At 48.2% G+C, this 256,277-nt stretch overlaps 3 protein-coding genes across 5 annotated transcripts; 2 read left to right on the top strand and 1 right to left on the bottom strand.

Annotated features, from left to right (window-relative positions):
- Positions 1-11,613: 11,613 nt before the first annotated feature.
- On the bottom strand, positions 11,614-42,585 carry MON1A (MON1 homolog A, secretory trafficking associated). Its single transcript, XM_074959868.1, has 6 exons — positions 42,314-42,585; positions 24,455-24,602; positions 17,638-18,105; positions 15,971-16,736; positions 13,579-13,726; positions 11,614-11,755 (listed from the first exon to the last, which is right to left on the bottom strand). Exons 2-6 carry the CDS (start codon positions 24,579-24,581, stop codon positions 11,615-11,617), a joined length of 1,650 nt encoding a protein of 549 aa, XP_074815969.1. The 5' UTR covers positions 24,582-24,602; positions 42,314-42,585; the 3' UTR covers position 11,614.
- A 10,153-nt stretch (positions 42,586-52,738) lies between these two features.
- RBM6 (RNA binding motif protein 6) lies at positions 52,739-186,666 on the top strand. 2 transcript variants are annotated; one of them, XM_074958358.1, is made up of 22 exons: positions 52,739-52,798; positions 70,449-70,560; positions 74,838-76,158; positions 76,814-76,903; positions 78,115-78,184; positions 101,837-101,910; positions 159,407-159,481; positions 161,553-161,613; positions 163,389-163,457; positions 166,734-166,982; positions 168,064-168,224; positions 169,711-169,808; positions 170,787-170,829; positions 172,312-172,372; positions 173,359-173,450; positions 174,687-174,830; positions 177,986-178,075; positions 178,914-179,177; positions 180,145-180,243; positions 183,176-183,273; positions 184,768-184,897; positions 186,452-186,666. In XM_074958358.1, the coding sequence occupies exons 2-22, from the start codon at positions 70,517-70,519 to the stop codon at positions 186,575-186,577; spliced, it is 3,459 nt and encodes a 1,152-aa protein (XP_074814459.1). In that variant the 5' UTR covers positions 52,739-52,798; positions 70,449-70,516; the 3' UTR covers positions 186,578-186,666. The 2 variants fall into 2 exon arrangements, with proteins under 2 accessions (XP_074814459.1, XP_074814460.1); XM_074958359.1 differs by having other exon boundaries at positions 52,743-52,798; positions 180,169-180,243; positions 186,452-186,661.
- Positions 186,667-195,634: 8,968 nt separating this feature from the next.
- On the top strand, positions 195,635-218,810 carry RBM5 (RNA binding motif protein 5). 2 transcript variants are annotated; one of them, XM_074958356.1, is made up of 25 exons: positions 195,635-195,780; positions 196,044-196,107; positions 197,663-197,843; positions 198,573-198,740; positions 201,579-201,648; positions 202,127-202,200; positions 204,685-204,768; positions 206,637-206,697; positions 206,872-206,937; positions 207,391-207,551; positions 208,253-208,350; positions 210,936-211,023; positions 211,282-211,359; positions 211,461-211,533; positions 212,231-212,316; positions 212,695-212,773; positions 213,048-213,139; positions 213,700-213,861; positions 214,507-214,653; positions 214,732-214,803; positions 215,421-215,600; positions 215,825-215,899; positions 217,019-217,116; positions 217,201-217,330; positions 218,234-218,809. In XM_074958356.1, the coding sequence occupies exons 2-25, from the start codon at positions 196,091-196,093 to the stop codon at positions 218,357-218,359; spliced, it is 2,466 nt and encodes an 821-aa protein (XP_074814457.1). In that variant the 5' UTR covers positions 195,635-195,780; positions 196,044-196,090; the 3' UTR covers positions 218,360-218,809. The 2 variants fall into 2 exon arrangements, with proteins under 2 accessions (XP_074814457.1, XP_074814458.1); XM_074958357.1 differs by having other exon boundaries at positions 195,697-195,772; positions 218,234-218,810.
- Positions 218,811-256,277: the final 37,467 nt, after the last annotated feature.

Raw genomic sequence — 256,277 nt, 5'->3', positions numbered from 1 at the left:
TGTCTACTAAGACCTGGCTGAACTGGCCAAGACTGTGTTTTGTAACACTCCTGGGACCCAGGAAGCAGCTAAAAGCAATGTACTAAACCACCCAGCGCGGGTACAGGTTTGCCAGGTCTTGCAGGGGCTGCTAAGAGCATGTGCCAGGCCTGTGTCTCTCCAGCAGTGCCAGAGACAGAAGCTGCATTTTCTTTTTTCCTCTCCCCCGTTTGTGTGCATTTGGCTTGTTTTGTCTGGCAGGAAATGGGATTGGGCTCAAAACAGCTCCAGCCCATCTCAACTCACTGCTTCTCTTTCCCCCAAAAAGGACACTTACTGCAACCTATGACACCATCCAATCAACTGTCAGATGGGGAGTTTAACTGAGCCTTGGTGAGCTGTTCAGCATTGGACAGTGATGGGGTCGTGCTCTCTTGGCCTATTTATTCCATCTAATTTAGCACAACGGCCCCAGTCATGGAGCAGCAGGGCCCATTGTGCTGCACATCTGATCCTTCTTCTCCTCCAAACTCTAGGGTACAGATATGGGGACCTGCATGAAAACCCCCTAAGCTTATTTTTACCAGCTTAGGTTAAAATTTCCCCAAGGTACAAACTATTTTATCTTTTGTCCTTGGACTTTATTTTGCTGCCACCACCAAGCGTCTAACAAATATATAATCGGGAAAGAGCCCGCTTGGAAACGTCTTTCCCCCCAAAATCCTCCCCAAACCCTACACCCCCTTTCCTGGGGAAGGCTTGATAAAAATCCTCACCAATCTGCATAGGTGAATACAGACCCAAACCCTTAGATCTTAAGAACAATGAAAAAGCAATCAGGTTCTTAAAAGAAGAATTTTAATAGAAGAAAAAGTAAAAGAATCATCTCTGTAAAATCAAGATGGAAAATACTTTACAGGGTAATCAGATTCAAAACATAGAGAATCCCTCTAGGCAAAACCTTAAGTTACAAAAAGACACAAAAACAGGAATATACATTCCATTCAGCACAGCTTATTTTCTCAGCCATTTAAACAAAACAGAATCTAACGCATATCTAGCTAGATTACTTACTAAGTTTTAAGACTCCATTCCTGTTCCGTCCCCGGCAAAAGCATCACACAGACAGAGAGAGGGAGGCTTTGTTTTTCCCTCACCCTAGCTTTTGAAAGTATCTTGTCTCCTCACTGGTCATTTTGGTCAGGTGCTAGCGAGGTTATCTTAGCTTCTTAACCCTTTATAGGTGAAAGGGTTTTGCCTCTGGCCAGGAGGGATTTTAAAGGTGTTTACCCTTCCCTTTATATTTATGACATCCCTGCTTTGGTGAGGAGGGATGTAGTTAGCAAGGTTGACATGTAAAGTATCCTTGAGTTAGCACTCATTGAAATAAATGGAACTGTCCCCCCACAGCTATTGTCTCAGGCTCTCTGCAGACTCTGGCACAGCTCACTGTATCAGCTTCACTCACTCCAGGCTTTGAAAGGTGGCTTTGAAGCCATAACAGCTAGAAACGCATGGTAAAACCACCAGAGAAAACTCTGAAACCAGAGAACAATGGAGAAGTCTGTCTGTTTCCCCATTAGTCTCAGGGTGAGGCCACACTAGGATACTCAGTGCTTCCCAGCTGCCCCAACCAGCCTAGGGACTGACCCGGTTTTTCTACAGGACCCAGCACCGTGGTATATTGGCACCTTACAACATGACTACTATAGCAACATCCCCTACATCCAGTCCTGCTTGTCTGCTTCTCTCCCGTGGTCCAGAGGTGGGTAGGAGCAGTTAGAACTGATTTCCTCTTTCTTGTCCTCTGGTTCTGCTCCACCTGGCCATTCTGCAAGCAGGCAGTGCTGTGAGATTGGATTGGGGCTGCATTAGGCTCTGCCGTCAGCCTCTGAGTGTGTGACTTTGGAGCTCATAAATTTCTGATCAGCTGTTGGCAGTGGAAAGTTTTCCACTCAGGATGCCCCCAAAGGAACCCCTGTCGAGAAGCACTGCTATTATTTATATTGGGATAGCGTCCAATGGCCCCACTCAGATTTGGGGCTCCATTGTTCTAGGCAATGTACAAACATAGAGGAAGATGTGGTCTCCACTTAGGTGTTCTTAGGACAGTAAACTAATGGCTAGATCCCTAATGCTCGCAGGCACCCCCTCTGCAAACCCTGATCAGGGAGGCAGCCCCCCATGTGCAGGCAGGCGGATCACAGGAACAAGATTTAACTTTCTTGGCTAAACATTTCTGATGGTGATCAGCAGGGGGCCACATTAGCATCAACTCTGAGCCTTCGAAAAGCATGAGTCAGGCCCCCCAAAATCATGAGATTGGCTTAAAAATGGTGAGAGCTTAAAAATAATCAGAGTTGAATTCTTTACCTTCACCTTCTGGCTGAGATTCTCGTGAAATAACATAAGTCCGGGAGCTGGAGCTTTAAAAATTAAGTTAATATTGCAAGAGACATGATAAAATCTTGGGAGTTTGCAGCACTGGTTGGTTTTGTTTCTCCACAAGCCCTCTACAGATCTGTGGCAAACAGCATTCTTTATGGGGTTACTTTTCCAAAGAGATCAGCCCCACAATGTGCCGAGGTCTCTTAAAAACTTGATACTAAGTGTTGTAGCTTGAGCAATTGTGGGTATGCTGTGGGGTGGGGGATGGGGGTAGTGGGAGGCAGTAACTGGCAGCCATAACAGTGTGGTATTATACACCCTTCGCTGTTGTCTGTGAGGAATAGTTAGCAAAGCCAGTGAGTTTGCCAACACCTAGCATGCATGAGTTATACACTTTACCTGATTTAAAGGACCTTTGTCTTTGGAATTGCATTTCCATCTGAAAATGCTTGTACTAATCATTGTAACAAATCCCCCCTGGGATTGCTAGAGCTGAGAGGTAGAGAGATAGAGACTTTCCTTTGTGCATTTGAGGGTACTTTGTAAGTTACATTGTGCTGCTGATGATGACACAATCCCTGCTCCTATAGCCCAGCCAAAGTGTGTTACCAGCTAGAGCAGAACCGAAAGCAGCAGACAGAGAGCTGCACAGTGAATGGAGGGAGGGGCGCATCTGAGGAGGATGGGTGTGGTTTTGCTTCCCGAACTGGCCAAAACAGCTACAGGGAGCCCAGGGACCCACACACATGCTCTTCCAGGAGTTGTCTAGGAGACAAAATCCAGTTGGCAGCATCGCTTTAATAGCACTGCCAACCCTGAGTACTCACAAATCAGACATCCAGCCATTCCCAGCCCTGAGACTGTCTTAAAAATAATGAGATTTTATAAACCAGCAATTCACTGGGGCTCTATGTATTGCCTTCTGGGTTTTGAACCTTGGTTTACATTTTCCAGCTGTTTCTTCACACCCATAAGGGCCAGAAATTTGCTGGATAGTTTTAAAAGCAAACTGCAATTCTCCCACAATCACCTGACTCCAGCAGCTGGGGCTTTTCAAAACACCAAATATCATGAGCCTGGTGATGAAATCACAAGAGTTGGTGACACTGCTTTACATACAGAGATAAGACACGTGGGTAAAATGCAGTTATCGCTCTCTTCTAGGAGTGCTGAGGCCAGACCAGGCTTCTAGCAGGATCTGCCTGGGGACACTCCACCCAGTGGCCACACTCTTTTCTAATCATCAGAGCTCCTACCCACTTCCTCTCTGCTCATGGTGCCAGGCCAGTTCCATAACTTTGGGCTCGGTTACTTGCAAACTGGAATAAATCCAAAGAACTCCACCAGTGTGAATTCACGCTTTTCGTTATTTCAGCGCCTGTTTATGAGGGGGCTGTCCTTCAGATTAAAATGTCCTCTTTCAATATAATGGGAGCCAGTTTTTAATCAGTTTAATGTCAGTAGAAACAGAACCCTCTTAATCCCTGTGACAAAGTGGGAGGTTTTCTTGGTCTTTCCTTGTTTTTTCCAATGGTTTGTATGCAGAGGGGTGTTGGGGACACTGGGGCATGGCCACTAGGTAACTCGAGGGGATGGAAGACCACGAGTGTCGATGAAGCCCCCTCGCACTAGGTCCAGGTGTCCTTGGCCCCCCCTCCCGCCTGGAGGCACTCGCAGCAGCTCTGCGTACTAGGCCCAAGTGTCCTTGGCCCCCCCTCCCGCCTGGAGGCACACACAGCAGTTATGCTGAGAATCTGCAACAATATGCTGCAGAGTCAGACTGCCTGAAACTAAGCAAGGCCACACAGGGCAGATATGGAAGAACAATGCTGAATAAAGCAGCTTTATGTATAGTTTAACAAATGATACAGAGAACCAGGAAACTAGCTGGGAACTGGATTGGCTGGCTATATGGATACTTGGGGCAGCTTGCTATTGGATAAGTATGCTGGGAAAAAGGATGTATAAAAGCCTGTGTAACTTCCTGCTCTGGGTACAGGATTTGAGATTCAAATCTCCCTGTACCTATTTGAAGCTTCAAATAAACTTTTCTGCTTCTCCACCCCGTTGTGATTATTGGGTGTAGCACACTGGGTAACGAACCAACTCAAGCTGTTGTTCAGCCTCTCGGCACTGGGTGCCGGCAACAGGGGGAGGGACTCAGTTTCCCTAGGTGTTACTGGTTTAACGAGGGGATGGGAGAGGGAGTTTGTTATTACAGAGGACCAGCGACGAACTTGAGACCCCAGCCAATGGCCAGGAGAATGGATACCCCATTCCTGACCTGGTGACTGGGAGGCCCAGCTCAGGAGTCACAGCTGGTTCTGGCCAGTGGGAGGACAATGGGCTGTGGAGAGAGGACCCCGGTGACCTGAGCAGCTGGTTCCAGCCAGAGGGGGCCAGAGGATGGAAGAAAGGAGAGGAGGCCCAGGCGACACTGTTTACCTGTGTAGAAGACAATGGACAGAGGCAGGACTTGGGGGAGGTGATATCAAATGCCAACCTGGGAAGCAGGGGGGCTCGGGACTGGAGAGAGAGACCAGGCAGAGCCCACTTGGATGCAGGGGAGACTTGAATGTGCTGTGCTGAGGGAGGCCAGGCCTGAGGGCCCAGAGAGTTTCCTATGCTGTGTTCAGATGCTCAATAAACCCTCCTGTTTTAAACTGGATGAGAGTCACTGCGGTCTAGAGATCAGGGTTGCATTATTCTCTCTGGGAGTGGAGGCCCCAGGCGTCCAGAGCGAGTGGACTCCCTGAGGGGGCCCTCAGCAAGAAACAGACGTGCTAAGGCTCAGAGAGGTGCAGTTCCAGGAGGTGGAGGGGCTTAACTCCTGAGAGAGAGTGGACCCCTGAGAAGGGCTGTATCACTGAAGGGGGACATACAGGGCCAAGAGTGGGCACAACCTGTGAGTCTGTGACAATCCCGAATCAGAGTGCACACACACACACACACACACACACAGGCATGGAGATGAAAGCCTAAATTCAAACGGACGAAGTTGGCTGGGTTCTAGTTTTCACAGAGACACGTAGCACAAAAGCCTGGGTGTTCCAATTACGTCTCTTAACATTTTAGAAGAGTTTAAAGTTTTCCTCCATCAATTGAAATTGCTGTCTTTCACACCAATGTTGAGTTCACAGAAATATTTCAGAGCAAAGGAATTAAACAAACAAGGGAGAGGGGAAGGAAATCTCCCCAAACCTATTTTTTCCTTCCATTCCCCCACCCCCATTTCCCCCCAATCCTTGATGTATGTGACTGGTCACCAAGCCTGATCAATTCTGAAAAGAGCATGGTGAGAAGGAAGACATCCCCAGGGCTGGGGATCTGTTTGCAGACAGTTTGCCAAGAGGAAGTGAACAGCTCAAATGTATTGAATACAGACCTCACAAGGAGTACTGGTTCTCAAAGCCATCAGCTCTTTCCAGTAACGTACCAGACTCTGCCCCCTTCCAACAACACCAGGTCATTTAACCCTATGGTGCAATCGTAGCAGCCACCATGACTTCCTGTTAATTAAGAGGATCCGCTGTGTTGCACAGTGGCGGTGACCTGTAATGCTGTTACTCGGGGACAGTGTATGCAGAGCAGCAGGGAGGTCTCAGTGCATGGAGCAGATGGAGCTTCTCCCTTGCACAGGCGTTGGTAGTACAGGATGGTGCATGACTGGTGCAAGGCACTGCCCCAGCTGGAGGCAATGCTAGCGCTGCTGAAGCATGCTGTTCTCCAGCGGCTGCAGCCCACACAGGATACAGGGGGAGGTTTGCAGAGGCACAAAGTTGAGCTAGGTCCCTAAGTCCCAGAGAGAGCCAATGGGAGTTGGGCACCTACCCAGGCCTTAAGGCATGCATACTCAAAAAGGGTCCCAACCCCAGCAATACAGTGTCCACAGCTGGAGCTTCCAGGGATCCCCTCCCTCGCAGCAGGCTCATCAGTCAATAAAAGCCCAATACAGCCCCCCGTTACCAAGTGGTGACTCCCAGTGCTCTCCCTGGAGACAGGCTCCCTTCCTGCATCCAGGTTCACCTGCCTTCCCCAACCCCAGGCGTCCTGCGCATCCTCTTCAAGGCCCCCTCACTGACACTTCCTGTTTTCCTCCCTACTCTCTGACTTGTGGGCTCACACACCCCCTGTGACCTCTCCTAGGTGGTACTTAGCTAGCCACAGATGCACTGGGCCTGCTCTGCCCCCTGTGAGCAGCAGTGTCGGCAACAGCAGGAAGCCTCTCCCCACCCCAGCTCTTTTTACAGACCTTTTTTAAGCCCTGTGCCGACTGCCATCTGTGCATTTCACATTTCCCCTGAGCTCTAGTATCACTCATTCTCTTTCCACACCAGTGACCGAGGGCTGTGAAGTCCTAGGCCGTCATGTCCAGAGGCGACCACGAGCCTATCTAACCTGAGCTGCTGGATAGGGCAGGCCAGAGAATGTCCCGCAGCTACCCCTGCATTGAGCCCAGTGACTTGTGTTTGGCCCAGCTGGATCTGCAGACCCCAATGAACGGAGAATCCAGCACTGCCCAGCAGAGCTTGTGCAGCACTCATTGTCGAAAGTGTGTCCCTCCAATATTTCTAATGTGAACATGTCTGGCTGTGACTCCAGCCAGTGGTTCTGGTTCTGTCTTTCTCGGTGAGTTCAGTACCTGGGATATGTTCCCTGGGGAGATACTTACCTGCTGTGATCCAGTCGAGCTCTCAAAGTCTCTCTCAGGCACTTTCTCCAGCCTACAAGTCATTGTCATGGCTCCTTTGGGCACTGTCTGCAATTTTTCAACATCCGTTTTCAAATGAGGCCCACAGAACTGGGCCCAGTGTCCAACACCAGTCCAGCCAGGCTGGGGAAGCAGCAAGGACCGTGAGGGCTGGGTGGGCCACAAATCTGGTGGTTGGATCTGAATGTCTGTGGCTAGGGGCAGGCAGAGGTTTTTCGCCCCCTTCCGTTTGCAGAATGACTTTCAGTGGCTATGTAATGGGGTCTATAGACCACATACTGAGCTTAGGCAGGAGGGGGAGGGGAGTCTCTCCTGTCTGCGGGCAAGCAGCCCAGCCACACCCACGCACAGCTGCCTGAGCTGCAAGTCATGGAGGCGGGCACCCAGCTGCGCCCATTGAAGGAAACAAAACCTGCTACAAAGGGGAGAGTGCAGAGATGGAAGGGGAGGCAGAAGGACCAGGGACAGCGGAAGGGCAGCACCCCTGCTCCTGGCTGCTTCCCCGAGAACAACTCAGAGAGTGAGGCACACTTCTGGACTGAGGAAAGTGAAGAGTCAAAAAATTGCCCTGACCAGGGGCAAACTAAGGGGGTCCCAGCGAGGGCAGCTGTGACTTGGAGACAGTGTGGTACCAGAAGTGGGGTCTGTGTGCAGAGGCCCCTCCCTGCAGAGATGGGAAGCCAAAAACAAAACAGAACCTCCTCTCCTTTTTTCCCCCTTCTACCTACACCTGAGAACTATGGAGATGACTCAGCTCCTGCTATAGCTGACAGACTCCACAGCCCAATAGCAGCTGACTGAACAGATGGCAGCTCACCAGCAACAGCTGTTAAAACGGGTGGCTGCTAGTATCAGCTGCTACCCCCCAGCATCCTGCTTCTGTGGGAAACACATTCCCCCCAATACAGGGATCACTCCGGGCTCGAAGCTCCCCACGATGACAGCGGATGATGATCCCAGAGCATTCCTGATTACCTTTGAGAGGATAACCACGGCACCGAACTAGCCCCCAGCCCAGTGGGCAATCCGGCTCACCCCACTCCTCATGGGGGAAGCCCAGGCAGCGTATCGAGGTCAGGACGACACGGCACCCCAAGACTATGAGCAAGTGAAGGCAGCCATATTGGATCGGTTAGGCCTAGATGAAGAGGCCTACTGTCAGCATTCTCACCATCAGTGCTACCACCTCTTCCCCCCATAAGGCATGGCCCCGGGCAGTCGCCCAGAGGCGGAAGGACTCCTAATGGTGATTGTTAAAACCAGAATCTCGAACGGGGCCCCAAGTAGCCGAGCTCATAGTCCTAGAACAGTTCATACTGATTCTTCTGCTCACTGGTCGAGACTGGGTTTGCAGACACCTGCCGCTAACCCTAGCTGAGGCCTCCTCCCTCTTGGAGGGAACGATGGCTCCCAATATACCACCCCTCCTGCTGGCCTCATCCATCCCCTTCTGGCTGCTTCTGAGGAGACACCACCACTCTTGGGATGCTGAGTGCATCGACGCACTGGAGCAGTAACACTGTCGGCATTTGAGAGCTGCTACCCTTCTCTGCAAAGGGCCCAGCCCTGCAGACCCACATGCATGGGAGCAGCCCTCGCCCTATGCTCCAGTGGGACTACTCCCCGAAAGAGGGTCGCCGTGCTGGACCCAGGCCTGGTAGTGCGTCATGCACAGCGGAAGGAAGGGGAAGGTGTCAGAGGTTCAGGAAGTGGACTGTAGAGGTTGAGCATGGAGAGGAAGGCTGGCCCCGTGGCTAGGCCCTACCTTGAGAGCCAGATGACCAGGATTCAGTTCCCAGCTTTGGTTTGCTCCCTGAGTGAGCTTTGGTTGGTCGCTGTGCCTCTGTTCCCGTCTGTAGAACAATAATTATACCTCGTAGAGAGCATCAGTGGCTCTCAACACGTGGCATAATCGTTGTGCATTTCCCTTGCACCGCCATGAGGCAGGACAGGACTAGCATCCCCACTGCACAGAGGCTAAGTGACTTGCCCAGGGTCACACCAGAGGCCTGTGACAGCCCAGGAAGTTCATCACAGGCCTCCCATGGCTGAGGCTGCTACCCGAGTACAGCTCTTGTGCATGGGAGGGAGGGGCATGAGGATAAGTCTCTTCTGGATTGAGGGGCTCAGATATGCTGGTCATGGGGGCCAGGTACCCAAGATAGCAACAGAGCCTGGAAAGGCAGAAGGAAGGCTGCCCTTCTCAAACCAGGTCACTGACACCCCAGAACTCAGCCCCCTAGAGACTCACCACGCTGGTTGCAGTGAAGGGGGGCCCAGGTTTGCATGGAATGGGTGCCCTTTACTGCTGAGCTTTGTAGGCCAAGGTTCAGGGCAGATGAGGCAATGACTGGCAGGGTTGTGAAATCTGCCAGGGAGGATGTGGTTTATAGTTGCACTGTGCAGATCCTGGAGTCCAGATTTCCCCACTGGGCAGCAGGCACCGGCTGCTCCCAATGGTCTCCCCACTCCCCAGCCCTGTACGGTGCTTATGGAGAGCTCCCTGTGTTCCCAAAATGCCTTTCACACTCATGGGCCCACAGTGAGCAAGTGAAGGAAAGAGCCTCCAAGCCCCAGACAAATCCTCCTTTTCCACCCTTGGAGCTGGGGGCCTGATTTCCCCCACCCTGTGGTCTCTTGGGACAGATCAGTGATGGCCACCTGCTAGTCACACTCCTTGTTCCCCAGGGACACACCTCCTCGGAGGCCGAGAGGACAGCCAGGGCTGCTCTATCCTCTCCTCTTGGCCCAGGGTGACTGCAGTTCAGGGGGGTGAGATCTTACCACTGTAGCTACACCGAGAGGATAGGATCAAGGTGCCTCGTATCGCTATAGCTTATTCCTCTTATCTGTGCTGAGGCAGGGCCCAGGAGCCAGGTGTGGCTGTGGACAAGCACGTGGTGCTGGCTTGGCCTGGGCTCATCACTGGCACCATCCGGGTGCAATTCCAAAGTCTGCTTGGGTCAGTGGCACACTGCAGGGCTGCTGGAGGCCCCTGCCCCTGCTGGGCCATGGCACCCACTTTATTAACCCCACATGGGACATTTGTTCTGGGCTGTAGTATTGCAAATTCCTGAAAATAAGAACAACTGATAATCATTGTAAAGCACCGAAGAACAGCGGGACATCCAGCTGTGCCGAGCACATGCAGGCTACACCAGAGACAGTTTGGGTTACAATGAAGATCGTTTGGCTTTTCAGAGACAGTCAACAGGGGTCCCAATGGGGCTCACAACGGAAATTGACTTTAACCTCAGACTCTGGCCCCAGTCCTTCCCCGCTCTTATCCTCTGCTGCCACCACATGGCCATCTCCCTTCAATAAAACCACCGTTGTTTCTCTGCAGCCTTTATTCAGTGATGTTGGTTTCCTCCTCCAGCCCCATCCCAGGATCTGGTGCCACTGTGGCCATGAACACGGATCAGCTGCTGAGCCGACTCCGAAAACCCAGCCACAGGGACAGGCAAACTGCCCGCGATCTGGGCTTGGGCAAGGAATACCTGGGGGCGGGAGAGGCCGGCACTGACTAACGGAGACCTGGGGGTGAATCCTTCTGGGCTTGGAGACCCAGCCACCCTGGCCTCCCCAGGGTGACCACACCAACACAAGGCAACGTGGGGGCCTCCTCACTTTGGAGCCCAGAGGGTCTGTTCTTCCTGTCCGGGTGCTCCCTGCCCCTAGCCCCCCAACACTGCCAGACTGGTCTGGCCGGGAGACGCTGGTGTGGAGATGCAAGGAGCAGGGGAAAGCTGGAAGGCAGCAGGGAGAGGGACCACACCAAGGGGCCCTTCCTGCCCATGGCAAGTCGCCCTGTGTGCCCCGCCCACCAACGCCCCTGAGAACCTGTCCCTTGGGGAGCCTGGCAGATGGCTGGGGTGGAGTTGGAGCCAACAGGTTCTGTGGCTCCCAGGCAGTGACCCCTGGCTCAGAGACCTGGACCCCAGCGATAGGGGGGTGGGGGTGGAGCAGTGGAGATGCCACCTCAGCACTCTGGGAATAGTCTAATGATGGAGAAAAGAGGGAAGGTGCTGCAGGAAGAACCAGGGGTCCTAGGAGCCCAGTGCAGACTGAGCGCCCACCCCTCCCCTGCCCACCTAGGAGGCAGCTAGCAACGGGCAGATCCCCTCCACCCGAGACTGAGGGATATACCCCAGGAATGAAGATGAGTGTCGCAACAGGGGAGGGAAGCAGGACAGGGTGGAGAGGCTGAGAAGTGGCAGGTAAGGTAAAAGCACTGGCTGGAGGCTGTAGTGGGGAATGCGTGTCCAGGTGGGGTGGCCCCTCAGTAGCAGGGGTCTCCATTGGGTCCTGGTCACAGCACAGGGGAACTCGGGAAGCTTTAGGGTCTCTAAAATCTGCTATTTAACAACCCCATTAATGTGCTTTCCCTGCGTTTGGGGGCAGAGGGCTCTGCTTCCCAAGGGTCTCCCTTTCCCGCCATCCCCCACGCACACCAGGAGGGCGGGGCTTGCCCTGGAGGGTGTCCTGATCAGAGCTGGGAATGCTCTGGGCATGGCTGGCACGGCACAGCACCCATCAGTAGGTCTGTGGTGTCAGGATGAAGAGTCGGTCCTCTTCCCTGCGGATCCACTTCATGAGCTTGTTGACGGCGCTGACAGCGGCTGCCTTGGTCCCCAGGGGGCTGTAGCACACGTAGAGCTCGAAGGCACTGGTCACCTACAGAAGGGATGAGAGCCAATCCCAGTCAGTGCCTGGGCACAGAGCCTACCTCCAGATGCCAGGAGGGGTCCAGGAGGATGGCCCAGCGATGAGGTCACTAACTTAGGAGATGGGGGTTCAATTCCTTGCCCTGTTACAGACCTCGGCCCAGATCATGTAGTCTCTCTGGCCTATTTCCTCATCTGAGCAATGGGAAGGGCAGCACTGCTGCATGGGTGGGTAATGAAGATACGTACATTAGAGACTGCAAGTGGACAGGGCTTTCTACCTCCTAACTGGGGAGCAAAGGTTGTTGGCACGTTTCCATAATTAACATTGTCCATTCTGCTTATGAAAGTTTAAACCCTGTGAGGGCCATCCCTTCCCCCCAGGAGCTCCCTGGATTTGTACTAAAAACCGATGGATTTAACCTTTCCATCCCGGGCAGATGCTCAAGTTATGCCCACTCATGCCATAGACCAGCAGCTACTTTTCCTAGAACGCAGCAGCCCTCACCTCTAACATGGAGATGAGGCCTGTGGAAAGGCCTTGCTGCACTGCATACTGGAAACTATCTCAGCTCAGTATGGAGCATTGCATGCTGCAATGGGTACATGCTGCAATAGGTGCATCCTGGCACATCAAGGACCCCGACAAGGCTAGGGCTTTCCCACAAAAGCCAGAGCAGGGGGCAACCCCAGGCTTGCAGAACAACACTAGAAGTCTCCTGCCATGTATTCACATTGTATCACCACGGGGTCCCGCAGCATCATCGTGCTACAACCTAAAGGTCACACAGCTGTTGTGTGAGGATGCACGCTAGAGATGGCCTCTCAGAGGAGCAGCAAAAGAGTACGGCAGCAAAGAAGAACGTTGACAAATTGGAGCGAGTTCGGAGAAGAGCCAGGAGGCTGATTAAAGGATTGGAGAACCTGCCTTATAGTGAGACACACAAGGAGCTCAATCAATTTAGCTTAATAACAAGAGGGTGAAGGGGTGACTTGATCACAGTCTGTAAGTACCTAAAAGGGGGACAGATATTTAACAATGGGCTCTTCAGGCCAGCAGGTCTAACACAGCCCAATGAGTGGAACTTGAAGGTAGGCAAATCTAGACTGGAAATAAGGTGTACATTAATAGTGAGGAGAATTAACCGTGGGAACCACTTACCCAGGGTTGTGGTGGGTTCTCCATCACTGACCATTTTTAAATCCAGATGGGATGTTTTTCTATAATATTTGCCCTAGTTCAAACAGGGATAATTGGGGGGGCAGTCTCTACAGAGGGGGGCAGACTAGATGGAATCATCTATGAAACCCCTGGTTACCTGGTACATCATGGTTGTCACTGTGTTGCAAAACCATGGCCATTTGGAACTCTGTGGTGGGGCAGGGCTGGAACTCAGATCGGCCTGCCTATGCCAAAAGCCCAGGACTCTGCCACTTGAACTAAAGGAGATTCCCCTGAGCAGCAAACAGTATAGGGCTTATGACACACCTGAGCAGTTCTTATTTTCTCTCTCTCCCCAGGTATTTCCCAGGCACTTATCCTAACAGTGTGTTGGTATCCAGGTTCCATGCAGAGGAAATTCCATGCAGAGGACAGTTGAACATACACGCTAACCAGACCACTTCAGTGTACTCTAGCTCTCCTATCTCAGCTTGTTACCCCCATTATGGCATATTGGTCTTTGCCCCCTCTAGTGGCTGGTCCTAATAAGAGGAGAAAAGTCTACTACTGCTGACAGCACTAGTCCTTTAGCTCAAATGACAGAGGCTTGGCTGGTCCATTACAACCTCTCTAGATGTGGGGCAGCTGATGGAAGGATGAGTGGTTCTTACCCAAGCCAGGAGATTTTCGCTGGGTCCTGTGAAGTAGATGTTTTTCAGGGGGCGGGAGGAGTTGTGGGCACGGCTGTGCAGGTACTGGTATAGCTCCAGCAGCCTCTGCTTCTCCTCCTCGCTGACATAGGGAGCCTCAATCTCAGGGCTGGAAAAACAAATTGCCCTTTGATTAACCCCCCAGAACGTTAACCTGACCAGGGTAAGCTCCACACAACAGAGCAATGGAACTTCTTGTCCTCTGGGCACCCCCTTGGGTCACAGAAAACTACTGAGCCCAGTGGGCAGCATGTGCAGCCGACCCGCACACCTTGCACGGTGATGGAGATCACCGGTGGCCAGCATAAGAACGGTCATAGTAGGTCAGACCAAAGGTCCATCAAGCCCAGTATCCTGTCCTCTGACAGTGGCCAATGGCACGTGCCCCAAAGGGAATGAACAGACAGGTTATCATCAAGTGATCCAGGCCCTGCCACCCAATCCCAGCTTCTGACAAACAGAGGCTAGGGACACCATTCCTGCCCATCCTGGCTAATAGCCATTGATGGACCTATCTTCTATGAATCTATCCAGCTCCCTTTTGAACCCCGTTATAGTACTGGCCTTCACAACACCCCCTGGCAAGGAGTTCCAGAGGTTGACAGTGCGTTGCATGAAAAAATACTTTCTTGTGTTTGTTTTAAACCTGCAACCTATTAATTTCATTTGGTGGCCCCTTGTTCTTGTATTATAAGAAGGAGTAAATAACACTTCCTTATTTACTTTCTCCACACCAGTCATGATTTTATAGACTTCTATCATATCCCGCCTTAGTTGCCTCTTTTCCAAGCTGAAAAGTCCCAGTCTTATTAATCTCTCCTCATATAGAAGCCATTCCATACCCCTAATCATTTTTGTTGCCCTTTTCTGAACCTTTTCCAACTCCAATATATCTTTTTTGAGATGGGGCGACCACATCTGCATGCAGTATTCAAGGTGTGGGCGTACCATGGATTTATACAGAGGCGATATGATATTTTCTCTCTTATTATCTATCCCTTTCTTGATGATTCCCAACATTCTGTTCACTTTTTTGACTGCCACTGCACATTGAGTGGATGATTTCAGAGAACTATCCACAATGACTCCAAGATCTCAGCACCCACCCGTGTCTGCCAGCTCCTTGCAGGTGACTCTGATGGAAATTGCACACTAGCTGGCACCTGCCTGTCACTGCCAGCTCCTCTCAAAGAAACGCTTGGACCCAATGAAGGACCCAGCATGGGGAGCTATGAAGAGCAGCTAACCTGCAAAGTGAGGAGGAGCATGTCCTTCACCACTCCCTGTCTCTGGTGCAAAGAGGTCTGGGTAATGTAATATGCAAATGAACACACAGGCCTTCCTAGATCACTGCAGTGGAGCTCTTCCCGGTGTTTGCTTTTTGCCAGGATTTGCCATGGAGGTCTCTCTATGCCCCCCCAGCCCACACCAGTCTTCAAGCCACGCATAAGGGGACCTTCCAAATGGCACTGCCCTGGAAGCCTGGCAGCTGTTCCTAGACCAGAAACAAAGGTCCCTGCAAATCAGTGCCACTCCTAGTGAGGGACAGTCCAGGCTGCTATCCAAGGAGCACTCTGGGCCCAGCACGGGTCTGGGGGATGGGTGTAAGTGAGCCCTCCAGAGCAATCCATTAGGAAGGCGGCTGCAGTTGGAGTCATACACTGCAGCCTGGCTGGATGTTCCCCCTCCCATCATGCCACCAGTGACGCAGCTCCCCGAGCTGGAGCAGTGCTGGGAGCACTAGTGCAGACAGGGTCTAGACCCACTGGCACCAGCTGCCTGGAGCCTGGCCTCCCTTGGCCGGCAGCAGGAAGCTGCACTGGTGGGAGCAGCAGTGGGAACATGAGGCATCTAGGCTGGTGCGGTGGGTGTCTTCTCCCGAGCACCAATCACTGTCAGGGTGGGGAAGCTACTTCATGAGCTCCCTGACTCTGGCTGCTGGGCACCCCCTTGGAGCTGCCACCCTGGAGCCCTGTGCCAGGCCTGCAGGGATCCCCTCTGCACTGAATGCCCCCCACAGCCCACTACTCAGGGCACACCTGGGAGAGATCCACCCTACCCCACAATGACACACCCCAGGGCTTCATGTGTCCCTGACTTGCCCTTTGGTGCACGAGGTGCCGCGTGTGGCTCTAATATAAGGGCAGCTGTAAGCACAAGTGGTGGCTCTGGGGCACCCCAGGATCTGGCAGGCAGGGAAACACCCCTGGCTGGCACTGATTGGCATGGCCACAGCTGGGAGCTACCCATGTGCTCTGATGGCACAGAGCAGCCCCAGGGACTCATCCCAGCTGTGCGCGCTCCCCTTGGCTCCGTGTCTGGCGATGGAGACTATGCCCGCCTCGACTCTCACCTGGTGAAGAGCCCTGAGCTCTTGGATTTGTAGATGAAGTGTCGTAGGTCTGGGATCCCCACCTGGGAGACGCTGTAGAAGGGGGTGCGCAGTGCCTCCAGCAAGGCATGGGAGACACCACGCTTCCGCAGGCGCTCCTGGAAGCGGCGCTTGCAGTCGGAAATGGTGAAGAAGTCCTCACGGTCGGTGGAGACCAGGAGCAGGCACAGGTCCGTATCCTGCTCCAAGTATGAGATGTGGGCATGGAAGAAGCCACTGGAGTTGAACTTGGGTAGGCAGATGGGAGTCCAGGCCTCACCCTCACGGAAGGAGGAGGAGGAGCTTATGAGGTTGAAGAGTAAATGCAGGTCAATGGGGTGCAGGAACTGGTCCTTTCTCCTCACCAGAGACACCAGCTGGTTCCTGGACAGCAGGATGGAGAACACCAGGCTTTTGGCCTTGGCCTGCTGGAGGCAGGTGCTCACGGTGTCTCTGAGCCCTGCTGCCATCGGCAGGCTGCGCGCGGCACCCATCAGGAAGCTGGGGTCCCGAGCCATCAGGTCCAGCAAGTTGTCGGTGATGCGCTCAGAGCCCGCCAGCAGCCTGCGCAGGTCATAGTTCTGCTTCTGCTGGAAGATGTGGTTGAGCTGGGTCCAGGTGACCAGGCTGAGGATCTGGTAGTAGATGTAGAGGAGCTCATGGGCGATCTCCTGCTCCGACTGCCGCGTCCGGGCCATGGCCACCAGCACCAGGGGGCTCCGGCGCACAAAGACCACCTTGTAGCCATCTGCCCGGCACAGGAGGAAGAGAGAGGGACACATCAGCCCAGGGCAGCACACCCCTGGAAAATACCAGGGAGCTCTCGTGGCTCCGGAGGGTCAGCGAATGAGGCCATGTCTGTGCTACAGGCACTACAGTGTCAGAGCTACGTTGTCATAGCTATGCCGGCACAACCCCGTACAGACACAGCCTACACCAGTTGATGGGTGTAGGAACACCACCTCCCTGAGTGATGGTGGGTAGGTCTTCTGTTGGCCTAGCTACATCTACACCAGGGGTTAGGTTGTCGTAACTATGGGAAGCACCATAGCTATGACGACCTAACCCCTGGTGTAGACGCATCTAGGCCAATGGAAGACTTAGCTACCATCTCTTTGCAGCTAATCAACCTACATTTTCAGTGTCAGTCAGGCCTGAGAAGCAAGGATGGCTGCCTTGCAGTGAGGTGGACACTGAGGGTAAGCTCCTCCAGCAACCCAGTGCTCCTGGACCTAGCTAGGGAAGGGAAACCCAGCACTTCCCCTGCACTGTGTCAGAGCCACGGGCTTTCGTATGCCCTTTCCAGGGAGACACCAACACACAGGCCCCTGGTCTCCTCATCTGCCTCCCTCTGTAACCATCTCACAATGCCCCCAGTTTGCACGCACATTCAAAGCACTCACCAACAGCAGATGACTGGATTCACACATGCAGCTGTGGTAACTGCACTTGCAAATCAGGCAGCTGTGTGTGCAGCTGGAGGCCGGGCCCAGCGCCTGCCCTGCTCCCAGGACAGCAGTGAGCTCCTGTCCAAGCTGGTACTCCGGCCGCTCTGTGCAGCGGTCGTCAGCGGAGCATCACATCTAAGATCCAGCTAATACCCCCCGAGGCAGCATGTGCCCTCAAGTGGCCTCTGCCTGCGATGGTACCTGCATGGATAGACCTGATGGCATTCTTCTCTGCCTCCAGGAAGGACACCAGGGCCATCATTACTCCCATGGTGCTGGACAGCGCCTCCTCTGAGCCGTAGCGGGAATACACCGGCTTGCCTGCCTCGCTCAGCACGAACACATGCTTCTGATGCATGCGCCAGGCCTCCATGGTCACGTCCTCATCCTCCTTCTCTGACCGTGCTGAGTCCCTCCGGGCTGTCTGTGGCGAAAGATCCATCTCGTTCTCCTGGCTCAGCCTCATCTCCTCCTCCAGGTCTAATGCCATGCCCGTCAGCTGTGTGCTGAGCTCACTGAAGTCCTTGCTGATCTGTTCCATGCTGGTCTGGTCTGCCTGGTCCCCTCGCCCTTCCTCAGGGCTCCTGGACGCAAAGTCTCCATCCTCGGGGCTTGTCAGGTCCTCATAGGACCGGGTGTGAACAAACATCGCCCCCTCCTGGCCTGCCCCTAGAAACCAAGACACCGGAGACCTTTAGCCTCTCCTCTCCAGTGCCAAGATGGCTGCTCCAAGACAAGCTAGGACAGCCAGCTGGATGGTGGGGAGAAATAAGCCAGACCCTGGGAGACACCACCACAAATGGAGGGGAACCCCACTCGAGCCCTGCAGGACCAATAACAAAGTCAGGCTCGTGTGTCCCCATCCCTCAGCTAGAGAGAGGCCCCAAGTCTCCGAACCCCACCCTGTGCCAGAGCCCCATCTCTGTAGCAGAGCAGGCCAACTCCTAAAGCAGAGCCAGCACCTCTAATGCCTGCACCCAGGGCCCGGCTGGCTCAGCCATCGGGCTGTCCAGGCACCTGCAAAGAGAAACCAACATGGCTGACCGAAGAGCCTAGCAGTCCTCTGAGTGCTGCCACAGAATGGTGCTGCCGAACCTATCTGTGTCCTACTGGGGCTGCGCACACAAAATCCCTGCACCCCTGGTGATGCTGGCAGGCCAGATACTAGCTTTTTCCCGGGCTGCAGGCTTTAGCTAAGAACTGACGAACTCATAGCTGAAGACCAGACCACTTCACCTGTATGGTAGTTTTGCTCAAAAGAGGTATTACATTCTTATAAGACATCGGGTGTTTTGACTCTGTGAAATGCTTGTAAGTTGCTGCCTGCATTAATCTCGCTTGCAATTTCTGTATCCCAGGCTATAAGAAGAGAGGTAAGTTTTATTTTATAACTTTGAAAATGTTTGCTCTGAACTTGTGAACCCAGGCACAGGAATTGTCCCCCCCACCCTTCCAGAAGGATTATCAAAATCAGGTGGGCCATCAAGAAACATCGCAAGCCAAAGGATTAATTAATGGTCCTATCCGCACCTTGGAGATGCTACCTGCAAGGAAGCTTGTTCTGTGGACTTGGAAGCTGAATGAAGAAAATAAAACCAAGTCACAGGAAAGTTTTCCATCTTTTTGGCTGTTTGAAATCTGAAGGGACAGAGACGCTAAGGCCATGTCTACGTGATCACTTTTGTCAGTATAACTTGTGTCGCTCAGGGATGTGAACAAAACACACCCTGAACGACATGTTACACCGACAGAAGCGCCATTGTGGACAGCGCCGTGCTAGTGGGAGAGCTTCTCCTGCTGACACAGCTATCACTGCTTGTGGAGGTGGTTTTATTCTGTCAACAGGAGAGCTCTCTCCCACCGGCATAGAGCGGCTAAAGAAGCACTCTTACAGTGGCACAGTTCCATTGGGACAGCTGTGCCTCTGTAAGCTCGCTAGTGTAGACATGGCCTAACCTGAAGCCAGAGATCCCCAGGGGCTGCCTCTTGAGTCCGCCCTGAAAGAGATTTTGAATTGACAGATCACTGCAACTCAGTCGCTCTTAGGATTAGATGGTAACTCATTGGTGTGGATATATTCCCTTGCTTTAACCTGTAAATAACTCCCTTATACCTTTTTCCTAGTTAATAACCCTTTAGCTTGCTAATTACAGGACTGACCAGAGGCGTTGTCTTTGGAGTAAGTTCTAGGGGACCAACTGATCTGGGGTAAGTGACTGGTCTCTTGGGACTGGGAGCAACCCAAATGTGTGGTGTGATTTTTGATGTAAGTGACCATTTATCACTAAGTCCAGTTTGTCTGAGTGGCAGGACTCTGTGACTCCATGGTGAGACTGTGACAGTGATCCAGGAGTTCACATTTTTTACTGGCTTGGTGAAATCTGATTATAGACCAGACCACCAGCTTGGGGTGTCTGCCCTGTTTGTGACTGTCTGTCCTGAGGTCGGCACTCACAGTCCGGAGCCTCTCCAGACAGTGTGACCACCACCTCCTCCCCCTCCCATCCCAGCACGAGCCTGGGGCAGGCGCCTTGTTTTATGGCCTCTCTTATCTCTGCTCCGGAGCTGTGGGGAGACTTTAGTCTGGGCTGGGGAGGCAGGCACCCTGCCAAGGCCATGCAGAGCTGTGGTTTAGAGATGCTGCCCAAGGCATAACACAGGGGACTGGGCACAGGGCAAGGGAACCCCCAGCCCCTGTAGCCTTTGCCCGCTGAGCCAGCCCCAGCACTGGGGGTTGGTGGAGGGAGCCTTGTCCAGCCCCTGCAGGGAGCGTGGGGCAGGGGGTGACTGAGCAGAGTAAACCAGCCGCCAAGGGCCCAGATGGCATGCTCCTAGTGGGGTCCCCTCCCAGTGGGCACGACCTTGATGCGGGGACCGCATGACAGCCCTTGTGTTGCTGTGACTCGCACATTTAAAGGGCCAGTGCTGCACCAGGGCAGTAACTTGGTTTTTCCCATAGATCACGCCCAGACTCCATGGCACCATCCCTCACCAGGGAGTGCCCCCTGCAAACCCTGCTATCTAAATCCCCCGGTGGGCTGGGGGCGGGCACAGATTGTTCCTCACCCCTCACTTGACAGCCAGTCCAGCAAACTCCCTGCAGCCCAAGCCTGCATTACCCTTTGCCTGAGGCCCCTCTGTCGGGAGGTTTCCTGGAGCGGCAGTGGGGTGGGTGCGTTAAAAGGGCTGGCAATTCGTCACCACTGGAGCTGCACTGCCAAGGTCCCAGAGGAAGGGTCGGGCGTCCCCAGCCGGAATGGAGCTCCTTGCTGCTAGGCCTCCCCCACAGGGGCCTGCTCCCCTCAGTGGAACCTCAGGAACAGTCAACATGGATTCACCAAGGGCAAGTCATGCCTGACCAACCTGATTGCCTTCTATGATGGGATAATTGGCTCTGTGCATATGGGGAAAGCTTGACTTTAGCAAAGCTTTCGATATGGTCTCCCACCGTATTCTTGCCAGCAAGTTAAAGAAGTATGGATTGGATGAATGGACTATAAGGTGGACAAAAAGTTGGCTAGATCATCGGGCTCAACGGGTAGTGATCAATGGCTCGATGTCTAGTTGGCAGCCGGTATCAAGTGGAGTGCCCCAGGGGTCGGTCCTGGGGCCAGTTTTGTTCGACATCTTCATTAATGATCTGGATGATGGGATGAATTGCACCCTCAGCAAGTTCCCAGATGACACTAAACTGGGGGGAGAGGTAGATATGCTGGAGGGTAGGGATAGGGTCCAGAGTGACCTAGACAAATTGGAGGATTGGGCCAAAAGAAATCTGACGAGGTTCAACAAGGACAAATGCAGAGTCCTGCACTTAGGAAGGAAGAATCCCATGCACCGCTACAGGCTGGGGACCAACTGGCTGAGCGGCAGTTCTGCAGAAAAGGACCTAAGGGTTACAGTGGATGAGAAGCTGGATATGAGTCAACAGTGTGCCCTTGTTGCCAAGAAGGCTAACGGCATATTGGGCTGTATTGGTAGAAGCATTGCCAGCAGATCAAAGGAAGTGATTATTCCCCTCTCTTCAGCACTGGTGAGGCCACATCTGGAGTACTGCATCCAGTTTTGGGCCCCCCACTACAGAAAGGATGTGGACAAATTGGAGAGAGTCCAGTGTGGGGCAATGAAAATGATCAGGGAGCTGGGGCACATGACTTATGAGGAGAGGCTGAGGGAATTGGACTTGTTTAGTCTGCAGAAGAGAAGAGTGAGGGGGGATTTGATAGCGGCCTTCAACTACCTGAAGCGGGGTTACAAAGAGGATGCAGCTCGGCTGTTCTTAATGCTGGCAGATGACAGAACAAGGCATAATGGTCTCAAGTTGCAGTGGGGGAGGTCTAGGTTGGATATTAGGAAACACTATTTCACTAGGAGGTTGGTGAAGCACTGGAATGGGTTACTTAGGGAGGTGTTGGAATCTCCATCCTTAGAGGTTTTTAAGGCCCGGCTTGACAAAGCCCTGGCTGGGATGATTTAGTTGGGGTTGGTCCTGCTTTGAGCAGGGGGCTGGACTAGATGACCTCCTTAGGTCTCTTCCAACCCTGATATTCTATGATTGTCTCAGCCCCACCCCCTCCGGCAGGTCACTCCATGGGGAAAGTTGACCTCTCTAGCTCCATTCCACTGTGCCCATGGTGGTGAGACACCAACCCAGAATCCCGGCCACTGGGGTCACTGCAGGTCCCCTGCCCATCACAGGCCTGTTAGTGCCATGGTTCTGGACACGTTTCCAACACCCTATGCTCACTGTCCTCTTCCGCAATTCCCTGCTTGCTGATTGGCTGGGGCATCTGATCTGCATAACAACTGCACAGTTATTTCTCATTAACTGTAGAGGGCTTGTGGGATGCTGTCTCGCCTATAAATCCCTGGGCTGAATGGCTACCCCACCAACCATCCCACAGCAAACATGGCAGCCTTGACTTCTGACATGTATCCCCGTTCCATCACAGAGCTGTAACGTTATTGACATAAACTGTATGATCATTGTTGCAATCACTGTTATATATTTGCAGCAAATATTGTACAAAGGTTGTCAAGTGAGATGTCTATGGAAAGGTTGTAGTTTGCTGGTTATGATTATCTGTCTGTATGTGTGTATCATTTTTGTATTTGAAGTTATGAATATTGGCTATGTACTTGTATCTCAATGTGTTTTGATTCTAAGTAGCCTCAGTGAAGCAATTGGTCAGCTTCTTGAGAAAGGACTATTCTCAGTAAGCACCCAATCAAGAAACACTTAAATGACCATGGACTTTGGGAGACGCCAATCCACAGCTGAGCTTTCCTGGGAACATTCAAACTAACACATAAACAATGGCGTCGGCCTGCAAAAAGCTGAATCATTCATGGACATGTGACGTGCCCAGGTGGCTACAAACTCCATCTTGTTACTGTGATTTTGCACAGGAGAACAAAGGGTTTCTGCCCACAAGAGAAAGAATATAAAAGGCCCTGGAAACCCCTCCATTTTGTCTTCAATCCTGCTTCTTACCTCTGGAGGAACTTTGCTAAAAACTGAAGCTCTGAACAAAGGACTGAATGACCCATCCAAGCTGTGGATGTACTCCAGAGACTTGATTTGAACCTGCAGTTTACTCCATCACTGTTACAATCCTGAACCAAGAACTTTGCCATTACTGTATGTAATTGATTCCATTTAACCAATTTTAGCTCTCATCTATATTTCTTTCTTTTTATGAATAAACCTTTAGATTCTAAAGGATTGGCAAAGCGTGATTTGTGGGTAAGACCTGATTTGTATATTGACCTGGGTCTGGGGCTTGGTCCTTTGGGATCGGGAGAACCTTTTTTCTTGTACTGGGGTATTGGTTTTCATTACCATTCGTCCCCATAACAAGTGGCACTGGTGGTGATACTAGGAAACTGGAGTATCTAAGGGAATTGCTTGTGTGACTTATGGTTAGCCTGTGGGGTGAGACCCAAGTCCTCTCTGTTTGGCTGGTTTGGTGTGCCTTAATGGCAAAGAAAACCCAGCCTTGGCCTGCAACTGCCCTACTCTAAGCAATTTGTCCTGAATTGATACTCTCAAAGTAATGTCCCATCAAAGGCTGCATCATTACACCAGCCAACCCCCATTATTCCACCCAGGATATCTCACGAAGGAATTCACTATGTGGGATCAGGAGAGCACAGGGTAGAAGGTCAGGCGGCCATTTTTGTTGTGGGCATGACTTGGGGTGCCAGTCAGAGTGAGAGATCTTCCTGGCTGTGGAGTCGGGCCCCTTCTCCTGATCTGTTCCCAGGTGGAGAAAGTGGCTCAGTTATGATGTCTGTTCTAATCCCATAGCAGCTTCAGAGCAAGGATGGCGACTCTTCCCCATGCTGGCTCCAGGGTCACTCCCAATGCTAGCTCTGCCACCATGGGACCAGTGGCACTGGACACTTTTAATAGTGGAGGTGCTGAAAGCCTGACCCCTGTCTGTTTCCCCCTCTCCCCCCACATCTGGGGCTGGGAGCCGGGGGCCGTGTCTCCGGGAGCAGGGGGCCATATCTCCCGGAAAGGGGAAAGTGGTCAAGGCTGGTGCGACAGCTGGACGCAGGGGCGGGGCTGGCAGTGGAGCCCTGGGTGCAGGGCTGGGAGCCTGCGTGCGGGGCCAGGGGGAGCAGAGCCCCAGAGCAGGGCTGGCAACTGGGAGCCCACATGCAGGGCTGGCAGCTGGGACCCTGGGCGCAGGGTGGCAGGCACCCCCCGCAGCCCTAGTTCCCACGCCTATGCATGGGACAGCTTAATCCATGGGGATAATGTGACGTGATCAGCCCGGAGACGGGCCCTCACTCACATCATTCCTGCTGGTTGGCCTGTGCGCCTGTCCATCGTCCCAGTCATGGTACCTCAGCTAGGGTGGCCTGCTCCTCCCAGTCTCCTTCCCAAGCTAACCCAGGAAGTGGAAGAGGAAGTTGTTTTCTGCCTCTTCCCCCCCAAGCCCAGCAGAGCAATCACACAGCTGGAGTGAGCATGGCCCCTATGAATCATGCAATAATCCCCTGCCCCTACCTGGTTCCGTGCCCTGAACCAGCCCTGGGGTGGGGCTCTCCGACCTCTCCATGGGTTGCCCATCTGTTGGCACCAAGGACCCGTTGGGGACTTCCCAGCCTTTCTTCTTGTGAACATCAGCAGCCATTCTTCAGAGGCTGGCAGGGACCTGCACAAAAAGAAGACTGTCAGCCCTCCATGTCCCGCTGCTCTCTCGCCTGGTCTTGCTGCTCCCCAGCATGGGCAGACGGAAGCACCACGTCATAGTGAGCATCACATCAGAGTGGTGGTGAGGGGGGAAACCTAACCAGGAATGTCTGGGTGGGATGACAGGAGCAATGGGGAATGGGCCAGAGGGTAAGTAGCTCAGTTCTCTTTGATTATGGTCTGGAGCTCATTAGGGGGAGGTAACAGCTGGGCATGTCTCTGATAGCACATGGAGCAGGAGTGTAAAAGCCATCTCTGCACCACCTATCCATCGCAGGTGGGACACATCTACAGGAGGTACCTCTTCTATGCCCAGGCTGAGATTACATCTGCGTTACTCAGCCATGGGAAGGGCCTGGAGTTCTCTCTTCCGTTGTGGGAGCCACAAAAGGGACAGTGGTAGATGGGGGCGGGTCCTGGGGAGGGTGACAAGGGAAAGGGCACGTCCTCTGAGAAGCCCTGACAAGCTTTCAATGGGGGCATGTGGAGCAGAAGCCTTGGGACGATCCTTGGAGAGCTACTGGCTGCTTTGGGCCAGAAGGGCCAGTTGGAGGAGCCGAGTGGGGAAGAGTGGTCAGAGGGAACAAGACCCATCCCTCATTAATGGGGCCGGTCGGTCTGAATGAGGGGAAGTGCTGGCTCTAGAGATCCTCAGAGCAGTAACATAATGAAAGCGGGTGGGAGCTGGGTTGGAAGGGTAAGAAGCTGGCATAGGGAGTTAGTCAAGCATGGCTCATTCAGTCACTTCCCCATGGCTGGCCCCAATCCCGACCAGACTCCTGAACCAGCTGGATGCCAGCATCTCACCGGTCCAGTGGGAGAATGTGGGCAGGAGGAATCGGAGTGGAGCCTGGAGCCATTCTGGTGTGAGAATTCTCCCCCCCCCGCCACCCCCCTCCCCCGCTTCCTCACTCACGCTCCCAAGGGCTTGGCTCTCATGAGGAAGAGCTCCCCACACTGCTAGCTTAAGCAGAATCCATCCCAGCCACTCACTCGCTGGGGAGTGATGGGGGAGCACAGAGGAGGCCAAAGAGATGGGTGTCCTGTCCATGCCCACCCCTGCCCCCCTTGTTCTTAGGCCTGTCACTAGCACCATCCCACCACTGCTACTGATTGTTTTCTTGGTGTCAAGCAAAGATGTACTGAAATGGCTAGAGACAAGGCTCAAACTCTGCCAGGAGCAGTGAATTGAGCGCTGTAGGGGGGCTCAGAAGAGGCAGGCTCTTGTTCCTGGTTCTGCTGTTGGGTGACAGCCCTTGTGCCTCAGTTTCCCCATCTGTAAAATGGGGATGATGCTGACCTTCTTTGTAACACACTTTGAGAGCTAAAGATAAAAGAGCTCAGCCTCCTTGCCTAGACCTTGAGCAGAGCTGAGATTTTGGTCACATTAGCATTCACCGCCTAATTCTCCTGACTCAGTTGGGGTGAACAAAGCTCCTGGAAAGGCGTCACAAAAGCTGCTCTAATCCTGGCAGGGTTTCTTCTCTTCCACAGTCCCATTTAATTGATCCCATTGGTTTTCTCTTTCTAGGGCCTGAGGCCAACTCACTGGTCCCCTTGTTACTTGTCCTGGGTTTGGGTTGAATTCACCTCTGTGCCATGTGAGTGCCTACCCACCACTCAAACCACACTGGAGTCCTGTGACACCAGCCCATGCCCTGGCTTCTCTGCCCAGAGAGGGATGGCAGTCTTTCCTTTGCACTGGCACTGCTTCACCACTCCCTGCATTCGGTGTGTGTATTTGAAATGGATAAAGCACAGAAAAGAGAAGGAGTGGCTTAGCCAACCGAACAATAACGATACTTCGCTTTTACCTAGTGCTTTTCATCGATAGATCTCAAAGTGCTTTAAGAAGGAGGTCAGTACCATTATCCCCATTTTACTAATGGGGAAACTGAGGCACGGGGAGGGACTGACTGGCCCAAGATCAACCAGCAAAGCAGTGGCAGAGCCAAATATTAGTCCCAGGCCTCCGGGGTCCCAGTCCACTGAATCACCCTGCAGTAGCCTGTAAAGTTGCTAGCAGTGATAGTCTATCTCATTGGATAGCGGGGGTTTCCCCCCAGAAAACCTGACAAGCCATTTTCACATAAAAAGTTGAATAACACACCAAGTGCAGCCTACAAAAGCAATGCCATGTGTGACCCTCAACTTTGTTTTCCCTCATGGTGCAATAAGTTGTTTTTTAGATTAAATATGCTCATGTTTGGCCACCATTTTTCATAACTGATGGTTCATCTGTCAGCAGAACCTGGCCCATGAAATCTTCAGAGAAACCCATGGAGAATTGGCCACTCTCTCCTAGGGCTTCAAAGAGGACTGAGGCCACAGGGTTCCCTCAGCTTAGCTGCCTTTATTCAAAACGGCCACCATCGCCTATTCCTCTTACCATAAGGGAAACCAAGCTGCCTTCAGGGGAAAGGTGGACCTCCCATGCTGAGGAAGAGAAAAGTACTGTGAGGAACAGGTGAATGGAGACATGGGCAGCCTGTGGCCCTCGGAGAACAGTGGGAGATCACAGCTGTTTTGAAAGCGGGCAGATTTTTGTGGAATTCTCTGAATATTATTATTCATCCAGCCTCCTTATCCAGTATGGCCAACCTCAGGAGAGCCAAACTCATGAGTGGACCCCCACATACCATGCGGTTGGCCCCCCAAATCATGGGACTTCAAAAACATCCTCAGACCATGGTTCCCGGCCTGTCTTTTGCCTTTCTGACTCCCCTCCATTCCTGTGGCGCTGCATGTGTGATCCTTTCAGGTTGACAAGGCAACCTCCAGCACACACTGAAATACACGCCTCCCCTGGCTGCTCAGAGGCAGCCCCCACTTACCCTCTCCGCACCCCTCAGATGGGGAGCTGCCATCCCGTGCCTATTACTGGCTTGACTCCCCGTCCCGGGCTTTGCTGCCCCCCAGGGCTTTTCTCCTACCTGGATCCCAAGGCAAGGAGAAGTGCTGAGGCAGCGGGAGGCATTGCTGGTGGGTCCAGGGCCTTGGACCCAGCAGCAGCTCTTCCCTGATTACCCCCTCCATTGCCTCTCGCTGCCCTGGACCCCCTGTAGGTGTCAAACCCTGTGACTCCCAAACAGTTCATGAGTGTTGGCTTGGCAACACTGATATTGCCTTCCCTTGGCTGCCGGGAGGGGACCCCCCTCACCCACCTGGTTGGGGGACCTGCCAGGCTGTCCCCTCCATCTGCCCCCCATCACTGTCCTCTGCACCCCCCAGCCTGCCTCCTGTCCCCACATCCCACTAAACCTGCCTCCTGCCCCGACCCCCCGTGCCTGCTCCCCATCATGCTCCCCATCCCCCTTTCACAGGGTCTCTGCTGCTCCTCACAGTCTCTTTGGCCCATCCACCCCCCTGAGCCATAAACTGGCAGCCATGGGCCTGTGGGCATAGCGTCAATCTAACTGAAAACAGTGGGAGGGAGCAGCCAGCTTTATTCAGGGCAGCTTTCCACTCTCGTGCAGATAGCCTGTAGGGAAATGGAGGCCCCACTGCCAGGAATGGGAAAAGGTGGCCATTTTGAATGAGAGAAAATTCATGAGTTGGTGGCACGCCTTTCATCATATTTCCATAAGACACATGTGACAGGTTGAATCACAGAAACCCCCTGGGAGCTGCCACCTGATGTGCCCAGACTACTTCTGCTCCTGCTTTTTTCCTGCCCTGGCAGCTTAGGACTTCAGTGCCCTGCCTGGTTTGAGCTAGACCTGCTAGCCTGGTGCAAACCCAGACCCAGGTCTGAACCACGTCCCCTAACAGCTGCAGGCTTAACTGAAAGCAGCTTACAGAAGTGTTCCTGTCTTTGACACTCAGATGCCCAACTCCCAGTGGGGTCCAAACCCTAAATAGATCAGTTTTACTCTGTATAAAGCTTATACAGGGTAAACTCATAAATTGTTCACCCTCTATAACACTGATAGAGAGATATGCACAGCTGTTTGCCCCCTCTCCCCCCAGGTATTAATACATACTCTGGGTTAATTAATAAGTAAAAAGTGATTTTATTAAAAACAGAAAGTAGGATTTAAGTGTTTCCAAGCAGTAACAGACAGAACAAAGTGAATTACCAAGCAAAGCAAAATAAAATAAAACCCACAAGTCTATGTCTAATAAGACTGAATACAGACAAAACCTCACCATAGAATCATAGAATATCAGGGTTGGAAGGGACTTCAGGAAGTCATCTAGTCCAACCCCCGGCTCAAAGCAGGACCAATCCCCAACTAAATCATCCCAGCCAGAGCTTTGTGAAGCCTGACCTTAAAAACCTCAAAGGAAGGAGATTCCACCATCTCCCTAGGTAACGCATTCCAGCACTTCACCACCCTCCGAGTGAAAAAGTTTTTCCTAATTCCAACCTAAACCTCCCCCACCGCAATTACTCCTTGTTCTGTCATCTGCTACCACTGAGAACAGTCTAGATCAGTGGTCCCCAACCTTTCTTGTGGGAATAGCATATTGCTATTCCCAGAAGACTGTGGCGGGCGCCAGACACCCCGCCGAAGAAATGCCGCTGCCGAGAAGCAGCAGTGGCAATAAACGCCGCCACCGAAATGCCGCCGAGAAATGACAATGCTTCTCAGCAGCATTTCAGCGGCGGGGTGTCCTGTGGGCGCACAAAAATGCCCCGGCGGGCGCCATGGCACCCACGGGCACCGCGTTGGGGACCCCGGTCTAGATCCATCCTCTTTGGAACCCCCTTTCAGGTAGTTGAAATCAAATCCCCCCCCCATCAAATCCCCCCTCATTCTTCTCTTCCGCAGACTAAACAATCCCAGTTCCCTCAGCCTCTCCTCATAAGTCATGTGTTCCAGTCCCCTAATCATTTTTGTTGCCCTCCGCTGGACGCTTTCCAGTTTTCCCACATCCTCCTTGTAGTGTGGGGCCCAAAACTGGACACAGTACTCCAGAGGAGGCCTCAAGTCCCTGGATCTGCTGGCAGTGCCCCTACTTATACAGCCCAAAATGCCGTTAGCCTTTTTGGCAACAAGGGCACACTGTTGACTCATATCCAGCTTCTGGGGATTACAGTGAACGAGAAGCTGGATATGAGTGTGTGCCCTTGTTGCCAAGAAGGCCAATGGCATTTTGGGATGTATAAATAGGGGCATTGCCAGCAGATCAAGGGACGTGATCGTTCCCCTCTGTTCGACTTTGGTGAAGCCTCATCTGGAGTACTGTGTCCAGTTTTGGGCCCCACACTACAAGAAGGATGTGGAAAAATTGGAAAATGTCCAGCGGAGGGCAGCAAAAATGTTTAGGGGACTGGAACACATGACTTATGAGGAGAGGCTAAGGGAACTGGGACTGTTTAGTCTGCGGAAGAGAAGAATATGGGGGGATTTGATAGCTGCTTTCAACTACCTGAAAGGGGGTTCCAAAGACTATGGATCTAGACTGTTCTCAGTGGTAGCAGATGACAGAACGAGGAGTAATGGTCTCAAGTTGCAGTGGGGGAGGTTTAGGTTGCATATTAGGAAAAACTTTTTCACTAGGAGGGTGGTGAAACACTGGAATGCGTTACCTAGGGAAGTGGTGGAATCTCCTTCCTTAGAAGTTTTTAAGGTCAGGCTTGACAAAGCCCTGGCTGGGATGATTTAGTTGGGGATAGGTCCTACTTTGAGCAAGGGTTGGACTAGATGACCTCTTGAGGTCCCTGCCAACCGTGATATTCTATGATTCTATGATTCTATGAACTGCCGCTTAGCCAGTCAGTCCCCAGCCTGTAACCGTGCATGGGATTCTTCCGTCCTAAGTGCAGGACTCTACACTTATCCTTGTTGAACCTCATCAGATTTCTTTTGGCCCAATCCTCTAATTCATCTAGGTCCCTCTGTATCCTATCCCTACCCTCCAGAGTTTCTATCACTCCTCCCAGTTTCGTCATCTGCAAACTTGCTGAGGGTGCAGTTCACGCCATCCTGAAGATCATAATGAAGATATTGAAAAAAACCGGCCCCAGGACCGACCCTTGGGGTACTCTGCTTGATACTGGCTGCCAACTAGACATGGAGCCATTGATCACTACCCATTGAGCCCGATGATCTAGCCAGCTTTCTATCCACCTTATAGTCCATTCATCCAGCCCATACTTCTTTAACTTGCTGGCAAGAATACTGTGGGAGCCTATATCAAAAGCTTTGCTAAAGTCAAGGAATAACACGTCCACCGCTTTCCCCCATCCACAGAGCCAGTTATCTCGTCACAGAAGGCAATTAGATTAGTCAGGCATGACCTGCCCTTGGTGAATCCATGCTGATGGTTCCTGATCACTTTCCTCTCCTCTAAGTGCTTCAGAATCGATTCCTTGAGGATCTGCTCCATGATTTTTCCGGGGACTGAGGTGAGGCTGACTGGCCTGCAGTTCCCAGGATCCTCCTTCTTCCTTTTTTTAAAGATGGGCACTACATTAGCCTTTTTCCAGTCATCCAGGTTCTCCCCCAATCGGCATGAGTTTTCAAAAGATCATGGCCAATGGCTCTACAATCACATCCGCCAACTCCTTTAGCACCCTTGGATGCAGTGCATCCAGCCCCATGGACTTGTGCCTGTCCAGCTTTTCTAAATAGTCCCGAACCAATTCTTTCTCCACAGAGGGCTGGTCACCTCCTCCCCATGCTGTGCTGCCCAGTGCAGTAGTCTGGGAGCTGACCTTGTTCATGAAGACAGAGGCAAAAAAGGCATTGAGTACATTAGCTTTTTCCACATCCTCTGTCACTAGGTTGCCTCCCTCATTCAGTAAGGGGCCCACACTTTCCTTGACTTTCTTCTTGTTGCTAAACATACCTGAAGAAACCCTTCTTGTTACTCTTAACATCTCTTGCTAGCTGCAAATCCAAGTGTGATTTGGCCTTCCTGATTTCACTCCTGCATGCCTGAGCAATATTTTTATACTCCTCCCTGGTCATTTGTCCAATCTTCCACTTCTTGTAAGCTTCTTTTTTGTGTTTAAGATCAGCAAGGATTTCACTGTTAAGCCAAGCTGGTCGCCTGCCATATTTACTATGCTTTCTATACATCAGGATGGTTTGTTCCTGTAACCTCAATAAGGATTCTTTAAAATACAGCCAGCTCTCCTGGACTCCTTTCCCCCTCATGTTATTCTCCCAGGGGATCCTGCCCATCAGTTCCCTGAGGGAGTCAAAGTCTGCTTTTCTGAAGTCCAGGGTCTGTATTCAGCTGCTCTCCTTTCTTCCTTGTGTCAGGATCCTGAACTCGACCATCTCATGGTCACTGCCTCCCAGGTTCCCATCCACTTTTGCTTTCTCAGTTCCAGTAAGTTTCCTTTTACAGACTAATCTCCTTCTAGTCCGGGTCCTGCAATCACTCACGCCCTCTGTAGTTACTGTCTTTTGTTCCAGTTTCTTTCAGATATCCTTGGGGGTGGAGAGGCTCTCTCTTTAGCCAGCTGAAGACAAAATGGAGGGGTCTCTCACGGGCTTAAACAGACTTTCTCTTGTGGGTGGAGATCCCCTCCTCTCGCCTATGCAAAGTCCAGCTCCAAGATGGAGTTCTGGAGTCACCTGGGCAAGTCACATGTCCATGTATGTCTCACAGTTTTTACAGGCAGAAGCCATTGCCCACATGGCAACTCGAATGTCTCCAGGAAGACTTCTTATGTGGATTGGAAGCTTCCAACATCCATTGTTCCTTAAGTGCTTCTTAATTGGGCACTTAACTTTGCGAATTCCTTTCTCCAGGAACTGACCAAATGCTCTACTAAGGTTATTTAGAAATCAAGCCAGTACACGGCCAATATTCATAACTTCGAAAACAAAAATGATTCATGCATACAAATAGGATTAATAGATTCAGTAGATCATAACCTTTACATCGATATGTTACACAGCATATGTAGCATGGAACATATTCCAGTTATGTCATATATATTCATGAGCATATTTCCATAAAGTCGTCACAACACGTACAAAACCCCACCCCAAACCACTAGACTCATGAGCTAGCAATAACGTCAGTCCCATCGAACAAACAGCTCTTCAGAGTAAAAAAACAGCCCATGATCCTGGGACGAAACTCTTCCAATGTAGGCTTTGCAGAATTCAGTGTTAACGTCTTTCATGACGCAAAACAAAGGTCACTCACAGGGCTCTACATTTTTTAGAGGACCCAATTAAAAATTCCCAGAATGGCTTTCTCATCAGAAAACTCCAGCTCTGTGGTAGCCTGTCAGGTTCCTGACTCCTGGGAAAGATCGGTAGCCAGTTCTGGCTGGCTTCCTGCAATGGTGGGCAGCCGGCGCACTCAGCTCCCCAGGCTATAGGCTGAAAGATCTGGAACAAACTCCTTTTGGAAATTCCACATGAGACAGACATTCTGGTTCTCTCACAGCTCCAGTTTGGCACTTTGGGTCATAGACCAAAGCCCACTGCTGCTTCACAGGTGTTGCAATTGCACCATTTGTGCAAGTCTCCTTTATACAGCCAATGAAATTGTTACATGCAAATTAGCTCTAGAGTAACAGTTGGTGATTGGTTGAGTTACCTCTGATGGGTCTAAATTAGCTGTTACCACTCAAGAAAGAGATCTTGGAGTCATTGTGGATAGTTCTCTGAAAACATCCACTCAATGTGCAGCAGCAGTCAAAAAAGCAAACAGAATGCTGGCAATAATTAAGAAAGGGATAGATAATAGGACAGAAAATATCATGTTGCCTCTATATAAATCCATGGTACGCCCACATCTTGAATACTGTGTGCAGATGTGATCGCCCCATCTCAAAAAAGATATATTGGAGTTGGAAAAGGTTCAGAAAAGGGCAACAAAAATGGTTAGGGGTATGGAATGGCTTCTATATGAGGAGAGATTAATAAGACTGGGACTTTTCAGCTTGGAAAAGAGACTAAGGGGAGATATTATTACTATAAAATCATGACTGGTGTAGAGAAAGTAGATAAGGAAGTGTTGTTTAATACTTCTCATAACACAAGAACTAGGGGTCACCAAATGAAATTAATAGGCAGCAGGTTTAAAACAAATAAAAGGAAGTATTTCTTCACACAACACACAGTCAACCTGTGGAACTCCTTGCCAGAGGATGTTATGAAGGCCAAGACCATAACAGGGTTCAAAAAAGAACTAGATAAATTCATGGAAGATAGGTCCAACAATGGGTATTAGCCAGGATGGGCAGAAATAGTGTCCCTAGCCTCTGTTTGCCAGAAGCTGGGAATGAGCGACAGGGGATGGATCACTTGATGATTACCTGTTCTGTTCATTCCCTCTGGGGCACCAGGCATTGGCCACTGTCGGAAGACAGGATACTGGGCTAGATGGACATTTGGTCTGACCCAGTAGGGCCGTTCTTATGTTCTTATGATACCACAACAGCCTGGGACTCTTGGCATGGCAATTTGTAAAACCATAATGTCTGAAAATGTAATAATTTAGACAGTAACAGACCACGCAGCCCAATGATGACTGAACCTGGGGATATTCTAACAAAATGCTCTGAGCCATGCTTGTAGCTCTTTCATCGCTTCAACGTGATTCAACAGACATTCTAGGCTTTACAGGGAAAATCCTGCAGCCTTATTCTGTACATTCAGATGGAGTCAAGTTTCAGAGTACGTAACAGTAACTTAAGAGGAGTAAAAGCCATTACAGGGCTACTCTAATTATTGGCGAGGTTGGGAGCTCCACTGATTAAACTAGCAGAGCAAAGCAAAGCCCTACACTAAACTCACAGCACTGCTCTGTTTGTAAAGCAGTAACTCTCAGATAATGCGTTTGATCAATTCCAGAATTTCAGGAAATGTTCAGGCAAGAACCCTGCTGACTTGGGAGAAAACCAGACCTCCGGAACAGACTCATTGCCACTCAGATCACCTTGGGTCATACAGGGACTGAGGCAATGACCTCAGGGTAGGGGTAGTGGGCTGCCTCACCCCACTCTGGCCAGCTCCCGGACTCCTGTATCCCGAGTGACCAAATGGGGGTGAGTGCTCTGGCTGGGTGGCCAGCTTGGCCTATATAAGCCAAGAAGTGTGGGGGTGACCCTTGAGGTAAGGTTTCCTGACGCTTCCCATTATACAGTCCTGTTTTCAGTTGCTCATAACTCAGCCAAACTTTCACCATTCAGCCTGAAATTCTCCGTGCTGGGCATCTGCCTCTGGCTGAACTGAGCTGTAACATTTCAACTAGAACAGTCCAGCAGTTTCTGAGAACAAGGCTAGGTGAAACAGGTTATTGTGCCCGGCTGGGTGGACAGCTCATGGCCTACATACGCTACAAAGTGTCCAATCTCCAGGAAGCCTCCCAGCACCATGATTACATCTTCTAATCCAAGAGACCCAACGGCAGGACCCAGTCTGACCTCTCCACTGTGAAGGTGCTGCTGTAAGAGACAACAGTTCCCAGCATGCCCTGCTCCCACACGAGCTGAGCATGAAGCGTTGGATGCTGGGACTTCTAGTCTTCAGGTGCTACAGTTCATAATAAAGATGCATTGGAGTCACCGGCCCCTGCTCTGGGTTGGGTACGCTCTCTTCTTCTGCTGAAGGGAGGCTGTCCCTGCAGGGCTGCTTTCGCTGCACCCCAGATAGAGCACCCCCCTTATCATCATTACTATGGTGAGCGTTGCAGGGACCTGAGTTTCCTGCCTTACTTGGGGTCCCCCCTTGGGGTCCAATTGGATTCCCCCCTCCAAAGCAGGATTCTGTCCCACAATGAAGTTGCACGTAAGCAAGGTCACTAGCATGTGACAACCCCAGGGGGTCACATCCACAGCTTACACCTGCTAACTCAGCATGTAGTGATGCTTTGCACAGAAGACCCTCCCCCAGCCTTGCTGGAGGGTGGTGACCCATCAGGAATTACCATGCTGCAAGACAGCCTGATTTGTGTTGGGCCACAGCCAGCATGATGTTGGGACATGACTTGGGCAGCCCAGGCCTGTCACATAGCTCTGAAACGTTTCTGCTTAGGCTGGCAAGATGTCGTTGGGCAGCCAGATTTCAGCTGCAAGTGAGGTGAACAGGGCCAATGGTCAGATGCAAATATTTAAGTGAGGCTGACGCCAGGTGAGCCCATGGATCCCACACGTGGCTGCAGAGATCAAGTAAGAGCATGGGCCGCTGAGCGCAGTGGCATGGTTTATGTTTTCACATGCAGGAGTCACAGCATAGCAGTGGCACATGAACACATGGGGCGGGGGGGGGTCTGAGCTCACTGAAGTCATGGGGGCAGGCTCAAGACCTGTGGGGAGAATTGAGCTGCCACCTTTAACACTTTAAATGATTGGGGCCTGCCTTATAGTGCCCCCGTCTGGCTGGACCTAGGCGTGCAATTGCTGGGCCAGTGCCCTCCCTGGGGGAATTCTGCCTTAAAGCTTCTCACTGAGCCCAGGGAAGGTGGTTTCTATTTGTTTTATTGCAAGTCTTCTCAACAAACAAGATCAACCTTCCCCACCTCTGTCCCTCACATCTGTAAGTTCATCACCCCAAAAGCTCCTGGCTCTTACCTCAGAGCCTTGTGGTAACAGGACTTCCCACAGTCTGGCGCTGTCCATTTGTCTCTTAGAGCAGTTCCACCCAACAGTTGCCGCAGCCTCTTGCAGGTATTGCAGCCCCCGCTCCACTTCCTGCTCCTCCTTCTATGAGAATCAGCCAGTTAAGGTGCAGGTCTCTTCCCACGTGCAGCAGCAGGGCTAATCAGCCAACCAGCTGCTGGCCTCTGATCTCAGTGGGGTGGTAGGTAACCCCTTATAATTTTACAGGGCCCAAATGTTCTGAATGGCAGAATGTAAAGCCCTGGAGGCTGGGTATCAGACTCGTTCATTTTCTGCTCGTGGGCAGAGCAGAGGCTGAAACAGAATCTGGATCAATGAACATCTATCACAGCGGTGCACAAAGTGGCAGGCCTGCTTTGGCTGGAATTACACTAAGGACAGACATAAGTAGTTAACACATATTGCAAGGGACCATTAGCTACTTGTGCTCAACAACCTTCTCCACTTCATATTTCGCTGTGACACTGAGTACCTGTTCCAGACTTGCAGAGGAACTCTGTGTAGCTAGAAAGTTTGTCTCTCTCCCCAACAGAAGTTGGTCCAATACAAGATATGACCTCACCCACCTTGGCTCTCTAATATCCTGGGACCGACACGGCTACAACAACACTGCATACTCAGGCAGACAAACAGACTCTTCTCTTCGCTCCGTTTCGGGAACTAGCAAAGGGAACTGAAAGCAAAAGCGGGACCTGAAGGCAGTGCATGAACCTGATCTGGGACTAGCTCTGGTACTTTAGCTTTACTGTCTTTATTTGGGGCATGTGTGTGAGGCCAGTTGCCACAGTGCAGACTCTGAGCTCTGTAGTTTGTCTCAACAGTTTGCATCATCTCCTGTCCTTAAACACAGTCTGAAAAGACCAGAGTTCAGGGCTCTGTGCTGCTTCTCCAACAGTGGCTTGCACAATGCTTAGCACAACTCAAGGAACTACATGTGTCCTGCTGCGTTAAGGGTGACAGGGCATCAGCTATTACAGGGGAAGCTCTGACCTCAGATCCTAGCTGGGGCCCCAAAGGATTAACTGATTTTCCACAATTCTGAAATGCAGCCATTTGTACAGGACACATCTCCATGTATAGTCCCCCTTTCAGATCACGTTCCCTTTGATTATTTGAAGGCATCTTATAGCTGTCATTCTGTTTAATGAGTTACAGCTCTAATGAGGGTGGCATTGGCTCTGGGGTAATAAACAGCTAAACAAACAAACTTTTGTCCTCCTCAATTCCTGTGCTGAAATACTCCCTCCCTCCTTCACTCACAGTTCTCTGCAGCAAAACCAAATGCAAGAAGTGAAAGGCAGCACTTGCTGGACAAGTGTGTATCTGTTACTACCAGTATCAGATGCACCCTATCAATCGACTCCCATTTGGAAGGGCTTTCAATTCTGAGATGCCAAGGCCAGAGGGACCCTTGTGATCATAGAATCATTGAATATCAGGGTTAGAAGGGACCTCAGGAGGTCATCTAGTCCAACCCCCTGCTCAAAGCAGGACCAACACCAACTAAATCATCCCAGCCAGGGCTTGAACCTCATCAGATTTCCTTTGGTCCAATCCTCCAATTTGTCTAGGTCACTCTGGACCCTATCCCTACCCTCCAGCATATCTACCTCTCCCCCCCAGCTTAGTGTCATCTGGGAACTTGCTGAGGGTGCAATTCAGCCCATCATCCAGCTCATTAATAAAGATGTTGAACAAAACTGGCCCCAGGACCGACCCTTGGGGCACTCCACTTGATACTGGCTGCCAGCTAGACATTGAGCCGTTGATCACTACCTGTTGAGCTCAATGATCTGACCAGCTTTCTATCCACCTTATAGTCCATTCATCCAATCCATACTTCTTTAACTTGCTGGCAAGAATACTGCGGGAGACCATATCAAAGGCAGGGCCGTCCCTATCCATACACAAAGTATGCAGCTGCGTAGAGCACCAGGAAATTTGGGGCACCACATTTCCTGGTGCCCTGCACATCTGCGTGCTGCTCCAGCCCCTGCTCCGCCTCTTCCCCTTGGCCCCTGCCCCTGCTCCGCCCCAGCCCCGCCTACACTCCACCCCTACCCCAAATCCCCCACCCTGCTCCACCCCTGCCCTGCCCCTTCCCACACCAGCCTCACCCCCACTCCACTGAGGACTGCAGCAGGGGTTGGAAGTGGAGGGAAGTGCAGCAACCTGGCCCCAGCTGTGCCACCAGTGAGTGCTCAGGGGCGGTTCCCCCCTGCCCTCCAAGCCTGCTCCTGCCCCCCCACAGAGGCCTGGGGCTAGCCCCCTCTCCCCCACATGAGGGGGGCTGCATAGGGCCCCAGAATGGCTAGGGACAGCCCTGATCAAAAGCTTTGTTAAAGTCAAGCTATATCACATCCACCGCTTTCCCCATATCCACAGAGCCAGTTATTTCATCATAGAAGGCAATCAGGTTCGTCAGGCATGACTTGCCCTTGGTGAATCCATGCTGACTGTTCCTGATCACCTTCCTCTCCTCCAAGTGCTTCAAAATGGATTCCTTGAGGACCTGCTCCATGATTTTGCTGGGGACTGAAGTGAGGCTGTAGTTCCCCGGGTTCTGTTTCTTCCCTTTTTAAAATGTGGGCACTATATTTGCCTTTTTTCAATCGTCCGGGACCTTCCCCGATCACCACAAATTTTCAGAGATAATGGCCAATGGCTCTGCAATCACATCAGCCAACTCCCTCAGCACCCTCAGATGCATTAGATCAGGACCCATGGACTTGTGCATATCCAGCTTTTCTAAATAGTCCTTAACCTGTTCTTTCATCACTGAGGGCTGCTCACCTCCTCCCCATACTGGGTTGCCCAGTGCAGCAGTCTGAGAGCTGCCCTTGTCTGTGAAGACCAAGAGTTCCCACACAGGACATGCCCCATGATAATTCCTAGAGCAGATCTTTTAGAAAAGTATCCAATCTTGATTTAAAAATTGTCGGTGATGGAGAATCCACCTCGACCCAGGGTAAATGGTTCCAATGGTTAATTGCACTCCCTGTTAAAAATGTACACCTTATTACCAGTCTGAATTTGTCAAGCTGTATAGTGCAGTCTGCTAGATTGAAGAGCCCATTATTAAATATTTGTTCTCCATGTACTTATAGACAGTGATCACCTTAAACCTTCTCTTTGTTAAGCTAAATGGACAGAGTCTATCACTATAAGGCATAGTTTTTACTCCTTTAATCATTCTCATGGCTCTTCTCCGAAACCTCTCCAGTTTATCAACATCCTGCTTGAGTTGTGGGCACCAGAACTGGACACAGGATTCCAGCAGTGGTCGTAACAATGCCAAGTACAGAGATAAAATAACCTTGACGCCTACTCAAGATTCCTCTGTTTATGCATTACAGACTCACATTCGCTTGTTACACTGGGAGCTCATGTTCAGCTGATTATCCACCTCACTCCCCACATCTTTTTCAGAGTCACTGCTTCCCGTGATAGAGTCCCCCATTCTGTAAGTATGGCCTGCATTCTTTGTTCCTAGATGTGTACCATTACATTTAGCTGTATTAAAACACATATTGTTTGCTTGCAGCCAGTTTACCAAGTAAGCTAAATTACACTGTATCAGTGACCTGTCCTCTTCATTATTTACCACTCCTGCAATTTTTGGGTCATCTGCAAACTTTATCCCTGATTTTGTTTTCTTCCAGGTCATTGATAAAAATGTTAAATAGCATAGGGCCAAGAACTGATCCCCAATGGAAACACACCCGCTCGATGACGATTCCCAGTTTACAGTTACACTGCGACCTGTCAGTTAGCCAGGTTTTAATCCATTTAATGTGGGTCATGTACATTTTATATTATTCTATTTTTTTTAAATCATAGATTCATAGAAGATTAAGGGTGGAAGAGACCTCAGGAAGTCATCTAGTCCAACCCCCTGCTCAAAACAGGACCAACCCCAACTAAATCATCTCAGCCAGGACTTTGTCAAGCTAGGCTTTAAAAACCTCGAAGGATGGAGATTCCACCACCTCCCTAGGTAACCAAAATGTCACGTGGTGCAGGTCAAACACCTTAGAAAAGTCTAACTATATTCCATCAACCTTTATTAACCAAACTTGAAAAGATATCAAGGTAGTTTGATGGGACCTATTTTCCATAAACCCATTGATTTGCATTAATTATCCTCCTTTAATTCCTTATTAACCGAGTCCCATATCATTCTCTTGCTCTATTCTCTTGCCCAGGATCCATGTCAGGCTGACCAGCCTATAATTATCCAGGTCACTTTCAAAAATTGGCACAACATTAGTGGTCTTCCACTCCTCTGGAATTTCCCTAGTGCTCCAAGTTTTATTTAAAAAAATCAATATTAATAGTCCAGCATGCTCCTCAGCCAGCCTTTCGGAAACTCTTGGATGCAAGTTCGACCTGCTGATTTTAAAATGTCTAACATTAGTAGCTGCTGTTCAACATCCACCGGAGATATTAGTGAAATGGAAAGAGTGTAATTACTATGTGATGAGACTATATCATCTGATCCCCCTCCAATACGGAACAGCAATATTTATTGAGCACTTCTGCCATTATTACGGATGATTCCACCGTGTCCATCTAGTAATGGACCAAGACCATTACCAGGACATTTTTTATGCCCAATATATTTTAAAAACTCATTGTCCTTAACTCTGCTGGTCATAGATTTCTCATGTCTCTTGGCGTCCCTATCAGTTTTGTACAATTCTTAACTTCTGATTTATATTCATTACTATCAACTTCCCTTTTCCTCCATTTGTTGTATTTTTTTTATAGCTGTCCTCACTTCCCCTCTAAACCACGTCAGCTTTTTTAACCAGTACAGCCTTCCCTCCTTGATTGTGGCTTTTCAGGCATCTGCTAACAAATGTTCTGAAATGATTCCCTGTTATCATTCCCATTTTTCTGATTAAATTCATCCTCCCGGCTGATTTGGCTCATAATTATTTTCAGCTTTGTGAATACAGCACTATTAAAGCACCAAGGGTACATATCATTGATCTGATCATTACTCTGCATGCACGTTATAAATGCAATCAAGTCATGGTCATGTGTACCTAAGTTACAGTGAATTTTTAGTTCTCTTTAAAAAGTGCAGCGTGCTGGAAGCTTCTCACACAGCCCTGCTCTAGCACACCAGGTACTGTCCGGCACAGCTGCCATTTCCAGCCATGGCAGATCTAACCCTAAGCCCTGTTGCTTCCCCTTCCAATCGCTCCAAACCTCTATCAAGTAGCCACTTATGGCTTCTCTGGGCGCTGGCAGCAGGGGTTCCCCAGTGCGGAGTTGGCGGGCAGAGGCATCACTTGGCACCACAAGGGCCAGGGGCTGCAGTGGTTTCTCTGACTGGCCCAGCTGGAAAGTAGCTGAAGAGGTCTCTGCTGCACTCAGCTTGAGGGGTCTCATTGGTCACTTCCCAGCAGTGGGATTTCACCAGTGACAGACACAGGGAATGGGATGTGGAGCCTTTGGGCTGCTGGTTTGACTTTGGCCCAAGATGGTTGTGATTGCGGTTCCCAACTGAGGATAGTTAGGTGGGCTGTGGGAAATAGGCTTCGTGGGCAGGTGCTGACATCAAGACCACGGTCACTGGAAACCCACCACTGTCACTGGCATGGCCCAGCACCTGGGCTTGAGGGCCCTTGGGTGGCAGGGGAGGAGCATGCCCTGGTGCCCCTGGAGGCTGTTATTGTTCTTTAGGCTTCAGGGCTCCCAGCCTGGCAGCTTCCACCAGCATCGATCTGGGCTTGTGTTGTCTGCCCTCATCATCCCCACCCGCTCCCAAATTGAGATGGGGTAAGACCAGACGGCAGCACAGCCAGGGGTGCAGGGATGCTCCTGTCTTCCCTTCACTGTCCTTGCCCCCACTCTGATCCTGCCTTCAAACTCCCAACGCAGGAGGAGCCCCTCCCCACACAGGAATGCTGGCAGCTCGCTGCCAGAGGGAGATCAGGCACATCTCTCACTTGGGCATCCTTCCTTGAAGACCCCACTCGCTATGCCTAGAAGATGTCTTGGAGGTGGCGGCATCTCGGTGCCCAAGCGCCATGGCCAGAGGGGGCAGGTTCCCCGGGGCAGCTGGACCTTGAAGAGCAGTGCTGGGGACACGCAAGGACAGAGAGAGACTCAAAGGGACCAACCTGTGCGGTTCTCCCAGCTGCGCTCAGGAGGCCCTGCTTCGCAGCTCTGGCAGGAACCCAGCGTCAGTGGCTGCTTCTGCAAAGCCTAGACAAAGTGGGACGGAGGGATGCCCGGGGGGGCCCTCGGGCTGCCTGCTGCTGCCTCCTCTGGACACACTGTCATTGTAATCGCAGACACACTGCCCAGGGCGGCCCGCTGAGCTTGCTCCTGCTTCTGCAGAGTCCAGCCAGGAAAGTACTGCACAGCTGCTTCTCTCTAGCTCCGTTTCCAGTGTCACATACCCCAGTGCAGCTTGGGGATTGTAGTCCACAAGGACTCGGTGCAGTCTGCTGGGCACCTATCATAGAATCATAGAATATCAGGGTTGGAAGGGACCTCAGAAGGTCATCTAGTCCAACCCCCTGCTCAAAGCAGGACCAATCCCCAATTTTTGCCCCAGATCCCAAATGGCCCCCTCAAGGATTGAACTGACAACCCTCGGTTTAGCAGGGCAATGCTCAAACCACTGAGCTATCTCTCCCCTCCACTGAGCTATCCCTCCCCTATGACACTTGCCAGATGAAAAAGGCCTCACGGGTCACCTGGGCCGTCCATTCTCCCCCACGCTGGTGACTAGTGCAGCATTGGTCCCCGCAGCGGGCACCAGTGCTTTGTCCAGCACAGTTTGATGCAAGCTGCTGCTGTGAAACCCTTAGCACAGAGCAGCCTGCATGAATGTTCTCCTCTATTTCCATTGCACTGTGCTCAGCTGGGGTCCTGGCTGCAACCAGACCCAGAGGCTGACCGAAACCCAGGGGCTATGCCTGTCTAATAACATACCTCTGCTTCCAGGGTAGGGTGACCAGATAGCAAGTGTGGAAAATTCAGTATGCTATTTTTCCAGGGGGGAGGGGTATAGTTGCATATATAAGCCCCTAATATCGGGACGGTCCCACTTGCACTGGGAATCTGGTCACCCTGTTTCAGGGAGAGGAACAAGTTCAGTACAAGGAGGCTTTCTGATGCGAGAGTGAAGCAGAGCAGCAGCCTGAACTCTGATGAGAGCAGAGAGAAGCCTGCGCCAGTGACTCACAGCCAATTCGCTGCACCAGGGTCTGTACTCCTGAGCTCTGGCATCACTGAGGTGTTTTACCAATGTTTGTTTTCTGTAATTCTTATGGCTCTATAGAGATGATTGGAGAGGCGGGTGAGCAGTAAGGTAGCAAAGTTTGCTGAGGACACAAAGCTATTTAGGTTAGGACCAGAGGGAACTGCGCAGAACTTCAGGGAAACCTAACCAAGCTAAGGGAATAGATAATATGACAGCAAATGCAATTCACTGTTGGCAAATGTTAAGCTACCTGATGTCTTTCAGGGGTCCAATTTAACTGCATCAACACAAGAAAGGGATCTAGGTGTCACTGTACGACAGCTCAGTGGACACTGCTGCTCCATGGGCAGGTGCAGTCAAACAAGCTAATGAGATGTTCAGGTTAGCGCTGTGGAAATAACTGATTCTTCAGTTCATTGGCTGAAATGAAAAAGAAGAAATTTGTCTCAGGTAGAATTAAATGTTTTGTTCTACCTGGAACTAAAATAGTTTCTGTTTCAATTTGCCCCCGCTTTAAAATAAAACAAATAAAATTCTAAACAAAAAGTCATTTTGAATAAAAAATCAAAACATTGTTTTGAAAATGTCCAAATTAAACTTTTTTTTTTTACAAATTTTGTCCCCCACCTGCCGCCAAAACAATTCAGTAGCTTTGACATGCATTTGAAAAATGTTTCAGCTGACCCAAACCTGCATTTTTAGGTGGAAAAAAGTTTCCTGCTGAAAAATTTCACCCAGCTGTAATTTGGCTGCATAGGAAATGGGATGGAGAAGAATATGGAGAATACTCTACTACTTTTATATAAAGCAGTAGTGTGGCCCCATCTATGTGTGGTACTAGACACCCCATCTCACATAGGATATTGCAGAACTGCTGTTCAGAGAATGACAACAGTAATGATCCAAGGTCTGGAGAAACTCCCAGGAAGAGAGATTGGAAAGACTGGGACTGTCACCTTAGAAAGGAGATGAATAAGGGGGGAGATGATAAACACATATAAAATAATGACTGATCTATTCTAGAGAATTGTAGGCAGTGTAGCTGTAGCCAGGTCGGTCCCAGGATATGAGAGAGGCAAGGTGGGTGAGGTAATAGCTTTTATTGGACCAGCTTCTGTTGATGAGAGAGACAAGCTTTCAAGCTACACAGAGCTTTCTCAGGTTACTCAAAAGCTTGTCTCTCTCACCAACAGAAGTTGGTCCAATAAAAGTTATTCCGTCACCCACCTGGTCTCGAGAAGGCAGATAAGGAGCAGGTGTTCTCCCTGTCTCATAATACAAGGACAAGGGACACAAAGTTAAAAGGTAGGAAATCCAAAACTGTTAAAAGGAATTTCCCCCTCACAGTCTGTAATTAGACTGCAGAAGTCACTGCCACAGGATGTCACTGAGGCAAAGAATTAAGATTTAAAAATGGATTGGTTATTCATATGATGTCAAGACTATCCATAGCTGACATAATTAGTGACAACACAAATTTTGGAAGGGGTAATTAAACCTCATGCTTCAGGACTTAACCCTGTCTCTATTAGAGGCCAGGAGGAGACCTAATGAGGGGGGCAGGTTATCCCACAACTGCTACTGCACAGGATTCTTATTTTCCTCTGCAGCATCTGGTGGCAGCCCCAGGATACCAGACATGGTGGACCTTGGCTCGGAGACAGCCTAGGAATTCTTATGTTTGCAGACTTTTAGCTATTCCATTATTTTGCCAGACAGTAATTGCCAAGATCACTCTCCTGTCCTTTTTTGGAGCTCAGAATTGCATTCATGTTTCTCTTCCCATCCCGGGGCTTTCCTAGATTTCTCAAAAACATCTTCCTCTGTTTCTTCATGCTCTAGAGGCCAAGCTCATGCCCAGGGTAACTTCACCAAAGTCAGGGGTGTTACAGTAGGGATGAGTTTGGCACCAGGCATCGTGAAGGGGTTCCACTCACTGCACGTGCACTTCTTTGGGCTAGGTCTGGGAATTAGCTTTTGCTCCCATCTGGCACCCTCTTCCATCAGTTACTCATGCTGTGGCCCCTCTCTCTCGCTTCCCAGGACTCAAGGTGCTCCCTCTTTGTGATTCAGCCCCCTGGCCAGGTCACCATGTAATCTCCCCACCTTCAAGGGTAACCGAGTCCACCTGGACACTGTCCAAAAGCCACCTCAGGTAGTCTTCTGTCCCAACTCTGGGTCCTATGGCAGCAGCTAGTAGAGAAACCCAGGCCCACCAGGTTCCAGCCCAGGTGGCCTAGGACTAGCAACATAGGTCTGCTCAGTCTCAGGCCATATTGTTGTTTCCCTGGGTTCCTCTCCACTTCCCCTCTATCTCCTGGTTTACCACTACAGCTTCCTCCTCTTCCCATAGCTACTTCATCCCTCTGGGCCTCTTGTACAACTCCTAGTCCCGGCAGGACTCCAGGGCCTATTCTCCCTCTACAGCACAGCACCTCCTTGTCCCAAGCCAACTCCCCTTCCCTCTAGGTGTAACCCACACACCTTCTGGGTGTGATATTCTGTCCCATCCAGTGGCACCAAGACCACTGACAGATTAATGAGTCTGCTCTACAGCCTTAACTAAGAGCCATATGGCTTTTAGCTCATACAGTAGAGGTTCAGGTACTAAGCTCCAGAAGTCCCAGGTTCAAGGTCACCTGCCAGAATAACATAAGGAACAACTGCAAACCTCATCCCTGTGCTCCCTTCCTGGTTTTAAAATCCTATCCCAGCTCCTTCCCAGCTCGGCTTCATCTGCCATTAGGTGCTATCAATCCCTGGTTCTGCTCCCAGTGCAGTGTCTAAGGTAAATTGGCTCCATGTACAGGTGCCATGTACTCCATACCTTTCTATTTTCTGACTGTTCCTCCTTCTCCATTTCTAGGCTATTGATAACTGTGTTTACAAAGTCTTCCTTACTTTCTGCTAGAGAGTGGTGCACTTCATTGCTCATCATGTAGGTCGAGCTCCCTGTGTTATCCCACTTTTTAAGTGCAAATGGAGGTCTGGTTGGAAGGGCTGGCCAGAGTGGGGGGGGTGTGTGAAGGAGCTGTGGGTGTCTGGCTAGAGTACGGGTGGCAAGGGGCCTGGCTCTGGAGGACTAGCCAGAGTGGCAGGAGGTGAGCGGCCTGAGTGTGGGGATCTAGCTGGAGTGTGTGGGGCTGGCCTGAGTGGGGGGAAGGGGGCGGTTACCACCTTTGAAATACAAAAAACCCGGCACCCTTCCCACAAGGCAGGCCTGGCACAACCCCAACCACAAAGCAACTCCACAATCCTTGCCCCCTCCAACAGCCACTTATAGTATCTAGAGAGTTCACACATAGAGATAAGATTTTATCTGCCTGTATTTTAAAGAATCTTTATTGAGGTTACAGGGACAAACCATCCTGATGTGTAGAAAGAATAGTAAATATGGCAGGCGACCAGCTTGGCTTAACAGAGAAATCCTTGCTGATCTTGAACACAAAAAAGAAGCTTACAAGAAGTGGAAGATTGGACAAATGACCAGGGAAGAGTATAAAAATATTGCTCAGACATGCAGGAGTAAAATCAGGAAGGCCAAATCACACTTGGAGTTGCAGCTAGCAAGAGATGTTAAGAGTAACAAGAAGGGTTTCTTCAGGTATGTTAGCAACAAGAAGAAAGTCAAGGGAAGTGTGGGCCTCTTACTGAATGAGGGAGGCAACCTAGTGACAGAGGATGTGGAAAAAGCTAATGTACTCAATGCTTTTTTTGCCTCTGTCTTCACGAACAAGGTCAGCTCCCAGACTACTGCACTGGGCAGCACAGCATGGGGAGGAGGTGACCAGCCCTCTGTGGAGAAAGAAGTGGTTCGGGACTATTTAGAAAAGCTGGACGAGCACAAGTCCATGGGGCCGGATGCGCTACATCCGAGAGTGCTAAAGGAGTTGGCAGATGTGATTGCAGAACCATTGGCCATTATGTTTGAAAACTCATTGCGATCGGAGGAAGTCCCGGACGACTGGAAAAAGGCTAATGTAGTGCCCATCTTTAAAAAAGGGAAGAAGGAGGATCCTACAGGCCAGTCAGCCTCACCTCAGTCCCTGGTAAAATCATGGAGCAGGTCCTCAAGGAATCAATTCTGAAGCACTTAGAGGAGAGGAAAGTGATCAGGAACAGTCAGCATGGATTCACCAAGAGCAAGTCATGCCTGACTAATCTAATTGCCTTCTATGACGAGATAACTGGCTGTGAGGATGAGGGGAAAGCGGTGGACGTGTTGTTCCTTGACTTTAGCAAAGTTTTTGACACGGTCTCCCACAGTATTCTTGCCAGCAAGTTAAAGAAGTATGGGCTGGATGAATGGACTATAAGGTGGATAGAAAGTTGGCTAGATTGTCGGGCTCAACGGGTAGTGATCAATGGCTCATGTCTAGTTGGTAGCCGGTATCAAGTGGAGTGCCCCAAGGTTCGGCCCTCGGGCCGCTTTTGTTCAATATCTTCATAAATGATCTGGAAGATGGTGTGGATTGCACCCTCAGCAAGTTTGCAGATGACACTAAACTGGGAGGAGAGGTAGATACGCTGGAGGGTAGGGATAGGATATAGAGGGCCCTAGACAAATTAGAGGGTTGGGCCAAAGAAATCTGATGAGGTTCAACAAGGACAAGTGGAGAGTCCTGCACTTAGGACGGAAGAATCCCATGCACCGCTACAGACTAGGGACCGAATGGCTCGGCAGCAGTTCTGCGGAAAAGGACCTCGGCGTTACAGTGGACGAGAAGCTGGATATGAGTCAACAGTGTGCCCTTGTTGCCAAGAAGGCCAATGGCATTTTGGGATGTATAAGTAGGGGCATTGCCAGCAGATCAAGGGACGTGATCGTTCCCCTCTATTTGACACTGGTGAGGCCTCATCTAGAGTACTGTGTCCAGTTTTGGGCCCCACACTACAAGAAGGATGTGGAAAAATTGGAAAACGTCCAGCGGAGGGCAACAAAAATGATTAGGGGACTGGAACACATGACTTATGAGGAGAGGCTGAGGGAACTGGGATTGTTTAGTCTGCGGAAGAGAAGAATGAGGGGGGATTTGATAGCTGCTTTCAACTACCTGAAAGGAGGTTCCAAAGACTATGGATCTAGACTGTTCTCAGTGGTAGCTGATGACAGAACAAGGAGTAATGGTCTCAAGTTGCAGTGGGGGAGGTTTAGGTTGGATATTAGGAAAAACTTTTTCACGAGGAGGATGGTGAAACTCTGGAATGCGTTACCTAGGGAGGTGGTGGAATCTCCTTCCTTAGATATTTTTAAGGTCAGGCTTGACAAAGCCCTGGCGGGGATGATTTAGTTGGGGATTGGTCCTGCTTTGAGCAGGGGGTTGGACTAGATGACCTCCTGAGGTCCCTTCCAACCCTGATAGTCTATGATTCTATGATAACATTGATAATGTCTCACATATGTGACTCAAACCCTCTCTCACACCCGCGAGGTGTGCTTGCGTGTTGGTGGGCAGGCAGCTGCTATATTTTCAAGAGTTTTGATCTGGTATTGCTTAAATCGAGGAAGTGGGAAAACTGCAGCATTTTTAGCGGGACACAGAACCTTTTAACATTAGCTATCCCAGTGTATTGTGATAATAATGCAAACATTTAGACCCGTGTGAAAAACCGCAGCAGATTAAATTGTTTTTCTGGCAACTGGCAAATCCATAAAAAAACAGGCCAGGCCAGTCAAATACCAGCCAAGTGGTAACTCTAGTGACGGGTCTTGCTTGACTTGGTCAATTATCCCAGCCTTTCTTTGTTTTCTTGTTAGGATTACAACCATTTTTGAACACTCATTAATTTCACACACCCTCATTTATTAAATAGATCAACTTTCTGATTAACATAAGAACAGGCATGTGACGGTGCCCCCCCATAAGGCTTTATGGAAATATGCTTATGAATGTATATATGAGATAACTAGAATATGTTTTATGCTACACATGACATGTAACATATCTCTGTAAAGATTATGATCTACTGAATCTGTCCCTCCTATTTGTATGCATGTATCATTTTTGTATTCAAAGTTATGAATATTGGCTGTATACTTGTCTGATTTTAAATAACCTTAGTAAGGCATTTGGTCAGCTTCTTTAGAAAGGAATTTGCAAAGTTAAGTGCACAATCAAGAAGCCTTTAATGAACAATGGATGTTGGAAGGCTCTAGTCCACATAAGAAGTCTTCCTGGGGACATTCAAGATACTATGTGGGTAATGGCTGCTGCCTGTAAAAAACTGAGTCATGCATGGACATGTGACTTGCCCAGGTGACTCCAAAACTCCATCTTGGAGCTGGACTTTGCATAGGAGAGAGGAGGGGTCTGCACACAAGAGAAAGTCTATTTAAGCCTGTGGGAGACCCCTCCATTTTGTCTTCAGCTGGCTAAAGAGAGAGCCTCTCTACCCCCAAGGATACGTGAAAGAAACTGGAACAAAGGACAGTAACTACAGGGGGTGTGAGTGATTGCTGGATCCAGACTAGAAGGAGACTAGTCTGTAAAAGGAAGCTTACTGGGTGAGAATTTTATCTGTATTCAGTTTTATTACTGTACTAGACTTAGACTTGCATGTTTTATTTTATTTTACTTGGTAATTCACTTTGTTCTGTCTGTTACTACTTGGAACCACTTAAGTCCTACTTTCTGTAATTAATAAAATCACTTTTTACTTATTAATTAACCCAGAGTATGTATTAGTACCTGGGGGGAGCAAACAGCTGTGCATATGTCTCTGTCAGTGATATAGAGGGTGAACAATTTATGAGTTTACCCTGTATAAGCTTTATACAGGGTAACATGGCTTTATTTAAGGTTTGGAGCCCATTGGGAGTTGGACATCTGAGTGTTAAAGGCTGGAACACTTCTTAAATATCTTTCAGTTAAGTCTGCAGCTTTGAGGCGCATGGTTTGGAGCCTGGATTTGTGTTGGAGCACACTGGTGTGTCTGGCTCAGCAACACAGGGTGCTGGAGTCCTAAGCTGACAGGGCAGGAAAGCAGGAGCAGAAGTAGTCTTGGCACATCAGTTGACAGCCCCAAGGGGGTTTCTGTGATCCAACCCGTCACAGGGCATACTGTATCAGACCAAAGGTCCATCTAGCCCAGTATCCTGTCTTCCGACAGTGGCCAATGCCTGGTGCCCCAGAGGGAATGAACAGAACAGGTAATCATCAAGTGATCCATCCCCTATCTCCCATTCCTAGCTTCTGATGAACAGGGGCTAGGGACACCATCCCTGCCCATCCTGGCTAATAGTCATTGATGGACCTATCATCCATGAATTTATCTATCCTCCATGAACTTATCTTAATATTAATTAATATTTCTTTCCCCTGCTAATACACTTGACAAAACTTTTCTTATTTCCCTTATTTTCTTTGACAACATTAACTGAAGGGCAGAAGAAAATATTGTGCTGTGTGCTAGACCTCAGTAGAATGCTCTGCAATACACTGCATATGCAATAACTGAGGCAGGATCCCTGATCTGTCCACACATGCCTTTCCATATCATATGGCCGTTCTTTTGTAACAAGAATTTCAATTTCTTTTTAATAAGACTAGGAAGTTCCATACAGAAAATGAGATTAAAATAACATTAAGGCTGAACAGTGAAGCACTCAAAAGCCAGGAAATTATTAAATTAATGTGCTTTGCAGAATCTTAACTCTGCCTCCTTGTGCATCTGCATAACTGCATGATCACAGTGTTTAAATGCATTGTCACAAGCTATTTTTTCCACTGGATATTTGCCTCATTCAATTCGCAGTATGGACAATGCTCAGCGAAGGAAGCAACAGTTCAATATTTATTGTTATCCTAATCTTTATATGTGGCCCTGTGCTTCATTCACTGCACATCATCCAAACCCAGTGCTGAACAAAGAAAGTATTTGAGGGACACCTGCCAATATACTTTCCAACTTCTATAGTGGCAGCAGGGAGGCAATGTGACCTAATCAATAAATCCCTGGATGGGACCTCAGGAGACCAGACCTGCTTGTGACTGTGGGGAAGTCATTTTGCTTCTCTGTGACTCAGCTTCCCCTTCTGTAAAATGGGGATAATACCTCGTTTTTAAAGCATTTTGAGATCTACTAATGAAAAGCAATACGTAAGAGCTAGATATTATTATTACAATAACTGAGGCATGGGTGCTCCTCATTGCACCCCCATTTACTATACAAAGGGGTCTCATTCACCAGCCAAGCATTGGGCTGTTCTTAAGATTAGCAAATCCCGAAGCAAGAGCTGGGATGAGATGAAATGGGCAAGGCCACTAGCTGGAACCTTTTATGTCCTCCAGAGGGTCAAAACATATAGGTGATGTTAGTGGAAGGTAATGACAGCATCATGTCTGTGGAACCATTGCGTATCAGTAGAGAGCAGAGGCCTTTGCTTGCTGTAATCAGAATCACTCTGTCTCGATGCCCGAGACAGATCATTCTTCTGGCTGAGTTACCAGTGATTTAATAACTGCCAGGTTTAGACGGTGACTTACTCAGTGGATGTATAATGCAAGTGCTTACTCGCTGCAAACGAGTCGAGGGCAGCACCCAGACATTGCTTTAGCTCCATCAAAGCCCGAATCTGCAGCTCCACTGAGATCAGGGCCTATGGTTCTCAGCTCTGCCAGTTATCTTCTCTGTTATGCTTCTCCTTGTCAATCACGCATTTCTGTAGCCATGCTGACGATGTTATTAGGGGAGTAACTTACATTCTCGCCATCCCTTTCCCCCTCTCTAGGCATGTGTCTCATTGGCAATTGCCTTCACATTGATTTGTGGCTGTGTTTCACAATTATGTCTCTTGCGGTATTTGCCAACCTTGAACTTTAAAAAATCGCGAGGTAGGCCCCCAAAATATTGAGATTGACTTGAAATCATAATTTTTGTTTCTTTATTTGCCTCATTGCAACCATCAGGGCTAGAATCTCCCTGTCTTTTAATGCTGGCAGGGAGTCGCGTGGAATCATGCCTCTAGGAGCTGGGGCTTTAGTGCTAGTGCCACCAGAGCGGGTGGCCTGCCTGCGTGCTGCCTCGGGGGGCGCTGCATAGGCCTGCGTGAATGCTGTGCGTGCTGCGGGCTAATCTGAACTGCCTGGCTGCAAAGGGAAGCGCTACCCAGCTCGGTGCCTGCCCCGCCTGGCCCCATGCCTCTACGCTAAGTTGCAGGGTGACTCCCCAAACCGTGCGTGAACTGCAAGGCACCCTGGGAACTGTAGTCCGCCACCCGCCTCTCGCATAGCGGCCGCGGTGGGCGGCTGTGCAGTGCATGCTGGGAGTGGTAGTGCGGCGGCGCGCCCGGACTCTGTGTCCCATGGTGCAGCCAGGGGGCGCCGCCCCGGAAGTTCCGGTTTCCTCTCGGCGCTGCAGCGGGCCCGGGGCGGCGGTTCCGTTGGTGTCTGAGGTGAGGGGGCGCCCGGTTTGCTGGGGTGTTGGCGACAGCGGGAGCCGCGAGAGCCTCCAACTACCCCGCCCCCGGGCAGGCGGCGGCGAACGGCGCCATTCCGCTCCGGCTTCCCGCGCAGGCCAGGCCGCGCTCGCCTGGCGGCGGGGCACGCGGAGCGCGGGCGGGGCGCTGTGGGGGCTCCCGGGGGCGGGCTGCGTTCACGGCGGATGGGCGCTGGGGCGGTCGGGGCATGTGGGCTCCCGGCGCTGGGGTGGGTCGAACATGCGCGGGGGGGGCGCTGGAGCTGTGTGTGTGTGTGTGGGGGTCGGACATGCGGGGGGGGGCGCTGGAGCTGTGCGTGTGTGTGTAAGGGGGGTCGGACATGCGGGGGGGCGCTGGAGCTGTGCGTGTGTGTGTAAGGGGGGTCGGACATGCGGGGGGGGACGCTGGAGCTGTGCGTGTGTGTGTAAGGGGGGTCGGACATGCGGGGGGGGCGCTGGAGCTGTGCGTGTGTGTGTAAGGGGGGTCGGACATGCGGGGGGGGGCGCTGGAGCTGTGCGTGTGTGTGTAGGGGGGTCGGACATGCGGGGGGGGCGCTGGAGCTGTGCGTGTGTGTGTAGGGGGGGTCGGACATGCGGGGGGGGCGCTGGAGCTGTGTGTGTGTGTGGGGGGGTCGGACATGCGGGGGGGTGGACATGCGGGGGGGCGCTGGAGCTGTGCGTGTGTGTGTAGGGGGGGTCGGACATGCGGGGGGGGCCGCTGGAGCTATGCGTGTGTGTGTGGGGGGGGGCGCTGGAGCTGTGCGTGTGTGTGTAGGGGGGTTGGACATGCGGGGGGCCGCTGGAGGTGTGCATGTGTGTGTGGGGGGGTCGGACATGCGGGGGACTGTGTATTTAGGGGGGTTCGGACATGCGGGGGGGGCCGCGGGAGGGGTGGGTGTGTGTGGAGTCGGATGTCCAGTGGGTACTGGAAATGTGTGTGGGGGGGGTGTGCGCTGGAGTTGTGGGGGGTAGAACATGTGGGCTCCCGGGTGGGAGCTCTGTGGGGGGTATGCGGGCTCCAGCTGGGTGGCAGGCATATGGGCTTTCTGGGGGCTAGGGGCTTTAACAGTGGGAGTGCTCCTGGCAGGGGCGGGAGAGGGCACCTGGAGGCGTCGCTTATGTGGGTTCTCAGTTGGGGATATGTGTGGTTGTTTATGCAAGTTCTCAGTGCGGGGGGTCACTATGTGTGTGGTGGGGTTGCCCCTCAGGTCTCATTGGAGGAGGGGGTCGTAGTGGGAGGTTAATCATCATGAGCCTTGGGGAGGGCTCGTGGGGGGTGGGGGCTTTGCTGGGGATTTGCCATGGAGAGGCAGGTGCTCTTGTTTGAGGTGTGGTTGTGGTGTGTGAGGAAGTATGGCTGGGGGTGGGTCAGTTTGCTAATAGGAGTTTCCTGCCTGTGACATTTTGCTGGGGAGACTGCAGTCTTTGGGTTGGGGTGGAGGGATTCAGGTCATGGGGGCAGCCTGCAGGATCCTTGTTTGCAGAACAGGGTGGGAATTGAGGGGTCTGCCAAGGGGTTCCCAGCTTCAGGGAGTTTGGTAGTGCAGGGTCCTGGCTAGGAAGGTGCCATTTTTGGGTAGGCAGCTGGCCATGGGGGATTTCAGCGGCTTTTGGTTGAGGTGGGCTGATTACAGGGTTTGCAGTGGGCTAAAAGGGGTTCCCACTGTGTGGGGTTCCTAGCCAGGGTGCTATGTGGTAAATTGCTGTGGAGCTGGGATGTTTCAGTTCCGGGGGTTCATAGCCCTGGAGGTGTTGGACCTGGGACAGCACAGATAATTTTTAAGGTTCCTTATGTGACTGTCAGGGTTGAGTGAAGAAAACATTAGGGTGTATTAGTGGGGATGAGGGCTTGCAGTAAGGTTGAATTGTGGCCCTGCTGGCTCACAGTGTCTGTTGCCAGGCCAATTGGAATGTGCATGGATAAGATTTAATGCCTATTGTATGATACTATATAATATGGGTGTTTCTGCAGTCTAACATGTATATTTATAATAATTGCTAATACAGGTGTAAAGCTTGTATTTTTAGGTTATATGAAAACTTGTGTATTGTTTTTGGAATGGCACGCAATCATAGTCCTGGGGTACCAGACTTTCAATCTGCTTGATCAGCTTCTGTAATAGGTTAACACTGCAGAAACTAAGTTTCATTCTGGTTTTTATGGGTATGAAAATAGATTTTTGAATGTAACCTAAGTTTCAGATTAACACAGCATTACAATGGCCTGTAGATGCACTGTACCCATGAATTCACTGTCTACTGTCAGTACCCATGAGTTCACATGATTTAGATTTGCAATTGCTTTAATAACTTGTGTACACAATTGCACTGTGTCCATCAGGTAACTGCACTTTCAGATGCCCAAATGATGGGCGGAAAGGACTGGGACTGAAAGAGTCCGGTATTTTCTCTCCTGAACAATCCTGGATACAGCAGTAATTTTATAAATAGTTTAATGCATACTTCGACACTGGATCTTTGTACAAACTTATTGTCAATAGTGACATATCCTCTATGAATATGGGGAAGAATGTGAGTCTAACTTTGTAGCCCCAGCCCCTAGGAATGAACTTAACACATGATGCATATGCACTGGGGGGAGAGTTAAACTTGTGTTCACCAAAAAATTCTACATTTTTTGGCTCTTGAGTAACTAACTGCAACTGTTACTTTCTTTTAATGTAGTTTTTTTTGCATATAATATGTATTTAGAACCTTATTGGAATGTGGTAGTATAACAGACATTTGAAAGTGAGGAAACTAGGTTATAGTATGAAAAATCTCTAAGGAAGGAGATTCTACCACCAAACCAATCTTTATACTGCCTCCCTTACTATTGGGAGGACATTGCTAATTGTTTCATGAAACAAACAAACTTTTATTCTGTCAACAGTACAAGGGGATCTCTGTCTGGTCTTGTGAGTTTGTATTGGGATCTGTGGCCTGTATAGTCAAGTCAGACTATTACTCTTTTTGGTGGAGCAGAAATGTCTGTAGTTAAGGTTTTTATAATTTGTTATGGTAGTACCCCAAGGCCCTGATCAAGATCAGGGCTTCGTTTTGCCAGGTACTGTACAGACATGTATGAAGAGACAGTCTCTACCTTAGAGAGCTTGCTGTCTTTAAAAGAAAAATTGGATGAAGGGTCAGTGTGGACATAATCTGGGCTGTGGAAAAAGATGATCTGGTCTCTTATCAGGAGAGCATCATCTCTGGGCACTATTGGGACAGTGAATGGGATAGAGTGGGGTATTCAGCCCAAAATAATTTTCAAAATTGGGGACCATAAATGGAGGGTCATATGTGGATGGTATGGTTTCTGCCCCATACTGGAGGATGGTGAAGGCTGGTTTCTAGCTTTTCATTAGTGGATCATGTCAACAATGTTGGGAGCCCTAGCTTAGATGACTCTCCTTTTGTCCTTCCAGAGCAGAGGTTACAATACTGATAGCATGGCAATGGGAGAGCTCTAAAAATTCCCCAATTGTAGCCATGGGCATAAAGTTTATCACGAGATCTGAAAAGCAAGCAGGAAATCGTTGGTTCACTGTCAGACTGGGAGGATGTATCTAGTGGGTCCTGCAGGGGTCTGTCCTGGGTTCGATACTGTTCAATATTTTCATGAATTATTCAGATAATGGAGTGGAGAGTATGCTTATAAAATTTGCAGATGACACCAAGGTGGTATGGGTTGCAAGTATTTTACCCTGACAAATTGGAGAATTAGTCTAAAATCAACAAGATAAAATGCAGTACATAAAAGTACAAAGTAGTACACTTGGGTTATGTCTACATTACAGACCTTACAGCGGCACAGCTGCACCACTGTGTAGCTGCTCAGTGCCAGCAGGAGAGAGCTCTCCCGCTGGTATAATTACACCACCCCTAACAAGTGGCGGTAACTATGTCGGCGGAAGAGTGTCTCTTGCTGACATAGCATTGTCCACACTGACGCTTCTGTCAGTGAAACTTTTATGTCAGTCGGGTGTAAAACCCTTGACTGACAAAAGTTTTGCCGACAGAAGTGCTAGTGTAGACAAAGCATTAGGAAGAAAATATCAAACGCACAGCTACAAAATGGGTAATAATTGTGGAGACAGTACTACTGCAGAAAAGGATCAAGGGGTTATAGTGAATCACAAAGTGAACATGTGCCAACAAAGTGATGTAATTACAAAAAAGGCTAATGTCATTCTGGGGACTTGTGACCCTTCCCGGGAGTACCCACAGTTGTGAGGCACCTCGCTACCACCTACACTTAGTGTTAGGAAGCCTTGTCTTAGCCTGCCGGGGATCATCTCCCCAACTCCACCAGCAAGGGGTGCATCTCCCTGGAGTGTCTAACCCCTGGTCCGCTGGACACTTGCAGTATTTACTGATTCACTACTTCCAAAGAAGCAGTACTTCCCAGTTTACCAGTTTTATCTTAGATTACTGCTCCACTTAACTCACAGCACTTAGATCTGTTTATAGCAGGGTGGATAAAAATCAATGTCAAGATACATTATATCTTAAAGATATCTCATCATGGACTAGGGATTATAAATTCTGATTCTATAGTATGAGACAATATATTCATGTAATGTTTAAGAAAAGTTTTGTAAATGAGTTCCAATAGTTCATCGATTAGGGACCTAATCTTATGGGGTTCCAGGGGCTTCTTTATAGATTATTTAGGTTAATCTTTTTATCTACCCAATGGGACTCAATGCTCAGTTTAGAAGATACCATCAGAGATGCTTAGTTTTGCAGTTCTCAAACTGTGGATTTGTCTCTCCAGAGATAATATGCTTGTTAACAGCAAAAATATTTTAAAATAAATAATATATAGAGTTGAGAAATAACAGACCTCAACCCTATTGTCATTCTGCAAATTTGTGTACACAGAGTCAGTCCCTTACCTCTCTCTAAAGGTGCAAAATTTCAAAAAGTTCAGTGAATAGAAGATTGTTGGGGATGGAGTAGATCTGGACAAGGAGAAGAAGTCTGGAGATAAATGTGAGAAGGGAGGGACAAGCAGTAGAAACAAAAGTGAAACTGTTTGTGCAGCATATTCCAGAAGCCTTGAGGTCTTTCTGAGTGTAGCCTTGATTGATTTGAGATCTACCATACCATTCTCTCACTAGAAGGGGAAACCTATAATGGCAGCAGGTCGTAAAAGAGACCCAGTTTGGGAATAAGAACCATTCAAGAAATATGTTTGCTTATGTTTTAAAGAAAGTCACACTATCGAACTGGTGGAAGGCACTTAAGCACTTGGATTCAGAGACTGTTGAAGTGATAATCTCACTTTTAACAGCAGTAGCTTCTTCTGTCAGTGTAGAAAGAATATTTTCTTCCTTTGGACTAATTCATTCCAAATTGAGAAATCGTTTGGGACCTGAAAAAGCAGGAAAGCTTGTTTTTCTTTTCCAGATTATGAACAAACAGGAAAATGAAGATGAAGACAATTGAGTTAGCTGCAGAAGCCAATCTTTTAAGTTTCTCATGATGACCTGGCTGACAGTCAATATAATTTTTTTTTAAATTCATTTAACTATTTTAGTTAAAAAGAATTTTAACAAAAACAAACCTGATTTAAAAAAACTTCAATGTTTAACTAAATTCAAAAATTCATATGCTTGTTTTGTTAAAATATCATATGTTTTCTGTTGAAGAAAAAAATCCAGAATACCTAAGGTTGTTGTTTTAGTTAAATAAAACAGTTTAAATGTCTGTCTGGTGATGTTCTCCTCCTAATACATCATGGCAAGAAAATTCTCCAAATATTAATGATTAACCTGTTGAATTGGAGATAGTTCACCTCCCAATGACTTCATAAATATCTGCTTCAGTTATCTTTGGTTAATGAAATAACCAAACAATCATTCATTTTCTGATATTAGCTGTAAAACTAATCTGAAAAGTTTTCAAAATCACTTTAAAAATGTATAGTGTGTACCTTCTAAAACTGAAACTTACATCTATTTCTGAGTTGTGAAGAATATGTATTAAGGTTATAACAGCCAACAAGAATGCACTTTTATGTAGAAATCCATGATTAAATTGAGTCTTCCTCACTAGTGAATTAAATCAAATCCACCCTGGTTTATAATGAAATCAAGGGTATGTTTATTTAACAAAGCATAGAGATTCAAGTAATAGTGAATAGAAATATTCAAAAGGTTATGTGTAAAATAGGGCTGTCAAGCGATTAGAAGGTTTAACTGCAATTAACTGTGCAAATAAACAATAATAAAATGCTATTATATAAATATTTTTGGATGTTTTCCACATTTTCAAATATATTGATTTCAGTTACAACACTGAATACAAAGTGTACAGTGCTCACTTTATATTTATTATAAATATTTGCATTGTAAAAAAAAGAGAATTTTTCAATTCACTTAATACAAGTACTGTAGTGCAGTCTCTTTATCATGAAAGTTGAACGTAAAAATGTAGAATTATGTACAAAAAATAACTGCATTCAAAAATAAAACCATGCAAAATTTTGGAGCCTACAGGTCCATTCAGTCCTACTTCTTGTTCAGCCAATCAAGTTTGTTTACATTTGCAGGAGATAATGCTGCCTGCTTCTTGCTTACAATGTCACCTGAAAGTGAGAACAGGCGTTCACATAGCACTCTGGTAGCCGACTTTGCAAGATATTTATGTGCCAGATGCACTAAAGATTCATATGTCCCTTCATGCTTCAACCACCATTCCAGAGGACGTGTCCATGCTGATGACAGGTTCTGCTCGATAACGATTCAAAGCAGTGCAGACCAGCGCATGTTCATTTTCATCATCTGAGTCAGATGCCACGAGCAGAAGGTTGATTTTCTTTTTTGGTGGTTTAGGTTCTGTAGTTTCTGCGTTGGAGTGTTGCTCTTTTAAGACTTCTGAAAGCATGTTCCACACCCCGTTCCAATCAGATTTTGGAAGGCACTTCAGATTCTTAAATCTTGGGTCGAGTGCTGTAGCTATCTTTAGAAATCTTACATTGGTATCTTCTTTGCATTTTGTCAAATCTGCAGTGAAAGTATTCTTAAAACAAACAACATGCTGGATCATAATCCGAGACTGATATTATCATACATGGCAGAATGCGGGTGTAAAACAGAGCAGGAGACATACAGTTCTCCCACAAGGAGTTCAGTCACAAATTTAATTAATGCATTTTTTTTTAATGAGCGTTATCAGCATGGAAGCATGTCCTCTGGAATGGTGGCCAAAAACATATGAATGTTTAGCATATCTGGCACGTAAATACTTTGCAGTGCCGGCTGCAGAAGTGCCATGCAAATGCCTGTTCTCAGTTTCTGGTGACACTGTAAAAAAGAAGTTGACAGCATTATCTCCTGTAAATGTAAACAAACTTGTTTCTCAGTGATTGGCAGAACAAGAAGTAGGACTGAGTGGACTTGTAGGCTCTAAAGTTTTACATTGTTTTGTGTTTGAGTGCAGTTATGTAACAAAAAATGTCTACCTTTCTAAATTGCACTTTCACGATAAAGAGATTGCACTATGGTACTTGTATGTGGTGAATTGAAAAAGTTTCTTTTGTTTATCATTTTTACAGTGAAAATATTTTTAATAAAATAATATAAAGTGAGTACTGTACACATTGTATTCTGTATTGTAATTTAAATCAATATATTTGAAAACGTAGAAAAACATCCAAAATATTGAATAAATTTAAATTGGTGCCCTGTTTAACAGAGTGATTAAAACTGCGATTAATTTTTAAAATTGTGATCAGTGTTCCCTCTAATTTTTTATGTGCATGTGGGGAATGAATTTTGTAATGTGCACCAATATGGAGGTGATGTGTGGCGGGTGTGGAGCCGAGGGATTTGGAATGTGGGAGGGGGCTCAGGACTGGGGCAGAGGGTTGGGGTGCAGGGGGTGTGGGCTCTGGATGGGGATGCGGGCTCTGGGGTGGGGCCAGGATGAGCGGTTCGGGGTGCGGGAGGGGACTCAAGGCTGGGACAGAGCTTCTCTCGCCACAGCAGCTTGGGGCCGGGCCAGGGGAGAGGTGCTTCTCAATGGCCGCGGCAGCTCTGGCTCGGCCGGTGGAGGAGCTTCTCTCCCAAGTTGTGGCAGCTCCAGCAGAGTTGGTCTGGGCTGGGGGAGAGGGAGGGGAAGGGGCGCCCCGGCCACGGCAGCTCCAGCGGGGTTGGGGGAGAGGTGCCTCTTTCTGGCTGTCTCTCCCTGGCTGCGGCAGCTCTGGCTCGGCCGGGCCAGGTGAAGGGTGCCTCTCCAAAGCTGTGGCAGCTCCGGTGGAGCTGGGCTGGGGGAGGGCGTCTCCAGTGGGGCCGGGGGAGAGGTGCCTCTTCCTGGCTGTTATCCTGGCTGCAGTAGCTCTGGTGGGGCAGAGTGGGGCTGGGGGAGGGGCACCTCTCCCTGCCTGTGTGGTCCTTGATAGCCTGCTGCGCAGCTTACAGGAAACTTAGATCTCGGTTAATTTTTTTGAGTTAATTGTGTGAGTTTACTGCAATTAATCGACAGCCCTAGTGTAAAATAAAATCATAACATGCTTTATAGAGCGTAGATTTCATTAATAAAATAACCTCGTATCTACCTCACCCAATATCCTAGCAGCGCTTTACAGCCAGTCTGTAAGTCTGAGTGAGACATGTATGCTGTCAGTTTGCCTCATAGACTTTAAGGTCAGAAGAGACCAACATGATCATCTAGTCCAGGGGTTCTCAAACTGGGGGTCTGGACCCCTCAGGGGGGCCGTGAGCTGTCAGTCTCCACCACGGCCAATGGGAGCTTTGGGGGAGGTACTTGCAGGTGAGGGCAGTGTGCGGAGCCCTCTGCCCCCCACCCTCCCCCAGGGGCCGCAGGGGTGTGGTGCCAGCCGCTTCCGAGAGCGGCATGGGGCCAGGACAGGTAAGGAGCCTGCCCTGGCCCCGCTGTGCACCACTGCCACCCCAGAGCTGCTCCAGGTAAGTGGTGCCAGGCTGGACCCCACACCGCGACCCCACACCGCAACCCCCTGCCCTGAGCCCCCTGCCGCACCCCTCCTGAACCTCAACTCCCTGCCCTGAGCCCCCTCCCACACTCTGTCCCCTTCTCTGCACCCCTGCCCTAAGCTTCCTCCCACACTTCTCCGCCCCAACCCCTTGCCCTGAGCCCCTTCCTGCACACCGCACTCCCTCCTGCTCCCCAACCCCCTGCCCCAGCCCTACATTCATGGCCTTACATGCAGTTTCCTAACCCAGATGTGTCATTGTAGAATGACAGCCGGGACTGTGATTGCTAAAGGGCAGGGCTGGTTGCCATGGCGGCTGGAGTTGGGGAGCTGACCCAAACCTTCCTCACACCAAGAGTTGTGAGGTACCTCACTACCACCTACCCTGGGTACCCCCAAGAAGCATCACAACACCTCAGAATGTTCACTTTTTTTGTAATTGCATCACATGGTTCATGTTCACATGAGGAAATTCTTACAGTAATGGCAAAGGAGGGAGAGTGAGCATGAGGAGCAGTGCCTTGGACAGGTTGCTATCAGTCCTGCCCTTCCCCTCCCCCCCCCCCCCCCCCGCCATCCACTGGGAGAGTCAAGGGCCATTGGTCCATTCACTGACTCCCTCTTTCCACTGGCCCATTTGTCATTCTCTCCTGGGGCCTCAAAAGGGTCATCTATCCTCCCCTCCTTCCCTTGAGAGATCCCTTTTCTGTCTCTCCACTAGGAAGTTTGGGGGGCACTTTGTAGGTGGGGGAGGGAAGAGAATAAAGGTAACGTAGTGTTTATAATTTTTATATTTGAGTCCCATATTGTTGTGTTCAGATGGAACCTCCTGAATGTTCATTGTAGTTGGAGTGATAGCTGCTCTTTTTAAAGGAGTTATAAATCAGGACTCTCTGGAATAATTGGACTAAATTTTTAGGCACAACCCTAAATTCCTTAACATTAATATTTTTTATTACTGTGTAATATCCTGCATCCCTATCCCCTTCACATGCACTGCTATGGCTCACAGTTGACAATACTATTTGGTGTAAAGTTCATTGATGTTTTTAAGGATAGGATTTTTTGTTGTGCTCTCCAGGTGGCCTGGCTCCACTCCACAAGCCTTGGCTCCTACGATTTCCTGCAGTCTGCCTGGTTCAGAAGCACCTCTCCCCTCTGTCCCTGTGTATGCCGAGGGTGGAGGGGCCTGGCTTCAGAAGCTTATCTTTCCAGGCAGCCCAGCTTCTGGTTGTCCCATTGGACTTCAGCTCTGGCTCTCCAAATTCTTGCTGCCTGTAGCCATGGATGCCATGGATGCCATCCTCACTATAATCCACTTAACTTCCCCTGTGGGGAACACTAGAGACCCAAAGGCCACTGCAGTCAGGGAGACAGAAAATACATTGATGAGCACCTGGCTACAGCAGAATGGGAAATTGTGAACCAAAAATGCAGAATTTTGTGGCATCTCAAAAGACAAACAAATAAATATATGCCATGGCCAAGGAATCAGAGTCTACATGGCTCTGATTGAGATGAATGGGAATGTTCTCATCTCTTAAAGCTGTTGTTTGATGCTCTGTACGTTCTCAAGAGGGTATCAGTACTTTGGTTGGCCAAGCAAAGTGAGGTCTGACAGTCAAGTTGATGGCATTTTTCAGTCTGATAAATTTTGGAGGCCATTACCAGTTCAATTCCAAAGTTTCAGGGACTGTTTATGGTTTATTACAACAACGTGTAACCCACTAACCACCCTTTTTGCCCTATCACTATATGGGTGTTAACAGGCCTCTTTGCCTTGAAAGGAATCTTAGAATATGTGCCAACTACTTATGCTAAGCTATCTGTTCTACCTTGTGTTTAGCTGTGACACTCAGAGTACATTTCCCAGACCTGAAGAAGTTCTCTTGTGTAGCTCGAAAGTTTGTCTCTCTCCCCAACAGAAGTTGGTCCAATACAAGATATTACCTTACCCACTTTGTCTTTCTAACATCCTGGGACCAACATGGCTACAACACCACTGCATAGGGACTGTTCTAAGCATCAGTAGAAACTCTGATTTTGGTAAAAACTTTGAAAGCGGAAAATGTGGGACACATGAAGCCTCTGGCTTCTGGTTAGCAGACCCAGCTGCTTCAATCACTTCTGTAATTGTCTGTAGAACTAGTTGCTGGCTGTCATCAAAACATTCCAACATAATATACTCACCCATCTCAGCTGTGCTGATTCTCCCAATACAGTTTCTAAAAATGTGGACATCCTTAAAGACTTCCCTCAGAAACAGAAACCAAAGAAATGAAAAAGGTGGTAGAGAGGAGGGAATGGGGGCACACCCAGTGCTCATGGCATGAAGAGAAGGGGGAAATGGGGACCTTGGCATGGGGAGAATGTGGGGGGTGGGTTAGAACACACTGAACCTCTGGCTTGGAGGAAGAAGGGGAAGATGGTATAGTGTGAGGGTGACATGAAGGACACGTGCCTGGTATGTGGCAAGGGGAAAATGCGGGAGGCATATGAAACCCTTGCCATGGTGGAGGAGGAGGAATGAGGGGTACACAACACCTGGGGAGGGATGGCACTAGGGAAACCTGGTATGTGCAATGGGCTCAGTCTACAGAAGCAACAAAGTGTATAATCCTCTAGTTACCCTTGAGTCATATTTTCAAATTATCTTCGCAACGGTAAGGACTAGAAATGCTTTTTTAAAATGAAAGCTGAGATTCTGGTGCTTAGTTCCGTGGCAGCAGGTGAATTCAGTTCTTGTGGAATTGTGGAATACATGGGATTCTGTTTATAAAGGGTCTCAAAAAGAATGGATTGGTGGTGCTTGGTTCTACCTCTCATATTTTAGTGAAGCTTGTATAACTGGAAACTTGAGTACAAGTGCCTGTTCATCAGTTTCATGTCAGCCGGACTCTACCAAAGCTGACAGAGCTGTGCAACATCCACTGCTATGTGCAGAGCAGTTTAATAATCAAGTATAGGGCTTTTGAGGGGGCGGGGGAGGTGTGAGTATTGGGAAGTAATTTCACCATCTCCTGCTGCGTCCAGAGTGGCGCTATCAAATAGCGTTTGCAAACCAGAAACTGGATTTTGATTTAACATGTTCACACCACTCTTCTTGTGAACGTAAGATAGTTATCAGTGAAAGTAGGGTAGCCACCGTTATAGAATTCCATTTGGAGATTGTGGAGGAGAGTGAAGACTGAGTTGTAGAAGGGGGGGGGGGGGAAGAGAACAAACGGAAGATTCATATGACATCAGGAGTTATAGGAGGGGATAGAAAGGTGTAGGGCAAGAATACCTGTGAGCCCTTAGTGTAAACTCACTTCTTTAAAGTTACTGGTAATGAGACATTTGGTATCAGCACCCTTTTAATGTGAGGAAGTTGAGCCCAGGCACTCGGGAGAATGATAGGTTTCAGAGTAGCAGCCGTGTTAGTCTGTATTTGCAAAAAGAAAAGGAGTACTTGTGGCACCTTAGAGACTAACAAATTTATTTGAGCATAAGCTTTCGTGAGCTATGCATCCGATGAAGTGAGCTGTAGCTCACGAAAGCTTATGCTCAGATAAATTTGTTAGTCTCTAAGGTGCCACAAGTACTCCTTTTCTTTTTGGGAGAATGATGGTTCTCTTCAGCATTGTATATAATGCAGGGCAAGAAGGAGAGCAGCCAGCAGGGCTGTAATTTCAAGATCCCTTTAATACTGGCAGGGACCAGCTGCTGTCCACAGTAAATAGACCCTTAGGGCTGCTCTCTGCTCACAGTCCTGCTCTGGAAGATGTACCCCTTTGCAGAGTGTGTGCAAAAAATAAAGATTAATCTTTCCATTTGTAATCCAGAGCAACCAAAATTACAAATGCAAGAACAAAAGCAATTACTCAACAATATCCTGTGTCACTTCAGAGAAGAATCAACTTTTGCTCTCCTTGGCTGTAAGTCCAGCTCCACTCTTGCTGTCCTTTTCTTCTTTTTGGCTTGGAGTGCTCCTTAGATTGTGTTCCTGTGATTGTACCTCTTTGCACCATGTTTATTCACAAGTTGGGTTTCTTCACCTAGTGTGCCCTTACTTGTCCATTAGGCACCTTTGGACTGTGTTCCTTCATTAGATGTTCAAACAGTTATTCTCTCTGTTCATGTGCTTTAGGTCCTATGTGGGTGACATTCCCGTTTTAATGTTTTCAGGATCTGTTTTCATCTCTCACAACTTCTTGATCAATTCCCATTTTCACCATTTACATTTTTTCATTTTTCTCCCTTGATGCTCTCTCTCCTGTGCATCGGTAGATTTTATTTCCCTCTACTTCCCTTCTTTAAAAGTTTCTGCTTCCATGCCCAGGTCTGTTTTTTTCTTCTTCTCCTGACCTGAAAACTTTTCTATTTTCCTTCTTTCCTCCTTCTCACTCCCTACTTTTATTCTCTGCTAGCTCAGCATGTAGATTCTTCTCCTTCCTCTGTTTTATCTCTCAGCCGCCCTTCAGGTTAATTCTGAGCCCCTTCCCCAGCTGAGCTGCTCTCTCATTGGCTCTCTCTCCCCCCAGGACAGTATTCTATGCTGCTGTATCACGGTTTTAGCAGGGTCAGGATTACTACACCAACGGCCACTCCCTCAAGCATTGAGGGTAATATCATAATGTTTTCCCCAGGAATTGAAATTAGTGGGGATGCTCGAATTTACAGGAGTTGGAAAATGACTAAATTGGCAACACTGCACTAGTTGATGACTGAGGGGATGTAGGGAATGCTTGTGCTATCTAGCATCTCCCATCCGTTTAACTGGTTGGTAATGGTCCCCAGGTAGAAAGTGTGCTTTCTTCATAAGGCAGTTGGCAGGTTTTAGTTTCTTGCATGGGGCATGCTGGGGAGAACATATTACTATTCACCCTGTGTTATCCTTGTCTAAGGCTATTTTTCCCAGCTGCTACTAGTAGTTATGCGGTCAGTCTTTTGATAATTAGACAGAAACAGGGATTTAATAATTTTGTTGAAATCCTCAACATAGCCTTTGTAGAGGGAGGTGTAATGGCCAGTGTCCATAGCTCCTGCTGTATCCAAAAGCTATTTGGAGTAATCACTGGAATGGGTTCAGCCTAGGCAATGGGACAGCTACATGGAAGAGTTCCTGCCCTGCATCTCTCTTGAGCTGCTAATATAATAAGGGGTCTGTGTTAGCAGCCACTACAACTGTATCCTGTAGCCATCTGCTGTTTGTGAAGTGGTGGCTTCATTTGAATCTTGCAGGGGAAATGTTAATGAACTCAGAATCCTTCAGGCTGCTCCACAGTGCCTGGTCTTCCCATCTGAGCAGCTGCTACTGCCCTTTTGTCTGAGTGGGATGCTGCTGCAAGAGTTTAGGAATGGGTCCCCTTGAATGTACTTGGTCCATGTTTTAATTTTTGCTTTTGGTAGGGTGTCTGCCTCAACAGGAGGAAGGTAACCAGGGTATTTTTAAATCTGCAGTTCACATATGTCACTATGTGCTCTTGTTCCTGAGGTGGTAGTTACCTCTGAGTTTGGGCAATGTGTTTTTGGCCTGTGCTGCAGTTATGTTGTCATTTTACTGGCTGTATAACTTGACCTCAGAACTTTTCGTTAGTAGGCATATCAGCCCAATGACCCAGCTAATGCTAGTTAAGCCTTGGTCTCTAGATGCCACATAGTCCTTTCAAGAGGCCAATCTGACCAAATGAAATACAGGTTACTGTCTTTCTGGGTCTGTAAGCTGTGCAACACAATGCATTGTATAGCTCAGAGGGCAGCACAGTGCTTATTGAGCTGATGCAACATATGGAGCATGCAATTTGGTTGTGTCACCATCTCCTGCTTCTGATGGCAAGAGAGTCAGCGTCATCTGAATCTCTTGGAGAACATTACATGCAGTGGAAGACCAGCTGAAGTGTGTGCAGGCAAAAAGGAGGAGGAGAAAGGAGGTGGCTGTGTGGTTAGGGTACTAGACTGGGCCTTAAGAGATCAGGGTTCAGTTCCTGGCTCAGTGAGATTTCATGTGTGATCTTGGCACAGTCACATAGTCTCTCTACACTTCAGTTTTCTGTATGTAAATTACAGGGGTATTAGGATAAATTCATTAATGTTGATTGTTCATTCGTTAATCATTGATGATCTCAAATAGTATTGTGATGGAGGCCATATAATTACCAGGTCAGCATTTGTTCACTTCCCTCAGAGAAGCTCCGGTGCTGCTTGGTTGAGGGAGTGTGAAGCAGGATATGAATGCGAAACAGCTGACATGGGCTGCTGCTTCATGCTTTGTCCTCTGTCAGAGGCCATGAAAGCTGTGGGAGAGCAGCCACGGTTGTATGACACTATGCATTTCCTCCAATACATTGCTGACAGCATGCTGCTTCTCAAAACAACACATGCAGTGTATCTCATGCTGGCAAATCAGTTTGCTGAGGCTGACCTGCTGTGCATTAGTGGGCCTGTAATCTGATGCACCCCTCCCCCCCGCCCCTTGGAGCTGTCTGTTGCCAGCTGTGTTGCATCCTTTGCTGCTCAATAAAGTTCTACCATAGCCTTTTTTCGTTTGGGAGGGGAAACTGCTTGGACCTGGATGTTCTGGATTTGACAGTAGCCAGCAACTTCTGGACATCCTCATCTTCCACATGGGCGAAGCATCTTTTCGGAGGCAGAAGTCAGTAAGGGTCTCTTCAGATGTATTTTTGACCTTTCTCAAACTTCTGTGTCTGCTGTTCCATTCTAGGTGGCTGTGGGAGTGATTGTTGTCTGCGTCCGTTGCCCTGAATGTGCTTGCCTTGACAACGTTGAGCAGTGCTGATGAGCAATTCTCCAGCTAACTCAGGCTGCTGTATCTATATCACTCCCACCTCATGTATATCTTTGAAATGTTTTTTCATACGTGTGATACCCAGCTGTTTAAGGTCAAAGCCATAGCTAGCCATCTGCTGATATATTGGACAAATTACCCATGTGTTTCAGGGTTGAAATAATCTTATATTCAGTATCACCTTTGTCCTTCACCAGGTGCTGTGCTCTGTTCTGCTAGTTGTCTATATAGTGCTGGAACACTAAAGACAGCCCTATGGGAATTTTAAGCAGTACCACTACTGCTCTTTGGAACCTCTCCGGTTCCACTTCTGTAGTTCCCTCTTCTGTCTGCCCCTACTTGTTATGCAATACTGCAAGTATGTCAGCTGTGAGAGACAACCTACTCTCTGCCCGCTAGTACCAACTTTTGTGATAACTCCACAGACAGACCATTGGACTTTTCTATTTTTTCAGAAGTGATTATCATATGCACTCTCAATTTCCTTTAACTCTTCCCCTTCCTGATCTTTCCCACTTTGAAAACTGTCATGATGAGCCATCCAAAGTGGAACACTCTTCACTTACACTGGAGGGTTCTGTGTTTTCCTGGGGTTGATCAGGAGCCTGCAATACATCCTCTGTAGTCATGTTCCCCTTTTTCCAGGCCATGGCTTCCTGCTTTTAGCAACCCATTTGTCCAGAAAAGACTGCTGTGCATTTATAGACTAGTCTTGTTGTCAAGGGTGAGGAAGATGCTATCTATGCTGGTGGTGCTAAAGTCAGGGCCTCTTCTGGTCTTCTCCACAAGTCCTACAAGTGTTTTTGGCAGACACTTTTCTTCTAACACAATGAATGTATCCGATGGTTATGCTGATAATCAGACCACAAGAAGAACCTTAAAGTGGGAATGAAACATAGTAGGGAGCTAGACTTGCTGTGGATGTTCTCGTAGCCTCTGGAAAGAGATCCAAATGAGACTACCCTGTGTTCTGATATATCCATCCCGATTAGAACTGTGCACTTTTGTGGTGCCTATATAACCAATTGTGAGCAAGATGTTTGTTTCTAATCCAAGTGCCTCTAGGTAGCACAATAAACATGATAGACCAGTGGTTCCCAAACTAGGGGCGCCACTTATTCAGGGAAAGCCCCTGGCGGGCTGGGCCGTGATTTGTTTACCTGCCGCGTCCACAGGTTCGGCCGATCGCGGCTCCCACTGGCCGCGGTTCGCCGTTCTCGGCCAATGGGGGCTGCGGGAAGTGGCGCGGGCCAAGGGATGTGCTGGCCACCCTTCCCGCAGCCCCTGTTGGCCTGGCGTGGCAAACCGCAGCCAATGGGAGCTATGATCGGCCGAACCTGTGGACGTGGCAGGTAAACAAACCGGTTCGGCCCCCCAGGGGCTTTCCCTGAACAAGTGGCGCCCCTAGTTTGGGAACCACCGTGATAGACCATTTGAATGGAAATGTTTCCATACTTAGCCAGCCAAGAGCTTCTGTCAGAAATTGTGCCTGGCTTAAAAATTAATGTTGTATGTTGATTTTTTTTTTAAATTACAGCTCTATTGATTTGTAGATCTTGAGTGTTTTCTCCTTTCTAATTGGAATGTGAATAGTAAATTAGAATACACAGTAGGTGGGAAGTGTGGTATTAATGACAAATAAATCTTAAATTACTATCCCCTGCCATTCTGACAATCTGATTTAAAAAAAAAGTTGAATAGTTTGGGACATATAAACTTAGTAAAAGAAGGAGTTTAATTGTTGCATTTCTGTGTTCTTGCACTGCAGCATGTTGCTTATATTTCTGAATCTCAGATATACAAAACTTTGTTTAAACTGGTCAGGTGATATTTTTCATAGATGTCTACAGGCTTATTGTCATGCTATTTCCACCACAGATTCTGCTGTCTGTCATTGTTTGTGGAAGGAATTTATCCATCTTTGGAAGTCCACCAGACAGGGAAAGATGTGGGGAGACCCTCGGCCGGCCAACAGAATGGGCCCTTTCCGGTAAGCATTTGGATTTGGAGTTTATATTTCAAGGCTCTTCTTACGTGAAATGTTGAAAGTAACAGGGGGTATGGAGCTCTTTTCTCTGTTTACTGTTTGTCATTACTCACTGCACATCTTGCTATTGTGAAACTGTTTTTGGGTGAGCTATATGACCACTGTGGAGCTACTCTGAGTGGCTCAAATTGCCTGTTTTCTACCACACAAAATGTTCCAGCTTCCTGTAAATTCCTGCTAGTTATTTCTTCTGCAAAGATAGCTGCTTCTAGCATTTCTGCTTCTCCTCCTTGCACCTTTGCTGAACATACACTTAAATTTAATGTAGCCATTGTTAGCTAAGGTGTTAATACACACCTAACTTTGACTCTAGAAGCTGTTAAGGCATTTTTAAAGATTATCATGTGGATCCTGTTGGATCTTGGTTTCAACATTTCTTGGTTTCAAACATATCTGCAACTTCACGGCCTTTAAGGTCACTTGTTTGTAGTGAATGGTTAGGGTACTTCCACGCTATTGAGAGAGAAATCTAAGGGAGTACAGCTCAGAATGTGGAATGTACAATAGTGAGACACTTGTGAATGTCATTGTAACAGTCCTTACACTCAAACAAGAAGTACCAACACAATGGAATGTTTCCCTTGCTTGCATTCCTCTGGCTGTCATTTAGACCCTATGTTGACAGGAAATTGGGGTTAGAAAAAGAGAGGTATCAGGAGCTAGGCTATTTCACTGTTTAGTCACTAGTACTTAGTTCTTTCATTATCCTTGTTAACTCACTTATTTGTCCAGCCTGAATGAATCTGCTGAGTGTACTTCCTCACAACAGAAATTTACCCCACAGGGTTCTGAGGTAATGAGAATACTTCTGCTGTTTGAGTCAGTAACAAGTAGAGATTGCCAAGAAGTCATTTCCCTACTTGTATGCTTTATATATGAGTAGCTGTATGTGATTTTATTTTACCCTTGAACTAATACTGTTCTGGCTGGTTCTAGATGATGATGCTTTCCTGGTGGTTTTTTTCCTGTTGAAAATGAACTAGCATAATTCTTTCAAGTGTTGGAGAATTATTTATTTCCCCTTGATCCAAGTTATAATAATTGTTTTGCATTACTGCTTTCAATATATCCATAGATAATTTGAATAAATTCAAATATGTCATCTCACATGTCCATGGGTGAATGCTTCTATCTTTGTGAACTTTAAGGTGAACTTGATTTGCTAAGATTGCCAAAGAGGAGGTGTCTACTGATTTATCAGGATTTGGGATTGTTCTTTAAAGATTCTTGCTCTATTTCTGTTTACCTTTTAAGTTTTTTAAAAATACGTGGGAGTCAGACTTGGCTAAAATGAGACAGATTGCTTCATCCCCATAAAACCTATTGGTAATTTAGATGTAGCTTCAGGAAAGAGATCTTGGAGTCATCGTGGATAGTTCTCTGAAGACGTCCATGCAGTGTGCAGCGTCAGTCAAAAAAGCAAACAGGATATTAGGAATCATTAAAAAAGGAATAGAGAATAAGACAGAGAATATCTTATTGCCCTTATATAAATCCATGGTATGCCCACATCTTGAATACTGCATACAGATATGGCCTCCTCATCTCAAAAAAGATACACTGGCATTAGAAAAGGTTCAGAGAAGGGCAACTAAAATGATTAGGGGTTTGGAATGGGTTCCATATGAGGAGAGATTAAAGAGGCTAGGACTTTTCAGCTTGGAAAAGAGGAGACTAAGGGGGATATGATAGAGCTAAATAAAATCATGAGTGGTGTGGAGAAAGTGAATAAGGAAATGTTATTTACTTGTTCCCATAATATAAGAACTAGGGGCCACGAAATGAAATTAATGGGCATCAGGTTTAAAACAAATAAAAGGAAGTTCTTTACACAGCACACAGTTAACCTGTGGAGCTCCTTGCCTGAGGAGGTTGTGAAGGCTAGGACTGTAACAGGGTTTAAAAGAGAACTAGATAAATTCATGGAGGTTAAGTCCATAAATGGCTATTAGCCAGGATGGGTAAGTAATGGTGTCTCTAGCCTCTGTCAGAGGGTGGAGATGGATGGCAGGAGAGAGATCACTTGGTCCATTACCTGTTAGGTACGCTCCCTCTGGGGCACCTGGCATTGGCCATTGTCGGCAGACTGGATACTGGGCTGGATGGACCTTTGGTCTGACCAAGTATGGCCATTCTTATGTTATGAAATTACCTCTTGAGAAAAAATGAGGAGTCCTTGTTGCACCTTAGAGGCTAACAAATTTATTTGGGCATAAACTTTCGTGGCTAAAACCCACTTCATCAGATGCATGGAGTGAAAAATACAGTAAGCAATATAAATATTACAGCACATGAAAAGATGGGAGTTGCCTTATCAAGTGGGGGGTCAGTGCTAACGAGGCCAATTCAATTAAGGTGGAAGTGGCCTATTCTCAATAGTTGACAAGAAAGGGTGAATATCAAGAGAGGGAAAATTACTTTTGTAGTGCTAACGAGGCCAATGCAATCAAGGTAGATGTTACCCATTTCCAACAGTTGTCAAGAAGGCGTGAGTATCAGTAGAGGGAAAAAGAAAAGGAGGACTTGTGGCACCTTAGAGACTAACAAATTTATTTGAGCATAAGCTTTCGTGAGCTACAGCTCACTTCATTGGATGCATTGCTCAAATAAATTTGTTAGTCTCTAACGTGCTACAAGTCCTCCTTTTCTTTTTGCGGATACAGACTAACACGGCTGCTACTCTGAAACCTGTCATTAGCAGAGGGAAAATTACTTTTTGTAGTGAGCCATCCACTCCCAGTAGGAGAGCACCAGTAGAAGAGCACTTCAATCTCCTGGACACTCAGTAACAGACTTAAAAGTGGCAATTCTTCAACAAAAAAACTTCAGAAACAGACTTCAATGAGAAAGTGGGATGTATAAGTAGGGGCATTGCCAGCAGATGGAGGGACGTGATCGTTCCCCTCTATTCAACGTTGGTGAGGCCTCATCTGGAGTACTGTGTCCAGTTTTGGGCCCCACACTACAAGAAGGATGTGGAAAAACTGGAAAGCGTCCAGCGGAGGGCAACAAAAATGATTAGGGGACTGGAACCCATGACTTGTGAGGAGAGGCTGAGGGAACTGGGATTGTTTAGTCTGCGGAAGAGAAAAATGAGGGGGGATTTGATAGCTGCTTTCAACTACCTGAAAGGGGGTTCCAAAGAGGATGGATCTAGACTGTTCTCAGTGGTAGCAGATGACAGAACAAGGAGTAATGGTCTCAAGTTGCAGTGGGGGAGGTTTAGGTTGCATATTAGGAAAAACTTTTTCGCTAGGAGGGTGGTGAAGCACTGGAATGCGTTACCTAGGGAGGTGGTGGAATCTCCTTCCTTAGAAGTTTTTAAGGTCAGGCTTGACAAAGCCCTGGCGGGGATGATTTTGTTGGGGATTGAGCAGGGGGTTGGACTAGATGACCTCCTGAGGTCCCTTCCAACCCTGATATTCTTTGATTTATGAAGTGGGTTTTAGCCCACAAAAGCTTATGCCCGAATAAATTTGTTAGTCTCTAAGGTGCCACAAGGACTCCTTGTTGTTTTTCTGATAACAGAGACGAACACGACTACCACTCTGAAACCTACCTCCTTGAGAAAAAACCTCTTTCTGAGTCTCACTGTGCATAGAGAATTAGAGCCCATGGCTTTAGCAACATAAATTAGGTGCCGTTGCTGGGGAACTAGTATGACACAAGCAAGCTACACAGTTTTGAACACTTGACCTTTTCCTAGTTAAGTTCTAGGAACCTCTGAGCACTCAAACTCTTACTGAAGTCAGTGTGAATTGAGAGTGCTCAGCATCTTGCAATATCAGGCCCTAGCAAAGAGGACAAACTATTGTATAGCATGCTAATGGAGATGACTAGGTAATCTCCACCTCATGACCATTTAATAAGTTAACCATTTGTATCCGTGCTAAGAGAACCAAAGCAAAATGATGCTCAAGCAAATAGACCACTTCAGGGAACCTCACCTGGCTCCCTAGCTGCATATAGTGCAGGGTTATGTGGATTGCTATCATCATTAACCCATTAATATTGCAGGTTTTCCCTGTTGAGTGCTTCTAGAAATTGTGGTGAAATGGAAGCATGCAAGTTTACTATTTCACATCTGTCGTATGCTGCCTCATCTTAAACTGCCAAACGTCAATGCCTTCTGTGGCTCTTAGAGCTTAGAGAAGAATGTTCTTCTGTGCAGAGTTCAGACTCTGAGCACGTTATGAATAATACTGTCTTTATTTCTACAGTGGGAGCCAAGAAGAAAGGTTTGCTCCCGGGTGGAACAGGGAATACCCTTCTTCCCTTGATAGTCTTGCTCAAGAAAGACACTCTGGCAACTTCTCTGGCAGAGAATCACTTCCTTTTGATATCCAGGCACTCTCAGGCCTTCTCAATCCTCAGTTTGCCAACAGAGAGGAAGCTTCTTTCACCTATGGAGCTAGAGATGGACCTCGGAGTGATTTCAGAGGTGGGGAGGGTCATCATGATTTCAGGAGCAGAGACTTCCCACCTTCTGACTTTCAGAACAGAGACGACTCACAGTTGGACTTCAGGAGCCGGGAACCACCCTCTTCTGAGTTTAGGGGCAGGGAGATGTACTCTGGAGATTTCCAAGATAGGGAGGGGCCATCTATGGACTTCAGGGGTGGGGATGTTTCTTCTATGGATTATAGAAATAGGGAGGCAAGCCGTATGAGCTATAGGGACAGGGAAGCTCATACCATGGACTATAGAGACAGAGAGGACCTCCCATCAGACTTCAGGAGCAGGGGTTCATTTGATCTGGACTTCAGAGGTAGAGATGGAGCCCATTCAGACTTTAGGTCAAGGGACATGCCTGAGTTACACTATCGGGGCAGAGAGCATTCCTATTCAGATTTTAGAAACAGGGATGTACCTGACGTAGACTTCAGGGGCATGAGTACCTCTGATCTGGACTTCAGGGACAGGGAGACACCGCCTTCAGATTTCAGAAATAGGCACAAGTCTCGATCTGATCAGGATTTTAGGGGTAGAGACATTGCTCCTACTATGGACTTTACAGACAGGGAGATTCCCCCTGTGGATCAGAATCTTATAGATTTTAGGCGCAGTCAGTCTACTGTACCTTTAACAGACAGAGAGCGATCTGCCTTAAGCACAAACAAGAGAGAAGAGTCCACGCGTGATCTTATTCTAGACAGATCTCCCTTTGGCATCCAGAAAGGAGAGTTTCAACATTCAGAGCTGAGAACGAGAGGAGAAGAGTCCCTTGGAGTGGGTCTTGAAATTGAGTCTTCACTAGATTTCCAGAATAGCCGTGGGCCTCTTCAAGACCGAGATGAGCCACCGCAGACCTTTGCAAATGAGCAGCAGCTTTCTGGTACTGAACATCAAAGATCAGATTCGAGTCTTGTGCTAAAGGGCGAAGGTGGTCTGGATTTTCTCGGAAGACAAGATACTGATTACAGAAACATTGAGTACAGAGATGTAGATCACCGGCTGCCAGGGAGTCAGCTGTTTGATTATGAGCACGGCAAGTCCTTTACAGAAGGAAAACCCAGCAAAGATTCTAGGCAGGATCTTCAGGTATGTGGTTTTGTAAAAACTCTGAATGAGCCAAAACAGATCCTTTTTTATTTAAAGTATGAGAAAAAAGGAGGGAGGGGCAGTGAAGGAGATTTCCATCCATATCTTAGGGGTAGCAGTCTTATCCCTGTATAGGTCCTTCCCTGAATGCCTCCTCATCCTCTAATTTTCTACCCCCACTCATTCCCTCTACACCACACATTTAATTTAGTCCAAAGTAATATCAAAATAAATAATTCAAGCTATTTTTTAAAATTTCCAAATATCTCCTGCTTTTAGGAGCACAACGAAACTGTATGTTGGCTTGTCTCACTTTTCTTTAAAATCTTTTAGAGCCCATGATTTTTCCAGGAGTTTGGCCACTTCTTAGCAGTGACCGAGGGTTACTCTGAATGATATCGCATGTATGTAGACAAGTATTTACTGGGACTAAACTGAAATTTCTTTACGGAATCTAAATGCATTTGAAATAGCTCCAAGTTTGAAAGGCCACAACCAGCCAACATGGCTGCCCATCCCTAAAACATACTGTTGTTGTAAAGGGCTGTTGGAGCCATTCTGCTTATGAATTGTACCCTGCTTTATTTTGTTACTGTTTTATGTCTTACGGACAACTGTGTCTCAATTGTAAAACTATCTTGATTCTGAACTCAAGGACCAAGATTACAGGACCTGCCCCAAAGATGTGAAACCAAGCAAGCTCATTCGGCTAGGAGGAGTGCCTGAAACTGCCACAAAGGATGATGTAAGTGGGTTTTTTTAAATTCCTCCAAAGTTTATCAAAATCTGTAGCAAAAATATGTAATATCCCAAATGTTGTAAGCAGTTCCCAGCATGGTCTGAAGAACGGAAGAGATTTTTAATTAGAGAAGAGCAACTTTTGTTTCTTTTAAACAAAAAATATAAGCAATTGCCAATCTAAAATGTATTTTCAGGCCTTTTGTGTCCAAGAGGTGGGCAGAGTGCGATTTACACCAGCTCATGATTTTTTCCACATGGAAATCCCAGGTTTTAGGGGTGACCACAGTGCTACTTTTTTCTTGTTGTTGAGACTTTGACTGCGAGTAATGTAGAGGTGACACTCTTGAGTGCTCATAGGTGGGGAAATGTAGTTCACTTTAGCTTGATTGCTTAAGCCTGTCTGGTGGGCCTAAGGCTTTTCACTTCCCTTTCTTTCAGGCTGCCTTATATTCCTGTATTACCTCATCTTTATTCACCTTGTAGCCAGAAAGGGAGTTAGTATGCAAGTGAGCTGCAGGCCGCTCCATGGGCAATAGCTGGGAGGTGCTAAAATAATATCCTGGAGAGATAGAAAAAGCATCTCGTACTACACTTGAGCTTAGTCAAAAAGCCAACACTGGTTGCTAGCCTTCCTCTGTGAGGTGGTAGAAAAAGTTACTTCCACAGAGCCCCAGTAGTCAGCCCCAGGGTGTATCTCATGGCAGTTCCAGACTGTGAGCCTCTTGCAATGTAGTGCTCTTTAGTTTGGTTATGATTATCAGACTTCTTGAGAATTGTGCCTGAGAACTCAGGTGAGGAACTTACTGTGTCCTGAGATAGTGGGATGTTAGAGGAAATAAAGGCCCAAACAATCTCAAAGGTAACTATCAATCAGTGATTTTAATCGTAATAAATGGCCAGAGAAGTGATTGCAACACATTAAGAAGAAAACACTCTGAATGGAGAGGTCATTAAAACCTAAATAACTGAGCTCCATGCACCTGAATTCTGTAACGACAGTGTTTCTCTTTAAAAGGCAGTTCTCAGATGATAAGGAGACTCTGTGGGAAAATATGTCACTTTGTAATGGAGTTGGGAATCCAAAACCGACAGAAGTCTTATGAGAGTGTTAGAGAGAGGAAGTAGAGTACAGTAAAAGCTATCTTGCCTTGCTAAAGTAGCCTTGGTTTGGTGTGTGCTGTGGAACTGATGTGGACTCTTGGTTTGTCTCTCTAGATTCTCAACGCTTTCCGAGCGCCTGATGGGACACCTGTGAAAGACTTGCGCCTAAAAGATTATAGTTCAGGTGAGAGAGTTTTTTCAGTGCTTCTGGTCTTAGGGAGCTGGGGTGGGGTTATCAAAAGGCCTTTATCAGACTGGTGCTCACTTATTCTTTTTATTTAAATTGTTTGATGCCATAATCATAGGTAGTATGGCCTGAAAATACCTATTGAGTCATCTAAATACTAGTCTGTATTCTTGCCGCCTTCAAGATTGATGGCATCAGTCATAGATTTGGTACTTCAGAGGTTAAGCACATGTACTACCTGTGCTCTAGCCATGTGTGAGTGACAGAAAGCACCTAAACTGTCTGATGAACTCCTTCAGGAGCAAAACCTGTATGCACAGTGGGCAATGTTTGTTCCCTGTAGAGGTTACCTGTTAAATCTTTTTATTGGGCAGTCAGTCTTAACCATGAGGTGATTGCACTCTGGAAAAAATTCTATACAAATAGACTTCTCATGAGACCTTGCATCACTGACAAATGTTATTTTTGTAATCCCAAGCTATTGTAGTACATCATAGCTATGAAACACAGGTCAAAATGTAACTTTATATATAATGTGTGTGTGTGTGGTCTATTTATATATATCTATATATATCTATAGACACACACACCGGACCCTCGCTAGAGCGTACGTCTATATAGCGCGAATTCGCATGTAATGCGGTCACGGCCATGGATCCCAAATTTAATTACTTTAATTGCAATTCATTTTAACGCGGTAACGCATATGGATCCCAAATCCCGCGTTGTAACGAGGGTCCGGTGTATATGTATGTATACACAAGTACCAGATTCTGGATTAGGATGGCTTTCCTCATATCAAAGGATGACTTTTTTTTTCATCTTCCTGGTTCACTTTTTTGTGCTTCTGACATGTATTCACAAGACTTGCAGGGTTCCTTTCTAGGTGGAAAAAAAGTTGTCGAAACAAGGAAGTGCAATGGTAGGGAATGAGGGATGATTCCTGGGGATGTTGTTAGAATTACAATAGAAAGAAAATTCTGGATACAATGGGAAACCATCTGAAAGCATCTCTCCCTGCTCTGATGATACTGAACAGCTTCTGCTCCAAAGTGAATTTTTCATTTTACAAACCCTTAAAAGAAGGAGACTCTTGTGTTTTTATTTAAAAACAAACAAACAAACAAACACAAAAAAAGCTAAAGTTTCTATGCTGGCCATTGCATTGTACCATTGCTGGTCTGGGTTACTTGCTGGATAGTTGTAATGCCTGGGGTCAGTGCATTACTTATTTACAATTAAACCTGGAACAAAAGAGTATTTCACAAAGTGAAAGCTTTAATTACATTTTTGGTTCTGAGCAGCTGTCAAAGGAGTGCTCTCCATCTTTCCTTGGTCCCCTGAACGAACGAATGTCCCATAGTGATGTCACCTGCTTTTGCCTAACAAGCAGGATTCACTGAGGATATGGGTAGTGCCTCTCTGCTCCCTTCCATCCTCCTTGAGTGTAACACAGCGTGGCTAACATCAAGCTTATGAAATTTAATACAGTGCAACACCACAATTATCAAGCATTATATTTGTACACAGAGACAAGCTGGGTGGGGTAATATGTTTTTTTTTTTTTTTTAACCTCACCCACCTTTACTCTCTAATGTCTTGGACCAACACAGCTACAACACTGCATGTTTGTACATATACAGACATGGTTCTGTCTAATACTCTTTCTCAGGAGTATGATGTTCCTTCTCAGTAAAAAATGAATTCCAGCCTGGGCTTCTCTTCACAAGTCTTGCACCTCCAATCAATTTGGATGTATAGTTAGGCTTTTGGTAGAGAGCTATTGCCCCACAGTTTCCAAAGGTGTCCAGATGTGGGCGGTAATGTCTGAAGCTGCATGCTGAGGCCTTAATGCCCACTGATGGTTATTCTTTAACCCAAGAGGTGCAAATTTCCCTTATACACTGTAAATGAAATGTTCTGTTTCAGTTCTCATGTCATCATCTTAGCAAGAAATGTATTTCTGTTAATTTAAAATAGTAGTAAATACTTTTTTGGGGAGGGAAAGGGTTGACATTTTAAAAAGTAGCTTATGTTCTGTGGGCTATTTAAAACTGTTGCTTGACTCTTTGTCAGCTAATTTGATTGGTCAGTAGCCCTGCTTCCTATTGACTTGTCTGCAGTAGTGCAGAATTATTCATGGTCCACTTAACCATGCTTTAGCCAGATGCATTGTTTTGACAATCCAAAGATTTGAGATTCGATGCAAAACAAAATATGTTGTTGTAACATGCCTGAGAATTTAAATACCAGTCAGGAATCTCAGAAGTTATGTAACTTATCACATCAGTAACTTTCCTTTGTGTATGTGTGTGACAACAAAGTAACTTTCTAAAAATGTGGAAAACATCTTTTCCTGATCAGTTAACTAAAAAGGTGAAAGCTTACTTAAACCTAACTTAAAAAAATTGAGCTGAGAAACAGAAAAACTGAGCTCAAAGTTTAGTTTTTCTGAAAAGTTAAGTGTGTTTGGAAGTAGGAGCCCTGTTTGAAGATTGGGACTCTACTACTGCAGTAATGCTGTGTGTGCTTAAATATGCATACAATCAAAGGCAACATCATGCTGCAAATTTCATTATGGAAGGTGCTAGGTAATACACCTATGCACACCAGCTATATTGATTATTTTGGTGAAAAAAATGACAGCATAGTTCAAAAGAGCTAGTGCTAAGTCCATCTATGCGTGGGTAAGAGTGCAACGTCTGTGTCAACACAGCAAGAACTATATATTATTTTAATGTTATTAATGAGTCTAATTGTGCACTTCATGTTGGCAATGTGTCTTGGAGAGAAGGAGGACTGCAGATATTGGGGAAAGGAAGTGGCCAATAACTAACTAATACTCAGTGTGGAATAAATGTCCCATAATTAGTGTTCAGAACACTTTAATGACTGTTAAGCTCTTTTTATCATATGTAGGGCCCTACCAAATTCACTGTTCATTTTGGTCAATTTCACAGACATAGGATTTCAAAAATCATAAATTTCCATGACTTCAGCTATTTAAATCTGAAATTTTATGGTGTTGTAATTGTAGGGGTCCTGACTCGAAAAGGAGTTTTGTGTGTGTATGGAGGGGATTTGTGATGATGTTGTTGTGGGGGTTGTGGTACTGCTACCTTTACTTCTGGGCTGCTGCCTGCAGAGTTGGGCCCTCAGTCAGCAGCTGCCACTCTTCGGCCGCCCAGCTCTGAAGGCAGCAGCACAGAAGTAAGGTTGTGATGGTATGGTATTGCCACCCTTATTTCTGCACTGCTGCTGGCGGGGCGCTGTCTTCAGAGCTGGGTGCCTGGCCAACAGCCGCTGCTCTCCGGCTGCCCAGTTCTGAAGGCAGCACAGAAGTCAGGGTGGCAATACTGTGACCCCCCTGCAACTCCCTTTTGGGTCAAGACCCCCAGTTTAAGAAACACTGCTCTCCCCCGTGAAATCTGTATAGTATAGGGTAAAAGCAAACAAGACCAGATTTCACAGGGGGAGACCAGATTTCATGGTCCGGGACGCGTTTTTCATGGCCGTGAATTTGTTAGGGCCCTAGTCTTATTTTATTACGCTGAGCCTTGCTGTGTGACTTTTTTCAAGACTAATTTGACAAAATGTGTTTTACAGTAGTTAGTCTTTCTCTGAGATTAGTAGCTTGATTAATTTATATAAGCCTATAAAGATGCATTTTTAACGATGATGCATGTGCATTAAGGGAAAAACATTTTGATCTCTGCACTTGCTGAGCTTTCAGTACTGTTTCTGACACAATGGTGTGTGATTTTGATGTGCATATGGGCTATCTACCCTTTAGACAGTTTGGCCTAAGAGGCATACAAACAGTAAAACAATTATCTGGATTTAAAAAAAAGTAGAGAAACTAATCAAGAGAACTGGCTTAACTACTGTATTATGAGTTCACCTGGCTTTAACCCAAACACCCAGGACGTTCACAGATTTGTGTTAGACGTCTAATATTCAGACCAAATATGTTCTACCTTATGAGCTTCCATATGTTTACGTGGTTTAAGTTGGACCTCTAACTTTTGGGCTAATGCGTGTACCTACATGTTAGAGGTACCAAGAAAATTTGTTCGGACAGGTTTGTTTTTGTGTTTTTTTGTATCCCCCCCACCATAATCATGTGTGATAGTGTTATCAAAAATAAGTACATTAATAGTTTAGATTGTTGTCTCTTCCTCTGGCTGTACCTTTTTGGAGGGTATCAGTTGCCAGCTCAATTAATGTCTTGAGAATGGTGTCTATAGTGTTTTCTCAAGAGTTAGAAGCCATTTTGCTCTGTAACCCCTTCTTCTTGTTCTGATACGTATGCATTCCCAGTCAGAGTGAAAGATGAGCTACCTTTTTGGTAGATATTAGTGATTTGCTTATGAATAGCCTTGTGAGAAGTGGTTATGTAATTGACTAATAGCTCCCTTTTCTCCATTCAGAATAACTTGATCTCCAGTGGCCCAGCAGGGGTCAAGGTTTTCAAGGACACTTAACTTTGTGTGTTGTATGTGGTGGAGCTTTTAATCATGTGTGAAATGCCACTGGACCAGTTTTGTCATGTGCTTCGCTTCTTCCCATGTTACTTCCTGTAAATTTGACATGATGCTGCCACTGCCAGAAAAGTTTGAAGCTCTTCAAGGGATCTCACATGAACACAACTCTTCACTTTATAAACTTGCTTGTACTTTAAAACCCAGACATAGCTCCTCCAAACTTTTTTCTTCAATCTTTATTTCTATTTTTCTAGGTAGGGTTTAAACATAAAACAAAGAGACTGAGAAATGATCTTGTGTGTCCAGTGTGCACAGAACATTCAGGATCACTGTATGTATGCCCTGCCCACCAGAGGGTGAGGAGCTGTCTTTATTTTGGAGGGCCTTTGGCTGCCTATTATGAGTCATGTTACTTTAAGAAACACTGCACCAGTATTTGCCAAATACAAAGACAAACCAAAGTTATGAATGAGAGCATGAGGTGGGCTATACTCCACCATCCTCAGCCTTCTGTTCAAGTGAATTGTTCCTCTGGAAACTCTCTGAGGTGGAAAGAGCTTGGAAGGGTCTGTTTTTCAACTGAGATTCGTGCTAGGGTTGGTACCGACGGTTGGGGAAGCTGTTTAGGGGAAATGAGCTTCAAGGAGAGGTTGCTGGTAGACCTGTGAGGATGTGCCAGCTTACTCTACGAGCGCATCTGGGGAGCCAAGAGGAGTTCCTCCCGGGCTGGGAGACCCTTGCGGAGGATGGACACATTGGCCGAGGTGGAGAACGGAGCGCCCAGAGAGGAGTCCCATGAAGCGGAGCTGGAGGGATCAGGTGAGCCAGGGTGGAGGTAGTATTGGTAGAGGGAGAAGTGAGGTCTACAGCAGTCTATTTAAGTACATTTTAAATGATTTCTGCGTAGAAATGTTGGGAAGCAGGGAGACTTGGGGTTTGAATGAATTCCACCCTTTTTTTTTTATCAAGGAGATCCTATAAATGTTTCCTTTGAGAGCTTGTGGAAAGATGAAGTGAAGGGAAGTTCCTGAGGGCACTGTATAGTGAGAGCTGGGAATACCTTTTTAATTGGGTAGTAATACAGGGCTGACTTGGGTGCAGGGAGCGGGGCTGACTAGATTTGTATTAGAGGTAGGGAGCATCCCAGAAATGTATCTGAGGACAGGCACTGCTGTGGCAGACCTATGATCCTAAGGGCCCCTGTGTATTTGTGATGCAAGAACTGGACAAGGGTGTCATGGAAGGACTGAGCACCAGAGCTGGGGGGGATGGAGGGGACACTTGTGCCATACCAGAGGCATGATCTTAGTCTTCAGAGCAGGGGGGAGACTAGAGAGATGTCATCCCTGCCAGTAGGAGGAGGAAGAGGGACCAGTTGAGTGCAAGTGTCCAATTGTGGAGGATAGGAAATTTGTATTGGCCAATAACAATAGTGCTGTGTAGGGAATTAATGGTATTACCTTACAATGTGCATGACCTCTTTTAGAAGCTGCTTGTTAATAGCAGCTGTTCTATTTTATTTTAATATTTTTGGAATAATTTTTGGTTTTGATGAGTGCCATCAGCACCAAAGACCATTTCCCATTACCTTTTTTCATAGGCGCTGAATCCTTTCCCTCTTTAACCCTTTTGTCTCATTTTTAGTGACTTTTGCAGCTCTTTCCCTTGTTTGTGTCCCTTGAGTACTGCTCTGTAGTCCAGTCAGCAAGGGAGTGATATTAACGTAGCCGCTTTCCTTCCCTGGAATCAAGCACGCCAATTTGTGTTTGATCTCCATAGCCCTGCAGAAATGGCCTGGCAGGTGGACAGTACAGTGCACTGCCGCCGTGTCCTTGGCTCCATTCCACACCAGTTGTTTAACGCAGTTCTTCCTGGTACTTGACCCAGGAATTTAACTTCACACTCATTCTGGCTAAGCTTTGCCACATTGGCATCCCATTTACATTTCAATTTGTAGGCTCCACAGGCAAACTAAAAAGGGGATTCTTCCTGGTGCAGTCTATCCCGTATATCAGAGCAGTGGATGGTTAGCGTCAGAAATATTTCAGTAGATGTCTGTCAAAATTTAAAATTGTGTTCTGTATGTAAGGCTTATTCACTTGGTAAGAGCTCATGGTAGGTCTAGTAGTTAACACCTTGTCAGTGGGGATTTTATATATTTCTCTCTTGGACTGAGCATCCCCACGTTGGGTCATAAGCTCTCCATTTTCCTCATCCAGGGAGCATGCTAAGGGAGAGTGGTCTCTCTCTACATTAAAGTAGAGCTCTTGCTTGTTATGTCCTGAGGGCTTTGTTGTCCCTTCACTTTGGCGTACTCTTTTCCAATATAACCTAATCCCAGATCCCTCATAGCAACCATGATTGTAGCTGGAGGGACTTGGCAGCTTCCTTAGACTGCTGCCTTCCATCATCACAGCCTGCCGGTGCTGGTGAAATTGCGCAAGGCATTGCTGCACTTTCCTGTCCCACCACCTCTCAAAGGCTCTGCTAGCCCCACAATACCCATATTTGCAAGCTCACATACCCTACATAGCATCGCAAGGCAAGATGATGGTCTGGGTAGTGGGGATTGTTTGGGAGGAGGTGGGGGGCAGGATCATACTAAACTGAAGCCTTTTGTTGTTTCCTTTCAGGAGTGACTCGACCCCCTCAGGCTAATCCTCTGGAAGTGTGGATTTGTGGCCACACAGTGGTGACCTCACTGTGGAAGAGGGGTTGGTGCCATCCATATGGAGCACGATTAGGGATAGACCCCATCAGGGCTCATGTATCGTGGTTGGGTACGAAGGACATGCTATGGGATGAGTTGTTGTCTCTAATACAGTCTGTTGTGCAGAGGGGTGTTTTGCCTGATGTGATAATTATACACTTAGGGGAAAATGACTTGGCTCACCAATCAAGGCTGGGCTTAATCAAGAGCATGAAAAATGACCTTACAACGTTGTGTTCAATGTTTCCCAAGACAAAGATTGTGTGGTCCACTCTACTGCCTAGGACATGGCCAGTGTTAGACAAACCCCCAGGAGTTGTAGAGAAGTCCAGGAAGATGATTATTAAGGAACTCTCCAAATTTTGCAGCATGTTTGGGATCTCAGTTTTAAGGCATGACCAGATTATGTATTCTTCCCCGGAGCTGTTCAGCCCAGATGGTGTTCACCTGTCAGAGATCGGGGAAGGTATTTTCAATGCCAGCCTACGAGAAGCAATTGAATCTTGTTTGTAGCCAGCTAGAGTGGCCAGGACCAAAGCATTGGTCCTTGCTGAACGGTGACACTGGCTCTTGTTGGTCCTTCCAGCTGGATGGACAATTGGCTTTTGACAAGTCTGCTGTAGTAGTCCACCTCTTTCCAGTAGAAGGCATTCCCTGGCACTTTATCCTCACCCAGGGAGGTGTCTGGGAGGTAGGCAATGGATTGTTGATAGACTCTGTGCAGAGGTACTTGACTAACTGATTAGCCCTGCTACAGAGAACGATTTATACAACAACCCTGAAATGCAGCAGCAGACAAGGCTGTCCATAAAACACTGTCACAGCTTTTTGGGACACGTTTTTGGAATACAGCTGTGCTCAACCTTTTCACCTCCCCAGCACAAAATCTGAAACTTCGTATTCCCTTCATGAGTCAGCAGTCTGCCTGCGTTAACATTTCTTATTGAATTAGTTTCTTTCCTACATGAGTTAGTAAAAATCCCCATCACAGATCGTTTGATAAGTATGAGATGATAAAGTGTTTAGTAGCATTTTAATTCAGGGCTCCTGTTCTGCCCCCACTTTGCCTCATAAGCAGCTTCCAACCCTCTTATGGAATTTTTTATTCATGGTCCCTGCTCTTTATTAGAATCTGGGATATTCTGTGTATATACTGTTGTAATATTTTGTCCTTAATAAAGCTGAAACGTACAACCTTTCAATATTGTGGCTTTTTTCCCCTCCCACGGGATCAAGTCTTTAGGCTGTGACCCTTCACAGCAAGGAGAAGTGTTGTCCCTTTCAGGGTACTTAGCAGCTTTGACTGTTTTAGTCCCTCTAGGCTGAAGGGGTTGGGGCTTCTCCAGTGAAGGGGCGAGAGGGGTCAACCCCTCTTGCCTCTTTGGACTGGGTCATTTCTGCATGCCCTCTCTCAGAGGATGCGCTGGCTGTAGTTTAAGGATAAAATTGTTTTAATCTGTATGATATGTTATGTTTGCCTTCATATTTCTAAAAGTTTTTGGTATCTCTTTTGGCATCAGTGCCTTTCTGTTGGTGCAGCATTGTTGTTTGTTGTATTTTGAGTGTGTGTGGTGCTACCCTTTCAGTACAGAGGGGGCAGTAAGTTATTTATCATTAATAAAGTGGTAGATTTTTACCTTGCCAAGAGTTTGTGGTTTTGTATTCTCAGTCTACAGTGGTTGGGGAATAGGACCTGGTTTATTTACTTTTTTATATTTTATTGATTTTCCTTTCCTCCAAAATAAGGGGAGAACAGAAAAGAAGGCAAAGGAATAGAAAGAGAAAGGATTGGGAGAGGAGCAAAGGGGGTGTATGGAGGGAACTAGGGAGCAACATCTCAGTTTTTAGGTTTTGGACAAGGTTTATGTTATAACCTATCATCCAATACCAGGAAACAATCTTTTCTGCCCCTGCCCTTCCATCCAACTCTTCATGGCTTTAAAGAAGTCTATCTTATTTACATATGACTTATATAGCACACAGGTTTAGCAGAGAAATTCATATAAACCCAGAATTACATCAAATGCTAAGAACTTTTTTCCTGTATATTCTGAATTCCAGTCCCACCAAGAATCATCAGCTGCTGACATTTCAGCATGTACTATACTAGTGATTCCCTGTTAGAATTGGTGTGGTTTGGGTAAAAGATGGTTTGATATGTTTCACAATATTTAATGGTTTTATGTTTTTTTTAACCAGTTTATTTTACTATTTAAAAATAAAATGTATGAGCGTTGCAATATTGTGTTTATAATTGGGCGTCCCATGTACTGCATAAATAAGTTCATCTGGGATGAGTTGGTATGGGGTTGCCCCATGATAAATGTGAGATCATTGTGCATTAGTGTTAGGAGCTGATTATCTGCCGTGGGATTGGACTTCAGGACCTGCAAAGGCCAGGGGCCAGGTAGGTCTTAAATTCAGAACTTTATCCTGGTGGTTAGGATTATGTGCCAAATGTTTGTTTTTTTGTTTTAGCTTATCAAATCCCCTTTAATGTATCATCACGTCACCTGAACCCTCTGCGGGAAGAAAACTTTAACGTGGAGGATGGGAAAAAAATTAATTTGTGTAGACATTATTTACACAGAGTGTATTATATCTTAGCAAAGATTAGGAGCACAGAATTTATTTCCTCAGTTATATAGTAAGTGAACTTAGTGGGTCAGGCAATGCTGCCATTTACATAGTCTTAAGTGCATACTCTTGTGCATCTCTTCCAGTAACAATAGTGTTTTGAACTCCTGCATATTTATGCAGAACTCATCACAGCAGGAGTTGATCCTGTCTGAATTTATGTTCATGAAGTCTAATGCAATACTTCTAAAAGTTGTTTTTTGGAGGGAGGGAGAGAAAAAAGTTAACAAAATAAAATAGCTTGTTATGGTGGTCCATTGGTCTGGGAGGTTTCTCTGCATCAGTACAAATATCTGCCTGAAGTGTTGCTATATCAAAGGTAATATAAAATTAGGATTTATTGAAGACTTCTTCTAAAAACTCAGTTTTTTCTTCAGGTACCTTCAGTATTTTTTGTCCTGATCTTCTCTCTACCATACCAGCCTCTTCACTCCCAGGCACACGCTATGTTAGTATTGTTGGTTTAAGTTCGTCCATTCCCAAATGCCTCAAACCACTGACTGTTTGCACTGGTAATGCTAATATGATCCTGTGACAGATCTGTGTTTTCAGAAAAATCTGCTCACTGTGTAAAATACTGGTGTAGAATTGTTGAAATTATAACCTGCTGTAACTGTTCTCGTACTGGTATCTAGATGACAGCAGAATAAGAGGAAGTTTTTAATTAGCACTTTTATTTTTTAGTTCAGTGTATTGGCCAGAAATTTTTTTTTAACTGAAAAGTTATATTAGGATACAGTTGAAGTTAAATGTGTCTAACTTGCCTCCAAATCCACATTTTAAGATCCCTAACTGTTAGCAGAATATATAACTTACAAATATGCTTTGAAACCAAAGAGTTAAATGTTAGAATTCCTATTTTACTACGTGGTAAAGAGCAAGTTCAGGGTTCTCTGTTTCCCCAGCAAGAGTTGACCTTGCTACAGAAGTTTAAACTCAGGGTTTGCCTACATACAGGTTGCACTGGTTTAAATTAAATGTGTTTAAAATAAAGTTAAGCTGGTGCAAACCCTTGTATGGACACCTATAGCAGTTGAACCCTCACTTCTATTGGTTTAGCTAGCATCTGCAAATTACAGGTACTGTGAGTCGCCATACACACACTTCCACCAGTTTAATTAAATTGGCTTGAAACCTGTAGTTAAACTGATGCAACTTTGTGTGTAGACAAAGTTGTAGATTTGGAATTTACAAAGCCTTGTGGCTCAAATAATGAAAATTAAAATGTCTTTGCTTGTCTATGTACATGTTCCGCTGCTGCTGTTACTCTGTCTTACCATTTGTTAAAAGCATTTCAGTCCAGTTTATGGCTGGATATTTTCAAAAATACCAAATGGTGCCTAAATTCCTTAGACTCCCTTGAAAAGCTTAACCATACAGCTGTAATAGATTATGATTATTTTTGGACTATAAGCATATGACTGTGAAGAGCTGCATTAACCTCCGGGGTCTAATGTGTAAATTTAAAATAAATTTAGAATGAGGGGTGCTACTTCGTTCTCAGTTCCCCCTTTTGTAATTAGTATTGCTGAGGTCTGAGTGAGACTGAAGTGTGATGCAGAGCCTAGGCACTTGGAGGACATTAAGGTGACAGGTATATTTGTCGTAATTTGTTTAGCTTTAACCGTTTGATAGACCTAAGCACTTATATGTTCTTGGTAGATTACAGATAACATGAACAACCAGTTTGCTGATGTGGTTATTGAATTCTGCTTATCCAGCTCATTAAATACAGTTGCATGTGGTGAGGAGTAAAATGAGCTGGAAGCAATGTTGAGTGCTCTTGTCCTCTTTAATCTAGTGAGAGAGTTGGCTCTAAAATGTGGTGATCTGTTTGTTTGTTGTGGATTCGTTTTGCTAAATCAGTGTGGTGGCCTTTCCCCCCTGCCCGTTTGTCCCCCACAGCTGGGATTGACCAGTTCATGGGCCTTGCAGAGGTGCCATTAGCTGCCATTTCATTTGGTGCCTTGCTGAAGATACCCAAGAGGGGGAAGAATGCAGTATAGAGTGGGAGTGTGGCTGGGCCTGTCGCTCTGGTGAAGAAGGTGCCGCTTGACTTTCTGGACATCCTCTGACTCAGATCTCTGGTTCTGAGATGCCTTAGTGAGGCCTTCCTTGTGGATTGTGGCCTTGACGTCTGGAATAACAGCAGGGAAGTTTCGTCACCCTTTTCCCCTCTGATCTAGGGGACAAAAGCAACAGGTGGTCTCCAATCCTATTCAGGATGAGTGTGACTGGGGAATTTCATCTTCATCTGCATGGACTTGGTGACGACATGCCTCAGGCAACTGAGACCGGGTCCAGGTATCACAGTCCTTGAGTAAGCTGCTCTTGGATTGGTAGAAAAATCTATAGCTCCAAAGGTATTTGGGACGTACAAAGTGGATTTAACAAAGTTTGAATTTTAGGAGTTGCCGGGTTCTGTGTTTGAGTGTTACCCATACTGGAGCTTCAGCAAGTACAGATCACAAAGCTGTTGGTCCATTGTAGGCTTTCCTCTTCCACAGATTGGAGGAGAGGGAGCTTGGCTCTTAGGATGCAAACTACCATCCTCCTGACCCTCCAGTGATGTCCCAGCTGGTGGGGAGATGGCAGTCGGGCTGAGCTGGAGCAGCACTGTCATGGTTGCCCAGGGCAGCAGCTGCTCTGCCACCCCAGCAGTGTGCAAGGATACAGTGAAAGGATCAGATACCTCCACTTCCCTGCCTGGCTATTGTGGAAGGGGCAGCTGGGCTGGTCCAGTCACCTTAGTGTGGCAGCTCCTGGTAATATTCACGATGTCCTTAAAGGGGCAGACATTCCACTTCCCCTGTCTGACTGATGGGAAAATCAGGCAGGAGCTGCCCCTAAAATTAGGTGACTGCCTACGGAATCTGTTCCTAACATCCCCCTTGCTCTTGCACAGTCTCATCACAATGGGTGATCTCGTGGTGCTTGCAGGATTCCTTGATTATTGCCTGGGGATTTGTGTTTCAGAGGCATCTTAAAGGTTGGTTGCGATTGAAGATTTCAGGTGTCACATGATTCAGATTCTTTTGACCTGGTTCAGGCCTTCCCAAGCGCATGTGCTAGTCGTTGCAAAGCTGTTTTCTTCAACGTGTCATTCGTGGCTGCCTTTTTTGGGTGCCTTTGGGCAAGTGAGATCCTAACAGTGCCTGCTAATGATAGTTCAGTTATGTGTCTGGTCTGGAATGACCTCCATTGGGGCCTGGAATCTGTGGTGCTGACTCCAAATTGATGGGGCTGGCAGAGGATCCCAGACTTTAAGGGAATGTGATGACGAAAGGATTTGCTTTCCTTGTGTGTATTCCAGGCTTTCCAGCTATCCTGTGGGAGCCATTAGTTTATTCATGGAGACGTGAAGTACTTGACCAGATTCCATTTCCCTCTGGTGCTAAAATGGGGATTATATTTCTGGGCTGAAAACTAGGTGTCTGTGATTCCCTCTCTTTTGGAAGAGGGGCAGCTGCTTCTGAGGCCGCGTTAGGTTGCAATGCATCTGCAATTCAGTCTATAGGCCATTGGCAGTCAGACTGCAACCACCGCCCTCAGGCTGGGGGATGCTGCCTTCAGGAAGGGAAGGATAGAACTGTTGTCCCGTTAAATATGGTGGTATTTTTGTTATCCTTGCAGGGAATGATGGAGCATCTCGGCCTGACGTTTGGATAATCAGCCGCAGTGTTATTCATTGGGCCCACAAGCGGGCCACCAGCAGTCGAAATGGTTCCCAGTTGGGCTTCGGACGTGAAGCCATTCATGTGTTCTGGCATGGCAGGGAAGGCATACTGTGGGACCAGCTAATGCCACTCTTGCGTTCTTTAGCAGCTCACTCTTGCCCACTGCAGGTTCTTATTGTGCATCTTGGTGAAAATGGCCTAGTGACAGCCACTGTTGTTAGCTTAGTACTCAAGATAAAAAGGGACATGCTTCTCATTGTTGAGGTAGGTTAAGCTGGTGTGGTCCGAGATGCTGCAGAAGCAGATTTGGCCAGGAGCCACCAAAATCACTGGGATTGAGTGGGCCAGGAAGAGTGTGAATAGGGAGGTAGCAAAGTTCCTTCAGGAAATGGGGGGCTTGATCACCCATCGGGAGATTTGCTATGTGGGCCCTAACATATACAGGAAAGATGGTGTGGAGCTGTCTGCCGAGAGCTTAGACATATTTTTGGCAAACCTAAAAGGGTGGATTGGGCATTTTCTTTCCACTCTGTGGGCAGGGGGGAAAGTGAGGAAAATCCATGCTTATTGCTGACGTGCCCTGCAGCAGGCAGCTGATAACAGGGGCCGGTTTCCAGATGCCAAACCTGGGTACAGGGATGGGAGCTGTTGTGGAAAGCAATAATTGGGAGCTGCGCTGGACTATTAGTGCTGGACATTTGGTAAGGGGTGGTGTTTCTTAACCCCTCTGACGCTGATGTTTAATAATAAAGTTGCGGCGTGTGCTTTAACCATACATTTGTGTGCTATGTCGTCTTTACTACAGCCAAATCCAAGCTCAGACATCTGGACTGAGGAATGCAGCCCATCTCTACAGAACAGGGACTGTAGCCTGGAAAGCAGGGACTCTGGAAAGGGTTTAGGGGTCATAGCAGACATGTAACTGAACATCAGCTCCCAGTGCGATGCTCTGGCAGAAAGGGCTGATGTGATCCGGGGATGTATAAGTGTAGGGTGACCAGATGTCCCGTTTTTAAAGGGACAGTCCCATTTTTTGGGACTTTTTCTTATATAGAAAGAACAGGAGTACTTGTGGCACCTTAGAGACTAACAAATTTATTAGAGCATAAGCTTTCGTGGGCTACAGCCCACTTCATTGGATGCATAGAATGGAACATATAGTAAGAAGATATATACATACATACAGAGAAGGTGGAAGTTGCCATACAAACTGTAAGCGGCTAATTAATTAAGCAAAAAGAAAAGGAGTACTAGTGGCACCTTAAAGAGACTAACCAATTTATTTGAGCATAAGCTTTCGTGAGCTACAGCTCACTTCATCGGATGCTGTAGCTCACGAAAGCTGATGCTCAAATAAATTGGTTAGTCTCTAAGGTGCCACTAGTACTCCTTTTCTTTTTGCGAATACAGACTAACACGGCTGCTACTCTGAAACCTGTAATTAAGATGAGCTGCTATCAGCAGGAGAGAGAAAAACTTTTGTAGTGATAATCAAGATGGCCCATTCAGACAGTTGACAACAAGAAGGTGTGAGGATACTTAACATGGGGAAATAGATTCAGTATGTGTAAGGACCCAGCCACTCCCAAACTAGATACTGGACTGAATCCTTCGCCTCCCCTTGAGTGTATGGGATGCCTGGATGATCAGCGTTTGAGAGCCAGGCTGGACCATTAGCTACTGGCTGGTTTGGGCTGGGAGCACTGTTTCTTACATCTTCTATGTTGCTGTTTCTTAGCTAATAAAGTTGCGACCTAAACTTTAACCATCTTGTTGCGTGCTGCGTCTTATATACTGGCAATGTCTGAGGCAAGGAGAGTCTTTAGAAGGTGCATCCAAAACTAACAGACTGGCTGAGAATCTGAGTTTCTGTGTTGCGTGACTTATGCTGACAGTGTGTGTCCTATGTTAGAAATCCAGATTTCTGGAGTGGTTTTTAAGTTTGTTTTTGTCATTTCCAAAGCATTGTTTTAGAGGATGTTTAGATTATTACAAAAAAGTCTGTGTTTTAAGTTGTGACTGGTAGAAATTTGTAAAAGCAGCTAGGCTCCAAGGTATCAAAGTCAGTTTTGAAAAGAAAACTTAAGTCCCATTGACAGTCAATGGGGCGTTGGCTTGTAAGTGCCTAAGTTAGTGCTGAAAGTGACCTCATTGCAGATTAAGCAGTGAGGGCTGTTGGTTGGCTTCTTGGAAAAGATGTGTGCCCCTCTAAGGGCTAGAGTGACTTTCTGCTGCAGGCCAGGTCAGCATGAAGAGAGCGGGGGACTGTATTAGGTCCATGCTGGTGCAGGAAAAGCCCTCTTTTACCTGGACATGTGGGGTTGAGGCTCCTAGCACATGATTTTAGTTCTCGCTCATTCAGGATCGGGGCAGCAGCGGCAGTGGCCCAGCTGGGTCTGGGGATAGGGCAATTCAGGCAATTGGGCATTTTCATTCTGAAGTGTACAGAATGTACATGAGACCCCATGTGGGAATCAGTGTTAATTTTCCATTGTGTTCTCATTCCAGATGCTGGTGGACGGGCCAGGCAGACGGTGGTCTGGATCTGCGGGCACAGTATTGTTGATTGGGCGCATAGGCGGACTTCCAGTTTGGCTGGAGGTCCGCAGCTGGGCCTCAGTGGTGAAGCAGTCCTGAGCTGGCATGGGAGGAGGGGCATGTTATGGGACCAGCTGATGCCCCTTCTGCACACTTTGGGGGCCCATGGGCAGGCTCCAGATATAATTGTGGTTCACCTTGGGGAAAATGATTTGGGAATGTGTAAAGGGGTAGACCTAATGATCAGAGCTAAGAGGGACTTGGGGCAGATCCTTGAACTTTTCCCAGGAGTAAAAATGGTGTGGTCGGACATGCTGCAACGCAGGGTGTGGGATGGAGCTTTGAAGCCCCCCCGGGTCGACAAGGCTAGGAGGTATGTGAATAGGGAGGTGGCCAAATTCATGGCTGGCATAGGGGGGTTGGTAATTTCGCACCCAGCCATAGCATACAGGGCACCAGAATTATTCAGGGAGGATGGGGTCCACCTGTCAGATTTGGGAGCTGACATATTTTTGGCTGATATTAAAGAGGGCATTAGGAGATGTCTGGGAACCCAGCTAGGTGTTCAGGGGAGGCAGTCAAGCTAATTGCTGGTGTCTCCTTGTGGCAGATGTCCAGTGCAGGTACTCTGTAGGAAAGGGATACAGTGATCAGATAAAATGGATTGGTAAAGGATTTAAAGGAGGTATTCTTTAAAGGAGCAGAAATGGGAGTGTGGGGCTCCTATGACTGGTACGGCAGGGAGCGAACCCCCTTCCTGTGTAGCCCCCCTACCCTTCATTCGAGGGGAGGGGGATGGTGAAGTCCCAGCAGCGGGTTGGCTGGGGACGAGGGTGGATAAGGAGGAGGGCTGACGGAAGCCCCTTAAGTATATATTGAAATGATTATGGAATTATCTGCACTGTACACTTTTTTCTACCAGCTACTCCCAGATGTTTATGAATAAAATTGAGGTCTAATTAAACCACATCCAGTGTCTCCTGTCCTCCTTCTGGCATAGTTGGACAATAACCTTACCACACACTAAGTGGTGATGGCCTTGGTCTGGCTTACTGGAAAATATGTGTTCCCTTCACGGGCTAGAGAGCCAGGATGTGACTTTCTGCTGCAGAGCAGGTTAGTGTGGGGACTCAGACCTATCCCCCTCATCCACCAGGGACCAGCAGAAGGGAGATTGTATAGGTGCATGCCAGTGCTGGAAAAGTCCTCTTTTACCTGGACTAAGCGAAGGAGCTACTACGCTAGTGGCGAGATACTGGGTATTGTCAGCATCTGCTGTGGGCATTGCCTTAGTTGCTTCTTCCTCGGGGGGGCTGGGAAGGAATTTTTCCCTCAACTCCAGATTGGCCGAGGTGAAGTGGAGGGTTTTTTGCCTTCCTGACAGCAGGTTCGCGGGGGCTTTGTTGGGGCAAACATGAAAAGGAAATAGGCTATGAAGTTGCAACCTGTAATTTAAACGTGGCGGATGTCCAGTGCAGGTACTCTCTAGGGATACAGTGACCAGATACATGGATTGGTAAAACATTTAAAGGAGATATTCTTTAAAGGAGCAGAAACGGGAGTTCAGGGCTCCTATGACTGGTACGGCAGGGAACCAACTCTCCCCCCCATAGTCCCCCTTAACCCACATTCGATGGGGGGGATGGTGAGGTCCCAGGATGGGTAAGGTGGGGGGCCAACGGAAGCCCCCAGGGTATATATTGAAAGGATTATGGGATTACCTGCACTGTACACTTTTATCTGCCAGCTACTCCCAGACATTTAAGAATAAAGTTAAACCACATCCAGTGTCTTCCTTCTGGCATAAATGGACAATGGGATTTAGATGCTTTTGAAAAATTTACATGATGTTAAATACAACTTAGTGCCTAGAGTTGATAACGTTGTGGTCAGTGTTAACTCTTTTAAAACCACTACTTTTCCAGTCTACACTAGGTGTAAAATGGGGTTTAATTTGCTAGTTAAAATGCATCTGCTGTGGGCTAACACATTAAAACCTGGCCATTTCTTCTAGTCTGGACATGCCCTGAGGCTATTGGCAGTCTCGCTTTGGAAGGTCTCTAGTTCAACTTTGGAAATAAGGCTGCTGAGGGAGGAGGCAGTGTCACATTTTGGTAGCTCGTCATACTTGACTAAAATGAAGCAGGTTTTAGTAAAATTGATCCAAAATTTGAGGCCATCAAAAATGCCTCTTGTTACTTCTCTAGTTACTACTTCACAACTAACTTACACTGTTTTTAAGTATTTGTGCCAATGTTAATCAAGGCAGTTTTCTAATCATTGGGACAAACAGGGGGTTTATTCTAAAAAAATCTCTTTTCACTCCTATCTTTCTACGATGCTCTTTATAGTGGATTTAAAGTTCGAAATAGCATGATTTTTTCTTTGCAAATGTCATCTATATCATGTAAGGAATAATCTGAGATGGTTAAAGGGGAGACTCAATTTAAGATGTACTTGAGATAAATTTCCTTACCTACATTACAGATAACATCTTGGGTTATTAAAGCCTAAAACATTTTAAAATTCCAATTTACTCTTCACTACATACCCTGGCTTACTTTGTCTATTTTAGTTGACACTGAGAATCAGCGAATTCAGTTTCACTCTCATCATAGTCCATTTCACTTTCAAATTCTCCAAATATTTGAGTTTTGAAACAGTTTGGTTGAAATTAAAAAAAATGATTAATCTTAAATTTCATAAAGATCATAAATCTAAATTTTGACCAAATTAGAGGATTGTGTCTTTAACACTATAGTTAGTGATATGCCAAATAGACACTGGAAGTTTTCATGTGTCACTCTTAAACAGATATGACTTCAAGAAATTTGTTTAATAAGCTTTACTGAATTCTGTGGACCCAAAGATATAAAAATGAGAATTCAAAGAAAGGTACTAAAATATCGCTAAACCCAGAACTCATCCATAATATCCAATAAACCAATGGAAGATTAAAGGATTAGAGCTCAATCTTGTGCACTGTATTAGATATTTATTTCTAGCATTGCAGATGTTGAGGAATGGTTTCATCTTATGTTTGAGAGCCAAACATCTCCTGTCTGTAAGTCTAGAAGGTGGAATGGATTCAGTGGTCTGTATGAAGGTTAAGTAGTACTTTTACAATGTTAATGAGTTATTTCAATGGCTAAAGTTAATAGTACTTTCTGGTATATATCTGCATACTTAGTAAAATTTGCTGATTTAAAAAATTAAATGGCATGCTTTAATGCCTGTGCAAGCAGTTTTCTTGCCAAATGACTATTACAAATTCAGAAGAAGCTTTTGTCACTTGGAAATTTAGTGTCAAACTTTTGCCTAACCTTTTATCCTCACTTTAGTGGACAAGTTTTTCTGAAGTGTATTTAAAAGTTTGAATTAAGATTTCTAGGCGATTGGGGTTTCCTTTGGTATTGGAGGAGACTATTCCTTAGTCATGACTCCCTGATCCCAAACTCCTGCTGCATGGATTCCTTCACTGGCTTGCTCCCACCGCCACTCCCATTGGGGCTTTTTCATTCCATAGGGTTCTAGATTGGTGGCAAGCGTGAGCGCCTGTCCTTCCTAGTAAGAGATCACGCCTGCCTGGGCCCTAATTCTCCCATGAGAGAATGGTGCTGGGGAAATTGAGCTAAATCCCTTGCCTCCAGAGGCACCAACTTCGAGAGTTCCCGGGTGGGGGTGGGGGTGGGGGTGCTCAACTCCTGCCCCAGGCCCCTGTGCTGGGAAGAATTCTTCAGTAGAGAGAAAAGCCAGGCATTCCAAAAAACTTGCTTCATATTTAAATGAACCATTAGCGGCTACTGTGATAGCAGCCTAGAACTACCCTCTTCCCTTCTGACTAGACCTAAGATGGTCTTTACAATGCTTCATCCTCCCCCTCGTTCTAATCTGTGGGTGAAAGATCAAGTCAAGACAACTTTGGATTTTATCATGTGATCTTAACACAAACTATTGGATGTGAACATAATTTTTTCACGTTCAAACAGGCCATGGCATGGGTCTGCTGTGACTGTGCTGCTGCTCTACTTTTATTGGCCATCTTTGATTTTAGCACTTCAAAAAATGTCTCCACTCCCTGAATCTTGGGTTTTCATTTTGAGTTTGGTGCTCTGGGTACAACAGTTAATGTATAGAGTCAGACAATTACCAGATCTAATTGATTGGTGCCTTTCTAGGGGACGTGGAAGGAATCCCATAGCTTTGTTGCATCCCTGTCAGCCTGTGTTTCTAGCTTATAGCTATTTATGCAAATTGACTGGAACACACTGCACCCTTTCTTCTGGCTTTGTCAGAAAGGATGCTCCTGCATTTGATTTTATTGTGCTTTTGGCCAGGGGCAGTCTCCTTAGTCAGATGCTAATGCTGTTCGGCATAGTTCATAACACTAAGCATGCCTATCATATTGGGGGCAGGGCAGAGACAGAAAACTCAGCCCTTTCCCTTGCTGATCTTTGTTAGCAGTCTGAAACGTCGCACTCCTGACTTTACTTGCTCTGTTCTTTTTTGTGACTAATTTAGTACCTTCTGCACATGGGTGACTTGTAGAGGATCACCCCAAATGCTTCTGACATGATTTCAGTTCTCATGGCCTTTCGCAAACTGAACATCTGGTCTGGAGCTTTCTCTGGGCACAGCTTGGACATCCTAGGGCTGCACCACGCTGTTTTCAGTTCCCCATTGTTTTTTTTTTCTTACCGCAAGGATGCAAGAGGGAGGGAGAGCTAACAGCAGGTGAATCAAAATTCTGCCAGAGTTGCCGAGTTTTCCCTCCCCTGTGTCCCGCTTTACTGGACACTTGTATGTTTTCCACTTTCCTTCTCTCGAGATCACAATCTACCTCTTTAAGTTTCTCCATTTAGTGTGTTTGAAATGGCTCTTATCTCTGCAGCATACATTCTTCCAAATGTTGGGAGTTCTTTACATTGTTATCACTGGCATGGACTTCTGTTTGTGACATCCTTCCCCTAGTCTCAGTCAGATCTGTTGTGTGGGGCCAAAGCCAGAGAGGTGCTGAGCACCTGCAGCGCCCGTTAGCTTTACAGGAATTTGAATCAGGATTGGGCCAATAGGGAGGCAAAAACATGAGGTAAACGTAGTGCAATCTTGCTTCCTGTCAGTAGACACAGTCTACTTTATATACATATACAGATTAGACATCCGGCATCCTGGTCTTGGCTCTCTGATTACAGCAACTCTCTGAAATACTTTCCAACAGGCTGAATCAGGACTTGGTTAAGTGCTTGCAAATGCCATTCTTGCAGCCCTTTTTGAAAGAGGTGTGTGTGTGTGATTGTGGGGTTCTGGATTTGAACACGATAAAAAATGTGTCACGTAAGCCATAACGCTATGCAGGGAACAATTAAACCAGAGTCTGCTCTGAATGCAAAGTAGTTTCCCAGTGAGGGGCAGCAATGCTTCTTCTTAGTGACTCTCCTTTTCAGAGCCCTGCCTCTTCTTAGGAGCAAAGAACTTGCTTTTTCCCCTGCAAGGTGCCCTGATGCGACTGAGGCATTGCAGAACAGAATTGATGCCCCAGGAACATCTGGCTTAATTTGTTTTCTGTTCCTCCTCTCACCTTGGGTGTCTCTTCTAGTGCCTGATCTTATGTCTGCAATTCCAGGTGCGTGCTATATATTGCGTACGACACTGGTTCCATTCTGCTTTCGTGCTGTGCCAGCCTAGATTTCATTCACCGAGTTAAATCCCAAACTGCAATTTTTATCTGAATTGCATTTGCACAGTATGATGGATGATGGTAATCTCTAGTAAATATTAATTACTGACAGAATAGAACTGAGATTTGGAAGAGAATTATATGACTATACACAAGGCCCTATTCTTTGAAGCTCACATGCAAGGCAGAAAGGGAGCTGGATTCAGGTTGATACTTGGGACAATAAACATGCAAACCCGGCGTTGCTGGGCTAGAACAAGGTGCAGAGTGTGTGAGTGTGAAATTTGGGTAGTAAGATGTGAAGTTGAGTCAGGAGACAACTGTACTGTGTGGCTTCGACTTCAAAAGAACTTTTGATGTTGCAAATATGATACAAGAAATACAGGAACCAAAAATGTCCAGTGCAGCAAATATAAGTCTGAATGGATTTGGCTAATGCACTCTGGACATTTCCTAAGAGACTGGCATCTCCCAGGAAAAAGGACACGGACATAAATACCTTTGCAGGGAATGTACTGTATCCAAGTCATCTGAAAGGTATAACTGAGGGAGCCCAGGGTGACAAAGGGAGAGGATGACCTGAGACCCTCCATGCCAGATACTGGGTTTCTGGCACACTGCCCTACCACAGGCCAGGAAAGGACTGGGAAAGCCGAGGAGTGGGTAAGCATTTGAGATGTGAGGGTAAGGAATACCATGCCTGTACTGAAATGAACGGTGCGGAAGTGCATTGGCTTTTGCAGAATTTCAGACTATATGCGTCATGCAGTTCATTTTCTTTGTTTTAGTTCAGCATGTTCTCCTCTTAATCACTCATGGTTTTAATGAGACCTTTTGAATAGTAGCTGGTTTGGAGATAAAGTCACTGCAGGATGCTCTTGGGAGGGTGGGAACTGGAGCACTCAACCAAGACAGTGCCTAAAGACGGGCTTTCTCCACAAACCTACTGATCAGTCAGCCACAAAGTATGGGAGGAAGAGGGGATCAAAGCACTTCTTCCAGGTCAAGGGTATCCATCAGAAAGAACTGTTTGGGGAGAGGGATGGGTGAAATGTTATAGAAATTGCCTTAATTCTGTACCAAGTAACATTAACCCTACCCTTTTTATGAAACATCTGCATTGCTGCACAGACAGTTGGACTACAAAATAAAATCCCTCACGCCTGACCAAGGGCTTTTTCAGAAAAGAGAAAAGGAGTAATGGCATTTTATATTTCTTGTGCTATGAAGATGTGTTTTTACTTTGAATCACCCCCACCTCCCTTTGTGAAATGTACAAAACATGCCTAGGAAATGCACTGGCTTCGCTTAAAAGCCACAGTGAGAGAAGGTTGGAATTTTCAGCCCTGCTTCTGTGCCTTTGCTCAAAGTGCAAAGGACTTTGAGACTCAAAAAGCAGTTGTTAAAGAGCAAAAGTTAATGTAGGCCAAGGATGCACTTTAGCTCTTTCCTGGAGGCATCCTGAGGATTACAATACTAGTCACTCAGAAAAACAGAGTACATGCTGGCCAGGTTTGCACTAAAGTTATTGTTGTGGATTAATCAATGTTTGTTTCAGAGCAGCCTGCGCCTCCTAGTTATTATAAACCTGACTCAGTATCTTGTCTGTCTTTCTTTAAAAATGCGCATTGCTCACACTATTACCTGTTTTAAGGAGGGGGTCTCACACTTGTCTTGTTTCAGAAGGGGAAATGGGAGTTTCTTAGAGCATCTTTGTGTCTAACCAAAACTTGAGCTCAACTCCACGGACCTAAACAGCACCCGAGTGTCAGCCACTGATTTGCTGTGTTTTATTTTGCAGAGAGGTTGGGGTGGTGGTAGGAGGGTTTGTGATTGAGGGAAGGGGAAATTGGGTGTTTAAATGTGGCTCTTCTGTATTACAAGACACTAACACGACTCCCGTCTGTATTTAAATGCTGTCCCCAGGTTACGACTATGGCTATGTCTGCGTGGAGTTTTCACTCTTGGAAGAGGCCATCGGATGCATGGAAGCCAATCAGGTTGCTTTACACTTCGGTCGAATGCTGCTAGAAGAATATTGTTTTGCTGGGGGCGGGTGGAGAGTCAGTGATTTTTGAAATGGTTCAAAAGAAGATCGGCTCTTATTTTTACACGACACTGCCGCTCAAATGTTAGTGTTCCCAGAAACTTACAAAAGGCTTTGCAATGCCTCTGTGAAAGAGCCAAGAGGCTCTGAATGTTCTGCCGTTTCAACTTGAGCACACCTGCAGATTGGCTAGATTTAAAGGCTTGGAGATGAAAAAGATTCCCAGTACAGGTTGTTGCCTTTGTGGGTTTATACTCACAGTTGGAAAGAGCTCTGCTAGTGTGAAACTCCTCACTGCCCTGTCTGTGCACAGTAATTGTATCTGTCCCTTGTACACAGGGTTTGAGTTAGACACAAACACGCGTCGCTATGGGCAAGGCCTCGGGTATGCAGTGCTGATGAGTTCAAATGCTACTTGCCTGCTACTTTTCCATGTGGCTCATCTGCGTGGGGGGGATTCCTCATATATGTGTCTCTCTTTGTATTCATGTTGTCCTTTGGCAAGTTGGAGTTGCATTTGCAAGGGTGGCCTATGCACAGTTGCACCTGGTAAATCTGAACGTTTCTAGGGTAACCAGATAGTAAGTGTGAAAAATCAGGACATTTTTCAGAGATCAGAGGGGTGGGGTATAGTTGCCCATATAAGACACAGCCCATAATATTGGGGTGGTCCTGATTATATCAGGACGTCTAGTCACCCTAGATGTTTCTGAACTCTAAATATAAAAAAATTCTTAGCCTTTCTCTCACGGAATAAGCTCCCAACTGTAGCAGTAATTCAGATCTGATTGATTGAGTCTGTTGCTGTTGGGCACCATGCAAGTATCTGACCCTCAAAAGCTGTAAATCACAGAAGACAAGAAGAACTGAAATCTACCATTATCACCCATTCCCTGGAAATTTAAGGGAACTGACTGATCACCTGGGAGACAACTACCTGATCGCAGTTCAGTGCTGCCCTCTACTAGATCCCTCTCACTTAGCCCCTGGTCGGGGGAGAATGGCTTCCCACCTCCTTTTCAGTTTTGCATGTGAGCAAAAATTGCTGTAGTGATCTAACACATTCATACTTTGGAATACCATTGGCTTCCTTGCCTAAAGACTGGCTTCCCCTGCCAGAGGAGAACCATACAACTTAAAAACTGAGTCACAATTTTAGAATTGTATGAATGTGCATACAGCCCACCTGTTAGATGTGGCACGTGTGTGTGTATATCTACAGTTACAATAGCAGTGCAAGGTCTGAGCATGTTCCTGTTCTAAAAACTTGGTGCTAAATGTTGTAGAAATGCTCCTATAGCTTCTGATTTTTAACGCCAATGGGAATGTGCACAGGCTGATGTGATGCCAGTATTGCTGGTGTCCCCGATGAGGTCACCTGGCAAAAAAGATGCCTCCAGGGGAGCTCTGGAATTTGTATGATTTTAATGGAATCTCTCACAGTGGGTGAGGCTAAAATCTGACTTCCCTTCCGTGTTGCCACCCATGCTTTGACTGCCACCATGATGGTTTCCATGTAAAACGCACTATCATGGGAAAACCTGTACATAACTTGGTGTGAACAGCACAGTAACTAACCACCACTGTATGCACCCAGCTCTCCTCTTCTCAGCTCGTCTTACCTGCAGTGGCCAGGGTCCACTGATGGGACAGCCCTGGGCACCTGGGAAGCTCCTCTCCATCTGGGTAGAATCATAGAATATCAGGGTTGGAAGGGACCTCAGGAGGTCATCTAGTCCAACCCCCTGCTCAAAGCAGGACCAATCCCCAACTAAATCATCCCAGCCAGGGCTTTGTCAAGCTTGACCACTTTCCTGTTGGAACATCCACAGACGCTGGAGCAGGTGTCTGTTTTTGTTCAAATAGGAGAGGTAAGGCCAGGTAAGGTTCCCATCCCTCACTTTGCGATGGGGCACCTGTAGGCACTAGGGAGTGTTCCTGCCCCGCATAGGTTTCATGTAGGAATCCGGGGAAGTTACCCTACGCACACCTGAGAGGGTCCAATTGGGGAAATGCGCAGGCTGCCCCTTGGCATGGCATATCTATTCTTCCCTTCCCCCCTCCAATACTTGCTTGCACTCTGCAGTGCTGGCAGCACAGAGGGAAAGTTTCAAGGCCCCAGACACACGTCTCATCCCCGCTATGACAGGGCGCCAGCAGTCACCTGGGTAGTCTATCCATCCCGCCACGTGCATCCTGGTGGAGGCACCTCCTAGGCCCCTTGTGTAATGATGTCTTCTGACCATCCTGCTGGCAGCGTGTGTGGAGAATGTCTAGAAGATGACCATCTCGATGGGAACGTTGCAAGGTCTGTTCTTAGGCCAGTTCTGTCAGAACCTCCCAGTCGTGACAGCGTCTTGTTCATTGCAACAGTCGTTAGTGGTTAATTTGTGGCAAGTTGTGTTCCTCAGCATGAGCCTGATCGAAACCCAACTGAAATCAGTGGAAAGGCTCCCACTGACTTTGAGACTTGGATCAGCTAGGGCTCCCCCATCCCACCCTCCTGGGTGACCAGTATGTGGTGCTTGACAGAATTAGGGAAAATGGCCTCTAATTTAGGACAAAATCCTAAACTTTTTTGTAATCAGTGATACCTGCTGTGAGGCTGGTAACTGTCCTTTCAGCTCTGAGTCCAAATTGAGCTCATTTGTATGATGGATGGACGGGGGAATGTCATCTCTCCGTCCCCACAAGACGGAGCTTGCACCATTTTAATCTCTTCCTGGGTGGGGCCCAGGACTGAGTTGTTAGGGAGAAAATGTCATGTCACCAGGTTGAGAATGTATCTGATTTTGTACAAACTCTAATAAGAGTACTTATGCAGTGGCTTGGATGCCCTGGATAATCTTTTAACAATATACTAATAACTAAACCTGTTAGTTACCCCAGTCAAATCAAATAATATAGCTAGACCAAGAACTAATAACTTCCCCAAGCTTCCCGGAGTGCCATAGCCCCACTACCCAACAGCCATCTCCCGTGCTAGGAGTGAGGTCTTTCATAGAGGCAGGAAACTTACGCTGACACTGACGGGATAAAATTTGGCAACTCTTTTCCTTGTTCCCTTCACTTAATACAAACTAGCATTTGGTTTATTGTTGTATTTCCAGATTCCAAATCACAGATTTACCAGGTCCAGCTATTTGTCCAGTAAATGTAGTATGGGTGTGTGTACTGGGTTTCCAAGGAGGCTTTCTACTGAATGCATTGAGGTGAAGAAACTTCCCTCTTCTCCTGTGCTGTCCTGATTCTGTGATGGAAGGATGCCTTTCATACCACTGCTCACCCCACAGTTTTCACAGCTGTAGCTAAATGGATTAAAACATCCCAATTTCTAATTAGCATGGCGACTATTTCAGGGGTTAATGGCACAAAGAGGTCACTTTAATCCAGGGGCAGCCAAACTCAGCTCAGTTCATGGCTGCATTGGCAACTTGCTAGTAGCTCAAAGGTCACCTCCAATATGTATGAAATGGGAAATATTGCAATCGCCCTCCTCCTGCCTGCTTGCTCAGGTCAGGATGGAGAATTGCTGAATGCAAACTGGAACTCCAGGGGTCTGCACCTCTGTGTTAGAGAAGGTTGGCTGCAAGCTGCTTTGCAGAACTCCCTGGGTTGCGTTTGGCCGCCTCTGTTTTAATGTTGTTGGTAGCTGTTGCTCTTGTTGGTTTCATTGTCAGTTGTCTGCGTCATTGCGTTTTGAGGGTGGAGACTTCTTCCCTGTTCACATGGCAATCTTGGCTTTCTTTGGTGAGATGCAGGATATATTCAGAGGACTTATCTATGTTGGTCTTTAATGCTGCTGATTTATGTGGCTTCTTCCAAAAAAACTTTTCCATCCTTTAAAACCTGAGGGAAGGTGAATTGTCCCTTGTGTATATAAGGTCGATCTTCTTTCATCTTCTTCATGTACATACTCAATGCTGCCTGCCAGGCACAATGGTGTGTTCCTCCCTGTGGGATTAGTGCTCTGGCTTCTTCAGGAGCAGCCTCATGAAAGAAGTAATTACTAGGACACTGCTTCTTGGTATTAAGTTGGATCTGTCTGAGGGGCTGCAGTCCGTTGTAGGAAATGTGACTCCATGGCAGGGCTCTCTCATCTTCAGGATAAATGCTGGCTTCATTTAAAACCCCCTGGACTTGTTCTTGGGCACCAAATGATCAGCTTTTTCTGGGAGGAAATGAAGCAGGGATCTGAGCTACAGTGGAGCTACTGTGTTCAGTGAATAGTGAAATCAAGCCTTCCAGTGCATGTTAGGAGGGCAGAGTGTTTTTCTCCTTGCACTCCCTTCCGTCATTATAGTGGATAGAAGGGGAGAAGCAAAAAGATGCATCTATCGCTACGTGGATGTTTTCTTCGCTCTGTGAGATAGGGCTGATGGTGATGTGTGTGGGACAAGGTGTGTGACTTGTCAAACTTGTGGACAGGAGAACCAATGGAAAATTGGGGCAAATGACTGATTTTGACAGTACTCATCATGCCTGCCACACTAAACTTCTCCCAGGCTCCTTGCCCCAAGAAATGTTGGCAGCATGGTTATTTTGTGTGCCCTCCTGCCAGTGGCTGACCCTTGCCTGCTGTTTGCTCCTGCTCCCTTACAGGGGTCTGGAAGTTGTGGAGGGGAGGTTAGTGTTAATTTCCTGGACAGACTTACTATAATGCTGGAGTTCTGTGGGCACATGCTAGATTGGTTGTTCCATGATTTGCTCTCACTTTGCACAGAGATCCATGTGTCCGTGTAGGTGACACATACCAAAGAGCTGCCAGTTTCTACTGCAGTGACACCTGTTCCCATTTCTTCTTCTTAATGCACTCATGCCTCCCTCCCCTCTTGCCATGCACCAGAGGGGAGCAGCAGGCCCTTAGCTTTACCTAAGCAGACCCCCCCATTGGTGAGATCAGAATGATGAATCAACGTCTAGAGTTTTTCTGCTCTTGTGTGTCCCTCTTCCTTTATCCTTTCATTAAACTAATATATCTGCGGTGTAGAGCCTAGTAATGATCAGCAGTTACTTCACCGCAGCTGTTTGTTAAAATCCATGTGGCTGTTGGAAGAGCAATGGATTGCTATTTTGCTTTCTGCCATTTACCTCCTTTGAGGCAGAGGGGTTAGGATTTACAGGCCTTGAAGGCATTTTGCAATAACAACTTATGATGCTCAGCCCAAAGCACGTTGAGTGTGGAAGACTTTTATAATTATCCCCAATGCATTTGCTGCTTAATTTCAGCCTGAAAATATCTGTAAGCACTTGTGGGGTGGTCTTGGGGGGCACGTGTGCATGACAAGAAGCACATTGTAATCCATGTAGGGGACTGTTATCCAGCATAGAAGTGAATGCTGGAAATGAATTTTGTCTAGCATTGGCAGGAGGTATTAATTGTGGGGGCCTCTGATTGGTCTAGAAACCTGAAGAAATGTTCTCTATGTAATTGGAGAACAGACTTCTCTATATACCTTTTCTAGGATTAATATTTCTCCTGGGTGCAAGGCATTCTGCCCTTCACTTGCTCAGCAAATGAAACACTTCCCAGATTACTGTGACTCCTGCAGTTGTGTGTAGTGGTGGTAATGTTTGTAAGCGTGCCCAGGTTACAGATCCTCAGCATGCTGTGTAAACTCCAATGTCCCACACGCACGCAAGGAGAGCAGGAGAAGGCCCCATTCAGGTCACACACTCCTCTTGGCACCTGCGTCCTGGGATAAAAAATGAAGCGTGTTCTTTTCTGGTTTGCGTTAAACATACCCTGTTTTTCTTGTTAATTGTATTAAGCACAGGGGGTGTTTTGCAGCTTTGCATGTTGCAAGGGAGAGTGTCTCTCTGTTGTGTTCTGTATTCAAAATGTCCTGGTTTAAACCATAAGGATTTCTGGCAGTGTCCTTTGGAGTCTCCTGTACTGCTTGTTCTCATTTGTAGAGTGGGAGGAAGGTGTCTTATCCCTGTGATGTGATTCCTCCCATAAACTTTCCTACCAAGTTGAGGAGCAGGCAGAATGGTGAACTAATATGTTTTGTAGCCCAGTGGGCTGTTAAAAGGTACCGTTAGTGGGCTGTATGTTGTTCGGATGAGAGGATGTTCAGATAAAACAGCAACGTCGTTGATTTCTTTTGTTGTATTTGATTCAAAGTTGCTTACATGCATTTGTCATGAGCTGACTCACAGCCTCTTTTCAGTGGGTCTTGAGCTGCTGGGTCACCCGATTGTTCACCCCTGCTTGTTTCGCCATGGTAACTGCCACCTTAGATCACTGTGTCACTTGAGTTTTATTGCCTGAGAAAGGGAAGTGATTAGTTCAGCAGTGTTACAGATCTGTCATTAGCTCGAGTCTTGTTTGCTGGCTAGTTGAGTTGTACTTCCTGGTATCCTATAGATGCCTACGTATATATTCGTACTCGCATTCTGACATGGCTGCAGTGTGTGCTTATCTATGCATAGGGGGACGATTTAATGTTTGTGCGCCAGAGTGATCTTCCTTATGCTAAGGGGAATTCATCACATTGTACGGCTTTTGACTAACTGAGAAACTGATTCATTCTTCTAGTATTTAACATTTCTCTGGGTCTTTTCCTTCTCTCATCTCCCGCAATCTCAGCCTTTCTGTCTCTCTTCCCCTGAATCTTCATTTGAGGTCTTCCCTTATTGCATGGGAGGTCTTCTGGGATCTCCCTCCTCCAAAGGCTGTACAGTTCATTGACCCTTCCCCAGCTAAGGACAAGAGCCCGTCAATGTTGCTGCTCCACCAGCCTGCCAGGTGAGGGGTGCCTCCTCCTGCTGAGGAGCTGTGTTCTGCCCTGCTCGCTCACAGAGCAAAGGAGCCAAATTAGCCAACTTGGTTCCAAACTAACCTGCTGCGACCAGATGGGCTGTGCAGCTACCTGCTCTGCTCAGTCTCCTCCCTCACTTTTTTTGAGGAGCATTTGTCTTTCTCCTGGCAAACATCATGGAATATTATGTTTGCCTGAAGCTCAGTTACATAACGTAAGCCTTTACTGAGTGCCAGGTGGAGCGGATAAGAGCTCTCTTTTTTAGAGTGCATCTGTAGCGCCTGCCTGTGGAAGTGAGGTTGCACACTAGTGCTTGCAACGTTCCAGTTCATCCCCATTGAATAACAGCACTCCACTCTCCCCATGTGCTGTGCAATATTCATTGACTGGGTTGTTGAAAAGTGAAGCAATGTGAAATCCTTTGCCAGTGAATATTACATGCAGTGCAAACCACAGGTAACTCTCCTCCATGCATCTCTTATGGGTCTGTAAGCATCTGTAGGATGTGATTTACTGCAGAGGCTAAGTTAAAATAAGAAAAACCCTGTTTCAGCCATTGCCATAATACAAGGCCCCTTCCTAAGTGATGCGGCCTTTGGCATCTTGTTCCTTCAGGCCACTTAGTAGCTAAGATTTTTGTCTTGCGTTAAGACTGTGAAGGATGCGCCTTATGTGTACCTTTGGAGATATAAACACTACCCAGTCTATGTAGCCATCAGGTCCCTTGCTCCTACAGGGTGTAAGCAGGACCTTTGTGTGAAGGAATAGCATCGTGTCAGGGCAGAGATCCGTCTTAAGGCAAGTTCAAAGGCACTTCTACTAAGTTGATAGACTCAGTGTGAGGAACCATAAATGTAGATATTATTTATTTTGTCTTAAGTATATCTAAGGTGCTTATCACCTTGGCACCAAAGTGCTGCAGAGGGGGGATAGCATCAATGTTCCCTCTAATTTTTTCCATCCATATGCGGAATAAATTTTATGTGCACTGAGGTATTTGCAGATGTGTGCCACCAGTAGAAACAAAAAACCTAGATATAATATATATTTTTAAAAAGTTACCATAGGGATAATAATTCCAGCCAAGACAGGTTAGGCATTTTATAATTCACTACTCAAAGAATTAAATTTAAGTGTAAAAGAGAAATAAAAATTATGAAATGCATAGACCAGTCAAAACACTAAAATAACAGCGCTTTGAAAGAATAAAATTACAGAGAATATATGTGCATTGCAGGAATTACCAAGGAGTAACAACAACAATAATACAAATGTGTATTGGGAGGTGAGTGTGAAAGACTCTGTGAGAGACTGTGTGTGTGAGACTCTTTGTGCTGGCTGCTGGGGAAGTCTCTGAGAGCCCGTGCACTCTCTCTTTAAAGGAAAAAGAAAAGGAGTACTTGTGGCACCTTAGAGACTAACCAGTTTATTTGAGCATGAGCTTTCGTGAGCTACAGCTCACTTCATCGGATGCATAGCATATCGTGGAAACTGCAGAAGACATTATATACACACAGAGACCATGAAACAAAACTTCCTCCCACCCCACTCTCCTGCTGGTAACAGCTTATCTAAAGTGACCATCAAGTAGGGCCATTTCCAGCACAAATCCAGGTTTTCTCACCCTTCCCCCCCCCCCCCCCCCACACATACAAACTCACTCTCCTGCTGGTAATAGCCCATCCCTCTTTGAAACCTCTCTTTATAATGCGCATGATAATCAAGTTGGGTCATTTCCAGCACTAATCCAGGTTTTCTCACCCCCCCACACACCCCCCTCCAAAAACCACACACACAAACTCACTCTCCTGCTGGCAATAGCTCATCTTACAATGTGCACAGCAATAATCCAAGTTTAACCAGAACGTCTTGGGGGGGGGTTTGTAGGAAAAAAACAAGGGGAGATAAGCTACCTTGCATAATGACTTAGCCACTCCCAGTCTCTATTCAAGCCCAAATTAATAGTATCCAATTTGCAAATGAATTCCAATTCAGCAGTTTCTCGCTGGAGTCTGGATTTGAAGTTTTTTTGCTTTAAGATAGCGACCCTCATGTCTGTGATTGCGTGACCAGAGAGATTGAAGTGTTCTCCGACTGGTTTATGAATGTTATAATTCTTAACATCTGATTTGTGTCCATTTATTCTTTTACGTAGAGACTGTCCAGTTTGACCAATGTACATGGCAGAGGGGCATTGCTGGCACATGATGGCATATATCACATTGGTGGATGTGCAGGTGAACGAGCCTCTGATAGTGTGGCTGATGTTGTTAGGCCCTGTGATGGTGTCCCCTGAATAGATATGTGGGCACAGTTGGCAACGGGCTTTGTTGCAAGGATAGGTTCCTGGGTTAGTGGTTCTGTTGTGTGGTATGTGGTTGTTGGTGAGTATTCGCTTCAGGTTGGGGGGCTGTCTGTAGGCAAGGACTGGCCTTTCTCCCAAGATTTGTGAGATTGCTATGCATCCGATGAAGTGAGCTGTAGCTCACGAAAGCTCATGCTCAAATAAACTGGTTAGTCTCTAAGGTGCCACAAGTACTCCTTTTCTTTTTTCTTTTTACGAATACAGACTAACACGGCTGTTACTCTGAAACCTCTCTCTTTAAGGCACTCACTCTTGGCTCTGAAGACTCATTCAGACCTCAGAAGCTTTCCTGCTCCTGAGCCCATGCTCTGTGGAGATGGGGTACAGGGGTGGGGGAAGGGACATCAGCATCCCCCTCTCCCCGCACTCTGCACAGCCAGCAGGAGGGTCCCGGGAGCAGCTGGCCAGGGACTCCAAGGCAGAGGGCAGGAGCAACGTGGCCACAAAGCAGCGGGGGGAGAGGGACCTGAACACATGCTGCTGGATGTGCGTGGCTCTGCTAATCAAGTGCGTGGCACTTGAATAACTCCTGGGTGGCCGCCTGACCACACAGCTTAGAGGGAACACAAGATAGCATGTAGGGTATTAATGTTTGGAGTAGACTAGTCAATTTCCTTTGTGTATGTGTAGAGTACTTAATAGGGGAGATTTTTGAAAGAAGCTCCTAAATCCTTTGGGCAAAGTCCCACTGAAAGACAATGGAACTCATGCTCCTAACTGCCTTAGGTGCTTTTAAAGTCCTCCCCAAAGCAGCAAGAGATCCCCATGAGCCATGACAAATAGTGAGACAATAATGTTACTGAGATTTCTTGAAGGATGCAGGGTGAGGCACTATAAGGGGAACTTCAGAACCCTGGCTCAAATTCCCTACAGATGTCTGAAGATGGAACCCGTTCCTCCTGGTATGATGGCTTGATGTCTGGAGGTGATAGATACACCTTCCCAACCAAGAGTCCATCTTCCATCAACAGTTCTCAGTGGTGTGCACATTGTGAGAAAGGTGGTATTCGTCATCCTCCCCAGCCCACCATTGGGCACAATACCAAGTGCATTGTAGTGTCTTTCCAACCAGTTTTAGAGCGATATGACCTTACCAGATCCTTCTGGATTATCTCTCTTCAAGGATCTACCTGTATACCAGACCTCACTATGTTGAGGGCAAGGCTCAGAAGAATGTTCAGCTTTGGGTAGCATTTTAACATAGGTTTGTTTATTTTTTGTTTTTATGCTTCCTTGGTGCTAATATTTTCCCTCCTCTAATGCCTGAGCTATTGGCACTTGGATTGTGTGGAACAGTAAGATAAGGCTGGTGAGTCTAATGACTGAAGAAACTTCAACCTGTACACAGTAGTTGGGATGGAGGAAGGCAGGATCATTTTCTCTGCTCTCTCTTTGCAGCTCTCATGTGTCATCTTATGTAAGCTATGGCTGGACTTAGCTCCTTTTCCAAAGAGTCATAGGGACATTAAAATGGATGTGTGAATTTGGGTTCACTTCTTGATATACTGGTTCCTGTCCGTTTTGTTCTCGAGACATCAGTCAAGTTTGGGTTCACTTTGTTCACTTCCACCTACAGAAGGTGGAAAGAAAGTACTATGAACTTGATTGGGATCACTGAATTGTGCAAACTTTTATCCCTATAATTGTACAATTTTCTCATGGTTTCTGGTTCAGATCTCACCCGGCTTGGTAATGCTTTAGACCAAAGATGAGGCCCAATTACAATGAAATAACAGACAAAATGTAGCATGTTGGTTTGAGTGCTTCAGTGTGACACCTCATAGGTGTCAATGCTGAATGTTTGCATTCACAGCGACCAGATTCCATGGCCAAGTCTCTCTTATTGGTAATTGAATTAGATGAGTGCATTCAGTGCCTTCTAGAAGACGAGCAGGCCACTTCCAGAAGCAGATTCTCAAAGGTACGCAGACGTCAAGCGTGGCATCGAATGAATTTTACTCTAAATAAAGGGCAGGGCTCTAGACACATGACTCAAGGAATCTGATCTCTGGAAAGGGTGTTGTCTTCAGGATGTTCTTTGTATGCAAAAGGAGAGATTTCTTTTTTTTATCTTCAGAGAAACTGGGGGAGACCCTCTCTTCTGTGAAGAAACGCATGGCATCTTGGAGTCTGGGGAAGGGGAGGGTCATTCTGATGGCCTTCAACTGCCTGGCCTGAGAGAAGGAGATGGTAAAAATCTGTAGCACATAGTGTTTTTCACCCAGTGCTCTCAAAGCACTTTACAAAGGATAAGCACCTTTAGAATTAGACATAATGCAGAGTGGAGTGTTTTTGAGAGGCCAAAATGTTCTGGATTGGGTGCCAGCCTTCATGCTTCAGCTCCATTTCTCCACACGTTGGACACCAGATTAGGACCATGACACTGTAACCATGCACTATATGCGGTCATTAGTAAGGCAATTTAGTATTTGTAGTTCCAGGTTAAACTCATTGTTACAGATTTATGGGGTCTTCCTCCCCATCTCCTCTCCCCCACCAATGGTGTCACTGCAGGACAGAGTAAAAGTAGTTTGCGTGCCCTACCTGCATTCTTCCATGATTTCCCACATGGATTCCATTTTGATTTCTCTCTTGGTACACGTGTCCCAGGCACATGAAATCAGATTATTTTGGCCGGCAGTGTCCATGGGTGGTGGTTGTGCATCCCCCACACTCAAAGGCATAAAGAGTGGAGTTGACCCAGCTATCCCTCATGTTCTTCTTACTACCCATGGCAGCGAGGCAGTGTCTGGCTGCTTCTCCCCCCACTGTGCTTGTTTAGTGTTGGTGCTTTGGTAGGCTTGTTGCGTGTTGGAGATACACACGCTATTCTTTTCAGTCAGGTTCTGATTTTTAGGCTAGAAACCCCCTTGTACAGGGGCTCTAGCAAAATGGCAGAAATGAAATCCCTGGTGTTTAAAACCTGTCCTTCCTCTGAAGGTTCAATGATCTACAATCCAGGTGTCTGCTCTGTTTAGGAGAGGGACAATGTAACATATGTGTCTCCTCCGATAAGCATACTCGGAAAGCTAGAGAAGCCCATCTAATATTGTTCTCACTGGAGCACTCTATGCAAGCCTCCTCGGAGATAGTTAAACCTCAGTTCTCCAGTCATTTCCCCTGTCCACAAGTGCTCCAGTGGGCAAGGATTCCACCCTGAGCTACGGCAGCCAAGAAATTTCAGTCATCTGCCACCATTCCAGCCTCTGACAATTTAAATTCAGAGGTGAGCCAAGGGTTAGCTCACCCTCTCTAGTGCCTACTGAATCAAGGCCCAAGGCTCGGTCTGATACATGGTGGGGTGGCTGCTTTGAATTCCTCTGGTGCACTGGTACTGAGTGTTGGGAGAGTGCCAGCAGTGCCCACTAAACCGGTGGACTGTCTGTCCTGGAACTGATTCCTCACCACTCGGCAATCCCATAACTGTGTTCTCAGTGCCCAGTGCGTCAGTACCTACTGTACCAGTACTAAGGGCATATACATATAGGGTGATTTATCTTTGGGCTTGGTACTGGAGTCTCCTCTTCTTGAGGGGTTGAGGGTGCTGTAACCTGCTGGCTACTGAGATGTCGATACAGTAGGCAAAGGAAATATCTCTGGTATTGCCTACACCTCCTGCCCAGCTAGGGAGAGCACAACAGAGCCAGGGCACTCCTGACAGGATGGCCCCTGGCTTGGAACAGGTGTACTCCTTTTGTCATCCCCCTTAAAGCACAATAGGGACTCCGCTCCTACACGCTTTGCTTCCTGACTCCCACTGTGCTACCCAAGGGGGGAAGAGACTCTGAGGAGGACTCAATAAGGGATAGCAGAGAATGACCTAAGGCTCATAGGGAACATTCCTCTGGTACCTCCTATGAGAGTCCCACTCCAATGCCTATGCCCATATCAGCCTAGGCCCTATTGGATGCCCCAGGGGGTTAGTGCTGTTCACGCAAGTCTGCCTCTTTGGTCACCACTAGGGTCTACTCCCTTCCCCAAAGAGGCAATATAAGTTATTACAGCCAGATCAACTAGTGCAGGCTCAAATCTTGGAGAGGCAAGTGACTAAGAACAGCATCTACAAGGAGAAGAACAACTTGTTCCCTGCTGCAATCTCATCTTTCCCGACAAGGCAGTTAGTCCCTCAACGCCTCCTTCAGTTGATGACTTCAAGGCATTCCAAGAGCTCATCAGGTACACAGTAGACACTCTGGAAGTGGCTCAAGAGAAACCTCTCAGACTCCTGGACATTGTGCACCCTACGATACCTATAAACAAAAGGGACTGTTGGAACCTGCAAAAGTCCCGTGGCACATGTTAGCATCCATTCTGACCACATCCAAGCAATCTGACAGGAGGTACAACGTTCCTTCCAAGGGATCTGAATAGTTTATTCCCACCTAGTACTAGGGTCACTTGTAGGTACAGTCCAAGAGAGGTTGAAGCAGGAGGGGCCTCCCAAGTCCACAACGAGGGAGAAAGACCCAAAGAGACTGGACTTTTCAGACTCAGCCTCCAGTTGTATGTGGGGCTAATCACTAATTATTTTAATTGGGACAAATTATCTCCTTTTGTGGACAGGCTACCTCATGAACACCAAGAGGAGCTAAAGACCATCGTGTCTGAGGACAGCTGATAGCCTGCACATCCTAACAGGCTGTACTGGATGCATGCAACACAGTGACACATACTGTGTCTACACCAGCGGCCATGAGACGTTCTACCTGGTTCCAGTGTTCAGGGATTTACAGGGAGGTCCAAACGTTACCTGTGAGGGCAATGAACGTCTTAATCAAAGGCAGATGAAGCCCTCTATTTCTTAAAGGATTGTTGGGCAACTCTTTGTTCTCTGAGCTGTTAAAGCCCCAAGAAGGAAGCAAGCGAGACCACAGACTTCCTTCAGGCAGCGTCCCTCTGCCCAGTACTATTACAAGTCTCCAAGGACCCTGGAGCCACCAAGAAAGAAGCAGAGATTTCAGTGATAGCGACCCTCTTCCTCTACTGCTGCACAGTCTGTCTCTTCTATCAGGCAACAGGTTTGACACCAATCTTGAGATCCTGACAGAACCTTCAAAGGATCTCTTCCTTTCCAGCCACCTCCCTTGAGCTCCCTGATTTTGGCAACCACCACTTTATTTTCGGAAAACCTGGACTTGGACAACCTCAGACCAATGAGTCTCTTGTAAATTGTAAACGAGGGGTATTCTATCCAATTTCAATCTCTTCCTTAGCTCTGTTCAGGGACCCTTCCCATGAGCTAAAACAAGAAGTGGACTTGCTTCTACAGCTTGGAGCACTGGAGAAAGCATCCTCAGGGGCAGGGGTTTTGTTGGCATTATTTTCTCATCCCAGTTAGCATTCCCATTCTGTACCTTCAACATCTCAACAAATTTCATGTAATTTCAAATTCAGGAGGGGTGACTCTGACCTCTATAATCCCTTCAGTGAATCCTCAAGACTGGTTCGTGGCACTCAGTCTGCTTTCACGTAGCCATTCATCCAGCCCACAGGAAATACCTCTGATCTCTAGTAGGAACATCTCATTACAGGGTCCTGCCATTTGGCCTTTCCACAGCCCCAAAGGTGTTGCTTTGCAGTTGTAGCAGCCCACTTAAGGAGACATGGAATCCAGGTTTACTCATATCTCGACAACTGGCTGATCTGAGGAAGATCATCACAACAGGTAAGCAATTCAATTCAGTAATTCTAAAGCACCACACTGGGCCTTAAAGCCAACGGAAAAATCTACTCTTGAACTCAAAGCATAGAGTTTGTAGGAGCAGCATTAGATTCCAGGTCGGTGAGCGCTTACCTTCCACAGCAAAGATGCCAAATGACAGAGACCCTAATCAACCAACTTTAAGCTCACCCAAAGACATCAGTAAGTGCATGCCTCGGGCTTCTGAGACACATGGCCTCATGCGTCTGTGTGATGCAGTGCGCCAGACTTTGCCTAGGCTTCACACAAATCAGTGTATCTGCCCAGCAGGCACCACATGTGTCTGATGGTCACAGCCTCACAAGAAGTCCTCTCATAGAAAGGCCTTCTTCAGGTGCACAAGGAAGTATCTTTTCTACACCTCTAGTACCAAGATTCTGGTGACAAACGCTTCTCCTCAGAGATAAGAGACCTCATCTAGATGGCTTTCAAATTCAGAACTTAGTCTCCTCAGGAAGGTGGTCGCCGCATAAACATCCTAGAACTCAGTCATCTGCTTGGAATACAAGGCATTCCTAGTGCTACTCAGATCTACAACCCAAGATCTGACAGACACCACCACCACTCTTCATTTTATCAACAGACAAAGGGGATTGAGATTGTCACCACTCTCTCAGGGGGCCAATCAGCTCTGGAGTTGGTGCATTCCAAATGAACCTCCAAACAACGCTACACCTTTTCAGCTTTCAGAACACCTTAGCAGGTCCACTCGGCAGGCAGTTGTCAGACAGCCATGAGAAATCTGTCGAAGACTCAGTCCTGCAGACATCTTTTGCAGGTGGAGACTTCTAGAAATAGACCTGTTAGCCTCAGATCAGAACATGTCAGATAGGAAGGGGACAGACAGATGCTTTTCTCATCACATGATCACTGGGATTAATGCATGCATTTCCACTGATACCCGTAGGTGCTAGAACTAAAGGTGTGGGAGGTGCTGCAGCACCCCCTGGCTTGAAGTGGTTTTCATTATATACAGGGTTTACAGTTTGATTCAATGGCTCTCAGTACTCCCTTTATAAACATTGTTCCACCGCCACTGCTGATACCCATTATATCAAGGGTTCTGAGGAAACCAAGGCAAGATGCAGGACTAATGATGCCAGCCCCGGGACTGATGATGATATGGGCTAGGGGTTCTGGGATTTGGATCCATGCATGTCTTAACACAGCTTCCATCACCTTACCTGCCCTATCCGAAACAGTCTGACAGAACAACCAGATTCTACACCTGGACTGACCTTCATTACATCTGAGAGCCTGCATGCTGGCTGGCTGAAGACCTGAAAAAAAAACTTAGCTAAAATTGAAAATATTCTACTCCAGTGCAGGAAATCCTCAACCAGACTGACTTATGAAGCTAAGTGAAAGAGTATGAGGGGGTAGCAGTCTGTATCCACAAAAACAACAAGGAGCCTGGTGGCACCTTAAAGAATAACAGATTTATTTGCACATAAGCTTTTGTGGGTAAAAAACCCACTTCTTCAGATGCATGAAGTGAAAATTACAGATGCAGGCATTATTATATTGACACATGAAGAGAAGGGAGTTACCTCACAAGTGGAGAACCCCAGTATTAACAGGGCCAATTCAATCAGGGTGGATGTAGTCCTTTCCCAATAATTGATGAGGAGGTGTCAATGAGGAGGGAAAGTTCTTCGAGTGTTTACTCGTGTATTTCACAGTAGGTGTGCGTGCTTGCCGTGTGCACTGGTGCTGGAAGTTTTTCCCTTAGCAGTACCCGTAGGGGGAGCGCTGCTGCGACCCCTGGAGTGGCGCCTCTATAGTGCGCTATAAGGGGAGCCACGCTCTCCCCCCACCCTCAGTTCCTTCTTGCCACCAATGAGGGTGTGTCGGAACTACTTGCTCCAGCTGTGCTTCGCTGCAGCTCGTCCCAGAACTCATCATTTGTTGTTAGTGGTACCCGTGTTAGTTAGTTCAACAAGGTTCAGTTCAGTTAGTTAGCGTCTGGGGCATGCCCCGTGCCCCAGGGTTTAAATCGTGCGACTCTTGCAGGCGTTCGATGCCCAGAAATGACCTGCATGCCAACTGTCTCCACTGCTTGAGTCAATCCCACATTACTGACCGCTGTAAGATCTGCAGGTCCTTCAAACCTAGAACCAAAAAGAGACATTAGACTTTGGGCCCTTCTCGTGGAGTCGGCACTGGCCCCAACCCCAGTGCGCCGAGCGGATTCAGCACCGGGCACCTCGTCTTCCTTCCACACACCGCTCCCCGTCTAAGAAACAGAGAAAGGCCTCGTCTTCTCAGCGGCTTCGAGAGAAAGCAAGGGGAGAGGCTAGACCTACGTCGGGCAGCCCCAGTTCCCCCCCGGGCTTCAGAGCTCCAACTCATGTCGAGCGGAGCGGCCCAGTTGCATCAACTTAAGCCTCTCCGGATGTCCGCCCTGCAGGCAGGTCCCCGGGGCACCACTGGCACCCACGCCCTGCTCTAGAGGCAAGCCGCTGCTGGGCTCTAGGCAGCTGATCCCGACGCGACACAGATCCCGGTCAGGGGACCGCTTTCGGGCACGCTCGCTGCTCAGTGTCCTGTCAGGGCACAGTCTCCGGCCTCCGCTTTCGTCACCCACTAGGTTGTCTGGTTGGGTGCTGTCGGATTGGAGTTCCAGGCACCTCTTCACGCTGAGCAGAGAGTATTGACGGGACAGGCACAGGCACTGTAGGCGCTTCCCTTCTTGTCGGAGCTACTGTAGCTGCTCCTGACGTGGGCGCTGTCGCCGTTGGTGCTCCAGCTCTCTCTCCTTGAGGCACCGTGCCCACGACTTCCGTCAGGGATCGCCAGCTCCGCGTCATCGCGGATCTAGGCATCGCAGAGTCTCGAGAAGTAGTAGCTCGAAGTGGCACCATTCCTCGATGTCGGAGTCCCGGTCCCGTGGCAGACGTCGTTCTCGGCACCATCGATCATACCGCTCCGATGGTACAAATAAGTCATTGGTAACCCCGACCTCGACCCACACGCAGCCCTCTACATCCTAGCCCAGCACGGTCACTGGCAAGGGCCCCCATGGCGGTGCCAGTGGACCCCCTGGCTCCCGTGCATACCCAGCCAGGGGCTCGTTCGGTAGCAGGGGCATCGGAGGCTCCTTCCACCTCACTATCCAGGCCTCCAAGGGATAGATCGGCGGGTCATGGAACCTCAGCACCGCATGCGGAGTCCGACCAAGGGGTGGATCCTGTGGCGCCGGCCGACGTGCAGAGCTCCGTACTGGCCTCCTCCCCCGCGCCGGATGACAAGGTTGCAGCCCCACCCCCTTCCGCACCTCAGGAGGACTTCAGGGCTCACCAGGAGCTACTGAAGCGAGTAGCGCTGAGCCTCCAGCTCCAAGCTGAGGAGATGGTGGGACACTCAGACTCGCTCTTCAATGTCCTCTCCTATTCGGTACTGGGCAGAGTGGCCCTACTGCTGCACGAAGGGGTGGCTAACATTTCCAATGCCATCTGGCAAATGCCGTCCTCCCTTGCGCCAATATCAAAGACGGCAGAGCGCAAATATTTTGTGCCCACGAAAGGGCACGAGTATCTCTATACCCACCTGACCACCAACTCCTTAATGATGGAGTCTGTAAATCATAGGGAGAGACAGGGTCAACCAGGATCCACACCCAAGAATAAGGACTCTAGAAGGCTGGATTCATTTGGTAGGAAGCTTTATTCGTAGTCCAGTTTCCAGCTCTGGGTGGCCAACCACCAAGCCCTCCTTAGCCAGTATGAGTTTAACTTGTGGGGATCACTGCCCAAATTCGAACCCTCCCTTCTGGAGCGTGAAAGGAAGGGATTTAAGGCGCTTGTGGAGGAGCGTGCCACTGCCACAAAGGCTGCTCTGCAGGCAGCATCGGATGCAGCTGACACGGCTGCTCTGTCCATGGCCTCGGCAGAGTCCATGCTCAGGGCGTCGTGGCTACTGCTGTCCGGGCTCTCCATGGAGGCGCAGTCTGTGATGCAGGATCTTCCCTTCTATGGCAAGGACCTGTTCGCGGAACAAACAGATGTGAAACTTCATGGCATGAAGGACTCACGTACTACCCTCCAAACCCTTGGGCTTTATGTCCCGCCTGCCAAGGACAAGCCTAAGCCGCAGGCTCCCTCCCCGGCTCCCCGGCCAAGATATGAGCCCGCCTATAAGAGGTCCAAGACCCAAAAGAGGCAACCTCAGAGGCAGTCTCGCCCTGCTGCTTGCCCCTCAAGGGCCTAGGCTGCGGGGCAGAGCAAGAGGCGTTTTTGACTGGTTGCAGGAGGGTACCCGGGTGCCTCCCGAGAGGACCCTCCTACCAATAACGTTTGCCTTCAGCAACCGCTTGTGCACGTTCCTTGCGGAATGGTCCCGAATAACACTGGACCGTTGGGTCCTCAACACCATTTCCCAGGGCTACACGCTACAGTTTCTCTCACGCCCACCCTCCCACCCGCATCCCTGGGTTGGCAGGGGGACCCATCACATGTACCCCTGCTAGAGCAGGAAGTGGGTTGGCTCCTCAGCTTGGGAGCTGTGGAGAAAGTTCCAAGGGAGTTCCAGGGAAAAGGGTTTTACTCCTGTTACTTCCTTATCCCGAAGGCGAAAGGGGGGCTCAGGCCTATCCTGGATTTGCGAGACCTCAATCGGTTTATGGCCAAATGCCGGTTCCGCATGGTCTCTGGCATGTATCATACCCTCTCTGGACCCCGGTGATTGGTATGCGGCCCTGGACCTTCAGGGCCCATACTTCCGTATTCATATATTGGAGGGGCACAGAGGCTTCCTTTGTTTCTTGGTGGGACAGGACCAGTACCAGTTTACAGTCTTCCTATTTGGCCTGTCCACCACGCCCCGGGTATTCACAAAGTGTAGGGCGATCATGGCGGCCTACCTCAGATGCCGAGGGGTCCTGATATTTCCCTACCTCGACAACTGGCTGCTCAAGGGCAGCTCGCGGTCTCAGGTACAGGACCATGTGGAGCTGCTCTTGGCTGTGTGTGCCAACCTAGGCCTCCTAGTAAAAGAGGCCAAATCGACATTGGTTCTGGTGCAGTGCATAGAATTCATAGACACTCTCCTGGATGCCTCCAAGGCCCCAGTTTTCCTTCCCCTGGGCAGGTTCCAGACCCTGAAGGGGCTCATAGCCTCGGTCATGGAGTTCCCCGTGACCACGGCCAGGGCATGTCTGCAGCTCCTGGGCCACATGGCAGCATGCACGTATGTCGTCTGCCACGCCAGTTTTCCCAGACCTGGGACAGGCTGGACAAAGTCCTCATGGTACCGGCGCCGGTGATCGCCTCGCTACAATGGTGGTCCTGCCCGATCAATATGCTCCAGGGGATTCCCTTCCGGGACTCGACCCTGTCGCTAGACCTAATGTCCGATGCGTCGGACTTGGGCTGGGGGGCCCACACAGGGAACTCCGAGGCCGACCACATCCCTTGGGTCTGGGAGTAGTCCCTTCACATAAATGTCAGGGAGCTCAGGGCAATACGCTTAGCCTGTGTGGCATTCAGCTCACAACTGTGCGGCAAGGTGGTCAGAGTACGCACGGACAACACCGCCGCGATATTTTACATCAACAGGCAAGGCGGGGCGAGGTCCTCGGCCCTCTGCCAGGAAGCTTTCAGGCTCTGGGAGTTTTGTATAGCCCACGACATCTCCCTGAAGGCTTTCCACCTGCCAGGTGTCAACACACAGGCCGATCGCTTGAGCAGGGTTTTCTCCTACCAACACAAGTGGTTGCTCCACTCAGAGGTCACTCACCAGCTCTTCTGAGCATGGGACACTCCAAGTAGACCTGTTTGCGATCCGACAGAACTGGCGTTGCCATCGGTTTTGTTCCAGAGGGGGGGTGGGGAGGAAAGCGATCTCAGACGCCTTCCTCCTGTCATGGTTGGGTCAACTCCTCTACGCCTTTCCCCCGTTCCCCCTCAGCGGCAAAGTCCTGGAGAAAGTGAAAATGGACAAGGCACGTGTCCTCCTGATCACCCCAGGTTGGTCCCGGCAGCATTGGTACAGGACCCTCCTGGGCTTGCTGGTGGCCCCGCCGTGGCCGTTGCTGCTCCACCCGGACCTACTCTCCTCCACCTCAACCTGGCCACCCTCCATTTGACAGCGTGGCTGCTCAATGGCTAGGTGCGGAGGAGAGAATGTGTTCGGAAGGGGTCAGGCGTGTCCTCCTAGAAAGTAGGAAGCCATCCACGCGCCGAGCCTACCTGGCAAAGTGGTCCAGGTTCTCCAGGTGGGCGGGCGAGCAGGGTACTTCCCCAGGGTCTGCTCCGCTCCAACTTATCCTTGAGTACCTCCTTCACCTTAGAACTCAGGGTCTGGCACCTTCCTCCGTCAGGGTGCACCTGGCGGCTATATCAGCATTGCATCCGCCGGTCCAGGGCTGCTCGGTTTTCTCCCATGCCATGACTGGGCATTTCCTCAAGGGGCTAGACCTGTCCTTTCGGTATGCTAGAACCCCCGTTCCTCAGTGGGATCTAAACTTGGTGTTATCCCGCCTCACGGGGGCCCTGTTTGAGCCCCTGGCCACATGCTCCTGGTCTCACCTTTCATGGAAGGTAGCCTTCCTCGTGGCTATCACGTCAGCTTGACGGGTTTCGGAGCTCAGGACCCTGACCTGCGACTCCCCCTACACGGTCTTTCACAAGGACAAGGTTCAGCTCCGCCCACACCCTGCGTTCCTCCCTAAGGTGGTCTCCGCTTTCCACGTGAGCCAGGACATCTTCCTGCCTGTCCTCTGCCCCAAACCTCATGCCTCTTACGGGGAACGCCACCTCCATTCGCTCGATGTGCGCAGGGCACTGGCTTTTTATCTGGATCGGACTAAGCCGTTCTGCAGGTCTTCGCAACTATTTGTTGCTTCAGCCAAGCGCATGAAGGGTCAACCGATCTCCACCCAGAGGCTTTCCCGGTGGATTACATCGTGCATCCACACATGCTATGTCCTAGCAGGGGTTCCCTCACCACCTATCGTGAGGGTGCACTCAACAAGGGCTCAGGCCTCATCGGCTGCCTCTGTGGCCCATGTCCCTATCCAGGACATCTGTAGAGCCATTACCGAGTCCTCAGTTCACACATTCATCTCGCACTACGCGATTGTCTCCCACGCCAGGGATGACGCTGGTTTCAGTAGAGCTGTGCTTCAGCCAGGGAATCTGTGAACTCCTACCCACCTCCATCAGACATAGCTTGCAATCACCTACTGTGGAATACACATGAGCAAGCACTCGAAGAAGAAAGGACATTTACCTGTTCCGTAACTGGTGTTCTTCGAGATGTGTTGCTCATGTCTATTCCACATCCCGCCCTCCTTCCCCTCTGTCGGAGTTGGTCCGGCAAGAAGGAACCGAGGGTGGGGGGAGCGTGCGGCTTCCCTTATAGCGCGCTATAGAGGCGCCACTCCAGGGGTCACAGCAGCGCTCCCCCTACGGATACTGCTAATGGAAAAACTTCCAGCACCGGTGCACGTGGCGAGCACGCACACCTACTGTGGAATAGACATGAGCGACACATCTCGAAGAATGCCAGTTACGGAACAGGTAACTGTCCTTTGCTTTTGTAGTGATCCAGTCCCTATTCAAGCCCAAATTAATGGTGTTAAATTTGCAAATTAATTTTATTTCTGCAGTTTTCCTTTGAAGTCTGTTTCTGAAGTTTTTTTGTTCAAGCATGGCTACTTTTAAATGTTATAGAATGTCCAAGAAGATTGAAGTGTTCTCCTACTGGCTTTTGTATGTTACCATTCCTGATGTCCAGTTTGTGTCCATTTATTCTTTTACATAGAGACTGTCCAGTTTGGCCAGTGTACAATGTACTGTGCCCAATTCTGGTACCTACAAGTGAAGAAGGATGTTGCTGAATTGGAGAGGGTTCAGAAGAAGAGCTACGAGAATGATTAAAGAATTAGAAAACCTATCTCATAGTCATAGAGTTTAAGGCCAGAAGGGACCACCAGATCTAGTCTGACCTCCTGTCTATCACAGACCACTGTCACTACCCAGCACCTGCACACTAAATCCAACAACCAAAATTACAGCCCACAGGGGCTTGATATGGGCCACAGGAAGAAAATACAAGGCACTGAGATCGCTAATGCCTGAGGCCCCCACAATAGCAGGGAAATCATTAAGTGATATTGTTGCAGAATCACAGGGTTTGGTCTATGCCCCCAGCCTATAACCAGTCTGCTGGGAGTGAAGCCTTCAGTGTGCCAGGACCCAAGGACCCACACGGTTCCACAGGGGCAGGCCCATGGTCTCCATGATTCTGAGACTGGGTCTTTGACACCAGCAATTCCTGTTTCGCTCCCTGCAATGAATCTTGCCATTCCAGTCTCCTGTGGGAGGCTTGTATCGTGTCCATTCAGGATGCAATGCTCCCAGGGAGAATTTACAGGGACATGGGCAGCCTTTTCAAGAGAAGGTAAACATTTATTAGTCACCTGGCACACGCAATCTTATAGTTTTAAATTAGCAGAGAGACAGAAGTTAACCCATAATCCACTCTGGCCAAACCGGTGCTGTGATGAGCCAGCCAGGCTGTGATGGACTCCATCTCTGGCACCCTTTCTTGTCTTCTCCCGTCTGGGCTCCTGAATCCCTCCAAAAAGGCCCCTTTTTCCAGTCACCTGACATCTTGGGAACTTAGTTCCCAAGTCCCTCCTGCTGGGGTTTCCTGCTGTCAGGTGTTGATTGTTCAGACCTTGGGGCACCTCTGTGTCTTGCTGGCTCCTCTGTTGACTTGAGTCAGTTTGAGCCAGCTCTTTAATGAGCGTATTCATTCCCCCTACTGTTAACCCTTTTGCACTCACTCAGTATCAGTGCAGTGTATGGATAGAAACTGAGGCATGCCTCACAGCCCTCCTCTTCTCTGTCCAATCTACAGCCATAGCCATCCCTGATGCTTCAGAAGAAGGAGATAAACACCAGAATAAATTTGGGGGCGGGGAGGGGAATCCCTTCCTGGCCCCTGCCGATGGCGAGCTGAAACCCGGAAGCATGGGCGCTTAGAAACATAAGACATAGGGATAAAGTCAGTTCTGGAAATTGAAGTTAGACAAATTCAGACTGGAAATAAGGTGTAAATATTTCACGGTGAGAGTAATTAACCATTGGAACAATTTACTGAGGGTTGTGGTGGCTTCTCCATCACTGGCCGTTTTAAAATCACAATTGGGTGATTTTCTAAAAGGTCTGCTCTAGAAATTATTTTGGGGACGTTCTCTGGCCTTACCAGCTGTTACCAGCAGGAGAGTGGGGTGGGAGGAAGTTTTGTTTCATGGTCTCTGTGTGTATATAATGTCTTCTGCAGTTTCCACAATATGCTATGCATCCGATGAAGTGAGCTGTAGCTCACGAAAGCTCATGCTCAAATAAACTGGTTAGTCTCTAAGGTGCCACAAGTACTCCTTTTCTTTTTTCTCTGGCCTTTGCTATGCAGGAGGGCAGACTAGATGATCACAGTGGTCCCTTTTGGTCTTGGAATCTAGGAATCAGCTCCACAAAGAGGCCATCTAGCAGCAGCATCTGCATATCACCCTCCTATCCAGGTCCATGCTGTATGTTCCCACCCTGCAGTGATAAGGTTCCTTATTCATATCCCACTCCTCCCCTCAGTTCAGGAGACCTCTCCTTCTTGGGGCCACAGCGTAGTATTAGCAAAGTCGATGGGGCCCACTCTTTGAGCCCTTAGCAACCTGTTCCCTTTACCGCCTATCGATGAAGACCATCTCTTTAGTGATTATTACATAAGCAGCTCAAAGGGTAGAGGAGATTCAGGCCCTTATGGTGGGTGGTCCCCGCATTAGTCATAAGGACAGGGTCACTCTTTGGCCTCATCCCAAGTTTCTGCTCACAGTTGTTTCAGAATTCCATGTGAACCAGTTTATTCATCTCCCAGATTTCTCCAAACTCCCTCATTCCTTGAAGAAGGTTTACATGGAGCTTAATCCACCTTTACAAGATTCATACTCTTTGGTAGAGGCTTCCAGGTTCGATACCCACTTTGGTAGGCATGTCCTAAGTAGGACTCCTACTGCCCACTTCCAAGTTGGTCAGTGCTTGTTAGTCACCAAGAGTGGAATCTGTGTGGACAGTCTCTGAGAGAATGGTTTCTTATCCTACAGTTACTCTGGAACTTTTGGATGTGTTGTCTCCATGGATTCCACAACCCGTCCTCCTTCCCCACTACTACCGAGTCCTACTCCTTTGGGGTTCTGTATTGGCAGAACTGGGGGACGGTTGGGCCCATTCTGCTCTTAATCCCCCTCAGGTGAGAGGGTGCAAGCATATCTAGGGCACAGGCATAGCTCCAACAGAGTTGCTGGCCAAAAGAATCTGATCTTGCCTGCATGGGGTGCATGTGCACTAAAAATGGAATCATAAGTGGAATCCATGTGGACAACACCTCTGGAAGAATCATTAACGTACTTACTGCAAGATAGGTAACCATTCTGTTCCATACCTTAACATGTTTGGTATAAAACAACTTCTTTTAAATGTAACTTTAGCTCTCGGTTTTCTGATTTTACCACTTTTGGTTTTGGGATAATTACAACATCCCTGTCATGTATCTTGCACTAAATTGCTGATATGTTCTCTCCAACTTCATCTTACTGTTGTTTTTCTCTGGGTGTTTTCTCCTTGGACTTTTTAAATTAAAGTTCATACATGAACAATAAACATATTCAGAAAATGTCGTTACCATGTGATATTTCTAAGAGATATATAGTATCAACCTTAAATCATGCATCTGTCAGCAGAAGATAGAACCTGAAACCTTCTTCAAAGGTTTCAGAGTAACAGCCGTGTTAGTCTGTATTCGCAAAAAGAAAAGGAGTACTTGTGGCACCTTAGAGACTAACCAATTTATTTGAGCATAAGCTTTCGTGAGCTACAGCTCACTTCATCGGATGCATACTGTGGAAAGTTTAGGAGATCTTATTATATACACACAAAGCATGAAAAAATACCTCCTCCCACCCCACTCTCCTGCTGGTAATAGCTTATCTAAAGTGATCACTCTCCTTACAATGTGTATGATAATCAAGTTGGGCCATTTCCAGCACAAATCCAGGGTTTAACAAGAACGTCTGAAGGGGGAGGGGGGTAGGAAAAAACAAGGGGAAATAGGCTACCTTGCATAATGACTAAGCCACTCCCAGTCTCTATTCAAGCCTAAGTTAATTGTATCCAATTTGCAAATGAATTCCAATTCAGCAGTTTGTCGCTGGAGTCTGGATTTGAAGTTTTTTTTGTTGTAGAAGAGCGACTTTCATGTCTGTAATCGCGTGACCAGAGAGATTGAAGTGTTCTCTGACTGGTTTATGAATGTTATAATTCTTGACATCTGATTTGTGTCCATTTATTCTTTTACGTAGAGACTGTCCAGTTTGACCAATGTACATGGCAGAGGGGCATTGCTGGCACATGATGGCATATATCACATTGGAGGATGTGCAGGTGAACGAGCCTCTGATAGTGTGGGTGATGTTATTAGGCCCTGTGATGGTGTCCCCTGAATAGATATGTGGGCACAGTTGGCAACAGGCTTTGTTGCAAGGATAGGTTCCTGGGTTAGTGGTTCTGTTGTGTGGTATGTGGTTGCTGGTGAGTATTTGCTTCAGGTTGGGGGGCTGTCTGTAGGCAAGGACTGGCCTGTCTCCCAAGATTTGTGAGAGTGTTGGGTCATTCTTCAGGATAGGTTGTAGATCCTTAATAATGCGTTGGAGGGGTTTTAGTTGGGGGCTGAAGGTGACGGCTAGTGGCGTTCTGTTATTTTCTTTGTTAGGCCTGTCCTGTAGTAGGTGACTTCTGGGAACTCTTCTGGCTCTATCAATCTGTTTCTTCACTTCCGCAGGTGGGTATTGTAGTTGTAAGAATGCTTGATAGAGATCTTGCAGGTGTCTGTCTCTGTCTGAGGGGTTGGAGCAAATGCGGTTGTATCGCAGAGCTTGGCTGTAGACGATGGATCGTGTGGTGTGGTGAGGGTGAAAGCTGGAGGCATGTAGGTAGGAATAGCGGTCAGTAGGTTTCCGGTATAGGGTGGTGTTTATGTGACCATCGTTTATTAGCACTGTAGTGTCCAGGAAGTGGATCTCTTGTGTGGACTGGACCAGGCTGAGGTTGATGGTGGGATGGAAATTGTTGAAATCATGGTGGAATTCCTCAAGGGCTTCTTTTCCATGGGTCCAGATGATGATGATGTCATCAATATAGCGCAAGTAGAGTAGGGGCGTTAGGGGACGAGAGCTGAGGAAGCGTTGTTCTAAGTCAGCCATAAAAATGTTGGCATACTGTGGGGCCATGCGGGTACCCATAGCAGTGCTGCTGATCTGAAGGTATACATTGTCCCCAAATGTAAAATAGTTATGGGTAAGGACAAAGTCACAAAGTTCAGCCACCAGGTTAGCTGTGACATTATCGGGGATAGTGTTCTTGATGGCTTGTAGTCCATCTTTGTGTGGAATGTTGGTGTAGAGGGCTTCTACATCCATAGTGGCCAGGATGGTGTTATCAGGAAGATCACCGATGGATTGTAGTTTCCTCAGGAAGTCAGTGGTGTCTCGAAGGTAGCTGGGAGTGCTGGTAGCATAGGGCCTGAGGAGGGAGTCTACATAGCCAGACAATCCTGCTGTCAGGGTGCCAATGCCTGAGATGATGGGGTGCCCAGGATTTCCAGGTTTATGGATCTTGGGTAGTAGATAGAATATCCCAGGTCGGGGTTCCAGGGCTGTGTCTGTGCGGATTTGATCTTGTGCTTTTTCAGGGAGTTTCTTGAGCAAATGCTGTAGTTGCTTTTGGTAACTCTCAGTGGGATCAGAGGATAATGGCTTGTAGAAAGTGGTGTTGGAGAGCTGCCGAGCAGCCTCTTGTTCATACTCCGACCTATTCATGATGACAACAGCACCTCCTTTGTCAGCCTTTGTGATTATGATGTCAGAGTTGTTTCTGAGGCTGTGGATGGCATTGTGTTCCGCACGGCTGAGGTTATGGGGCAAGTGATGCTGCTTTTCCACAATTTCAGCCCGTTCACGTCGGCGGAAGCGCTCTATGTAGAAGTCCAGTCTGCTGTTTCGACCTTCAGGAGGAGTCCACCTAGAATCCTTCTTTTTGTAGTGTTGGTAGGGAGGTCTCTGTGGATTAGTATGTTGTTCAGAGGTATGCTGGAAATATTCCTTGAGTCGGAGACGTCGAAAATAGGTTTCCAGGTCACCACAGAGCTGTATCATGTTCGTGGGGGTGGAGGGGCAGAAGGAGAGGCCCCGAGATAGGACAGCTGCTTCTGCTGGGCTGAGAGTATAGTTGGATAGGTTAACAATATTGCTGGGTGGGTTGAGGGAACCATTGCTGTAGCCCCTTGTGGCATGTAGTAGTTTAGAAAGTTTAGTTTCCTTTTTCTTTTGTAGAGAAGCAAAGTGTGTGTTGTAAATGGCATGTCTAGTTTTAGTAAAGTCCAGCCACGAGGAAGTTTGTGTGGAAGGTTGGTTTTTTATGAAAGTATCCATTTTTGAGAGCTCATTCTTAATCTTTCCCTGTTTGCTATAGAGGATGTTGATCAGGTGATTCCGCAGTTTCTTTGAGAGCGTGTGGCACAAGCTGTCAGCATAGTCTGTGTGGTATGTAGATTGTAATGGATTTTTTTACCTTCAGTCCTTTTGATACGATGTCCATGTGTTTGCATTTGGAAAGGAAGATGATGTCTGTCTGTATCTGTACAAGTTTTTTCATGCAGTTGATAGATTTCCACTCCATACGGCTAAATGCAGTGCCTTGCATAATGACAGGTTTCAGAGTAACAGCCGTGTTAGTCTGTATTCCTTCTTCAAAGGAACTCTGCTTTCAAAATGGCCATTAATTCACTCCCAGTGGCAGTGAAGCCAAGCTGCCTTCCAGGAAGATGGCAGCCCTCTGTGCAGTTATCTTTGCTAAGTCTATCCTGTGGCCTCAGTCTCATTTGAGATCAGTAAGAGATGATGGAAGCTATTTTGAAAGAGGGCAATTTTACATGAACTTCTCTGAACTACAGCACTATTCTTCGGTCCCTGCTGGAGGAGAAATTTTCACTTATGAAGAATAATGGCAAAAAATGGCCATTAAACCTAAAAAAGTCTTCACATGTGGTCTCTGCACAAGATTTCAGTGCATTTTAACTATATGGAAGTTTGACAAGTCTGTGATATTCTGTCGATCATTTGGGAGGGGAAAAAACTCTGATGCAGTGCTCTATTTCTTAAAGGACCCATTTTTAAATTTAACTGCTAAATCAATTAACCAATTCACATGTAAATTATAAAATCCATTCTGTTCTCAGAGTGAATTCTGTAATTTTGGGGAAGATATGCTGTATTCTTCATGCATAACAGGTTGAATCTCTGATTTAAGTGCAAATCTTAACCAAACTTTTAACTACAGACCTGGAACTGGTACCTCAATGACCCATAAGAGTGTTACTTTACAATTGAAACTGGGCTTGTCTTCGCTACTGTGCTAAATTGGCGCTGCTGCCATTGATGCAGCGGTGTCGATGTAGAGGGTCTGGTGAAGACGCGCTAAGTAGATGGGAGAGCACTTTCCTGTCGACATAGCACGGTGTAGACACCGCTTTAAGTCGATGTAAAGTACGTTGACTTAACTTATGTAACTTAACTGGTGTAACTTAGATAGACTTACAGCGTTAGTGTAGACAAGGAGTTGCAGAAGTGGCATTTTACAGTAGCTGTGGTCGAGGAAGCAGTTTCTTGGTTCAAATATAACTCTAGATGTTAGTGATCAAAAGCTGTTGTCATCTGATGGCTGTTTAGCTTGAGTGAAATTGGTTGGTCACAGTTGTCAATGAATATTTGTCCAGGTGCCAGTAGCTGGCAATCTCACAGGAGAGACCAAGAAATAAAAGTCCATGAAGGCTGAACTTCCTTCTCACCCCGTAGAGTTGCTCCCTCCAGGTCAGGGTTTTAGTTACGTTGGTAGTGGTGCTGCAGGAAGGATGTTGTGAGAGAAGGTTGCTCTGCCTCTGAACACACAGAAAACTTCAGTCTCAGAGCTATCAGACTGGCACTCAATTATACAAAAACATATTAACCAAAAAAAAAAAAAAAATTATTTCATTCCTATAGTCAGTTGCTTTCTACTTTCCAGAACAATCACCGTTGGGGCATTCATTTTAAATCCAAAGATTTTTTTTTAAGTTTAATTCATTTTGACATTTAAAAAAAATTAGCGTCAAATAAAATACTTTTTGTTTAAGAAACCGTTCAGGGTTTTTCTGGCCCTGAATAACTTAAAAGTGGCTTTATTTGAAAAATGCCAACTGGCCATGTCCCTCATCCATATGCTGCACTTCCTCTGATAAAACTGGGTTGAGAAAAAAATAAATTCCGAATGTCTGAAAACAGCTGATTGTGAATGCCTAGTGGAATATTTTCCTTACTGATGTGCGGACAAAGACTCATCCTTGGAACTTCCTGCTCATGTTGGCCAGCAGCCCCTTCCTTTCATTCTCCATAATACCCTCCTCCCAGTTTGTTTTTGAAGGTGCTAATGTTCTATTTCCTGTGTGGAGAACTCCTGGTGCTGCACTGTGCTCACAGCATTTAACCTTTAAAATACTGCCAGATGGCTGGCTACTCAGGAGGGGGTGCAAGATGTGTGTGTTGCTGGGCCTTTTCCAGTATTGCCTGAAGGTGTGCAGCGGTGGTTGTGGTGAAGAGTGATTCTTTAACTACCCTGACCTTTAGCTGGCATTTGGAAGTAACCCAGCAGGTCTAGCCATCTCATTTTATGCTGTGGTGGCATTTAGAAGCCAGCTATGTTGGGACCCCATTGTGCTAGGTCAGGGGTGGGCAAACTTTTTGGCCCGAGGGCCACATCTGGAAAAGAAATTGTATGGCGGGCCATGAATGCTCACAAAATTGGAGGTGGGAGGGCTCCGGGGTGGGGCCAGAAATGAGGAGTTCAGGGTGTGGGAGGGAGCTCCGGGCTGGGGTGGGGAGCAGGGTGGGTGGGTGAGGGCTCTGGTGTAGGGCTGGGGATGAAGGGTTTGGGGTGCAGGAGGGTGCTTCAGGCTGGGATCGAGGGGTTTGGAGGGTGGGAGGGGGATCAGGGCTGTGGCAGGGGGTTGGGGCATGGGGAGAGGCTCAGGGGTGCAGGTTCCAGGCAGTGCTTACCTCAAGTGGCTCCCGGAAGCAGAAGCATGTCCCTTTTCCAGCTCCTACACGGAGGCGCGGCCAGGCAGCTCTCCACACTGCCCCGTCCGCAGGCACTGCCCCTGCAGCTCCCATTGGAGCGCTGGAGGGGGCCATTGGAGCACATAGGGGGACATGCCGTTGCTTCCGGGAGCCGCGTGGAGCAGCCCCCGACCCTGCTCCCCAGCTGGAGTGCTGGAGGGGGGCAAACCCCAGCCCCCACTCCCCAGCGGGAGCTCGAGGGCTGGCCTAAAATGGCTGGCGGGCTGGATCCGGCCCAGGGGCCATACTTTGCCCACCCCTGTGCTAGGTACTGTACATGGATGACAATCCAAAGCGCCCACCCTCTATAATAGGTGGATGAGATGAGCACATGGGGTGCAGTAGTGGGTAGAGGAGGGTTACAAAAATTAAAGGATGGGCACAATTCTTAGCCAATCAGGAGCAGTGATCTCAACTCACCACCTGCCTCATCCTCATCAGACTGCTGTTTTTTATGAAGTTTTCTCTGCCTTAAGTGAGAGGTGAGTTTTGAGGAGTGACTTGGAGGAGGAGACTTTCAACTGCACTCCTCCCCTGACTGCCCCTGTCACTGACCAGCTGGCATCTGTTCTGTGGAATATACTGCACTAAATTCAAGGCAGACTGAATGGAATGAATGTGCAATCTAAGGGCCACATGCTCCAATAAACGCAAATCCATGTATGCTTGGTCTTTAGATTGGATGTTCACAGTAACAAGCCGAGTTGTCTGAGAAGCTCATGGGAAGAGAGGAGCTCTCTCACCTGACTTTCATCCGTCTCAAAACGTTGCAGCCTGACTTTTTTTCCCGACTTGGTATTTCTTTATTTATTGTCACGTGGGTATTTAGTGCCCAAGGTATTCATGATGCTTTACATAACGAGTAGAGAGACGACCCCTGCCCCAGAGAGCTCGCGATCCACACTGATTGCAAGCAACCACAACACTAGAGAAAGTAACAGGTAAGGCAAAGGGAGAAATACACAGAATGAGGCATTGTTCTACACAGTAAGGGTGGTTTAAGGGGATACAGTCACTTGGTGTTAGTCATTATTTCTGTATTATTCTGACATGTAATTACATTTTAGTTATTGTTTGAAGGGATTAATTAGGATGATTGAGGGGTTATAGGAGAAGAGCTTTTCTGAGGGATTTGGAGGAGAAGGAGGATATGTCTGCACTGAAATTAAACAGACACGGCTGTCCCATGTCAGGGCTTGGGCTACAGGGCTGTAAAACTGGTGTAGATGTTCAGGCTTGGTCTTGGTCTTGGTCTTTGTCTGAGCCCAGGCTTTGGGACCCTCCCCTGTCGCAGGGGAGCCTGAGTCAGCTGACACGGACCAGCTGCGGGCATTGAATTGCAGTATAGACACACCCAGAGTTTGTATAATGTGTAGGATTGGGGAGGGTGTTCCAGGCATAGGGGTAGCATTGAAAAAGGAGTGGAAATCTTTGTGTGAGAAGGGAGCATGGAGCTGGCGGAGTACAAGGTCCAGATAGGAGAGTAACATACAATGGTGAGATGTAGGCAGGGGCAGAACTATGGAGAGACCCTCCCGTGCCTCCTTCCTGCAAATAATAAATATACCCAACTCTTTTCTCATTTGAAGAGAGCCTTAGAACATCAGCCTTAACATGTGTCTGAGTCATGTCCTTTCCTGGGTGTGCGCATTCACACACTCACACAATGACAGGTAAACACCCTCCCAACTCTGTCCTGTAACAAGCGCCCAGCTATCTTCTTGGCTGCAGAATACAGAAAGATTTATAAATGACAACCACCTTACATCTTGAATCACACCAGAGCAGAGCCCCAAGCGTTGCACTCATGTACCTGCCAGGACCCACATTCTGTATCAATTAAAGGTCCAGAGTTGTCTTCAAGGGTAGCCTTAAGTAGTCTAGCAGTGACAGATACGGGTTAATATGGTAAAGTTCACATTGAAGAAAGTTTGCAAACTCTGGGCCAACAAAAGAGATATTTCAAACTATCCCTGCCACCTGAGAGGCATAAGTCATGATGGTCCAAGGCTCAAAGGCACCACTGCCACTCACAACTCGGGCACCGGGGGAATGAGCAGCAGAACCATTGTCAGCATAAGAATGGCCATACTGGGTCAAACGAAAGGTCCATCTAGCCCAGTATCCTGTCTACCGACAGTGGCCAGTGCCAGGTGCTCCAGAGGGAGTGAACCTAACAGGTAAAGATCTAGTGATCTCTCTCTTTCTCCTGCCATCCATCTCCACCCTCTGACAAACAGAGGCTAGGGACACCATTTCTTTCCCATCCTGGCTAATAACCATTAATGGACTTAACCTCCATGAATTTATCCAGTTCTCTTTTAAACCCTGTTATAGTCCTAGCCTTCAAAACCTCCTCAGGCAAGGAGTTCCACAGGTTGACTATGCACTGTGTGAAGAACTTTCTTTTATTTGTTTTAACACCTGCTGCCCATTAATTTCATTTGGTGGCCCCTAGTTCTTACATTATGGGAACAAGTAAATAATTTGTCCTTACTCACTTTCTCCACACCACTCATGATTTTATATACCTCTATCATATCCCCTCTTAGTCTCCTCTTTTCCAAGCTGAAAAGTCCTAGCCTCTTTATTCTCTCCTCATATGGGACCTGTTCCAAACCCCTAATAATTTTAGTTTCCCTTTTCTGAACCTTTTCTAATGCCAGTATATCTTTTTTGAGATGAGGGGACCACATCTGTACGCAGTATTCAAGATGTGGATGTACCATGGATTTATATAAGGGCAATAAGATATTCTCCGTCTTATTCTCTATCCCTTTTCTAATGATTCCTAACATCCTGTTTGCTTTTTTGACTGCTGCTGCACGCTGCATGGACGTCTTCAGAGAACTATCCACCGAAGGACCTTTTAGTACCAACAACAATCCCAGCATCTACAAAACCCATACCCATGGGCACCCTCTATGGAGAAGATATACCTGTCATCAGTGAGGCATACCTCCTTGCTGGTGTCGATCTGTCTGTCATATGGTCCCTATGTGGCACCACTGGAAGACCAGAGGGCTTCTTTGGAACTCAGCCACCACAGGACTGGCAGTGGCCCAACCTGCAGTCTGTCAGCCACCAGTACCCGTACAGGATGCCACCTCACCCTTCTGAGGCACACCTTCCCAAGCCTCAAAGAGCCGCTTGACTCCCCTTTGAGAAAGAGAAGATGTCCTTCTCCTACAGCCTCATTGGCAAGACCACAGACACTAGAATACTGGGAGGCACAAACCCATCAGCCCTAGAGTCACCCCCTAAAGAGCTCCCCTCATCACCTGACGAGGCAGTCACCACAGCATAGATGCCAATGCTTGATAACTTCAGGGCATTTCAAGAGCTCTAATTATGAATCAATGGCAATTGAGATTTCAATGGTATTTGAGAATTCTCACAAACAATTTGATACTCTATTGGCCGCAGCCACACCCAAATTACCACCTCTATAAATGAGGGATTGCTAGGCCCAGCCAGATGTGTATGGCAAATGCCAGCCACAGTATCATCAACAGTGAAACATTTTTAAAAAGGTAGCTGGTGCCACAGTCCAGGTTCGAATACTTTTACTCACACCCCAGCCCTGAATCTCTTGCAGTCTCCACCATCCAAGAGAGATCATACTCTGCAAAGAACATACCCAAAGGTAAAAATCTCAAGTGATTGGACCTGTTTGGGAGAATGTCCTACTCTTCAGCATTGGTCCAGCTACAAATGGCCAATAGCCAAGCCCCCCAAGCCAAATATGACCTTCCAATGTGGGGCAGAGTGAGGCAGTATGATGTTCCAACATGGGGCAGTTCATCAGCAAGTTTCCCCACAAGGCTAGAGAGGAGCTTAAGGATGTTGTAAAAGAGGGACAACTAGTCACAGGCATCCCTACAAGCTGCAATGGATGCAGCTGACACTCTGGCTAGGTCTGTGGCCACCGTGGTGACCATGAGGAGGGCATCCTGGTTCTGGGCTTTGGGCATTCCCCACAAAGTGTAAACCATAATTGAGGATTTGCCATTTGAAGGGTCAGAGTTTTTTAGTGAGAAAATGAAAAGTGCATGACATTTAATAAAAGATTCCAAGGCAGCCCTATGGGAAACGTAAATGTATACATGTAGGAACATACTTACACAGTGGGGGACTCTATCCTGGGAAGCGGTGACTCTGAAAAAGATGTGGGGACAATTAGCTGAATGTGAGCTCCCACTGCGACGTGTGGCCAAAATGGTTAATATGATCTTGGGATACATAGACAGGGGAATCTCGAGTAGAACCAGAGAGATGATCTTACCTCTGTATTTGGCACTGGTGTGGCTGCTGCTGAAATATTGTGTCCAGAATTCAAGAAGGATGTTGACAAATTGGAGAGGGTTCAGAGAAGAGCCAGGAGAATTATTAAAGGATTAGAAAACCTGACTTATAGTGATAGAATCAAGAAACTCAGTCTATTTAGCTTAACAAAGAGAAGGTTTATGGGTGACTTGATCACGGTCTGTAAGCACCTGCATGGGGAACAGATATTTGATAATTAGCTCTTCAATTTATCAGAAAAAGGTCTAACATGATCTAATGGCTGGAAGTTGAAGCTAGACCAATTCAAACGGGAAATAAGGTGCAAATTTTTAACAGGGTAATTAACCGTATGGTGGATTCTCCTTCACTGGCCATTTTAAAATTGAGATTGGCTGTTTTTCTAAAAGATCTGCTCTAGGAATTATTTTGGGAAAGTTCTCTGGCCTGTTGTATAGAGGTCAGACAATTACCCGTTTTGGTCTCGGAATCTCTGAGCCCCTGGGAATCTACTCACCTCTGGCATACTGCAAGAGCAGCAGAGCCAAAAGATGCCTTCATACCACAGGCAGGTGACTATCAGTGGAAGAAGTGGCTGACGTCAATCCTTGTCGCCCACAGGTACGCACAGTGCTCTGTCCACATGGCAGTAAATTTTGACAGCTCTAAGATGATTCAAGTGAGTACTTGTGGAAGCTGCTGTGCCTCATTCCACCCGTCATGGTCAGATATCACCATCAACAAATGGGTGCTGAGGTCATCGCCTGCAGCCATTCCATCCAGTTGCCATCCCTAACCACCCATCTTCCCCATTCCTCCTGAGGGGCCCATCTCATGAGAGCCTTTTACAAACAGAAGTGGGCTCATTGCTCCAACTAGGAGCCCTGGAGGGGGCTCTTCAGGAAAACAGAGGAAGGAGCTTCTTCTGATATTTCCTCATTCTGAAGAAGAAATGGGGAGGGGTCTTTAACCTATTCTAGACCAGAAGAGACTCAACAAATGCATTCACTGCTTCATATTCAGGATGGTAATATTTGCCTCCATAATCCCATCTCTGCAGGCCCAAGATTGGTTCATGGCTCTCAACTTGCTGGACATGTACTTCTATGTTGCTATCCCCCCAGCTCACAGGAAATACCTACAAGTCACGGTGGGGAAGAATCATTACCGATACAAGGTTATGCCCTTCAGACTCTGCATGGGACTGAGAGTGTTCCCCAAAGTCAAAGAATCATAGAAAATCAGGGTTGGAAGGGACCTCAGGAGGTCATCTAGTCCAACCCCCTGGTCAAAGCCGGACCAATCCCCAACTAAATCATCCCCGCCAGGGCTTTGTCAAGCCTGACCTTAAGAACCTCTAAGGAAGGAGAATCCACCACCTCCCTTGGTAATGCATTCCAGTGTTTCGCCACCCTCCTAGTGAACAAGTTTTTCCTAATATCCAACCTAAACCTCCCCAACTGCAACTTGAGACCATTACTTCTTGTTCTGTCATCTGCTACCGCTGAGAACAGTCTAGATCCATCCTCTTTGGAACCTCCTTTCAGGTAGTTGAAAGCAGCTATCAGATCCCCCCTCATTCTTCTCTTCTGCAGACTAAATAATCCCAGTTCCCTCAGTCTCTCCTCATAAGTCATGTGCTCCAGCCCCCTAATCATTTTTGTTGCCGTCCACTGGACTCTTTCCAGTTTTTCCACATCCTTCTTGTAGTGTGGGGCCCAAAACTGGACACAGTACTCCAGATGAGGCCTCACCAATGCCAAATAGAGGGGAATGATCACGTCCCTCGATCTGCTGGCAATGCTCCTACTTATACAGCCCAAAATGCCATTAGCCTTCTTGGCAACAAGGGCACACTGTTGACTCATATCCAGCTTCTCATCCACTGTAACCCCTAGGACCTTTACTGCAGAACGGCTGCCTAGCTGCTCAGTCCCTGGTCTGTAGCAGTGCAGTCCTAAGTGCAGGACTGTGCACTTGTCCTTGTTGAACCTCATCAGATTTCTTTTGGCCCAGTCCTCTAATTTGTCTAGGTCCCTCTGTAGCCTATCCCTACCCTCCAGCGTATCTACCACTCCTCCCAGTTTAGTGTCATTTGCAAACTTGCTGAGGGTGCAATCCACGCTATCCTCCAGATCATTCATGAAGATATTGAACAAAACCAGCCCCAGGACCGATCTTTTGGGCGCTCCGCTTGATACCAGCTGCCAACTAGACACGGAGCCATTGATCACTACCCATTGAGCCCGATGATCTAGACAGCTTTCTATCCACCTTATAGTCCATTCATCCAGCCCATACTACTTTAACTTGCTGGCAAGAATACTGTGGGAGACTGTATCAAAAGCTTTGCTAAAGTCAAGGAATAACAAATCCACTGCTTTCCCTTCATCCACAGAACCAGTTATCTCATCATAGAAGGCAGTTAGGTTAATCAGGAATGACTTGCCCTTGGTGAATCCATGCTGACTGTTCCTGATCACTTTCCTCTCCTCTAAGTGCTTCAGAATTGATTCCTTGAGGACCTGCTCCATGATTTTTCCAGGGACTGAGGTGACTCTGACTGGCCTTTAGTTCCCTGGATCCTCCTTACCGGATCTTTTTTAAAGATGGGCACTGCATTAGCCTTTTTCCAGTCATCTGGGATATCCCTCGATCGCCATGAGTTTTGAAAGATAATGGCCAATGGGTCTGCAATCACATCCGCCAACTCCTTTAGCACCATTGGATGCAGTGCATCCGGCCCCATGGACTTGTGCTCGTCCAGCTTTTCTAAATAGTCCTGAACAACTTCTTTGTCCACCGAGAGCTGGTCACCTCCTTCCCATGCTGTGCTGCCCAGTGCAGTAGTCTGGGAGCTGACCTTGTTCATGAAGACAGAGGCAAAAAAAGCAATGAGTACATTAGCTTTTCCCACATCCTCTGTCACTAGGTTGCCTCCCCCATTCAGTAAGGGGCCCACACTTCCCCTGACCACCTTCTTGTTGCTAATATACCTGTAGAAATCCTTTTTGTTACTCTTAACATTCCTTGCTAATTGCAACTCCAAGTGTGATTTGGCCTTCCTGATTTCACTCCTGCATGCCTGAGCAATATCTTTATACTCTTCCCTGGTCATTTGTCCCAATCTTCCACTTCTTGTAAGCTTCTTTTTTGTGTTTAAGATCAGCAAGGATTTCACTGTTAAGCCAAGCTGGTCGCCTGCCATATTTACTATTCTTTCTACACATCGGGATGATTTGTTCCTGTAACCTCAATAAGGATTCTTTAAAATACAGCCAGCTCTCCTGGACTCCTTTCCCTCTCATGTTATTCTCTCAGGGGATCCTGCCCATCAGTTCCCTGAGGGAGTCAAAGTCTGCTTTTCTGAAGTCCAGAGTCCGTATTCTGCTGCTCTCCTTCCTTCCTTCCTTCCTTTTGTCAGGATCCTGAACTCGACCATCTCATGGTCACTGCCGCCCAAGTTCCCATCCACTTTTGCTCCCCCTACTAATTCTTCCCATTTTGTGAGCAGCAGATCAAGAAGAGCTCTGCCCCTAGTTGGTTCCTCCAGCACTTGCACCAAGAAATTGTCCCCTATGCTTTCCAAAAACCTCCTGGATTGTCTGTGCACCACTGTATTGCTCTCCCAGCAGATATCAGGGTGATTGAAGTCCCCCATGAGAACCAGGGCCTCTGATCTAGTAACTTCTGTTAGTTGCCTGAAGAAAGCCACTTCCACCTCATCCCCCTGGTCTGGTGGTCTATAGCAACTCCCATCACCCTTGTTGCTCACACTTCTAAACTTAATCCAGAGACTCTCAGGTTTTTCTGCAGTTTCATACTGGAGCTCTGAGCAGTCATACTGCTCTCTTACATACAATGCAACTCCCCCCGCCGTTTTCTGCCCTGCCTGTCCTTCCTGAACAGTTTATATCCATCCATCCATGACAGTACTCCAGTCATGTGAGTTATCTCACCACGTCTCTGTTATTCCAATCACATCATAATTCCTTGACTGTGCCAGAAAGTGCCTGGCAGTGGTAGCAGAACATCTAAGGAAATGGATGGTTCATGTCTTCTCGAACCTGGAGGACTGGTTGATCAGGTGCAAGTCCAGAATGAGACCAAGGCAGCCCTAGAATGAGTGCTCTCCCTGTTCTCCTAGTGAAGTATGAGAAATTGTGTCTCACACTTTCAGTTCATAGGAACTCGACTTGATTCTTGGTCAATGTGAGTTCATCTGCAGGGGGACAGTTAGGTCCCTTCAAGCTTTTACACGACACCGGTGTGAGACTGCCCATAAAGGTTTGCATGTGCCTACCACTCCAAGGACACGTGTCACCATGTACTTACATGCTGCTGCTTACCAGACTTCGCCTGTGGGCATTGCGACAGGCTATGTCTCACAGCTACTGGGAGTGTGCTTCCCAGTACAGGTAGACAGGCATGCGTTAGCTTGAGCAGAGCTAGTGCGCTAAACATAGTGCTTTGGTGGCACTGGCGGTGGCTCACACTTGCTGCCTGAATACAAACCTGCCCAATCCCCTGGGTACATATTCGTATACAGCTGCTGTGTAGATGTACCCTAAATGCAAGGCGTGTGTGGTCCCCAGGCAAGCTGAAATTGCATATAAACCTCCTAGAGCTGAGGGCCATGAAGGTGGCCTGTAAAGCATTCTTGCCTGTTCTATAAAACTCTGTAGTGCAGATCATGATGGACAATATGTTGATGATGCACTATATCAACAAACAAGGAGGCGCGTGTTTGTGCCCACTTTGCCTGGAAGCAATTGATTTCTGGGAATGGTGTCACCAACACACTAACCCTATTGGCCCTGCATCTTCAAGGGGTCAACAATGACCTTGCAGACTCTTGAGCAGGAACATGGTAACCAACCTTGAATGGCCACTGCAGAAATTCATCCTGGATCTGATATTCTAGAAGTGAGGGGACCTAACCATAGACCTGTACACTGCAGCGGAAAATGCCAGATGCGAAGCCTTTTGCTCCAGAGGTATCATGAGCATAAGATCTCTGCCAGAGACGTTTTTTCCCTTCAGTATTCTCAAGGTCTCCTCTGTCTTCCCACAGATTCCCCCTGATGCTAGCGTGGCCACTGATACATCCCCAGAATACAGGACATCCCCCTCCCGGGCCCCACCACCATGACCACAAATGCAGAAATGTTAGCTAATAAAACCAGATGGGTTTTCTAGGAGGTAGCTCGGATACTTTGCTGTGAAGGCTGCCTTGAGAGAAGTCATATCTGCTGTGCAGATACTTCTTTGCTCTTTCATAAAAGATCATAGAGTCCTTTTTACACCTTCCAATGATATCTTGAGTAAGTTCCTTGAGCTTAGCATTCATTGTGTATACAAAGAACTTGTCCCTAATCCTTTTCTCTAATGTCACATTTACTCTGTTAATGAACTCATGCACTGAAAGAACACTAAAATATTTGGCTTCCAAGGCCTCAGTACAGTCTACAAATAGCTTCAGAGCCTGGCCCAGAAAGAGAGAATATTGCCATCATGTTGGCGTGGAGAGTCAGCGAGATGCAGACCCTTATGGACCTGGATTGCCATACCTCTCCTTTCACATGGACAAGGCGGTGATGAGATCACACCCCAAGAAACCTCACTCTTCAGTAGAAAAGAAAGTTCATGCACTGGATGGTTCCAGAGCTCTGCTCTACTACCTAGAGAGGAGGAAGCCCTTCTGGCTCTCCCCCATCTTTATGGCTACATTGGATGTATTGAAAGGCCAGGCAATCTCTTCTAAGAGACTCTCCAAGTGGATCACATTGTGCATTTCCACCTGTTACCAGCTGGCTGGTGAGTCTCTCCCACTGCATGTCAAGCTGCACTCCACCAGAGCATAGGCAACCTCATCAGCCTGCTTAAGAAATTATCTGTTTTCAGAGATTTGCAAGGCAGCTGCATGGAGCAACCTGCTGCCTTTCATTAAACATCATACACGACATGGCCGTGAGCTCAGGTGCCAAGCTCAGAAGAGCAGAACTTCAATCGTTAGTTAATTAACATGAGTGATACTCCTCCCTCTCACTGTCTAGAAGAGGCTGGTTGCCATTCGCCTACAGTTGGATCTACACTGACACATACTTGAAGAAAATAGGATTACTTAGCGTATGGTAACTGCTGTTCTTGGAGCTGGAGATACTAGAAGCTCTTCAAAGAAATTATTGGGAAAAATATTGGCACTGGCAAAAAGGTTTTTCCCCGAACAAAAAGATACAGCATGAGGCGCATGACAAGCACGTACAATTTCAGCCTATGAAGTTTAAAGTGTGGCAGTGGTAAGCAACTGAGAATAATGGCTTATAAAAGAAAGCGAGAGGCAACTTTAAGCATAGGTGTGGTTTGTTCCTCTACTAGAGACATTTTGTAATATGCACTGGCTCTACTAGTCATTTGTATGGATTGGCAAGGTTCCTTTCTAGGGGTGGGGACAATCTCTTTAGCTGCTGCAGGAATATTACAGTAAATACACTAAGATAGGAATTGATATAATAACCATAATGGTGACCAAAGTTTTTGTATCTCTTGTTGCTTCCTCACCAGCAAAGATTTTTCTCTGTGATCTGTGACCATACCTGTATGGTGACTGAGGTCTGATCCATTGGATCCGTGTTCTGGCATGCTACAACTGTTTCTCTGTTGGGGTCCTTGCAGTTGTGGGTGGGCTGTACATATGCTGACACTATTCTCTTATTGTTGTTATGATTTAGGGTAACCTTACTATGCTGATAACATTGCTGTTTACTTCAGAGTTCTGTCAGTCTGCTGAACATCCCATTGTCATCATGACTTGCTTTAGTGGCAAAGAGCTTGCAAATTAAACTCCAATAAAACTGAATTTTCTGGCGCCTGATCCTCGACAGAGCTTTCTCTGATGAAGTGCTCTGAGGATAACATTTCACCATGTCTGACCATCAAGACCCTGGGAGTTGCATTGCTTTTGTCTTCTCTCTTGAGAAGTATTTTGTTTCTATCACTAAGGCTGGTGCTTAGTCTTTTGATGTCTTATTTACTATTACCTCTGCTTGACAAGGCTATTGAAACATTGATATTTTTAGCTTCCCAAGGATAGATTATTGTAACTGGTGTTTTTGGAACTTCTAGCCAATGCAGCCGATGTGTAACTGCTTCTGGAATCCTTACTGCTTCTAGATAAATTTATATTTCTCCAGTTTGAATTATTTTCCTTGGCTACCAGTGAATTTTTTTCTTTGTTGTATTATGTCACCATAAAATATAGTCAAGACCTTTCATTTTTGGATGTTTTGTTTAAAATTTCCCAGGAATTTATCTGTTTGTTAGAAAAAATTTAAAAGGGTAAAAATGGGTGAAAAAATTAACTTAATAGTTTTCTGGGTAAATTTTGGGATTCATATTAGGGGACGCTAGAACAAAAGTAAAGCAGCAAATAGAGGAAAGTATGAGTATTGAAAGTAAAACCAGTGTAAATCCTGTGGTTTATGTAATGAACCGTACATTAACACAATGTACTGTTAATTTTCCACCACATTGCCTTACTTTAATAGGCAGCTTTTCATTTACATTTAGACTAATTTGTTATTCACACATATACATCCATCTAATGTGATATGTAAATTAATAAACCCCCCAAACCAGCTTTTGAAAAACCTGCGAATTTTTGGTAAAAATCAGTAAAAACTGAATGGGGTATTAAATATACTATATAGAGCTTGTATTTTCCCATAAGTTTGAATGCTGTTTCTGTTAGCATATACTAAATGGAACAAAGATTTTATTGGAGTGAGCTTGGGATTGGCTTATTACTCACAAAAGGTGAACTTGCAATCAAGTTCTGTAGCTCATTGCAGATGGGTGCTAGTAATAACTTTTTACCCCACCATACCATCAGCTATCCTTTATGCTATCTGTGTTATATCCTATCAAGTACAAGACCAGGCTCCTACTACCATGAATCCAACTGTACAGACCTCTGAGGGAGAAGATACATGCAACTATGTTTAAAACACCTAAAAATAACCTTGTTATCCCTAGCCTGATTCTTGCTTGCATATTTATACCTGCCTCTGGAAATTTCCACTACATGCATCTGATGAAGTGGGTATTAACCCACGAAAGCTTATGCTCCAATACGTCTATTAGTCTATAAGGTGCCACAGGACTCTTTGCCGCTTTTAAAAATAACCTTAAAATAGTTTCCCCATATATACTAACATTGTGATATTCAGTTCCCATATCTCTGGACTCCCCAGAACCAGAAGCACATGCTGTGTCTTCCATTGGAATGTTAGGCTTTTCCCTTTGCCATTGGTATAATGCTCCCATGTCTAGCTTTGCAGAGTCATATTGGACCCTAAAATATTCATTGGCCTAGGACTGTATATTGACTGTCCTGGGTCTTTAGGCCACTGCATTTTGAGGAGGAAATTCCTCACTGGGAAGTTTGGGGATGAACAAGGAAACCTTTCTCTTGATTTTAAAAAAGAAAAGGCAAAGCTTCTCGGCAGTTTGGAATGTTAAGGTACAGTGGAGAAAGCTTAATGGCCAGAGAAGAGTGCAGGCTTGTTGTTCATCGGTAAGGATATGGTTTTGTCACGGAGGTCACACATTCTGTGACTTTAACAGACCTCCATGACTTCTTCGGCTTCAGCTCTCACTGCAGGAGCAGTGGTATTTTTAGTAAAAGTCAGGGAGGGACAAGTCGTGGGCTTCCATGAATTTTTGTTTGTTGCCTGTGATCTGTCCCTGACTTTTATTAAAAATACCCATGACAAAATCTTAACCTTAGTCATAGGTCCATGACACATTGTTGAGCTGTGGTAGATTCCATTAATCATATGAATATCATTATCATGTGGTTTTGTTTATTTTGTGTCGCATCACCTGTGAAATTTCATACAGATTTTAATGTACTGGTGATCACAAGCTACTTTTAATTCAGCATGGTAAGGAACAGTTTCACAGAATGCACTTCAAGAATCCAATATTTTTTTTGAGGATTAAACATAATATAGCCAGAGTATGACAGGAACAGAGATGAGATGTTTCCAGTACTACTGTTAAATCCACACATGGCAGAAGACTGAAGAGTCCCAAAAAGAACCCATAGGTTTGGATGAGTGGTGGCTGAAGTTGAAATCTATAGTGGATTTAGGTCGTCTGTCCAGAGGATAAAAATATTATCCATATCTCTCAGAGACGACATTGTGTTTGTGGTGCACTTTTCAAGAAATTCTTCCTGAAGGTGGCCCATGGAGAGATTGACATACTGGGGAGCCATCCCAGTATACATGGTTTTGACAAAGTGTTTGTTGGTAAATGTGAAGTTGTTGTTGGTAGGGATTAAATGGATGAGTTTGGCAATGTGTTTAGGGTGATTTCAGAATATTGTTTGTTGTAGATATCTGAGGCAGGCGGTAATGCTGTCATGGGGACAGATGTTGGTGTATAAAGCAGTCACATCCATGGTGGCAAGGATGGCATTTTGGGGGAAGTTGTAAATGCTGCAGATTTTCTGGAGGAAGGAAGATGGCTTTGGAGGAATTTGGCCATTTTTCTGGTGCATGATTTGAGGTTGGTTTCTGAGTCTTGCTATTCCTTCAGTAAGAGTGCCATCGCCAGATACGATGGGTCGGCCTGGGTTCCCGTGTTTGTGTATCTTGGGAAGCATGTTTCTGGGATGGGTTCATTGGACACATTGCTACTGGAATACTGTGTCCAATTCTGGTGCCCACTATTCAAGAAGGATGTTGATAAATTGGAGAGGGCTCAGAAAAGAACCACAAGAATCATTAAAATATTGGGAGACCTTCTTTATAGCGATAGACTTCAAAGGCTCAGTCTGTTCAGCTTAACAAAGAGGTGGTTAAGGGGGCGACTTGATCAGTCTATAATACATTTGATAATAGAGGGATCTTCAGTCTAGCAGAGGAAGGTCTAACATGCTCCAGTGACTGGAAGCCCCTGCACCTCCCACGGGACTGAAGCCAGGAGCTGCAGGGTTGAAGCCCTGATCCCTGGCGCCCCCCACAGGGTTGCAGGGCTGAATTCCAGAGCTCCGAGCCCTGGTGCTCCCCTCGGGGCAAAAGCCCTGAGCTCATAAGCAGAGTTGGGGGTACACGGGGGTGTTACAACTTCCTCCCCCCCGCCCCCCCCCCAAAAAAAAAACTACAGTGCAAGAGTAGGGCAGTCCCAGGGCAGCTCCACACAGGCCCCCACGCCCAGCCAGGTCAGAGGCGGAAAGCCAGAGCTGGGCAGTGTGGGACAGCTGCTGCTCTGGCTAGTGCTATGGAGCAGGCAGCTGCAGCATTCCCTCGTCTCCTGCTGCTGCAGGGGATTGAAGCTCCTCCTCAGCTCCCAGCCCGCTTTGCTCACGCAGCCGGTAAGAGCTGATTGGGTGGGGGGCCCTGGCTCCGTGACTGGCAGAGCCCTCGGGAAACAGGGGCCACAGGGGAGCCCTCCCAGCACACAGCCCTTAGCTACCCCTCACTGCTCTGAGCTGTTTTCATAGAATCATAGAATATCAGGGTTGGAAGGGACCTCAGGAAGTCATCTAGTCCAACCCCCTGCTCAAGCAGGACCAATCCCCAACAAAATCATCCCAGCCAGAGCTTTGTCAAGCCTGACTTTAAAAACATCTAAGGAAGGAGATGCATTACTTAGGGAGGTGGTGGAATCTCCTTCCTTTATAAGTTTTTAAGGTCAGGCTTGACAAAGCCCTGGCTGGGATGATTTAGTTGGGGATTCGTCCTGCTTTGAGCAGGGGGTTGGACTAGATGACCTCCTGAGGTCCCTTCCAACCCTGATATTCTATGATTCTGTGATTCTAAGGAGAATCCACCACCTCCCTAGGTAACCCATTCCAGTACTTCACCACCCTCCTAGTGAAAATTTTTTTCCTAATATCCAACCCAAACCTCCCCCATTGCAACATGAGACCATTATTTCTTGTTCTGTCATCTGCTACCACTGAGAACAATCTAGATCCATCCTCTTTGGAACCTCCTTTCAGTAGTTGAAAGCAGCTATCAAATCCCCCCTCATTCTTTTCTTCTGCAGACTAAATAATCCCAGTTCCTTCAGCCTCTCATAAGTTATGTGCTCCAGCCCCCTAATCATTTTTGTTGCCCTCCACTGGACTCTTTTGAGTTTTTCCACATCCTTCTTGTAGTGTGGGGCCCAAAACTGGACACAGTACTCCAGATGAGGCCTCACCAGTGCCAAATAGAGGGGAATGATCACGTCCTCGATGCGCTGGCAGTGCTTCTAGTTATACATCCCAAAATGCCATTAGCCTTCTTGGCAACAAGGGCACACTGTTGACTCATATCCAGCTTCTCGTCCACTGTAACCCCTAGGTCCATTTCCGCAGAACGGCTGCCTAGCCACTCGGTCCCTAGTCTGTAGCACTGCATGGGATTCTTCCGTCCTAAGTGCAGGACTGTGCACTTGTCCTTGTTGAACCTCATCAGATTTCTTTTGGCCCAATCCTCTAATTTGTCTAAGTCCCTCTGTAGCCTATCCCTACCCTCCAGCGTATCTACCACTCCTCCCAGTTTAGTGTCATCTGCAAATTTGCTGAGGGTGCAATCCATGCCATCCTCCACATCATTGATGAAGACATTGAACAAAACTGACCCTTGGGGCACTCTGCTTGATACCGGCTGCCAACTAGACATGGAGCCATTGATCACTACCCGTTGAGTCCGATGATCTAGCCAGCTTTCTATCCACCTTACAGTCCATTCATCCAGCCCATACTACTTTAACTTCCTGGCAAGAATACTGTGGGAGACTGTATCAAAAACTTTGCTAAAGTCAAGGAATAACACATCCACTGCCTTCCCCTCATCCACAGAGCCCAGACAGGCTCGGTGTCCTGCTGAGGTGAGTCAGGGGTTGGAGGTGGCACTCCCTCCCCAAACCCTGCCGTGCAGAGCTGCCTCGACCCCCGCTGGCCCCTGCCCACCCAAAATAGAAGTTAAATTACACCTATGCCTGAGCCCCTCCTCCGCCCGTCCCAGAGCCCCGAGTCCTCTCACTGCGCCATTGGGCCCTGGAGTTTTTATAGCACCTTGTTGGGGGCCTCAGAAAGAAAAAGGTTGAGAACCCTGATCTAGATGATGTCAGTGATCTCTTCTGGCCTTATATAATATGACTGTAATTCCCATGAAAACCTTTGTGGCCTCACAAAGGCCTGCTCAAAGATCAAGAAGCAAAAAGCCCGGTCTTAGAACTGGGAAACAGAGGGGTAACCAGACAAATCTACAGAGGAAAGACTTTCAGGGAATGGGTAAAAGCAACAACAACAAAGTAAATATTTAACAAGGGATTAAAGGAAATTTGGGTTTTTAAAATATCTGGGAAAAGGTATGAGAGAGAGAGAAGGCCCGTTAGGAAACAAGGGAGATAAGGACTTCAGAATCACTGAGATGCTGAACTCAGTTAATGAAGAAGGGTCCTGAAGGAGAGAGAAGTAGGCCTGTTTTGGCCTGTTAAGTAATAATGTTAACCTTGTGAAAATAGCTAATAACTTCAAGAACTGCGGGGATGGCGGCGGTGAAGTGATTGGATAAAGAAGCACTTGAAAAAAGTAAGCATGTAATCAGCAGGTCTGGCTGATACAGGGTATTAAGGAAATTAGCAACTCAGGTAATTGAACTATGGACAATTAAGTCTCTTGAGAGCTGGGATCATTGCAGAAGTCTGGTACCACTGTCACTTTTCTCCAGTCTTATGGTAAGTTTAGCCTAAATCTCTTGTAAAATAAAGAAGCCAGTATTAGAAAAAACAATCTGTTAATGCTGTTGCAGTGATTCCTGACCTTCTCCTACCCTGACACCCCCCATTGTATTGGGTGGGGGAACCTTAAGCAATAATCAGCATGGGTTTATGATGAACCAGGCACACCAGACAGACTTCTATAAAGGTTTTTATATCACACTCATCCTTGTAATATCTGACTGCCTTCCAGTAGCATGTTAAGCAACATGACTGTACATTTGTCACACATTGTTTGTTCTTTCATCCTCTCCCCAGAGCGAGAAGTGTGTGCAGTGGAGTGTCTTGTTTTTATAGGGTTTGTTTTATTTATTAATAGATACACCTATGGCTGTATGTTTTATATAAGAAAAGGCAAGATCAAAGAAATATGTCCTGCACTTGGAGCGCGGAGCAGCGAAGTTTGTGCTGGTCCTTTGTTTCTGGGGGAGTTTAGTCCACAGCCTTGGGCCACCCCCCAGGGAAGGTTCTGTTTACTGCACCAACAAGTGTTACCCTTTGTTGAGAGTTCCGTTGTGCCAGAGGAGCAAAGCTGTCAACCACAGTCTTCATCCCGCAGCTTTAAATGGTCTTTTAGGTGCCCTGCGTCAGGCCATGGAGTTCTTTGAAGATAAGGATGAAGACCATGGACTTGACTATGTCTATGTAGAATGGCATAATCAGTGAATGGAAATAGTTGCTGTGATAAATCCTGGTTTTAGGAAAGCATCTGGTACAAAGCCTCGTGGGTTTTTATTCAAGTTGCAGTTGATAAGAACGCTCACGTGGGTTTGAAATTGGCTGAAGGGCCACAGGCAGAGGGAAGTGATGGTAAGCAGCAATGTGCCAAGTCACAGGGGAGATGTTTCGTGTGGTGTGCACAGCCACAAGGAGCACTGCTTGGTTTAGCCTTACTAAAAATCTTCAGTAATGATTGGGGAGGGAGTAAAAAGCAATGGGATGAAATCAGTGGAGGATACTAAATTGGGAGCAGCTGCAAACACCACTGAAGACCAAGAAATACTCCAAAGGTGGTACTCAGGGAGGCTAGAAGTATGAATAGGAAATAAAAAAGATACTAACTTGGAAAAATGGAAGTGGTGTTGAGGCAGTGGCCTAGAGCCCTGCAGCCTGTCTCCAGAGGCAATCCTGACAATTATAGGCTAGTAAGCATAACTTCAGTACCAGGCAAATTGGTTGAAACTACAGTGAAGAATAGAATGATCAGATGCATAGATGAACATGGTTTGTTGGGGAAGAGTCAACACAGCTTTTGTAAAGGGAAATCATGCCTCACCAATCAATTAGAATTCTTTGAGGGGATTAAAAAACATGTGGACAAGGGTGATCCAATGGATATAGTGTACTTGGACTTTCAGTAAGCCTTTGACAAAGTCCCACACCAAAGGCTCTTAAGTAAAATAGGCAGTTATGGGATAAGAGGGAAGGTCCTCTCATGGATCAGTAACTGGTTAAAAGATAAAAAACAAAAGGAGGAAATGGTCAGTTTTTGGAATGGAGAGAAGTAAATAGTGGTGTCCCCCAAGGATCTGTACTGGGACCAGTGCTATTCAACATATTCATCAATGATCTGGAAAAAGGGGAAAACAGTGAGAGGGCAAAGTTTGTAGATGGTACAGAACTACTCAAGATAGTTAAATCCAAAGCAGACCGTGAAGAGCTACAAAGGGATGTTACAAAACTGCGTGACAGGGAAACAAAATGGTAGATGAAATTCAATGTTGATAAATACAAAGCAATGCACATTGGAAAACATAATCCCAACTGTGCATACAAAATGATGGGATCTAAATTAGCTGTTACCATTCAAGAAAGAGATCTTGGAGTCACTGTGGATAGTTCTCTGAAAACAGCTGCTCAGTTTTCAACGACAGTCAAAAAAACTAACTATGTTAGGAACCATTAGGAAAAGGATAAGACAGAAAATAGCATAATGCCACTATATAAATCCATGGTACACCCACACCTTGAATACGGCACACTGTTGTGGTTGCCCCATCTCAAAAAAGATATATTAGAATTGGCAAAAGCACAGAAAAGGGCAACAAAAATGATTGAGTATGGAACAGCTTCCATGTGAGGAGAGATTAAAAAGATGGATTGTTCAGTTTAGAACAGAGATGATGGGGTGGAGGGTGGAGATATGATAGAAATCTATAAAATCATGACTGGTGTGGAGAAAGTGAATAAGGAAGTGTTATTTACTCCTTGAAATAACGCAAGAACCAGTGGTCACTCAATTAAATGAATAGGCAGGATTTTTAAAACAAACATAAGGAAGTACTTCACACAACACACAATCAACCTGTGGAACTTGTTGCCAGGGGATGTTGTGAAGACCAAAAGTATAACTGGGTTCAAAAAAGAATTAGATAAGTTCATGGAGGACAGGTCCATCAATGGCTCTTAGCCAAGATGATCAGGGATGGAACCCCATGCTCTGGCAGAAGCTGGGACTAGACATGGGATGGATCACTTGATAAATTGCCCTGTTCATTCCCTCTGAAGCGCCACTGTAGGAAGACGGGACACTGGATTAGATGAACCATTGGCCTGGTCCAGTGTGGCTGCTCTTATGTTCTTATGACTCCAACCTGATGAGACCCGACTACAAGTGTCAGGTGTGGGTTGGGTAGAAAAACAACTGGGCCTTCTCGGGTCAGACCAGCTGTCAAGGCTGAATCCCCACTCTGTCACTCCAAGTGCAGAAGGTGAGGGCCCAAGGATTCTAAAAATTAATACTTGCCACTCCAGGCTTGTATTAAACTCCCAAGGTTACAGCTTTTCTCTGACCTTGACTTGGTAAACGCTGCCACCACACAAATGCAAAAAAAAAAAAAACAACCCTTGGACCCAGGAAGGAGCACTTGGGAATTCCTCCCTGTGGGGTACCCTCAAGCCCTTTCACGCCCCTCCCTCTCCCCCCCCCCCCCCCCCAGGAAGAGCTGAGAAAGAAAACAAAGGAAATTAGCTGTTGCCACCAGCTAATCAAACAACATATGCACAAACTTCTTAGGACACCAAAAATCCAATCCTGTTCTTAAAAAAGGTAAATTTTATTAAAAACAAAAAGGAAGAAAATACATCTGGAATTTGGGCTTTTGCTAGATTTTAAAAGAGCAATTCCAAAAATTAAGCACCCAAAATAGCTTTCTTGGAGGTTAGCTTAAAGGTTACAAGCAAACAATAGCATCTGGGGTTAGCACAGAGGAGTCCACAAGCCTTAAAAAATAAACAGAAATAAACCTAATCGCATCTTCTTGAACATTCCTAATTTACTTACATATTTGGGTTGTTAAAAGTAGTTCTAGATATGATCTGATGGTTTTCATATCTGGTTCAGACTTTACACAGCATTCCTGCTTATAGCATTGAGAACAACAGAAAAAGGGAAAGTTTCTTTCCCAATTTTTAAAAGTTCTACCTTCCCATTGGCTCTCATTGACACTTCATTTAACACACCAGCTCCCCTCCTCCTGCCTGTGGGGTTGGTGCAGCAACAGCAACTGTGCACCCTGTTCCTGCTGGCCGCTGCCACCTCGTTGCGCTATCTGCACTGCGGAGTAAGTGTGCTGAGCAGTCTCAGCTCCTCTGGCTGCATGGCAGAGGACAGTGGACGGCAGGGACACGGTATGGAGCCGCTGCTATGCCAATCCCACGGGCAGGACCGAGCAGACCTCTACAGTGGCCATTACAACCTGTGCGTGTTTCCCAGGCGAGGAGCTTGTGGGGGACAGAGGCCATGGCTTCTCACATGCCTGTTGTCACCAGGGGCTCTCCCTTGCAAGAGGGACCCTCAATGGACGATTCCAGACACCTGCAAGGAGGACTAGGATTGGTCCATGTCGGCTCTAAAGTTTTTCCACAGGAGTGGGGAAGGAGTCGGATGGCTGGACCTGTGGCCCATGCCTTTGGAGCAGTTCATAGGAAATCATGCTGACTCCATTGTGGCTTCCCACCTCTCTCCCCTGCATGCCATGTGGGGTCCAACGTGCTGGTTTTCCGGATCCCTGTAGGGATGTTGCTATGCTATAGGGTGGAGGGTTTAGCCGGATTCCCCAGGGTCCTTAGAGGGATGGGTGCCACCCAGTCACTCTCCCCCCGCTTCGGATGTTTATGGGACCTTTGTGCCAGGTTCCTAGCTCTGCCAGAGCCCTGTGCCTTTTCTGGTGTGCTCTGAGTAGGTGAATTGGCTCCGGGGGCCTCATCCTGGTACCTTTCTTAGTGATGTTTTGTACATGACAGTCCAAGGATTCAGCAACATCCTCTGTCCATAGGGATTATGGGTTGCAGCAAAGTATATTGGGCGCACAAGAGGGCAGCACCTTCTCTGCTTGGCTTGCAGTAGATTGAGTTGGTTGAGCGTGAGTTCATTGCTTTGGCCAGCGTGGGACCAGTTGATGCCATGGTTCTATGATCGGCAACATCAAAATCTTCTCCCTCCTCCCCCTGACATCCTTACGATTCACCTGGGCACGGTGAAGGGCATAGAGCTCAGTCAAGAGGGACTGGGTGATGCTAGGACATCTCTTCCCTTCTACTTTCATTGTGTGGTCTGTGCTGCTGCCATGCAAAGGGCCCAGAATCATCAGTTTGGTGACAAAGCTCAGAGGGATCTCGGCTGAATGACGCAGTCCATGACTTACACAGCAGGAGGTGAGGTGTTGAGTCATGGTGGCATGGCTTATGGTGATCCTGTTGCCGTCTGACCGTATGGCTCTCAAACGTGGGATCTGGTATGATAACTGCAGATGCTGCTGTATAGATTGGTAAACAGCTGCCTGGTGTGCGGGTGGAGTGTGCCAGCTAAGGGCAAAGGTAGTGGTGGCTGGTGGAAGGTCTTAGGAGCTGGCATATCGACTTCCCCTCTTTTAATGGTGACTAATAGTGGATGGAGTATGGAGTGAAGGGTTTGAGGGTAACACCCAAGCCCTCTCCCCGCAAAGCAGGCTTCAGTGTCTGATCAACAGGTGGTGTGGGTGGGGGTGCTGCTTTGTAGGGATTTCTGAGCACTGTTACATGGCGTGGCCAAACTCCACAGGTATACAACCCTATTGATTGCCACCCCGTCCTTTGCAATATCTTAGATGCCATTAACCTGGGTGTTGAGGAATCTGTCAGGCTGCTGCTCTAGAGATCTGCCTTGATGTTCACTGATGGGGCCACTGCTTCCTTTAGGAGGTTGTGCAGCCCACCTCCTTGCTCTGCCTATTGCTACACCCACTCTGTCCTCAGGCACAGGACATTTTCCAGGAGGTGCCTGTCTCTGACTGTGTGTTACAGGTCCCAGAGAGAGTGTTCTCCCTCCTCTAAGGACTGTCAGGCCTGAAGGAGGCATCCGTGTTCCTATAAGCTTTGCCTTCTGTACCCCTCTTCTTCCCATATTTACTCTTACCTCTGCCTTAAAGCCTTAGGTACATGCTTCCTCTTGTGATTGTGTTCAGTGCCACACGTGACCCCTGAAGAGGTTCTTTGGCTTGTGGGTCTCAGCGCTATGCTCTGGGTGCACAAGGAAGGTGTCAGCAAGAGCTACAGATGTCAGCTTGGCCAAGCTCATCTAGTCTGTATGGTGGCGGTGGGGCTGTTGAAGCACCTCCAGCAGGCAGCCAGGGATGGGCCCAGTGGGAGGAGGAGAGCAGTTGGCTCACAGGGGGCAGGCTGCAGGGAAAGTGAGAGGGGGCTGGCTGCCTAACCCCCAAAGTGATGCCTGATGGGCAGGTCCATTTCTGTTTTATCCAGCTCTCCTCAGTGCATCTCTTCCAGTGGCTGTAGGAGGATCAGCTGTCCCATAAACCCCTTTCCCTATGGCTGCCCCATTCTCTGGGGCAACCAATGCGTACGAGGTTTGAGCATTAACATTGCAAAATAACCTCAGGAATGTGCTTTGCTGTGTTTATGTGCTAGGGAATCCCTCTGAACACTAATTAGCCGCCTGGGTCAGGTGGCCTGGAGAGGCTGCTGGTTCACTCGGGGTTCCACAATGAACGGCTGTTCCCAGCTCCCACTGCGCTGCCTGCACCCACTGAGGGGTGACCGAATGGTTAGGATGCTAGTGTGGAATGTGGGAGACTTGGGTTCAATTCCTGCTCTGCCTCACTCCCTGTGTGACCATGGCCAAATCACTTAGTCTACATCTACCCTAGGACTTTTGTTGGCAAAATTTTTGTGGGTCGGGGTGTGAAAATAACACTTCTCTGATTGACATAAGTTTCACCGACAAAAGTGCCAATGTGGACAGTGCTGTGTGGGCGGGAGAGTGTCTCCTGCCAGCATAGAGTGGTGGCACGAGACGTTACAGCAGCACAGTAGTGTAATGGCCTCAGTCTCTGGGTCTCAGCTCCTGTCTGTGCAGTGGAGATAGTAGGACTGCCCTGCCTCTCTGGAAGGTGGAGTGCTCAGATATGATGGTAATGGGAGCCATGTTAGTACATTAGGTACAGTAGAACCTCAGAGTTGCAAACACCTCGGGAATGGAGGCTGTTCGTAACTCTGAACAAAACGCTAGGGATGTTCTTTCAAAAGTTTACAACTGAACATTGTCTTAATACAGCTTTGAAACTTTATAATAATGAAGAAAAATGCTGCTTTTAACCATCTTAATTTAAATGAAACAAGCACAGAAACAGTTTCCTTACCATGTCAAATCTTTTTTTAAATTTTCCCTTTATTTTTTTAGTAGTTTACATTTAACACAGTATTGTACTGTATTTGCTTCTTTTTTTTTTCTTCCCCCTCTTGTCTGCTGCTGCTTGATTGCATACTTCCAATTCCAAATGAGGTGTGTTGTTGACTGGTCAGTTTGTAGCTCTGGTATTTGTAACTTTGAGGTGCTGCTATAGACAGACTATCTCTATTATTATTATTATTATTTTATTATTACCTATTTGCATTACTGTTGTGCATAGGAGCTCGAGTTACAGCTCAGAACCCCATTGTCCATATTGGGATCCAGGAAGTGGGCGGGCTTTGCCCGCCCACTGCTAAAGGATCCCCCCCAGCCTAAGGGGGGGTCCACAGGACCTGGAAAACCAAATAATTACGGGGGACAACTAATGAACAACAGGGACAGGAGTGTGGTCAAAGGGTCAAATGAAGGGAACCGGACCTCAGAACCCCATTGTGCTAGGCAGAACAAAAATCCAGTCCGGAGTCTAAACATCTTAAGGAACTGGACTCCAGCAGCTGACGCTAGTAATTAATGACCCTGAGCAAGAGCCATCTTTAGATTAGCTGGTTGCACTGGTGGACTCCACCACACTGCAAATACATTCTGAATTTGTGTCTGCTGGGATTGAAGCAAACGCCCCACAGACTCGTTAGAAACCAAAGTGAGCCTGGAGTTGAGGGGAGATGATGCGTCATCCTGCAGTAGCCGGGTACTGCCAGAAGACAGTTTGGTTTGGTGAGGCGCAGGGTGCCTTCCAATGATTGTCTTGAATGAGGAAATGAAAAAGAAAAGCAAGCTGGGTTAATTTAATTCTGTAGCATGAGTGACAAATCCTGAGGTGCTTATTGTGTTTGGAGACCAGCACTGTGTGTTGGAGGCCGAAGGTTACTCTCTTTATTACTGTACCTGTGCTCTGTTTCTCTTATGCTACAATGTGTCTTCCAGATGTGAGTGCAGACCAGAGCAGCAGGTGTGAGATCCAGAGAGCAGGAGCTTGAGTGCAGGTGTCAGAAATTGATAGCTAGTGGGTGGAGGTCTGGAGTTGAGCACTTGATTTTGCAAACTAAATTGGTTTCTGTTGTATGTTCATTCTGGAGTAATGATTTGAGCTACAAGTGCTTTTGTCTTTCTCCAGCATGCTGGTGGGATCCGTTAGTTTCATTTGGTGTTTGCTGTTCTTGTGGTGCTCTTCGTACTGTAATGGGTTCTGATATCACAGGTGAAGCAGTTTTGAAGATAGGAGCAGTTAAAAGCCAAAAAAAAATTGAAGCAGTGCAGTTGTTTTGCACTAGTGGTGGTTGTGTGTAGTTGGAGAAAAGGGGCTTTAACTGAGTGTGGGTGTGTGCCGAGAGCATGGTTTGTTTTTCAGCTGAAAACTGGAGAGAGGAAGTAGAAGTATTGTTGTCGCCAGGATTCTCTAGAGCTAGCTGATAGTCTGCATCTGAAAAAAAACCTTGAGTGTTCCTCATCAAAAACCAGAGCATGAAATGAAGAGAAAGCACGAGATTTTCTCCATGTGCCAGTGTGCGTTGGGTGCAGGTTGTCCATTCTCCACCTGGGGTGATACAGACAGCCTGGCCCAATCAGCATCAAAGGAGAAGGGGACTTATTCCCAGCTATTCTAGAGCCAAACTCTTTGTCAGGTGCCAAATCGAATCTCTGGATTTCTTGTGAGCGCTGACGCCCTGGGTATATAAGCCTGGGCTCTGCGTGACTGTGATGAATGCCACTGGGAGTCCTCACTGCTTAGTGGTTTCAGAGGCGGGTCCAAGTGGATATCTAGGACTTTCACCTTCCCCTTAGTTTTACCCTTTTAAATCCATATACCTAGCTGTATTGCAGTGGAGCTTGTTGTCCCTAAGGGCTCCAAGTGTCTGCCAAGACTGCTGTCTTCTCCCAAGGGGAAGCTCTAAATGAATGTGCTAGAGTTGGATCAGGCACATGATAGTCCCCATGTATTGTCCTGTCTGCTCCTCTATCCCTCCCTCCCCCCCCCCGCCGTGCTCTCAGCTCTTGTCTGGCCACTGCCTGAGCGCTCAAAGTCAGCCCCAAACCTGCCTTCTCCACATGGTGGCATGCTGTGCCTTCTCCCAAGCCAACAGCCTCCCCCATGGGGTGGGACGTTTCCTTGGAGAAAAGCCAGGTTCTGAGGAAGGACGGAGAGGCCAACACAGGTACCAAATTCCTCTTGCCTTTGGTTGTGGTGTTTTCCCTTTTGTTCCTTCTCGAGTGTCTATGCCAGCAAGGTGTCCTCTCCTGAGGCCCATCCAGCAGACAAGGATGTGGCTGGGTTGGAGCAGTTTGGACAGCTGCCCCTTTCCCAACCCGTTGACTTTGCAGCGAGTTGAAGCAATTCCCATGTATGTTTATCTTGGGATCATTGTATTCTGTCTGTTGCACTTTGAGGAGCTGCCAAAGCTTTTCTGGGCCAGCTGCTCTGGCACTAACCATGTCAGCAGTCCAGTGCAACTGCCATGGCAGGGGCAAAGGCTGGTTCCCTGCTTTCATTTCCTTGGCAAACCTCCAGCTCTGTAATTGAGCTGGTGATTTTGGCTTTTTTTGCTGTCCTACTTTGCTTACAAAACCCATTGGGTTGGAATCCTGGGGCTTTCTTAGCCTCTTTCCCACCGTTGAATTTCCTATTGTGTTTGGCATGTTAGTCACTGACTCCCTTGTCTCAACAGGGAACCCTTGTGATTGGTGGTAAAGAAGTGACCCTTGAGTACACGCCGTGCCCAGAATTTTGGCGCTGCAAACGTGTAAGTACATGGCAATGGAGGATTTATTTCACTTATTTTTCCCTTGCCCCCTTTCTTTCTGAAGGTAGTGAGGTGGAGTTAGATGCATGCTCAGTTGTGGAAGATCCCCTTGTGCGGTTCCAGCACTGAAGTTCCTGCCTTTCCTATGTTTTCTCCCTGTGTATTTTAGGTAGTGCAGGAAAATTCTGATTCTCCAACATGCGCTTAAGTTACTATGCACTTACTAGAAATATAAAAGGAGTACTAGACCTTAGGGACTAACCAATTTATTTGAGCATAAGCTTTCGTGAGCTACAGCGAGCTACACTAGTACTCCTTTTCTTTTTGTGAATACAGACTAACACGGCTGCTACTCTGAAACCTGTCACTATAAATAGTAAGTTGCTGCCCAGGCATCACCTCCTACTTCTGCTCATTATCAGCTCTCATTGTCATGCCTAGAGCGAGTTCCTCCCCAAAATATGGCTCTGCTCTTGAGAAGTGCCACGGGAAAAACGGCACCTTCTCACTCCAGGGATCTGCTTATCTCCATGGCCAAAAGAAGTTATTGCTTCTCTTAGCAGAGCAGTCAACACAGCTCCAGCTGAATGAGCTGGATTCTGCTCCGGTTCATGCATCGCCAATCAGATTGCTAACTAAGTTCCATTGTTAAAGATAAATTTGACCTACATCGACATTTGTGATGCACCACTTAGTACATGGGGTGGCACAGATGTCAGAAGGTGATTTGATGATAGTGGAATTATCCAGTTGTCCCCAGAAGTGGAATCTTTGTTCCTGGTGTCCCCACACCAGCCTGAAAGAGCCCAGGGTGACTCTCCAAGCAGTTTGCAGGGCTATGAGAAAGGGAGGGAAAATCAAACTGGAATTTATGAATCCATAACTATGAAAACTCACAATGCCATGTTTAGAGAGATTTTTAGTGGGGAGGGTCTCCACCTGTTCCATTACAGGACCCTGCTTTCCCTGTCGTTGTCTCTCCCCACCCCCGGATTATCCTCCAATCCAGTTGGGACCCCCTCCCATTGAACAACCTGGGAAGGGCAAGGGGGTCAAAACCTGCTGACCCCTGTTTATGCCCCACCCCAAAATTGAGAGGCTTGGTCTACGCTTAAAAGTTAGGTTGGCATAGCCATGGCTGTCAATGGTGGACCGACAGAGCTGTGTCACAGTAGACAGCTGTATGGATGGAAGAGGGCTTCTGTTGACATAGTTAATGTCATCCAGGAGGGGGTGTTCCTGCACTGCCAGGAACAGTCTTTCTGTTGGCGTTGGCTCAATGCTGTAGATATACCTTCACAGTAAAACTGCACTTTACGTTGGGGGAGTTTTCACTTCCCTGCCTCAGGAATCAGTTGAGAAACGGAAAACTAACTGCACCTCTGCATTCTTTCAAAGTACAGGGTGGCTGGCAATCAAGGAGAGGTCTGGTCTGCGGAGTCTTTCTCGTGTGCTGAGCGACTTGGTCCTTGCTTCACTGGGTTTTGTTTTTTAGGAGGAGTGTCCAGTCTTAGAAAAGTTGCCCAGGAGCCAGGCATGCAGCTCTAGCAACCAGTGGTGCAAATTAATAAAGATGGGACTGGTGCTCCTCAGTCACTTGAAAATCCTGCTTGCTGTTCTCAGGGTGCCTCACCAGCTTCCACCCTTCGTGCCAGCTCTCTGCAAGCTAACGTCACTCATCCTGTCTCCTTCAGGCTCTTAGGGCTTTTTTAGAAATGCAGCACTGCAGCTGCACCGTGTTTGTTGAAGACGCTGTATGCCGATGGGGAGAGCTTTCCCATCGGCATAATAAAACCACCTCCAGGAGAGGCAGTAGCTATGTCAGCGGGAGAAGCTCTCCAGCTGCCATAGCAGTGTCTACACCAGGTCAGTGTAACTTACCTCGCTTAGGGCTGTGGATTATACCAAAGTAATTTGTAGTGTAGACATAGTCTTTGCGTTACTCGCTCATGTAACTAACCTGGCTACGTTCTCAAAGTGAAGCAGTGACTGTGACTTTTGGAACATGCTGACAGCTGTTACAATAGCCTTTTAAATGTCTCTCCCTCATGCTGCCTGTCTTTCACTGCAGTGTAAAGTGTGTACTGTGGGGTACAGATCTTCCTGCTCCTATTGCAAGCTCCCGAGAGATGGTGAGTATATTTTGTCACTATGCCAAACTGGGTTTTATACGTGTAGATTAAAAGCCTTTGTTTGCCCTAGGGAGTGAATGTCTCTGTTGGCTGGTTTCTTTGTGCCATGCAGTGGGATGTCTTGGTACCATATAAGAGAATTAGTAGCAGTACTGGAAGTAGATATGCTGCCAGGCTGTTTGCTCTGCATGCGAGGCAAGGCACAGGGCCACACTGATCTGTAGTGGGAGGGAGTTCCACAGGACAGTGCCCTTCATCCAGAACATCCTGCTGCCAGTACCTGATAGTACTATCCTCTGTTCCTTCAGTGTCATTGTTCTCCTTCATTCCTAACATTATGGGATGGATGCTGAGTGAGAGCTGGTCCAGGCTACGCAGCCTAGACTGCCACAGGCATTGAAGATGAGGGCTAGGACCTTGAAGCAGACACAGAATTAGATGGTGCCCCAGTGTAGGGTATAGACTGTGGATGTGATGTGTTCCCATCTAGCGGCCTTGCTTAGGAGACGGGCTGCTGCATACTGCAGCAACGGGAGCTTTTGTCTGGCCTTCTCACTGCAATAGCCCAGCCCAGGAAGGGGCTGTCAAAGGTCTGGCTGGCTGCTATTGCTGGAGAGTCTGGGAATACCACAGAGTCCAATCAGCTCTGAGACTCTGCGCAATTGAAGAGACAGGAGAGCAGGCACCCCCAATAGTTTGTGGTCATGGATTCTGCCAGTTCCCCCCCGTGTCACCTCTGTCTTACCAGGTTCTCCACCCAAGAACCTACTTCTGTCGGACAGCCAGGCATTCACAGTGCAAGGTTTTGCGCTGCTGCTTTTCTGCTAGCAGATTTAGAATGTCCTGTGCCTCCTACAGAGCAAGCCTACGTACCTTGGGCAAACAGTGTGTGTTACAAGCTCTGTTGATCCAGAGAACAAACTGCCAATACCTATTAGCCCCCATGCTCTGCGCTCTGTTCAGAGCTCTTTATTCACTGCAGCCCCACCCTTAGAGAGATCCTGACTCCCTCTCACTGTTACTGTAACATGAGCAACCCACCATCAGTGTTATGGAAGCAGAGCTCAAACTGCTGGCCTTTTCAGCTCTGCCTTCTTGGCTAACTTAACCAAATGGTGACACAAACAGCTGTATAGCGAGTTAAATGTTCAGGCCCCTCCAGATGCTGTGAACGTTATACGGCGCTGTGCCTCATTTTACTAGTCTGGTTAGCTGATGGCCGTGGGAATGCATGTGTTTTAAGGGTTAACCCTGTGTGACTGGTCTTTAAACGATGGAGTGGATCACAAAAAGGACACACAGTCTTAAGGGGTAGGGTTCTCCCCTTCTCCAGTGGTTCTCAACCAGGAGTCCGGGGCGAGCAAGTTGCAGGGCATCCTCCAAGCAGCCCCAGTGTTAGACTTGCTGGGGCCCAGGGCAGAAAGCTGAAGTCTCACCGTATGGGTTTGAAGCCTGGGGCCCTGAGCCCTTCCACTTGGGAGTGAAGCCAAAGCCTGAACAACTTAGCTTCCTGGGGGCCCTTGTGGTATGGGTCCCCAGACAATTGCGCTGCTTGCTACCCCCTAATGCTGGTCCTGGCTTTTATATGCAGAAAACTAGTTTTGTGGCATAGGTGGGCCATGGAATGTTTATAGCATTGGGGGGGTGGGGGCGGGGAGCTCAGAAAGAAAAATGTTGAGAACGCCTTCCCTTCTCTAAGCAGCTGTTGGGTGAATTCCTGCATGTTTTGTGGCTGATGGCCTTGAAATAGTTCCTGTTATGCCTTTTTCTTGTAGGGAGCAGACCAGGGACAGAGCCCAAAAGTGGTTTGGAGGGAGAGGATGTGCACGCCGAGCAGGACTTCAGTAAGAGAATCACCATCACACAGTCTGGGGTTGTGGATATGCTCTTTCAGAGAGGGAAAGGTGTCTGTGGGCTCCATCTGTAGAAATGCATGGGAAAATGCTCGTGCATAATTTACACATGCAGTTACTGCAGTTGGACATGTAATCTCTGTAATTTCTTGTGCAAATCATGCACAAAACTTTGGTATGTAGCCAGCATTCTGAACCCAGCTACATGCTGCAGTGTTGATATGAATGAATAAATGTTCTCTCACCTGTACCGTATACGTTTGTATCATAAGGAGTTGTGTTAACTTAAAATAAGCCTGTGTGTAACTGTATCCGTATTTGTGCTGCATATGTGGTTATAGCCATCTGACAGATCAGTGTCCCCGGTGAGTTAGCATCAGGGTAGCCTCCCTCTTTGGATGTTCCCTAGATGCTGCACAGCTTTGGGAGTGTTCTGGACTGCGGTGCCCATTGGGGTCACACAAGGACCCTCTCTTGGCACTGAATCTGTGGAGCAGCCACCTCTGTTTCTACCTTTCCATGGCCTACCGCAAGTGCAGGGACCTTCCCTCTGCTCCCCATGCTGGCTGTCCTCTGCATGGCCTGGGGTGGGAGCCCGAGTGCTTCAACATCCGAGGGCTCTCCTTCCCCCTCATTTAGGTAAAAGTCCTCAGCTCATCTTCCTGGGATATGTATTCCTCACTAGACTCCCACCAGTGGGCATATGCAGAGGCTGCCTTGGAATAGAAAGAGGTTATTTATCATGAAAAATGGGGTTCTCTGCTCATTCTCACCTCCCTCCCCACCCCACCCCCTGCCTCCTCCGAGTTCCCCTCTAAGAGAAGTCTGGGGTTTAGTAGAAGGACTGAGGTGCTTGGATTTGCATAGCACACTTGTAACAATGTTTGGTGCAGTCTGGAGGGCTCTCAGAGCTTAGCAGCCCCAGGGCATGCATCCAGCAAGTCTAATATGCGGCGGTAATGCTATTGAATGGGCTCTAAAGTTAAACCTAGGGAATGCCAACTCTAGCGCCTCTGCCAACCTCAGCTGAGGCAGTGAGGCATAAATAAAGAGGTGATCTCTCAAGTGTTGGGATCCCAAACCATGTAGGAATTTATAGCTCAAAACACCCTAAACGCCACTCAGAAGTCAGTAGCCAGCCAGTGCAAACCACGGAGCACTAGTGTCATGAGAGATTCCTCTTACAAAGCAAGCTGCCACTTTCTGCATTAGTTTGAATTTCCAGGTTAAGGTTCAGCTCCATTAAGAGCGTATTACAGTAGTTTGATATTGAGATGACGAAAGCATTGATTATGAGAGCAAGAGCCACATCTGAAAAAAACCTTTGCAGCTTCTTGGTTAGACACGGCTTGATAAAAACCTTCCTTGTCACTGATGCTAAATGATATAGCAGCAGCTGGGGGTCCACCCGTAGCGCTGATTTTAACCTCAAGCAACAGTCACAGAGGATCCATCTTCAGTAAGGAGGCAGGTGTTTCCATCACATGGGATGGTTGCTTTCCCCATCCTGTCAGCCTCACTTCAGGTTTGTCTGGACTGAGCTTCAGCCAGCTAGCCCACATCCGCTGTCTTCAGTTCTGTTGATTTGTGAGGAGTTGATCCTCCGTGTTTGTTGCTTGGCCTTGCTAAGAGCCCCTTGTACACCCTGAACGAGACAGAGCTCTGTGGAACCGTGCACAGCAGAAACCAGAGAGGGTCTCCAAGAGAGAGGGACAAAACCCCTGACTGGCAACCCCCTTGCTTCCTGCCAGGGTTTGCTGGCAAGTCAGCCACTCCTCACAATCCCTAGTGTTGAAGACAGTGGACAGATCTGTCTGTACAGCAGTTGGTGTTGCACGCAGGACTGGCCCCAGACTGACATAAGTCAGAGATGTGAGGTGACCGTGCACTCTGAGAGTTGTCTTCCACAGCCTTCCCATTAATGTTCGCCAGGAGCAGGAGATTTGGTAGTTGGCTGGGTTGTTACCACCAAGTGTCTCTTTTGTGGGATGGCTGGTGGCACAAGATCTTCCTTTATTGAAGCTAAGATCCTAGCCTTCCAAAGGAGGAGATGTAAGCAATCTCCATCAACCCTTCTCTGGCCTGGAAGGACATGGATCCAAAGTACAGTTATGTACTCAGTATCTCCAATCCCTCCAATACCTCAGGGAGTGACACTGGCCTAAATCCAGGTACTGAAGATCATACTCTCCAGACACTACTCTGTAACCAGGGAACCAGACAGTTCATCCCTGTCCACTGTGGACTTGATTCTGCAACTTGTAACATGATCAGCCCAAATTCAGGAGATAGAGAATTCCACAGGCCTCGCACCACCCTGATATGGTTTACACGGCATTCAGACTGGCTGACTGGCTAGTCTGGGTAATCTTGACATTCCTGGCTCATTTAATGTATATCTTGGGTGTATTTGTCCCTGTGACACATGTGAACGAAATACATTGTGAGAGGGGAGGAAGGTGTGAGACCATGATCTTATCAAGTAAGCAGTACAGGTGTTAGCAGTGAATATGGCCAGGGCCTGACGTGTCTCCTTTGCTCCTGTCTAGGCAGCATGAGTAGCTGCTAGGATGGAGGTGAGGGTGGCAGCAAGAGGGGACATGATCCAGCCTATAGGGGAGGGGAGGCAAGTCTGAAATATTAATTAGTACAAGAAATGTTAAAAGTCAAATCAAAAGAAGGGTTTTTGGAAGAAGGGGGTTATTCCTCACCTGGGATGGATAGGCAACTTATCAAATTCATAATTAATTTCGTTACATTGCCCGTCAGTGCTGTAGTTACACAAGTCCATTAACGTGCAGCTGTTCTAGAACACTGAGGTCGGAGAATCAGTGGCCAATCACTCACACTTCCTGGCTACAGGTGTTCAAGAATAGTCTCGGGTGATAAAAGTGTAGATAAAAGTCTCGGGTGATTAGTGTAAGGGGTGGGCTTGATCCTGTGCCGGATCCGGGAGGTAGCCTCCAAACCCATCTGGGATTCCATTGTTCAGATAACAGCTGAACCTGAAAGTAGGCCTAGGCAAAAGGGAGGCCAAATTATGAGCTCCTTCCTGGAGCAGGGATGTGATGATGTGAGCTTTAATGTCTTGTCTGTTGAAGTCTAGGAAGCTTTCGTGTTCCTGCTAAATGTTCAGAAACGTGGCTAATCAAAGGACAGCAGAGTCAGTTTGCCAGCCCACTGCCGGCGGTTGGGAGAAAATACAAGGTTTGTAGTGTGTGCCGGGGGGGACACTGAAAATGGGTTCATTCCATTTCTTTTCTCCAGTAACGGAAACCAAGCTTGAAAAACCCGAGCAAGAGCTATCAGGACACCCGAAGCCTCAGAAACAGCCTCCCCACCATGCGGCTCCTCCGCAACAGAGCCAGCCCCAGGAACCCGAGCCTCGGAAGAGAGACGAAGGCAGAGAGCGATGGCCTTCGCAGGAGAAAAGGTACCCTCCCTGGAAGGAGAGCCAGGAGCCTGGTGCCAGGAGGGAAGCTGAGCAGACCGCACCTCAGGAGGGCGAGAGTAAAAGTAAGTTGAGTCTCAGGTTTTCAGACAAACGGTCAAAGTGCAGAGCACCCGGGTTTGGCGGGGGGTTGGGCCATCACTGACAGAGTGCAATGGCTTTTCCCTATGCCACCTGTCTGAGGGATGCTTCCTCAGTGTGAATTCGATAAGCTTCATGATCTGTTGCAGGGTGGGGTAGTTGATGGGGAGTGGGGTGTCTCTGTCTGGCTTGCTCAGGTACTGGTGGATTTGGGGAGGGAGGCCCTGCTTGGGTTTCTCAGAGAGGATTTGGGGAAAGAGAGTGGTCCCTGGCCAAACTGCCCTCGATGAAATTAATTCAGGGCAAGCTGCCCCTACCCCCATACCATTAATTTCATGGTCTCAGCCCCGCCTCTGTGCTGTGCTCCAGACCTGCTGCCCCAAGGAGGTCTGTGCTGCTGGAGTGGCTCTGGGGCCCTGTTCCTCTCTCCCCCTCTGCTCTGAGGAGCACGGAGAGCGAGTCCAATTGCCCTGGAAGCCCGGTTTGCTCAGGGAGGAGGTGGGAGATTGGAGGCAGCCAGCTGGGATGGTTCATTGCTCACAGGGCCTGTGAAAAGCCTAGCAGGTCAGGGCCTGCCTTGCTTTCTGCTCTCCCCCTTCTGCACCCACCCTCCTTTCCCTCCCAGGGACCCATCTGTGTCCTCAAATAGGGAGGCTTCCTGCTAATCATAGCCTGGCTCAGGTCTCCTCTAGGGGGTCCATGACCAGCTCAGACCTCAACTCCTTCTGCCCTGGCTGCTTCTTGTCTGTCTTTGCCAGGAGTTCACTGGCATGAATTCAGCAGTGATTGCATTTGTGCGTGATTCCAAAATCAGGAGGGGCAGACCCAGATTTCTACAGGGCCCGGAGATAGCAGGGGCACAGACAATGGGAGGAGATTGGGTCTTCGTCCATGTAAAGCTATACCTGGGGGAGGAAGTGAGCAGCCTGTCTGTGTAAGCAGCTGTATCAGAGTCATTCAGACAAGTTTATTTTCATTTTGCCGTCACTGTGGTGGTAAGAAGCTGGCTTCATGCAATGTTCTTTGTCTTCTCTTCTCTCCCTCCCCCTGTCTGGGCTGCTGCAGCAATTATGCTGAAGCGTATTCCTCGCTTCACCCCTCCGGAAGTGATCGTGGGGCTGCTGGCACCATTTGTTCGTCTCTCCACCTCCAGCGTGAGCATCATTAAGAAAAGGGCTAGCCAGAGGAGTGACAACTATGGCTTTGTGGAACTGGACTCACATGCTGTAAGTGGCCCTGACCCTTCCCCAGGGTCTGTGCAGAGAAAGAGCAAGAGACATACATAGTCCTATCATAGACATCCAGGTTCACGCTACAGTTACCTTGGAAAGGCTTGTCTTGCTAGCAGAAGCAACAGTCTCAGGCCAGTCTCAGCCTTCCCTAGTTCCGCTTTGGTCTGTCTAGCTGAGTCCCTAGTCCTAGGTGTGGGGAATGGCTGACGGCTCTTCATCTCTCCTTTTGCTCTCCAGTACAAACCGTCTGAGCTTTAGTCCATCGTAGATACCGTTAAGTTGCGTGAATTTCTTGCATCAGTAGCTCTAGGACAGGGGTGGGCAAACTTTTTGGCCTGAGGGTCACATCGGGGTTCTGAGACTGTATGGAGGGAAGGCTGTGCCTCCCCAAACAGTCTGGCCCCCTCCCACTTCCCGCCCCCTGAATTCCCCCCTCAGAACTCCTGACCCATCCAACCCCCCTTGCACCTTGTCCCCTGACTGCCCCCTCCAGGGACCCCAACCCCATCCACACCCCTGCCCCCTGACAGGCCCTCCGGGACTCCCACGCTTATCCAACCACCCCCTGCTCCCTGTCCCCTGACTGCCCCTGGGACCGCCTACCCCTCATCCAACCCCCCGCCCCCTTACCATGCTGCTCAGAGCACCAGGACTGGCAGCCACGCTGCCCGGCTGGAGCCAGCCACGCCACCATGCTGCCCAGCAGAAGCTCACAGCTGCGCCACCCAGAGCGCTGGCTGCATGGCAAGCTGAGGCTGCGGGGGAGGGGCTGGGAGCTAGCCTCCCCAGCTGGGAGCTCAAGGGCAGGATGCTCCCGTGGGCCGTAGTTTTCCCACCTCTGCTCTAGGAGATGCAAACTTTCACATACCAACCAGCTGCAGGGATCTGCCTTTGTATCAGGCTGAACCATTTCAATACTCCCTCCTTATTGGCCTTGCCTTGCACAGAGGCTAGTGGCAACAGCAGCCCTCAGGGAAAGCAAGATCCAGGCAAGGTCACTCCCTGGCTGGTGAAGGGGCAGGAGGATGGGCAGGGAGCCCAAATATGCGCTTCCCCCTTTCTCACATCCGAAGAGTCTTTGAAACATGTTTAAAAGAGACGGGGCTCTTGTAATGTTTATTGTCCCAGGGCGGTACTCCAACCTGCTGCTACCTGCACAGCTCAAACCATCCTTCAGAGGGCTCCCTCCCTGGTGGGTCTGGGTCGAGTCCTCCAGCCCAGCAAAACTCTCCCTAGCAGCTCAGAGACCCTAGTGGATATGGATTTACTGAATTCAGTAATCAAACTATAAGACCTGGTTCATATCCAGTCACCTCTGGAACCTGTTACACTGTGTGGTGGGTGACTTGTATTCTCACCAGGGTTCAGCCTCAAACATCTCACCCCGAACAACCTCAGAGTTCATTCCGTTGTGGCTGGATTTTGGAAGTGGGCTTCTGTTTCCTTCTGAAGAATGCAAGCTTGTCTCTTCTTTCCCCAGGAAGCGGTGCAGTTGGTGAAGGTTCTGCAAAACCTGGATCCCCCAATCTGCATTGATGGGCACACCGTAATTGTGAACCTAGCCACAGGAAAAAGAAGGTGAGAGAAGATGAGAGGCAATGCTATCCAGTGTACGACGGGCTGTGGTGCCTTAGTCTTTCCAGTTGGGGCCACATTATCATACTTGGATGCCTAAAGCTTAAGCACCCAAATAGCTCACAGGTGCCTGGATAGGTAATTAGGTACCTTCCCAGAAGTTTAAGAGGGTAACTTTAGTCATCCAAGTTTGACAAGGTGACTTGGGTGTCTGAAAAACAAATGGCAAGAGTCCTAGTCCAGTGGTTCTCAGCCTTTCCAGACTACTGTTCCCCTTTCAGGAGGCTGGATTGTCTTTCATACCCCAAGTTTCACCTCACTTAAAAATACTTGCTTACAAAATCAGGCATGAAAACGTGTCACAGCACGCTATTACTGAAAAATTGCTTGCTTTCTCATTTTTATCATATACAAATAAAATTAATCAATTGGAGTATAAATATTGTATTTACACTTCAGTGTATAGTATATAGAGCAGCATAAATAAGTCATTTGTATGAAATTTTAGTTTGTACTTTGCTAGTGCTTTTTCTGTAGCCTGTTGAAAACTGGGCGAATATCTAGATGAGTCGATGTAACCCCTGGAAGATCTATGTGAAGGCATACCCCTGGTTGAGAACCACTGTCCTAGTCAAGTGGCCTTTAAAGTTGGTGTCCACTGACCAGTTCCCATTTCCTGGGGGTTAGGAGATGGGGCTTTGGCATTTCCGAGGGTACTGGGGGCAAGGTTATCCAGTTCAATACATTGCTTGTACCCAGAGACTTTGCTGAGTCAACAACTTTCCTGGAGTTGGAATGACCCCCCACATCTGACAGAGGAGCAGCCCCGCAGACCCATGGTGGCTATAATATGACCTCTGGCATGTGGGTTGAGAGGACTTTCCTCTTCTCTTTGTGGCCCTGCTGGTCTTCTCGAAGATGCTGAGGTTAAAATGAAGCTAACCTAGTTTTAATTAGAAAATTCTGTTTCTCTCTCACTAGAAATGACTACGGGGAGCAGGCCAACAAACTCTACTACAACCCGGTAGGTCTGCACCAGTGCTGCATCTTGGAGTGACTTACCTGTAGCTAGCAAAAGGGGCTAGTTGTGATTGTCGTCATCTGTGCCGTTGGCTATGATTGCACTCACGCTGAAGGGGAAATTGGGCTGCTGGTGCCCAGCAGGGGGACTGGGCTTTCCTTTGCCAGACCGCTTCCTTTGAATGGCCAAAAACTCCCCGAGTTGAAGGCAGAACACTAAGCCAAGGGCGAAACTTACATTTTGCTCTGCTCTGCTCCAAACTCCTAGGCATTGCAACATGCACCGTTCAGTCTATAACACTGTGGTCAGACCTTCAGTACCTAGGGCAGAGGGGTTCAGGGAAGACACTTGAAGGGATCGAATAGTCTGGCTTGTATTGGCCAGTTCACACTTATTGAGCATAGGGCATACCATATTATATTATGGCTTTCCCACAATTCTGTCCACTTGGCTCACTCTTGTCAAGATATATATATATATCCTACAATACTCCGCAAAGCTAAACGTAGCTTTTGACATTAGCAAAGAAAAAGCCTGTCAAAGACAAAATACATTCATTCTACGTTGGAGGACAAGTACCTTCACAGGCAACTGGTTTCAAATGTAGTGTCCAGAAGAGACATAAGGACAGGTACAGAACAGTAAGCTAATGGATTGGTGCAAACAGGTGTGTTGGATCATCAGAGATGTATAAAGTGATTTGTAAGCTGTAAGCAAACGTGCTATAAATGTAAGTGGTTTGGGGGTTTATTTCAAAGCACCTCCTGTGTAAGGTGAACTGAGCATACTGCGAGAAACCACCTCCCAGAAGAATTGTAATCATGTTAACTCTTTCCTTGTAGAGTCCATGGCTGGAAGGAACCATTGTGATCATCTAGTCTGACTAATGCAACTATCTTCTTTACTAGTCTACAGTTCACACAACAGAAATTCAGTAGCTTTTGTATTGTTCTGCTTAGCCAATTTCCTGTCCAAGGACAAAGTTTGCTGAACTTGTTGTTGCCTGTACTCTGAAATGCCTTCACAGAGTTAATCAGTCTCTCTTGGCTTATGTCTATTAATCAATACTTGTCTCATTATCTGCCATAACTTCAGAAAAGTACTTACCCGTAAGAGCCTTTTAAAAAAACAGCTACAGACAATCCAAGGTGGGGGCAGGATCTCTTCTGTATGGCATGGGGAAGATGGGATGTGGAATGTTCTCTGTGTACAGCACAGGTTGGAGATCACTGTGTATGTTGAACTGGGGCCCTTTTCAAAGCCTACCGAAGTAAATGGGTCTTTCTCTTGACTTCAGTGGGCTTTGGATCAGGCCTTGGGAGAGTACATCTGTCCCCTTATTAGAGGAAAAGCGATGCCGGCTCTTCCTCCATTTGAAGTGGCTGAAGGCATGTCACCCTGCATTCTTGGAGCCCATGTGAGAGAGGAGTGCTTGCCAGATAGTCTCCTTTTGTGACCTGTGTCTAAACAGCTCTCTTGTTCCAGGGCAAAAGGGGCATGAGGGACAGGAGAGGTGCCGAATCGCAGAGACACAGCCGAGCGCAGTGTAAGGCTAAGCTCTACCTTTTACAGTGGATTCTCTTCTTCTTTATAGGTGCTTAAAGGAGCACTGTCAACTTGAAATCAATCAACTTTTTAAGAGCTGAAAGTAGGCTCTGGTCCTACTCTCGCCTCTCAGTTCCCCTACCAGTTTTGTTGGGTTTACAATCACATTGTCCTGTTTTATTATGGTTTTTCTCTCCCCCTTGCTGTGTGTAAAAGACCCACACGGACAGGGGAAACCAACTGATTGTACAAGGAAAGTAGCAAAACTGACTGTACACAGTCAATCATCCAGTGTAAAAAATAGAGAAATATTTCCCCCTGATCTCTTTTAGTTACAGGAATTGTATGGGAGGGTTGTACAAATAGCATGTAAAAAATTGTACTTCTGTGTGGCATTGACTGTCCTTACTTGTGACATCTCAGATCACTGTTACTGATGGTGATTAGAGAGAAAAAAAATTCTTCATATTCCTTGATGTGCCTGCCTGAGACCTTTGATAGCACTTTGTGTGCAGCCCGTTTCATGGGCGCCCCGTAGGATCAGTGTTTCCCCTCCTGTTTCTGAGCGGCTTTCATTGTAGAGGCACACCTTGTCAAGTAGGGGCAAGGACAGGTTCTCAAACCACTTTTAAGTCATTCTTTTGAAACTGACCAGATTTCAGCTTGTCTGTGTCCCTTTAAATGAAATCAGCTGGTGGTCTCAGTCCAGGTGCCAGTGGGCAGATGCCTGCATTGCATTAACTGGCACCACCAGAGTCGGAGCTGGATGGGTCATGAAAACGAATTCATCTTCTCGGCCTTAGAGGAGTGAAAGATATTGGCAGAGCAGTGTGGGGAAGCTTGCACTGTATGTGCTCTGTGGAGAGAGGGCTTCCATCTCCGGGGCTGGTCGTCCTTCCACCAGCTCAATATTTGCGCACACCTGTATTTTTGTAAAAGTTTCTCCTAGGGCGAATCTGATGTTGGCTCTTCTCTCTTCCCATTTAGCTCCGTCAGATGTGTCCACTTTCATCTATGATCCTGACACTGGGAACTACTATGACCCTATAGCTGGGTTATACTACGACCCCAAGACACAGGTGAGTGGGTAGGCAGGGGAGTATACACCTAGCTGGTTTTATAGCAGGTTGTGTGAACTCTCCTCTAAGAAGCACATTTCACAGTGTTGGTGCCGCTTTCCCCTGTGGAGTCAGATGGTGCAGTTGAAGGAGGTCTGGGATATGGGAATACAGATTGGGCTTTATTTCCACGTCCTGTCCCCTGCTTAGTGCCCCTGAAAGTTCAAGAAGCTCTGCCTTCCCAGGAGAGTCCACAGCACTGACTTGGTGGGAGGAGAGATTTGGAACTGATTGGATTCACGTTGGTTCAGTTAACTCACTAAAGCAGCGATACTCAGACCTCAGGGGTTCAGGAGCCGAATTAGTGATCGACATTACCCAAAAGAGCCACAGTCGTGTGAATTCATTGTTTCATTTACTATAGTATTATATAGTCATACTTAAACAGTATGACGGGGAAAATATTTAGTTTTTAATCCAATCTTTCTAATCTGTCTAATTCTTGCAGCAAAATGACTGACCAAGTATTATTTTATTAACTACAATTGATTAATAACATAGTAAAAGCATCCTGATTGGTTAATAACTTAGACTGGTTAATAATGAAATCACACAGTGTTTCAATATCACGTGCTGCAAAGAATCGCAGGAGACATGTTAAAGAGCCACTTGCGACTCCTGAGCCTCAGTCGGAGTATCACTGCTCTAAAGGGTGCTTCGCTCCAGCCTATGCTCTTCCCTGTCCCCTAGAGTCCCACCTCAGAGGTCTGTGTCCCTGCTTTGTTCATCAGACATGCCATAGGCAGAGTGCCCTTGCTGGACCTCACCGGAGACTGAAAGCACATGACTGCCACCATTATGTGATGGACAGTGAAAACCAAGCTTTATCTTTGGTCTTCTCGCTCGCTCCGTCTTCTGGCTGTACGGCTGAGCCATTGTTGTGTCCATAGAGCCTAGAGTGCTAGCTACAGTCCTGCTGGGAAAGCGCTATCCAGAGCAGGTCTTCCCAACCCCATGGAGGGCTGTTTACCCACGGACAGTAGCCATCAGCGTCCTGTGGCTGTGGCCAGGGTTACTGTGCCATAGACTCCCCGCCCCCGTTCCAGCCAAGTCCACAGTACCACTCCCACTGTCTCATTTTCCTTCGGTCCCTTTGCCCTTGCAATCTCTTTCCTTTGCTGTCTCCATCTCATCAGTCTAATGCTGGGATCCAGGCGTTTGCTTTTCACTAACTTTCTTGCACACACTCCATTTCAGAAACAAGTCACAGTGGGCCAAGAAGCAGAGTCATCCCCTACGAACGGCCGGGGAAGGAGGCATGGGAGCCATGAAAGGACAAGCGAAAGGAAGGAGACATCTAGCAGGGACAGAAAGGAGAGAGGCAGAAGTACTTCAGTGAAGGTAAATCGTCTCTGTGATCAGAATGGTCCAGTGTCTAAGGCCCGGCAGCTGAGCTGTGAAGAAGGAGCTAAGAGGGGCTCTCCTGAAGGTCTAGGAGGGAGAACAGGGGCAGTGAAAGAGCAGAAGAGTCACTGCAGAGTGTGGGTTCTCCACCTGAGAGTCACGACCACCCTCCCGTTCTTTATGGCGAGATCGCAGCCTTAGGGTGGGAAGTTGAAGCTAGACAAATTCAGACTGGAAATAAGGCGTACGTGTTTTAACGGGGAGAGTCATTTGCCATTGGGACAGTTTGCCCAGGGCCTTGGTGGATTCTCCATCCCTGACCATTTTTAACTCAAGACTGGCTGTTTCTCTAAAAGCTCTGTTCCAAGAACGACTGTGGGGCGTTCTCTGGCCTGTGTTCTCCAGGAGGTCAGACTAGATGAGCACAATGGTCCCTGCAGGCCCTGGAGTCTAGGAATCTTTTGTAACCCATAGGCCCCTAATGCCAAAGGCATCTGGGCATCATAACAGAACTTCCACCAAAATCCCCATGGTACATAAAGACAACATGCCAGCAAATGTATCTCTGCGTCCCGCCCAATTGCATGCCCTGAGCAACCAGCCCATATCCCCAAACCACACATGGACAGGAGAGCCCGGCAGCAGTCCTGGGCTGGAGGGAGGAGGGGACAAACTCTTCAGCCGGTTCAGGCAGAGCTTAGATCGTAAGCTGTTTGGGGCTGTCAAGGTTCCTTCCCCACTCTGAACTCTAGGGTACAGATGTGGGGACCTGCATGAAAACCTCCTAAGCTTACTTTTAGCAGCTTAGGTTAAAACTTCCCCAAGGTACAAACTATTTTATCTTTTGCCCTTGAACTTTCGCTGCCATCACCAAACATCTAACTGGTTTTATTTTATTAGGAAAGAGCCCATTTGGAAACGTCTTTCCCCACAAAATCCTCACCAAAACCTTGCACCCCCCTTCCTGGGGAAGGTTTGGTAAAAATCCTCACCAATTTGCATAGGTGACCACAGACCCAAACCCTTGGATCTTAAGAACAATGAAAAAGCATTCAGTTTCTTAAAAGAAGAATTTTAATAGAAGAAAAAGTAAAAAGAATCACCTCTGTAAAATCAGGATGGTAAATACCTTACAGGGTAATTAGATTCAAAACATAGAGACTCCCTCTAGGCAAAACCTTAAGTTACAAAAAGACACAAAGGCAGGAATATCCATTCCATTCAGCACAGCTTATTTTCTCAGCCATTTAAACAAACAGAATCTAACGCATATCTAGCTAGATTACTTACTAAGTTCTAAGACTCCATTCCTGTTCTGTCTGAGTTCTGCCTGTCTTTCATGTTACTTTTGTTTTTCCTCAGCCTCAAATCTGGCTAATTCCAGCTTTTGTTGAACTGTGGAGTCTGTCATCCTAACCTCTCTGTTTTTAACTAACTTTATACCCGAGAATTAGAAAGAAAACAAAAAAAACCTTGGCTTGTAAAATTTTGCTGTGCTGTAATATGATACCTATATTCTCTGATAGTGATTGTCAGCCTACAGAAAAATCCTAAAAAAACCAAACCAACAGCAACAACCAAAAAAAACAAACAAAATAAACCCTAACACCTTTGTCTCCAGGCAAATAGGCAGAAAACCCCTCTGGTTGCTTTTAGGTAAAAAAAAAAAAAATCATCTTTGTGTCTGTGAAGACTGGTGAATTTCCCTGCAGGAGGTTAACTACCCTGCCTTTAGGTAGAGAAAACTCCAGCTCACAAAAGACAATTCCCTTTTCTCTCTGGTCTGGCCCCAAAGCAGAGAAAAAAACTCTGCTTTCAGTTGGAAACCTGCTTTCCAGCAGCCCAAAGGAAAAAAAAATTCTCTTTTAAAATCTGTGCTTCTGGTTCAGAAAATCTCAAATTGATCTCAAAATGATTTCAAGTTAATCCCACCGCTGTGCCACCATGTCAAGGTTCCTTCCCCACTCTGAACTTTAGGGTACAGATGTGGGGACCTGCATGAAAACCTCCTAAGCTTACTTTTACCAGCTTAGGTTAAAACTTCCCCAGAAAAAAGGGGGTAAGATTTGGGAGGATTTTGGGGGGAAAGACGTTTCCAAACGAACTCGTTCCTAATAATAATAATACCGGTGTTAGACGTTTGGTGGTGGCAGTGAAAGTCCAAGGGCAAAGGGTAAAAGAGTTTGTACCTTGGGGAAGTTTTAACCTAAGCTGGTAAAAGTAAGCTTAGGAGGTTTTCATGCAGGTCCCCAAATCTGTACCCTAAAGTTCAGAGTGGGGAAGGAACTTTGACAGGGGCAGGCATCCTTTTTTACTGTTCTGTACAGCACCTAGAACAGTGGGGCCCCGAATCTGGACTGTGGCCCCCAAGTGCTATTGCAGTACGAACAGTTGTTAACCTCTGTGCCCAGAGGGGAGCTGCAATATGGAACCAGCTGGCAGCCGTGATCAGAGAAACATACGTAGGCAGGCTGTGTTTGGCACAGCACTGAGCACACGGGGTTTGATCCTGACTGTGGTCTCTGGGAGCTACTGTAACAAAATGCCAGCAAGAAGGGGAAAGATGGGCATGGGGGTTTTGACATGAGTGCAGCCAGAAACCGCTCTCCTCCTCTCCTGTCCTTACCGTGCTGTAGTGCACCTGTGGGAGAGAGCTGCTCCCTGAACAGGGAACACTCTGAAGGCAGATTACGCAGCTCTGTTGCTGACGAGCACAGTGGGCGCTCAGCATCTTCCCTCACTTTGAGTTCAGTACAGCAGGTTGCATAGTCCTCTGGGACTGAAGGTGTCTGAATGGGTAATCCTACTCTTGTCATGCTCCCAGACCCCAGCCTGCCTGTAGCAGGGACACGCAGCTGCTGTCACTATTGCAATGGACTGATCCAGCAGAAAGTGCTCAACAAACTGGTGGGGAGGGAGGGGTTTCATGGAGAACTGCTGCTGCTGTGTCAGACTCCAAGGACATTACCTCTGGGGGGGACACAGCCTCTGCTGAGCCCAGAGAAGGTGTGTCTGCAACATTAAACCCTTCCGTCCTTCCACTGACTGACTGTCAGGGATGCTCGCTAAGTGAGTTCCCAGCCGCTCTTTGGAGACTCTCACTTTGCTCTCCGGGGCACTGTTGGTTTAACTGCCGATCTTGGATGTTTCAGAATGAATTTGTAGAGGAGAAGCCCCCTGTGGAAGACATCTTTAAAAAACCATTGCCTCCCATAGCGAAGAAGGAAGAGAGCTCAGCCCCGGTAAGACGCTCCGTAGCGTGTGTTGCTGTTTGGCTTGTTAGTGGTGAAAAATTAAACTAGATAGAATCTTGACCTGATCCTCTATTGAGCTTTCCTGGCACAAACCCCATTGCTTCAGGGTATGGAGTGCAGAGGAATGCAGCCGGGGGTCCCTCCATTTGCACAAAGACCCCAAAGCCTTGGCCCCCTCCTTCTCCTCCTCTCCCCACCCCCCCATGCTGTGTGCTTAGCTTTATGCAGACTTCTGATGGAGTGGGGTTGGAGGCTGCTGTCTCTGCACCTGGCATCTCTTTAGCTCCCCCTTGATTTACACCCTGGCTTTAGGATGACTCCTGCTTCTGGTGCTCATCAGCCAGAGAAAGGAACGTTCAGAGAACTGCAGAGGTTTTTTTTGGTTTTGTTTAACTCAGAACTTGTTTTGCTCAAGATTCGTGGACCAGAGAGGTCTGTAGCCAACACTCAGGAATCTCACCCACCCTTCCCTCTTTTTAAGGTCTTGGGAAATCCAGGGAGAGTGACACTGCAACTGGCATACAGGAAAGAGCCATCCTGCTGCACACCCCATCCCTAGTCCCTCCTGACTTGGAGAGGCAATCCCCTGTGCTTAAATATATGGCTGGGTGGCTAATGGCCAGGCACCCCATCTTGGGAATACAGGGGACATTTGACTACTTAGCTGCTAGCTTCCTTCCATGTGGTGCCCATGCTGCTGAAATGCCACCCCCTTCTCCTCAGGCAGAGACTGAGGTGGGAATATCACATGAGGCAGCAGGGCCTGGCAGGGCGGAACAGACTTGGGGTTGCAAAGTGGCATTATCCTCTGCTGCTCTGTCTGCAGCCCAAGGTAGTGAACCCTCTGATAGGGCTCCTGGGCGAGTATGGAGGAGACAGCGACAACGAGGAGGAGGAGGAAGAGGAGGTGCAATCGCAGCCGCCACAGCCGCCCCATCTGCCGAGGCAGCGGGAGGAGCAGCCCAGGAAGCCTGACTTTGACGAGGACAAGCTGACCGACTGGAATAAGCTGGCCTGTTTACTGTGCAGGAGGCAGTTCCCCAATAAGGAAGTGCTGATCAAGCATCAGCAACTCTCCAACTTGCACAAGGTACTGGAGGGCCTATGGGGGCCCCAGCTAGTCCCACTCTTCGGGGCTGCAATTGACTTAGCCTGTGATTTGTGAGGGAAGGGGAAGGAGTTGGGTGCGTGGAATTGATCGGATGCTGTCTCAGTAGCCCGCAGTGCCTCTCTGTTCAGAGCCTTTGTGTGTGGACAACATGTATGGATGCTCTGTAACTAGCTGAAGTGAGGTATTATGGGCTGCAGAACCCAGCAGGCTAACAGGAGCATTCTCTCCCATGGATTCCTGAGGAGAGTTGTGTGCCTTTACACCTGGGACATAGTGTGAAGATGAGGTATGGAAAGTCATCAGTGCTGTAGGGTGGTTATTGGCTAACCTGCCTCAGCAAGATGGGGCGCTAAAGGGATAAGGCTGAGCATACCTGTCCTGTGATGTGCTACCAGCTAGTTCTCTGATGGGGTGGATGAAGGGAGCCTGCTGTTGGGTGATATGGATTCCTGGCTGGGTACTTCTGAGAGTGTTCCATACAAACTAGCACTCACTACCTGAATCTTTAGACACTATTTTCTACACACAGCGACACAGTTCAGGGTGTGGGGTGGGCCACAGAGGGGGATGCAGGCAGAGTTGCAGAGACAGAAGCGAGGACAGTACCTGCCTGCGTTCTGCACAGCTTCAGCCAGCTCACTTCAGTAAGTACAAATTCACATGCTCTCTGAACACAAAAGGCTATCAAGCAGTGACAGTGATTCTATGCTCTACAGCTTTGCTGGGAAGAGAAAGGAAAGACATCTGACTGTCCAAGGGCAGGAACCAGTGCATGGATATTAAATGAGTTGTGAAAGCAGCAATGCTGAGCAGCGTGGGAGGTTATGGCCTAATGTATGCAGTTCAGGCAGGAGGTCACAGGTTAAGTTTGTTTGGGCACAAAATCAAAGATCAAATCATCTAGATTCAATCCATGATTCCAGCTGTTTGCTTTCTCCACTGACAGAGACTTCTGCTTTCCTCCCTCCAGCAAAACCTGGAGATTCACAGGAAGATCAAACGATCCGAGCAAGAGCTGGCATATCTGGAGAGGAGAGAGCGAGAGGTGTGTGCGTGTGGGGGTGGGGAGGCTTTAGCTCAGCACGCTACCTCTGTCACCCTGCCGAAGCAGGATCCTGCGCTAGCCCACAGCCAACCCCCAGTGTTCACTCGCCCCCACCATGCACATGTTGTAAGCATCCAGAGTTCAGCCTGCAAACCATGTGCAGTCTGGGGAGTCTTATGCTGTGGCCCTTGGTACAAAGGTATGACCTTAGAGATGAGTATGTCGGCCAGACGACAGCCTGAGTCTGCTGTTCCTCTCAAATGGCTCTGGGCATGGCCTTGGTGTGGTGCTGTCCTTGCAAAAAGAGGAGGTTCCAACGGGAGCTGGTGGGATGTTCAGGGTACCCTAACTTGTATGGAAAATTAGTGCAGCTGTCGAGTGGCTTAAATAAAGGCATGTAAATATTGGGTATCTTCCTGGTTAGCGAGAAGTAGCACCACATTTAGTGAAAAAGCTGTTTACCTGCAAATCAACATGTTTTAGTGGTTTCCGACCAATGAGAATCAGCCTCTCTTTAGGGCAATAACTGAAGTACGGATGCAAAACATGATTAAAATCGACGGGTTACATCAAGGCTTGAAATCACTGATTTCAATTGCTTTGATTTCCATCAGCCCACCTGGATGTAAAGTGGTTCTTGTTTCACCAGCACTCTGTGCCTTACAGGGCTCCCTGCAGGCTGCCCCTGTGCTCATGTGAGCTGGAGCATTCCAGTCTGTGAAGCAGGGGCCAGCACACACCCTACGGAGCGTGGGGAGCAGCAGGAGTTTGGTGTCTGCAATGCTGGAGGGGTGGCTGATGTCCATATTCCTCCCTCCCCATCCAGTGTCATCCACAGCTTAAGCTCCGGTCTGATCCCAAGTGGGCTGGATGCTGGACTTGCTGGGAGCAATGTTGTGACATGGTGAGGGAGGCCCCGTGGAATGGTGCCAGACACAGGGCTATAAAAGCCTTCTATTTATCCAGCAGTCAGTCAGTAGGCCAAGAAAGCAGCTCTTCAGCTGCTGGCTTAGAGTATCAGACAGTAAGTGGCTGTGTCTGCTAGCTTGGCTCTCTGCCCTGCTCAGGAAAGGGAAGGGGCTGGATCCAATGTATCTCTTCTATCTCAGGGATCTCTTATGTTGATCTCAATCATTAGAATGGGGTTACTCCCAGGATAGACTGGAGTGAGAAATGCCTGCCCCTGGAGTCAGGAGATGAGATCAAGGTGGTGGGCAACTCCAGCCTCTTCTGTTCTACCCCAGCTGGTCAGTTACTCCGTTCAAAGCATGTGACAATTTTCAGAGCCCCCATCAGCCTTGGGACATGGATTTGCAGGGCTGCAGCTCCACCTTTGCACTGTTAGGACAGGAGCCCTAGACGTGCCTCTAAAATAGTTTAATTGTGATGTCAGAGGTTGCTTAGGCCCTGCTGGAGTCCAGCTGCAAACCCTGCCAGAGAGCTCTAGCCCACCCCGGCTCCCCTGCCCCACACTCCAGACTGCCCACAGATGTGATTTGGATGCAAACCAGGCTGGTAGAGCCCAGCTGTACACAGGGTATCAGTGCAGGTGACTGACAATGGGCCAAGCTTGCAGGCCTGTTTAATCCCAGGGGGCTTGGACTCAATTCCTTGGTTGCATTGCCCAGCTGATGATATATCAGTGCTTCCAGCCAAGCTACATGTGCGTAAGGATGCCAGTCTGAGAGGCTCTCCACCAACCCAGCCACATGGCTAGAACATGTCATGGTTAGCCTGGTCTGATGGTGGGGCGGCTGAGAGGACAAATATTCCAGGCCATAGGACCGGCTGTGATCTGTACCCACAAGCAGCAGCTGTTGATTCTCTCGCAGGACAGTTGGGCTGTACAGAGGCTATTCGTGCAGGCTGAGAGAGAGCGAGAAGAGCTGGCCACAGTAAGGTGGCAGCCAGGGAGGTGCAGCAAGGCAGGCCAGAAGATTTAACCATGGCAGAGCTCTGTCACCCAGCAGCCTGGATTGGGAGGAGCATGCAGAGCTCTGCCAGTGCAGCTCAGTCCTGACCTGCAGCCCCCTGTTATTCCAGTCCTGGGCCCCCTTCTCAGCATTATTGATCGATACAGCCCATCGCCCATACTGTTCTGGTCTTAGACTTGCACCCTGCCCCATAGTATCTCTGCCCATACATCTCTGCAGCTGAGTGAGGGGGCCCTTCTGAGCAGGCCCCCTGCTCTGTAATTGTGCCCAGATTGCCAAGTGGTTTAGCGCAGGAGGCCCAAGTCCCCAAGCACCGGACTGGAGGTTGAACTGAGGGAAGGGCTAGCGAAGGAGCTGCCAGGAGCATTCTGGCCCCAGGTGCCGCATGTTGATAGTTCTCTGTGCACTGAGCAGCAGTTCCAGCTGATCCCTGGGAATCCCAGAAGGACAGTCCCATCTATTAGCTTTGTTGGGCCACATGCAGTATGCTACTTTAACCCACTGGTGAGTGTGTACCAGGTCCCCCTTTGTGCCTGCTCCCCAGAATCCAGCTCTCTTGTCTAATAAACAAAATCTTCCCTGGGGTTGGTCCCAGCTACCTGAGAGCCTTTTTCCCTCCCCGACAGAGGGATGTTTGTGAGTGTGGGAAACTGAATTTCCACAGGACCAGACCCAGACTGTGGAACTCATGCCACAAAAGCGGCGCTGGGGCCTGGCTGCCCTCAGAACGAAGGGCAATGACTTATTGAGGAAAAGCTGTATTCTGCAAACATATCGCCCTGCTCACTAACCAGGCGTCTCCCCGCAGGCTGGAAGGGAAGGAGGGCAGAGAAGATGACTCTTTTGTGGCTTTACAAATACTTGGAGGCAATTGGGTCTTACGGTGATGGGGAGCACGTCAATTACCTAGACTGCTGCTCCCCGTGGAGCTGCAGGCAGGGCAGTGACTCAGTCATAGCTTCTCTACTAATGCTAACTCTCTTCTGCTCACTCTAAAGGGGAAGATTAAAGACAAGGGAAATGACCGGAGAGAGAGATTCCAGCGCCTGGACTCACCAGAGAGAAAACGACTGAAGGAGGCCTGGGACTCTGAGAGGTACCAGCTGCTCTTCCACCTCCTTCAGGGCATCCGGGACTCCTCAGAGCTGCTGGTGCTGTCAGCAGCTGGGTGCGCCAGACTGTCACGTTGTGTGTAGTTGGAGGAGATGAGGCCAGCAGGGCAGCCGGAGAAGGGGGGGAAGGGTTGGACAGCTGGCTGCATTCTCTGTGTAAAGCAACGTGGAGTTTTAGCCTTTCATGAATTTTCTGACCTTTCAGTGGCCTCGATGCCAATTGTACAGTGGGGCCCTTTAAAATGAGCAACATGTGCTGGCAGGGGAGGGGGGATTTAAAGCTGGGACCAGATCCTTGCTGGTGAAGAGAGGAGCCTGGCTACCCTGTTCCTAGGAAGTTGGGAGCCAGGTATCTGGGGCAGGTGAGTGTCCCTTCCCAGGCTCCTCGGGGGATGTTGTTCCAACTGGTTCTCTCCTTGTCCTCCTGTCTGTAGTTTGGAATGGCAGAGAGAGAGAAGGGAGCAGAACAGGCTGTAGGAGGAGGAGGAGCAGGGCCATGTTTTCATCTGCTCCAGCTGAGACAGACACACTTCGCATTTTTCCTTCTCAGTCAGAGTGGCTGAACAAAGAGAGCACTGCCTGTGCTTGGGGCACAGCGCCATGGTGTGTCTGCAGGTGCCAAGGCATCCTAGGCAGAATAAAGCCCTTGGGTTTGCTAGGCTGGCTTAAAAGTGACCTTCAAAGAGGAGAAATGGGTTTGTGCTCCATGTTTCTTTTTGATATGTGAAGGTTTGGAAGGAGGCTTTTCCCTGTGTGTTTTGTGGATCAGAAAGTCAGGTCTTTGTCTTCTCCGTTCTTCCTGGAAGAGATTAGATGACTGGAGAATTTACTGTGTGTGTGAAAGCATAGATACCTAAAAAGTGGAACCTGACTGAAAGGAGAAGTGATTGTTGTTCAGACTGTTGAAAGCTGTTTGTTCTTGCTAATGACCAGTGAGAACAGTTGAAAGAAAAGCTCTCCTTGTTAAAAATTGGACACCTTTACCCCTTCAGCTCAAATCTGAGAGTGTGATCCCAATTCCTCCCGGCTCAGTGTTCAGAAGAAAAGCTCCAGCAAGAAAGGAGGGGCCAGACTTCCCATTCCTGATATTTCCAAAGTTTATATATAAAAACCAAACCCTGTATGTATACGCGTGTGTACGTAAAACTTTTCAGGCCTTCTTTGGGTATCTTAAAGAATATATTGTTAAGGATACGCACCCATTTCCCCTCCCACTCCCCTGCAGATCACCTTGAAGCTGGACTTCAGGAGCTACATTTTCCAAAATGTGCCTGAATTATGCATGCATAATGCACCATAGTGAACCCAAAATAAGCCTCAAACAGCATGTTTCATGCACGCAATATGGGAGCATCTTTGCAAAAAGCCTTGATGTTATCCAAGGTGCAATCAATTCTGTGTTGAAAATCCATGGTACCATGTTGGAAAATAGAATAAAGCGATGTGTATGGATACTTATAGTTGTTTTCTTTTTGTAGTGACTATAACCCTGTGAGTAAAGCAAGAATCGATAGTAATAACAAAGGAAGCCGCATGTTGCAGGCTATGGGCTGGAAGGAAGGCTCAGGACTGGGACGCCAGCAGCAGGGCATGACATCGCCAGTAGAGGTGAAACACCTTCCTTTCCTTTTAAAATCAGATAGTACAATCCTGAATTTGGTAGCATTTCCCATGCCCATCTGAAAGAAATGTGGGGGTAGGGGATCCGCCTGGTGAGATCAGAATCGTGCACAGCTTCTGAAAGAGGGAAATAGCCCCTATTCATAGATTTGTACCATTCAAAGCCAGATGAGACCATTACATCCTTTGGTCTGACCCCCTGTATAGCACAGGCCCTGAAATTTCACTCTCGTTCACTTGCATTGAGCCCAATCGCATGTGCCCGTGGTGCTTGACAAGTACAGTGGAGGGAGTCATTGCATTTTACCCCTTGCAGTTCAAGCAGTCTCAAATGGCATTTGTTTGAAATAATGTGGGGATTTCTTTGAAATGTTTTGCCTTATGAGACTAGCACGTGAGTAGCTGGCTGCTATATGTGAAATATGTGTGGTATTGTTTACATATGTCACATGGTATTTTTTCTGTCCCCTGAATGGAGGATGTATTTAACTCCCCAACATAGCATGCATTGTGAATTTTGCATGTTCCGATCCAGTGTGTAATTCAAAGCAGATCATCTGAGGCTTGGAATGTAACGCATGTGCTTGAACGCTCATTGTCCCAGGCAGCAAACACACCATTCCCTCTCCAATTCAAACATGGTCAGAAAATGTCCCCAGGTGCTCACTCTGCCCTGGCTGGGAGACCGCTGCCCCCTGCCACTGTAGAAAAGCCAGCTCAGATGAGCCCTGGGAGGCTGACCTGCAAACAAGATTCCTCAGCTCATGACAATCCTGTCAAGCTCTCAAGGAGAAGCTACAAAGGTGGAAGGTCCTCTCCTCCCATTTCATGTTAATACAGGGCCTTGTGCTTCATTCAGCCTCTGGAGACTTGGATCCCTTGGTTGAATTGATCAGACTCTCGGCATCCAAATAACTAGCATTGAAAAGTAAACACAACTCCCACGCTGTGGGAAATATTTAGTTGGGTCGCTCTAGGCAGGCAGTATTGCATAATACAATCACTGGCTCTACGATACTGATCGTTCACAAGGTCAGAATTCAGAGCAAGCTAGGAGAGCCTGTGGGAATCCCATATGATGGGAGAGCAACTGAGAGTTGTGATGTTCAGACAGGTTAATGAGAAAGATTGTGAGATCTGAGATTCAGCCTCTTTTCCTTTGCTCAGTGTCCTCCTCAAATCAAATTGGTTCTGATTGCCTCCATTACTGGCTGTATTACATGCTGCCACTGCCTCTTGTCCGCTCCCACCCATCCTGGTGCTCTGAGCATCGCTGCTTCCTGGATTGTTCCCTCCCCACTGACTGCCCATGCTTTGGAGTCTGTCTTCCTAGATTGTTTGCTGTCTGGCTTTCTTTGTCCACTGCAGCATCAGCAACTCCTCTCAATTCTGTATCCTCTGGGCATGTTAGTGTACCATGTAACCCCTTTTCCAGGTCATTAGTACAGCTGTCAAATAAAGCCAACGCAATCTCCCTGGCAGCCTGTGCTGATGAGGAGAACACAAAGAATTGTGAAAACAAGCTGTCTGTGTTGTTTTCAGGCAGAAGGGCAGAAGAAGGGAGCTGGCTTAGGAACCCAAGGGAAGCCCAGCAAAAGGCAGTCCAATGAAACATACCGGGATGCTGTCAGGAGAGTCATGTTTGCCCGCTACAAGGAACTTGAGTGAATGAAGTGGAATCCCACAAAACCCAACCCTCTCTCTCTTTCTGTGTCATGGTCTCTCTTTGTTTTCAAATTGTTACTGGTTTTGCTGCTAGAATTTTTTTTTAAATAAAATGGAAAATTTGTCAGTGCTGTTTCCTTATCTCCTTCCCCAAAGTCTCTGCTTTAAAAACAAACCTCACTTTGGAACCTTCCCAAGACTTCTCCAGCTGATGACTCCTCATCTCTCCTGGGGCTCGTGCTGCCCTTTGGGTGACTGGCGCAGGACTAGAGTGGCAGAGATGGGCCTAAGTCTCAGTGATACTTCCAGAATGTTGCACACGTGATTTTTTCGCCAGCTCTGCAGACGCAGAGTCACTGTCCTGCAGCAAGAGGAAGTCTATTTAAGCCCCTGGAAACTCCTCCATTTTGTGTTGAGCTGGCTTAAAAGATAGCGTCTCTACCCCCAAAGGATATCTGAAAAACTGGAACAAAGAACAGTAACCATGGGGGTGTGAGTGATTGCTGGACCCAGACTAGAAGGAGACTAGTCTGAAAAAGAAGCTTACTAGAACATCTCCGAGGGTGAGATTTCATCTGTAATCACTTTCTTACTGAATTAGGCATAGACTTCAATGTTTTATTTTATTTTGTTTGGTAATTTACTTTGTTCTGTCTGTTATTACTTGGAACCATTTAAATCCTACTTTTTATAGTTAATAAAATCACTTTTTACTTATTAATTAACCCAGAGTATGTATTAATGGCGGGGGGGACAGCTGTGCATATCTCTCCATCAGTGTTATAGAAGGCAAACAATTTGAGTTTACCCTGTATACGCTTTATACAGGGTAAAACAGATTTATTTGGGGTTTGGACCCCATTGGGAGCTGGGCATCTGAGTGTTAGAGACAGGAACACTTCTTAAGCTGTTTTCAGTTAAGCCTGCAGCTGTTGGGGGATGTGGTTCAGACCTGGGTCTGGGTTTGTAATAGGCTAGAGTGTTTGGCTCAAACAAGACAAGGTTCTGGAGTCCCAACCTGGCAGGGAAAATGGCTTAGAGGTAGTCCCAGCACATCAGTTGACAGTTCCCAAGGGGTTTTCTGTGATCCAACCCATCACAGGCCTTTCTTCCTTCCTCCCTGCATGGGCGTCTACAATATTGGACCGATGGGTCCTCAATATGGTGGCACAGGGTTACACCTTTCAGTTACTTTCTACCCCCCCTTCACGCACACCCTCCCCGTCCCTCTTCAGGGACCCCTTGTAACGAGTTGGATCACAGAAACCGCCTTGGGGCTGCCAACTGATGTGCCAAGACTGCCCCTGCCTTCCCTGCCAGCTTGGGACCCCAGAACCCTGCCTGGTTGTGCCAGACATGCTTGCCGGCTACAAACACAGACCCAGGTCTGAACCACATCCCACAAGCTGCAGGCTTAACTGAAAGCAGCGTAAGAAGTGTTCCTGTCTCTAACACTCAGATGCCCAACTCCTAATGGGGTCCAAACCACAAATAAATCTGTTTTACCCTGTATAAAGTGTATACAGGGTAAACTCATAAATTGTTTGCCTTCTATAACGCTGACAGAGAGATATGCACAGCTGTTTTCCCGCCCCTGGTATTAATACATACTCTGGGTTAATAAGTAAAAAGTGATTTTATTAAATACAAAAAGTAGGATTTAAGTGGTTCCAAGTGATAACATACAGAACAAAGTGAATTACCAAGAAAAATAAAATAAAACATGCAAGCCTATGCCTAATACAGTAAGAAGCTGAATACAGATAAAATCTCACCCTCAGAGAAGTTCCAATAAGCCTCCTTTACAGACTAGCCTCCTTCTAGTCTGGGTCCCGTAATCACTCACACCCCCTGCAGTTACTGTCCTTTGTCCCAGTTTCTTCTTGGAGTCATATGGGCAAGTCACATGTCCATGCATGACTGAGTTCCTTACCAGCCAAGCCACATGCCTGGGAAAGCTCAGATGTGGATTGGTGTCTCCAAGTTCATTGTTGGCTTAAGTGTTTCTTGATTGGGCACTTACTGAGAATAGTCTTTTCTCAGGAAGCTGACCAACTGCTTCACTGAGGCTATTTAAAATTAAACAAGTACATAGCCAAAATATTAATAACTTTGAATACAAAAAGATACATGCATACAAATAGGAGGAATGTATTCAGTAGATCATAACCTTTGCAGAGATATGTTACATGGCATATGTAGCATAAAACATATTCCAGTCATGACGTATTTACATTCGTAAGCATATTTCCATAAAGCATTATGGGGTGCAATGTCACACCCCTCTCATGAGAATCTTCTCGTACAGGAGGTGGAGGGTCTACTACAGCTGGGTGTGGTGGAAGTAGTTCCTGTGGAGTCCAGGAACAAGGGGTTCTATTCCTGATACTTTTTAATCACCAAAGATAAGGGCGGTCTGCAGCCCATAGTAGACCTGCGGGGCTTGAACTGCTACTTAGGGCATGGCTACACTTGTGAGTTAGAGCGCATTAAAGCAGCCCAGTGCGCTCTAACTCACGATGCATCCACACTGGCAAGGCACGTAAAGCGCTCTGACTCTGTGGCTAGAGCACTCCTGGTACTCCACCTCGGCGAGTGGAATAACGTTTGATGCGCCCCCGCTGGAGCGCCACAGCGCCTGTGTGGACACCCTGGTCTGTTAATGCGCTCTGATCGGCCTCCAGAAGTGTCCCACAATGCCTATTCTAGCCACTCTGGTCATCACTTTGAACTCTACTGCCCTGCCCTCAAGTGACCAACCGTCAGACCCGCCCCTTAAATTCTCTGGGAATTTTGAAAATCCCCTTCCTGTTTGCTCAGCCAGGCATGGAGTGCTCTCAGCAAATCTTTCCAGGTGACCATGCCTCTACGCTCCAGGCGATCCCCAGTATGGAGCAATGGCGAGGTGCTGGACCTCATCAGTGTTTGGTGGGAGGAAGCTGTCCAGTCCCAGCTGCGCTCCAGCCCTAGGAATTACGATACCTTTGGGCAGATATCGAGGGATATGATGGAAAGGGGCCATGACGGGGATGCTCTGCAGTGCAGGATTAAAGTGAAGGAGCTGCGGATTGCCTACCACAAAGCCCGCGAGGCAAACAGCCACTCCGGTGCTGCCCCCGCAACCTGCCATTTTTACAAAGAGCTAGATGCAGCCCCACCTCCACTCTGAGTACCACTATGGACACTTTAGAGCACCGTTCTACAAGGCAGGAGGAGGAGCAGCAAAGTGGGAGTGAGAGTGCTGACGAGGAGGAAGACATCCCAGCATCACTAGATGGATGCAGCCCGGAGCTGTTCTCAAGCCAGGAGGAAGGTAGCCAGTCGCGGCGGCCGGTGCTTGGGGAAGGACAAACACCAGAGGAGGATCCCTGTAAGCGGCTTTTATTTTGGGAAGGAAGTTATTTGGTGTGGGCTCTTGGGGCGAGGAGGGTTAGGGCTGCATGCATGCCTAGATGCAGAATAGGGCGTTGATGTGCTCTCACATCGCGGTAATCGGCCTCAGTGATCTCTTCAAAGGTCTCATCCAGAACTTGAGCAATGTGCTTGCGCAAGTTTCGTGGGAGAGCCACCGTGGTCCTTGTCCGAGTCAGGCTAACATGTCTGCGCCACTGTGCTGTGAGGGGTGGGGAGACCATTGCTGCACACAGGCAAGCTGCATATGGGCCAGGGCGGAAGCCGCATTTTAGTAGAACACCCTCCCTTGCTTCCCAGGTCACCCTCAGCAGCGAGATATCTTCCAGGACGAACTCCTGTGGAAAATGTGGGGGACAGTGTTTAGTATAGGGGCCCCCTGCAGCTGTTGGCTCTCCACAAGGCACAGAAACCCAGAGGACGGTACAGCCATGAAAGAATCAGTCCCCCTTGATGCTGTGCTTACTCACCATTTTGGGGCTCCCGTGGGTTATGTGCACTTGCTTTGGGACAGGCAAATTATGCTATTGTGTAGACTGTGCTTGCCCTTAAATACGGGGGAATCATTGCTCTGTCTGGTGTGAACAATGCTGCCTCTGTTAAGTGTTGCATTTTGCCTTTACAGATGCAACCTTAAGATCTCAGCTGTCCATGTTATCACCGGCCGAGAGGCTGCAAAGAATCAGGAAGAGGCCACGTAGAAGCAAAGAGGACATGCTCTGTGAAGTCATGCAGCACTCCCTTAATGAAAATCAAAAAGTGCAGGAGTGGCAGGAGAGTGAAAGGAGGGTCCGCCAGCAGAATGCGGATCACTGGCAGCAAAACCCAGAGAGGCTGATAAGCATCATGGAGCGCCAAGCGGACTCGATCCAGACGCTCGTAGCCATGCAGGTGGAGCACTACCTCGTGCGCCCGCCCCCCCACCCCCCTGCAGCCCTTGTCCCAAAACTCTTTCCCTTGTGCCTCCATGTCACCTCCAACCCACTTTCCCCAATCTCCGGGTTCTTATCAGCATCAGCTGCCTCCAACACCTGAAGCTTCACCACCCAGCCCTGAAAACTACAACCCTTACCCACTGCAGTCAACCCCCATCACCATGCAGTATAGCCATCCTAAAATGCAGCACTCATTGCACAGCACTCCAAACAGGAAGGCTGAGTATGATAACAGGACACTTGCAAACCTGTGATTGTACCATTCCCCACCCCAACCCCTTGCCCTTTGTGTTTCCCAAGCAGTTGTGTTTCTTTTCAATAAAGGCATTTTCTTTTCATTAAATGGATTTTTTTGCTTTGAAAACATTCTTTATTATTGCCTAACATAAAAGCTACCTTAGCCCAGGAAAGCAACAGGCACTGCAAGTCAGTGTATCATACATAGCAAACACAGATTCCTACGAACATTGGAACCACTGCAATTCACTCCAGTGCAGGGCACCAGACATTACTGGTGGCTTTCAGCCTCAAATTGCTCCCTCAAGGCATCCCTAGTCCTTGCTAGCCCCCCCCGGGCCCCTCTAATAGCCCTGCTCTCTGGCTGTTCAAATTCAGCCTCCAGGTGTTGAACCTCCGAGTTCCATGCCTGAGTGAATCTTTCACCCTTCCCTTCACAAATGTAATGGAGGGTACAGCACGCGGATATAACCACGGGGATGCTGTTATCGGCCAGGTCCAGCTTCCCATACAGAGAGCGCCAGGGGCCCTTTAAATGGCCAAAAGCACACTCCACAGTCATTCTATAGGGGCTCAGCCTGTTGTTGAACTGTTCCTTGCTGCTGTCAATGCTCCCTGTGTAGGGTTTCATGAGCCACAGCATTAAAGAGTAAGCGGGGTCTCCAAGGATCACAATGGGCATTTCGACTTCCCCGACAGTGATCTTCTGGTCTGGGAAAAAAGTCCCGGCTTGCAGCTTCCTGAACAGGCCAGTGTTCCGAAAGATGCGTGCGTCATGCACTTTTCCAGGCCAGCCTGCGTTAATGTCAACGAAACACCCACAGTGATCCACAAATGCCTGGAGAACCATAGAGAAATATCCCTTCCAATTTATGTACTCGGAGACTAGGTGGGCTGGTGCCAGAATTGGAATATGCATCCCATCTATCGCCCCTCCTCATTTAGGGAAGCCCATTTGTGCAAAGCCAGCCAAAATGTCATGCACGTTATCCGGAGTCACGGTTCTGAGCAGGATGCGATTAATGGCCCTGCAAACTTGCATCAACACAATTCCAACGGTCGACTTCCCCACTCCAAACTGGTTAGTGACTAATCGGTAGCTGTCTGGAGTTGCCAGCTTCCAGATTGCAATAGCCACCCGCTTCTTCACCGTCAGGGCAGCTCTCAATCTTGTGTCCTTGCGCCTCAGGATGGGGGCGAGCTCCTCACACAGTCCCATGAAAGCGGCTTTTCTCATCCGAAAGTTCTGCAGCCACTGCTCGTCATCCCAGACCTGCATGACAATGTGATTCCACCACTCAGTGCTTGTTTCCCGAGCCCAAAAGCGCCGTTCCATGGTGGTGAGCATGTCCGTGAATGCCACAAGCAATCTCATGTCATGCGTTACTCGCATCAATATCATCAGAGTCCTCACTGTCACTTTGGATCTTAAGGAGTAACTCGACTGCCAAACGTGCTGGTGAGACTTGTCAGCATATTCCTCAGCAGTTTGGGCTCCATTCCCGCAGACCAAAAGGGAAGACAGAGCGCGCAGTACAAAACCATTGAAAGATGGCGCCAATAGTGGACAGAAGCAGAGGGATTGCTGGGATGCGAACCGATGCATCACGGGGCTTTGGGACAGGACCCAGAATGCCCCGCCCCCTTCCCACAAGCCACAGAATGGGAAGAGGTGCTCTGTGGGACAGCTGTCCACAATGCACCACTCCCAATGCTGCTGCAAGTGCCGCAAATGTGGACACGCCAGTGCGCTTGTGGCTGTCAGTGTGGACAAACTGCAGCGCTTTCCCTACTGCGCTCTATGAAGGCTGGTTTAACTCAAAGTGCTCTACATTTGCAAGTGTAGCCCTGCCCTTAGCGAAACTGAAGTTCTGCGTGGTCTCCCTGGCTTCCATCATCCCCTGCCTGGATCCGGGAGACTGGTACGCCACAAGGCTGTTGGCAGACAGAGGGGAGGAACGATATCTCTGCAAAGGTTATGATCTACTGAATATATTCATCCTATTTGTATGTATGTGTCATTTTGTATTCGAAGTTATGAATAGTGGCTGTGTACTTTGATTTTAAATAGCTTTAGTAAGGCATTTGGTCAGCTTCTTTAGAAAGGAATTTGCAAGTTAAGTGCCCAATCAAGTGCACCTGACCAGCAAATAAAACAGCCCAAACATTTACTTTGGCTTAAAAATCTCTCTTTTTTTTTTTTTTCCTTTTAATCTCATGAGTTTGGAACATTTAAACTTGGCCATACTATGTAGTCACTTGTCTATAAATGGAAGGGAATGGCCATAGCTGGATTTAATGCCATTATACTGCTGTTGCTACACAGCCCAGGAGCTTGGTAAGATGTGACTTTAACCTGTGCTGTTTCATGGAGGTGGTGAAAGAGCTTTTGAGAGGGGAGTGGTGGTGATACATTAAGATACACATGACGCAGAAATGTCAAGGATTGTGGTATTGTCCCCGCAATGTTTCTGAAGCCTGGTCACTCAGGCCATGTCTGGCTGCTTTTTCATATCCACATCCCCTTCCTAGTATAGAGGTAGGAAGGATGGGCTAGTAGGTGGGGCAGTGGCCCTAGAACTTGAGACCTGGGTTCAGTTCCTGGCCAATCCACTGAGTCCCTGCCTGGCTGTGGACGAGTTCCTTAACCTAAGTTGGGCCTCAGTTTCCCCTTGTAAAATGGGGACAATACTTCTTTAGCTCCCATAGGCATTTTGAGGCTAAAATTCACTATTGAGTGAGGGTCTCAGACACCAGAGTGAGGAGGGCTGTAACATCATCATTTCTCCTGGTGAGTTTGCTGGAGACTGGGGCCTCCTCAAAATGAACATAGCTCTTGCTTTGCAAACCCGCCACTAGAATGACAGCAAGATGACTCGCACAACCAGGGGCTGACAAGCTACTACATTGTCTCTTCTGGTACAGTATTTATTGTTCTCCCTACAGCTTCCTAGGTTTTTTGGGGGAGGGGAATAGCCAAAGAGGATTTGCTGTGTATGAAATCTATAGGCTCTGCAGGTTTTATTATCTAGCTCCCATACAGCTGAATCTAAGCAGCCTACAGCGATTTCTCCCTGGGGGAGACAGGAAGCCAGAAGGCTTATTTCCAGTGTTTTTTCCTAACTCCATCCCCCAATCCATGGTTACCAATGACACTGCACACGTCCCTCCACCCCCACTGCTGCTCTGCACAGCACTGACTGTTCTCGTGGTGCCCAGGAACTCGGGGTGCAGCTAGCTGAGTATTTTCCTTTATGGGGTGTGCCAGCCTGCTGGAAGGACCATAGGCTGCTGCAGTGGTTTCTCTGCTCCATGTACGTGCACAGAAAGGGAGGGGCTGCTGTATGTTCTCGCCCTCCAGGGGAAGGCACTGCCCCACTCTGCAGGTACTGACTGGTGTGGGCACAGCACTGGGGAAGGAGGGGGCACACAGCCCCCCGCCCGCACCTGAGGGCCGATGCATTTCTCCCCCTCCCCCCAACACTTCCCTTCTGTGGCTCTGGTGGCACGTTTCCTGCCCCCTGCAGTGCAGTACTGGCGCGGACCGGCACGCGGACACCAGAAGGTTCCCGGCATGCAATGCTCCGCCTCGCCGCACTGCAGGCTGGGACCTGTAGTCTCGCCTCTGCTTTCGTGGCACAGGGGCGGCTGCCAGCTCCCTTGTGCGCAGCTCGGGCAATAGGCGCGGCCGATGGCAGGCGGCTCCCAGGGTGAAGAGCCCCATGCCTTGGCCTCAGACCCCACTATAGCTCGCCACCACCTTGGGGCCGGGCCCTGGCGCAAGGAGGAGCAAAGGGCCACATTGTTGGGCCCTTGCCACCGGGCAGCGAGCTCTGGGTAGGGCTAAGCACGCCAGGGTAGCCGAGAGCAGGGGCGAGTTGCTAACACAGCTGCGGTCTTGTCCACTTTGCTGCTCCGCGAACCGTGCCTGGCCCCGGCGGGTTACTGACAGACCGCCCCAGGATCGAGCTCACACCAGGCTGCAGCTTCCTGGCGTCTCCCCTCACCGACTGCTGCTCTCGCAGTGCCCCGACCCAGTGTCGCGGGTGGCCCTCACCCCGCGAGCTCCGGCCTTGCCCAGGCTTCGTGTGTAATGGAAGAGGGGCTGGGCTAAAGCAATATATTTAAATCCATAACTGATGCGCCAAGCCAGAAGTGCCCGGCTGTGATCGGCCAAGCCCGGGGCTCGGCCCCGGCACAAATCAAGCACTGGGTGGGCTGACCCCTCTAGCCTCCCCAGCCTTCCGGGGCGCCTCGTGCCTGTTGGTGGCCATCCGGTGGCCAGCCTCGTGGGGGCTGGTGGTATGGGGCAGGAGGGGACCCAGGGAGCTCGATAGGGGGGAGCGAGATCCCGGGGGACAGGCTAGGGGCCGCCGCCTCTTTGGGCTCGGTTGCGAACGGGTCTCCCCAAGGAGCCTCCAGCAGCAACTCTGGGATGGGGCCAGGCTTCCAGCCGCCAGCACTACAGTTCCCAGCATGCCGTGCGACTGAGGGGGCCTGCGCCCGCGTAGCTGCTGGAAGCTTCCAGGCGGCCGGCGCGGTGCATTGTGGGCAGGAGACGGTGAGCTTCCTGGGAGCCATTTTACGGAGCGGCAGAGAAGGGTCGGCAGAGCTTGTGAGTCGGTAAGTGCGGGTAGCCCGGCCTTGAGAGCCCCCCATCACCTCACTGCCTGGCAGCGGCTCCGCCCTCCCCGGCCAGTGCTGGCCCTGACCCGCGCGTTTGCGGAGCCCCTCCGCCCCCAGTCCCGCGCGCTAGTCCGTAGCACCTCCCCCGGCCCTCGTCCCGCGCGCTCCCGGGCTCCGTAGGTCTCGCGCGCCGCTCCTGAGCGCTGTCCATGCGCGCTCCCGTGCGCGCGGTCTGACGCTAGTTCTTCTTTGTCCCCTAGGCTGATCGTCCGTGTGCCGGGCTGGGAGGCTAGCTGGCCGTGGGACCATGGGCTCCGATAAACGGTAGGTAGCGCCCCCCTCGCGTGAGAGCGATCGGTGGTGCCCGATGAGCTCCCCCTCTCCGCCCTGAACGTGGGGACGCGGAGGGCAGGCCCTGGGAGTCCGCCGCAGAGCAGCCGCCCAAGCCGCTGGCAGCTCCCCGAGACGGGCCCATCCCCGCGAGCACACCGGTGGCTGAATGAGATCTAAATCCGCTAGTTTATGGGGCAGCCTGTGGCCACTCTTCTGCTCTCTTTAGGGCTTAAGCAGGACTTATTCTCACGCCAATATGTAGGGAAATGCACTTGTTATAGGGCAGTGTTCCTCAGCGCCCCGGGATTCACGAGAGGGGCAGGTCACAAGCCAGTGAGAATTTTATTACAATCTAAAGCAAAGAAAATTGCTCCCTCAAAAGGAGAGAAGCCTGTTAACAGAATTAAGTGTTAAATTGGTACTCGTTTGGCATTGGGTTCTTCTATATGGGCTATTAGGAGGGAAGTCTCTAGCGGTGTTTAAAAAAAAGCTAGCTACTGGTGCTGGAGAGCGTGTGACTGTAGTAATCTTTATTTATATGCGGTGGGGTTCTAGAGAAGCACATAATGGGGCGGGGTTAGTGGTGAATACAGCTCAATAACTGGATCTAGTAGTCTTAAGGAACCATTAGGGTGTCTTAAGTTTTCAAATCAGTAAGACCTTTTGAGAATACTCTTAGTAGCAGCTTTGATTAATTAGGAATTGGAAAAAGAAAACACCTTCCACTTAGTGTAATAGTTTAGCCACTACTGCTTAAAATGTCAGATGATGTGGACCCTCTACATACCCTGTACATGTGGGTTGGAGGAAAACAGCTCTGGAGAAGCAGTCATTGCCACCAAAATAATTGAAATCACTCACTGGCAGCGCACTTGCTCTTCTCTCTGACGGAAGTAATAAAAATAGTATCAACTCTTGTATTTGAAAAGTAGTCCCCAGTTGATGTGACTGGTTTATATCCAGTTATCGCATTTTAACCTGATAAATATTTTTCTACTAAAAACCTTAACTTGAATGTATTTTTGGATTTCGGATCTCTCATCTGAGCGATGTTTTGTACCTGTTTTATTGAGGCTTGGTGACCTATACAAAATTGTTTATCTAAAAGAGTTTATTAGAAAAATAGCAAAACAGAGGTTATCGGAGTTGTTTGGAAGAGACCTGTTAGGTTGCCTAATAACCTATCTCTGTCAATGCATTTCTCATCTGTATATTTTGTTATACACATTCTTCAATTTACACATTACTGCACTTCCACATAATGTGTACACTAGTGTACTCTGCATATTTACAAGAGCGTCTCATCCAAATTTGACCATTGTGTTATTGAATAACCTGATGCTATGAAATGGAGGAGTGGGTGGTAGTTGATTCATTTTTGGCAGTGTTGTATCTTATTTGGTTAATTTTGAACTGATAACGCTAGAATTTCCTGAGCTGACACAGATGATATGGTATTGAAAGTAAACTGAACCATGGCATTTCCCTGAATTGCTGCTTTTCCCTGAGAGAGAATTCTCAAACTGAACAAACCTCCCTTTTGCAGTGTGAGTAGGACTGAACGGAGTGGAAGGTACGGCTCTATCATAGATAGAGAGGATCGGGATGATCGGGACTCTAGAAGCAGGCGAAGGGATTCTGATTACAAGAGATCCAGTGAGGAGCGCAGGAGCGAGAGATATGACGACAGCCGGGACTATGACAGCCGGGACTATGACAGCCCTGAGGTAAGTGAAAACATTTGCATTCATTCAGACTGTGAGTGAATTTTGTAATAGTGTTCTGATAACACAGTAATAAGCATAGTATAGATCTTGCCACTTGTCTATAGTAATCAATGAAATGTCTTGCCATTGCAAGTACTAATCAGATATACAATTAACTTGATTAAGTGTCTTAGTTGGATATTTTCTGTTTGGCTAAGAGTCCAAGGTAGCCGACAATAGAAAATACAACACAATTCTACCTTCCTGTAAACAGGCAAAAATTGAGGATCATAAGTAACATATCTAGCAAACTGTTAGTGATGAAATGTACTGGCCTGAAAAGTTATTGTTGAGCATCCAATTTCTTCAAAACTTGTAACCCTAAATATAGTAACACGTTCTTATTCTTGATTTCCTGGCAGAACTGATAGGTTCACTTTTATGGAGAAGGCATTATGAGATGATAGAAACCAAATCTGGTTTTAAACAACCACTTCAGAGCATCCCTAAGGTTTCCAGTACAGTTTTTATTAGTCGTGTAAGACCCACTCTCCTCAGGAATGGAATTTCACTGGTTACTTAAGATACATCTCTTACTATTTCTTTGGAATTACCGTCTGATTGCAAATTAAAGCTCCAGATCTGCTGGAGCTTGTTCCAGTTTTGTTAGGATTTCTTTTTCTGTATTGGGTGATAAGCTTTCTCCATTAGCAGAGTGCATGTTTGCTAATCTGGATATTCACTCACCAGAGGGACAGGGAGAGGGAGCGTGAGAGACGGAATAGTGATAAATCAGAAGATGGGTACCATTCTGATGGTGACTATGGAGAGCACGACTACAGGAATGACATTAATGATGAGAAAGAAAGCAAGACCATCATGTTGCGTGGCCTTCCTATCACTGTTACAGAAAACGATGTAAGTATCCAAAGAAAATGGCTTTGCTTACCTAGGCTACCAAGAGATCCAAATCGGTTTAGTTTACTTATGTCTAAGGCTAAGATTTTTGTCATGATAATTTTAATAAAAGTCATGGGCAATAAACAAAAATTCACATAAGCTGTGATCTGTCTGTGGCTCTTGCTGCTGTGGCTCCACTGTTTCTCCTGCCGCCTTGGTGGCTGGGAGCTGTGGGGTTCTCCCTCTACCCACAGCAGCTGGGAGCTGCAGGGTAACCCTATTTCCCAAGGAGAAAACGGGACACCCCCAGCAGCTCGCCTGAGGGGCCCCCCTTTCCCCCTGCGCAAGGCTGTCACCCTTTGCTGGAGCCCTGAGGAGGGCCCCCTCAGGAGTGTGTTACCTGTCGCTGGAATCTTGCAGGGGGCCCCTGCTGGCTGCCAGCTCCAGAGTCCAGCAGCCCCTGGGGATGAAGCAGAGAATGTCAAGGAGGTCAGGTGACATCTGTGACACAAACTTAGCCTTACTTATGCCATATTAAAGGTACAATTTATCACTGCCTCTTTCCTGAAGGTTGCAAAGATAACAATCCTATCTTGAAGGGCTGGTTAATATTTCCGTTATTAACCTTGGATTTTGAAGGGGTTTAAACTGTAGCTGTTGTATATTAAATAAGTGGAAGGGTCAGCTAAGGCTGTGTGTGCCTCTTTAAAATAGAACTATCTAAAAATAAGCTTTTTGCATGTGGTTATTAGCCATCCCTGGCTAAGGCATGGAAAAGATGCTATTAAGTAACTACTTACAGGGCTAATTCTGCTTATTTTTCTTTATTTACTTTTCCATAAATGTAGGGAAGAGGCAGCTGACGTAGATTTTTTTTTTTCCCAGGGACAAAATATGGATTTATTTTCCTGTTTTGATGGAGGCCAAAGATAATGTGTTGGCTGTTTTACACCAATTTACTTATCTTCTCAGCCTGTTAAGATATCTCTGCACCAGCATAATCTGTCAGAACAGCTGTTGGAGTGGTAAAATGGCTGCCATAATGCTGATGGGAGTACAAGTGGGCTTGGTAGCTAGATTTTTTTTTTTTTTTTTTGGATAACTCTCGAGCGTTTACAGTGTTCATGCAAATTCCAATAGTCTTTGGAGGTGATTAGTTATCAGTGTTCTTTTATCTCTTCTGTTTCTGCCAGGTTGGCCAGGTAACCAAAATAATCTAATCCTAATACCTGTTAAAGTAATACCAAACCCACAAAAGCAGAACTGTTCATATTTGATTTTTAACCAGACTACATCTGTAATTCTGAAGTGTCTGTTCTAGTATGTCTCCCTGGATTATTAAAACCAAGATTTTTGTGTGTGTGCCATTTTTACAATTTAAATTTTTGCATTTCACTTAGCTAGGAAAGTAGTGACTAGCCAGCCCAGTTTATTTTCTGATTTTCATGCACTAGTCTGATGCTACAGTGGTTAGTTTCGATGTGAGTATATGTATGCTTTGTATGAAACGCACAATTCATTTTATAAAATTTCAGTAAATGCTTTTACTTAAGTTTGATGTTTATTTTATTGGAATCCTGAGTATCGGGCATAAATGGTGTGTAAAATTGCTGCTTGTTCTGAGGCATTTAAATGGATTTAGCTGAGCTGTATTGAACAGTTTTTAAATATTGATTTGTATGCCTGCTAACAGCTAAAATGACTGTAGTGTAGTTTCTTTGAATAATGTTGAGTCATTTAGGATCAGAATTTAATTTGAACAAATCTTTAATGTGTAAGTAGGGCTTTTAATTTATGTACCGGTTAGTCATATTTTGTTTTGAGTTTGCACTTTCCAAAATGCAACAACTACTGCTATACAAATTTGCAGCCCTTCCCTTGTGGTTAGGGAAGACAGTTGCAATGGCTATCTTTATTTGTTTAATTTTTCTTTGGCATGTTGATGTATGTAAAAGTCAGCTCCAAAGGACACCACTGTCAACAATAGTCAACCATGGGTCAGTTTGACTTGCAAAGCTACAGGATGGCCATGTACTGTCTTTGTGTGTTGTTGCTCAAATCTGCCTTTGGGTTTCCCTGTACTGTAAGGGCTGTTCTTGAACTGTTGCATATCTTCCTTTTGAGCCACGTTGGGATTTCTTTCATCTGCTTTTAATACGTTTTCTAATGTTTCTGCCAATAGTGACCTTTTTCTTCACGCTTGTGGGGAACTTCTTACTAATATGATGGTTTTTTCATCTTTCTCGTTGGGCATCTCTGGAGCTTTAAGCAGGTTCAGTACAGTTGAGGAAGTGGTGCCTTATTAATCTGTTAGCCTTGTTCTTTGATGTTAGTATTCTGCACAAATCCCTTTCTTCTCCTTGAGAGAATGTGAAGAGAGTAGGTCAAAAAAAGCAGGTGGCTGCAAGCCAAGATCAGTATTTATATAAATACCCTTCAGTCTTCTGGGTTTGAGAGGAAGGGAGACAGGTCTAGCGATTTTGCATACAAGAGTTTTGTAGATTATATCTTGGATTGCAGATTCCTGGGGGCAGAGACAGTCGTCTTGTTCATACAGCATCTGGCACCATGGAGTCCTGGTCCATGACTGGATCTCCTAGACACTACTTAAATACAAATAAGGGGAGAATTGGTTGGGTGTAGTAAGTATTACTTTTCTTAAATTAGTTCCTACACAGAGGTGGTACTTTTCTCTCAGTTCAGTCTAAAGTAAAATCACAAGTGTGATTTTGCACAATGATTCTCATTCAGAGTAAATATTTGGGGTGGAAGGCTGCAAATCAGTTCACAGTGAGAAAAAGGATATTTGTCAAGATTTGAAACTTTAACTGTCTGTGATGACTAAACTCCATACAGATTCGAGAGCTTATTGAGTCCTTCGAAGGCCCTCAGCCTGCAGACGTGAGGCTGATGAAGAGAAAGACAGGTGAGTGCTCTAATCTGACTGTTGGTGCCATTTTCCTCTCCCCTCACCCCCAGACACACAAGAACATCCAGAATTACCCCAAATCTGCAAGCACACAAAACCAAAATAAAAGGTTTGCCATGGCTAAGGAATGTGGCCTTTTGATAGGTTTTAGATAGCTGAAGAACACTGTAAAAGACCTCTGTCTTCAGGGATTTTTGTTAAAAGGTATCGGTAAGTAACACTAGTATAAACCCATTTGACAGTTATGTAGTCTGTTGCATGGTTACCTTTAAACATGGATTCAAATCAAGCAAAATGTAGCCAGTTAAGGCAGCTTGGTTCCTTGCCATGGCAAAATAAGCAGATCCCAGCAGTTGACGTCGCATTTGTAAAGCTGCTTTATCATGACGTAATGAAGCAGTTGGAGAGAGATTCACCTGTTTTAAAGGAACTGACTAACACAAGTATCCCGTCTATATCTGAATGCTGTCTCTAGGTGTAAGCCGTGGTTTCGCCTTCGTGGAGTTTTATCACTTTCAAGATGCTACCAGCTGGATGGAAGCCAATCAGGTTGCTTCACTCACCAAGTCTAGATATTCCTGAAAATGGAACAAGTCTGTACAGTTTAAAAAAAAAAAGAAAAGGAATAAACAAAAGGTGGAAGGAGTGGTTTGTTCCAAAACAGTGACTTAAAAGAATAAAGGCTTTGTATATATTAAAATTAGTAACAGTGGGACAAGGATAGTATGAGGAGAAAAATAATTGGCTATGCTGAACCACCCCTTGTTAAACAAATAGGCATAAACCACTGCTTTAATTGTGTGCTGGTGTTTTAATTATATAGTACAGTTCTAATTGGCTCTTAAAACTCTTACCTAGACCAGTCTTCTGAAACATCCTTCTTTATTCCCACCTGACATTTCCCATATCACTGTTGCCATACAAAGTACCAGACCTTTTAAAAGGAGTGCAGTAGTAACGTTGAATATCTGCATCACTGGTACTAGCCCTGAAGGCACTGACATTTGATTGTAAACTGACAGACCCTAGCTCCCTCTCTAGTGGGGGAACTCTTTATTGGAGTCCATTCAAATCAAATCATGGGACCTGCTAAAGGCCTCTAGAAGCTCAGTTCTCTCAAAGTGATATTGTGTATTTCTGACCTCTTTTCTGAGACTAATAGGAGCTGAAAACCAGAATAGATAGTCTGTTAAAAGTTCATTCCATTTTACAATTAAGTTTTCCTATTACACTGCACATGAATGGGAATGTTTAGCTCTGCTGCATTTTGATATTGGTTATCAGTCCTTGCAGCAAAATTCATCAAATTGCTCTCCTCACATTGAGTCAAAATATGAGAGCTCTGTTTGTGTGGTTAGAAAACCATTAAAGTTAAAAGGGAGGCACACGTAATGTTATACTCCTTTAATTTTAACACTTAAATTAAATTCATGTTGGATTTTGAGACTTCTTGTGTCAGTAATCGGAAGTCACAACATGCAGCCTCCTAGAGTAGAGTGTCATGCATTTCATATCATAGCCCCACAGCAACAAAATGTTCAAGTAATATTTTCCTGACATAATGTCTATTGCTTGCAGCATATGCACCAGAACTACTGGTGGCAAGAAATTAACTTTAGCAAAAAAAAAATTTTTAAATCACCCCAGTTTTAATGTATACAAAGCTGTGTTAATGTATTATTTATTGAGATGGATACAATCCAAATTCACTCCGAAAGAACCAGAGCCACCCTAGCAGTAGGGAAAAAAGTAGTTGAGACTCCCCAGTGACCCTGCTGCTGACTGTTAGACGAAAAGATGATGTATTGTAAAAATGCGAGCATCTTTGTTTCATATGTGTGCATATCCAGCGAGTACTGGGCCCTCCAATCCTCCCTTCCGCCCACAGGACAAGATTAGCTTTCTCCTGTCTAGCAGTACAGAACTTGAGAGCCCTGTTCATGTGCTACACCCTAGATCTGTCAGATCCTGTTATCAAAAGGACTGGTCCTGATGTTTCTTTAGTGCCTGTATAATAAAGCTTAACCCTCATTTGGGGGGAGGGGGGAAGTTTCAGTTGAATAAAATGTCTGGGGTTTGGCCCATGCTACCTCAACACATGTCCCCGGGGCCACACTTAAAGAGGCAGCTGAATTAACTGTTAAGTTGTAAGCCTGTAAATGGCCATACTTTGAAAGGGCACTCTATACCTAGGGTTCAGAAATGATTGAAGCTCAGAACCTTGGCTGCTGAAATAGATTAAAACTCCCAGCCCCTTTGTAATGTCACACTCTTGACTGAGAGGACACTGATGAAAGCAGTATGATCTCTTCTTACTCCTTGGAGAACTTTACTCGCAGTCTAGTTACTCATTTTGAAGAGAGTTCCTGGCTGTCTGAATGAAGAACACAAACCTCTTACACAGGCTTTCACATGAACTGGTGCATTAGTCAAAGGCATCCATTTTGAGCTATTTTTCAGTTGATGGCATTTATAATCCAACTTCTAAGAAGTCTTAGCAGGGTCTCTTTGGGAAAATTACTATATTTCCAAGGGACACATCCTGAAGAAAGCACTTGAGGGGGAAAAAAAGATTCAAAATGCTATCATTTAAAGCTGTAGGTGTTTGGAGTAGGGTAAGAAGTGAAGCAGTAAGGACACGGTTAAAAAGCTGCTCAGTGGTATACCAGAAGTAGAAATACTTGGGTGCAAGAAACTCCTAAAATCTGGCGATACTGAATGCAGCAGGTTTAGGACTCTGTCTCCTTCGAGACACTTCCTTGTTCCATGTCAGCGTTTAGTATTTGACAGCTTGGTCAACACTCCCTGATTCCGTTTACCTTTATTCCACATCCCATTCTCTTACTGCCCACGTCCTCCTCTCTGCAGGATTGGATGGGCAGAGCGTAGGTGGCGGTGGTTGGTCCTCCACATCCTCCCCATATGTTGTCCATTTAATTCAGGAGCACTGATTCCTCCGAAGTGTGCTCTGCCATGGGAAAATGGACACGTGTGCCTCGATACAGGGATAACTTAAACCTGCTTTTCTTGCAGAAAAAACTGGTGATTCAAGGGAAGCAGATTGCAATGCACTACAGCAACCCGAGGCCTAAATTTGAAGACTGGCTTTGTAACAAGGTAAGATGTATGGTTTCTGCAAAGAGTTCTAATCAACATTGGGGTTCTGTTCTGTTTACCACTGTTAATGATATGGGAAAAGAGGTATGTTAACCTTGCAGATGTTGCTAATTCACGTGAGATCAGATGATACTAAGGAACAAAATAAGATTAAAATGTGTCATCTCTGGGGCCAAATAAAACGAAACATATTTCAAATGAAAGGGAGGTGCTCAGTCAAGAGAGACCTGGAGTGACGTGGACAGCAATTCAAAGATTATGGCCAGAAGGGACTACTATAAAGTGACCTTCATACACAGGCCATGGAATTTCACCCAGCAGTTCTAGCATTGAGTCTAGTAACCTGTGGCTGAACTGGAGTGTATCTTTCAGAAAGGCATCTAATCTTGATCTAGGATTTTCGGTTGAGTATCTTGGCATAGGATTGAGATGAGCTAATGGGACTCTCATCTGACATCAGATTTAAGAATTCGTCAGCTGAATTCTATACTTCCTCTACTATAGTAGAGGTTGAGTGCTAATGTAGGATATGAGCGCCCTAACCCAGTACTGAATTACTATTCAGTAGTAAATATTCTCATGTTCTTTGCTGAGCCCAAAGTGGAAATGACCCAGCAAGAACAAAAAGCGGATTGCTCTGTCCATATTGCTTCCCAGCCTTGTACCCCCATTTTAATAAAACACTATCTAAAGGGGGTCTGAGCATGACTAGATCTCTGGCCCGCAGGCAGGATGTTGTAACTGAGCAGCCTCCAGGGTCACACGTTTGGCAGCATGACATTTCATGGCACTAAAGAAAGCTTCCATTCATATTTATCTTTTGTTCCAAGTTGCACGGCAAATAGCATACAGTTTAAATGATGTATTTAAGACATAGGTCACTAAACTAAATTTGATGTGTTGGTGGTGATAGCCGATCTGTCTAAGCAGCAGTTACAATAAATCTGTTTCCAGTCTCTCTTAATGCTGATGTAACTTTCTGTGACGCTTGTGTAAATAACAAGTCTTAAAATGGTAATCTGCAGGCCAGATTTCATTGACCCCACCCATATGGGAGCTACTCTGATGCTGCTTTGCAGCAAGATGCCTGCCTTGAGCAGGCTAGGCTAGGCTCAAATGCCAGCTTTTAATGGAGAAACTAAACTTTCAGATCTTTCTGTTGCAAGATGTTTGTGCCCCCAAAGAACCATTCCGATCACTCTGTGGAGCTCAGTGGACCAATCTTTGAAACTCAAAATGGGCTGCTTTGTCTTTTGTCTACCCGCAGCAGTGTTGAGATGGGCTGATTCCACACAAGCTTTACATCACTGTAGCTTGTTTCTTGCCTCTTACAGAAAAGTTGTTCTCAGCTCTCTCTGGCAGTTATACAAGTTAACCATATGGAGACCTGGGTTGTACCAGCCAGTACTTGCTGCCTCTCATTTACCTGTGCATGCTGTAATCTGCAGCGGAGACTGGGCTGCCCAAGACCAAGCTGCCAAAACTCCATGGCAAATCAAACCATGTCTAGTTAATCGGGAAGTAAGCAATAGTAGCACATTGTGGCCTACCAGAGAGGGATGGCTTAGCATGACAGTCATGAGCCTGTAATAGTAGTACATGGATATTTTACATGTCTGGGATCATAGACTGGAGGCTATCAAATACCTGAGTAATTTAATTTAAGGTAGAATCACCTGTTAACAACTGCTGTTCTAATACTTTGTGGCGTAGCAGCTGTGATGCATCTTAAATCTAATCTGGCATGTTCAGTCTCTTTGACTATAGCATCATAATGAAGATATACAGTACATCATTTGGACATTTCATAGCATGCCAGATAGGGTATGAACTCTGTAAAATCTCAGTACAATTGTTTTGTCCCCTAGTGCTGCCTTTACAACTTCAGGAGACGGTTAAAATGCTTCCGCTGTGGAGCAGATAAATTTGGTAAGTCACTTTCAGCTTTTTGAGCACGTTTTGTTACGTGGAATATTTCCTGTCACAGTTGGAAACTAAATGGAATCACAGGTCCTAGGCTGGCTCATTAAGAGTCTGTTTTAACTTTGAGTGAGAGGTCCATGCTGTATGACTAACAGCAATTTATTCCTCTTTCCCGTGAAGATTCAGAACAGGAGGTACCACCTGGATCAGCAGAGGCTGTTCAGTCTGTGGATTACTACTGCGATAGTAAGTTAGTGTCTGTGCTTTTTCTTTGACTTCATGTGTTAGACAGTATGATCTAGCAGGAGATACAGCAGTGCTAAAAATCCTCTCTAGTGTCTGTGTTGTACTATGTATTTGGGACCCACTTCCTGTTCCCTTTTCAATGCAGGTTGTTCAGCGTAGTGTGCTCCATGACGCATGTTCATTAGGTATGACTTATAGGAGAAATTCAATAATGTGTGTAGGCAGGTTTTATCTGCATGTAGCATAAAACTTTGGAAAAAAGTTACCCCCCTTCTCTTCCTAGATAAGAGAGATTTCTCATAAATTTTCTTTAAAAATAGTCATTTCTTTTTGCTATTTAAGGTCTAATGCTGAGGTACCTTCCAACAGCTGTTGGTTTCATAATAACTAAAAGTATTGTGAGGAGTATTTATGACTATAACTGTTGTAACTCTTTGTCTCTTTCTTCCTCAGCCATCATTTTACGAAACATAGCTCCCCACACAGTGGTGGATTCCATCATGACTGCACTGACTCCATATGCTTCGCTGGCAGTCAATAACATTCGCCTTATCAAAGACAAGCAGACCCAGCAGAATAGGGGTTTTGCATTTGTGCAGCTGTCTTCTGCAATGGTGAGATTTTAATAATGCACTTTGATTTAAAAATATGAAGGAAGCCTTGTGAGAGGTGCATTGCCAACATGGGCTAGTGACTGAAGTGAGGAATTAGGACCTTGGCTGCTATTTCCTGGTCTGCCCGGTTCACTGTAACAGTGAGTGTATCACTTAACCATTTGCCTATTTCTTCATTATCCTCATGGTGGTGAAAAAGCACCTAGAGATCCTTAAATGAAACATGTACATACAGGGGAAAAGAAAGCTTTTTGGTATTAGAGGGTAGGATCTGTGCTCTGGTTTCTGTAGACTAGGTTTGAATCCTGATCATGTCTACTGAAAACAGTAGTTTAGTCTCAGATAAGTTCCCTGTGGACCTCATTTCACAGACCATTTTGACCAATTGAGAATTGAAGAGCCAGGGGTTTTGCAGATCAGGAGGAAGGTACGTTGACAAAGCTGCATCTGGAAGTCTTTCAGTGCTGTCATCTTTCAAGAGCACTAAATCTACCCTTATGTAGTATGAAGGGAGTGGGGAAATGTTTGTATTCTTAGCTACTTGCAAATAGTATGTGCAATTGCATGTAATTTATCCATCTTTTCCTTAGAGGTTGGCACTTTTGATACTTAATTGGGATGAACACTACTGAAGATTCAGTAATACCTTGCTTTTTCAGTTGGTAGCTTGTACTGTGCTGACAGGTATTTTCTCTTTTTAGGATGCATCTCAGTTGTTGCAGATTTTACAAAGTCTTCAGCCACCATTGAAAATTGATGGCAAAACAATTGGTGTTGATTTTGCAAAGAGTGCCAGAAAGTGAGTTATAAGCACTTAACTTTTCCTAACTCTGTTACGGCCTTGTCTACACTACAAAGTTTTGTCAGCAAAAGTTATGCCGCTTTAATTAAAGCTTGTTAATTAAAAACGCTGTTGCATGTCCACACTAGCTCCTTGTGTCAGCAAAGTGCATCCACACTAACAGCTCTTGCATCGACACAGAGAGCAGGGTGCTTTGGGAAGGGGTTGCAGTGCCTCATGGTGCAGGTACAGCATTACATGATACAGGTTTCTTAATTCCATTGTTCCAGGGGCATACTAGTATATTGTCTGCCACTTTTTCAACGGAAGGGTTGAGGAGGGGAAGGGGAAGGGAGAGACAGCAGGCTGACCGACTTCTCACAACCCCCAGCGCCCCCCATGTCAGCCCCTGGCTCTGCTCGGCAGGCACACCTATCTCTCCCGAAGCAGCTGTCTTTGTCTGCCTATCATAGAATATTAGGGTTGGAAGGGACCTCAGGAGGTCATCTAGTCCAACCCCCTGCTCAAAGCAGCACCAATCCCCAACTAAATCATCCCAGCCAGAGCTTTGTCAAGCCGGGCCTTAAAAACGTCAAAGGAAGGAGATTCCACCATCTGCCTAGGTAAAGCATTCCAGTGCTTCGCCACCCTCCTAGTGAAAAAGTTTTTCCTAATAACCAACCTAAATCTCTCCCGCTGCAACTTGAGACCTTTACTCCTTGTTCTGTCATCTGCTACCACTGAGAACAGTCTTTGGAACCCCCTTTCAGGTAGCTGAAAGCAGCGATCAAATCCCCCCTCATTCTTCTCTTCCACAAACTAAACAATCCCAGTTCCCTCAGCCTCTCCTCATAAGTCATGTGTTCCAATCCTCTAATCATTTTTGTTGCCCTCCGCTGGATGCTTTCTAATTCTTTTACATCCTTTAGTAGTGTGGGGCCCAAAACTGGACACAGTACTCCAGATGAGGCCTCACCAGTGTCGAATAGAGGGGAACAATCTCGTCCCTCGATCTGCTGGCAGTGCTCCTAGTTATACATCCCAAAATGCCATTGGCCTTCTTGGCAACAAGGGCACACTGTTGACTCATATCCAGGTTGTCAGCCACTGTAACCCTTAGGTCCTTTTCTGCAGAACTGCTGCCTAGCCAGTCGGTCCCTAGTCTGTAGCGGTGCATGGGATTCTTCCATCCTAAGTGCAGGACTCTGCACTTGTCCTTGTTGAACCTCATCAGATTTCTTTTGGCCCAATCCTCTAATTTGTCTAGGTCCCTCTGTATCCTATCCCTACCCTCCAGTGTATCTATCTCTCCTCTCAGTTTAGTGTCTTCTGCAAACTTGGCGAGGGTGCAATCCATGCCATCCTCCAGATCGTTAATGAAGCTATTGAACAAAACCGGCCCCAGGACCGACCCTTGGGGCACTCTGCTTGATACCGGCTGCCAACTAGACATGGAGCCATTGATCACTACCCGTTGAGCCCGACAATCTAGCCAACTTTCTACCCACCTTATAGTGCATTCATCCAGCCCATACTTCTTTAACTTGCTAGCAAAAATACTGTGGGAGACCGTGTCAAAAGCTTTGCTAAAGTCAAGGAATACCACATCCACTGCTTTCCCCTCATCCACAGAGCCAGTTATCTCATCATGGTTTTGTAGTTTCCTCCAAATTCTCCCACAGCCTCCTCAGCTGCAGGGAGCGGCATCCTGAGCAGCTCTGTGAGCTCTCCCTGCTGAGGAATGTCACAGCAGTTCTTCCCCCTCCACTTTCTAATGCAGGACAGAACAGGAGCATTCCAGGTTAATGGTTAGTTTCCAGAGCAGCATGCTCAGCTGTCAGATACTTCTGGAGCTTTGAAAGTGGAGGGGTGCATGCCTGCAGGGCAGCAGAGATCAAAACAGTGAGCAGAGCAGTCACGGCAGGCATTGTGGGATACTGATGGAAGCCAGTTATGTCAGCAAACAAACAGCAGTCTCTACACTGATGCTTTGTCGCTTTTACTTTGCCGCAAAGAACTTTATGCCTCTCGTTGAGGTGGTTCTATTTTGTCGGTAAAACAGCAGACTTTTGCTGCCAAAAGTAGCTTTGTAGCGTGTACACCTCCCCTGTTTTGTAGACCAGGCCTAAGACTTGCAGGTGTCATCATGGCCTTTGCTGTTATTAAAACATTCTGTTTGGGGAAATGGCTCTGCTCACTCAACCAGTGTCTGTTGTTGCTTGTCCATCATATCACATGAAGCGAAAATACGATCATCAACTCCGGCTGCTTATTCCTCTGCATTTCAAGCCCGTCATTGCCACTGCTACTGATTTTTTTAAGAGATGCAGAATTATTTCCCCAAAATAATTTCTGTTCAGTATTTCTGGATTGCACAGTTGTGAGCCTCAAAGTAACTCCCCTGTTCCCCCAAACTTGCCAGGCTGCACTTTAGCTGGCTGGGACATCTGAGAGGGTGTTTGTAGGTATCTTTAGAGATCCACATGTATTGTGGTCAGTGAATCCCCTTGGAACAATAGAATACAGGGAGATTTCCTGTGCGGAGGCTGACTGAGAGAAAGCATCACTTGCTCATTCATGTGACTTGATCTTCCTGGTTTCAGAGATTTGCTTCTCCCAGATGGTAACCGGGTCAGTGCCTTCTCTGTGGCAAGCACAGCCATCGCTGCAGCTCAGTGGTCATCTACCCAGGTAGGATTTGGTGGGGAGGCTTCCATACACTAGCACGTTACTTTTGCTAAAATGAAACTAGAGAATTCTTAGTCCCGCTAATGACAGTTTAACATTCCTGACTTGGCTAAATGGAGATACAGAGCAGAGTACTAAGGAAGGAAATGGTCACTACAGTTAGCGAGCTTGTTGGCTTGGATACAGTATTAGCACATTTTAGAAACAGTGAAATAAAGGAACTGACTTGTCTCTGATAAAACTCTCTGCCGGAATTTGCAGCCTCAGAGTGGAGAAGGAGGCACCATTGACTACAGCTATCTCCAGCCAGGGCAAGATGGTTATACCCAGTATGCGCAGGTGGGTAATGTTGGTTAATGTTGTTAACAGTGTTTACTCGTTGTCTGAGGCAAAAGTCTGTTCAACTGGATTCTTTCTTTGTCGTTTGCTTCCCTTCACAGTACTCGCAGGACTACCAGCAGTACTACCAGAGTCAGGCTGGAGCGTTGGACACAGAAGCAGCTATTATATCAGGTAATATCTTCTTTACGTTTCCGAGTAGCTCTTTTTTGGGTTATGTGAGTTGTGTAGCAGTATTAATCTCTGCAGAATCAAGTGAATCCCATTTAGCTTCAGCAGTTCTAGCTGATTCTGCCATTTGGAATAAAGGAGTCTGTGATCTCCAGTAAACCAGGGTGGCCAAGGTCTGCTCAAGATGGAGCATGTAGGGACCTCTAGTCTCTTCTGGTTGCAACTCATTTAAAATGGAGGGCAGCTATGGACTCCCCTATAGAACTCAGATCTGCATTTGTCTCAAAGCCACACCTGAGCTGCTCCAGCCTAATCTTTGATGCTAGCAGCTGTTGTTTACCAGGAATTACTGTTGCATGTAGGCAAGGTGGCTGCCTTCTGGCATAGTAAATGCTTAACATTCATGCTAAGAAAGATCCTGCATGTATTGACCGTGCTGTATTAACTGTTCCATTCCCAGAGAGTCTATTTATATCTCCTTCTGTAAAGAAAGTATTTCCCCATCTGTGTAGATTGAATTATATGCCCATTATCTGTGACAATTCTCTGAATGCTCTTGCCCAAGAGGACTATTGGAGGTGATAATGGGAGCTGATACACACTTCAGTAAGTGGAATTACTCTAGCTCTGGCATGAGGTGCTGTCCCAAGAGTTCCAGGAAATAAGTTCACTGACCAACTGACAAACTATACATTGGCAGGTGCTCCAGTTACCACCACTACAGCAGCTGTTGTATCCCAGAGTCCTCAGCTATATAATCAACAGCCCAACTCTCCTGATTCTCCGGTAAATATAGAACTTTGTAGAGCTCTTGCAACTGACTTTCTGTGCAGGCAGGGTTGGAACTGATCATGGGGCATTCCTGTGTTGCTTTGCAACTGAGCATGTAGCAAAACTGGGGAATCATTTCTTCCTAAACTTTAATCTCTCTGTAAACTCAAATTAGTCTATCGGGAACTTTTAGTTACAAAAGAGCAGCTATCTGCCATTCTTTCTACACTGGCTTTGATTCCTCTCTTTGAGAGAGAGAGAGAGAATATATAGAGCACATGGGTCAAGAACAGCTGGTGTGCATACTAATATGTTGCTAGTGGCTGGGTTTGCTGGTCTTGATTTCCATGGACCCTGCAAGGACATCCTGAATGAGGTTTCAATTCTTTCCAGACTGAAACAGCACAGCCAAGCACCAGCACCCAGGCACAGTCAGCTTCTCCAACTGGTGTGGTCCCTGGCACCAAATGTGGTAAGCAAAGCTGAGTCATTCTTGTTGGCAGAAGCACATCTGTGATTGTGTGGCAGTAGATAAATATATTCCCTTGATTTAGTGTTTCCTTCCCATGTTGTTGGCAGTGAAACCATCCCTGGGGGTAGTGCAATGTGTGTTTGATGAGATGGCAGTGCTTTATAGCCTTTTCTATCCTCGTAGTTGCTATAATCACAGTTGTCTTAACTGAAACGAAAAGGTACCTGTTTCAATTCAACTGGAACGATCATGTCCCACATCTTGATTTTTACAGCTGTCCCTGACACCTCTACCTACCAGTACGATGAGTCTTCAGGATATTATTATGATCCCATAACAGGGCTCTATTATGATCCTAACTCCCAGGTAAACGCAAGTTCTTCCCATCCATCATAATTTTTGAGGTCTGTTAGTTTCATGCCTCATCAACTGTGAGTGAAACTGACATTCCTGGGAGGGGGGTAAAATAGTGAATGCTGCGCACTCCCTCAGCAGTGATTCAGGGCTGCTGTGTGTTCCCGACAGTGTAGCAGTTTTTCACATTGCTTTTTTTTCCCCTGAACAACCCATATGAGTATAGGCCTCTAACTATAGATCCTATTGGTGTGACTTGTAGCTCTGCAGAATCTAGTTAAACTTGTCTAGCTCTGGGCTTTAGTGGGGTGTCCCAAAAGAAATTGTGAAGTAGAGGAGAAGGTTCTTCCTGTAATGCTACCTGGTTAGAATGCATGTGGTTGCAAGCAGGGGATTTAACAGGCTGATACCTGGTTGACCACTTTGTGGAGATTTGGGATACTGTGAAAAGCTCTGACTCAAATCTAACAATTTTAATCTAACATTCCTCTTGGTTGGGGAGTAGCAGTTGTCCCTTGTACACTTAGCTCATCTCAGATGGATAACTGTCTGATTTTTCACTTCTCTCTCAGTATTACTACAATGCCCTAACCCAGCAGTACCTTTACTGGGATGGCGAGAAAGAGACCTACATGCCTGCTGCAGAGGGTATAACATACCAGCAAACTAGTGCACCTTCCAGCAAAGAAGGGAAGGAGAAGAAAGAGAAACCCAAGAGTAAAACCGCTCAGCAGGTGAGGAGATAAAATCAGATCACAGCTGGGATGGGAAATCTGTGAGCTTTTCTGGAACTGAATGGTCACATGTAACCTCTTAAACTCTGGGTTCTTTTTGAAGCAGGGGACATCTGGGTTGAGCCATTTGGATGGGTAGCTGCACCTCAGAGTAGGCATAGTAGAGAACTGGGGAGGAGTTGAAAAGTTTTGTGAAAACCAAGGGGTTCTAGCATAACAGGAGCACCCCACAGTCTTTGACTAGCAGCCTACAGGGGCTGGTGTCTGGGCTAAGGAGGTAATTGTAAGCTGTTGCTTTCATTGTAGCTTGAGTCAAAGCTGGTTACTAGATTTTGCTTTCACTGTAGCTTGAGTCAAAGCTGGTTACTAGATTCCTCGAAGGCTTTCAAGTGGCAATGGGTAAATTTCAATTCTGGCATACTGTGGACAGTGAAAATTCCTTTTCAAAGGAAAGCACTGTAAAAGTGGGATGATGATATGATCCCATAACAGGGCTTTATTAAGATCCTAAAAGATCATAGGGTCAAAGTGTGTGTGTGTCACCTCCTACAGGGAGTAGAGATGTTGGAATGACTAGATCCAAAATCCCAGGAGGCATCGTGCAAAGTGAGTTGTCTGACTCAGTCCCTGTTGTCTGTGTTTCAGATTGCTAAAGACATGGAGCGCTGGGCAAAGAGCTTAAACAAACAGAAAGAGAATTTTAAGAATAGCTTCCAGCCACTCTGCTCCAGGGAGGAAGAAAGGAGGGAATCGGCAGCAGCAGATGCTGGCTTTGCTCTTTTCGAGAAAAAGGTAGTCATGTGGAGGAGCGTGGTTACAGAGCAGGGCAAGCTGTGCAGAGCCCAGAGCTCATGTCTTTCTCTTTCCTAGGGCACATTGTCTGAGAGACAGCAGGTCATGCCAGAGGTGGTAAAGAACGGAGAGGAGGAGAATCCACTCAAAGTAAGTGTACACACATTCAGCTCATTCCCATACTGCTGCAGCTTTGGATAATGCTGCTGGGAACATGGCAGCCAGCTTTTATCTGAGTGTCAGCTGATACTGTTCTGCTTTGGAGTCCTGGGGTTCTTTGTGCAAAGGGATAGGCTCAGGTAAGGGTCCTGGCCCTGCAGACAGTTTTTAGTTAGTGTTGTAGCAGACCAGCTGGAAGGAATAATTAGTTCTTTCGGGGCTGCTGCATTCCCACTTCTAGGATATGGTTAGAGCCCTGTGGGGATATAAAATTTGTATCCGCATCCGGTCCACAAACATGGTCCGCAGATTCCACATCTGCGGATATAAAATGGATGTCCGTGGATTTGCAGGGCTCTAGATGTGGTGTCCCTGATGTTAAGCTGTGGAACTACCTTGAAGAGTTGTGCCCATTGGGGAGGGCATGAGATCTTGCATGATGTTGTTGCCCTACTCTGTCAGGAAGTTTGCGGCTGAGGAGATGCACTTCCTTCAGTTGTGCCCATTTCTGTGATACCCACTCTTTAAACTGAGGATCTTGCCACCTGCTGCAGTTGCCTTCCTGTACAATGTTCCCTTTGCTAATGGTGGCCCTGCCTGCCTTCCAGCGTGGCCTGGTGGCTGCCTACAGTGGAGATAGCGATAATGAGGAGGACCTGCTGGAAAGAATCGAGAATGAGGAAGAGAAGCTGACTGACTGGAAGAAGCTGGCCTGTCTGCTGTGTAGGAGGCAGTTTCCAAACAAAGATGCCTTGGTCCGACACCAGCAGCTCTCTGACCTGCACAAGGTAACTGTTTGTGGGAGCAGCTCCCATCTCTGAGGTGGGCTTGGTTGCAGTGTTTTACAATGGAGTTAAAGTACTGTGGCACTGCTTGTACTAGAAAGCTTTGCTTTCCAGAAACCACCAACATCTGTTCGTCAGGTATACCACCAAGGTGTTACTGTTCTAAAACAGCAGCCATGTGGCCTCCTTGAGCATCCTCCTAATGTGATGTGCTTCCTTTGACACAGCAAAACATGGATATCTACAGGCGATCTAGGCTGTCGGAGCAGGAACTTGAAGCACTGGAGCTGCGTGAGAGAGAGGTCAGTGGCCATGTGGCAAGACAGGATCCAGAGATGAACATGCATTTGTGATGGATGGGATGTTTCTTTCCAGTTCCATGTCACCAGCTGGGGATAACTAGGAGCTAGATTATCCTAAACATCTGCCTTGTGACAAGCTTGGGGGCTTTCCCAGTGAATAAGACCTGAATATTCAGGTGCTCATAAGTTCTGTTTATCGGGGAAGGGAGAGTGGCTTTTTTCACTCTTTGCTATACAGCAGTATTTTTATGTATGGGCTCCCACGCTGGAGGTAGTGACCCTAAGGTGGGCTGGGAAGTGGGGGATCTTAGCAACTGCTGAGCTCTGTTTATTTTGCCAGGACTCAGGAGGGGAGTAGCTGTGTCCTCATTGTCCTGCTAGTCGCACCCCAGTGTAATTACTCCCTGTGCCCCATCATGTTATGCTCCAGGGATGCACAGCTCAGACATCTTGAGGAGCCAGTTTCCTTGATCCTGCTTGTCCTGCTCCTCACCATGATTAAGTGTCAAGTCCAGGGCATAGTGCAAGCACTAGGGAGGGGAGAAAAGGAAGCCCTTCAACCAAACCAACCCTCAGTTTTAGTGGAGTGACTATAAACTGCATTTTGGTCATGATGCAAAATTTGAGCTGGTTTGGGTGTCACAGGTGGAGTATGTGAGAGAACCTCTGTGCTAATGCAAAGTCATCAAACACACGGCTCCTATCCTCTATTTACTGCTAAAAGCTTTTCAGAATGATAGATTCCTATTTGTGGCTTTCTGTGAATCTTCCCAACTATCTTCCGTTCAGTTGGCAAAACTGCCCAGTTGAATAGACTGGGTATTTATGTGCAGAGAAAAAGTGTTTCCTGTTAATGTTCAGCCTGCTCCAAAAGCAGCATCTCTAATGCTTGTACTTGGTATTATAGACTGTGAAAGATGAGGGTGGCTTAAACAATTAACCCAGAACTTGGTGCACCTGCAGCTGTGCAAACCAACAGTAACTTGTAGTATTCTGAGCACCTAGCTCTTGCTGTCTCAAAGTGCCAAGAGGGAATTCTTTGACTTTGGGTGTCTGGTGGAGTTGGCATCCCACTTACAGCCATTTGCACTCAGACCTACAGAATATATCTCATTGCAGATGAAATACAGAGACAGAGCTGCTGAACGGCGAGAGAAATACGGTATCCCGGAACCCCCTGAGCCGAAGCGCAAGAAGGTGTTTGATGCTGGCACAGTGTATGTATTTTGCCAGGCACTGTAGTGCCTTTCTAGAGTACATAACAAGCTTTCCTTAATCTAATGGTTTATTCTCTTGTGTAGGAATTATGAGCAACCCACTAAAGATGGCATTGACCATAGTAATATTGGCAACAAAATGCTTCAGGCCATGGGCTGGAGGGAAGGTTCGGGACTTGGAAGGAAATGCCAGGGTATCACAGCTCCCATTGAGGTAAGCATGGTGTAGGAGGAGAGAAGGTACTGGCTGTATGATCTGTTGGCTTTGCTAATTACAGTGGAGGCTGTCCCCAGCAATTAGATGCCCTGAAGAAGTACTTTCCTGACAGTTGGAGCAGAATATGCTGCAACTAAGGTCTGAACTGGCATGAACCCCCAGCTGTGACACCCCTCCCCAGTCACCAAGGATCTGCACCATTGTGGGATTAGGGCTCCTGAAACTGTCCCGCAGCTGTGTGCACAGGGTGGCATACATGTAGGTTTGAAAAGCTGTTTTAACAGGAAGGTAAACTTGTGCATGTATGTAGTGCAGCAGTCAGTGTTGGGGTCATGGGTTAACTTAAGGGCTAGAACAGTTTGCACTTCAGCAAATTTACTGTAATTCAGAATCTAGTTTTCTCTGACTTTAAGATGACATGGAAGTGGGCAAGGCTAGAGATGCTTATCCCATTGTACTGCTCCAAGGTGGGTCACTTCTATGCACATGGTTCTAACATCTATTCTGATTCTATTAGCGGGGCTGGGTCTGCCATGTTTTCTGTTTTGAATAGCAGCTTGGCTAATGTGTCAGGCACATTCCCTCATCCTGTTACAGTGTGTTTCCTGGCAGCAGGTCAGCTATGTACAGGTGAAAGCTAAGCATGTAGCTCTTGCTGTATCTGTGGACGTGGGGGGCCTCTCCCAGAGACAGGCCTCCTAGTAATAAATCTACTAGAGGGACTTAAATAGCTGTTAAAAGAATGCAACAAATCTCTCATCTCCGCTCTCTCATAACCTGATAAGAATTGTACTTACCACTGTAGTAGATTCCCTTAGGTAGCCAGCATAGGGATTTCTGTAGTGGGTGTGGTGTGCAGGATACTGCGCGCCCAATCCTAAAGTGCCTGTTTCCTTCCAGGCTCAAGTGCGCATGCGAGGAGCTGGCTTGGGAGCCAAGGGGAGTTCTTATGGAGTCTCCACAGCCGACTCGTACAAGGATGCAGTGCGGAAAGCCATGTTTGCTCGCTTCACTGAGATGGAATGATGAGTTCTACACCCTCGAGGCTTACGAGCTACCAAAGCACTTGACTTGTCTGTTACCTGGAACTGACTGTTAAACCTTGGGACCTTGGTGGCAGTGCTGTGTTCTGAGTATGGGTTAGAATTAACCATTTCATTCCCTTGGACTGTCTTCCCTTCCACCATGTAGCTTCCATGAGGGACTGTCTGAATTGCTATACCTTCATGCTGGGGAGCTCATGGCCAGGCCAAAGGGGATGCTGCATCTTTATACATTCTTGTACATAGTGTAATATAATGTATTTTGAGTTCAGAGTGCATAGTGTCAATGTCACTCCAGGTCTCTGGAGCAGGTGAGGGATGTGTTAGCTGTGGTTTGACACTGTCTGTGCTCTCCTTTGTTGTATTGTCTTGTGGTTTTTTTGGCACAACTTTCCTGTATATTTTGTATGATATACCTTTGTATAGACTTTTTGAAGATTTTGATTCTAGTTGCCAGTTTGGCTTCTTTCCACAAGAAAAACACTCAAAACTGACCCTGTCATTGGTTCTCAGTGGGCTGGGTGAAGAATATCCACATCCTCCCAGGGTCCCAGCAACTTCCCATGAGTCAGTCTTTTGTGGTGATGAGTGTTGTCACCTGAGACCTCGTCTTACTCTTTGGCTTCTGTCCTCTTTCCTGATTCTCAAGCATTTTACACCACAGCTAATGGTCTGAATTTCCTTTGTGATCAGTTATATTGGCTCCACTCTGAAGAGCGGCACTGTAAACCACCATGTTCTTCAATTGTTAATAACAAATGTATGCATTCTGCTTTTCAACCAACAACACTGATGCTACAGGAGAGAAATCAACCATAAGCATCAGTGTGGCTGCAACTAAACTCAGTCTGAAGAACTTGCCAGTGCAGGCTGAGGTTAGGGGATCTCTACACTGAAGCAAGTAAAAGCAGAATCTGAGCAGGAGGGAGCTCCAGTTCACCCTCATGGGCTCAAGTCATCCTTTGTAGCCTGTGCTGGATTCTCACCATCCAGCTGTAGAGCTTGATACAGCTACTACTTATGAAGCTGCAGAGGGTGGGTGCAGGTTTCTGGGCCTCTAGCATGCTGCAGTCTGGAATGGGTGGCTCCTGACATAGGAAGGATGAATTAGCCACACCCCACTTGGGGCAGGCCCCTTCCATGCCTTCAGGCTGCTTGGGATGGGCTTTGCATTTAAGGAGCCCCTGGGTTTCCAGAAGTTCTAGTGGCTTCTGAAGAGATGCTCTCCAGCCCAGTGTGGACACCAAGTGGCTTTCCCTGCTCTTTGTCGAGCCCCATTATACCACACCTGCTGTTACTGCTCCAGCTTATCTTCCATAAGCCAATGGACAAAGGTTCCAGCCCCCCTGCCAGTGAATCCAGTCTTTGAAAAGGGCTACAGCCGTGACTTTGCCTCTCCTCTTCCCAGATCTGTCAGAGCCCCAGGGCTCTGTTTGGGGGGTGACTGGCAGAGTTGGCAACTTATGCTCTGGAATTAAGTCTGGTTGTGAAGGAAAAACTACTAATGCAGCACCATGTATGTACCTGGGTCCGCAGATTGCCTGGAATGATAGCTCTGAAAGCTTGACCTTCCCCTGCTTGTCTCTACTTTGTACTGACTCTGAAACCTAATGTTGGCTGTCAGTGTCATTAACTATTTCAGTGCTGGCAACAAAGGAGGGGGTGGGTGTATTCTGAAGGCACACAATGTGCTGTAAGTGGAATCTCCTACTGATCTGGGTGGGTGGAGCTTGTCTTGTGGGCAGAGCTTGAGGCTTGCCCCATTTCACTACCTGTGGTTGAAGATGACACATGTATATGTCTATTGTTTCTCGTACTGCCATCTTTGCAGCTTCTACTGCTCCTCTGCCCTGCTTTCAGAACTGTAGCAAACTTTTTCTCAAATGTTTGTAATAAATTGGGGGGCTCTCAAGGGGGGGGAGAGGACAGGAGTAGGGATTCCATAACCATTAGAGTATTATGAGGATGTGTTTTTTTGGTCCTAAAGAAGTGGCTGCATCTTTGTGTTGGATCCTTTCCATGTCCCCCACCTGCCTGGGAAATGACACCCCTCCTCCCCTTTGACCTTTCCTAGCACCAATTGCTGGAAAGAATTTTCACGCAGCTTTCAAGTCAGCCAGTGGAGCCAACAGGGAAATCTGTCCAGCGCTGCGGGTGTGTGCGCGTGCGCGTGCGCCTACCTGTGCGTTTGTGTCTTTGCAGAATTGTTAACAGAGTTTGAAAAGAGCCCAGAGTACCCCTTGCATTGCATCTCTGCTCCTTCCCTACAGGCCCCCTCCTGTGGGCTGGGTTCTGTTGAACAGTCACAACGCATGTTCTCCAGATGCTCCAGGGCCATGTTCTCCCTGTTCCTCTCCTGAGGCTTGGTCTCCATGATAGGAGTGTTATTCACACACACACCCCCCACCCCACCCCCATGTAGTTAAAGCAACCCAAGCCCTAGTATGGATGCAACCATGCTAGGCAAAAGGAGCTTTATTCCTTTGTAGTTTATTCCCATATGGACTCACGTGCAGCCCAGTAAAGATGGCATCGACCATAGCAATATTGGCAACAAAATGCTCCAGGCTGTGGGCTGGAAGGGTCAGGATGGGAAGGAAATGCCAGGGTCTCCCTGCTTCCACGGAGGTGAGTCGCCCATCCAGGATTAATCTGTACAGGCCTCAGCCTCTTACACCAGTGTAACTGCATCCAGTCACTGATACAGAATGATCTGCATTGCTCGATAAACGGCATTTTAATAGGGCTAAATGTAAATGCATGCCATCTAGAACCAAAGAATGCAGGCCCTCCTTACAACATGGGAGACTCAATCCTGGGCAGCAGAGACTGAGCAAGATTTGGTGGGTGTGGTGGATAATCAGCTGAATGTGAGCTCCCGGTGTGACGCTGTGGTAAAAAGGGCTAATGTGACCCTGGGATTCGTATGGGAGTCTCCAGTAGGAGCAGAGAGGTTATTTTAACTTCTGTATTTGACACTGCTGCTGGAATCCTGGGTCCAGTTCTGGTGTTTACAATTCAAAAAGGTTGTTGTTAAATTAGAGAAGGCCCATGAGAAAGATTAAAGGATTCGAAAGCCTGCCTTACAGTGATTGATCTCCTTGGGTATTTAGCTTAGCAAAGAAAAGGTGAAGGGCTTACTTGATCAGTCTATAAAAGTACCTTCACAGGGAACAAATACTTCACAATGGGCTGTTCAGTCTAGCAGAGAAAAGTCTAACACGGCCCAATGGCTGGAAGTTGATGCTAGGCACATTCAGACTGAAAAGAAGGGGTACATTTTTAATCCTGAGCGTAATGAACCATGGAAACCATTTACCAGGGGCTGTGGTGGGTTCACCACAGGCAATCTTTAAATCACAATTGGCTATTTTTCTTAGAGCTCAGCTGTAGGGATTATTGTGGGCCTGGGTTATTCAGGGGGTCAGACCATGATCACCATGGTCCCTTCTGGCCTTGGAATCATGAATCTGCCCTGGGGATTGTGCTGCTTCCATTAACCAGGCCAGTTAATGCGCTGCAGCCTTTGCATGTAGACACAGCCCCCGTGAGAAGTTGCAGAGCTCTGCTGCACCTTGATTACAAGGCTGTCCCTTTGCATTTCCCCGGCATTCAGAATGCAGGGAGAAAAGGAGCCAGGAACAGGGATGAGGCCCCTCCCAGACAACCTTGCATGCAAGGAAAATCTCTTGATCCTGCAATGGCAGAATACAGGAAATGGAGGCGAGGGGAACCTCCACTGTCCCACAGCTGGTCTGCAGCTGTAAACCTCTAACTCACAGCTGCAGCTTTGCAGGGTTTGTGTGTGAAGGGGTGATGCACGACGGCCACAAGATGGCAGCCGTTCCCTAGCAATGCCCTCCCTTGCCTTCCCCAGGGCTCAGCAGGTGGTGCCTGAGTTGGGTCCTGAGCCTGAGCGTGGAGGGTTTTGTCGCACCCGTGCTCCTCCTGTCTGCTCAGTGCCAGCCAGAGCGGGATTGAAACCAGCACCATCACAGGCAGCAGCTCCAGAGCTGAAGCCCCTGCCTGGCTCCCATGGCCTACCCTGGAGCAGGCAGCCGAGCAGGCCACCCCCTGGAGCTGCCACCTTATGCCAGAGATGATCAGTGCGATGCATTGTGGGGGTGGGGGACGTAGGTGCTGTGTTGGCACAAAGACGAGGCCTCAGCCCTGTACTGCCATGCCAATTCATTGCCCCACCTCAGGCCAGCATCAGCACCCAGCCATGAGAGGTTTTGCCTGCTCTCAGCCAGGTCCCCCCAGACCACCCTTTTCCTTTCTGGAAGCAGGGGGAGCAGGGAGGCTCAAGGTCTGACTCATCCCCTTTGCCATCAGGCTATTTCTGAGCGAAATCGATAGATTCCAAAGGCAGAGAGACAAGGAAATGCATTTTATCGACCAGCTGAATCGCCGTGATGGGAAACCCTGGCCTGAAAATTGTTTCCCCTCCAATTAGAAACCATCACCCAGAGGATCAAAGCACTTTGCTGCACTGCTGGCCCTTTGCCAGCCGGGCCTTGCACAGCTGAGGGCGGGGAGGGGGTGTGTGCTAACCAGGAGGTTCCCTGCAGGGGGCACCATCAGGTCAGAAGCTGTGGCAGAATTCTCGTCTGTTCCAGCCCCGGGTAGCACAAGGTCCTGTGACATTGGGGCAGTGACACTAGCCCAGTTTACAGATGGAGAAACTGAGGCACTGAATGACAAAGCTCGACCCATGGCACACAGCCTCCCAGTATCAGAGCTGGGGATAGAACCCAGGAGTCCTGCCTCCCAGGCCCCTGCTCTAGCTACTAGACCATGCTCCCCTAATTCAGCCTCTGTGCTGGGCCTGATATTATTCAGCCATGCCCCTCAGTGACCCCTTTTAGAGTCTTGGCCCTGTGCATCCCCAGCCCCCAATGACACTGCAGAGCTGGGTTTCTGTACAGCAGCAAGGTGGGGAAGCCAGAGGGTATGGGGGAGGGGCAGAGGCAACACGCCCAGTGCCATGTCCCCCCCGGGACTGGGATCAGCTTTGGGGATCAGAGCACGGATGCCTCAGTGCAGCCTCTGTGCCCTGAAGCTCCAGCTACTGGCAGGAGTGACCCCTCTGGCCACAAGCAACTACGTCCTGAGGTCTGCAAACCCAGGCCCTGGCATTTGTTTGGAAGGTGACTGGCTCCCTCCTAGCTCCGGCTCCAGCACTTCAGGGAGACCCTGAGTGAAGGATAGTTCTGACTCCCAGGAGACCCCCTGCCCTCCACTGTAAGCACTAGATCCCTGCCAGAGCTGGGGATAGAATCCAGGAGTCCTGGCTCCCAGCCTTCAGCCCCTGTAATTATTAGACCCCACTCCCCTCCCAGAGCTGGGAAGAAAACCCAGGAGTCCAAGCTCCCAGTCCCACCAGATCTAACCACTAGATCCCACTTCCCCTGTTACTATACCTTTTGCCTCACAGTTAAATGTGCCCCTTATTCCCAAGGTGGCTACTGTGCTCCTTAGCTAGCAAGCGAGTCCCACACACCCCACGGAGAAGCTGGGGCGTACCTTAGGTATGAGAGGATGACGCAAAAGCTGCAGAGACCTGGTCAAAGACTTTCAAACCCCCGCGCTTCCTTCAGCCTTTGCTATTCAGGAGCCAGAGGACAGTCAGACGCCTCACGGGCCTCAGTCTCCAGGTGGGGAACGTGGAATATTTCTGAGGGCTACAACGTTTAGGAGGCAGCCTCTTCTCCTGCCCAGTCCTTCAGGGCCCCGGCACTACATGGGCAGAGAGGCACTTGGCTCCGTGCGAAGAACTATCGAGAGCAGCCACATTGACAAGCCAAAGAGAATTACAAAGTCCCGCTCACCGCCTCCATAGCACCTCTGAAGCCATGGGAACACTGAGCTCTGGCTCACAGCAGTCCTGGCTGGGGAGCAAGTGCCCGCAGTCAGAAAGGTGTGTGGGGCTGGCTCAGCGGCAAGGCCTGCACTAGAGGAGCAGGCAACTCTTCCCCTTGTGCCACGTTGGGTTTGAGACTCACCTGTGGGTATTACTGGGGGAGCTGAGGTAGAGGCCTAGGCCCCCAGCTTTTGTTTGGGGCACCCCTGTGATCCCAGCCCTGGTGGGGGACGAGGGAGAGAGCCCTGAGACTCCCACGGTTTCTGGCAGGGTTTGGGGCAGTGGCTGGCTGGCTCTGGCCACATCAGCTGGCTGGGTATCATGTACAGGGTCTGCAAACAGAGCTCTGGGGCATGAGCCAGGTCCCCTAGCTCCCTGCCAGGCTTTGCGCTTTGCTTCTGGTGCCCGGCCCTTGGGGGGCTGCTCAGCTGGCTCTGTGACAGAGAGACCCTGGGCGCTGAGGGGGCACTGTGCTGAGAGGGGTAAAGGTCCCGCTGGGGCCTCAAACCACTCTGAGCACAGGGCGGGCACGCTGTGGCGCTGACGCTTGGGGGCCACAGCCAGGAGTGGAGATGAGGCCTGTCCCTCCCAGCATGGAGGGTGTTCCAATCTGAATGCCCACAGCTTCCACTAATCCCAGTGGGCGCTGGCAGTGCCCAGCACCAATCTGAGCCAGCCCCCTGGCCCTCTCTCTAGTCACCCCTAGCCAGGCGAGCCACTAGTCACCCCTAGCCAGGCGAGGGGAGTTGTTACATGAGAGCCCATTTGTCTATGGTATGTACCTGGCTCCCACCTCCAGAGTCTCTGGGGGCTCCTTAGGTGTCCAGTACTCACCCTCACCCACTTGCAGGGGCAGGGCAGGGCTGCCAACCCCAGGACCGAGGGAGAACCGAGGCCCCAAGCCACACAGGGAGTTTGTGACAGAGCCAGGGACTGACTGAACCTAGGGCTCATGCTAATGCCCAGCCCGCTGGGCCAGCCGGCCTGTCAGCCCCACGGCTCAGGTGGAGACAGTGCTGCACATGGACTAGAGCACTTAGGGGGTGCCCAGGGAATGGAGGGGCCCAGGGAACCCCCTGCTCCTGGGATCCAAGTCACGTGTAAGGGTTGGGGATGGATGGATGGTCTCCTGGGTGCCAAGGGAGGTTCCTGGATTCACAGTCGGCCTCTCCCTGGCCTCCTGGCAGCCTGGCATGAGCCTGCGCCTGCTCAGTGGAGCATGGGACCATAGAAATGTGGAGCTGGAAGGGCCTTGAGAGGCCAGCCCTGATGTGGCTACATCAGTAACCCTAGTCCAGCCCTGATGGGTTTGTACAGCCTGTTCTTAAGCCCCCAGTGATGGGGCTTCCACAACCTCCTTTGGAGGCCTGTTCCGGAACTGAACGGCCCTAAGAGTTAGAAAGTATTTGCTAATATCTAACCTCTCTCTCCCTTGCTGCAGAATGAGCCCATTGCTCCTTGTCCTCTCTCCAGTGAGCATGGAGAACAGCTGATCCCCATCCTCTTTATAGGAGTCCATAACTTATTTGTAGACTGTTATCAGGTCCCCCATAGTCATCTGTCCTCAAGACTGACTGGGCTCAGTTTTTTAACCTTTCCCCACAGGTTTCTAAACCTTTGATTATTTTTGTTGCTGTCCTCTGGACTCTTTCCAATTTGTCCACATCTTCCCTGACGTGTAGCACCCAGAACAGGACACAGTACTCCAGCTGAGGTCATGTGGTTGCATCCCTGACCAGCTTGGCTCATAGCCACTGATGGACCTGTCCTCCATGAACTTACCTACTTCTTTTTTGAACCCAGTTATAGTTTTGGCCTTCACAGCATCCCTTGGCAATGAGTTCCACAGGTGACTTCATTGTGTGAAGAAATACTTCCTTTTGTTTGTTTTAAACCTGATGCCTGTTAATTTTATCACTAGTGCAGCGCAGAGTGGGACAATTACCTCCCATGTCTTACATACAACACTCTTATTAATACACCCTGTCATAAATATAAAGGGAAGGGTAAACCCCTTTAAAATCCCTCCTGGCCAGAGGAAAAATCCTCTTACCTGTAAAGGGTTAAGAAGCTAAAGGTAACCTCACTGGCACCTGACCAAAATGACCAATGAGGAGACAAGATACTTTCAAAAGTTGGGAGGAGGGAGAAAAACAAAGGGTCTGTGTCTGTCTGTATGCTGCTTTTGCTGGGGGCAGAACAGGAATGGAGTCATAGAACTTTTAGTAAGTAATCTAGCTAGGTATGTGTTAGATTATGATTTCTTTAAATGGCTGAGAAAAGAGCTGTGCTGAATAGAATGACTATTCCTGTCTGTGTGTCTTTTTTGTAACTTAAGGTTTTGCCTAGAGGGATTCTCTATGTTTTGAATCTAATTACCCCGTAAGGTATCTACCATCCCGATTTTACAGAGGTGATTCCTTTACTTCTATTAAAAGTCTTCTTGTAAGAAAACGGAATGCTTTTTCATTGTTTTAAGATCCAAGGGTTTGGGTCTGTGGTCACCTATGCAAATTGGTGAGGATTTTTACTAAACCTTCCCCAGGAAGTGGGGTGCAAGGGTTGGGAGGATTTTGGGGGGAAAGACGTGTCCAAACTACGTTTTCCCAGTAAACCCAGATAAAGTTTGGTGGTGGCAGTGGAAATCCAAGAGTAAAATAATTTTGTACCTTGGGGAAGTTTTAACCTAAGCTGGTAAAAGTAAGCTTAGGAGGTTTTCATGCAGGTCCCCACATCTGTACCCTAGAGTTCAGAGTGGGGAAGGAACCTTGACACACCCCAGAATGATATTAGCCTTTTTCACAGCAGCACCGTACTGGTGACTCATTTTCAATTTGTGATCCACTATCACACCCAGATCCTTTTCAGCAGTGCTACTGCCTAGCCAGTTGTTCCCCCTTTGTAGCTGTGCCTTTGATTTTGCCTTCCTAAGTTAAGTACTTTGCACATATCTTTATTGAATTTCATCTTGTTGGTTTCCGACCAATTATCCAGTTTGGCAAGGTCATTTTGAATTCTAATCCTGCCCTCCAAAATGTCTGCAAACCCACCCAGTTTGGTGTCATCCACAGATTTTATAAGCATAATCTGCACTCCATTATCGAAGTCATAAATATTGACTAGCACGGGTCACAGGACTGACTCCTGCAGGACTCCACTAGATACGTCCTCCCAGTTTGACAGCGAACTATTGCTAAAATACTTTTTGAGTTTGATCTTTCAACCACCACATTGAAGGCCACAGAACCTCCCCCACCGGCTCCTGTACCAGATCCCTGACCTCTGGCTGAATTACTGACATCCTCACATCGTGGTTTAAAGACTTCAAGTTACAGAGAATCCACCATTTACACTAGTTTAAACCTGCAAGTGACCTGTGCCCCATGCTGCAGATGGAGGTGAAAAGCCCCTAGGGTCTCTGCCAATCTGACCCAGGGGAAAATTCCTTCCTGACCCTGAGAGTGAGACCCACCAGCCAGACACCTGGGGAAGAATTCGCTGTAGTAACTCAGAGCCCTCCCCATTTGGTGTCCCATCTCCAGCCATTGGAGGTATTGGCTAGTAGTGGTCATGGATTGGCTACATGCCATTGTAGTCCATCTCATCATCCCCTCCACTCCACGAATTTACCAAGCTCAGTCTTGAAGCCAGTTAGGGTTTTTTGTCCCTACTGGGCAGCTGTTCCAGAACATCCCTCCTCTGGTAAATCCCAGTGTAGCTACTCCTGAGTCATAGAATCATAGAATATCAGGGTTGGAAGGGACCCCAGAAGGTCATCTAGTCCAACCCCCTGCTCGAAGCAGGACCAATTCCCAGTTAAATCATCCCAGCCAGGGCTTTGTCAAGCCTGACCTTAAAAACCTCTAAGGAAGGAGATTCTACCACCTCCCTAGGTAACGCATTCCAGTGTTTCACCACCCTCTTAGTGAAAAAGTTTTTCCTAAGTCACCTTGGGGGCCTTCAGAGGGTGCCTGAAACACAAGCCTGGTGACCAGCGAGAGACCTGGCCCTAGAGCAGGGGGCACTGGAAAATCAGCACCCCAGGGCCCAGGCTGTAGCACCACCACCAGCAGGAGGCTGGGCTGAGCCTACACTCCTGGCACTTGGCTGGGCAGAGAGGGGCTTTGTCAGCCTGACGGTTTCAGAGGAGGTTTCTGTCAGGCCCCCTGGGCCTAGAACCCAGGCCTATAGTACTGCCAGGCAGCTGGCATCCCCATGCTGCCACCCTGCTTGCCCTCCACTGCCCACTATGGACACAGACCCAGGAAGTCCCTCCTCATGGGATCTGAGAGACAGCAACCTCCTGGCTCCTGATTGGCTCCCTGCCCTATATAAACCCAAGGGGTGTTCCAGGAAGTATCCAGATCTCCTGTAATTGCTGTGATCATCCCCATGCCTGAGCTTAGCCCTTCTTTGATTTGGACTTTGCCTCCTAACCTGCAACCTGACTTGGACTCTGATCCTTGGGACCAGCCCATCTCTACAAGTTACTGCACTAGTCCCAGCCTCAGGCTGGACGCCTGGCTGCCCTGACAGTGTTGTGAGTCGATGGGGTAACAACCGCATGCCACGGGGGGGAATCAGCAGTTGGGAGGGAGGGGATGAGTGCCAGGCATAGCCCCCGACCCCGTCCTCCCGGCCCTTAGTGGCGCATCTATCTCCTGTCCTGGTCAGTTGTGCCCATTGCACTGGGATCTCACAGCCGCCCCAGGACGTGTGGCTGGGGGGTCCCTGTGGGGTGACTCTGGTCTGTTTCCCAAATCAGAATGAAATCCTGCTCCTCTCCTCTGTGGTGGCTTCAGTACCAGGCGGTGAGCCCGAGTCCATGCCAGCCATGGGATGCAGGGCTCTCCTGCGCAGCTGGGTGTCAGCAACAGGCCAGGCTGTGCCCTGTTGTATGACTGTTTATTAGGTGGATTACGGTAGGTGTAGGAGCCACTGTGCTGAGCACTTCACAAACACAGAATGTGGCTGACAGTCCTGGCAGGCTCCGAGGCCATGTCAGGAGAGGGGATGGCAGGTGAATACACAACAGGGGCCGGGAGAGACAAGCCAGCGCTCTCCCACTGGGCATATCCAACACTGTCTCCCCACCCCCCGGGATCCGGGGCCAACGGTAAACTCTTGCCCCCGGGACTGAACTGCAGCTTGGGTCCCACCCTGGCTCAGCCGGAGCATTGATTGTGGGACTGATTGGGAACATGCCTCACAGAGCATCTCGGGCGTCCCTAATGATGGGTCTTGGGGCAGGTGGCCCCAAAGGTGCTTCTCTGCCCAGTGCCCCTGGTGCCTGGGAGTGTGCAGTTGGCTCTGCACGTGGATGGCAGGGGCCGGCTCCCCTCTCCCTTTGGGGCCTGGCTCAGTGGGGTGATGCTTCATAGGGTTGCTTGTTTCAGGGTGTGGCTGACGTGGGGCCTAGCGCTCAGAATGTCCTCGGGGAGAATGGCCCACGGAGCGGCGCTGACAGTACGGGCAATCCTCCCTGTTTCTTGGTTCCAGCCTTCTTCCACCTACCTTCTCCTCCCCAGCCCCGCCTGGCTGCCCCACTCCAGCTAGTGAGGGACAGCGAAGCAGGGCTCAGCGATTTTCCTATCCTCCATTCCCCTTACGCAGCTCCCTTCTCCGCTCTCTGGCCCTGCCACGTGTCCCAGGCTCTGCTGGGAGCTCCCCCCACAGCCAGCACTCCTGCCCCCTCCCCACAGTGCCCCCTGCTGGGAGAGGCTGTGGCTGGTGTAGCTGGGTGCTCCCCCCACAGCCAGTGCTCTGGCCCCCTCCTCACAGCGCCCCCTGCTGGGAGAGGCTGGGACTGGAGTAGCTGGGAGCTCCCCTACAATGCCCCTGCCCCTGGCTCAGAAAAATGAGAGCAACTTTGCACAGAGTTTAGATTCTGCTCTAAGTAACAAAACTGGGATCAAAACTTCCTGTCCGCACAATCCATGCCCCAGAGAGGCTGGAGTCTGACGCCTTCATTAATCCTGAGTTCTGGAGCGAAATTTCGTGGGGAGACAGGCACGGGGCTCTGCTTTGTTTGGCCAGATACAAGTGCAGGGTGTTTCAGAGATACCCGGGGGGGGAGGATGTGGGTGAGAGATCTGCTCTGCACGCTGCATTTCCAATGCTACGCCTTGCCCTCCCCTACAAACGGGACAGGCCTGCCTTTGCTCCTCACTCATGGGGAGCGTGCCATGCCACAGCGAACCAACAGAGCTGTTTGCAGCCGGCTTTGGGAAATGCGATTCCTTTGCAGGGCAGAAAGAAACTGGAGTCCTTTGCTCAAATGCACTTTCCCCTTCCCCTGCTCCAGCCAGGAACCCACACCGACGCCTGATGTCACCGGGGTAAAGCCCCAACTGCGCAGCATTACCATGGCCACCGAAATCGTTCCAAAAATATTATTTTTGAGAGCTTTATTTTGCCAGTGACCTCAGAGAGTTTTTATCTCAGCAGATGGAGCGGGCCAGTAACTGCCCATGCCATTTAATTCTGGTCAGCCAAGCTCCCCTCCCACCTGCAAATCCTGTCCTACCCTCTGCAAATGACTACTCAGCCCTGTTCTGTTTAGAGCTTTTGCTGGGTTTTGAGGATTTAATAATACCCAGCTGCTGAATAAGAGGGAGGGGAAAGGAGCCAGGTGCTGCTGGGACTTTCTTGCTGGTGTGCGTCAGGATGTTGCTGCCTTCTTCAGGATGGACTCAGAACTGCTCAGCTGGGTGTCATAAGCCCTATACTGCTGAGAGCAAACAGTGATTCTCCTGTAGTGCACAGGGTGAGGGTCTGTGCTGGTGGAACAGGAGGATGCGTCTTTAAACACCAGAGGAAGGCTGATCTTGAGGTTCAGATCTTAACCTAGCGCATTCACAAGAGTGGTGTTCCAATCCCATCTTGACCCAGTCCTGAATTTTTATGTGCCTCAGTTTCCCATCTGAAAAATGGGGCAATAATTAGAGGCCTGTGTTGTTGGTTTTTTTTCTCAAAAATATGGGGAAAAAACCCTATAGAATGAAAAACCTCTCCCTGCAGCAGCAGCTCCTGTCGTGCGGGCTGGGCATGGCTCCCTGCACTGGGCAATGTGACCTAGCACACAGGAAGAAAAGGAGGACTTGTGGCACCTTAGAGACTAACCAATTTATTTGAGCATAAGCTTTCGTGAGCTACAGCTCACTTCATCGGCTGCATCACGAAATGCAGCATCGGATGCTGTAGCTCACGAAAGCTTATGCTCAAATAAATTGGTTAGTCTCTAAGGTGCCACAAGTACTCCTTTTCTTTTTGCGAATCCAGACTAACACGGCTGTTACTCTGAAACCTAGCACACAGCATTACAGTGCCATTCAGATTTGGCCAGGCCGCCCCACAGGGCTCTGCAACCTCCAACCCCCAGGGCAGGACAGAACCCTCCAGCTAAGTCAGGCAAGAATTTACAAATCTTCAAATGCCCGTACCTTGAATACTGCACGCAGTTCTGGTTGCCCCATCTCCAAAAAGATGTATTAGAATTGGAAAAGATACAGAGAAAGACAAGAAAAATGATTAGGGGTATGGAACAGCTTCTGTATCAGGAGAGATTAAAAAGTCTGGGACTATTCTTCTTAGAAAAGAGACGACTAAGTAGGGATATGATAGAGGTCTATAAAATTGAGAATAGTGTGGAGAAAATAAATAAGGAAGTGTTATTTACCCCTTCACCTAACACACAAAGAGGAGTCACCCAATGAAATTAATAAGCAGCAGGTTTAAAACAAACAAAAGGAAGTATTTCTTCACACAACGCACAGTCAGTCTGTGGAACTCGTTGCCAGGGGATGTTGTGAAGGCCAAAGCTATAATGGGGTTCAAAAAAGAACTAGATAAGTTCACTGAAGTTAGGCCCATCAGTGGCTGTTAGCCAAGTTGAGCAGGGACATAACCCCATGCTCTGGCTGTTCCTAGCCTCTGACTGCCAGGAGCCGGGGCTGGACGACAGGGGATGGATCACTGGACGATTGCTCTGTTCTGTTCACTCCCTCTGAAGCACCTGGCATTAGCCACTGATAGAGACAGGACACTGGGCTAGATGGACTGTTCTTATCCTTCAGTAGCCTGGCACAGGGTCCCCTTGCCATGGGCCTTATGAGCAGCCTGGTAGCAGACGTGGCACAGGTCTCCTGGTGAGGTGTAAGTGAAGGCAATGCCTCAGAAGGAGGCCACAGGGGAAGGGGGATAAACACAAGAGTTAGAGACAGCCCAAGGGACTCAGCGGCTGATCTACGCAGGATCCAGAGATGTCCCTGGTGGGTCCCACTGTGGATACAGGGATGGCTCCTCCAGCGTTACCTATGTGAGAAGGTTTGATCCGTCTTGGGGTGTTTTCTGGGGCTAGCAGGAGACCTGGGGTAACATTTATGACCCCTAGAGGCTATAGACCTGTGGCATTTACATTTAGCTACTAGCTACCTGCTCCAGATTGGGAATCTGTTTCGCGAAGGAGAGCAAATGAGGCAAGGGAAGGTTTGTAAATTCTTGCCTGACTTAGCTGGGTTTATGGGGAAAAGAGAGGGCCCTGGACAGGAAGGGATTTTGATGTGTGTGCTGAAGTATACAAAATGTGATGTTGAAACCTTAGGTTTGAATATTTGTGACAGAAAAAAAGCTGGGAAGTCTGTATAAGGTACACTGGGAGATACCGAGTCAGACTAATGGTCCATCTAGCCCAGTGTCCTGTCTCTGACTGTGGCCGGTGCCAGATGCATCAGAGGGAATGAACAGGGCAATTATCCAGTGATCCATCCCCTGTCATCCAGTCCCAGGTTCCGGCAGTCAGAGGGTGAGGGACACCCAGAGCCTGGGGTTGCCTCCCTGACCACCTTGGCTAATAGCCACTGATGGACCCCATCCATCTCATTCTTCTTGTGAGCCCAGTTATACTTTTGTATTGTCTAACAGCTGTTGTTTAAAAGTGATTCAGAGTGTTCCAAATACTATTGCCGGTGTTTTATCCTACTGATGATGTGTTCGGCATGCATTCCATGTTTATTTTGCTAATCGTCCTCTCTTTGAACCTGCCTGGGAACTATTAACCCCTGTTTGCCAGGGGGTTACAGCCAATAGTGCACACTGTTATGCTTTGCATAGGGCACTGCTGGGCACCCTTAACTCTGCATTTACAAAGTTTCTGGGCAGTTAATTTCTTTGTGGTAGGTTTTTTAAAATAATTTTTCAGCACTCCCATGTTCCACAGCCCCTCTCCCCTCCTCCACTGCCTCTGGCTCCTTGGCTATGATGACGCTAGCCACACAATGCTCTGGCAGCATATTGGGCCCTTCCTTGCCCAGATCTCACCTCCCATCCCCTGCCTGTCCAGCGCAGCCTGACTCTCCCTCCTCCCCAGGGAGCCAGGACCTCACAGGATGGTGAGCTTGGGAGAGGATGCAGGGGCTGATGTGGAGTCAGTGGGGCCATTTTTGGAAGGAGGGATGGAAATGGGGAGGTGGGATGGGGGGGCAGAACTGAACCCCGCCCTTACCTTTCCCCCCTTGCGCTGCTCTAATAGCCCCTAAAAGCAGCAGCCGCTTGTGGGGAAGGCTGAGCCTGGGGTCTCATCCATTCTCTGGGGCAGGACAGGGGAAGGAGGAGAGTTCTGAGCCCCTTCCCCTGCTGCAGAGGGAAGGGGAGCAGCCAATGTGGGGGGAGTTGTTTGGGTACATGTACAGCATGGAGGACACAGATGGCTCCATTTCTCCCCGCTGCCCATATGTCACTGCTGGGGAAGGTGCCCAATTCCTCCCCACCCTGCCTTTATGGTTCTACTCTGTCAGCACCTTGGAGCCCCCAGACAGCAAAGGCTCTTTGGGAACTAGAAACCCCCAATTTTTCATCAGAGCTCTAGCCATGGAAATGTTTCCAAACACAGTGTATGGCTGGGCCCTTCGGCCAGTCAGAGTCAGGATCTAGGGCTGTGCTGGGCCTGCCAGAACTGCCTGCCACCAGCCCTTAGGGACAAAGGTTGGCAAAGGGGCAGTTTCCTCACCCTGCAGTCTCTCAAGCTCCTACACCCCCTACACTGCTTCACCATCCCACGCAGGGCTCTGAACCACCACCCCCAGCTCTGACCCCCCCACTGACCCCCTCCACCCCAGTGCCTGCTATACTAAGCCCTCCCCATATACCATTCAGCAGCAGCTTCCCGCTTCTCTTGCCCATTCTGCACTCCGGGTGAACTTGGAGGAGTCATGAAGAGGTGGGATGGGGGTGAGCTGGGCATGTTTTATTAAACAACAGAATTGCCACACAGACCTTACCTTTGTATCTAGTAACGTTATGTGCTTTAGAAGATGAGAAATCGCTGATGACAGCAAACTGAACTCATGATGGAGGGAGGATATTTACAAAGGAGATGAAACTGATTTGAATAGATATTTTTTGCCCATATTCTTCTCCCTTCCTGGGAGAGAGAAGCCTGCCTAGTTGCGTTTTTTACTTCAACACATCTCAGGTTCTTGTAAGTGTGACCTTAACTCTGATGTTCTGGGTTTGGACCGCCTGGTTTGGGTCTAGCCAGGACATCCTGGCAATGGTTTTATTGCACGTCACTGATACGTATTTGTAACATTTAATTCCACTTGAATATCATTTTTTGCCTTGGAATCTGTGTTAATGGAGCCATATTGATTGCAATAAACAGAAAACATTTTAAAAGAGGAACAAATGCTCTACGTTTTCACACTCTTTGTTGTTTAAAGAAGTGAGTGTTCTGGGCTTGTGCCAACGGACTCGCTTGTGACCCACCAGGGAAGCGTGGCTCTCCCAGCCAGGCTGCCTATCCAGCAGCTGGGGGTGGAGGAGGGGGCAGCCAGATGCAGTCACAGCCCCAGGCAGTCATGCTTTGGGTACCCACACGTAATTGTTGGCCGATGGGGTTTGCCATGGGCGGGACCAAACCCCAGCACAACACCGGCCCCTCCCCACAGGGGAAGGAGGGTGCCAGGCCTTGTATAGAGAGTGGACCAGGGGCATCCAGTGGGTGAAATGTCCCCCCTAGTCCAGCCTGCTTAGGGAACCCTCTGCCTGGCCCCATCGTTGGTGTTGGTTCTCCGGAGCAGCCTCCAGCCACACACAGTGAATCATAGAATATCAGGGTTGGAAGGGACCTCAGGAGGTCATCTAGTCCAACCCCCTGCTCAAAGCAGGACCGATCCCCGACTAAATCATCCCAGCCAGGGCTTTGTCAAGCCTGACCTTAAAAACTTCTAGGGAAGGAGATTCCACCACGTCCCTAGGTAACCCATTCCAGTGTTTCACCACCCGCATAGTGAAAAAGTTTTTCCTAATATCCAACCTAAATCTCCCCCACTGCAACTTGAGACCATTACTCCTTGTTCTGTCATCAGCTACCACTGAGAACAGTCTAGAGCCATCCTCTTTGGAACCCCCTTTCAGGTAGTTGAAAGCAGCAAATCTCCCCTCATTCTTCTCTTCTGCAGACTAAACATCCCCAGCTTTCCCTTCATCCACAGAATCAGTAATCTCATCATAGAAGGCGATTAGATTAGTCAGGCATGATCCTCCTCCTTCCCTTTTTTAAAGATGGGTACTACATTAGCCTTTTTCCAGTCATCTGGGACCTCCCCCGATCGCCATGAGTTTTCAAAGATAATGGCCAATGGCTCTGCAATCACATCCGCCAACTCCTTTAGCACTCTCGGATGCAGCGCATCCGGCCCCATGGACTTGTGCTCGTCCAGCTTTTCTAAATAATCCCGAACCACTTCTTTCTCCACAGAGGGCTGGTCACCTTCTCCCCATGCTGTGCTGCCCACTGCAGTAGTCTGGGAGCTGACCTTGTTCGTGAATGTAGGAATGAAATCAGGAGGGCCAAATCGCACCTGGAGCTACAGCTAGCAAGAGATGTCAAGAGTAACAAGAAGGGTTTCTTCAGGTATGTCGGCAACAAGAAGAAAGCCAAGGAAAGTGTGGGCCCCTTACTGAATGAGGGAGGCAACCTAGTGACAGAGGATGTGGAAAAAGCTGATGTGCTCAATGCTTTTTTTGCCTCTGTCTTCACTAACAAGGACAGCTCCCAGACTGCTGCGCTGGGCATCGCAACATGGGGAGTAGATGGCCAGCCCTCTGTGGAGAAAGAGGTGGTTAGGGACTATTTAGAAAAGCTGGACGTGCACAAGTCCGTGGGGCCGGACGAGTTGCATCTGAGAGTGCTAAAGGAATTGGCGGATGTGATTTCAGAGCCATTGGCCATTATCTTTGAAAACTCGTGGCGAACGGGGGAAGTCCCGGATGACTGGAAAAAGGCTAATGTAGTGCCAATCTTTAAAAAAGAGAAGGAGGAGGATCCTGGGAACTACAGGCCAGTCAGCCTCACCTCAGTCCCCGGAGAAATCATGGAGCAGGTCCTCAAGGAATCAATCCTGAAGCACTTACACGAGAGGAAAGTGATCAGGAACAGTCAGCATTGATTCACCAAGGGAAGGTCATGCCTGACTAATCTAATCGCCTTCTATGATGAGATTACTGATTCTGTGGATGAAGGGAAAGCAGTGGATGTATTGTTTCTTGACTTTAGCAAAGCTTTTGACACGGTGTCCCACAGTATTCTTGTCAGCAAGTTAAAGAAGTATGGGCTGGATGAATGTACTATAAGGTGGGTAGAAAGTTGGCTAGATTGTCGGGCTCAACGGGTAGTGATCAATGTCTCCATGTCTAGTTGGCAGCCGGTGTCAAGTGGAGTGCCCCAGGGGTCGGTCCTGGGGCCGGTTTTGTTCAATATCTTCATAAATGATCTGGAGGATGGTATGGATTGCACTCTCAGCAAATTTGCGGATGATACTAAACTGGGAGGAGTGGTAGATAGGATACAGAGGGACCTAGACAAATTGGAGGATTGGGCCAAAAGAAACCTGATGAGGTTCAATAAGGATAAGTGCAGGGTCCTGCACTTAGGACGGAAGAACCCAATGCACAGCTACAGACTAGGGACCGAATGGCTAGGCAGCAGTTCTGCGGAAAAAGACCTAGGGGTTACAGTGGACGAGAAGCTGGATATGAGTCAGCAGTGTGCCCTTGTTGCCAAGAAGGCCAATGGCATTTTGGGATGTATAAATAGGGGCATAGCGAGCAGATCGAGGGACGTGATCGTTCCCCTCTATTCGACATTGGTGAGGCCTCATCTGGAGTAGTGTGTCCAGTTTTGGGCCCCACACTACAAGAAGGATGTGGATAAATTGGAGAGAGTCCAGCGAAGGGCAACAAAAATGATTAGGGGTCTGGAACACATGACTTATGAGGAGAGGCTGAGGGAACTGGGATTGTTTAGTCTGCGGAAGAGAAGAATGAGGGGGGATTTGATAGCTGCTTTCAACTACCTGAGAGGTGGTTCCAGAGAGGATGGTTCTAGACTATTCTCAGTGGTAGAAGAGGACAGGACAAGGAGTAATGGTCTCAAGTTGCAGTGGGGGAGGTTTAGGTTGGATATTAGGAAAAACTTTTTCACTAAGAGGGTGGTGAAACACTGGAATGCGTTACCTAGGGAGGTGGTAGAATCTCCTTCCTTGGAAGTTTTTAGGTCAGGCTTGACAAAGCCTTGGCTGGGATGATTTGATTGGGGATTGGTCCTGCTTTGAGCAGGGGGTTGGACTAGATGACTTCCTGAGGTCCCTTCCAACCCTGATATTCTAAGACAGAGGCAAAAAAAGCATTGAGTACATTAGCTTTTTCCACATCTGTCACTAGGTTGCCTCCCTCATTCAGAAAGGGGCCCACACTGCCCTTGACTTTCTTCTTGTTGCTAACATACCTGAAGAAACCCTTCTTGTTACTCTTAACATCTCTTGCTAGCTGCAACTCCAGGTATGATTTGGCCTTCCTGATTTCACTCCTGCAAGCCCGAGCAATATTTTTATACTCATCCCTGGTCATTTGTCCAATCTTCCACTTCTTGTAAGATTCTTTTTTGTATTTAAGATCAGCAAGGATTTCACTGTTAAGCCAAGCTGGTCGCCTGCCATATTTACTATTCTTTCTACACATCGGGGAGACCCCAGTGGCAGCAGCATCCCCTAAGGACCAGTGCCCTCCAGGGGTGAGGCCCGGTACTGGTCCAGGGAGCCCTGTGGACAGAAGGCTGGGAACGGAGGGGAAAGGGGCCCATGGCTGGGGCACGGGCAGGCAGATTTCCAAACCCACCTTCCTCCCTTTGAGTCGCCGGGGGCATAGTGCTGGCCCTCCTGCCCCCAGCCTGCCCTTCCCCCACGTCTCCTCCTTTCCCCATCATGAGGCACTGAGCAGCCTGTGCCCCACACCAAGTCGGGGTGGGGAAAGGTCACTGCCAAGGGGCCCTGACTGACCTGGCAAATGTACTCCCTTTGCTCTGCCCTGGGCCCCTCTTTGTAGCCCAAAGAAGTAGCCCCAATAGATCACAGGGCCACCTCACAGAATAGTCAAGTTGCCTGAGGGTTGCAGGTTGGTGCCACTCTGTGCATATCTCCTCCCATACTCAGCCAGCTCCCCAGGCAAGCTGGGTGGGTGGGGCTGGGCAGAGCGGAGATTAGGTGGCTGGGTGGGAAGGGTGGGGCTGTGGGCTGAGGATGCCGAGATCAGAGTCCAGGGCTTTCCCCACCGATCGCAGGTCAGTATGAGTATCTTCCTGCCCAGAGTTTGCCTCTCCCTGGTTGCCTGTTAGCAGAAGAAAGGCAGCCTGTGGGCAGTATGCTCAGAGGCACTGGGAGCCCTATGAAAGGGGTTGCCATACTCGGTGTATCCACGCCCAGTGCACTGTCTGAGGGGAAGACACTGAAGTTGGCCTGTAGCCTGGAAATTTCAAAGATGGCCAAGGGTGTTAGGCCCCAAATCTCTTTGAAATTTAATGGGAGTTGGGCACTTCTTGGAAACCCTAGCCTTGCCCATCCAGAAACCTCCTAGGACAATTACCAGCCAGGAGCCTCAGATGGGGTAGGTTGGCTCAGCTCTGCTGAAATCTGGAAGGTTTTTGCTTCGAGGTTGGCTGGAGCCCGGGTGAAGCCAAATGTCAAAGTGTTTCTCTCCCATCGTGCTGTCCAACCCAGGATAAGCCCCAGAGTCCAAGGTCAGAAGGGCCCCATAGACCATTGGGTCTGACCTTTTGTAGGTCACAGCCACCACCACTCCCAGCATCTGCACGCTATCCCAGCCCTGCTCCAGACTGACCAGCCCCACTGCACAGAGCAGCTGGAGAGGCTGTTTGACTCATTTCCCACCCATTGCCCTCTGGAGGGCAGCAATTCCCTGAGCAATCCAGCTGTGTGTCACAGTCATGCAAGGAAATGGTTTTTGGGGGCAGAAGGTGGGGGTTGCACCCTGTCACAAGGTGACAGTTCCCTTTAAGAGGTGGTAGGCCCAGCCCCACCTGGGTCCCACATGGCTCTTCTCCTATGACAGGTAGGGCTGTTACCCGCATTAAATTCTCTGTTACTCGTACACTCTAGGCCAGGGGTTCTCGCAACACATTTTTGGTTGGCCTCAGAGTGCGGCCACCAACTCTCACTGGTGGCCGCACTGACACTTTTCCCCTAAAATACTTCATTAACTTTAGGAAAACCAATTAAATATGCACAGAGACACATCCACATCAGTGTAATGTGTATTTGTGGGGGTTTTTGGCAGACTCAATAACAAAAATAATGCTGCCCCTGCCCCACCCCATCCGGGGCTTAGTGGGTCCTGGGGCTTGCTGTGAAAAGGGATCTTTGTATCTTTGTTAATATCACAGCACACTTAGTAGCTCCCTGGGAGGCTATGAAAAGTGAGAAGTGATATTAACAAACATACAAGTATCACTTTTCACAGATAGCTAGTAAGTCTGCTGGGAAAAGTGATACTTGCATGTTTGTTAATATCACTTTTCTCAGCAAGCCCCAGGACCCATTAAGCCCTGGATGCAGGGGGCCCAAGCGGGAGGCAGCAGGGGCCAGAGGTGATGGTGGGATGGATGTAGGGCCAGGAGAGGCAGCGGGGGCCCGGGGCAATGTGGGGATGGATGGGGGGCTGGAGGAGGCAGCTGGGTCCTGTGGGGACGTGAATAGGAGGAGGCAGTAGGGTCCTGGGGGATGGATACAGGGCTGTGGGAGTCACCGGGGGCCAGTGATGGGTGTTGGGGCAGTGGCCCACTGTTGCGTGGCCAGAGCCAGGGCCTGGTGTCTGCTGCCATGCAGCCAGGGCCGGGGCTGGGGACAGGAACTGTGTGTCTGGAGCCAGGGATTGGAGCCCGCAGCTACTCAGCTGGAGCTGTGGGTCAGTGCCCAGGGCCAGTGCCTGCTGCCACACACTCCTACTCAGTAGCACCCAGGAGACCTTGTCATTGACCAGGACCCCCTTGCATGAGGCACTTACAAACACAGAACAAAGACAGTCCCTGCCCCAAAAAACTTACAATCCTTTGGTCTCACGGCTACTCTCCTTGTGTGTTACCTACCCTAGCCTCTTGCAGCAGCCCTAACTGGGAGTGGGCCCCTTTCCCCATGCCTCTTTGGCCCAGATTAAAGTGGGTGTGACCTAAGGACACCTTAATGCCAACTTGAAAGGGGGTTACAGGAATGTCCTGACTGTGTACGTTCTGGTTCTCCAGAGGATGTCATGTGAGGTCTTAAATGACAACTGAGGTCATGCTGGTCATTAATAGCATTGTGAAATGTATGTACAGATGCTATGTCAGGAGTGATGTGTATATGCCGAAGAGCTGTTCTTAGAGCCTGTGTCAAAGTCTGAGTCACAAGCAGAGAGGAAAGAAGAGGTTTGCTGTCAGACACGAGATGCATATTGACCTGTCTCTCTGTTGGATGTAAATTAAACATTATAAGCTAATACAATGGATGCCCATTTACATGCAGTTATTGAAGAGAAGTGAAGTCAACGGGGAAGGAGCACGCAGAACAAACAAGCCACAGGTGGTTATCCTGCCTCTGAGGACAGACAATGAACTTTGGGGACATAAGCAGAAGGCAAAAGAGACACCCTGTCAGGGTTCCCTCCCCACTCCGAACTCTGGGGTACAGATGTGGGGACCCACATGAAAGACCCCCTAAGCTTATTTCTACAAGCTTAGCTTAAAACTTCCCCAAGGCACAAATCCTTTCCTTGTCCTTGGACGGTATTGCTGCCACCACCAAATGATTTAGCCAAAGATTTAGGAAAAGGCCACTTGGAGTCCCTGTCTCCCCAAAATATTCCCCCAAGCCCCTTCACCCGTTTCCTGGGGAGGCTTGAGAATAATATCCTCACCAATTGGTACAATTTGAGCACAGACCAAACCCCTTAGGTTTTAGGAGACTGAAAATCAATCAGGTTCTCAAAAGAAGAATTTTATTTAAAACATGTAAAAGAATTACACCTGCAAAAATCAGGACGGAAGGTGTGATGGCAGCATGGGAAGCAGCACTGGGAAAGTCATTCACTCATCACACCTTGCTTGGTCAGCCGGTGCGACACCAGCTGAGGGAGTATGGGACCACTGGGGCGTCCCATACCAGTTGGGTGTGGGTAACCGAACTCCTGGCCTTGTAAGGTGCTGAGTGCTATTGGGGGGGGAGGGTGCTGCATGCACTCTGCTCTCCCAAGGGCTAGGAGAGATTAGCCCCTGGTAGAATTGGGCCCTGATGGGACACAAAGCCATTGCATGGTGGGATGTGTCCTGTTGCCGTGGGACGTCCGGGTAGGAAGGGGTGGTGGATGTTGAGCCGGAAGCACTCCTTGCAGGAGTTGGCACTGCCAGGCCTCTGTCCCTGAGTTTGGAAAGTGCATGTGTTTCCCACAGACCTGAGGCTGCCAGGCTGGCTGCCAGCTGCTTGTCAAGCCTCTTGATGGCAGGGCAGGTTGTCACCCTGTTCTGGGCCTTGTTGTTGCAGCCTGATGTTTGTTTTGGCTTCTCGGCCTCATTTTTCTGGGCCGAGCCTGCCAGTTCCCCTGAAGGCAGCCTGTAGCTGGGATGACTCTGCTCATGGCATGTTTGTTCCTAATGCCCTTATCTTTCAGTTCCTTTCATCCTTTCGAGGGGAAACTGAGGCACAGAGAAGGGAGGTGACTTGCCTGGGGTCACATGGTGAACCAGTGGCAGAACAAGGAATGGCTCCAGATTTCCTGACTTCCAGGCCTGTGCTTTAACCACTAGACCCTGTTTCCTCTTCTTGGAGAGGAAGGATGGTGCAGAGGTTCAGGGGCTGACCTGGGACTCCAGCAATCTGAATGCAGTTCCCAGCTGTGCCATATCCTTCACCTCTCTGGACCTCAGATCCCCAGTGGTATAATGAGGGGTAGCCTGATCTCGCAGGGGTGAAGGAGGATAAACTTGGTATAGATTGTGAGGTGCCCAGATACTCCAGCGGAGGGAGCCATGTAGATACCGGAGTAGACTTATGGCAGCTCTCCTCTTACCATTCTGTCTGGGCCTTAATGGAATTAAAATGGAGATCATCCCACGACACTCTGGTAGCTGATTATTGGCTTCTCCATAGTGCTTATCTCACCTCGCACACACGAGCTCTTTTATCTTCCCATCGCCTTAGTGTGGCAGGGCAGGGCTATTGTCCCCCTTGTATGGATGGGGAAACCGAAGCACAGCAAGACCAGGTGACTTGGCCAAGCTCACACAGGGGAGTGTGTGGCAGAGACAGGAATGGAACCCAAGTGGAATGGGACCACGCGGGAGGGGAGGTGCTATTCGGCTTGGGCGAAAGCATCAGGATAGATCAGGGGTGGGCAAACATTTTGGCCGGGGGCCACATCTGGGTGGGGAAATTGTATGCAGGGCCGGGGCAGAGGATTGGGGTGTGGGAGGGGGTGCGGTGTGTGGGAGGGGGTGAGGTGCGCAGGAACGGGCTCAGGGCAAGGGATTGGGGCAGAGGAGGGGTGCGGGGTGTGTGAGGGGGCTCAGGGAAGGGCGTTGGGGTGCAGGAGGGGTGCGGGTTGTGGCGAGGGCTCAGGGCAGGGAGTTGGGGTGCATCTGGGGGCTCAGGGAAGGGGGTTGGGGTGCACGGGGGTGCAGGGTGCAGTAGGGGGCTGAGGGCAGGGGGTTGGGGTGCAGGAGGGGTGCAAGGTGCAGGCAGGGGGCTCAGGGCAGGGGTTGGGGTGCAGGAGGGGTGTGGGGTGCAGCAGGGGGCTCAGGGCAGGGGGTTGGGGTGCAGGAGGGGTGTGGTGGGGGGCTTAGGGCAGGGAGTTGGGGGGCAGGGTGCAGGAGGGGTTCGGGCGCCGCTTACCTGGCGTCGCTTACCTGGCCGCAGGCTGTGCCGCTCCGGGAAGCGGCCGGAACCATGTCCCTGCGCGGCCCCTGTGGGAAAGGGGGCACAGGGCTCCGTGTGCTGCCCTTGCCACGCCTCCATGCACCTCCCCCGAAGCTCCCATTGGCCGCCGTTCCCCATTCCCGGCCGATGGGAGCTGTGGGGGGCGGTGCCTGGAGGCAAGGGCAACGCGTGGAGCCCTCTGCCCCCCCACCCCACCCGGGGGCCCCAGGGACTTGGTGCTGGCCACTTCTGAGAGCGGATCCGGCCTGCAGGTTATAGTTTGCCCACCCCTGGGATAGATTCCCCTCGCTCGAGGACTATCTTTTCATCACCATTGAGAGACCCCGAGAGAGGGCTGGGCAGGCCAACGATGCATCTAGGACCCGAGACTCACTCTTCATGGGAACGAACTGCCCGTTGCCTTCAGAAGAAAGAGCGGAGTCCTGGTGCGGTCTGCCAGGCCCAGGAACTTAAGGGCTTCCTTGCGTGTGTGGTTTTAATAACATCTGTGGACTCTGGGGAATCATCAGAAAAACTTCAGCTCATCTAATATCCCAGTTGTGGGGAAAAAAATCTCCTGCCCCTGTTGTTACAGCACTTTGGTTGATAGGTGTTTGGAGCCCGCCTTTCATCAGAAACGCATGTGAAGAGCTCCCCCTTTGCAGCTGTTGGAATGTATTAAATGGCTGCTTAGTGGAGTTCTCTGGGTAATTCCCCTTCCGCTGGCCACTTAAGCCAATGCCTGACCTAGAACACGCTCGACAGATGCTGCCACCAGGGACCCACGCACCTGAAGACAAGTCCCCGCCCTTGACACTACCTCAATGGTTGTGTTCGAGCTGGGTTCTCCTCCTTCTGTTCCGAGCCCCTCCCTGCCTGAGAGCCGGAAAGGGGGCTGTTATAGAGCGCAGGTGTTGAGTTGGCAAGTGGGCAAGATGTTATGGGAAGCAAGGGGCAGCCTTGTAGTTTCCCCTACAGAAAGGAGCTTCCTTTAGATTCCAGGAGTGGCAGAACTTTCCCAGCTTTCAGGACTGGAAAATTAGAGAGGGATTTCAGTTTTGAACCCAGAAATTCTGCTCCAGTGCCTGAATCACTCCAGTTCTGCAAATTCCTTTGTTCTCTGGCATCTTACGCTCCTGAGCCCTTTCCACAATTTGCCACCTGTGCTGTTCCTCTGCTTTGTAAGAGGAGGAAGAAGGTCCTGGTACATGCTCTCTGCTTTTTGGGACGAGATAGGTATGGAATCCTCTCAGCCGCAGCTTTAGTGAATTTCTCCGAGGCAGCCCCTGGGAAGGCTCTGACACCAGGCTCCAAACCTCCATCCAGTGGAACAGGTCATCTTGCCTCTTCTGAGAGACAGCAAACAGAGAAAAACAAACCTCAGCAGGCAGAGCTTGGATGTGACCAGTGCAGCGTGAGAGGAAAAGCACTGAACCAACAACATTGCTGTCAGCAACCGGAGATGCCAGCAACCGTTCTCTTGTCAAAAGAGCCTGGGATTAATATCCCCCGCCCCCAACATTGCTGTTGGACACATTCGATCAAATGCCTGAATTGTGTCGTCAGTTCCTCTTTGCATTTTGGTAGGGCCTGGGGGCCCCAGTCCTGGATCAGCCCCCTTGTGCTAGGCACTGTAGAGACAGCCCACCTTTGTTATCTCTGCATTCTTATCTAGCCCCCCATTACTGGAGTAGCTGGCACCTCGTACCCCGTGGGAGCTAGGGCAGTGCAGTTATCGCTGTTTTACAGCCAGGGAACTGAAGCACAGAAGGGTTGAGGGACACAGGAAGGCTGTACCAGAGCAGGCGTTTGAATCCAGGGTTCCCAGGTTCTAAGCTAGAGCCCTCACCACTGGGCCATGCAAACAAACAGCTAGGGCTCACCCCAGAGAGCTTCCCACTTACTGCTGGACGCAGCCTCCCGCCCCGTGCAGATAGGGGTGACAAGCAATTAAGAAGCTGGAGTTCCCTTTAGCAGGGCATAGAGGAAGAACCATGGACTGGCTCCTTTTCTGCGGAAAGCGGAGATCTTGCAAATGTTCGGAAAGCAAGAGACGGCTCACCACAGGCGCTCCTCTTGAAATCAGAGACCCCCCCCCAACCTTGTCAGCATGGCTGGGCCTGGCTCAGGGTGCTCGGTGCTATTGCCATGCATATAACGCCACTGATGCTGCGTGCTCCTGCTGGGGACCTCGGATTGGAGGGGTACTGGGCAACCTGCCTGCCCCAGGCAGACACCTGCATCAACTAGGCATAAAGTCTGCATCAATTAGCACAGCACACCCCGCCACCAGCACCCCAACACACAACCCCCCCACCTACCAGCTCCTCTCCTTCTCCCGCTGGACTGCATTAACCTGTCTTCTCCCCCAGCTGGATCCCCACTTCCCTCAGCTCCTCTCCCCAGCTCCCTGGCCTCAGTGCCTGGCAGGCAGCAGCTCCCTCTCCTGTGGTTCCCCGACCCTCCCGCCACCCCCTGCCAGCTGCCCCACAGCCCCTTTTGAATCGCTCCGCTGAAGGCACAGCTGAAAGCAGAGGATGGTCCATTGGGGTAGCATCAAAATGAGGGGCAGGAGTTTCAGCAACAGGTCCCCCCACCCTGGGAGAGAAGACGCGGCAGGAGAGCCTGATCCCTGGCTCATAGGCCGGAGATGTGGCCGGAGCCCAGGCCTGAGGGCTTCAGATGCAGTGGGGGAGCTGGAGCCCAGGCCCAAGGGCCAGAAATGCATCAGGGATCCGGACCCCAAGCCCGAGGGCCGGAGACACAGCAGGGAAGCTGGAGCCCAGGCCCAAGGGCTGGAGACACGGCCGGAGCCCAAGCCCGAGGGCCGGAGACACAGCAGGGGAGCTGGAGCCCAGGCCCAAGGGCTGGAGACACGGCTGGAGTCCAAGCCCGAGGGCCTGAGACGCGGCGGGGAAGCCTGAGTACTAGGGTTGCCAGGTATCTGGTTTTTGACCGGAATGCATGGTCGAAAAGGGACCCTGACAGCTCCGGTCGGCTGTTAAAAGTCTGGTCGTGGGTGGGGGGATAAAAAAGGGGGCATGAAGCAGCTCGCTTTGTGGAGCTCGGGGGCCATGAGAGCCCTGGTGGGCAGGGGTCAGATCTCAGCGGAGGGGCTGGGAGAGGCACCTGGCTGCAGGCTGGGGCCAGCAGGGTTAACCCTGGGCAGCAGCCACCACAGTGGCCAGGGGCTCCCTGTGAAGCGGGCATTTTGGCCTTTAGGAAGTGCCTTTGGTTCCCTCCCTACCTGTCCCGCTGCTTCCCAGCCAGTGGGAGCAGAGAGAGGAGCCAGCTCGGCTCCCTGGGGGCTGCATGCAGCTGGCGTCAGGGGTGGGGGCCACGGCAAGCCGCTGCCACCTGCCCTGGGCCCAGTAGCCCTCTCCATGGGGGCTGCTGCGGCGGGCTCGTCTCGGGACCATGCGGACAACAGGTAAGGGGCTGTGGGCTGGTCAGTCTTCTCCTGGGGATGAATGGGCTCCACGGAAGCATGGGGCTAAAGCTGGGCTGCTCTTCCCGGGAACGGGTCTGAGCAGAGTTGGGCAGCAGCTGGGCGTGGAGGCCCCAGCCAGCGGCCAGGCTGGGGGGGACGGAGAGGGGTTGGGGGTCACTTAAACAGCGGGGGGAGGAGGAGGAGGGGGCCTGCAGCAGCGTTCTCCCTAGAGCTGCTGTGATTTGGGCTATGCTGGGGGAGCAGGGGGTGCGTGTGTCACTTGTGCGGAATTCTCTTCCCCCCACCCCCCCCATTCCAGAGAACAGGAAAAACCTTTGTCTTTGGTGCACTGGCTGAGCCATTTGTCCAGGATTCATGGCAGATAGAGCAGCCTCTGAGGCCCAGGAAATGCCCGGACAGCACTGGTGTGGCTACTATTTAAGAGGCCTTCTGACATCAGCACCTCCCGGAGCTCCCGCAAACTGCACCAGCCGGAGCCACCCGGAGCCTGCACCCGGAACCTTCTCCTGCACCCCAATCCCCTGCCCCAGCTCGGAGCCCCCTTCTGCACACAAACTCCCTCCCGGAGCCTGCACCCCACACCCCCTCCTGCATGCGAACTCACTCCCGGAGTCTGCACACCCCTCCCCCACACTCTGAACCCCTTGGCCACACCCCGGAGTCCCCTCCTGCACCCCTAACCCCTCATCCCTGGCCCCACCGCCTCTGGAGCCTGCACCCCCAGCCGGAGCCCTCAACCCCTCCCTCACCCCAATCACCTGCCCCAGTCCTGTGAAAATGAATGAGTGAGCAAGGGTGGGGGAGAGCGAGTGACAGAAGAGGGGGGATAGAGTGGGGTCTCGGGGAAGGGGCGGGGCAAGGGTGTTCAGTTTTCTGAAATTAGAAAGTTGGTGACCCTACTGAGGGCGGGAGACGCGACGGGGAAGCCAGATCCCTGGCCCGAGGGCTGGAGACGCAGCGGGGGAGCCGGAGGCCAAGCCCGAGGGCTGGAGACGCGACAGGGGAGCCGGAGCCCAGGCCCGAGGGCTGGAGACGCAGCGGGGGAGCCGGAGCCCAGGCCCGAGGGCTGGAGACGCGACAGGGGAGCCGGAGCCCAGGCCCGAGGGCTGGAGACGCGACAGGGGAGCCGGAGCCCAGGCCCGAGGGCTGGAGACGCAGCGGGGGAGCCGGAGCCCAGGCCCGAGGGCTGGAGACGCGACAGGGGAGCCGGAGCCCAGGCCCGAGGGCTGGAGACGCAGCGGGGGAGCCGGAGCCCAGGCCCGAGGGCTGGAGACACAGCGGGGGAGCTGGAGCCCAAGCCCAAGGGCTGGAGACGCAGCGGGGGAGCCGGAGCCCAGGCCCGAGGGCTGGAGACACAGCGGGGGAGCCGGAGCCCAAGCCCAAGGGCTGGAGACGCAGCGGGGGAGCCGGAGCCCAGGCCCGAGGGCTGGAGACGCAGCGGGGGAGCCGGAGCCCAGGCTCGAGGGCTGGAGACGCAGCAGGGGAGCCGGACCCAGGCCCGAGGGCTGGAGAAGTGGTGGGCGAGCTGGAGCCCAGGCCCGAGGGCTGGCATCTGGTGGTCCTGTTTTCAGGCTGCTGTTCATTTGTATGGGATTCAGAGGCAGGGGCTGCACACACAGCACAACCAGGCCAAGCCAGTGCCCCAGCAGTGTCATAGGCTGCAGCACCTCATGCTGCCTGTCTAGAAGGGCAGTGGCTGGAGCTGGTGTTAGCCCACCATCTGTTTCTCTGTTGGCTGAGATGTGCTTCGGGTGCTGACGGTCCTAGGTTGGATCACTGTGGACCGGTGTGATGCATGTGTGCAGCCCTGGGTCTCTGCACCTCTGTACGTGCAGCTGCTGCCCACAGGCGCGTATTTAGGGCAGAACGGATGCGTTCAGAGTTATGATGTATCCATGTTCAGCAGCATGGGGGAGAAAGCATGACCCTCCCTCCCCAAAGGCACATGCCGGGGTCGGGCAACCAACCCACACTCCTGCTTTTGGAGACGTGGTTCATGGAGACTCCTCAATACTTGTCCTGGGTGTGTGATCCCCTCTTGCCTCCAAGCTGCACAGCAGCACCACAAAGGTGCTGGGAAAAGGATGCCAGTTCCAGCCCCTGACCTCCCATGACCCCTTGTGTGAGTACAGCTGTGGTGGGGGTGTGCAGTGAGCTGTTCCCATTCAGGGGTGCGCTGTCAGGGCACTGGAGCCTGGCTCCAAAGCCCCCTTATTTCCAGCTGGGGCAGCAGTCCCAGGGGTCTTGTGTGACAGAGGGAACTGTCACCTGACTCCAATTAACCAATCCTCTGTGAGGCTGGCTCTGGGCCTGTATAAACCAGACCCAGCTCAATCCGAGAGGAAGAGTGATAACACCCAAGAGGGTCAGTGAGGAAACCAGCTCCCAAAGGGGCAGAAGAAGGGGCCATCACTTTTGGGGGAAAGTGACTGAGACTGGGGAGAGTTGGGGATGGACCAGGGGCTGCCTCCTTAGGATGCTGTAGATTTGCCCAAGAGGTCGGAGCACTTATGGGGACATGGGAGTGGAGATTTTGGGTGTAGCTGATGATGAACTGGACATCGACACACCCCTTTGCTAAGTAGGACTCCATTCTCCGTGGCATCCTCTATCCTTCCATACTTTCTGCAGTGGTCAGGTGGTCTGCATTTGCTGGAAACGTGGAGGGGGCAATCTGGTCACCGGATGGGTGGGGGATGTAAGGAAAAGGCGTGTAAAAAGGTTGTCAGACCAACCCCGAGTGTTTACATCTGGGTAAGAGGGTGGTGGAAGCCTGGATCGTCTCATCCTACTGATGATGTTCTCCACTTGCTTTTCGTTCCATCTTCTCTCATCCAATGAGCTCCATGAGGCTGAGTGTGTGCAATGCAGGGGATTGTTTCCATAGAATCATAGAATATCAGGGTTGGAAGAGACCTCAGGAGGTCATCTAGTCCAACCCCCTGCTCAAGGCAGGACCAATCCCCAACTAAAGCATCCCAGCCAGGGCTTTGTCAAGCCAGGCCTTAAAAACCTCCAAGAAAGGAGATTCCACCACCTCCCTAGGTAACGCATTCCAGTGCTTCACCACCCTCCTAGTGAAATAGTGTTTCCTAATATCCAACCTAAACCTCCCCCACTGCAACTTGAGACCATTGCTTCTTGTTCTGTCATCTGCCTCCACTGAGAACAGCCGAGCTCCATCCTCTTTGGAACCCCCCTTCAGGTAGTTGAAGGCTGCTATCAAATCCCCCCTCACTCTTCTCTTCTGCAGACTAAATAAGTCCAGTTCCCTCAGCCTCTCCTCGTAAGTCATGTGCCCCAGCCCCCAATCATTTTCGTTGCCCTCCGCTGGACTCTTTCCAATTTGTCCACATCCTTTCTGTAATGGGGGGGCCCAACAACTGGATGCAGTACTCCAGATGTGGCCTCACCAGTGCTGAATAAAGGGGAATAATCACTTCCCTCGATCTGCTGGCAATGCTCCTACTAATGCAGCCCAATACGCCGTTAGCCTTTTTGGCAACAAGGGCACACTGCTGACTCATATCCAGCTTCTCATTCACTGTAATCCCTAGGTCCTTTTCTGCAGAAGTGCTGCTTAGCCCTTCGGTAGCAGTCATGGGATTTTTCTGTCCTAAGTGCAGGACTCTGCACTTGTCCTTGTTGAACCTCATCAGATTTCTTTTGGCCCAATCCTTCGATTTGTCTAGGTCCCTCTGGACCCTATCCCTACCCTCCAGCATATCTACCTCTCCCCGCGTTTAGTGTCATCTGCAAACTTGCTGAGGGTGCAATCCACACCATCCTCCAGATCATTAATAAAGATGTTGAACAAAACCGGCCCCAGGACCGACCCCTGGGGTCAGGGCCGGCTCTAGGCACCAGCAAAACAAGCAGGTGGTTGGGGCGGCACATTTCTAGGGGCAGCGTTCCGGCGCCGGCCATGCTGCCCCTAGAAATGTGCCCCCGCCGCCCCAGCTCGCCTCCGCCTGCTCCCCTGAGCGCTCCGCTGCCGCTCCGCTTCTCCCCTCTCCCTCCCTCCCTCCCAGGCTTGCCACACGCCAAACAGCTGTTTTGTGTGGCAAGTCTGGGAGGGAGGGAGGAGAAGCCGAGCAGTGGCGCGCTCAGGGGAGGCAGTGGTGGTGGAGCGGAGGTGAGCTGGGGCGGGGAGCGGTTCCTCTACCCCCCCACATTACTCCGCCCACACCCTTGCTCACCTCCGCTCCACCTACTCCCCTGAACATGCTGCCTCTCCCTCGCCTGGGGGGAGGGAGAAGTGGAGCAGCATCTTGTTCAGGGGAGCTGGCGGAGCGGAGGTGAGCAAGGGCGGGGGGTTGCGGGGGGGAGCTGAAGGAAGCAATGGGGGGGGGCGGGGAAATGCAGCATGCTCCGGGGAGGAGGTGAGGCCGGGGATTTGGGGAAGGGGTTGGGAAGGGGCGGAGTTGGGGCAGAGCCGGGACGGGGGGTGGCACGAAAAAAAGTGGGGGCGGCCAAACATTATTTTGCTTGGGGCGGTAAAAATCCTAGAGCCGGCCCTGCCTGGGGTACTCCGCTTGATACCGGCTGCCTACTAGACATTGAGCAGTTTTGCTGTGTTTACATTGCTTTTCTATGGTTTCCAGTTTACTTATCCATTTTTAAGTACTAAATAAAATCCTTGTGTCTCCCTGTGTGATCCACTCGTGTCATCTATAATGCATTTCCGTAGCCACCTCAGTAAAAGAATCGGTTGAGAGGGACTTTGCATTCTGCACTCTAAATTAATCAAAGGCCACATGGCCCACCAGGCAATGGGGACATTTGGCGCTGGGGGACATGTGGCTTGGCCGGAGGGTCAAGTCACCTTAGTGCTGGTTAGCCGATCTCTGGGGAGCCAGTGAGAATCCACCAGTCCGGCTTGCACTTGGTTTTCCCTTCAGTAATGACTGTAGCCTTATTCTCCTAAAGTCCTGGGATTGAGTGCAGTATCCAAGTGCCTCCATATTATCTGAGCACCCTCTTCTCACTTCCCACCCCCTGCTGCCCCCACCCTGGTCTGCAGACTCTGCCTGAGTGAGCCAAGGGCAGGCCAGCAGGTCCAGCCACAGCCACAGTCCCACTTATCTCCTGCATGCTGCCCTGACCTCCATGAGGCAGGCCGACTGAACCAGGAGGGGCAGCTTTCGCAGCATCAGCCCAGAAGAGGGGAGTGCTGCCTCGTCTAGCTAAGGAGAGGCAGAGGGAGCTCAACTTCTGGTTGTAGCAGAGATGGCGGAACGGCACTCCCTCTGCACTCCCACATTCCCCCCCCACCTACAAGAAGGGTCATGTGAGGTATCATTGGAAAGGCTATGATTTACTGAATGTGATTATCCAATTTGTATGCATGTATCATTTCTGTATCTGAAGTTAGGAATATTGACTATGTAAAAATTACAACTGTTTTCACCTGGGGAACACCCACCAGACAGTATGCAATTAGTCTGGAATGGGCCATTAGGAAGAACAATAGGACTTTGAAGATACTGATCTCCCTCCTTCCTGAGAAGTTTCCTGGGATGCTGCTTTGACACTGCAGGGTCAGTACCAAGTCACTTGGTACTGGACACTGTGACATTACAATATGCTTGTGATAGGAATATGACATAACTAAGATATGCTTTATGCAAGATAACTCTTGTAAGGTATCATTAGAAAGGTTATAATTTACCGAATGTGATTATCCAATTTGTATGCATGTATCATTTCTGTATCTGAAATTAGGAATACTGACTATGTATCTATATTTCAACTATGTTACTTTGGGTGATGCCCCCTGCTAACACTTCAGGTACAACAATGAAACAGTGCTGATGGCCCATCAGCAAAAGACAATGGACTGTAAAAGTGCTTAGTCTTCCTGAACGTGTGGGTCATCTTGTGAAGAATGGCTACAAGGGCCCTCCAGAGGCATGTAACCATGTCACTGGATACTGGGACCCATCTTGAATTTTGTACTTTTCCACAAGGGGGGGATCAAACTAGGAAACAAAGAACTCCCACCTTATGCAAATCCTATTTAAGGGTGGGGAGTGAGGTAATCCAAGTTGTCAGTTCTCCCCTGCTACTCCACCCAAGATGACTGCTGGAAACAACTAAGACTGAACTGGGGGAAAGAACGGGATGCTGGCTTGAAGGGCGTCTGGCCTGTGAAGAAGATTAGAATAAGGATAAGAATTTACATGTAACCAGTTTCTTTAGTGTATTAAGCTTAGAATCATAGAATCATAGAATATTAGGGTTGGAAGAGACCTCAGGAGGTTATCTAGTCCAATCCCATGCTCAAAGCAGGACCAACACCAACTAAATCATCCCAGCCTGGGTTTTGACATGCCAGTCCTTAAAAACCTCTAAGGATTCAGATTCCACCACCTCCCTAGGCAATCCATTCCAGTGCTTCACCACCCTCCGTGTGAAATAGTGTTTCCTAATATCCAACCTAAACCTCCCCCACTGCAACTTGAGACCATTGCTCCTTGTTCTGTCATCTGCCTCCACTGAGAACAGCCGAGCTCCACCCTCTTTGGAACCCCCCTTCAGGTAGTTGAAGGCTGCTATCAAATCCCCCTTCACTCTTCTCTTCTGCAGACTAAACAAGCCCAGTTCCCTGAGTCTCTCCTGATAAGTCATGTGCCCCAGCCCCCTAATCATTTTTGTTGCCCTTCGCTGGACTCTCTCCAATTTGTCCACAAGGGGGGACCAAAGCTTAGTTGCGTTCTCTGTTGTATTTTCTTAGTAATCTGCCTTGTTGTGTCTGCTACCTCCTTAACTACTTAAAATACACCTGTTATAGTTAATACATTTATTTCTGATATACAATATAACCCAGTTTATGTGATTTCTAACTGGGGGTGGGGGTGAGAAGTTGTGCATACCCTCCTCCACATTGAGGGAACAGGCAAATGTCATATAATTTTGGCTTTGTACTCCAAGGAGGTGCAGGGGTGGACATCTGGGTGCTGTGGCAAGCTGTTTAAGATGAGCCTTCTCGGAGCAGATCTTTGTCTCCCTGTGCAGCTGGGTATGGCCCTGCCTGTGTGTGTGTGTGTGTTAGAGGCGGTTATAAGAGCCTGGCTCAGCAAGCCAGGTTAAAGGGGGCCCATGCTGGCAGAACAGGTCAACTCAGTGGTATCTCAGCACATCAGGTGACACCCCAGGTGTTTAACCCATCACAGACACCATCTTGGACTGCTAGTATTTTTCCACTAGGAGGGGGTGGGGGTCAAACTGGGGAACAAAGGATTCCCACCATATGGAAATCCTATTTAAGGCTGGGGAGTGAGTTAATCTAGGTTCTTCTCCACTGTCTCCCCACCCAAGAAAGAAGACTGCTGAAAACACCTGAAGAAACAAAGGAACTAAGTGGGGGCAGGGGGTAGGAGCTGAGTCCAGGTGAGAAAGATCTAGCCTGTGAAAGGAATACCTGAGATTTAGGAGGCAAACAGTGCAGTTTGCCTTCAAGAAACTCTGCAACCTGCATAAAATAACATTTAGGGTGAGAAATTACTATTTGTAGCCAATTTCTTTAATGTATTCAGCCTAGTTTGAGTTTTTGTTTTATTTGCTCAGTAATCTGCTTTAATCTATTTGCTATCCCTTATAATCACTTAAAATCTACCTTTTGTAGCTAATAAACTTGTTTTTTGTTTATTCTATGACCAGTTTGTGTAATTCATGGTGGGGTGCAAAAAGCTGTGCATATCTTCCTCCACAATGAGTGAGGGAGCGAATTTCATGAGCTTATGCTGTATAGATCTGTATACAGCGCAAGACAATATAATTTTCGGTTTACACTCCAGAGGGTGTGTGCACTTGAGTACTGGGCAATCCCCGAGCTGACTCTTCCCATGAAGATAGCTGGGTGTATCCCTACTTGTGTGTATGTGTGCAGCAGGACAGGGTGAGGGAGCCCAAGCTGGTGGAACAGGCAGTTCTCAGTGCAACCCCAGTACATCGGGTGGCACCCCGGAGAGGGGGGGAAAACCCGCCACAAGGTCTGTCAGTGGCTATTAGCCAAAATGGTCAGGGATGCAATCCCATGCTCTGGGTGTTCATAAGTCTCTGCCTGCCAGAAGCTGGGACTGGATGACAGGGGATGGATCACTTGAAATTGCGCTGTTCTGTTCATTCCCTCTGACGCATCTGGATTTGGCCACTGTCAGAAGATGGGATACTGGGCTAGATGGACCATTGGTCTGATCCAGTATGGCCGCTTTTATATTCTGTAGTTTCCTTGGAAGACTTATGCCTCATGGATTCATACACACAATAGCACTTCAGGGTTAAATTTCACTAGCATTTTTGAGGAGTCAAAGGGTACATGAATGGGTACTAAGAGTTAATTCACTGAGGACTGTTAAATACACATCTCAGCGCACTGCCATTTCTGATCAAATCCCAGACACGTTCCGAGGATCTGCTGGGTTGGAAGAGAGTTTCTGTGTGTCAGCTAGTCCCCTTAACGCATTGTGTCAGAGCTGATTTCATTACGCTTAGCCGAGCCCTGCTAAGGTGGATCTCTGTTGGAGAAGAGCATTGTCTGATACCTCGCTCTGGGCCAGAGAAGGTTGAGCTTCCTAAAGCAGCTCCTAAATGAAACGGAAACTTTTATAAAACAAAACTATGCAGAGTCCCTGATCCGTTATCAGCGATGCTAGGATATAGATATTCAGGCCTGTCTGTAAAGGCCTATACTTTATGAATTTAGATATAAGTTTATCATTTAGCTGGTTATAGAGGTATAAAAGAAAGAATCTGTGTAAGGAACTTCTCTCACTGTGACAGTCTGAGGCCCTGTTCTTAGGCCTTGTCTACACTATGAAATTAGGTTGAATTTATAGAAGTCGGTTTTGTAGAAAGCGTTTTTATACAGTCGATTTTGTGTGTCCCCACACAAATGCTCTAAATTCACGTAGTTGGCGGAGTGTGTCCACAGTACCGAGGCAACCGTAGACTTCCGGAGCGTTGCACTGTGGGTAGCTATCCCATAGTTCCCACAGTCTCCGCCGCCCATTTGAATTCTGGGTAGAAATCCCATTGCCTGATGAGGCTAAAACATTGTTGCGGGTGGTTCTGGGTACATATCATCAGGCCCCCTTCCCTCCCTCCCGCTGTGAAAGCAAGGGCAGAAAATCGTTTTGCACCTTTTTTCTTGAGTTACCTGTGCAGATGCCATACCACGGCAAGCATGGAGCCCGCTCAGCTCATTGTCACCATACGTCTTCTGGGTGCTGGCAGACGTGGTACTGCATTGCTACACAGCAACAGTTTATTGCCTTTTGGCAGCAGACAGGGCAGTATGACTGGGAGCCGTTGTCGACGTAGTCCAGGGTGCTCTTTTAACCGACCT

This window comes from Natator depressus, chromosome 7 (assembly GCF_965152275.1).
Source record: "Natator depressus isolate rNatDep1 chromosome 7, rNatDep2.hap1, whole genome shotgun sequence".
Taxonomy (NCBI): Eukaryota; Metazoa; Chordata; order Testudines; family Cheloniidae; genus Natator; species Natator depressus.
The sequence above is the reverse complement of the archived record's forward strand: the minus strand, read 5'-3'. Positions and strand labels throughout refer to the sequence as shown.

Bases quoted from the DNA above. Each gene is read 5' to 3' on its own strand.
- RBM6 (XM_074958358.1), top strand. From the start codon at position 70,517: ATGTGGGGAGACCCTCGGCCGGCCAACAGAATGGGCCCTTTCCG. The intron at 78,185-101,836 runs GTGAGAGAGTTT...TGCTGTCCCCAG, and splicing joins CCTAAAAGATTATAGTTCAG to GTTACGACTATGGCTATGTC. The intron at 183,274-184,767 runs GTACCAGCTGCT...TTCTTTTTGTAG, and splicing joins GAGGCCTGGGACTCTGAGAG to TGACTATAACCCTGTGAGTA.
- RBM5 (XM_074958357.1), top strand. The intron at 213,862-214,506 runs GTGAGGAGATAA...TCTGTGTTTCAG, and splicing joins AGAGTAAAACCGCTCAGCAG to ATTGCTAAAGACATGGAGCG. The intron at 214,654-214,731 runs GTAGTCATGTGG...TCTCTTTCCTAG, and splicing joins TTGCTCTTTTCGAGAAAAAG to GGCACATTGTCTGAGAGACA.
- MON1A (XM_074959868.1), bottom strand. From the start codon at position 24,581: ATGGCTGCTGATGTTCACAAGAAGAAAGGCTGGGAAGTCCCCAACGGG. The intron at 16,737-17,637 runs GTACCATCGCAG...TGTGCCGGGCAG, and splicing joins CATCAGGTCTATCCATGCAG to ATGGCTACAAGGTGGTCTTT. The intron at 13,727-15,970 runs GTGAGAGTCGAG...TTGTTTTTCCAG, and splicing joins AGCTCAGGGCTCTTCACCAG to CCCTGAGATTGAGGCTCCCT.